We start from the raw sequence: 258,504 nt of genomic DNA, 5'->3' as shown, positions 1-258,504 counted from the left end.
TCCATGTGCCCCCCATTAAAGTTCATGTCCCCGTTAATGCCCATGTCCCCATTAACGTCCATGTCCCCAATTGATGTTTATGTCGCCCCATTAATGTCCATGTGCCCCCCATTAATGCCCATGTCCCCCCTTGATGTCCATGTTCCCCAATTAACACCCATGTCCCCAATTGACGTCCATGTCCCCCCCCGTCCCCGCCCCATCCCCTCCCTCTGCAGCAGCGCCCCCGCCCGGGGCCGCGGGTGCCGCTCCCCGAACCGGCCGGGCGAGCCTTGCGCAAGGCGGGCCCGGCCCCAGCGCCCCCGACGCCGGACTTCGGCCCCGGCCCCGCCTCGGTGCCCGGAGCCGGGGCTGGAGCCGGGGGGGACCCCGGGGCCGTCGGGGGACGGGGGGGGGGGTGCGGACAGAGGCGCTTTGTGCTCGGGGCCCCCTCCCCGCCGCCGCACAAAGGGGCGATTGTGGAGAACGGGGCACGGAGAGGGGGGGGCGCGGAGCCCCCCGGGACCCCCGGGGCACAGCGGGGTGCGGGCCCCCCCCCCCGACGTGAGTCAGGCCCCGGCGGTAAATGGCGGCTTTGTGCGGCCCCAGTGCGGGGGCACGGAAGGGGCCCGAGCCCCCCCCCCTGCAGGGAACGGGCGGCTTCGGGCACGCAGGGGAAGGGGCGAGCCCCCCCCGGGCGCAGCGGCAGCCAAGGGGCTATATAAAGGTCCCAGCTGCGCTCTGGAATGGCCGCAGCCCCGACGGGCCGGGGATGGGCGCTGGTTGGGGGTGGCTTGGAACGAGGCGGGGGGGCCCAGAGGACTCATTTGGGGACCCCCCCAAAGCTGCGGGGGATTGGAGGGGGGGTGGCAGGACCCAGCCCCATGGGACCCCCATGAGCCGTTAACAGCGGCTCAACCGGTCCCGCGGCCACAGCGGGGGTCGGGGAGTGCGGGACGGGTCCTTGGGGTGCGGGTCCGGCCTTTAGGGTGCGGGTCAGGCCCTTGGGGTGCACCTGCCCGCGGGGGGGGGGGGGCTGAGCGCTTCCCCCCCCCCCTTCACCACCCCCCCGCTGCCGTCCCCGCGTTATCAGCGCGGGGCCCCGCTGGCAGCTCCGCAGCCGCCGCTATCGCCCGCGTGCCCCCGGCCCCCGCCGCCAGGAATAGAACCGGGACCGGCGCGGGGGGCCTCGGCCGGGGGGGACCGGGGCTGGGACCGGGGCCGGCCCAAAGCGGGCTCCGAGCGGGGGCAGCGGGGCCGGAATCGCTCCCACCCCCACCCCCCCCCCAACACGGGGTTGGAAACAAACTCGGGGAGCAGCCGCCGCTTCCGGGGTACCCCCGACGGGAACCGAACCCCCCCCCCTGCATGCCGGTGGTGAGGGAAGAGCCGAGCCCCGGCCCCGGTCCCGGTCGCAGCCCGGGGGGGTTCCGCTGGTCCCGGTCCCGGTCCCGGTCCCCACCGGGGCGCGGTTGTAGGGGCAGGATCGCACCCGCTCCTCCCCCCCCCTCCCCGGTGCCGGTGCTCACCTGCCTGCGCGGAGCCGGGCTCGGGGGCGCGGAGCAGCAGCAGCAGCAGCAGCAGCGGCAGGGGCAGGAACCGGAGCCGGAGCCAGCCCCGGTCCCGGTGCCGGGTCCGCTCCATCGCGGCTCGCAGCGGGGCCCCGCGGTCGCGGCGTGCCCGGGCGCGGCGGGGGGAATGCACCTGGCGCGGGGCCGTCGGGGCGGGGCCCCCCCCGGGCAGAGCTGAGCTGAGCGAGGCCCCGCCCCCTGACGGCCCCGCCCCAACCTGGCCCCGCCTCCATCAGGTGCAAACGGTGCCTCTGCACACACCCCCCCCTCCTCATTCCCTGCCATTGTGGGGGGGTCAGGACCCCCCCGCTCTGCCCCATAGCGGCGCATCCCCTCCCCCCGCCCCAAGAACACAGGGCACGGGCTGGGAGCAAAGCTCCTTTATTGATCCCAAAAGCAAGGTTGGGGTCTGGGTCCAGTGGCGGCTCCTCACATGGGCTTCGGGGGGGGCCGGGGGGCTGCACCCTAGAGGGGGGGCACAGAGCGTGAGGCAGGGCTTGGGGGGTGAAACCCCATATCGCCCCATAGGAATAGGTAATGTGTAACGTGTAATATGGAACATGTAAGAGCATGGATGTACAGGGGGTCAGGGAAAGGTATGGGGGGGAATTGGGGGAGGAATTGAGGGAACTGGGGGGGGAATTGGGGGTGAATTTAGGGGGGAATTGGGGGAAGAAATTGGGGGGAATTGGAGGGGGGAATCGTGTGGGAAATTGGGGGGGGAATTGGAGGGGTGAATTGGGGGGTAATTGGGGAAGAATTGGGGGGGAATGAACCCCCATCCCCCTCCATATACATTAAGCACCAACCAGACCTTAGGAGAGGGCTGAACCCCCAATTTCCCCCCCCATATTCACACAGCATCAACGATGCCTTGGGGGGGCAGCCTGAGGGGGGGGGCTCACCCATCCCCATGCAATGGGGGCTCACCCCTCTCACCCCCCCCCCAGCATCAACCAAGCCTTGGGGGGTTCTGAACCCCATTGCCCCCCTGCACCTACAGCGGGGCGGAAGCGGGGCGGGGGGGTCCGGTCCTTGCGCGCCTCCCGCGAGCGGTTCCGCACCACCTTGCTGTGGATGGCGCAGCTCACGCAGTAATGGAGCTTCACGTAGAGCTTGGGCAGCACATAGGCTGTGGGGCGGGGGGGACAGGGGGTCAGCAACACACAGAGCCCCCCCCCTCCTCCCCGGGACTGTGCTGTGGGGCTGGGGACCGGGCTATGAGGCCAGGGACCCATGCTATGGGGCTGGGACCCATGCTATGGGGTTGCGCTCTGGGGCTGGGGACCCCTCTATGAGGCTGGGGACTGCACTATGGGGCTGCTCAATAGGACTGGGGGCCGCACTATGGGGCTAGGGGCCCCTCTATGGGGCTGTGGAGTGCTATGGGGCTGGGGGCCATGCTATGAGGCTGGGGCCATGCTATGGGGCTGGGGAGCAAGCTATGCAGCTGGGGGCCCCTCTATGAGGCCGGGGCCATGCTATGGGGCTGGGGGCCCCTCTATGAAGCCGAGGCCATGCTATGGGGCTGGGTCCCCTCTATGGGGCTGGGGACCACGCTATGGGGTTGCGCTACAGGGCTGGGGGCCCCTCTATGAGGCCAGGACCATGCTACGGGGCTGGGGACTGCACTATGGGGCTGGGGGCCACACTATAGGGCTGGGGCCGGGGCCATGCTATGGGGCTGGGGGCCTCTCTGTGGGCCTGGTGAGCGTTATGGGTTTGGGCCCTCTCTATGGGACTGGGGGCCGCGCTATGGGGCTGGGCCCCCGCTATGGGGCACTCACAGTCGAAGACGCTCGCCTCGGAGATGTCCCTGACGGCCGCCGCCTCCACGATGTTGCGGATGACGAACTTCTTGATGGCCTTGTCCTTGGGCACGCAGCGGGCGCAGTTGGTGCAGCGGATGGGCTGCACGTGCCCGCGGCCCTTCTTGGCGCGCCCGTTGTTCCTGCGCTTCTTCGTCTGCCGGGGGGAACGGGGGGGGGAATGGAGCGGAGCCCCCCCCCCCCCAGCCGGCACCGCCCGCCCCAGAGGAGCCCGGCCGCAGCCCCAGGGCAGGCCCCCAGAGCGGCTCTTCCCAGCATCCCCTGCCCCACACAGGCCCTATGGACCCCAGGTAGGCCTCCCATAGCCCCTATGGACCTCGTATGGACCCCATATAGGCCTGCCATAGCCTCTATGGACCCCATATGGCCCCCATACAGACCCCCACAGCCCCTGTGGACCCCATGTAGGCCCGGCAGCCCTTATAGACCCCGTATAGGCCTCCCATAGCCCCTGTGGACCACATACAGGCCCCCCATAACCCCTACGGACCCCTTATGGACCCCCTATGGACCCCATATGGCCCCCATACAAGCCCTCACAGCCCCTATAGGCCCCACACGCGCCACCGGCCGCGCCGCTCTCACCATGCCGCTCTCTAGGCCCGCGAAAGAGGACCCGGCCGCCGCCCTGCCACCCTTATAAAGGTCTCCCTCCGCCCGGAAGCGGCTCCACCACCGCCCCGGGGCCGCTCCGGCCCCTCAGGACCTCCCCGGGACCCCAGCCCCGACTCGGTACCGCCGTAGCGGCCCCGCCGGAGGGGTCGGGGGGGGAACGGGCCCGAGCGGCGCCCAGGGTGGCGGCGGCGGAGAGGCGAGTCGAGGGACTACTTCTCATCACCGCGGCGGAGGGATCGGAGACACGTTAGTGTGAGCGTCCGTACGTGCTGCGCGTGACGTCATTCCCCCAGCGTTCCGCGGGGGATGCTGGGAGTTGTAGTCCCAAGGGCTCATAGAGACCCCCACTGCCCCCCCCACCACCCCTGGGGTCCCCACCATCATCCTGCCCCCCCCCAGGGCTCTGTGCGCACCCCCAGTGTGTCCCCCCTTTATGAATCGGGTCCAACCCCCCCCATCCCTTACAGGGACCCCCTTAGTGTGTGTGTGCCCCTTGGGGGGGGGTCCCCACTGTGTGTATGTGTCCATTGGGGGGGGTCCCCAATGTGTCCCCCAGTTACCCCTGGGGGACGGGGGCTCAACGCGTCCTGTCCCCATCATCACCCTCGGGGTGTGCATCCCACAATGACCCCTAGGGGGAGCATTCCCCTTCCCATCACCTTTGGGCAGCGGGGGGGGGGTGGTCCCCATTGTGTCCCCTCCCCATCGCTTTGGGGGTGCAGGGGGGGGTCCGTTAAATTACTCGGGTTTATTTATAACAGACCTTCAGCCATTACAGTACAAAACTTACAGTAGATCTCGTTACACAAAGAGGTACTTACAATATCTTACAGGTACAAAAGCTCCTGGGGGGGGGGTCCAAAAGCGCCTGGAACCTCCCAAGCCAAGCCAACAGCAAAGCCATTAACGAGAGACAACCGAAACCCAAGGGAGGGAGCAATGGGATGTAAAGGGAGGGGTGGGGGGGACGACACACGGGGTATTGCACATCATCATCATCATCATCATCATCCTCATCCTCATCCTCCTCAGGGTTTGTTCTTCATCCGTCTGCTTCAAAAATAGACATTTACAGAGTAAAGCGTCTGGAGGTGTACAAAATTCCTAGGGTCGGGATGGGGAACGGAATTCCATAGGGAAAAGGAAGGAAAAGAACAAAACACCCCTGCCACCACCCCCCCCCAAGTAATGAACCAACCCAAAGGTGCTCCAAGTGCAGCGCTTGGTTTGGGTTGGAAAAGCCCCTTTTTGGGGTGGTTTTGGGGGGGGTGGGAAGGGGGGGGCTGAGCCCCAGTGATCCCCCCCCCATATAGAAAGGGGGGGGTTAAATATATATCTAATAATAATAGTAATAATATTAATTAATAGCAAAAGGGGGGGGACAGGGGCAACGGGAGCCGTTGCCGCCGCATTGAGGTGGTTGCGTTGGTACAAAAGGAACAGGCTTTGGTTTCACCCTCAGGAGCCCCCGGGGGGGCTTTTATGCGTCCTGGGCCTGGGGGGGGGGGCTTTGGGATCAGGACCCCCCCCCCAAGGGGGTGGGTATGGATATAAAGTGGGGGGGGGATGCGGGAGGGCACCGGCATCGGTGAGGCCCCCGCTTCATTTTTGGTTCGCGGCTGCTTTCCCCTTTGGATAAGGGACCCCAAAGGGGGGCCTGCACCCCCGCCCCCCCCCAAAGCCATCCCAAAGGATTGAGGATCCAAAGCTCCATGCTGAGGGTGTTGGTACCCCAAAGAGGAGTGACCCTGGAGCACCAGGAGAGCCCCCCCAATCCCTTGGGAATGGCGAGGGGGGGAGGAGGAGGAGGAGGAGATCCCATCTTCCTGCCTTCATTTAAGGGGGGCAATATGGGATCTCATCCCCCCCCCCCCCCAATGCAGGGCTAAGGATGGGGATGGTGCGGGGGGGCTTCAAATCCCATTGGGAATCACCGGGTAAATCCGGCAGCACCGGGAAGTGGGGGGGGGCAGCAGCAGGTCCCCCAGGATAGACTCATTAAAGCTCAGGGTGCAGCGACCCCCCCAAAGCGGGTTAAATGAGGGGGGGGGTCACAGCTGATGGAGGTTTGGGGGGGGTCCCATAGGGGGGGGGGTTAGCACCGAATCTGAGGTTTGACCAAGGAAAGGGCTTGGAGCCGGGATCGGGATCGGGGTCAGGAAGAGCCCCAGTGAATGCGGCTCTGAAAGGGGCGGAAGAGATAGAAAAGAGCAACTCAAGAGCTCAATAAATAACAATGGGAGGGAGGTGTTTTTTGGGGGGGGGGGCCCAAAAAAGTCCATTAATATTTAAATATAAAAAGGCAAATGGTTCCCATCCCCCCCCCCCCGGGGGTGTTTGGGGTGGTTTTGGGAGTGATTTTTTTCTTTTTCCATCGTTGTTTGTTTGTTTTGTAGCCAAAATCAGTGCAAAGGAGTTAAAAAAGAACAACAACAGTTCCATGCCCGAGGGTTGGGGTTGGGGGGGGCTGAGCGAGAGCCAAGGGATGGGGATAACGGGGATGATGGGGATAACGGATTGGGGGGGGGGGTTTAACCAACTTTGTGCTCGCCCCTCACGATGTGGGAGGAGAACTCGTACCGGTCCTGGCTGTGGTAGCCACAGATGTTGCACTCGAAAGGGTCTCTGAAGCCGTGGCAGCCCATGTGGATGGTGAACATGACGTGGTCCAGGAAGAGGATGCGGCAGTGCTCGCACTTGAAGGCCCGGAGCTGCTCCCCATCCTCATTGAGCACCCTCAGGGCTTCTTTGGCAGAGCTCGGGGTGGAGCGGGCGGCCGGGGGCCCCTCCGGCACCTTGGGGTCCTCTTTGGCGTAAGCTGGGCTCTGGCGGCTGCTCCCCGCGGGCCCCTGCGAGCTCCGCTCCTCGTGGTTGCTCTCGGTGTCGCTGGAGTCGGCGCAGCCGTTGGGGGGGGAGCCGCTGTGCTCCCGGCCCCGGTACAGCACCGGCACCGGCACCGCGGCGCCCACGTCCTCGTGGCCCTCGGCCGCCTCCCGGCCCCCCGGCAGCTCGAGCCGGGGCGGCAGCGCCTGGAGCTGGGTGTACACGGAGCTGATGACGGGGGTCACCTCCGAGATGCAGTTTGTGGGGGGCAGGCGGAGGCCGCGGAGGTGCTCCCCCCCCCCCAGCAGGGATAAGGGGGCTCCGTAGGCAGGGTCCAGGGGGTGATGGGCTGGGACCATGTCCACGTCCTTCTCGAAGCCGGGGTTGACGTCGAAGGGGAGGTCCGAGAGGCTGAACCTCATCTGCTTCTCCCCTGTGGAAGCAGAGCGGGGTCACAGCGGGGTTGGGGGGGGGCTGTGGGCTCTCCATCCCCAGCATCACCGCGGTGCTATGGGGTAGGGACACACCCCAAGGGACAAACCCCCCTTTGACCCTCCTCATCCCAATGGGAACCCAATGGGGATGCCCTTACCCACGAACTTCTGCGGCGTGGAGCGTTTCCTCTTGGTGAGGCTGCTGGCCAGGCGGTCGATGAAGCTGGGCCGCTCGGAGGAGGGATGCAGCAGCGCCTCCGGCACCATCTCCAGCTCCCTCATCTCCTCCCCTGGCAACGAGAAGGGAAAAGCCAGGTGAAGGGGGGGTGTTGGACCCCGCAGCCGCTGCTCCTGCCCTCTGCCAGCCGGGATGGACGTGGGGAAAGGCTCCTCTGCTCCAGGCCCAGAGCTTACCCCATGGGTGCCTCGGTCGCGGGGGGGCCGCTCCTCCCTTCTTCCTCGAGCTGCGCCCGCTCCTGCCGCTTTGGGGAAGAGGAGCCGGCTTCAACGCATGCAAGTGCCCCATTCCCGTTATTCCTGGCGGCGCTCAGCCCATCCCATAGGGATGCCGGCCTCCGGAATGGGATTGGGAAGGGGACGGGGACGGGGGTGAGGAGCAGGGAGGCTCCGGCATGGCCAAGCCAAGGGGGCTGCTTGCTGGCACTAAAAGATGCTTCCAAGCCTCTCGGTGCCCTCAGATAAGGAGCAAAGTTTGTGTATGGGGGGGTTCCCATTCAAGGGGGAGTTTTCCATTCGGGAAGCTCTGGGATTCCGCTGCCGGCGCGGGCAGGAAGCAGCGGGGTGCCCATTGCAGAGCTCGGTGCCGTTCCCGAGCCCCAGTGCGTGATGGAGCTCCGGGGCTCCCCCTGTTCCATCGGGAACGCCGATCCCTGTGTGCTCCCCCCCCCCGTACCCCCACTGACCTGCCTGGCTGGGCAGGGCCGGCGGCTCCGGGTGCAGGCTCTGCAGGTAGCTGTGGCACCGCTCCTTGTGCTCCTCCAGCGTGCTCTGCTGCTTGTAGCTGCGCCCGCAGTAGTTGCACTTGTAGGGCTTGCCCACCGTAGGGGAGGAGACTGCAAGGGAGAAAGGCAGAGCCGGGTTGGAAGCACCTGGGAAGGGCTGGAGGGAGGCAATGGGGTGGAGGAGCCAGCGGGAGAAGGGCTGCGGGTGCAGCTGGAGCACTGGGATCCATCAGGATACGGCCCAATCCCCAGTGCCAGGTGACGGAAGAGGTGCAACCCCATTAACACTGATGGAAGAGTGGGGTTTAAGGTGCTTGGCATCCGTTGCAAAGGGCATGGATACAGGGATGCAGGCTCCAAGGGGCCCGTTTTGCTCTTTTCCGGCCCCGTTTTGGGGTGGTTTCCTGCAGGTCGTGGTGTGAATTGGGCGTCCCAGCCCCTGCCCTGTCCATTCCCAGCTCCGGATGCTGATGCCGGTATCCAGGATCCAGGTTAGGAATCGATGCGGAGAAGCCGATGGGAAGGGCGCTGGCCCGGAGCAGTGAGGATCCCTTTGCTCCACCCGCCTCCAAGCAGGATTCCCAGCAGGAATTCACTCCCAGATCCAACCGCTTCCCGAATCCGCACCAATCCCCAGGCTCCAAGCTCTCCCAACGCCTCCGTTCTGCTCCTCCTAAGGCAAGCAGCGGCCCAAAGCCTGTGCCCGTGCATCCCAGAGCTCCCCCAGTGGCTGTGTTAGGATCTGGGATGGTTTTCCAAGCCATGGGGATACCCTGAAGTTATTCCCTTGGGATCCGGTTTGGGATTCAGGGCTCAGTCCTGGTGTGGAGGCTCCGTCTGTGCTTGCAGAGATGGGGGTTACGATGGGAAGGGAGGCTCCATCCTTTGCCATGCGATCCGTGCCTTTTCCTTTCATTCCTTCCTTTGGGAATTCGCTCCCGATGGATTCGGCCCCTCCATCACCCCACAGGAGCTCCCATCCAGATCCATTGAGGATCTCCCCCCCTAAACCAGGAGCCATGGGAAGGATCCCCCCAGGAGAAGCCGTTTCCAACCAAGGGCAGGTGAAGAGGGGCAGCTCCGGGATGGATTCCTCATGGATGGGGCCCCTCTGATCCCGGCCCTGTTTGATGTGAGCGCATCCTGCGAGAGGAAAGCTCCTGCTCCCCATGGGGCTGCGCAGGGAAGGCAGAGCCAGGCCTAACCCAGCCTCTTCCCGCTGCAATCCCCATTAAAGCCAGTAACGAGCTCCCAGAAAAGCTCCTTGTGCTGGGAGATGCTGGGAGGATGCGCCCCACATCCCTGCCTCTCCATGAAGGGCTCCATGAGACCCTTCCCATGCCGGGCATTGGGGGAGACCCAGCTCCGGATGCTCAGCGAGGGGGGAAGCGGTGGCTAAGCCCAAACCCCCCTTGGGAATTGCCCCATTCCCGGCCTGGCTCCCGGGTTCCTCCCCTGGGAAGCCTCAGGTGTGAGCGGGAAGGAGAGGAGCTCCCAAAAGGAAGAGCAAAGCGGGAAGATTGAGGCTGACACCCGGAGCATCGCATCCTCTAACTGGGGCTTTAGGGCAAAGGGGACTTCCAGGCCAGGCTGCAGGGGGGGAGCAGGCTCCTGGGCACCAAGAGGCTCTTCAGGGGCTGGGATTCCTCCTTTGTGGAATCATCCCCGTGTTCCCAAGCATCTGGATGAGCAGGGAGAGGCCCAGAGCGGTGCGGGGATGAAGGGATGCGGTTGCCAACAGGAGCTGGCTTCACTTCAGTGCCCCCCAGGCCCCCATCAGCTCCCATATCCCGGAGCCAGGGGGTGGAAACAGCAGCTCCCAATGTCCCATCCCAGCAAGGACAAGGTCGGAGCCAGAGGGAGCAGAACCCCTCCGGCTGGGACAGGGCGCACCCAAGGGTGGGACCTCCCTGCTCCCCATAAAACCTATTAAACATTGATCTTTATAGGGCAGAGCTACCCCAACCCCGGGAACACGGAGCCCATAAACCAGGCACCAACCCCAGCACAGGGGCAGCTGCTCTTGGCTGGGACCTTGCCTCTGCATCCCTGGCGTTTGGGCCCTGGTTCCGTGCTATCCCCATCCCGGTACCCACCGGAGTGCGTCCGGAGGTGCCCGCTGAGCGCATCCCGCCTCCGACAGGCGTAGTTGCAGAAGGGGCACTTGAAGGGCTTCTCCCCGGAGTGCAGCTTGATGTGGCGCAGGAGGTTCCCCTTCTGGGTGAAGGAGGCTCCGCACTGGTTGCAATGGAAGGGTCTTTCCCCTGGAAAACAGGAGCCAGAGGGGTCAGATTCCTGCTGGGAAGCTGTGCCCATCCGCAGGGATCAGCAGCATCCCCAGCGCCAGCAGCACAGAGGGGGAGCCTGAGGCCAAGGGCACTGGGGCAGCACCGTCTGCTGTGAAGCATCCATGCCCATGGCAGGGGTTGGATCTGGATGAGCCCAAGCTCCTTCCCAGCCCGTTCTTGGGGTCTATGATGTGACCCCCAAGCTGGGGAGGCTGGGACCTGGTGCTGGGGGTTGGACGGTGATGAGGAAACCCCATCTACACACACTTCCATGGACCTTCTCCCATCACCACCACCTCATCCGTGACACCCTCATCTCCTGGGGTGCTGCCAACCATCACCCGGGTAACCACCAACCATCACCCACATATCACCAGCATCCCCAAGGAACATTCAGCATCACACAGGTACCACCAGCATCCCCAAGGTACCACCAGCATCCCCAAGGTACCACCAGCATCATCCAGGTACCACCAGCATCATGCAGGTACCACCAGCATCCCCAAGGAACCATCAGCATCATCCAGGTACCACCAGCATCACCCAGGTACCACCAGCATCACGCAGGTACCACCAGCATCATCCAAGTACCACCAGCATCACGCAGGTACCACCAGCATCATCCAGGTACCACCAGCATCCCCAAGGAACCATCAGCATCATCCAGGTACCACCAGCATCATCCAAGTACCACCAGCATCACCCAGGTACCACCAGCATCACCCAGGTACCACCAGCATCATCCAAGTACCACCAGCACCACCCAGGTACCACCAGCATCATCCAAGTACCACCAGCATCACCCAGGTACCACCAGCATCATCCAAGTACCACCAGCATCCCCAAGGTACCACCAGCATCCCCAAGGAACATTCAGCATCACCCAGGTACCACCAGCACCATCCAGGCACCATCAGCATCACCCAGGTACCCCGAGCATCCCTCAGGCACCCCCCGAGCCCCACTCACCCGTGTGGCTGCGCTTGTGCACCATGAGCACGTTGGGGCCGATGCAGACCATGCCGCAGATGTCACACTTCAACTTGCCATTGGGCAAGCGGATGCCACCGGGGGAATGGGGCTCCTGGCCGGGGCCGTCGCAGTAGCCCAAGGGCTCCGAGAGGGAATCCTCCACGATGACGCTGTCGTCCTTGTCCAGCATCCGCTCGTCGGGGGCCAGCAGGCGGCTGCCCTCCTCGTCGCTGTACATCTCCACCTTGATGGAGCTGGCTGCGGGAGGCACAAGGGATGGGATGTGAGGATGGAGCCCTCGGTGCCGTGGGGGTGGCCTCGAGCATTGAGCATCTTCTCCATCCTAAGTCCTAAAGGGACCGCTGGGATGCGGGTTGGGATTCGGGCTCGCCTGGAGCACACCAGGTCAGGGAGTGGTTGCGCATCCCTGTGGGAAGAGCCCTGCGTTCCCCTGGGTTCAAAGGCACTCGGGAGCCAAGGCTCCGGATTTCCACCCTGTGGAGCAGGGAAGGCTCCAAGAGCCTCCCGCAGGTCTCTGTGATCCCATCTCCATTGCTCCAGGAACCACAGGGAAGGGATGGGAGCCTCGGGGTACCAGGAATCCCAAGGAAGCTCCTGTGGGATGAGGGAAGTGGATGCAGGGACCAATGAGAAGGCAGAGGTGGGAGGAGAGGGATTCCTATGGAGGGAGAAGCGGTGCTGGGACCTCCTCAGCCTTTAAACGATCCAAGTGGGAAGCTTCCTGCTTGAAGCCATTGCCAGGGAATGCCTTGGGGATGCTCCCGGGATGGGGAGCGGCTCCTCCTGGTCCGTGCAGGCCAGAGGAGGATGATGCTGGAGTCCAGTGGGATCCAGGGCACCCGCATGGGGGAGGTTCAGGCTCTTCACAGCTCCCATCCTTGTTTCTCCCATTGGAAGCAGGAGGCTCTTCCCGATCCCTTCGGAGCACGGTGGGCACCGGAGGAACTGCACTTCCCGTCCCAAAGGAGCCGCTTCCAGCCCTGCTGGGGCTCCATTCCTGGGGCTCTTCCGGCTCTCTGGGAGAGCTCCAACACTGGAAAACCCCGGCATTATCCCGGCCTTCAGAAGCTTGGTGGGGATGGGGGGGGCTGAGCTGTTCCCATCGGGATTGATGCTTCCCGGGAGGCTCGGAGGAGGTGGGAGCACTGCAGGCGGCGGCAGCAAGGGGCTCCCAGCGTTGGGAATGCTGAGGGAAGCTCCTGTGCTTCCAATGGAGCAGGGGGGGGGTTAGCGAGGAGCAGCAGCACGGAAGGGGTTCACCCCCCCCTGCAGGGGCTTCATTGCCGGGTGAGGAGCCCAGGAATCCCCTGGCTCCGGGCCTGCCCTTCCTGCATCCCGGGGCACGCAGATGCCTTCCCTAGGAGGCTCCCAGCAACGGGACCCGGCCCTGGCACTCAGAGCCTCTTGGCTGAGCCCTTGGCTGGAGGCTGAAGCATTCCTGTGGGTGGGAGCGGGATGGGACCGGAGCCACCGTGATCCCATGGGAGCATCCAGCGGGAAGCTCCTTGCTCAATGGGGTGATGTTCACTGGGTTAAGGAGGGGGGGGTCTCTTCTCCCGTTCCCTTGGGATGCTTTACCCCAGGGTACAGAGGGGAGCCCCAGCCCTGTTGTGTGGTCCCGCTGCTTGCCCCTGCTGGGCACGGCACCAGTTAAATCCCATGGGAGCATCCCCAGCATCCCCAGTGCTGCAGGGCATCATCATCCTGGGCCGTGTGCTCCGGCTCCCAGCAAGCCCAGAGCTCAGCTCCTGAGTGCTTGGAGAGGGCAAGGAGTAAAAGTGGGGCGAGAAGGGGGCTCGCTTCCAGTAGGGAATGGTTGGGGCTCTTTTATCCCTATGGAAAAGCCTCTCGCTCCGGAAGCAGGAGGGAGGAAACCAGAGCAGGGCTGGTGCCTGCATCAACCCCCCCCAGCCCCGGTGCCATTGATGCCCATGGGCCCGCAGCATCCCCATGCCAAGGGGTTTATCCCGGTGGGAATGCCATGGGAGGGGGGCTGGGACTCACCACTGAGCGAGCGGCTGGGGGACGAGTGCTGGCTGTTGGGGGTGCTCATGGGGGGCCCCACGATGGCCGAGCTGAACTCCTTCTCCAGGGAGGAATCCCCACTGCCTTTGGGAAGAGGGAGACAGCAGTGAGGCCCCAGACGTTCCTTGGGGATGGGGCTGCTGGAACCCACGTTTGCCAGGGGCATCCTGACCCCGCGCTCTGCCCAAGTCCCTTTGCCTATAACAAAGTGAGAATTCCCAAGCAGACCCCTATGGCTCCGGGAACCCAAATCCACCCCATTGAGCCCTCAGTGCCCCACAGCAGCATCTTCTCAATGGCATCCCAGCACCCCATAACCCCATTGAGCCCTCAGCGCCCCACAGCAGCATCTTCTCAATGGGATCCCAACACCCCATAACCCCATTGAGCCCTCAGCGCCCCACAGCAGCATCTTCTCAATGGGACCCCATCGCTCCATTGGGAAGAGGTGTCCAATTCTCTTGGGATCACACTGGGATTGATGGGGACCCTTCCCATGCTTGAGCTCACGGACAGGTTATGGGGCTCATGGAAGAACCAAGCCCCCATGTTACTCTATGGGTTGGGGGGCACATCTTGAGCCCCAACCCCAAAGCGCTGCTGCATGGGGTGGGAGTGCCCCACATCGTGCTCCCCTCCATGGGCATCCCCTATAGCTCAGCCTGGAGCACATGATGCCCAGCGCATCCCCTCCTCATCCTCCCAGCTCCAAGTCATTCCAAGCTCCCCCGCATCCCTGCATCCCATTGGATCCCGCTCCTGGTACCTTGCTGGAGGTAGCCCGGAGCGCTCTCGCAGCCAACCCCTTGGAAGCAGCGCTGGAGCCCCGGCTGCGGGTGCAGGTCGGAGCTGCTGGCAGGGCGCACGCAGCCGCTCACCTTCCAGGAGGAGCAGATCCCTGGAAGCCAGGGGGAAAACAGCGTCAGGTTCCAGGCAGCGGAGCGGGAATGCACCGGGAAGGATGCTGGGCACTGGGGATGCTGTGTGCTGGGAAGGATGCTGGGCACCGGGAAGGATGCTGGGCACCGGGAAGGATGCTGGGCACCGGGAAGGATGCTGCGCACCGGGGATGCTGTGCACTGGGAAGGATGCTGCGCACCGGGAAGGATGCTGCGCACCGGGGATGCTGTGCACTGGGAAGGATGCTGGGCACCGGGAAGGATGCTGGGCACCGGGGATGCTGTGCACCGGGAAGGATGCTGGGCACCGGGAAGGATGCTGGACACCGGGAAGGATGCAGCTGCTCCAACCCCACCATCAGCAAGGGAGAGGGTACCAGGGCTGCTGTGGCCACCAGCAGGGAATGCCGATGGGAAAAGGGGGATTGGATGCTCAACAACCTGGAATGCCGGTGGGAATGAGGATGGGATGTGTGGAGGGAGAGGAGCAGCATCCCCAGTGTCACCCCACTCACTGGGATCCAATCCTTTGGCAGTGGGATAGGGACAGTGGAGGAAAAGCAGCTCACACTGAGCCCCGTCTGGGATACAGGGATGTGTATCCATATGGAATACCACACATGTAAGGACTGACCCCAGTGGCAGCTCCCACCCCACAGCAGGACCAAACCTGGACCCAGGGCTCACTAACAAACCCCAGTGATGCTGAGGGCAGGGAGAACGTGCTCCACATCCCATTCCCAGCTCCTGCCCATTCCCAGCTCCTGCCCATTCCCAGCTCCTGCCCATTCCCAGGTGCCGGAGAAAGGAGCCTCAGGAAGGAGGAAAACCGAGTTCATTTCTCCTTGATCCCTTTCTGCTGCCCTGCTTTCAGCTCCTCGGCGAGCCAGCTTCATCCTCACATCCCAAAGGAGCCCCCTTATCCCATAGGAGCCCCAATCTCAGCACCAAGAGCTGGTCCTTCCCGGAACAGGGAAGAGCTCCCCTGCTCCCATAGACCCCAGGCAGGACCCCCTCAGCCGGGATCGGGATCAGACACTGGGATACCCGGGAAGGTGGGAGCCGAAGCCCATCCCAGTGCTGGGAGCCCCCAGTTTCACACTGGAGATCCCAGGAAATCCTGGGTCACGATTCCTGTGCTCCGCAATTACCACAGGGAACCCCGGCTCTAGCCCAGTTACCCCAGCAGCTCTGCTCTGTGCATCCTCAGGGCCCCATTGCCAGGCCCCAATCCTTACCCTATGGAGGAGCTGATCCCCGCATTCCTGCCCCGATCCCAGGCAGCACCAGGCTCCGATCCCCACGTTCCATAAGGAAAACTCCTGCAACTCTTCCCTCTCCCATCCTTTAACCATTCCCTTCCCTCCCTGGGAAGCTGGATCCCAAAAGGGATTCAGGCCCAGCTGCATGGAGCAGGATCAGGGACATTGGGATCCTCTGGGATCAGAGGGGATCCTTGGGGGAAGGAGGAGCTTTACCAGGGTGATAAGGGGCTCCCAGGCTGCCTGCGCTCATCCCATTGGATCCAATGCACTTCCATAGGGAGCTTCCTCCCTGCTGAGCTGGATTCACTCGAATCCCACTCTTATCCCAAGGTGTTTCCCAGCGCAGAGATAAGAACAAATCCCACCAAAGCACCGGGGCCGGGTTCCTGCAGGACACCAGATAAGCTTCATCCCTATCAGTGTCCCATAGTTCCCTATGGACACCGGGGCTGTGACTGATGCCAGCAGGCTGGTACCCAGGGAAGCTCCATCCATGCATCCATGCATCCATCTCCTGCTCTTCCAAGATCCATGGGTGAGCTCCCAACGACCCCCCAACACCACAAGGGGGGCCTTGGAGCAGCTTCCAAGGGGATAGGAAACCTGGGAAGGGGCTTTGGATACGGGATGGAGGGGCAGGACAAAGGGAATGGCTTCAAGCTGCCAGAGGGGAGACTGGGATGGGATTGGAGGAGGAATCCTCCCTGTGAGGGTGGTGGGACATGGAATGGGGTCAATGGAGAAGGTCTGGATGCTCCATCCCTGTTGTCCCTGTCCCTGCCTCTGGAATTGGATGAGCTTTAAGATCCCTCCATCCCAACGCGTGCCAGGGCTCTGATTCCACCACGGACACAGTGAGGTTGGGACCCCCTCAATGGCAGCAGCCACAGGATGGCTTAATCCCAACGGATGAGCCTGAGCATCCCAAATCCATCAGGATCCCCAAGGAGCCAGCATGACACCTACCAGAGATGTAGGATCGCCCATTGCAGTCTTCGATGTCCATCTTGAAGGGGTTTGGCTGGAAGGGAAAGCAGAGCACGGTCATCTCCTGCCCTCCGGGACACAGGGAATCACCACCGGGAAAGGGGAATGGGCCCAGCTCCCCCCGGGATAAGGCTTTTGTTTGGCTTCAATCCCAAACCAGCCCCGTTTTCCAAGCAGGAATCAAGGAGCACTTGAGGGGTTGGGAACACAGGAGAACACCTAAAAACCAGTGAGGATTTGGGAAGGGAAAACCAACAGGATCCGGAGCCGCAAGAGATGGAGACATCGGGATACAGGCACCGGGATACAGGCACCGGGATGCAGGCACTGGGATGCAGACACCGGGATGCAGAGCCCTCGACCCGCTCCCAATCCACAACCAGAAGGTTCCCCATATCCCAGGCACTGAGGGAATCGAACCAGGATTCAGGAGCTGCATCCTGGAACAGCAGCACCATTCCCTTCCCTTCCCTGCCATCAGAAGGAAAGGGAGCATTCCAGAGTTCCCTTTCCCACCAGGAACTTCATGGGATGAAGTAACTGAGGCTGGAACCAAAGCAGCCCCTCACTGATCCCTATGGAGCAGCCCCGGAGCAGGGCCAAACCCCATCTTCCAGGAGCACATCCCTGTCTCGGGCTGCTCTTCCCAGCTTTCCGGAGCCATCATCCCACTGGGAATGCGGCGCTGGAAGTAGAGCAAAGGGAGTGCCTGAAATGAGGCCTTTTCCCTATGGAAAAGAAATCAAAGGCCTCAGAATTAGCCCAGATGAAGAAAGCTCCATCCCAGTATCCCGGTGGGATGCGACTTGGGAACGTCCTTCGAGCAGGGAGAGGCCGCAGGCGGGAGATGGGAATTCTCCCTGCTCCCAAACTCCTGTCCCTCTGCCCCGAGGCCTGGATCCGGCTGGAAGCAAAGCGGGATGAGCCGGAGCTCGGGATGGGCGCTTGGAGCCTCCCGCAGGGGAAGGATTGGTCAGGGCTGGAAAGTGGCTTCATCCCAGCTCCAGGCTTTTCCGACGGGAAGAGGCTTTTTCCACCTCTGAGGAATGAGGCGGCTGCTCCCAATGTTGGGAATGGCGCAGGAGCCAGCGCGGGGCCCTTCCAAAGGGATGGGGATGGGGATGGGATGCGACGGCGCGGCCGAGGAGGGACCATTCCCGGCTCCCAAGCGCAGGGTGCTCCGGTTATCCAAGGGATCCGTATCCCACAGCACAGCCCCATCCCGGCTGCCTCACCCTGGGAACTGGGCAAATCCAACGGCAATTCCCGATGTAATTCCCAACCTTTCCAGAAAGGGACGAGGGGCTGAGCGAGGGTGCGGATCAGGCAGCAAAGCGGGACTGGGATTCCTGAGCACCATTCACTGCTCCCGAATGGAACAGCGCTGGATGCATGGATACCCCCCCTTTGGAAGGCAGCTGCTGGAAAAGGCAGGGATTTGGATCCCAAATCAATGCAGGGATCTTCGCTCCGTTGTGTCCATAGGAGGGGAGCTCCTGCTCCTGCCCGTTCCAGGATGCACGGAACCCGGGATAGAGGCACTGGATCCTCGCCGCTCCCCAGCTCTGGAATGGATCCTCCTGGGGCATCTGAATGGATCAGCGCAGATCCCGCGATTCCCATTGGGAGCAGCGCCCGATCCCGAGCTTCCTCAAGTCCGTGGGAGCAGAAGCCGGGATGAATCCCAGCCGGACGCATCCAGGATCCGGATGGATCAGGGCAGCATCTTCCCATCGCATCCCCCTCATCCCATGGGAACGCGATCCCGCATGGAGCAACCAGGAGCCAAGTTCCCGGCTTCAGCCCAGCGCACCGGGGACAGCGGCTCCGAGCGCCGGGAATGCGATCCCAAGGAGCCAACGCCGGGAACGCATCCAGGAGGATCCAGCGCTGGGAAAACCCTTCCCGGAGCCCGCCCGAGCGGGAAGCACTGGGAAGCAGCTCCCCCTATTCCCAAGGAACCATTCCCTGACCCCCCCATATCCCATAGCGGGGGGGGGGGGGGCAGGACACGACCCAATCCTATCCACAGCCATGGAACATGGAATTCCAATGGGATCCCGCTCCCCCCCCATGTCCCCCCCTTGGTTGAGCCCATTCATCCTAACGGGGGGGAAGAGGGGGGGAGTTTAAAGCCCCCCCCCTCCAAAGCGGCCTCGCACGTCCCCCCACCCCAATGGACGCCCCCAACTGGGAGCTGCCCCCCTCCCCCCCCCGGTCACACCCCCCGCAACCCCCCCCCAACGTCCCCGCTCTCACCGGCGGGTGGGGGCAGGGCCCCCCCGGTTCCGCCCGGGCCGCGGGGGGGGGTCACGGGCGCGGCGGCGGCGGCGGCTCCACCTGAGGAGGGCCCGGGCCCCCCCCCGCCGCCCTCCCGCCCGCCCGCCCCGAGCCACTTCCGGCCCCCGCCGCAGCCAGGCCGCGCAGCCGAGCGCCGACGCTGTCGAGCGGCCGCCGGGAGCGGGGGGGGGACGCGGCGGCCATGGGCTAACACGGGGTGGGGGGGGAGCAGTCGAGCGCCGATGAATCGAGCGGTGAACAGGGGAGGGTAGGGGAGCGCCGAGTGGGGAGGGGGGGAGTGGGGAGAGCCGAGGGCATCGATGGGCCCCGCGGGCTGGAGCGGCAATCCATAGCCGATAGCAGACAGCCGATAGGCGATAATCGATACCGGCGGGGACGGGCTCACGGCACAACGAGAGGTACTGGGAGCCCCTCATGGGATCGATCATAGGGAGGTTGCAGGGTTCTATAGGTCCTGGGGGGTCCCATAGGGTCATGGGGTAAGGGAGCTGTACAGGAGCAGGGGGTCCTATAAGGTCATGGGGGTTATGTAGGGTCAGGGGGGTTATGCAGGGTCACAGGGTTCCATGGGGTTACAGGTCCCATAGGGTCAGGGCGATACATGGGGTCACTGGGGTCCCATAGGGACAGTGTTATATAGGGTCACAGGGTCCCATAGGGTCAGGGGTCCCACAGGGTGAGTGTCCCGTAGCACCAGTGGCTTACACAGGATCCCAGTGAGACCCAGGTCACCTGGGGACAGAGGGGTCCCTCTGCTGTGGGACCACTGGGCGGGGGGGGGTGTCTCCCAGATCCACCCCCTGTATCCCACCCCATCCCATCCTATCTGATCCCATCCCACCCCCTGTATCCCACCCCATTCCATCCAATCCCACCTGACCCCATCCCATCTGATCCCATCCCACCCCCTGCATCCCATCCATCCCATCCCACCCACCTGATCCCATCCCACCCCCTGTATCCCGTCCCACCCACCTGATCCCATTCCACCCCGTGTCCCACCCCATCCCATCTGATCCCATCCCACCCCCTGTATCCCATCCATCCCATCCCACCCACCTGATCCCATCCCACCCCCTGTATCCCGTCCCACCCACCTGATCCCATTCCACCCCCTGTGTCCCACCCCATTCCATCCCACCCCATCCCACCCCATCCCATCTGATCCCATCCCACCCCCTGTATCCCACCCCATCCCACCTGATCCCATCCCACACCCTGTATCCCATCCATCCCATCCCACCCCCCTGACCCCATCCCACCCCATCCTGTCCCCGCTCTGCCCCCGGAACCTCCGAGTCCATAAAAGCTTCACAATCTTTATGGCGCCACTTTCACACGTCGGGGGCCATAAACCACCGCGACCTTCGCTCCGCGGCACGGGGCGGGGGGGGGGCAGCGGCTCAGCGGGTGACGGTGACACGGACGCGGTGCCAGGCGTTGCTGAGGACCCCGCGCAGGTTCCAGATGGGCGCCACGGTGTCGGGCTGGACGTTGTAGCTCCCATCCACAGCCTTGCACACGATCTCCAGCTCCGCGCCCGCCGCCACCGGTGCCCGCAGCTCCCAAAGCCTCCAAGCCCAGGCACGGCCCAGCTCTTGGCGCTCGCCCTCTAACCGCGCCACGCGCCAGCTGCGGCCCCCGTCCAGGGACACGTCCACCCGCACCACGTCGCGCCCGCCGCCGCTCCACGCGTACCCCTTCACCGTCAGCTCCCCCGGCGGCACCGCCGCGCCGGGCCGGGGCTGGGTGATGGCCGATTGCACCGGCAGCTCCTGGATGGCGGGCGCCGCGCTGTAATCTACCGAGTCCCAGTCCACGCAGGGCGAGAAGCCCTTGTAGTCGTTCTGCTGCCAGTGGCTGGGGCTCTCGGCCGCGCTCACCGCCACCCGCGCCAACCACTTGACGCTGCGGGCGCCCACCACGCCGGGCACCACGACGCGCACGGGGAAGCCGTGGTCGCGGGGCAGCTCCTCGCCGTTCATCTCGTAGGCGAGCAGGACGTCGGCGCCGGCGCTGATGGCGCGGCCGTAGGGGATGGAGGCCCCGTAGGGAGCCCCGCCGGGGTCGGCATCCAGCCCCTCGAAGCACACGTGCCACTCGCCGGCGCGCTCCTCGCCGAAGCCGGCCTGGAGCAGCACATCCCGGAGCCGCGCTCCCGCCCAGCGCGCGGTGCCGATGGCGCCGATGTCCCAGGGCAGGCCCTTGACGGGGCGCACGCGGCTCATCTCGGAGCGCCGGTTCCCGGCGCACTGCAGCGTCGCCGTCACCTCGTGCTTGGGGAAGCGGCTCCGCAGCTCCGACAGCGACAGCGCCAGGACCCGGCCCTCGGGGCCCTCCACGCGCAGCCGGTACGAGGCCGGGTCCACGGCCGGCACCGGGAGGTGGTTCCGGGTGAAGAAGAGCTCGTTGGGGGTCAGGAAGCGCTCGGTCAAGAGCTCCGCGGGGGTCTCGGCGTTGAACGGCTTCCGGCTGCTGATGCGCAGCCCCGGGTGCCGAGGGGGGTCCCCGGCGAACGGGTCCTGAGCGGCGCCGGGGTCCGGGGGGGCCTCGTCGGGGCTGAGCTCCCCCACCTTGAACTCCCGCAGCAGCTCCAGGACGTGGGGTTGGTTGTGGACGGCGTAAAGGGCCCAGAAGGGCTCCAGGGCGCCCCCGGCCGCCAGCAGCAGCTTCTCGGCCCCTCCGGGGTGCAGCTCCACGAAGTCGGTGACATCGAAGACGTCGGTGCCGTGCGTGACCCAGACGCGGTCCTGGGGGGAGCGGTGCCTCCCCACCTCCTCCCGCGTGTACCGGGGGTACCGGCGGCTCGGGGGGGCCTGCGCCGCCTGCGCGACCTGCGGGACCCCATCAGTGCCCCCGTCCCGGCGGTGCCCCCCCCTCCCGCCCCGGTGCCCCCGCGGTACTCACCCTCCGCCGCCGCTCCCCATAGGCCAGCGCAGCTCCGAGGCCCAGCAGCGCCGCCAGCACCGTGGCCGCCCCCCGCCGGCCCCCCGCGGCCGGGTTACCGGGGGTGAAGCGGGAGAAGCCGCGGCGGGGCAGCGGGAACCTGCGGGAGAAGGTGGGGGGGGGGAAGAACGGGGCTGGGACCGGCAACGGGGAAAGGGGGCACCGAGGGGACAACGGGGGGGATCCGGACGGAGCGGGTCCTACCTGTGCCCGGCGGCGATAGCGGCAGCGCGGAGCAGCAGCATCGCAGCGGGACCTGCACGGGAGAAAGCGGCTGGGGCGGGCACCGGGCACCGCTCGACCGGGAACCGGCCCCGAGGGGAGCGGGCAGCGGGGACCCGCGCAGGGCATCGCCCCCTCCTCCCTCCCCTTCGCTCCGGTGCCCCCCCCGGTGCCCGTCCCGGCCCCGCCGCGAACCTGCGTTGCGCTTTCAGTTGCGCGACGTCCTGCGCAGCGCTGCCCCTTTAAGAGAGATGCGAGGTGGGCGTGGCCTCCGCTGAAGCCACGCCCTTCGGGGTGGGATGGGCGTGGCCAAGCCCCCTCCGGGGGTCCCACTGGTGTGGGGGGGCGCGCTTAAAAGGGCAACAGCAGCGCGGCTTAAAGGGGCAACGCACTTAAAGGCGCCGCGGCACCTCCCGGTGGGCACCGGGGGTCCGGGCCGTTGTTGACCGGAGCCGCCGCCCCGCTGGGCTCCGCGATAAGCGTTATCGGGGCAGGACCGGTGGCGGCAGGCGGCGGAGCCCCGCATCCCGCCCTGGGCACACAGAGGCGGGGTGGGTCGAGCCCCGTTGGCTCCCGTTGGTTGGGTTTTACGTCCATGGACGGCGTGTGGGGAAAGGAGGGGCCGAGCTCGGGTCTCAGGGTTGTTATTGAACCGCGATGGAGCCGCTCCCTCGAAGCCAAAATCATTATAATTATAATAAGAATGACCAGGAAAAGGGGGAGGGGGGGGAGCTGCAGCGTGACCCCAAACCAGGACATGGGGGGGAAAGAGGGGGCAGAAATAGGGACCCCAGCCCCGGTTCAACACCAAGCCCTGATTTGAGGGGCTGGGGAAGGGGAGGGGGGATCTGCCCCTGCAATAGGGGGCTTCATACGAGACAGGTCCCTCTGCCCCACAGCCATGGGTAGGGTGGGCCCCCCCCATGCCGTGTGCAGCCTGAGCCCATAGGGAAAGCAGGAGCTGGCCCCTGGGGTGAGCCCCATTGGGGTATCCCCCATTGGGGTGTCTCAGTGGGGCCCTTTTGGCTGCTGGGACCTGGGAGCATCCCAATGCTCTGCAGGGTTCCTGCAGCTGGGAATGGCTCCAGGGGAAACCAAACCCTGGGGGCTCTGAGTATGGGGGGGGCCCAAAGGGAACCCAAACCCCACCAAGGTGCATCCGAAGGGGCCGTTTCCGTGACTAAAGTGCAAACCGGAGACGCCGGCACTGGCTGGGGAGGAACCGTGGGGAGAGCCGGGGCTTGGGGGGGGGGGGGGCTCCTCATGGCCCCATCACCGCGGCGTTCCCATCCTCCGGCCAGAGCCGGGAATCAAGGCCACCCATAGGAGGAAGCGAGGGCGCTGCAGCTTCCCTCCCTCCCCATGGAGCACAGAGGAGGAAGAGGAGAAAAGGGATGGGGATGGAGGGGGGGGAATAATAAAAATAAGGAAAATCCAACAGAAATCCATGAGAGACCCCGCGGAAATCCCCGCAGCTCAAAGCTCCGGGAGGAGGGAGCCGGCGGGAGCTCGCGTCGCTGCGGGCGCCTATGATACAAAGTGAGGAAGAGTCCGGATTCCCATCCCGAGTCCGATCCGCAGCCAATGGAGCTCCCGGGAGCAGCGGCGGTGGAAGCGGCACAAAGTGCGGTGAGGGGCACGGCGGGGCCTGGTGGTGGTGATGGTGGTGATGGTGATGGTGGTGATGGGGCCGGGGGGGTGTGGATGGAGAAGGGGGGTCCTGGCTCGGCCCGGCCTCAGTTGCTACAACACTGGCTCCTGTGCTGCTGGCTCTGCTCGTGCAGGTCCACGCCGCGGCCCCGGCCCCCGGCCCCGCTCGTGCTCTGGGGATCGCTCTTTGGCAGCTTCTTGGCTGGAAGGGGAAGGAGGAAGAGGAGGTGATGGAGCCGGGGGGAGGGGGTTGGAGACCACGGGGATGGGCTCCCAGTGAGCGGCAAAGAGGGGGGACACACGCAGGGGATGCAGGAGTGGGAGCCCGATGTGTCAGGACTGTGGAATGGGGTGGGAATCATGGAATGGGTTGGGAATCATGGAATGGGTTGGGTTGGGAATCATGGAATGGGTTGGGTTGGAAATCATGGAATGGGTTGGGAATCATGGAATGGAATGGGTTGGAAGTCATGGAATGGGTTGGGAATCATGGAATGGGTTGGAAATCATGGAATGGGTTGGGTTGGAAGTCATGGAATGGGTTGGGTTGGAAGTCATGGAATGGGTTGGGATGGAAGCGACCTTAAAGCTCATTCAGTTCCAGCCCCTGCCATGGGCAGGGACACTTCCCACTAGAGCAGGGTGCTTCAAGCCCCATCCAACCTGCCCTTGAACAGGGATGGGGAATCCAAACCTTCCCCACTCAACCCATTCCATGTCCCATGTGAGGGCACAGGGCAGAACTTCCTCAGATCCCACCTCCATCTCCCCTCTGGCAGGTTAAAGCCATTCCCCTCGTCCTACCCCTCCATCCAAAGCCCCTCTCCCAGTTCCCTGCTTTAAGGAGCCCTCTCCAGGCTGGACCAGCCCAGCTCAGCATCATCCCCCCCTTCCCATCCCCTCATTCCTGCATCCCTCCAGCATCACCCCCCCTTCCCATCCCCTCATTCCTGCATCCCTCCAGCATCACCCCCCCTTCCCATCCCCTCATTCCTGCATCCCTCCAGCATATTCCCCCCTTCCCATCCCCATTCCTGCATCCCTCCAGCATCACCCCCCCTTCCCATCCCCTCATTCCTGCATCCCTCCAGCATCATCCCCCCCTTCCCATCCCCTCATTCCTGCATCCCTCCAGCATCACCCCCCCCTTCCCATCCCCTCATTCCTGCATCCCTCCAGCATCACCCCCCCCTTCCCATCCCCTCATTCCTGCATCCCTCCGGCTCCCCACCGCTCACCGATGGCCAGGAAGAGGTCATTGACGTTCATCGCCGTCTTGGCCGACGTCTCCATGAACAAGAGGCTGTTGTCATCTGCATACGCCTGAGCCTCCTGCAAGGCACCCATGGCACCCGTGAGGCTCCAGCAGCACCCAGTGAGGATGGGTGGTGGCACCCAGCACCCCCCTCACCTCGTACTCCACCATGCGCTTGCTGGCCAGGTCGGCTTTGTTGCCGGCCAGGGCGATGACGATGCTGGGGCTCGCCTGGCGCTGCAGCTCCTTCACCCATGTCTTGGCCCGTGCAAAGGTTTCCTAGGAGCAAAGGGGGGGATCCAGGGCTCATCCCAGGGCTGCACCGCAAGGGGGGGGGGCTCAGAGGGACCCCCATTGTGGAAGCAGCCCCCCCAAAGCTCCTGGATGGGGGTCCCTACCTGGTTGGTGATGTCATAGACCACGATGGCGGCCTGGGCCCCCCGGTAGTACATGGGGGCCAGGCTGTGGTACCGCTCCTGCCCCGCTGTATCCCAGATCTCAAACTTGACCGTTGTGTCATCCAGGCAGACGGACTGTGTGAGGAATGCCGCTGTCCCGACGGGTAACAGCGTTAGTGCCGTTATCCCCCTGCATCCCAAACCCCATCAGAGCATCCCATATATCCCAAACCCCACCACAAGTCCCCCTGCATCCCAAACCCCATCAGAGCATCCCATGCATCCCAAACCCCACCACAACTCCCCCTGTATCCCAACCCCACCAGAGAATCCCCAGCATCCTCAACACAACCACAGCATCCCCAGCATCCCAAACCCAACCACAGTATCCCCTGCATCCACAACCCAACCACAGCATCCACAGGATCCCAAACCCAACCACAGCATCCCCTGCATCCACAACCCAACCACAGCATTCACAGCATCCTAAACCCAACCACAGCATCCCCAGCATCCCAAACCCAACCAGAGCATCCCCTGCATCCCAAACCCCACCAGAGCATCCCCAGCATCTCAAACCCAACCAGGGATCCCCTGCATCCTCAACCCAATCACAGCATCCTCAACCCAACCACAGCATCCTAAACCCAACCAGAGCATCCCCTGCATCCACAACCCAACCACAGCATCCCCAGCATCCCAAACCCCACCACAGCATCCCCAGCATCCCAAACCCCACCACAGCATCCCCTGCATCCCAAACCCAACCACAGCATCCCCAGCATCCCAAACCCAACCACAGCATCCCCAGCATCCCAAACCCCACCAGAGCTGGGCGCAGGGGCTCAGGCTCCCGCCTCACCTCCGATGGTGCTCTCCTGGTACTCGTGGAACTGGCCCTTGACGAAGCGCAGCACCAGGCTGGACTTGCCCACGGCCGACTCCCCCAGCAGCACCAGTTTGAACTGACAGATCTTCCCAGCTTGGGACTGCCCGTTCGGCCTGGCGGCGCCTCGGCTGCTCATGGCCCCCGCTTGGCTGGGAGTGCCGCGGGGTGTCCGTGCGGGAAGGGTCCGCTCGCTCCTCCTGCAAGGGCGGAAGCGGCGTCGGGATCTGGGATCTCTTCCCCCCCCCTCCCGGCTCCTCCATTTCCAAAGGGGCGAATGCAGGAAGCCGGGATCCTCGCAGCGAGGAGGCTGGGAGTGAGTCAGCAGCGCGGCGGCGCTCCCGGGCACGCCGCTGGAGACCGGGAGCCAGGAGGGAAGGGATGGGAGCAGCTCCCGGCTCTGCCCCGCATTCCTCAGCGCTGGAATGGGGGGGGGGGGGTTCCCTTGTTTGTGCTCGGGCACTGTGAATGCTGCGGCTTCCCAAGGGAAGAAGGAGGAAGCAGATGGGGGGGTTTCCATTGGGAATGGTCTCGCTCGTAACATTCCAGTGGGAGCAGAGCTTTGGGAGCACCGGGTAAGGCCAGACCCAAGCGGGAAGTTGGAGGATGCCGGTTCCCCTTCGCCATCCGCCTCAAGGGGCTGCTCTAACCCGGCAGGAAACCCTTCCCGACCCCGGCACGCAGAGCATGGAGCATCCCTGGATCCACCGGGATCCCCCTCAGGCACAGCACCGGGAATGCCGCTGCCCTGCTCCGTCTGATCCGGAAAGCACCGGGAATACACACGCAGGAAGCTCGGGACCAAGCGCTCCTCAGCGCCTGAGGGTTTCCCAGTGTTTGAAGGGCTCGGAGCAGATCCGGGATACCGGGAACAGCACCGGGAGCATCCCGGCTCCATCGCCCTCACAGCACACGGAGGAATCCAACCGGCACCGCACCAGGAGCGGCCGCCCCGTCCCGGTGCCCATGGAGGGGCCAGCTCCGGAATCCGCTCTGGGAATGGATCCACCTCTCCCAGGCTGATCCCACTTCCTTCAGGGAAGGGGCTGGATCCTTCCTTCCCCCATCCACACAACCCCACCTCCACCGCTCGCTCCATGCGGGTTTCCAACACCAGATCCCATCCTCCCGGGAACGGATCCCAGGCCTGGGATGGGAATGGTCGCTTCCCACTGGCACAGCCCCACAGCGCCTTTTCCAGCCCTCTGGAAGCGCACGGATCCAGACCCTCCCATCCACCCCTCAATGCATCCCAATGGCTCCGTGCCCACGGATCCCACCGGGTTTAAGGAAGCTCCAACCACCCCAACCTGCGCTTTGGGGCACCGCAGCCCCCGGGATCAGCGGCATTCCCGGGACGGCCCGCATGGATCATCCCATCCCTTCCCAACGGGATCCCGGCGGCACCGGCTCACGGCGTCACCCCCCCCCCCCGCCCCGTTGCCGCTATCACCGCTCCTATGTCCGGTACCGGGGGGGGGGATCAGAGCAAACCGGAGCCACGAAGCCCTCACCATTGGCTTCAATGAAGGGACCCGGTTCCGGACCCCCCTCCCGGTGCCCCGGAATGGATCCTCCCGCTGCGGGGTGGGAACAGGTCCCGGTGCCGCGGCCCCACCCCCAGCCCGGGGCACCGGAGCTCCCGTGCCCCCCCTCCGGTACCTCAGCGCCCGGCCCGACCCGGCCCGGCCCTCCCGTCGCGGCCCCGGAGCGCACAAACAGCGGCTCAGCCAACCCGTCCTGCCGTGGGCGGGATGAAGGCGCGGCTCAGCCAATCAGGTGCGCGCAGCGGGGTGGAGGACGCGCCCCTACCGCTCGGCTGCACCAATGGGAGGGAAAGGGGAGCGCGTCATCGCACCGCCCCGCGTAAGGAGACCAATGGGAGATAGGGGGCTCGCGTCATCGCGCCGCTCCGCGGAGGGAAGCCAATGGGAGAGGGAGACAGGGCGGATGGGCAGGGCGATGGCCAATGGGAGCGAGGAGAGCGGTTGGCCAATGGAAGGGAAGGATGGCGGTGAATGAGGGCGAGCATGGGGTGAGTGTCGGAGCGGGGAGCCAATGGGAGGAGGCGCCACCGCGCAGGTGGGTGGCACCAACAACAAATAAGGTGACCTCAGGGGGCAGAGCGCCACCGCCTCAAGGGCCAATGGGGACGAGGGAGGCCAAAGCAGGCGCACAGCCCAGCCAACCCGAGGCCAGCGGCGTGATGACGATGCAGTGCTTCCAGCCAATCACAAGAGCTGCTTCCCACGATTGACAGAGGCGGGGCGGGCTGTGTCCTCTGTGGCCTCACCCACCCCATTCCAAGGCGGGGCGGGGCTCAGCCAATAGGAGCGCGAGTGGGAGTGGCAAAATGATGGGTGTGGCGGGGGGCGTGACCTCACCGCGGTGGGCGGGGCCGGGCGCTGCCACGCACCTCTCCATGGGGGGGGGTTTGGGCCCATGTAGAGATGCGGGGGCACCCATAGCGCCATGGGGAGGGGGGGAGCAGCCCGTGATGGGGATGGGGGGCACTGACTGAGGGGTCCGGGGGGGTCCTATGGGCGCCCCCCCCCAGCGCACACAGAGCCTGATGTTAGCTACAAAAACTGCAAAGTTACAAAAGTCACACAGAAAAGGGGGGAGAAGCCGCGGGGGGGGGCACCAGGACCCCAAACAATGGGGTAATGGGGGGGGACACGCAGACAAACACAACCCCCAGCCCCAAGGTGAGGAGGAGGTTGAGGATGAAGAGGCGCCCCCCCCATGCTTTGTAAGTGCCACAAGTCCAGGTTGAGGGGGGGCTCTCTCCACATTAAGACCCCCAGAGGGGGAAAGGGGTTCTGGCTGCATCCCAAGGATGCGCCACGGCTGGGGAGGGGGCATCCCCCCCCCCAAATCCACCCCATGGTCCCACCCGGCGCGCACCACTCAGAGGCGCAGGTGGGGGACGGTGCGGGTGACATCGCGGAAGAAGGGGTGTCCCAGCGCCGCCTTGGCCGAGATGCGCTTGTTGGGGTCGTAGTGCAGCATTTGCTGGGGGGGGATAGAGAAAGGGGGGGGTTAAAGGGGGGATTAATGGGGGGTCCCTGTTATACCCCCCCCCCATTCAATGGGGACCACTCACCGCGAGGAGCTTGCGCCCCTCCTCCTCGAGGGGTGGCACCACCTTGGTGAAGTCCTGGCGGGCCCACTTGGGGAAGGTGGGTTTGTAGTCGGGCATGGCCGTGACCCCCGGCCAGGCGGCCTCGTCCGGCGTCCCCAGCGTGCGGAAGATGCGGAAGAGCTGATCGATCTCCGAGTCCCCCGGGAACAGCGCGCGGCGGGTGATCTGCACCAGCGGCACCCAAGGGGATCAGCCCCCCACAAACCCGGCCCATGGGATCCAATGGGATCAGCCCCATCCCATCCCATAGGATCCAATGGGATCAGCCCCATCCCATGGGATCCAATGGGATCAGCCCCATCCCATCCCATGGGCTCCAATGGGATCAGCCCCGTCCCATCCCATAGGATCCAATGGGATCAGCCCCGTCCTGTCCCATGGGCTCCAATAGGATCAGCCCCGTCCCATCCCATGGGATCCAATGAGATCAGCTCCCCCCTGGCAACTCCATCCCATGGGATCCAATGGGATCAATCCTCCACAACCCCATCCCATGGGATCCAATGGAATCAGTCCCCCACAACCCCATCCCATAGGATCCAATGGGATCAGCCCCGTCCTGTCCCATGGGTTCCAATGGGATCAGCCCCCCCCACCCTGTCCCATGGGATCCAATGGGATCAGCCCCCCCCCAGCCCCATCCCATGGGATCAGCCCCCCCCAGCCCCATCCCATGGGTTCCAATGGGATCAGCCCCCCCCCAACCCCATCCAATGGGATCTCCCGCATGAGCGCTCACACCGGGACCTCGTGACCCCACCCCCCCCCCGTGCTGGGATCGTGGTGCAGGCGGCTGGGGGTCAATGGGGATGCGGTTGGGACACGTGACGGGCGCCCGCTCATGTGACAGCCGGGAAGAGCCTTTGATCCCAGCTCCATTCAGGGATGGGGTGGGAGGGGGAGAACCCACCCCATAGATCCCAGGGGCACCCCTGGGACCCCAATGTCACTCCCAAAGCCCCTTTGATCCCAGCGCCATCAGTGAGGCACTGGTGTCAACGGGATGGGATGGGATGGGAAGAAACCATCCCATAGATGCACCCCTTGGACCCCAACATCACCCCCAAAGCCCCTCTGATCCCAGCCCCACACCGTGCAGTGCCACTTCAATGGGATGGACAGAACCCACCCCATAGATCCTGGGGGCACCCCAACATCACCCCCAAAGCCCCTCTCACCCATGTAGTGCCACTGTAATGGGATGGCCATAACCCACCCCACAGATGCTGGGAGCACCCCTGGGACCCCAACATCACCCCCAAAGCCCCTCTGATCCCAGCCCCACACCGTAGGGTGCCACTGCAATGGGATGGCCAGAACCCGCCCCACAGATCCCGGGGTCCCCATTGGTGGGCTCTGTGAGTGTTGGGGTCCCATCCATCACCCACCATCTCCGCGAAGATGCAGCCCAGGCTCCAGATGTCCACGGCTGTCGAGTAGTACTTGCACCCCAAGAGGATCTCGGGGGCGCGGTACCAGAGGGTCACAACCTGCCGCAAGGGGACACAGGATGGGCACCGGGTCCCCACTGCCACCCCCATAGCGGGTCCCTGTGACCCCCCCCCCACCACCCCAGCGCCTACCTCATGGGTGTAGGTGCGCACGGGCACCCCGAAGGCGCGGGCGAGGCCGAAATCGGCCAATTTGATGGCCCCGTCGGTGTTGATGAGCAGGTTCTGGGGCTTGAGGTCGCGGTGCAGCACGCGGTGAGCGTGGCAGAAGGCCAGGCCCTGCAGCAGCTGGAACAGGTAACTCTATGGGGAGGATGCAGGGGGGTCAATAGGGATGTGGGGTGAACCCCCCCCCGTTCCCTGCCCCACATCGTGGGGTCGGGTCCCCCCCCATCACACCTTGATGAGGGGCAGCGCGATGCCACTGAGGGATGAGGAGTCCATGAACTTCTTGAGGTCCTGGTGCAGGAACTCGAAGACCAGGTAGAGCTTGTTCTCGGTGTGGATCACATCCAGGAGCCTGCGGGGGGGGAATGGTGCGGGTGTGGGGTGCCCCATAGCAGTGGGGGGGGCTCACACCCATAGACATCCCCTCCATAGCCCCATAGACAGCCCCTCCATAGCCCCATGGGTGTCCCCCCAGCCCCATAGACAGCCCCTCCATAGCCCCCTGGGTGTCCCCGCAGCCCCATAGACAGCCCCTCTATAGTCCCATGGGTGTCCCCCCAGCCCCATAGACACCCCTCCATAGCCCCATGGGTGTCCCCCCAGCCCCATAGACGGCCCCTCCATAGCCCCATGGGTGCCCCCCATCGCTCACTTGACGATGTTGGGGTGATTGAGCTCCTTCAGCAGGGAGATCTCCCGGATCGCGGTGCTGGGGACCCCCTCGGTCTCTCTGGGATGGGGGGGGGGACAAAGCGGCTGAACTCCATCCCCATAGACCCCCCCATCCCCATAGACCACCCCATCCCCATAGACCACCCCAGACCCCCCCATCCCCATAGACACCCCCATCCCCATAGACCACCCCAGACCCCCCCATCCCCATAGACACCCCCATCCCCATAGACCACCCCAGACCCCCCCATCCCCATAGACACCCCCATCCCCATAGACCACCCCAGATCCTCCCATCCCCATAGACCCCTAGACCCCTCCCACCCCCATAGATCCCCCCATCCCCATAGACCCCCCCCCATCCCCACAAACCCCCCCTCATCCCCATTGAGCCTCCCATCCCAGACACCCCCATTCCCAAAGATCTCCCTGGAACCCCCATCCCCATAACCCCTGCCCCCCCATTCACCCTCCCATCCCCATAGACCCCCCCGGACCCTCCCATCTCCACAGATCCCCCCATCCCCATAGCCCTCCCCATCCCCATTGACTCCCTCCATCCCCATAGCCCCCCCATCCCCACTGACTCTCCCCACCCCCATAGACCCCCCTCATCCCCATAGCCCCCCCACCCCCGTAGCGCCCCCATCCCCATTGACCCCCCCACCCCCAGTGACCTCCCACCCCCATAGACCCCCATTCCCATTGATCCCCCACCCCCATAGCCCCCCCCCACCCCATAGCCCCCCCACCCCCATAGCCCCCCCATCCCCACAGCCCCCCCCACCCCACAGGCCCCCCCATCCCCAGTGACCCCCACTCACGTGTCCAACCGGATCTTCTTGAGCGCCACCACCTCCCCCGTCACCTTGTTCCGGGCCTTGTACACGACCCCGTACGTGCCCTCCCCGATCTTCTCCACCTTCTGGAAGTTCTCCATGGGGGGGGCACCTCCAGGCCCCTATGGGGTCCCTATGGGGTCCCTATGGGGTCCTATGGGGCCGACAGGGTCCTCTTACCGGGGGGGGTCCCTATGGAACGATCGCAGCCGCCGCTTCCCCCCCCCCGGGCACGGAACAATGTTTCGGCGGGTCCCGCTCCCGGCCCCGCCCCGCGCGCACGCTTCCCGCCTTCCGCCGGCCGCGCTCCCATTGGCCCGGCCCTCCGTGACGTCAGAGCGGCGCGGGAGAATTGTTAAAGGGGCAATTGAGGTCCTATAGGGGAGCCTTGGTACTAGGATGGGACCCACCAATGGGGGGGGTAATGGGTAAAGGGGCAATTGAGGTCCTATAGAGGAGCCTTGGTACTGGGATGGGACGCACCAATTGGGGGGGGGGGGAATGGGTAAAGGGGCAATTGAGGTCCCATAGAGGAGCCTTGGTACTGGGATGAGGATGGGACCCACCAATTGGGGGGGGGGAGAATGGGTACCAGATGGGTCATTGTGGGGGGTCCATCATCACTAGGGTGGGTGGGGGGGTTTGGGGACTTTAAGGGTCCCACATAAAGGGGGGGGCACCGGCATCTGAGCCCCCCCCCAAAGCGGGACCAATGGGGACTGTGGGTGCATGGGGGGCACCCCACCGTGTGTCCAAGCCAGACCCATGGGCATGGGGCCATCACGAGGGTGCTGGGGATGGGGGGCAGCACCCCCTATCCCCCCCCCCATTAGCAGTGGGTGCCTCTGTGTCCCTAAAGCACCCCACAGCCCCCCCCCCCCGAGCCCCCCCAGGGCACAGCCGGAGCGTGTGACCACGCGTGCTCGCACGTGTCCCCCACGTAACACAAGGGGGGGGGGGTGGGGAGCTCCTTGGGGTTCCCCCCCCCTTTTGGGGTGGGATTTATGCAAATGAGAGCCCCTTCATAACCCCCGGCCCCGCTGCTGAGCCCCGGCGGTGCCCAACGAGGGGGGACGCTGGGACCATGCGGGTGCTCGGGGTGGCTGCGGTGTTGGGGACCCTCCTGGTCCTGGCTGTGGCACAGAGGAGTAAGTGGGGTTCAATGGGGTGGGGGGGGTCATTGATGGAGGAGGGGTTAAGAGGATGGGGGTGCACCCCCAGCCTGGCAATGGAGCCATCGGGGTGGTCCTGGACAAGGATGGGGCTTAGAGCATCCAAGCACCCCGGGGTTGGGAGTGGGGGAGGATCAGACCCCGCTGATCCCTTTGGGGGCCATTGGGGGGGGTCATTGTGGGGTCCCCGATGCTCTGCAGGATGGGGGGGGAACCTTCAGTGCTTTGGGATGAGGGTTTGGGGGTCCCCATCCCTATGGGGGAGGGGGGGGCACCTCCGTGGTCGCTGTCCCCGTCCATCAATGACTGTGGGGCACGGGGGGGGGGGCTCAGCTCCCCGCACCCCGCGGGGCCGGCTCAGCTGAGGGTCACATGAAGAGGCTTTGGGTGCCATGTGATGGGCTTTGCCCCACTCGTGGCCCATCACGAGGTGCCAAGGGGGGGTAATGGGGGGGGGTCCCAATGGGGGGGTGGGGGGGGCACAAACGGTGCCGTCCTCACCCCTTGTCCCCGCAGGAGCCGGGGGCCGGAGCCGGTCCTGGAGCGGGCGCCCGGCCCCGTTCCGGAGCTGGGACTCGGTGCGGTACCGGCCCTGGCAGGAGGGAGCCCCGCAGCAGCCGGGCTGCTGGAGAGGTGGGTACCGGGGCTGAGCGGGTACCGGGGCTGGGTGGGTACCGGGGCTGAGCGGGTACCGGGGCTGGGGATGGAGCCGGGGCTGGAGCCGGGGCTGGAGATGGAGCCGGGGCTGGGTGGGTACCGGGGCTGGGGCTGGAGCCGGGGCTGGGGCTGGAGCCGGGGCTGGGGCTGGAGCCGGGGCTGGAGATGGAGCCGGGGCTGGAGCCGGGGCTGGAGCCGGGGCTGAGCCTGAGCCCCGCTCCCTGCTCCGGTCCCTGCCAGGCGGCGACGTCGCCTTCGACATCAGCAACGATGCCCCCACCATGGCGGGCGCCGAGGCCACCTTCTCCATCGCCCTGCGCCTGCCCAGCACCCAGGAGCTGCGGCCCGACGGCAGCGTGGTCTGGAGCCAGAACTGCACCGTCAACGGTCGGCACCCAGACAAGGGCACAGAGCACCCCTGAAACACCCCCAAAACACCCAAAAACACCCGTGAAACACCTGAAAACACCCCAAAACACCCCTGAAACACCCTGAAATACCCTGAAACACCCCAAAACACCCCTGAAACACCCCCAAAACACCCCTGAAACACCCCAAAACCCTCCCCAAACCCCCCCAAAACAGCCCTGAAACACCCCCAAAAGACCCCTGAAACCCTCCTGAAACACCTCCAAAACACCCCGAAAACACCCCCAAAACAACCTCGAAACCACCCCGAAACCTTCCACAAACCCTCTCAAAACACCCCCAAAACCCTTCCAAAATACCCCTGAAACACCCCCAAGACCTCCCCAAACCCTCCCAAACTCCCCCAAAACCCTCCCCACACACCCCGAAAACACCCCCAAAACCCTCCCCAAACCCTCCCAAACCACCCCTGAAACACCCCTGAAAGAAAACCAAACTTTCCCAAAACAGCCCCAAAACACCCCCAGAACACCCCAAAACCCTCCCCAAACCCTTCCAAAACCACCCCAAAACCAGGACCCTCCAAAACCACCCCAAAACCCTCCCAAATCTCCCTAAACCACCCCAAAACCACCCCAAACCCGCCCCCCCCCCCATAACCCTCCCCTCTGCTCCCGCAGGCACCCGCGTGGCCCGTGGGGACCCGGTGTTCCCGGACCCCCCCGATGATGCCAACGGCGCCTTCCCCGACGGGCGCCCGTTCCCCACCGGCGGCAAGCGCGGGAGATTCGTCTACGTGTGGTGGACGTGGGGTGAGACCCCCAAGCACAGCCCCCAGCACCCATGGAGGGGTCCTGAGCCCCAGTCCTGACCCCATCCCACCCCATCCATCCCATCCATCCCATTCATCCCATAGGGCGCTACTGGCAGGTTGTGGATGGAGCCACGTCCCAGCTGACGGTGGGCACGGCCGGGGTGCCCCTGGGCTCCTACACCATGGAGGTCGTTGTCTACCACTACCGGGGCCGCCAGAAGTTCATCCCCATCGGCAGAGCCAGCTCCCAGTTCAGCATCACTGGTGGGGACTGGGACGGGGAGAAGGATGGGACCCCCAGGGGTGATGGGGATTGGACCCCCAGTGGGATGGGGATGGGATCCCCAGTGGGGATGGGGATGGGACCTCAATGGGGATGAGGATGGGAGCCCCAGTTGGGATGGGGATGGGACCTCAATGGGGATGAGGATGGGAGCCCCAATGGGGATGGAGACGGGACCCCCGATGGAGATGAGGATGGGACCCCCAATGGGGATGGAGGTGGGACCCCCAGTGGGGATGGGGATGGGAGCCCCAATGGGGATGGGGATGGGACCCCCAATAGGGACGGGGATGGGACCTCAATGGGGATGAGGATGGGATCCCCGATGGAGATGAGGATGGGACCCCCAGTGGGGATGGGGATGGGAGCCCCAATGGGGATGAGGATGGGACCCCCAAGGGGGATGGGGATGGGACCCCCCATGGGGATGAGGATAGGACCCCCAATGAGGACAGGGATGGGACCCCAATGGGGACGGATGGAACCCCAACGGGTGCAGGTGAGCTGATGCTGTCCCCACGTGTGTCCCCCCCCCAGACCAGGTCCCGTTCGCGGTGGACGTGACGCAGGTCCCCAGTGCCGCGGATGGCGCCGGGCGCTACGTGCGGAACCGCGCCGTGGCCTTCACCGTGCGGCTGCACGACCCCAGCCGCTTCCTGCGCGACGCCGACGTCTCCTACTCCTGGGACTTCGGGGACGGGAGCGGGACCCTCATCTCCCGCAGCGCCACCGTCACCCACACGTACCTGGAGGCCGGCTCCTTCGCCGCCCGCATGGTGCTGCAGGCTGCCATCCCCCTGAGCCCCTGCGGCACCTCCACACCGCCCGTCGTGGGCCCCACCACCGCCGCAGCACCGACAGCCCCGCTCCCCACCACCCCGGGGGTGCCCAGCACCGGTAAGGGGAGCACCAGACCCCATCCCATCACCATGGGTACCGGGGGGGTTCTCCCCATTGTCACTCTCTGCCCATTGCATCAGCAGCATCCGGGTCACCCACGGGGGGATCGGCGGCCGTCACCGTGCCCTCAGACACCGCTGTTACTGTGCCTTTGGATCCAGCCATCACTGGTGCCTTGGACCCTGTTGTCACTGATGCCACGGATGCTGCTGCCACTGATGCCTTGGACCCTGTTGTCACTGATGCCTTGGATGCTGCTGGCACTGATGCCTTGGATGCTGCTGGCACTGATGCTTCGGATGCTGCTGGCACTGATGCCACGGATGCTGCTGGCACTGATGCCACAGATGCTGCTGCCACTGGTGCCTTGGACCTCGTTGTCACTGATGCTTCGGATGCTGCTGTCACTGAGCCCATCCTCGTGGCACTCAGCACCCCAGCAGCTGCTGCCGTGGGTACTGGTCCCGCTGCCACTGTGGTCCCCGTGCTCCCCACCTCGGTGGCCCCGGCTGGGGATGCTCTGGGCACCGCAGCTGCTGTAGACACAGAGGGAATGGTGGCTACAGGTGGGTATTGGGGAGTCCTGGGGTGTCCCAGCTCCTTCTGCCTCTTCCTTACCATTGGCTTCTCCTGCAGACGCAGCCGTGGCTGGAGCCACTGTTGGAGCCACGGATGGAGCCACAGCCGTGTCCATGGCTGTAGCCACGGATGCACCCACGGATACAGCCACGGATGCACCCACGGATACAGCCACGGATGGAGCCACGGATGCAGCCATGGATACAGCCACGGATGCAGCCACGGATGCAGCCACGGATGGAGCCACGGATGCAGCCTCGGCAGAGCCGCTGGTGCTGGTGAAGCGCCAGGCCCCGGCCGCCGAAGCCACCGGCTGCATCCTGTACCGCTACGGCACCTTCTCCACGCAGCTCGACATCGTCCGTGAGTGCGGGGCGGGGGGGACCGGAGCGGGGCGGGGGTGGGGGGATCCGCGCCCGTCCTGACCCCGCATCCATTGCAGAGGGCATCGAGAGCGTCTCCATCGTGCAGGTGGTGCCGGTGGTGGCAGAGGGCGGCGAGAGCAGCGTGGAGCTGACGGTGACGTGCGAGGGGAGGTGAGGGCCGGCGGGGACGGGACGGGACGGGGATGGGCACGGGGATGGGCACGGGGACGGGAGCGGGGGACCCGGTAGGGACAGGAAACGGAACGGGAGCGGGGGCCCGATGGGGATGGGAGCGGGTGCCCAGCAGTGATGGGGACGGGAACGGGGATGGGACAGGGGGGCCGGCGCTGCTGGGACTGGGATGGGGATGGAAGCGGGGACCCGGCGGGGACGGGGATGGGGACAGGGATGAGACTGGAGAACCCGACGGGGATGGGGATGGAAGCGGTGGCCCGACGAGGACGGAACGGGGATTGGGAGCGGGGTCCCAGTAAGGACGGGAACGGGGATGGCAGAGGGGACCCGGTGAGGATGGGAATGGGGCCGGGAGCGGGGGGCCCGGCGGGGACGGGGATAGGGAAAGGGACGGGAACGGGGACGGGAGCAGGGAGCCCGGTGGGGACGGGGATGGGGAAAGGGACGGGAACGGGGACGGGAGCAGGGAGCCCGGTGAAAACGGGAGCAGGGACGGGAGCAGGGAGCCCGGTGGGGACGGGAGCGGGGACGGGAGCGGGGACGGGAGCGGGGCCCGGTGAGGACGGGAGCGGGGACGGGAATGGGGACCGGAACGGGACGGGAGCGGGGCCCGGTGAGGACGGGAGCGGGGCCGGCAGGGGCTGACCCTCGCCCGCAGCCGCCCCGAGCAGGTCTGCACCGTGGTGGCGGACGCCGAGTGCCAGGAGGCGGCGGGGGCTCAGACGTGCTCGGCCGTGGAGCCGGGCCCCGGGTGCGAGCTCCTCCTGCGCCAGGACTTCAACGGCTCCGGCCTCTTCTGCCTCAACGTGTCCCTGGCGGCCGGCGGCAGCCTCGCCGTGACCAGCACCCGGCTCAGCGTCGGAGGCGGAGGTGGGATGGGGGGGACCGCTGGGATCGGGGGGGGGGGGATCCATTGGGATTGGAGGGGATGCGGTGGGATGGGGGCAGAATCCGGTGGGATTGGGAAGGGTTCTGGTGGTAAAGGGGGGGATCCGGTGGCATCGGGATGCGAATCTGGTGGAATGGGGAGGGGGGGATCCAGTGGGATGAGGAGGGAGATCTGGTGGGATGGGAGGGGAATTCGGTGGGATTGGGACGTGGTGGGACTGGGGGGATCCGGTGGGATGGGGGGGATCCAATGGGACGGGGGTGCTGAGGTGCCCCCCCTCCGCAGGCTTTGCCCCGGCTGCCGGCGCGACCACGCTCATCGTTGTGGGGCTGGTGCTCATCGGGGCTGCCCTGGGCACCGCAGCCTGCGCCTACCAGTGAGCATGGGGGGGGCACCATGGGGGGCACTGTAGTGGGGGGGAGGCACTCCATAGGGGAGGGACTCTGGAATGGGGGCACCACGGCATGGGGAGGGGGGGGCACCATGGGGACATACACATGGGGGGGGGCAGAGAGTGTGGGAGGACATGGGGGGTAGGGGGATGCATAGCATGGGGGGGGGGCACCATGGCACAGGCAGATGGCAAGGGGGGGGCATGGAGCATGGGGTGGACACCATGGCATGGGGGGGTTACTGTGATGGGAGGGGGTCACTGTGACAAGGGGGGGTCATTGTGACAAAGGGGGATCTCTGTGATGGGAGGGGGTCACTGTGACAAGGGGGGGTCTCTGATCGTGGCACCGGGGGACACCAGGACCCTTCCCTGCAGGCGCGTTCAGTACCACCCGCTGCCGCCCGCGGCCCCCCCGGCCCCCCGGCCCCGGGGCTGGCTCCCCCCCAGCTCTGCCCTGCGCCTGCTCCTGCGCCGAGCACTGGGAGAGGGCGACCTGGGGGGGGCCCCCAGCAGCGAGAGCAGCCCCTTGCTCCATGGGAACCCTGCCTAGAGCCCCCCCACCCCGACATGGGGAAGGGGGGTGGGGGGGGGCCACGGTGGTGGCGATGGGGGGGGCACGGTGGCCCCGGTCTTGCTGCCATCACCATTAAAGGCTCAGCTCAGCCCGTGCCTCCGCCTGGTTTTGGGTCTGGGGTGGGGGGGGCCCCATTGGCACAACCGGTGCCCGTCACCATCGGCTTTATTACTGCGAAAGGCACTGAAATGGGGGGGTAATAAATAGGGGGGTCCCAGCCACCGCACACAAACGGGGGACCTGGCAAAGCCCCCCAGCACCCTCATATGGCACCCGTAGGCTCTGGGTGAGGGGGGGGGACACAAATGGATTGGGAGGGGGTTGGTCCTTGACCCCCCCCCCCTCGGCCCCCTCAAGCCTCTGGGGTCCCCTTCTTGATGCCGAAGAAGCCGGAGGAGCGGGATGGGGGGGCCATGAGCATCAGCGCCTGGTTCTTGTGGGTGATCTTGATCTGCAAGACAAAGAATGGGGGTGTCCGGGGGGGGCACCCCAAACCCCCCCTATATACACATGGGGGGGGGGGTTGGTCCACGTACAGTGCAGGGCGGCTGCATCCAGGGCTCTCCATCAATCTGCATGGGCAGCGGCTTCGATGTCCTATGGAGAGACCCCAACATCCATCACCCCCCCCCCGCCTTTACCCCTCGGAGGGCCCCATAGGGCCCCAGCCCGGCCCCACTGACCGCAGGGTGAGCTCGGAGCACGTCGCCAGCCGCTTCCCAGCGCTCTTGAGCCCCGCGTAGATCTGCCCCATATCCAGGACCCCGTCCAGCCCCACCACCTCCAGCCGCCGGTCGCTCAGGTCTAAAGGGGGGGGGACCCCAAAAACAGAGCGAAATAGGCAGGATCGAGGGGGGGCAACGTTGGGGGGGGGTCAGGAAGGGTAAAGGGGACCCCACGTACCCTGCACGCAGGTCTTGAGGGTCTCGCTGTCGGTGATGGCCGGGGGGGGCTCAGCGCCCGTCGCGGCCCCCCCCCCCGCTCCGCGCTTGGTCTCGCCCCAGAGGTTGGAGCCGCCGTGGGTGCTGGGGATGTTGAGCACCGCCAGCCCCTCCAGCGCCGCGCTCAGCTCCAGGGGGGTCCCGCAGCACTGGGGGGGCGGGAGCACCCCAAAAACAGCGCTAAAAACACCCCAAAACAGCCCCAAAACCAGCCCAAAGCAGCCCTAAAACCACCCCAAAACACACCCCAAATCCGATCCCAGAAACACCGCTAAAAACATCCCAAAACCGCTCAAAACAGCCCCAAAACACTCCAAAACAGCCCTAAAACCACCCCAAAACACACCCCAAACCCGACCCCAAAAACACCGCTAAAAACATCCCAAAACCACCCCAAACCAGCCCTAAAACCACCCCAAACCATCCACAAACACACCCTAAACCACCCAAACCTACCCCAAAACCACCCCAACCCCCAAAACCACCCCAAAACACCCAAACTTACTCCAAAACCCCCACCAAAACCCCCAAAACCCCTCAAACCCACTCCCAAAACCACCCCTAAAAACACCCCAAACCACCCCAAACCCACTCTTAACCAGCCCCAAAACCACTCAAAACAGCCCCAAAACCACCCCAAAACCACTCAAAACAGCCCCCAAAACACCCCAAAACCACTCAGAACAGCCCTAAACCCTCCTCTAAAAGCCCACCCCTAAAACCCCACCCCAAACACCCCAAAACCAGCTCCAACCCCCCCACGCCCCCCTCACCTCCACGCTCACGCACTCCTTGAGCCTCTTGCAGCTGGCGAAGATGGACTCGGAGGTGGCGAATTCCAGGTACCAGAGTTTGTTCTTCATCCTGGGGAGCAATGGGATGGGATGGGGGCAGGAATGGGATGTGGGGAGGCAGGAATGGGATGGGGGGGCAGGAATGGGATGGGGGCAGGAATGGGATGGGTGCAGGCATGGGATTTGGGGGACAGGAATGAAATGGGGGGGCAATGGGATGGGGGGCAGGAATGGGATTGGGGGGCAGGAATGGGATGGGGGGGCAGGAATGGGATGTGGGGAGGCAGGAATGGGATGGGGGGGCAGGAATGGGATGGGGGGGCAATGGGAAGGGGGGCAGGAATGGGGTGGGGGGGTTAATAAATGGGATGGGGGAGCAATAAATGGGGGCCTCCAGGGTGTTCCCATCCCCTGTACCTGCTGTTGAACTTCTCCGGGTGCCTCTCCCGCATGACGTGGAAGCGATGGGCGATGGAGGCATCCTGGGGGGGACGGGGGGGTTCGGGCTTGGGAGGGATGCTCTAGGGGTGCTTTTGGGGTGGATTCGGGGCGTTTTGGGGTGGGGTTTTGGTGTTTTAGGGGTGGTTTGGGTGGGTTTTTTGGTGTTTTTAGGGGTTTTTTGGGTGTTTTTAGGGGTGTTTTTAGGGGTGCTTTGGGGTGGTTTTGGGGTGTTTTTTTTGTGGTTTAGGGGCGTTTTTAGGGTGGTTTGGGGGGTACTTTAGGGGTGTTTTCGGGCATTTTTTGTGTTTTAGGGGTGTTTTCAGGGTGTTTCTAGGTGTGTTTTGGGGGTGATTTTAGGGGTGGTTCAGGGTGTTTTGAGGAGTGTTTTGGGGCTGTTTTGAGGCTGTTTTGCAGTGTTTCGGGGCAGTTTTGGGGCTGTTTTGCGGTGTTTCAGGCTGTTTGGGGGCTATTTTGTGGTGTTTTGGGGCTGTTTTGCGGTGTTTTTTGAGGGTGTTTCGGGACTGTTTTGGGGCTGTTTTGGGGCTATTTTACGGTATTTCGGGGCAGTTCCCCCCCCCCCGTCCCCACGCACCACCCCCACGGAGAAGTAGTTGTTGATGATCTCGTAGGGCACCGGATCCCCCTCGGCCGCCGGGTCCCGGGGCAGGACCTGCACCCGCCAGCGGTCCATGGGCACGGCGCTGCCGCCCTCCAGCTCCCGCAGGACCCGCACCAGGTCCTCCCCCGAGTACCCTGCAAAGGGGGGGGGGCACCGGGATGGATGGGGGGGGCCTTGGGGTGTCCCCCCCCCCCTTCCACCCCTTTTACCCCACTCACCCCCCCCCCAGCGCAGGCATCGGGCCAGGTCGTTGCCGGTGCCCAGGGGCAGGACGGCCACCGGGGGCCGATGGGGCAGGTTGGCTTTGTCTGCAATAGAACGGGGGTCAATGGGGGTTTGGGGGGGGGGGTGTTTATGGGGGGGGGGCAGCACCCACCGATGGCATCCAGCACCCAGCCCACGGTGCCGTCGCCTCCGCACACCAGGATGCGGCAGTCGGGAACGTCCCGGAAGAAGGTGAGGCTGGGATGGGGAAAGGGGGGGTCAGGGATGGATTTGGGGTTAAGGATTGGGGGGGGTCCGGACAATGAGGGGGGGGTCCGGATACGAAAGCGCTCACCCGGGGCCGGGCCCCCCCTGCAGCAGGTTATAAACCTGCCGGGGGTTGAGCAGATACTGGAGCTTGCGCAGGACCCTGGGGGCAGAATGGAGTTAATGGGGGGGGGGGCAAGAAACGCCCCATAACCCCCCCCATAACCCCCCTCCCCAAACCCCCCCCTTACCTCTCCCCCTGCTTCCCCCCACTCTTGGGGTTGACAAAGACGAGCAGCGGGTGGGTGCCGGGCACGGGGCTGACCTGTAGGAAGGGGGGGTTATGATGGGGGGGACACACACATGGGGGGGGATATGTGGGGACATGGGGGGGGTCCCCTCTCACCCGCAGTGGCTGCCCCTCGGCGGTGCTGAAGCCCTGCGGGGTCCCCTCTCCCGGTGTGGCGCTGTCCTGGCGCTCCTGGGGACACCCGGGTGAGGGGGGGGGGCACTAGGACCCAACCTGCCCCACACCCCACACCCCCCCCCCATGGAACCCCACTGACCAGCAGCACGGGGCAGATGGAGGCGGGGGGCAGGATGTGGTCCCGCAGGACCCCGCAGTCACAGGTGGGGGGCACGAGGGGCCGGCATTCCTCATGGATCTGGGGGGCAGAGAGGGATGAGGTGGGGGGGGACATGAGGGGGTACATGGGGGGGAGACATGGGGGGACCCCCCCCCTCCGGTGTCACCCACCTTGGTGTGGCACCACACACAGCGCAGCCCCGTCAGGCTCTGGAAGCTCTTGATCCTCTTCTGGCATTGGCTGCACTTGGAGGCATCGCAGCCGCCCGGTACCCAGACATGGGCCTGGACCTGGGCATGGCCCCCCCCAGTCACCCCCTGGTGCCCCCCAGCACCCGTTGGCACCCTGCGTCACCCCTGTGATGGGGGTTCGGGGCCTTGGCCGCTGCACGGCCTCTGGGTGGGGTGTGTGGACAGGAGGAGAAAGGTAGAGATGGACACACTGCTTGACATGGGAATGGATGGACAAACGGATGATGGATGGATGGATGATGGATGGATGATGGAGGGATGAAGGATGGATGGATGGATGATGGATGGATGGATGGATGGATGGATGGATGATGGATGGATGGATGGATAGATGAAGGATGAATGGATGCTGGATGGATGATGGATGGACGGACAACAGCCACACGGATGAGCCAACAGGTGGACACACAGACAGACACTTGGACACTTGGACACACGGGCGAGGCCCCGGCCACTCACCCCGGCCTCCCTGTGGGACTTGGCGTAGGTGCTGATGCAGCTTTGGGGGGCGCGGCGGGCGCAGCGCTCGTGCACCGTGAACCGGCACACTGGGAATGGGAATGGGGATGGGGATTGGGGGGGGAGCAGCCCCACAACAGGAGCCTCCTGCAGCAGCTGGAGCTGGAGCCTCCCCCTGCCCTGCTCCCAGCACCGCATCCCTGCCCCATCCCCACTTCATCCTCCCAACCCCTGTCTCCATCCCACTGCCATCCCCATCCCACTTCTGTCCCCATCCCCTCTGCATTGTCCTGATCCCTGTTCCATCCCCATCCCATCATTATCCCTGTCCTTGTCTGACCTCCATCCCAGTCCCCACCACATCCCCATCCCCATCCCAGTCCAACCATCATCTTGGTCCCCACCACATCCCCATCCCCATCCCAGTCCAGCCACCACCTTGGTCCCCACCACATCCCCATCCCCATCCCACTGCCACCCTTGCCTTAGTCTGACCCTCATCCCTGTTCCATCCCCATCCCCACCGCCCCATTCCCACCCCATTCCCGCCCCATTCCGCCCCATTCCCGGCTCACGGCAGCAGCGCAGCCCCTGCCCGCGCAGCCCCCGCAGCAGCCCCGCGCACACGTTGCAGTACTCGGGGCGTGTGAAGTGCTTCAGGCGCCACAAGTGCTGCCCCTCGTCCTTCAGGTGCTGGGGGGGGGGACACACGGGGGGCTTTGTGGGGGGGGGCAGCACCCCCAATCCCTCCCACTCAGCCCTCCCCATTCCCATCCCACATTCCCCTCCATTCCCACCCCGTTCCTCCTCCCCTTTATCTCCCCCTATTCCCTCCACATCCCCCCCATTCCCCCCCGTCCCGCTCACCCTGTCCAGCCCCAGCAGCACCAGCAGCGGGATGTTGGTGACCCCCCCACGCAGCCACTCGCTCAGTGACACGGTCCCACTGCCGTCGTAGTCGATCTCCCGCATCATCTCCTGCAGGATCTGATGGGGGGGGGAGCACGCAGAGGTTTTGGGGTGTCCATGGGGGGGGAAACCCCAACACCCCCATGTGTGTGTGATCCCCCCCCAGGTCCCACTCACCGGCTCCAGCTCCGTCACATCCCAATCCAGGTACTGGGCCACCCGCATCATCTGTGTGATGATCCGCTCCACCTCCTGGGTACCAGCATCAGTGGGGGGGGGGCCCTGCACCCCCAACCCCTTTACACCCCCCCCCCGGCAGCACTCACCGAACTGTCCAGGAGCCCATTGCCATCCTTGTCATAGAGCTTGAAGGTGACTGTGGGGGGACAACGAGGTGAGACACCCCCCCCAAGCAGGACCCCCCCCTTTGTCCCCCCCACTCACACTCCAGCTTGTCCTCGGGGCGCCCCCCCTCCAGCAGCGAGAAGTAGCAGGAGACATCGCTGATGGAGACCAGGCTGCTGCCTGCGGGGACCCCCCCCCGGGGCTGCGGGGACCCCCCCGGGCCCCCCCCGCTCTGGAAGGAGGCGAAGAGGCTCCTGCAGAGCGGCTCCGGAGGGTCCAGCTCCAGGTACGAGCGCAGGAAGAGCCGGAACCCGGCGAGATCCAGGCACTGGGGGGGGCAGAGGCGGGTTGGGGGGGTCCCGGATGCAGCTCGGGTATAGGGACCCCCCCCCGAGCCTCACCTCGCCCCCCTGGTGCTGCTCCAGGGCTCCGGTGCCATAGAACTGCTGCAGCACGTCCTGCACCCTCCTGCTGCTGTCTGATGGGGGGGGCCATGTGCGTGCACACGGGTGTGGAGCCGGCTCAGCCCACTCGCACGCGTGTACACGCATGTCCATGCCCCCCCCCCATCACTCACAGTCCATGTACTTCTGGAGCTGGGCGAACTCCTGGGGGCTGAGGGTCGCCCATTCCCGTGTCTCCTCCATGAGTGCACACGCGTGTTCTTGCGTGTTCTTGCGTGTTCTCCTGTAGCCTATAGCGGGGCAAGAGGGAAAAGGGGGGTGTTGGGAGCATTCTTCCCTTTTCCACCCCCCCTAACCCCTTCCCACCCCGTCCCCCATCACGTCTACATGCCATCGTCATGCAAACATGCCAACGACACGCGTGAACTTTGAACCCCGAAGGGACGGGGTGACCGCGCTTGCGAGGGGTCCCCAAACCCAATCCCCCCCCCGGCCACACGCTCGGTCCGTACCAGCCGTTGGTTCCGGGACGTCCCCGTGAGTGACGTCACGGCCCGACGGGGCGGCACCGGGGCGGGCGGGGAAGGCGGAAACGGGGGTGCGGGGGGGGGGAATCCCCATTCTACCAACATGGGGGGGGTTCCCCGTGCATCCCCCCCTTTTCATACTTACCCCCCCTTCCACACTCACTCTTCCACATGTGGCCCCCCCCCTTGCGTGTTTCCCCCCCCCACGGAAATCCCCGGTGCCGCCTTAGTTCATGACGTGGGGCCACATCCCATGGGGGGGTTCCTTGTGGGGGGGTCCCCATGACGTCTGTGTGTCCGCATCCCGGCACCAGGTCTGCATCCTGGCTCCTGAGACTTAGAGCAGCGGCTGGATGCTCCCTGTTAGAGAGCTCCGAAGGGCTCCGGGGAGACCTTAGGGCAGCTCCGGTGCCTAAAGGGGCTACAGGAAACCTGGAGAGGGGCTTGGGAGAAGGGATGGAGGGGCAGGACAAGGGGAATGGCTTGAACCTGCCGAAGAGGAGGTGGAGATGGAATATTGGGAAGAAGTTCCCGGCCAGCCCAACCCATTCCGGGATCCCACGTCCTGCGGTCGGGCTCTAGGACCCAGCGGGGCCGGGGGCCAGTGCCGAACCGAAGCGGTGACGGACCTGATTGAAGCCCGCGGTGCCGCCCCAGGCTAGTGTGTGCAGGAAGGTCGGACCTGATTGAAGCCCGCGGTGCCGCCCCAGGCTGGTGTGTGCAGGAAGGTCGGACCTGATTGAAGCCCGCGGTGCCTCCCCAGGCTCGTGCATGCGGGAAGGTCGGACCTGATTGAAGCCCGCGGTGCCGCCCCAGGCTGGTGTGTGCAGGAAGGTCGGACCTGATTGAAGCCCGCGGTGCCTCCCCAGGCTCGTGCATGCGGGAAGGTCGGACCTGATTGAAGCCCGCGGTGCCTCCCGAGGCTGGTGCGTGCGGCAAAGTCGGACCTGATTGAAGCCCGCGGTGCCTCCCCAGCCTGGTGCGTGCGAGAAGGTCGGACCTGATTGAAGCCCGCGGTGCCTCCCGAGGCCGGTGCGTGCGGAAAGTCGGACCTGATTGAAGCCCGCGGTGCCTCCCCAGGCTGGTGCGTGCGGGAAGGTCGGACCTGATTGAAGCCCGCGGTGCCTCCCGAGGCTGGTGCGTGCAGGAAGGTCGGACCTGATTGAAGCCCGCGGTGCCTCCCCAGGCTGGTGCGTGCGGGAAGGTCGGACCTGATTGAAGCCCGCGGTGCCGCCCCAGGCTGGTGCGTGCAGGAAGGTCGGACCTGATTGAAGCCCGCGGTGCCTCCCCAGGCTGGTGCGTGCAGGAAGGTCGGACCTGATTGAAGCCCGCGGTGCCTCCCCAGGCTGGTGCGTGCGGGAAGGTCGGACCTGATTGAAGCCCGCGGTGCCTCCCCAGGCTGGTGCGTGCGGGAAGGTCGGACCTGATTGAAGCCCGCGGTGCCTCCCCAGGCTGGTGCGTGTGGGAAGGTCGGACCTGATTGAAGCCCGCGGTGCCTCCCCAGGCTGGTGCGTGCGGGAAGGTCGGACCTGATTGAAGCCCGCGGTGCCTCCCCAGGCTGGTGCGTGTGGGAAGGTCGGACCTGATTGAAGCCCGCGGTGCCTCCCCAGCCTGGTGCGTGCGAGAAGGTCGGACCTGATTGAAGCCCGCGGTGCCGCCCCAGGCTGGTGCGTGTGGGAAGGTCGGACCTGATTGAAGCCCGCGGTGCCTCCCCAGGCTGGTGCGTGCGGCAAAGTCGGACCTGATTGAAGCCCGCGGTGCCGCCCCAGGCTGGTGCGTGCGGGAAGGTCGGACCTGATTGAAGCCCGCGGTGCCTCCCCAGGCTGGTGTGTGCAGGAAGGTCGGACCTGATTGAAGCCCGCGGTGCCTCCCGAGGCTGGTGCGTGCGAGAAGGTCGGACCTGATTGAAGCCCGCGGTGCCTCCCGAGGCTGGTGTGTGCAGGAAGGTCGGACCTGATTGAAGCCCGCTGTGCCTCCCCAGCCTGGTGCGTGCGAGAAGGTCGGACCTGATTGAAGCCCGCGGAGCCGCCCCAGGCTGGTGCGTGTTGGGAAGGTCGGACCTGATTGAAGCCCGCGGTGCCTCCCGAGGCTGGTGCGTGCGGCAAAGTCGGACCTGATTGAAGCCCGCGGTGCCGCCCCAGGCTGGTGCGTGTTGGGAAGGTCGGACCTGATTGAAGCCCGCGGTGCCTCCCGAGGCTGGTGTGTGCAGGAAGGTCGGACCTGATTGAAGCCCGCTGTGCCTCCCAGCCTGGTGTGTGCGGGAAAGTCGGACTGATTGAAGCCCGCGGAGCCGCCCCAGCCTGGTGCGTGCGGCAAAGTCGGACCTGATTGAAGCCCGCGGTGCCTCCCCAGGCTGGTGCGTGCGAGAAAGTCGGACCTGATTGAAACCCCCGCGTTGATTCCACTGCGTCCGACCCCGTCCTGTATGAAACGTTCTATAGGAACCCACCCCAAATGCCCCAAACTTGCTCCAATCACCCAAATCCAGCTCAAATTGCCGCAAGCCCCACCTGAAAGCTGGCTCTCAGCGTGCAAACGTCCCGCCCATGCTCCCACAGCGCAGTGAGCTCGGCAACGGTGCCAGCAGAACGGCAATCTGCTCTCTGTTTGCTACCTGAAAGCTCATTTTCTTCCTGCTCCTGTTCTTAGTTATCTTTCAGTCCTTTGATGGCAATCATAGAACAGAGATAAAACAACTCATTAACTCGGTTATCTCTACATGCAAGATACGGCTTGGTCTTCCCAACTGCATGAGCTGTGCTAAATGCATTCTGTGCAACTCGGGCAGCTTTGCTGTGTCACTCGTTGCAGTGCAGATTAACCACTAGCACTTAACTGCATTTAATAGCTTTTAATTGCTCTGCCCCAGGTGAGCCCTAATAGAGGGAAGGGAGGGCTTAAAGTCCTAATAAAGGCTGTTCTGCCGTGATGGCACCGGGGCGTTTTGGTGAGCGATGGGAGTCCTCCTGTCCCGTGAGCTGCCTCTTCCCTCTAGTGGCAATAAACCGGATGCAACATCAGCATCCAGCGGCACCGTTCGGCCGCTTCATTAACAAACCCCGTCGTGACACCTTCATGCCTCCAGCTTGCGGCATCTGGAGAACGGGAACAGTGGGGGTGGCTCCGTGTGAAGCAGTTGGATGCGTCTGGAGCACCCAGTAGAGACGTTTCCAATGAAACTCCCGGCTTTTAAGGGACCTCTTGCGGTGTGATCTAGATCGGAGGGAGAGCACAAAGTGCTGAGTTTAAGCACAGGTAAAACGATGGGTTTTAAGGTCTGCTCAGTGTTCTGCCGTGGAGATGGGATCTCTGCCATCTGATTTAACCACTTATCTCCGTATCTCCTGTTTGGAAGCATTAGAGGTTGAGCATCTTTCTCTTATTCCCTTACTTGTTTGCATCTTCTGTTCCCTTTCTTCCCTCTGCCCCAAAGCCTGGCTCACAGACCTTTTGCCACAAGTGGGTCCAACTGGAATGCTCTACAGCCACAGAGCTCCACCCTGGAGAACAGCTTCCCATTCCATCTTCATGGACGATGGTGGCTGTTACTGCATCACTGCACGTTCCCTGATGGGCACAACTTCGGGCTGCATGAGAGGCAAGATGGGTGCGCTCTTATTCCCTCTTCCCTGGTCTGCCTTGGTAAGAGCGTTATCACTGCTCACCCTCTTGAACTGGCCTATTTATTCCTTTAAGCACCTTGCTTAAAGATACCTTATACAAACTGTACTAACACCCTCGGGGCCCCAGCGTGTCCTTGAAGTATTTCTGGTGCCAAGGTGCCCCACACTTCCCGGCAGCTCCGGGGTGTCCTACTTGGAAGCTTGGGTGTGCTCCTGCGCTTCCAGCACGGAAACCGCCTCAGGATGCGGAGCTTCCCGCAGCAGTTTGATTGCGCGCTGGTGCTTTCCATGAGTTACGGCCCGGGGTGTAACCACGTAGGCACAGATTCTGGGTATAAAGGAGGGGTGCTCAGTCACTGGGAGTTTTAACTTATCCCAACGCTGTATGAAGAGGAAGGGGGTGGCCGACACCGCGTTTTCCTCTGGCTCTTGTCTTGGATCACACTCTGTGGGTTGGTTATGGGACTTCGGTGCTTATTTCCACATGGACGCTCCTCAGGCTGTGCCTAAGCAAAGCCGGGAGCTCCAGGGGCCGGGAATGACCGATCCCGAGCTCCGGAACGAGGCACGGGTGCGATTTTCTATGGGCACCGCGATGCTGATGCTGGAACCCCGTGGTACCGAGGGTCCTATGGGGGGGGGGTGTCCCCGGCGCGCTCCCGCGCCGCGGAGCGCGGGAGAGGGCGGTATTTCCCGCGCGAGCGCGCGGGGGGGTTGTGGCGCGCCCCCTGGCGGCCGGCGGCGGCGGTGCGGGGGCCGGCCCCGCACTGGAGGAAGGCGGAGGTGAGGCGGGAGGAGCTGGGAGGGAGGGAGGGGGGGGGTTGGGGTTGGGGGGGGGGCAGCGCCGAGCACCGCACCAAGATGGCGACACCCGCAGTTCCTCCTGCAGCTCCCGCACCGCCGCAGTCCGGCAGCGCCGCGCGGGGGACGCGTTAGTGCAGCGGCCGCGGTAAGTGCCGGCGCCGGTGCGGGGACCCCCCCGCAGCCCCTTCCTTCCTCCCCCCCCCCCGCATCCTTGGGGTCCACTTGGGTTTAATCCCGCAACGCGTGCTCTGCCCCCCCCCACCCCACACCCCGGGCGGGGGCTTTGCCGCAGAGCGCTCGGCTCGCTCCGGGAGCGGTTCCCGGTGCAACCGGAGCCGGGCAAGGGAGAAGGAGAAGGAGCCCCCCCCCTCCCGCTTTGCCCCTCTCCGCCCTTCGCTCGCCGCGCTCCGGGAGCGGGGCCCCGGGTGTCCCCGCATCCAGCATCGCCCTCCCGGCTCCGTGCGGGGCCCCGGTGCGGGGGGGGGGGGAAAGGGGAAGGTCCCCACCCGTAGCCCCATTCGGAGGCCTGAGCCCCTATGGGGGGAGCTGCCTCCGGATGCGGCCTCTGCTCGCATCCCCTCGGCTTGGGGAGGACGCGCAGGGTCCCCCCATCCCTGTGCCCACCCTCGGCCTTGGAGCTCCGCTTGGACCACCCCATCCGTGCCTGCATCCCGGGGACCGGCGGGGCCCTTCTGGAGGCCCCCAAACTGGGGCCGTGCTCTTTGTCTGCATTGTGGGGAGGGATAACGGGAGTTCTCTCGCTATCCCTGACCCCCCCCCCAGCCGTAGCTGCAGCGCTGGTACCCCCCCCCCCCCCACCTCCTCAGCATCCCGCTGCGAGGGAGGGGGAGAAGTTGGAGGATGGAGTTTTTGGGGGGCATGGGGCGGCTTTGAGGCTCCAGCCTGACCCAGATGTTGGCGGCTTGGTTCCTGCTCCCGCTCCTTTCCCTTGGGGGGGCTGAGCTGGGGCTTTTCCCTGCCTGGGCACCGGGAACGGCTCCTTCAGAAGCTTTTCCCGTTAAAAATCTGGGTGTTTCATCCCCCCCCCCCCTCCATCCTGCCCAGCCAATGTGGGGGTGGGGAAGCTGGAATTCTGCTCCATGGCGGTGGCTGCGGATGATCCGGGATGCAGGGATGCGAGGGATGAGGGGATGAGCAGGGCACGGCTGCGTGAGGGCAGCTCGGTCCTGGGAAGCCGCTGGCTTTCCATGTGCTGGGAATGGTCCTTGGTGGGGGGGGCGCTGGTTGTGATGCTGCTGCTGTAGGCACGTATCCCGGGCCCTGGGACACTGCAGCATTGCACCCAGTGGGAACCCATGACCCGTATGTCCTCGTTTCACACCCGTGGTCCTGCAGCCCCCCGTGGCCTTCAGAGGGGGCTCAAAGCGCTCCGGCTCCTGGCTTGGTGAGGGAGGGGGCCTGGGATGTGCTGGTTTCCCGGCGTTCCCAATGGATGCTCTCCTGGAGAGCCCGAGGGGCAGCCCTGGGGTGGCGATGGGAGCTCTTCCTCTGCCTGCATCCCCATCTCGCCCTCTGGGAATGTTGTGTGCAGTGGATGGGAAGCGCCGGGAGCAGGAGCCGAACGGGCACCGTTCCGGGTGCCATTTTCCATACTGGTTCCTTGTGAGGCCTCTGGGTTGTGGTCACCATCTGTGGGGTGCGTGTGGAGAGCTCCCATCCTTAGCTCCAGTGGGGTTTGAACCGAGCACCCCCCAAGGGGGCTCTGAAGGGGCTACTTGACCCCTTTGGCCGTGTCCCGTCGCTCCCGTGGTGTCATTCATCCCATGTGGAAGAGCCCGGCCCTATTGCAAAGCATTTACCCGGTTATATAAGCTCCTATGGCTGGCTTGGACCAGGATCCCGCTGTCGATGCTGCACAAGTACAATGATGTGGGTATTTTGCCATCAGAGGTGGGAATGGGGGCTTCTGATGACCAGAAGGGAGAGCGATGGCGCGGTGCCGCACACTGAGCGTGGATGGAGTTTCCTTTGCAGCTAAAGGGGGTGAAACAAGGCAGAACCGAAAGCAGTGAGGATGGGAGGGATGGGATCACCTCCTCCTCTTTGCTTCTTGCTGGCTCATGGAACCAGGCGCCCACGTTAGCAATTGATGCTCCCTCTGGTTCAATGAGTGGGGAGCTGCTGGCCCCGGGACTCACCCGGGCACATGATTCCCATTCACTATCGATCCAAGCCATTGACATCAACAGAGGCACCAGCATCCATCATTTACTGCTGTGCTCAAAGGTTTGGGCTCAAAGCAGGGGGAAGAGGATGCAGGAAAGCACAGGGAGGAGATGGCTTGTGCTGATGGAGGGGGGAGGTCATTGCTGGTCATTGGATCCGGTGGGATTCAGAAGTAAATCAGTGCTTGGGACTCACCCCTTATGCCCTGTTATTGCAGTGCTGTGTAACGGGGGAGTGAGCGGTGGTTTGGTGCTGAGGTGCCCTAAAACCCTTCCTTGGCATCAGCTTGGCTCCAAGCTGGCTGTTAACACTGCTGCCTTAGGAAGGAGAGGAAATAGTGTTGTGAAGTTGGAGCTGGGAGGCGATTTCTGGCATTGGGATTGGAGGGAGGATGCTTGGAAGTCTTTCCTAAAGGAGCTGGGTGTTATCCTTGGGGATGCCTCATCCTGAGGCCGGTTGTGACCAACCCGAGTGGTTTAATGGGGTTGAAGCCATGCGGTGTGAGATGGATTTCACCTGCATGGGGAAGTACCCTGGGAACATGAGGTGGAGCATCAAACACTGCTCTTCCAATGGTGGTTCCAGCAGGAGGTGAACCCATCCGGTGCCATCAGGAGCAGGATGGCAGCGCTTGGACCACGAGGGGGGATTGCTTCACCTCCCCTTCGTGTTTATCCCATCTGTGGCCCTACCGTTTGGGTGCTCCATAAGGATCACCTGGAATCAGTTTCCTTGCCCCTGTCCTGTGGGTCTGAATGGATGCAGCAAGGAGTTAGATTTGGGTTAGCAGGGATAACGTGACCTTTCCTAAGGGAAAGGCTCCCTTTCCATTGCCCTCTTGCAGCCACACCGGAGGAGATGGCCGGGTTCTCCTGAAGGAGTCCTCCCCCATGGACCATTTGCTTTGGGTTGAAGGCAGGAGGGTTCCAAAGGGCTGCTCCTCCACGCTGTGATGTTCCAAGCAGGGCTGTGTGTGTCGGGGTGGGTTATATAAAGCTGCATCTAGAAGGGTTCTCTCTCAAAGACGTGCTGAGAGTGACTGAATCTTGCGAGTGAATGGAAGGAGAAATGTCTTAAAGCAGAGATATTGCCTCAAAACCGTGCTTTTAATTTATTGTCACAATCAGCTTGAATAATTGATCAGAATGGCTCAGAATGGACTAAACGGGCTGCTGGGAACTGTTAGGAAATATAATTAAGTCTTAGCAATTGGGCGCCTCAATGCAGCATCCTCTTCCCTGGTGTAAAATCAGTGGGAAACGTCAGTGTCAATGTGCTCCATCTGAATGGATGGAGGTGCGGTTGGAGATGTGGGATGCAGTTATCCATCACTCCAGCACAAAACCTCTACCTGATGGGGAGTCTTTGTCTCAGTTTTCCAACCCTTTCTCTCCTTAGAGGTTGAAGATTCCCATTGGGAAAGTGCCAAAGTAAACCCCAGCCTTTATTCTTCCCAAGTCCTGTGTATCCCATCCTCAGTGATAGAATACAACTGGCTTTCTGGTTTAAAGCAGCTTGCCTTGAACCCATGGGCTTCCATAGGCCACGTGTGCCATGTGGAAGTGTCTATTGATGAAGATGAGGATGAGCCACAGCCCTTCTGGATCTACAGGATGAAGGTCACTCAATGCTTGTTCATTCAGACAATGTGTGGATAAGGACTGGTTCTGGTCAAGGTCTTTCAAGTGGCCTGGTTTGGGTTGAAAGGACCTCAAAGCTCATCCAGTTCCATGGGCAGGGACCCCTTCCATTGGAGCAGTTGCTCCGACCTGGCCTTGAGCACTGACAGGGATGGGGCAGCTTCTCCACTCAACCCATTCCATGTCCCACCACCCTCACAGGGAAGAGCTTCCTCCTAGGATCCCATCTCCATCTCCCCTCTTGCCCCTTGTCCTGTCCCTCCATCCCTTGTCCAAAGCCCCTCTCCAGCTTTCCTGTAGGCCCCTTTATGGTACCGAATTCACTGTTTCTTTTAGTTTGCATCCTGATTTTGTCCATTGGGGTAACTTACAAGGGAGTGAGGACTGGCAAGAGCTGAAAGCCCCAGGTCACTGTTACCTATTGCTATTAAACAAGCAGCAGCCCTGCGAGTAGACACCAAAGCAGTTGCTGGTTGTCTGCAGCACGTGTGAACATGATGAGGAGCATGAGGCAGCCGAGGTCCACCAGGATAAATCACAGCATCTCTCACTGGATGGATGCACAGGGTCTGGTACAAACCCTCCCTGCTCTGCAGCTGGGTACCAGGGGGATGCTTGCTGGCTTTGGGATGGTGTTTGAAATGGCCACGTAGCACACGAGGTGCTTGCTTCCCATTGCTGGTTGTGTAACTGGACACAGGGCCCAGGCACATCATTTCTGCCTTCATTTCCCCCCTTTTCTCCATGCTGTGTCCCTGAGCTACTTTGGTTTCTAAATTCAGGCCTTGCATATTTATCTGTGCCATTCAATTAGACCACATCCCCAACGCTGCTCTGGAGTTTCACAGGATGTGGGAAATTTGGTAATTAAATGCATGCAAATGCTGCAAGAATAGAAGAAATTAATTTTCCTTAATATCAGCTGGTTATTCCGTGATGATTCCAGAGCTAACGTGACCAAGAGGCTGGCTTTTCCCTCCCCTTCTTCCCATCCTTTTTGAGCCTTTCCTGTTGCTACTCCAGAAGTACCTGGTTCAGTTCCTAGCAATAGGATCCAAGCTGTGTGCTTACATAGGAGCTATCCTTAAGGATTTTGTGGTTGGAGTTCCACGTGTGTTGGAACACTTGAGGGTAAAGCAGAGCCCTCCCAGTCTGTAAATGGCAGTGTCCGAGCTGGAATGGAGGAGGCACAGATACCGCTTGGAAGGATGCTTCGCACTAGACATGGCTTTGGGAGCACCCCAGGTTCCGTGTTTAAAGGCAGGGATCTCCAGGTATTCCATTATAAACTGAGTTTATTCCCATGGGAAGCTGTGGCTTTTGCTTTCAGAGGCTGGATAAAGCCTGTTCCAGCTCAGGCTCCCAGAGCTTGCTTCTGTTTCCGTGATGCCTGTGGCTTGCGTGAGCTCTTCCCACATGGCCACAGAGCACTCCTCGATGCTGAAACTGGGGTTTTACCCCTTTGGTCCCCTGGTGCAGTTATTCAGGAATCTGGAAGCCTCTTCCAGAGACTGCAAATCTTCAATACCCGATTTGATGCTCTCTGTGTGTTACCATGGGAGATCTGCCTTCATCCCTTATTGAAGGGGCCTTGTCCCATGCTGGACCCTTCCCACCCCATGCACTCAGTGCTGCCTTGCCTTCCCTCTTGAATCCGTTGCCACTTTGGTGCTTGAGTTCCTCCCTGGAGTGCCAAAGCCGTGTCAGGGCTGGGTTGTATTCCAGCCTGCAGCACTGCAGTGCTGTTGCATCAGTGCAGGGCTCCTGTCACTCCTCTCTTGGCCTGCTCCTGGAGTGGGAAGAGAGGGCCCTGTGGCTCAGGGATTCCATGGGTTCCTGCTTGCTGAAGGGAGCAGTGTCAGAGCCTCTGCAGGGTGGAAGCTCTTCCTTGTCAGCATGAAGTGCTCTATCACATTGCATCTGATGCAGAGAGCCTGGCTCCAGCCTGCACACTGGGGAGATGTGACTGTCAGGGATGACTGCTGATGGGAGTCTTGTCAAAGGATTTCATGCTTAGGGCTTGAGGTGAATAGAAACCCTCATTGTTATATCTATATCTATATCTGTGTATGTGTATGTATATGTATGTGCATGAATGAAAGGGTGGGATTTGGCTTCCCATAGGAGAGATTTGGTGTGCTCAGAGGAGGAAGAGGTGAACCCACTGCGGTCTTGAACCTAAAGGAGCGTGCAGAGCCCTCCCCACCACACTCATAGAGCCAGGGAATGGGTTGGGATGAAGGGACCTGAAAGCTCATCCAGTTCCATGGACAGGGCCCCCTTCCACTAGAGCAAGTTGCTCCAACCTGGCCTTGAACAGGGATGGGGCAGCCGCATCCTGTGCCCATGTCCCACCACCCTCACAGGGAAGAGCTTCTTCCCATTGCCAGGCTGAAGTCATGAAGGCAACTTCCCAACTGCTGTAATATGTGATGGGACACGAGGGAGCTCAGCATATTCCATGCATGTTGGCTACAGAGCACTGGGTTTGATATGGTTGCTTTGCAGAGTTCCTGTAGAACCACAGACTGGTTTGGGTTGGGAGGGACCTTAAGGTCATCCAGACAGGGAAGAGTGGGATGTATCCCACTGTATCAGAAGTGGGATAGAGAATAGAAGAGACTCTGTGGTCAGGAGATGCCCAAAGCGGGTTGGAGATCCAGGGCTGTGCGGTGCTTCTGCTTGGGCTGTGCCACCAGGGTAAGGATGGGGAGGGACGGGCCAGTGTCCATCACTTGGTCCATGGGGTGAGGAGCTGCTCCGTGTCCTCGCTGTGCCTGACCTCGCTGTGCCTTTGCTCCCCTGCAGAGCTGACCTGTCCGGGTGCAACAGAGCAAAAGAAGCTGCTGCAGGATGAAAAGATGGCAGCGAAGCTGCTCGCACCACCAGGCCCCGAGAGCTTCAAACCCTTCACGCCGGAGTCTCTGGCCAACATCGAGAAGCACATCGCCGAGCTGAAGAAGAAGCAGCGCTCCAAGCAGGACAGCAGCCACCGGGATGACGATGAAGACAGCAAACCCAAACCCAACAGTGACCTCGAGGCGGGGAAGAACTTGCCTTTCATCTACGGGGACATCCCAAAAGGCCTGGTCGCTGTACCCCTGGAGGACTTTGACCCTTATTATATGACCCAGAAAGTGAGTCGGAAGAAGGAAGGCGCTAAACTGCCTGTTCCTTTAGGGAATGGCAGGTTCGGGTATGGTGTGAGGAGAAGACAAAGAGCGGAGTCTGTGGATGGGGCTTGTTGTTTTCCCTGGTTTGCTTTGGGGTTTAATAGGGATGCTATGGTCCTACTTGGTTGGAGTTGACAGCTGAAAGTTGTGCCGAGCTGCCAGTGTTAACCATAAGGGCAAGAAGAAGGGGTAATGGTTTTAAGTGTGTGTTTGGTTTACTTGCATGGAATTTGATGGTTGTGAAGCAGTGAGGACTGAAACCCCAACGGGGTTATAACTGCCTTTTGTCGCCATCAGTTTGATTCCAAACATGTGATGTGTGTGGCATTAAGCAGGAGGCATTTAGGGGTGCCGAGATGCAGTAAGGAATGGAGTGATGGCGTGAGGAAAGGGGTGAGTAAGCAAACACTGTGGGGAGGGATCTTCTATGGGGAAAGAAGGAAGAGCATGGACACTGATCTTCATAGAAAGCCAAAGGGCTTAAGCCTGGGGCTCTCTTTTACTGCTTTGTGCCTTGTTCCTTTGCTAGAGGTTGAGTTTGAGTGGGCAGAGATGGTGACCACCTATAACTCAGGCTTAGCAGTGCCTGGATGTGACCCTTGTTGGGATGTGACCACTCCAAACTGGAGCTGTTGTGGACAGCAAGGCTTTGTGTCGGCCTTGTCGCACCCAACCAAAGCCATTGGGATGTAGGGGATGCTGCAGCAGATCCAAGCAGGAGAGGTTGGTACCCAGGTACCTGCAGGGATGCAGCTGTGGGATGCTTGAGCTCCTTCAGGCTATAGCAGGCGAGTGCTGAAGGGCTGTGGGCACTGTTGGGTGTCACAAGCAGGAGGCAAGGGGACCGGGGCAGCTCTCAGCTTCCTCCCAACACAAAGCTAGGGAGAAATCCATGGTTTTGAGGGAAAACCGAGCTCCGTTCCCAATCCCTGCTTGCTCCCTCATCCCCGTGTGCGGAGCTGGAGCTGCTGCCGTCGGAGGGGAACGTTCCAGGTGGGAGATGGAGCTCAGAGAGCTTTGCTCTTCCCATGCACACCAGAACTGGCTCAGCTCCTTTTCACCCCCTTGAGTGCGGGGATAGCTTGGGGCTGCGCTGCTGCTTTGCTGCTCCAAGCAGCGGCTTCCCCCCAGCCCTTTGGAAGCATCGGGAATCGCGCTGGGAGCACGGGAAGTGTTCCATGGTTTTCCTCTCCAGCAGCAGCAGCACCCAGGGAGGAGCGGCTCAGCTGCAGGAGGACGCAGTGATCTTGGCTTTGCCACGGGAGCTGAAACTGCATCCTCATGGAGGAGCTGAGCATCCCAGTGGCCTCTTAACTGATATTGAAAGGAGAAACAGCGCGACCTAGAAACAGCCCTGGTGCAGAGACTCAGAATGCCGGGGCTTGTGTCCAAGCTGCTTCCCTTTTCCCTGCTGTTTCATTGAGCAAAGTGGGAGTAATGCCTCGTAGGAGCATCACTAGAGGCCCTTTGCTCACCGGTCGCGGGTTTTGGGGTAATTCAGCTCCTTTTTGTCTTTGCGAGGGAATGTTCTTTGGTTTACAACTAAGAAGTCCAATTCCTGTGGGAACCAACCCATGAACTTCCCTGTTCTTGTGCAAGCAAGGCTCAGGCTGCCTCGGATGTGGGAGCATCCCTAGCAATGAAGGCAGAGCAGATGCTTGCCTCAGTCTGCAGTGATTGCTTAAGCAAGAGGTAGGATCTGGTCCCTCCTGGACCATTATTAGTGTTTCTATTTCCTGATGTTTTCCCATCTTTTAGACCTCTTTTCTCTTCCGTTTATGGCCTTGGTTATCACTCCCACTGAACACCCTGTTCTTTCCCCTTGTGTGGTCCTTAAGTGACTTCCATTTCACTCAGCAAGAGAAGAGGGGAAAGGGGTCAGTGCTCCTGCAATGGCTCTGTTCAGGAGGTCCCTGAGTTTCTGGGAGTTGGGATCGTATGGAAGCCCATTGGGTTCAATGGGGAAACCAGCCCTGCAGTTGCTGACATCCGTGAGCATCCCAGGTCACCTATAGCTTGCTGAGGAGCACCTGAGGATCCTTCTAGAGCCGTTGTGCCAATGGAGTGACTTGCAAGTTCAAGTCACGTGCAGGGATTGGAAATGGGCCCTCGGGTCTGGAATGTCACCTTGGCTCCGAGGCCCTGGGAGAATCCCAGGGATGTGAGATTCCAGCCTGGGAGAGGCACGGCTGGCTCTAACCTGTGCTTGTGCAGGGCAGGGTGATGGCCTGCGAGGTCGAGGCTTGGCAGAGCAGTGGAGTCATTGAAACAGAGGGAAGATTTGGGGCCGTGTCAAAACTGAGCCTCTTATTCCCAGGTTTTCCATGTTTAAGGGCATTTCTCCTTCCGCTCCATCCCTCCGGTGGGCGTCGAAGGAGCAGGACAGGCAAGCATGCCCTTCCTAGGAAGAGAAAGGGGAGCTTGATCCCTGCCATGCATCTTGTGCAGCCCTTCCTGGGTGTCAGATGGGTGATGGAGACGGGGGGGCCCGGTGCTGCCGTAGCGCATCCCGCTTCCTGCTGGGATCGGGATACACGAGTGTGGCACGGAGCAGGAGGCGAGAGAGCCTCTGCTGCAGTCACCTAAATAGCTGCAGCCCACTGGTGCTGAGTGGAAGGGAGGAGAAGCATTTCCGCCTCGGAGGCAGCCTGGATCCCCTTCCAGAGGCAGATTGCGCTGCCGTTGGCGCTGACACCCGGCTCCACTGCTCCGCGTTCCACATGGAGCGAGGTCTATTTTTACAGAGCCATCCTTCAGGAATGCTTTAGCTGATGCATTTCAATAAATGGCGAGGGTTTTTTGGTTCCTGCATTGAAACAAGAGCAAAACGTGAAGATTTCTTTCCTTCGTAACGAATGGGGGTGAGGAATAAATCAGTTCGCTTTGGAGGGATGGGTTAATAAATACCAGATCCTGTGATTTCTCCGTTAGGAGCCGGTTTTGCTCCATTCCCTCCTCCCTCAGCCTCCAGGGTGGCAGAATTCCCTGCAAGAGGAGCGTTGAAAATAGCTCTGTTCAAGTGACTTGCTCAGGGTGTCACTGGGGAGGCATCGCTCCCTCCCGCTGAACGCTGGGGCTGAGGCAGCCGTGTTCCCGCTGGAGGGATGCGCTTCCATATGTTCTTAGGCTGCTCAGAAAGCTGTTTGCTCCTGCAGGCTGCTGCCCACTCCTCACTTCCCAGCCCTTGCAGGAAGGCTCAGTGCAGGGGGATTTTGAACCTCCCCATGCCCGGGATGCTCTTTGCCATCGCTTCGCTCGTGCGCTGTTTTCAATGGGGTTAGGGATGACTTCTCTTGGGGGATCTTCCCCTAGGAGAACGCAGTCGAAGGTTGCTGTGAAGCCAGCTTTACCCCAAAGTGAGCAAAGAACCTTCAATGACCAATGGAGGCTTTGGGAAGTTCGGGCTCCCCCCCCTTTCTCCGGGTCTCACCTTCCTCTGGGTTTCGAGCTTTGCCTCAGCAGATCCTCAAGGGGCTTAAGGATGCTCTTGGCCCTGGACCAGCAAACATCTTAAGAGCACGCAGCCATTTTGCAAGGGAGTTTTAATGTCAGCAGCAGAAAGACAAAGCGAAGAGAAGGGGTTCAGGTGCCAAAAGCTCCTTGGCTTTTGTGCTTTCCTTTCTGTTGATGAGGCCAAGCAGAGATTTACCCAGGGTTTAGAGGATGCAGAGGAACCGGAGTGGAATCGATTGGAGCACTGGGTTGGGCAGCACCTTCTTTGTGCTGAGGTTGTATGAGAGGCCCCGTTGTGATGGGCTTTAGAGGCAGGAATCATCATGGGCTAAAAAGGGCAAGATGGGAAGAACAGGAAGAGGAAACAAGGAGCTGTTTATGGACATGTAATAGGTGAAGGACTAAGCAGGATGTTTGTGCAGTTGCATGATGAAGTAGCTTATATTACACCAGGGAATGCCAGGTGTGTGAAAGGGCCACTGAAAACGTGTGTTCCCATGTAATCCCTCTAGCATTCCAAGGCTCTGCCCCTCCATGTAGAGCAGGTCCATCCACCTTCCCACCTGAGCATCGCTCCTGTTGCGCAGGTCGAAAGGCTCTGGGTGGGTTTCCATCTGAAGCATGTACCTGGGTCTCCATGTGAAGAACTTGTGGCTTGCTGAGGAAACCCCAGGGCTCCTCCCCTGGGATCCTTCCCAAGTGGAAATGGAGGCGCTGTGGAACTGAGCTGCTGCATGGTCCAGCTCCCTTTGTGCCCGTGTAAGGTTCAGCCCTCATTTCATGGCTTAGAAGATGGGGGAGAGCTCAGTGCTGAGCTGGGGACACGACTGAAGTGCACGAGCATCCCTGTGTGATGGGTCTCCTGCTCCAAAGAAAAGGGCACAGGGAATGAAGGTGTATCCATGGTCATGAGCCGGAGCTGGTTCCCAGCATGGGGTGTCCCTCGACCACTGTAATCTGCACCTTTGAAGAGCTTAGAGCATCCTGTTCCATGCCAGGCTGGTCTGGTCATTCATGCTTGATGCTGCAATGGAAGAGCTGGCTGCAGAGTGCTTCAGCTGGGGGATGCATTGGTGGTTCTGCTAAGGGAGGTTTCACACGGGCGCTGGACCGCACCCTGGTGTCGATTCCCTTTGCTGCTCCATGGGCTCTTTTAGCCCAAAATGAGCTAAACCCCCCCTTGTTTCCCTAAGAGCGTGGGGAAGCCCCATGGATGCCTTGGCAGGGAGCCCTCATGGGTTCCCTCCTGATGAGAGGCTCCGGGCTGGATTTGCTGCTGCCCCTGCCCCGCTCTTGGGCTTCATCCTGCGCTGCTGCAGCATCCCAGAGGTGATGGGCACGGGGGGTGATGGATACTTCCAGTGCACACGAGCTGCCTTTGCTCCTTGCAGTTGAGTGGAAGGTGCATTGGGAATGCTGGTGTTAAGCAGCCCCAGTTCTAGTTCTGCCTCTCCACGTGGCTGCTTTGGTTGTCTCCGTAGTCGTGTTGCTGGTGGGGAGATGGAGCAGCAGGTCTGGATTTGATGGGGTCGATTCTGCCTCACGTTTGCATCCCTCATTTCTCTATAAAGTGATACACCTTTATACAAGTAAGGAGAATGTAATAAACCTTAACATCTCACTCATTAAAGGCAGGGAGAGCACATGATTATGACTGGAGTTGATGCACCAGTGTGGAATGTGTTCATATTCCCAGTGATGGGTGTCTGACCTGTATCTGGTGATGGGGACGTGTTCTCATTGCTTACCTGCTTCCTTGCAGGTGCGATGCTGTCCTGTTTGGTGCTTGGGAAGGAGAACTGAGCTGCATGAACCCTGTGCCATAGAGGTGGTTTTGTGCCCTGGGCAGTGGCATAAAGCTGGGGTTCAGTTCTTCTCCTGAACTTGTGGTCCTGTTGCTTTGGGGATAGGGATAACGGGGCCTGAGGAAAATGGGTGTGCTTAGATGGGAGCTTTGGCCTCTAGGGATGGATGGGTTGGAGTAGAACCGCTCGTGATGCGCTGCTAAGGATGTTTTACCCTAATGGGGACTTCATAAAGGGGATGGTGCTTTAAGAAAGGCAGCAAATGCTATTTTTATGCCAGGGGGATAATGAACGCTTTGATGTTCCTGCATTAACTCTCTCTTTCTCTTTGTCTCTTTGTTTCTCTGCAGACCTTTGTAGTACTAAACAGAGGGAAAACACTCTTCCGATTTAGTGCCACACCTGCCTTGTACATTTTAAGTCCTTTTAATCTGTTTAGAAGAATAGCTATTAAAATTTTGATACATTCATATCCTTTTGATTGCTATTTCTGCCTTGCCACAGTCACTGAACCAGCCCCTTGCTGCTCGTGTTGGTGCTGGGTTCTGATGGTGGGGATGGGTTCGCGTTGTGCATGTGGCCTCAGAGCACTGGAAAGCATGGCCCTTTAGGCACATCCAAGCCAGTCAATTCCTTCATTTTCCCTGCTCTTTGCACCTATCTGTGTCCATGCGTTGTGCATGGACACCCATAAGTATTGGAACAACTGTGATTTATGCTTTACATGAGGAGGAGTTGAGCTTTAGCTCCTGAAATGCTTCAAGAGCCAAAGGTTCCTTGTATGGAAGGAGATGCTGACTAATTCCTTGCTCTTTCAGCATCTCAAACATCCCTCTAATGGCAAGGCTATTCCTAAATGCTCCCCTGCAAGGCTTCAGGCAGCTTGGGAATAGACAGGGAAGAGATGGAAAACGTCATCTGCATGTGTTAGTAGGAGAGGGGGGGAGGAAAAAGGTGGGATATTGAAGGAGCTGCTTCCCTGGTTAGTTATTTATTCATAGCAAGTGGCTCCGAAATGGAATTCATGTGTTGGGTTAGAGGCTTCTCAGCACTCCCTTCCTGCATCTCCTACAAGGGAAAAGCTTTTCCATCTTCCCAAAGTCCATCTGGGATCTGAGGCCGGGAACGTTTTCTTTTGCTCTGTGTTATTTCTCCCCTCTGGATGTTCTGGGATGCAGCGGGGAGATGCAGCTCTGTCAGGTTGATGCTGGCAAGTGGGTCTTGAGCCTGGAGCTGAGATCCATTGAGTCTGCTTCCACTGTGGAAGTCCAGCAGCTTGGATCTGACCCATTCTGCTGATGATCCCGTGGTGAACGTGCACTCAGCTCCTCATGCTGAGATTGAGCTGTGCTTGCAGTGCTCCTCACCCCATCCTGAACACACACAGGCAGCAGAGATGGTTGGGAAGATCCTTAAGATCTCCTCCAAGGCAACTCCTGGGTGTCCATGGGTTGCAATGCTGCTTTCCAGTTGGGTATATTACTGATGTTCCTGGAGAGATGGGATTATCTGGGGAGACATTGCCGTTCAGGCATGTGATTTGGGAATTGCTAAGACATGCCAGAGAATAGGAAATGAGTTGAATGGTGACATGAAAACACTATTTATATATAGGCACCCCAGTCTTACATCCCGTGAGCATCTTTGTAGTCCCCCTCGACTGGGAATGGTTGAGTTCCATTGCAGTCAGTGATGCTCAGGGAGCCATAAGCTGATGTAAAGAGCCACGCCGGTGTCCGTTGATCCTTGACTTTGGTCTACAGTATTTAGCATGATCATTATGTGCACTATTTTGACCAACTGTGTATTCATGACTTTTAGTAACCCACCCGAATGGTCGAAGAATGTGGAGTAAGTAAAAGCTGCTTCAGCTCCTCCCATCAACCCAGCTCCTTTTCCACCCGCTTTGCTCAGACCCCAGGGGTTGGAACCCCTTTGGTCACCACTGGGATGGTGTTTTGTACCCGCAGGTACACGTTCACTGGCATTTATACCTTCGAATCCCTTGTGAAGATCATTGCGAGAGGTTTCTGTATAGACGGCTTCACTTTCCTGCGGGATCCGTGGAACTGGCTGGATTTCAGCGTCATCATGATGGCGTAAGTCCTGTTCTCAGCTTGCTCCAGCTCTCTGGGGCGTGTGGGAGGGGATGGGGGTGAGGGGGGGAAGGAGGCAATAGGGAAAACTTCAGTGCATCCCCAAAGGTTCATTCTGGCAAGAGGAAAGCTTTGCCTGGCGTGGAGTTGCAGACCTAAACCGCAGCTCCACAGAGTCAGGGATGCTGCAAAGGACGTGTTGAAGCCTGCCTTTGGGTGTAATGAAAAGCTTTAGGATAGTCCCTGGTGTTTTAGGGTGCTCCCATGCCCGAGTCACAGCTTGTCCTCAGAGCTGAGCATCCCATCTCCAGCTCCTTCCCCCCTTGGCCTTGTGTGGTCAGAGGTCCCAGGCTGTGGTTTGAGGTTGAGTGATCATTAACCCCTTTCCAATGAGCTGGAAAAGGAGACGCTTTCTTTTCCTTCCTCATTCTCTTCTCTTGTGCCAGCTCAGCTGACATTGATTATGGGGATTCATGGGGATGGCTGGAGGCTGCACCAGGAGGTGCTCCCTAGAGTTTCCCTGCATTGATGGATGCTTTGGCTCAGCAGGAAAACCCTGTGGATGGCCCTGGTGGTCTGAGGCACTCATGGAAGAGAACGTTGCATCCCCTTTTACAGCTGTTAGTGGGGTGTTGCATGTGTGCGTGTTGGGGATCCCGTAGTCAACAGCAGGAAAGCTCAGGAGCCTTTAGTCATAGAAAATACCCTTTTTGGGCTGGATTCTGCCCCCCAAGCTGTTGATCTCCCAGAGTTTCTGCTCTTTTCTCCGTGCCTTTTGGTTTGTAATTAAACCACATGAGACGAGTTGCCCACTGAGCACTAAAGGCACATAACCGGTTGCTCCCTGAGCCTTTGTGTCCCTTGGGAAGAGGTGGGGATCTCCTGTGATCGTGTGGGGGAAGCTCCCAGTGCCGTGCACGCACTGGATGCAGCCTCTGCGTTGGGTATTGCCTTTGTTCCTCTGGAGGTGAACAAGGAGCAGCTTTAAATGCATTGGTCTTAAACGTGAGAGCTCCCACTGTGTAACCTCCTCATTGCCATTATTGCCAATAGGCTTCAAATCCAATCTCTTTCTGTGTCAAGGGCTGGAACAAGCTTATGTGTTACTTAAATCCCACTGAAGGGGGTCTGAGTTCTATGAAGCACCCGGAGGAGCTCAAATATTGGGCATTTCTTTGCCTTTTCATACCCTGTTTGTCCCCAGACAGCACAGAGGGAATGGGCTGCTCTGAGTTAGCGAATATCACCCTGTTACCCTTGCACAAAGCATCTCATCCTCTGTGTTTATCCCTCTGTAAAAGGGGGATGAGCCTACCTCTGCTCACAGGCAGGGGGTGAAGCGTAAAGGGTGAGACTGAAGGATGCTCCTCAGAGCGACAGACGCTGATGCTTTCTGATAAACACAAAGTGAAGCGAGTACCCTTGAGAGCACTGAAGTGAGGCGATGCCCTCCCAGCTTTAAGCTTTCCAGTGCCCTTCTCCTATAGAGATAGCACTAAATCCTCCAGTCCTGTATAGACGAGGCTGCAGGTACCACCCCATCCACCTGGACGAGCCGCTCGCAGCGTGGAGCCCCTCTCCCTTTGCAATGCCCCCCTTCGAAAGCCCTTGCAATGCTTGTTTCCTACACCGGGAGCGACCCCAACGGTGCCATTAACTCTGGTTTAATTCTGCAGGTATATAACAGAGTTTGTAAACCTAGGCAATGTTTCAGCTCTGCGCACTTTCAGGGTTCTGAGAGCTTTGAAAACTATATCAGTTATCCCAGGTAAGGCGGGCTCGGCTCGGTGTTAGCTGTTGGGTGCAGGCCCCTGTGAGTGCTGTATGGCTTTGTCTGTAGTAGGCGTTCTCCTCGGCGCGGCGTGTGTATCGTGATGGTGTTTCCTGTGTGTCACCTCCCTCCTTGCAGATATGTCACTGAGTTTGTGGACCTGGGGAATGTCTCAGCCTTGAGAACTTTCAGAGTTCTCCGAGCTTTGAAAACTATCTCTGTGATTCCAGGTGAGAACCGTGCAGCCTCCAGAGCTGCCTCCCCTCCCGTCCTGCATCCCCTCCCGTCCTGCATCCCCTCCCGTCCTGCATCCCCTCCCGTCCTGCCTCCCCTCCCGTCCTGCATCCCCTCCCATCCTGCATCCCCTCCCGTCCTGCATCCCCTCCCGTCCTGCCTCCCCTCCCGTCCTGCATCCCCTCCCGTCCTGCATCCCCTCCCGTCCTGCATCCCCTCCCGTCCTGCCTCCCCTCCCGTCCTGCATCCCCTCCCGTCCTGCATCCCCTCCCGTCCTGCATCCCCTCCCGTCCTGCATCCCCTCCCGTCCTGCATCCCCTCCCGTCCTGCATCCCCTCCCGTCCTGCATCCCCTCCCGTCCTGCATCCCCTCCCGTCCTGCATCCCCTCCCGTCCTGCATCCCCTCCCGTCCTGCATCCCCTCCCGTCCTGCATCCCCTCCCGTCCTGCATCCCCTCCCGTCCTGCCTCCCCTCCCGTCCTGCCTCCCCTCCCGTCCTGCCTCCCCTCCCGTCCTGCATCCCCTCCCGTCCTGCATCCCCTCCTGTCCTGCATCCCCTCCCGTCCTGCATCCCCTCCTGTCCTGCATCCCCTCCCGTCCTGCATCCCCTCCCGTCCTGCATCCCCTCCCGTCCTGCATCGCTCGCTGCTCACAGGCCCTGGGATGTGTCGGATGGGCTTTGCAGTCTGGATCAATGGAGGCGTTGGGAATTGAGGCTTCTGGGCCATTGAATTGGCTCTTCCCGTTCTTTATCCCTTTCTCCACTCTCTGCCTGAAGTTTAGTTCCAGGTGGCTGCAGAATGGGGATATCCTTCCCCCTTAGGCTAAAGAGTTTCTTGCTCAGGAAGTCACCCCGTCATGGCCACTGTTTCTAGAACTGTTCTAAAACCTAAACCCAAAACCTGTTCTAAAATCTAAACCCCAAAACCTGTTCTAAAATCTAAACCCCAAAACCTGTTCTAAAACCTAAACCCCAAAACCTGTTCTAAAACCTAAACCCCAAAACCTGTTCTAAAATCTAAACCCCAAAACCTGTTCTAAAACCTAAACCCAAAACCTGTTCTAAAATCTAAACCCCAAAACCTGTTCTAAAATCTAAACCCAAAACCTGTTCTTGTTCCTAAGAATAAGCTGAGAGCAAAACCCAGCAAAGTTAAAACCTGCCTGCATGAGGTCACTTCAGTTCCTTGGAGTCAGATGGGATCTAGGGCAGGTAATGGCAATAAACTTCCCTCCCCGACCCGTCTCACCCCATAGAACCGCTTGATGAGTTCTGCTCTTTGGTTCTTTGTTCCCTAATGCAATAACTGATGATGGTTCTTCTGCTTTCTCAGCCTCCACTTGCCAGAAGAGAGGCTATGGGATTGTAGGGGCCCATCACTGTTGTCCCCGTTCCAGACTGCTAAACCCATCAGATGTACATGGCTGTTGTGCATGATGTGCAGTGGCATCTGCTTTCCTTGCACCCAATGAGAGTATGCAAGAGTGTGTTCTTACTTAGCATTCCTTAATGTTTGCCAGTGTTAAAGAGCACAGGGTACGGGGGGAATTGCTGTCAGCAGCACCCTGGGGGGATCTGGGGTGCAGTTGTGGTTCTGCCAGCCTGCTGCAGGTATTAACTGCCTTGCTCAAGGAACAGCATCGAGGTTAACATAAGTTCTACGTGTGGTTTGCTTTCGGAATGGTGGCAAAGGGAAAACGGTGCAGCTTTAATGAGCTGGGTGCTAAGCATGCCTTGCATTCCCATGGAAAGGAGCAGGACGGTTCCGTTCGGGATCATTCCCTCCATCCTACTCAAAACCAATGGAGTTTTCCTTCTATTTCTAATGAGAACAAGGGAAGGGGCAGCTGAGCCCTTCCTAAGTGCTGTGTAGCCACTACAGGCTTGATTTATGGGGTTCCCCATCTGCTTCAGCACATGTAATGGAATGGGGATTGTAACGTTGGGGTTACAATGAGTGGTAACCACATCTTCTATCTATAACTGCGGTTATCCTCAGTGTGGTTTATAGGCAAGATATTCCATGCAGGTAGAGGGTCTGCATGGGCTCCAGTGACAGGAGCAGACTGTGGCTAAAGCATCACGCTGCTGCTGTGGCTTGGTAGGACCTATTGAACTCTGGTGTTCTAAAGAGATGTGGCCATTGGCATAAATGAATTGGGATTTCAGTTGCCTGATGCCATCAGTCTCCAGTGCCTGTGACATTCGATAGGACCCAGTGGTGATGCAGATCTGCAGAGCACGAAGGCCATTGCTTCCACTGGGAGCTGCTGGAGTTGTGTTTGTGGACTGGGAACACTCCTGCTGCCAATTGAGCATCGTGGTTCCAAGCCCCTTTCTCCTCCTGTGCCTATGAGAGAGCAGCACACAAAGCAGAGAGGCCTGGTTGCTGCGGGGAATGGCTGCATGGGGCATATTTGAGCACTGGAGATGAGCATGCACACTGGTGTTGGAATGCCAGAACTAACAGCAAGAACCTGCTTGGGGCTGGAGTGGGGCTTTGGCACTGCTTGAAAACGCTGGAGATTGGGATGAAAGACATTTAAAACACTGTTCCTCCATAAGAATTCCTTTTGAAGCCTGGTGTTCCTGATCCGGATCAAACCTCTGCTGGTGTAGAAAGGGTTCTTGCCAAAGGTTTGCTGCCGAATGCCAGAGCCTTGGATCTGACTGGCCCCAAACAGAGCCTCCTTCACTGCTCAGTTCCAAGTGCAAGATTAACATCAGCAAAGCTGCTTCAATACTCTATGGCTTCTGCTTCCAGAGTTCTTGCTCTGTCTCCTGAAGCCTTTGTGCCGTGTTCTTCCCCACTTCATGGCTGGTTCCTCTTCCAGCCCAGCCTGCTTTGCAGAACTGGCAGCATTCTTGACTTAGGCCTGAGCTTCCTTTCATTATTGAGCCATTCATGATCTTCTGGAGCTATTCATGAGCCCGATGGCCTTGGTAGAACCCAAAGAGCCAGCGCTGAGAGTGAAACCCTGCCCCATCAAATCCCATCATCAAGTGAAGGATGCAGCTCCTGCAGGGGAAGGGGAAAGTGCTGAAACACTTGAGTTAAGCAGCAGGAACTTAAGATGGGCAAACTGTTGGCTCTTTGTGGGGTGTTTTAGCTTGTGCCAGGCTTAAACAGAACTCAAGGTGTCCATGGAGAGCTTTGCAGCAGCGTGGCTTAATTTAACACCTTGGTTTAGGCCTCCTGAGGATGCTTTGCATCCTGTGCTGCAAGGCTCAGATGCACGCAGGGAGGAACGTTTGTTCTCACAATTGCCACTTCACCACTGAAACCAGGGAGCTTGGGCCATCCTCATCCCTACTGCACCGGGTGGGATGGGCTGGTTCATAGCAACCCTCTTTGCCACCGCGCCGCGGTTGTAAGGGACCGTGAGGATGCGATTCCTCCCTGTCTCCTCCAGGAGTCATTGCCACTCTTGTTTCCCCCCTGCAGGCTTGAAGACCATCGTGGGTGCCCTCATCCAGTCCGTGAAGAAGCTGTCGGATGTCATGATCTTGACGGTGTTTTGTCTCAGTGTCTTCGCTCTCATCGGCCTGCAGCTCTTTATGGGCAATCTGAGGAACAAGTGCGTCATCTGGCCCATCAATGTCAACGAGACATTCCTGGATAACGGCTCGAGGGGCTTTGACTGGGAGGAGTACACCAACAATATGTGTAGGTATCTGTGTGCAGTGGCAGCCCCTGCTCGCCTCTGTTTCAGTAGCACCCTGGTGGTTCTGGTCGGGTTCATCTGAGGTGGTCACCTGGGGCTGTGGAGGGTTGTGAGGTGTTGCTGTGCTGAACTCTCTCCTCCCTCTGTGTGTGCGCGTAATCTTCTCTTTCTGTCTCCTTCAGCTAACTTCTACATCATTCCCGGTGCCCCTGACCCTTTGCTCTGTGGTAACAGCTCGGATGCAGGGTGAGTGATGGGCTTTAAGTGGAGCCTCTACTTACCACTGATGGCAAAGCCTTTGGGGTGGTTCCTGCCGCTTCCTTTGTTGGTCCTGGTGTTACTCCACATGTCAAGTATTTCACATTTCTCATCCATTGTCACTACGTGACTAATAGGATGTAAGCTGACATGTTTCAGGTCCTTGTCTAGTGATGATGACTTAGTGGCATTATTTCCCTCTGAATCCGATTGGAATCATCACGGCAATGGGAACCTCTGTGTGCTGTTGCCTTCAGTTGGGTTTTCACCCAGGCCTCTATAGGGCAAAAGCTGCTCCTTTTGGGGTGAAAAGCCTCCCGTTGCCACATCTCGTTTCCATAGGACAAGGAGTGCAGGAGTCCATTCTCCTTGTCTGCTCCTCTTCCTTGACACGGGAAGCAAAGTGCATGCCATGCGTTGGGAGCATCTCCATAAGCATGAGTAGCGTGCATGTTCTCACCTTGCTCTCTCCCTTTTCCTGCCCTGATGCCCTCACCTTGTGTCCTCCACAGCCAATGTCCGGAGGGTTACACGTGCATGAAGGCAGGCCGGAACCCCAACTACGGTTACACAAGCTTTGATACCTTCAGCTGGGCTTTCCTGGCTTTATTTCGCCTTATGACTCAGGACTTCTGGGAGAACCTCTATCAGTTGGTAAGAACCCTTGGCTTTGGGGTTAAACACGATGGGAAGTGGGGATCTTAAGGTTCTTTCCAACCCAACCCAATCTGTGGTTCTGTCCAGAGCTCAGCTCTGCTCACAGGAGAGGCCTCAGAGGGAAGAATGTTGCCTGGGTATCTGAGGATGCTTTGGGGACCTCGCTGCAATGGCTTTTGTTCTGTTTGCTGGGGTTGGAAGGGAGTCAAAGCGTTGAGTTTTGCGCTGTGCATCCCAATCCCTTCCAGTCTGCAGGCATTGGGTGTTCCCTGAAGAACAGGGATGTCCCCTTGGGTGGTTCTGCTGATGCATGGGCAGGGGCTCTGTGCTGAGACGTTGGATGTTCAGCACTGCTTGGAAGCGTTCAGGTCGAGGAACTGGGGATCAGTTCACGTACCCGGTGTCACTCTGAAACCCGCTTTCCCCTTTCCTTTCCTCTCCCCTCCTGTAACAGACCTTACGAGCAGCAGGAAAAACCTACATGATCTTCTTTGTCTTGGTGATCTTTGTGGGATCCTTCTACCTGGTGAACCTCATTCTGGCTGTGGTGGCTATGGCTTACGAGGAGCAGAACCAGGCCACGCTGGAGGAGGCAGAGCAGAAGGAGGCAGAGTTTAAGGCCATGTTAGAACAGCTGAAGAAGCAGCAGGAAGAAGCCCAGGTGAGTGCTTTGGTTGTGCAGGGGCCTCTTTCGAGGTGTATTTGCCTCCTGTTAGGGTGTGTGATGAAAGGATGCAGCAGTGCCCCGGCATCACATCCTCTGTTGGCTGGGGTTGACATGGAGCACTCTCTTCCCTGCTCCTGCTCGTTTATCCTGGGTTATGTGGGAGCTTATTGTGTTGATTTATACTGGAAAACTCCTAGTAAGGGAAATAGAAACGCTCCCACTTAAGTGGGAGAATATCTTTGCAAGAGAAGTTCATCTTTGACCCTTTCTCAATTGCTTGTAAGGGACTGAGAGAGGTTTTACTGCCTGACAAAGTAGACTGTAACAGGTTCTGGTTGCAGGTTCCTTCCATGAGAAGGAATGAGCATCCCAATCCCGCCCCAAGGACATGGTTCTGTGCATGAGGCCCCACTGGGTTTTAAAGCAGAGCTATTAATCACGGTCATCTCTTGCCTACACCCTCAGGCGGCTGCTATGGTCACTTCGGCAGGGACGGTCTCTGAAGATGCTGTGGAGGACGATGGTGGAGGCGTGAGGATGTCCCGGAGCTCTTCGGAGCTTTCCAAGCTCAGTTCCAAGAGTGCCAAGGAGCGGCGGAACAGGAGGAAGAAGCGCAAGGACAAGGAGCTGTCGGAGGGGGAGGAGAAGTGTGACACCGAGAAGGTGTTCAAGTCTGAGTCCGAGGATGGCATGAGGAGGAAGGCCTTCAGGCTCCCGGATAACAGGCTGGGCAGGAAGTTTTCCATCATGAACCAGGTACTTTCCATGTCCTTCCTTAACGTTTGTGCTCGCTTGGAGTCGGGATAATGTTCTAGTTTAGATCCCCATTGGCATGTCAGAGGAATCTGCCCATCCTCTTAAACCGGCAGCGGATCAGGACGCTTGGAGCCTGGCACAAACGGCTCCTGAGAGCAGGGAATCAAAGCAGATCACTTCTTTACCCACTCTGAAGGCACAGATGGTGATGTCAAACCAGTGATGGTTTGTGTAGGCCTGGAGAGGGAGTGAGACCGCTTCAGCAGCGCTTGGGAGCACCACAGGGCTTTGGAGCCCGCTGCTCATTGCCGCTCTCTCCAGTCTCTCCTCAGCATCCCCGGCTCCCCGTTCCTCTCCCGACACAACAGCAAGAGCAGCATCTTCAGCTACAAGGGGCGATTCCGGGACCCGGGCTCTGAGAACGAGTTTGCTGACGATGAGCACAGCACCGTGGAGGAGAGCGAGGGCCGCAGGGATTCCCTCTTCATCCCCATCCGCGGCCGGGACCGCCGCAGCAGCTACAGCGGCTACAGCGGCTACAGCCAGGGCAGCCGCTCCTCGCGCATCTTCCCCACGCTGCGGCGCAGCATCAAGCGGAACAGCACCGTGGATTGCAATGGGGTGGTGTCCCTCATCGGGGGACCCCCCTCCAGCATGCCCGGGGGGCGCCTGCTGCCAGAGGTGAGCAGGGATGCACTGGGAGGGCAATGGGGGCACGGCGCAGGCAGGGTGGTTTGGTCCCTTCCCCTGTGTGCCATGAGCCTGGTGGAATACTACTGTGATACTGTGAATGTGGTGGTCAGGGCCTTGGGTTGAGGTGTCCCTGCCTGTGGGATCATGAGGTCCTTTCCAACCCAAACCATTCCATGGCTCATTCTCTGCCCCTCTGCTCTTGTGAGACCTCACTGGAGCATTGTGTGCAGTTCTGGGGTCCTCAACATAAAAAGGACATGGATCTGTTGGAACAAGTCCAGAGGAGGCCATGAGGATGCTCAGGGGCTGGAGCAGCTCCTGTATGGAGATAGGCTGAGAAAGTTGGGGCTGTTCAGCCTGGAGAAGAGAAGGCTGCGGGGAGACCTCAGAGCAGTGTCTGAAGGGGGCCTATAGGGATGCTGGGGAGGGACTCTTCATTAGGGACTGTAGTGATGGGACAAGGGGTAATGGGTTAAAACTGAAACAGGGGAAGTTTAGATTGGATCTAAGGAGGAAATTCTTTCCTGTGAGGGTGCTGAGGCACTGGAATGGGTGCCCAGGGAGGTTGTGAATGCTCCATCCCTGGCAGTGCTCAAGGCCAGGTTGGACGAGGCCTTGGGTGAGATGGTTTAGAGCGGGGTGTCCCTGCCCATGACAGGGGGTTGGAACTGGATGATCTCAAGGTCCTTTCCAACCCGAACTATTCTATGATTCTATGATTATACAGCCTGTACTGAATCAATAACTTCCCCCCTCTTCCCTTCCCAAACTCAACAACCAAACCCACCTCCTTCTCCCTCAGGGAAGAAGAGGCTTGGAATGAAAGGAGTGCCCATAGCAGCCTGTTCGACCTCTGTTCAGCATCACTTGCTCCCTGTTGTTGCTCTCTTCCCCAGGCAGCATGTTCAGATCATGCTTTGCTTCAGGATTCATTCTCTTTCTAGCATGGATGTGGTGGGAGTGATGCATGTGTGAAGGAGAGGTATTACTGAGCAGATCTTTTGCTCACTCTGTGTCCATGAACATCACTTAGATGGTGGAAGGATAGCAGGAACACGTTTCTCTCTCTTGGGCCCACATGCCTTATTTCTAGGCCAGGAGCATGTGAAGTACCGGGAAGAGCAAGAGTTTGTATTGCTCATGCTGTGTTTTCTGCAGGGTACCACTGAAATCGAGATCAGGAAGAAACCTGGTGGCTCCCTCTTGGTCTCCATGGATCAGGTGAACGCATCCTATGGAAGGAAAGACCGAACCAACAGTGTCATGACGGGGCTGACAAACACCCTTGTGGAGGGTAGGTGTGCCTTGAGGAGCTGCCTTGGGTGACTTCCAGTGGGTTTGCAGCGATTGCCCTCTCGTGGTGTGATGTAGGAAGGCAGAGGAGCCATCACTTGGGTGCTCCTCAGTGCTGGGCTCCCTGGAGCTCTGTGCTTGTCCCTCTGCCCCATAGGATTTAGCAGTCCCTGCTCATTTACACGTTTATTTTGCCTCAGCCTGCTTCTTTGGAGGCATTATTGATGCAGGAGTGTTTGTTGGGCTTCATTTGCCTCTGAGTTGTGCGCATAGGGAGGTAAAGAAGTGTCATTGCCCACTGATGAGTGTGGAGATGATAGCAGGAAGATGATGCCTGGTACAGTTGTTCTGCCTCCTGCAGTCTCCCAAGGACTGGAGAGATCCTTTGCTTATATCCATGGGAGGGAGGGATCTGAGTGGCTCTCAGATGTGCCAGCATCCCGATGTCCCTTGTGCTGCTGGCACACCTGGAATGGCCAGCACATGGGGCTGAGCTTCCCAACTCCGCTATGCAGGGGCAAGGACTCCTGAGCGTCTGAGGGTGATGAGCTCAGATTCCTGCTGTCTCCTGCAGTAACTCTGTGGGGAAGCCAAATATACTTAGAAACAGAGCAGGGTTCTGCTGCTGCTTCCCTCCTGCGCAAACGCCCACAGGCTCCAGGGCTGCGGTCCCTCTCTTTTAACTTTAGCAACTCCAAGGCAACTAAATCCCGAGCAACCGGAGAGCCAATGGGAAGGAGAACGCGGGGGTCCCTTCCCTATCCATAGGAAAGAGGAAACTCCAGCTGGAGAGCCTCAATGGAACCAGTGCGAGTGGAGGGGGGGAACTGGTTGTGCTCCATAAGCACCTGGGAAAGAAAGGGACCCAGCAGCCTGTTTGATGCATGTGGCTGAGCAGGTTATTCCCATTGGGAATCCTCTGCAGCGGGATGTCACGTGTAGCATCCAGCACTGAATTCATTCCACTCATGGAAGAGGCAGGGTAGAGGCCGTAACTTTGATCCCAGCCCTTTTCCCATGCTGGGTCCTGGGTTAAACCTAGCTCTTCCTTTAAGATGCTCACAAGATCCGTGGGCCCCAGAGATCCAGCAGCCTCCGAGGTGAGCCTTGAACCCTGTTCTGTTTTGTAACTGTAGAGCTGGAAGAGTCCCAAAGGAAGTGTCCCCCTTGCTGGTACAAGTTTGCCAACACGTTCCTGATCTGGGAATGCCACCCGTACTGGATGAAGCTGAAGGAGATAGTGAACTTGATTGTCATGGATCCATTCGTTGACTTGGCCATCACCATCTGCATTGTGCTGAACACGTTGTTCATGGCCATGGAGCACCACCCCATGACCCCAGAGTTTGAACACGTGCTCTCCGTAGGGAATCTGGTAAGCTGCCATGGGGGAGTATTCCCTACAGATCTGCTTCTCCTGGGATATACTGCTTAATGTAGGCTTAGATTGGAAGGGCTTTACCCCATTGCATGTTTGAGCTGGCTCAGTGCTTGGTGTTGAGCCTGAAGCAGAAATGAATCTTTGCTCTTTGTCTCTTCTCCCCATTCCAGGTTTTCACTGGGATTTTCACAGCAGAAATGTTCCTGAAGCTCATTGCCATGGATCCCTACTATTATTTCCAAGAGGGCTGGAACATCTTTGATGGATTTATTGTCTCCCTCAGTTTGATGGAGCTGGGTCTAGCAGATGTGGAAGGACTTTCTGTGCTGCGATCTTTCCGATTGGTATTCCATGTTCCCCTTCTTTTGGGATCTTACTGTCTTGGAGCTGTTAGGAAGCTTGCTTTATGTAAGGAAAGGCAAAGCCCCCTCGTTTCCTGGCTTGGGGCAGGACAGAGGTGGAATGGAGTCATTTTTATGCTCTCTTCTTACTTCACAACTGCTCCTTGTGAGATCTGAGCTGCGTTTGGGCAGTGAGGGCTGACTTGAGAGGTATCTTGGGGTAGGCTATGACTAGGGATAAACCACGTCAGAAACACCTCTTCTTTCATGTGACCAAATGGGGCAGTCTCTATGTTAGAGCAGAATAAAGGTGCTCAGGGGCTGCAGCCTTGATGTGCTTTAAGTGGTGCTGTCAGCGAGGAGGCTTTTGAGAGCCTCAGGGTTGGATTGCTGGGGGCAGAGAACCCCAACTGAGGGCGGATGCTCTGAGAGCACCGAGCTCCCAGCTACATCCAGCTCCAGAAACCGTGTCCCCAAGTGAAATCCAGCCTCGATGGTGGGGTCTGGCTATGCCAGGACAACCACAGCATGGGCTCACGCGTTCCTAGCCCACGGGGTGGTTGCCGTGTAGGAAGTTCTGCCTGCTTTTCCTCCCTGTTTCAGGTGCACCCCAACTCAGTGTCCTTTTTGGTTGTGTTTCCTGGCTTTTTTTGTAGCTGAGAGTCTTCAAACTGGCCAAGTCTTGGCCCACTCTGAACATGCTGATAAAAATCATCGGTAACTCAGTGGGTGCCTTGGGGAACTTGACCTTGGTGCTTGCCATCATCGTGTTCATCTTCGCCGTGGTGGGAATGCAGCTCTTTGGCAAAAGCTACAAGGAGTGTGTCTGCAAGATCAATCCGGAGTGTGAGCTACCCCGCTGGCACATGCACGATTTCTTCCACTCCTTCCTTATTGTCTTCCGTGTGTTGTGTGGGGAATGGATTGAGACCATGTGGGATTGTATGGAAGTAGCGGGACAGGCCATGTGCTTGATTGTCTTCATGATGGTCATGGTCATCGGCAACTTAGTGGTCAGTAAATGGTTACTGGTGGGCTTTGTTGGTCGCCTCGGGGTGGGGTAGAACATGGGGAGGCCACAGGCAGGGAGTCCTGATTTGGGAGGCTGTTCTAGCTCCGGTGGGGTCCTTCATGGCCTTCAACCTATGAGCCTGTTGCCTTCGGTAGCACAACGTTGAGGATGTGATTTGCTTGATGGGCTTTAAACAGTTCCCGAGAGCAAAGCATCCAAGCCCTAAAAGCTGGGGGTGCAGCCCCTCAGTTACAGGGCATCAAAGAAGCCTCAAAGAAACCAAAGCTGCCTTTCCCGATGGCAGCGATCTGGGACACAGGGGAAGGTCCTGAAGTGTTAAAATGGGGCTGGAATGTGCCCACCAGCTCAGTGACGAGGTAGGGATGTGCGCAGGGCTGGGCTGGTGAGGCTGCACGGCTGCTGTGTGGGAGGCTCCACTTAGATCCTGCTGCTTCCTTCTGCTCTGAAGTGCTGGGAAGGGAAGGCTATGGAAGCAAGGGGAGCAGTGTGAAGAGCTGCACATCTCCAGAGCAGTGTGGGGACCTGGCTCGGGGGGGATTTGTCTCACCAAGGGAGCTGTCAGGAGCTGTGGGCAAGGAGCTGTGGCTCAGAGCGAGCCTGGCCCATTTCCTTGTCAACATCAGCAGGGCTCGGGTGGCCGAGCGCTCCTGGGTCAGCTCTGCCAAGCTCAACCTCTTCTCTTCCAGGTGCTGAACCTCTTCTTAGCCTTGCTCCTGAGCTCCTTCAGCGCTGACAACTTGGCAGCAACGGATGATGATGGGGAGATGAACAACCTGCAGATCTCTGTTATCCGCATCAAGAAGGGCATTGCCTGGATCAAGGCGAAAGTGCGTGAGTTCATGCAGGCTCATTTCAAGCAGAGGGAGGCAGATGAGGTCAAACCCTTGGATGAGTTGTATGACAAGAAGGTAAACTGCATCGCTAACCACACAGGGGCTGATATCAACAGAGACATTGATTATCAGAAGAATGGCAATGGCACCACAAGTGGAATTGGGAGCAGTGTGGAGAAGTACATAATAGATGAAGATCACATGTCCTTCATCAATAACCCCAATCTCACTGTCCGGGTACCTATTGCTGTAGGTGAATCGGACTTTGAAAATCACAACACAGAAGATTTCAGCAGTGATACAGATCCTGATGGCAGCAAAGAGGTAGGAGGAGATGCTCCAGATGCGTTCTGGTCATTCAGTGCTGGTGTGAGGGCCTGGAAGCATCTCGGGAGGGAGAACTAGATAGGAACAGAAGGTTTGTGCTGGAACTCAAGGCACAAGTTTCTTGTGCTGGTTGCTCTATGGAGAGCTGCTAATACTATTAAATATATAGTCCATATATACTTCATATTTGTAATATAAATACTATTAAATCTATATTCTATATACACTTCATCTCTAGAATGTAAATACTATTAAATATATGGAATAGAAATGCTTCATACTCCTGGAAGCTGAGTGAGGATCTCAGTGAGCTGGGGTGAGGAACCAGCTTTTGTTCCAGTAACTCTGGTGAACAAACGGCTGGGTCCTCCTGAGATTGGATGTTTTGGGGGGACATAATGATGGATTGGCTTGGCTTTGGTTTTGTGTTCAAGAAACTGGATGAAACCAGCTCCTCTGAAGGTAGCACCATTGACATCAAGCCTGAAGTGGAAGAAGTCCCTGTGGAGGCACCAGAGGAGTATCTGGACCCAGATGCTTGCTTCACAGAAGGTGAGCTTGGAGATGCAGTTGCATTGCAAGGGTGTAGATGACCTGTAGGTAGGGCAGATTGATCTTGTGTACAGCTGATGCTGTGGGTGCTTGGAAGCAGAAGAATTTGGCTTCAGATGAGGTTTTTCTTCCCCCTTCTGTCGCTGGCCTTAATGTCTTTCAGCAGCTGATCCATTACAGGTATTCCCCTGGCAGAGGTACTCTAAATGGCTCAAGGTTATGTTATCAGCAAGTTTTCCATTTGTCTGCTGTCAAGTGCATGGAAACCTCAGCAAACCCAATCACAAAATGATGTTCATTCAGGTGCCCCCATACAGAAGTGGTGAAAGCAATCATCAGATCCTCAAGAATAAGAGTTTGAACTGAAACTCACCTATTTCATATTGTTGGCATCAAAACCGCTCCTAGCCCATGGCAACTTCATGTTCTTCCCATGTTCCCTAAGCCCACGTGGGCTCATCCTGCTTTGTGCACTGTCCCCATTGCAGGGTGCACGCAGCGCTGCAAGTGTTGCCAGGTCAATATTGAGGAGGGGCTGGGGAAGTCCTGGTGGACCTTGAGGAAGACTTGTTTCCTCATCGTGGAACATAACTGGTTTGAGACCTTCATCATCTTCATGATCCTCCTGAGCAGCGGTGCTCTGGTGAGTACAGGGCAGGTTCTGCTCCTGGGAATGGGTGGGTTTGGACAGGGCAGCATCAATCGGGTCCCATTTCCACATTTCCCCTTCTTGCCTTTCCCATCTTTGCAGAACCACTTGACCTGGTGCCTCCATGGAACCAAACCATCCCTCTCTGGGGGTGTTTGCACACTGGTTGTTAGCTGGGGTTATACAACAACCAACATGGAGCGCCCGTTAGGAGCTTTAGGACCAAAGTCCACACCAATGTGCAAGCCCCAGCAGTAACCTGGCTTCCTCTCCATTCACTAATACCAGTAACAGTCTGGTTGCCAACAGACTCGGCCCTTTTGGATGTGCTGAGCTGCAGGGAAACTGTTCCAGTATGGTCCCAGTTGCTGAACTGGTTTAACTGGAAAGGCTGTGCTCCCATTCCTACAAGGCAGAGTTGTTCTTGCATCATTTAGTCAGGACTTCAGTTTGGGGGGGGTTTACTCTGCTTTGACAACTGCTGAGCAGTGTGGCAGCTACTCCATAAGGCACACTGTGTAAAGGTGTAATTGTGCTGCTTATCTCAAGGGCTGTTGGAATAAACTGCTAGGAAACAGCATTGCACTAGGGGCTAAGTCCTGCCTGAAACGGGAACCTGGTTATTTCCCAGGCTTTTGAGGATATTTACATCGAGCAGAGGAAAACCATCCGGACCATCCTGGAGTACGCAGACAAGGTCTTCACGTACATCTTCATCCTGGAGATGCTGCTGAAGTGGTGTGCTTATGGGTTCGTCAAGTTCTTCACCAACGCCTGGTGCTGGCTGGATTTCCTCATTGTGGCTGTATGTATCCTCTCCTCCTCCTTTCTTGCTGCTTGGAATTAGTTAGCGGAATGCTGGGGTGGTGTTTTCTCCTGAGGAATGTCCTGACTGAATCATACACTTTATATGGATTCGATCCCAGATATCTCTTGGGGTCCTGTTGAGCCTGCAGAGGCAAAGGAGGGTTTTCCAGCCCTTGGCTCTTGCGCTGTTTTACTGTTTCAGAGAGGCCCGAGCACATCTTGAGCTCCTGGAGGGTGTTAAGAGTGGAAGAGCTTGGTCAGATGTGGTATTCCTTGGTGCCACCCTCCTTCTGTGGTCATCTGTGTTCTTAAGGATGGGGAATGATGAGGCAGGCAGCATCTTCCCGTCCCATCACCTGCCAGGCTCTGTTGTTCTGAGCACTGAGCACAGAGCCTTGGAGCACAGTGAGGGCATTTAAAATGAATGGAATTTATGCTGTCAACAGCAGAAAATGCTGGAATTTGGTAGGACTCAAAGTCCAAAGAATTGCAGAACAAGGAGCTTCAGACTCCCAAGTGCTGGGATTGCATTAAATTGTTCCATCACATCCGGTTGTGCATCAGTGCCTTTAGTGAATGCCCTAAGAGAAAGTAGCAAACCATGAACTGTCTTCCAAGCTTCTCCTTTGGAACATGATCCAGTTACACCGAGTTGCTGTTCGGTGACATTATCCCTCTGGGGATATTTTGGAGCAGGTGGAGGAGCTGTGCTTGCAATTCCAGGGCAGAAGTGCCTGCGTTTCCTATGGAAAAGTGCATTTATCCCTTTCTTTTCCCAGTCCTCTCTGCTCCCTTAATGCACGTCTTGAAGCAGTAACTGTTCCCTGCTGAAAATAACCCTCTGTCTCTTTCGCTGCCTTAAGATGAAGCACAAGTGCTAACATGGGAACCCATGTGAGGTACCCTCTCTTCTGCACTCCATTAAAAGGCAAGCAGCAGCTGAGCACTAAAGCAGCGTTCCCAGCCCTTGTGGCTCCGTGTTGGGAGTCCATTTCCAGCTGTTGGGAACAAAGTGCAGCTTCATTTTCTTCCCAAGCATCTGGAGTAAAGAGAAGGAACTTCCCAGGCAGGTAGTGGGCTTACAGGGAGAGAGCCCATGCCTCTGTGCCTGTTAGATCACACTTTACAACCACTTTGCTAGCGTGCTGTGGCTGGGGTTCAAGCCGAGGCAGGGTGGCAGCCGTGACTAATAGCCAATAAGCCTTTGCATCATAACAACCCTCTTGAATGTTATTTTTCAGGTTTGCTAGCATTGTCAAATAACTCCTCCTCTGATTCCCAAAGCTTGCTGGGGCTATTTGTGAAGACAAAGTCTTTTGCTGGGTAATAATGAAGGCTTCTGCTTTTCAGTCGATCTGGAATTCCTTTTGTCTGCCATCGGTGCCTGCTGTGTCTCCTGTCAGAGTGTCCCCAGAGAATAATACTGCAGAGAGCCCATGAAAGCTCAAACAGCCTTTAGTCACTTCACTGCCCTTGTGTTCGTTTCCTCCTTGGGAGCGGGGCATTATCCCAGGGGAAAGAAGCTCTAAAAACGAGGATTCAGTGAAGCCTGGCCCCTGTATTATCCATACAGGGGAAATCACTGCATTTCTCTCTATATGGATCTGATAGCCCATCCCTCTGTGTTCTGAAAGCTGGGACCAGGGGGTGTTGCTGTGGGATTGAGTAGCGTGATTTTGCTTCCCAAAGGCTTTGCTGGAAACCTTTGGGACACCCTTGCCTTAAATCAGTGCCATTTGAAACCCACGTGGCAAAACCCGGAGCCACGTTGCCATAAGTCACCGCGTGGTTTGGCCACTTCCATGAAGACAGCAAAAGGCTGGTGCACCAGCAGGAAAATAGGAGGAAATCTCCACCTTTTCCCACATGCTTCTGGTTTGACATCTGGTCGTGGACTGTGTGTGCAATAAGAATTGTCCATGTGATTCGTTTCACATTATTATCTCAATATCCCTTCCTATAGAAAGGAAGGATAAGTAGGAAGTGTCTGTTCTGAGAATTAAGCCAAACGCCACCTTTTCCAGGAGGAGGTCTCACGTTTCTCCATTCTTTGTTGCTGTATATTGATGTCTTTTATTTTTTTCCCCTTGAAAAGAGGTTGCCATATCTGTTTCTGATCTGTGTCTGTAATGTGACAGTAGCCAAAACTGGAAGATAGCGGGCTGCTGATGAAATGGTGCCTGGAGATACCGTTTCCCTATGGCCAGGTCATGGCTGGTCCAGTCTAAAGAGTTGGCTCGTGTGGGGAATGGACCTCACGTGCCAGGGCTAGGAATAGATGGCTTCAAGTTCCAGGCTATTGGTACAATAGGGTTTCATCCTGCAGGCCCCTGGTTAAAGGCTCAGAGAGCCCAAATCTGATCCCAGGCTGCTAAGGAAATGTGTTGTCTCTGTGGTTGCAAACTGGCTCCAGGAGGCTGTGTTGAGGTCTCAGTGTACGAGCAACCTCATCCTGCCCGTGTTTAACATGGGCATTTCCCCATCCTCCTCCTGCCCTGCGATGCTCACAAAGGGCACCGTGCCTTCCAGCAAGTGCCTGACACTTGCTGTGTGTTCCAGGCAGCGAATCCAGAGCCCACCCTTGGGTTTCCAGTTGGAAGGAGCTGCCCCATCACTCAGTGCTGAGGTTCCTCATGAGTCCCATCCCCGAAGGCCGTGGCCATGGATGGAGCAGCCCCACTCTGTGACCACGGTGGCTTTGCGATGCGAGTTGAGGGCAGCTTGTGCAGTGTGTGTATTTATCTGTATTCTTTCTCATAGGTACCTTTAACATTTGTCTGGCTTAAGTTTAATGGGAGCCGCTGGGATCCTGCAGCCAGTAAAGGGCGAGGGTAAGGTTTTTGTCATCGTTTGGGCTCTTCCTTCCGACAGACCCCTTCTCCGTCTGTGTCTCTGCCTCTCACTTCTCTTTCCCCTCTCTGTTCTTTTCTTATGCCTTTCTCAACCGCATTATTTCCTTCCAGGTCCTTTCAGTCAAGTGAAGTAGGCAGCTGGTGGCATGTCTTCGGGATTTATTCTGGGGCAGCAGTGCTAGGGGACTCATTCTAACAGTCTGGAACCTTTTGTGTTTTGTTTCCCTTTTTCTTTCTTTATTTTCTTTCTTTTTTTCTGTTTTTTTTTTTCTTTTTTTTTTGTTGTTTTTTTTTCCTTTGTTTCTATTTTCTGTGTAGGTCTCTTTAGTCAGCCTTATAGCTAATGCCCTGGGCTACTCGGAACTAGGTGCCATAAAGTCCCTTAGGACACTAAGAGCTTTGAGGCCTTTAAGAGCGTTGTCCCGATTTGAGGGGATGAGGGTAAGATGCCATTAGCAGCTGATCCTTCTGCATGCCTGTGGAGCGTTTCTTTTTTAAGCATGCTAGAACTGATCAAAACTGGTGGGAAAAGCCCCAAATTCCAAAGAGAATCATGATGCAGCTGCTGACTCGGTCACCCACCGTGGATGTCCCCTCACCCTGCCCACCGCTGCACCCTCCCCTCTTAACAAAGGGAGATGCATTAAGCTGCCTCATTACATTCAGTTCTGGCCCCAACCACATGCCATTCGTAGATGATGTTAACACTTGGCTGTTCTCATTTAGCCTGGCTTTTACCTCTAGCATCCGAGGGGGCTTCTGAGCTGTAACTTCTTCTACCTAGGGAGAATCACCAGGTGCAAAGAAGCAGAATTGGAACCACCTCAGTGTCTCCAGCCCCTCCCCGCCTTGGCCGCTGGTGGAATTGGATTCAAAGACCATATCTGAGGGGGTTTTAAAAGGGCAATCTGCCTGCAAGGGGGTAAAAGGCTGCTTCCTTCCTTCCTTGGATCCCTCAGGCCTTCAGGAAGGGACTGGGGGGGAGCCCAGCTCATTGAAAAAAGGCTTTGGTTGAATTCCTCTTGTTGCACCTTGTTGTTCTCGGTCCAGTCTGGTGGCGACTGGAAGCCTTGTCTGATAGTGAAGCTTTTCCTTTCCACTCCCTCCCTTTCCCCATGCTTTATGGTCCCCTTGTCCTGTCACTGTGGAACTAGCACCAAAGCACAAGCAAAGCATTGAACTTGACCAGCTTCCCTCAAATTGGTAGACAGCAATTGGGGATTGGAAATCACTGCAGGGCCTCACTGCTTTGCCACTGATGGTCTCTATTGTGGTGCCTTCTTTGCCCATTTGGGGTTGAAATCAGATAGAACATGCAAGAAGTAAAGGCTATGATGTATTAATGGGTTTCCCACTCGCTCTTAGAACAGTAACATAGGTTCCTTTGTGCTAAATCCCAGTTAGCTCCCAGTGAGAGGCAGTAGAAGAGATAAAATGATGCATTAAAAGGGAAGGGAATAGCAGGCACAGTTTTTACCTTAGGAGCAGTTCCCCCTGGATCCTTCTGATCTCCTTTGAATCTGCTGTGGCACAAAATACAGGGAGCTAACCAGGAATCCTCCAATCCCATAGGAATAAATGATAGAACAAATCCAAAGAGGGGTTTCTCTTCCCCAGTGTTATCCTGCTCTTATTTCTTGGTGTCAGTTAGCTTCATTCGAAACTCTGTTCACTAATGCAGGCCCATGGATGCAAAGCCAGAGCTGCTGCTCGGCTGGGTGCAGGTCCCACCTATGAGTATGATCACAAAGGAAAAGGCCCAGCACTAAACCTGTAGCTTTAAAAGCTGTTTCTGAGCCGTGCCAGAGAGAAGCTGTGATCTCTAGTGCAAAATCAAAGAGTTCCCATGCTTAAAGTGGGGATTTCCACCCAAATTGATAGACAGTTTACAACCAGAGCCCTGTCAGTCACCTAAACCCAATTCTTCTCCCTTTGGTTTGACTTGAAGTGATGCTGCCCCATCCAGCCAGTGCAATCCAGAGATTGGAAATGCCTTTGCAAAGGCAACACCAAACGTAGTTCTTTGCTTTTCTCTCCTCCATAGTAATCTGCATTCCCAAGAGCTTGCTCTGCTCTGAAATGGTTCAGGAAGTTTGACAGTAATGCTATGAAACGTGCATGTGGTTTTGTCAGCCTGCACACAAAAGCCATGTTCCTTCTCTCTGTTCTATGCTGGATAAATCCAACGTGCTCCAAGTGACCAGGTTCCATGAGGACATGACAGGTTTTTGCTTCCCATGATGAATGGAGTCAAGCACCATAGGGGTATCTGTAAGGATCTAAAGAGGCACACAGCTCTTGGGTTGGTGTTCAGCAGCACAGCATCCTGCTTGCTTGAAGGGAGGGTAAAAGCAGAGGCATTCTCTATGGAGCCTGTGTGGAGGGCTTGACTCTTCATGCTTCATGGGGTTTACAGTGATCATAGAACCTGAGACTGCTTTGGGTTGGAAGAGACCTTAGAGACATACAGTTCCAACCCCTCACAGCAGGGACACCTTCTACTAGAGCAGCTTGCTCCAAGCCCCATCCAACCAGGCCTTGAACACTGAATTCATCCCATCCTGTAGCAGTTGTTGTAATGCCACTGTCCAGAGCATGGGGATGGAGCAGCCTTCCCAAACTAAGGCAAAGGGGTAAAACCCCTTTGGATTCTGTTCATCTATGAAAGGGATCTAGGTTAGGATTTAACACCCTGCTGACCTAACTATTCAAAGCCTCCACTGGGTCATGCATTGGCCAGGGATGCTCAGCGCCACGGTGCTCCCAAACCACGAAAAGGCTCAAATGGAAGATCCGAGCTGTGGCAAACCCCATTCTGTGCATTTTGGAGGAAGGAACATGGCTTTTCTGTCCTCTTGAGCCTGCGTAGCTGCATGCTCAGCTGTGTGCCTGAGACACCATCATTGGCCTTGCTTAGTCACAGATCTAGCTCGATGCTTACAGCACCTCACTGCTTCGTCCTAACAGAGCAACGCTGGGCTTGCTCCTGTCCCCACCAGTGCCGTACAGGTGGGAGCAGGAGGCAGGCTTCCCAGTGCTGACAGCCCTGTTTGCAAGTGGGAACGGCCGGCAGGGCCACTGGCTGAGAGCAGAAGTGGCCTCCAACCTGGCTCTGAGGCAATTGTAGCTTAGGAGCCTGTTTGGTGTTAAGAAGAGGGTCTGAGCCTCGTGTAAAGCCCCCTTCTCCCTTTGGCAAGTGGAACTATTGCCACGAGCTGTTGTTTCACTGAAGAACCCAGCCTCAGACCACGAATGGGCCAAACTGGCCTGGTTTCTTGCCAAAACAGAGCTTCAGGAGGTGGCTTTTAAGCTGAATTCCTTTTACCTCTTGGAATAAGTTCATTGCCGACTTCCACACAGACTCAACGCCACGGCTCTGCCAGTGGCCTTCCCTCCTATCCCCCCCCGCCCCAAAACGAGCTGTACTGATGCTTTGCTGTCTCCTGCCTTGTGTTTTATACTGAAACTCTTTCCCACCCCTTCCAACACAGGTGGTTGTCAACGCCTTGGTTGGCGCTATCCCTTCCATTATGAATGTGTTGTTGGTCTGCCTTATCTTCTGGCTGATTTTCAGCATTATGGGGGTTAACCTGTTTGCTGGGAAGTATCATTACTGCTTTAATGAAACAGCTGAGGAGCGCTTTGAGATCGATATTGTTAACAACAAGACAGACTGCGAGGCGCTGATGCCACCCAACTCCACCGAGATCCGATGGAAGAACGTCAAAATCAACTTCGACAACGTTGGCGCGGGATACCTGGCTCTTCTGCAGGTGGTGAGTTTGGCTCTCGCCATCTCCCTGCGAGATCCAAGCTGCTTCGGATGCACTTGGACTGCTTGCATCCAGCCCAGCATTCCACTGATCCCACTTGGGGCTGCTGTTCTGTCAGCCCTGTGCCTGCTCACAAGTGGCCCCAGCTCTTCCCAAGAGTCCACCCATGAGACCACAGTAAACCTGTTTAGATCCATTTACCATAGAATCAGAGAGTAACTGAAGCAATATTGAAGTTCAATGCAATGTTCTTTCCCTTGGGGTGAATCCTGCCTAAGAGGAGGTGTCTTTTCTTTGCTAGGCTACTTTCAAGGGCTGGATGGACATCATGTATGCAGCAGTAGATTCCAGAAAGGTAAAGTACACGAGCACAAACTTGCTTCCTGTTCTTTTACTTTGGTAAGATCAAGAGTAAGAACGGTAGATCTGTGCTTGTGTTCTGTATTTAATGCTGTGGTTGTTTCATTTGCTGTGTTAATGTCAGACGTTAGAGGATGCTCAAGAAGGTCCTGAAAGGAGCAGGGTGATTCGGGCTGCTCCAGGGGCAGGGAAGCTGCAGGAGTAGAACTGCAGTGAGGAAAGGAATACAGATGTTGTCTGCTTATGGAGAGGAATTAGCCAGAAGGTCCTTCATGAACCTTTGCATCCACATGGGAGCCCCAGTTTTGGAATGATGTCTGGGTTGGAGCTCTTCATTCAGGCACTTTTTCTGTTCCTGCCTGCTGGCATCCTGCACCATCCGTTCCTTTTTGCTTTCTGATTCCTTTTCTCCCCCTTTTCTTGGTTTTATGTGAAAAGATTGTGAAATGGCTTTCAATGCAGGATTGGAAACAAGTGTGTTGGGACAGGGTAGAAACCCATTCTCTTGTGGCTCAGCTGATGCTCCCACCCAGCCCTCTTCAAAGAAGGGATGATGCCTTCAGTTTGACAGTGCTCGTCATTAAATCCTTCATGGCCTGCAAATCTCTGTATGTTCTATGGGCACTGGCCTCATTGGCAGCGAAATTCAGTTTAAGCAGTGTGAGGACATCATTTTCCACATATAACTCCAGCTTTCCAAAGCATTGACTGCCTTTCCATGGGAATACCTGGAACCAGGCTTCCTTTTGGCTCTAGTTGTTAGGATGCCTTTGAAATGTCATTTATTTCTCTTCTCATCTCCTCTTCAGCAAGAAGAGCAGCCCAAGTACGAGGACAACATTTACATGTACATCTATTTCGTTATCTTCATTATCTTTGGCTCCTTTTTCACCCTCAACTTGTTCATTGGTGTCATCATTGACAACTTCAATCAACAAAAGAAAAAGATAAGTGATTTGTGTGTGCTGCTCAGGGGGGATGCTGGGACCTGTTAGGGGGATGTTGAGTCTTCAGGCTGATGGGTTTGCATGTATGAGGTACCTGCTAAATAGCCCGACACCTCTGCTCCCTCTGCATCCCAAACAAGGTAGAGGGGATGGGGGGGTTGTTGTGCAATAACCAAGGTCTTTATAGGCTGAAATCCTCTGTTTTCCTTAAAGGAAGTCTCAGTACACCTTGGGTATCAGTATACGTTAGTTCAGTCTGAAATAGCTGCCACCATCTTCCCATATGGCAGGGATCCTCATGGCTTAGCTAGGATGCTTCTGCTTTCCCTCCTGGTGCAGGAGCTGATTGTAACCAGTTTTCCTTTTGCCCCTTTACTTTGGAGGTCAAGATATTTTCATGACAGAAGAACAGAAGAAGTATTATAATGCCATGAAAAAACTGGGCTCAAAGAAGCCTCAGAAACCCATTCCCCGACCTCTGGTGAGTAAGTTAGAAAGGGAACTGAAGGAGCAGACTCAACGGAGCTTTGGCTCCAAAAGCATCCTTTGTTCCATCTCACACTGGACTCCACATCACCATTTCTTGTCGTTAGAATTCGGGTACCATCTGGGAAGGTTCAAATGCTGCAGCTGAGGTTGAGGGTAATCAGTGCACTTGACTCAATCTGCATACCCTGCCTGGCTGAGAGGTTCTAGGGCAGGAGGCCTCTTGGCATCAGTGGCAGGGAGCTTGGACAGCTAGTTAGCCTTGTGGGTTGCACTCATTGAGACCTAAGCATGTTTCTTTGCATGTGATATTGCTGTGGATAAGGCCTCCTGATGCAAAAGAGGTGGTTGAAATCCAGTTCAATCAGCACTGCAAGGTGGGGCTGGCTGCTTTCTGCAGTGGTGAATGGGAGTACATCACCCTGCCTTTGGTCCCAACAAAGAGGAAGATTAATAGGGTTGTGGTAGCATGTTTGGGGTGTAAATGATGGGATTTTCCTGCCTTTCCCATAATCAGATTGAATTGTGGCTAGAATTTGCCTTGAATGCTTCATAAGATGCTGCAAACTCCGTGTCCTCATCCGTGTTCCCACCATGACTCCTTTGTTGAGTGATGGTTCAGTCTCACTTGGTTCCTTGCTTCTCTCCCGTTGCACAGAATCGCATTCAAGGAGCCGTCTTTGACTTTGTTACTCAGCAAGCATTTGACATAGTCATCATGATGCTCATTTGCCTCAACATGGTCACCATGATGGTGGAGACAGACACCCAAAGCAAGCAGATGGAGGACATCCTTTACTGGATCAACCTGGTGTTTGTCATCTTCTTCACCTGTGAGTGTGTGCTGAAGATGTTCGCTTTGCGGCACTATTATTTCACCATCGGGTGGAACATTTTTGACTTCGTGGTTGTGATTCTGTCCATCGTGGGTAAGTGTGACACCAGCTGGAGCTCTCTGAGTGCTAGGCTTGGTGTTTGCAGGGTAAAGCACGGGCTTGCCTTAGAAGTGCCTCCAGATCACCTTCAGCCTTCTCTTTTTAGCCTTGGGAAGAGACTTGGGGCAGAACTTGGCACCTTCGAGTCCTCACTAATGCACCCTCCTTCCCCTGTTCTGGTTTTCAGTTCCAGTCGGGTGGAGTGACCCAGCTGGCTCCCCTCTCCCTGTCTGCATTGCAGCGCTTCCTGCCTTGCTCTTTGGGTTTCAGCTTGGTTGGGTGTTGAAGCAAGCAGCTGTCTCCAGTGGGTTTGGGGTGTTCTTAGTGGCTAGTCTGTAAAGTAGGTGTAACCTCATAGGTACCAGGGGGTCCCTCACAAAGCTCTGCCCAGGCATAGTGACTGAGACTGACCTGAGGTCTAAAACTCAGATCTAGGCTTGTCTGCTGCTTCAGGTAATCCACCTTACGCATCCTTAGCCCTTTCCAAATCAGGGTCCATGGCCTGACTCCCATGGCAGCGCTGGGCTCCGAGAGCTTAGACACCTCCAAGAAGCAACTCATCCATCCTTATCTAGGTGCAGTGAATCACTGTGCAGCTGAGCCTCTCTGCCCCTCCTTTGAGAACTGTTTAGGCAGCCAGAGCCTGTATCTAAGACCTGAAGATGCCCAAAGCGAAGCCTTTGATAGGTGACCAAGATGTCCAACCCTAGGCTAGGTTCAGAAGCAGCTTCAGGCTCATGTCTCCATTGTCACACTTGTTCCTTCTCCTCTTCTTTAGGAATGTTCCTGGCTGAAATCATTGAGAAGTACTTTGTGTCACCCACTCTCTTCCGAGTCATCCGCCTGGCTCGCATTGGACGTATCCTGCGCTTGATCAAAGGAGCCAAAGGAATCCGCACTTTGCTTTTTGCCTTAATGATGTCCTTGCCTGCCTTGTTCAACATCGGCCTCTTGCTCTTCTTGGTCATGTTCATCTTCTCCATCTTTGGCATGTCGAACTTTGCCTACGTCAAGCATGAGGCTGGCATAGATGATATGTTCAACTTTGAGACCTTTGGCAACAGCATGATCTGCTTGTTCCAGATCACCACATCCGCTGGCTGGGATGGCCTGCTGCTGCCCATCCTCAACCGGCCTCCTGACTGCGACCTGGACAAGGAGCACCCCGGGAGTGGTTTTAAGGGGGATTGTGGGAACCCTTCCGTGGGGATATTTTTCTTTGTGAGTTACATCATCATCTCCTTCCTGATTGTGGTCAACATGTACATTGCCATCATCCTGGAGAACTTCAGCGTGGCCACGGAAGAGAGCGCGGATCCGCTGAGCGAGGATGACTTCGAGACCTTCTATGAGATCTGGGAGAAGTTTGACCCCGATGCCACCCAGTTCATAGAGTACAGCAAGCTCGCAGACTTTGCTGATGCTTTGGAACATCCTCTCCGCGTCCCAAAACCCAACACCATCGAACTCATTGCCATGGACCTGCCTATGGTAAGTGGAGACAGGATCCACTGTTTAGACATCCTGTTTGCCTTCACTAAACGTGTCCTGGGGGACAGTGGGGAGCTGGATATACTCAGACAACAGATGGAGGAGAGATTCGTGGCATCCAACCCTTCCAAAGTGTCTTATGAGCCTATCACAACCACGCTGCGGAGGAAGCAGGAAGAGGTTTCAGCCGTGGTTATCCAGAGGGCTTACAGGGCTCGCTTAGCGCGCCGGGGCTTCATCAGCCGAAGGCCTGTATCCACAAAGCTGGAAAACGGGGGAGCAAACAGGGAGAAGAAGGAGGGGACCCCCTCGACCGCGTCCCTCCCGTCGTACGACAGTGTAACCAAACCCGAGAAGGAGAAGCAGCAACGGGCGGAGGAGGGGAGACGGGAAAGAGCCAAGAGGCCCAAAGACGTCAGGGAATCCAAGTGTTGAGCCGGTGGGATTGTGCAGTTGCGACTGTTTGCAAGCAGAAAGGTTGTTTACAGGCGAATCACTACAGAAGAGCTGTGGAGACACTTACCTGAAGATCTTATACCAAACATAGTCTGCTTCCTGTGTGACAGCGTTGCATCTACAGCAGTGAGCTCCCACCTCTTGAAGGGACCCTTTGCAACCAACCAGTTAAACACCCCCAGAAACAAGGATTAACAAAGGATTTTCTATCGTTTGGGCAGGTGGATACTGCATGTTCCACATCAGTCAATGCAACTTAGGACAAACAAGCAAACTAAACCACACACTCCCCCCCGCCCCGGCCCCGAACCAAAACCTGCTGCTGGGATTCCTGTATTGGTCCAAAGCAGCCCCTAAAATGGATTTGATTTCCCTGTTTTGTTGGTGATTCTTCTGGAAAGAAACCCCCAAAGCCACAATGTTCAAGGGTTTGTTCCTGCAAAACTAGGTTTGCATTTAGCGAAGCAGCAAAAAAAAAAAAACACCATAAAACACACAAAAAAAAAAGAGGAAAAAGTTAAAACAAGGAGAACAAAAAAAGAGGCAAAACAAAGCAGCAAAGCCCCATTTAACCCAGGCCCTTCAGTTCTCATCGTTTCTTTGCTCTTTCTTAGCTACATCCTACTTTCTCCATGGGCTTTACTTGGTTTGGGAGATGGGGTCATCGGGTACCTTCAGCCTGGGGCCAGCTCAGGTTGATTCCCCCCCAGAAGTGCTCGTTCAATGCATGATGGCATGCCGTGACCAGGGACCATGCATGAGGAACCATGAAACCACGAGACACAATAACCTGTCCACAGCAGTGTGTTAAGCCATAAAGTCGAGGCACTCCACTGACAAGGTACCACTGGGTTTGGGATCTAACAAGAACCATGCCCTTCACCAGTACATCCCAGTTCTTAGCGCCCTTTCCTAGAGCCACCAGTAGGAGACAAAGCAGAAGTAGGAGGAGGTGAAATACGTGTGTGTGTGTTTAATACATGTCTTTTTAGTTGGGGTTTTTTGCCATCTTTTTGCACATTAAAATAGAATAACCAAACTCAGTGCTGCTCTGGACCTCATCCAAGGGGAGAGGATACAACCTGAGAATGGCTTCTACTGTGTCACTAAACCCAAGCTCTAGGGCTTCAATCCCAGCCCATTTGTACCCTGTATTTAGCAGTAATATTCTTCCTCAGCCTCCATCCTGCAGCGTAGACACTTTGTGCTGGTAGAGATAAGAGCTAAAGGAAGCCCTGTGTTATCTCTGCTGGTAGAAACATGGGGAGCTTCCCCACAGCAATGCCACTTGTGGGGCTGGGGGACAGGGATGTGACTCCCAGCCATCCATTGTCCCATGGCCATCAGGATTCCTGCTCCGGGTGGGATGCTGAGAGGTGGCTTTTGCAAACCCTGAGCCCTTCCTCTCCCTTGGGAGCAGGGAATGGCACAGGAGGGCCACATCCCAGGGCTGAGAGCCAGCTCCTGGATGCCTTCACCTCCTTCCCATCAGTGCTTTCACGGAGCGGCGCCCACCATGGCATGGGCAGGAATCGGAGCTACCTCTTGCCTCAGTCTCGCTGCAGCAGTAACTTGGTGCCACAGGAACATCTTGAGCCAAACCCAAGCGTTGCTTTTCCTCCATGCCCAGGCTCAGCCCTCCCCCAGCTCCCGTTCTGTGGTGTCCTCATCAGTACCCAGCCACTGCTCTGCTTGAGGTGTTTCTTCAGGGCCAGCATCCGGTGTCCCCACAGAGGCAGGGCAGCAGCGCGAGGGCTCGGTGCTGCTCACCTCCAGCAGGGATGCTGAGGCTGAGCGTGGAGCACAGGAAGGGTACCCAGCAGAGCCCCTCGATGGCAGGATGAACCTTGGTTTGCAGCATCTCACAACCCCGAGAATCCGAGGAGTCACTTGAAATCCCACAGGCCAGCAGGAAGCCACCGGTGCCCCCGGCATCCTCCATGGCAATGGAGCAGCCCTGCTGCTCCCAGCACCACAGTAAGGAACCTTTTCTATCCCGTCAGCTCTTGCCCCACTCGCTCCTAGGATGTGATGTGTAATATAACACGGGAGAACCCAACAACCTCCATACACATGTACAGGCTACATTGTAAAACAGCACAAAACGAGGCAAATAGCTGAGAAGTGTGGTTGAACTTTTTAAAGATATTATTATAAATAGTGTAATATATCCTTTTATTTTATCAGCATGCCTTTTTGTAAATACAAAGAACTACAAAAGTATAGAATGGCTTCTGGCTTATGCCATTGTCCATGGTTATCCTTATTTTTTTAATACCTTTCTGTTCTCCTTTGACTTTAGAGCCAGTGACTGTCCCCAAAGGCAAAAAGAGAGAAATAACCCCCTATTCCCCCCCCAAAAAAAACAGCTTTTAAACAAAGCTTTATTGCAAATGATCTTTGCAACAGCAAAACTCTCCAGTTTTGGGTTCCAATGTGCAATAAGTTGAGCACTTCTATGCAAGATTTGGCTCAAGTTCATCGTTGTTCTTCAGCTGGGCTATTGACTCGTAGGTGAAGCTTGGTGCGTTGAAGCGTTCGTGCTGGCCATTGCATTCAGCTACTCGATTAATTTCCAATAAAAAGTCCCTTCAAACTCTGGATATAGATTGGATTTCTTTACCATTAAAGCTGGGCTAGAGGCAGGAGGCCGCTGGGATCAGTCGGCATCACTGGGATGGGATGGGAGCGAGGTCTTGCTTGGTCCTTGTGCTCAGAGCAAGGTTTTGGTGGGGTTTGGGTGGTTTTTCCCCCTCTGTGGCCTCCCCAGGGTGGGGTTTCCATCAGGTGCTGAGCAATGGGGCCACGTCTGTGTGGCTGCGATGGGAGGAAGGACAGAGCTTTGCTCCAAGAGCACAAGGGCCATTCGTGTCGCTCCAAAGGGGGATTTGGATCCTGGCATTGTGGGAGTGAAGCACAGGGGGTGTTGCCAATGCAAAAGATGGAGCCAAACCTCCAAGGAGCTCTTTAGGCTCCCCCATGTCCAAAACTGGGTTGATTTGGGATCATGCTCTTCCAAGAGCAGAGGGGAAGGGCGAAAAATCCCAATTCCAGCCGCTTTATTCCGTTCTCTTAAAGCAGGGAGGCTAATGTTGAACCAACCAAAGGAAACTCAACCCATGATGTTCCATAGAGCCCACACTTGAGTTGGAGTCCAATTTGCTGCTGCAAACAAACCCCTGTGAAAGCTCAATACTGTGTATTAGAGGTTGCATGGTGGCTCCTCGTGATCTTACCCAACATGATGAACAATCACGTTACTCTAAGGCAAATGACAATGAAATAAAGGTTACCCTTTTCACTCCATGAGGGAAGGTTGTCTTGGTGTCGCCATTATTCGCATCCTCCTCCCCTTCCATCTCCCCAGTGCATTTTAGGGTGGTTTTAGCTGGAGTCTGCAGAGGAGAGCAGAGTAAGATGCAGTGGAAGCTGCTGGAAGAGAGCTTGATGTGTTCCTTGGTGCTGGGCTCTGTGGGTGCCCTGCTCTGAGCTGCCTGCCCTGGTCCATGGGGACCAATGCTGTCAGTGCCCTTGGGCATTGTGATGTGATGGGGACGTGCCCATGCACAAGGGATCAGTTAGAGCTGGATGAGCTTTAAGGTCCCTTCCACAGGGATCTGTGATCCAGAGCCACCAGTGAGCCCGGCCCCCACGAGGCTGTCACATCCCTGTTGGCTTCTTGCTTTCCCCATGCGCCCAATGGGGTCCCCCATGGAGTGACAAGGGCTGATCCATGGGGACCTCCCCCATGCTCGGGGTGCAAGTGGGAGGTTCTGCTGCTCAGGAGGGCTCTGCAGCCCCCAAGCCAGCATCAGCCCATCCAGCTTGTCCCACTTCAAAGGGCTGAGCAGGGCACAGCTCCAGGCATCAGCCCTGGTTTAACCTGAGGTTGTTGCAGTGGCTGAGGGACCACCTTGGAATGAGGTTTCTTATTGGATGCTGAGCCCAGTTTATTCCAACGATGTGGGTTTTGCTGCTCAGTTCAGGCCAGGTCGCTGCACGTTGTAGTTCTGAGCATGAGGGTGCTGGGACACCCCATCTGTGAACCGGGTGTCTCCTTCCCTACCTCACAGGGGTGTTGTGAGGCTCAGTGACTGAGTAATGCAGTGCAGAGCTGGGGGCACCGAGGGATGCAGGGGGTGACAAAGATGCTGCTACCGAAGTGCTCCTGACCCAGCATCTCCCCACAGAGCTCCTCTCCCTTTGCATACCCTGTTCATGACGCTGGCGTTGGCCCCGTGCTGGTCTTACCCTTCCCCTCCTCGGTCCTGTCCTGGTTTACATGGAGAAAGGAGGCTGAAGGGAGGGAGGAGGAAGGTGGTAAAGCAGCGGGCTGGGGGTCGATGTCTGATCTTTGAGTTCCTTTGTACTGTACATCTTTTTACTTTGGAATTTGCAATAAAGAGGGATGTCCATCTTGTTTTAACAACTTCTGCTGCCTGCCCTGTCGTTCTGTTCCCTTTGCACACCCCAAAGCCCTCCGCTCAGACAGGTCCTAGAGTGGAAACCAAGAGCATCACTTGGGGACCTCCAGCTTCTGTGGGTTTAGGGCTATCACACACGTGCATCTCTATCAGCCCCATGTGCCAGTGTTCAGATAGCTGCAGCTTTCCCTGGCCCTGTCAGCAACACAAACCCCATCCAAGCCTCCCCCTAACACACAGCCTGTGGGTTTGGGTTACTCTGCAGATGTTCTTTGGCTCAGAAATGCATAGGAAAAGGTAAAACTGCAGTGAGATACAGGCCAAGAAGGGAGCAAAGCTTCCAGCCCATCAGCACAGGATTCAGGAAAGCCAAGGGTATCACCCAGAGCACAAAGCACCTCTACAATCACATTCAATCAGGTCACTGGGTTGTAATTAACCTCTGCTGTGAATAATGAAGCCAAGGTGCTGCCTCAGCACAATGACCCAGCAGAAGGGTTTTATTCCCTCCCTGTGGCCAAGGGAGCTCTGCTCCATCTCTGGCATCCAGGGACAACCAGGAGCATCCCCAGCGCAGCCGGAGGCGGTGGCTGGTGGACGGTGGACGTCCATCCCCAGCAGCACCCAAGCCAAGGATGGGACCCTCCCTGCCCCGAGGAACACTCGGGGTCGGTGTCTGGGTCCTAATGAAGCTTTATTGGGCCCCTGTTTCGGGAGATGCTGCAGCTCGGGCTCCATCCCCGCTTCAAGTAGCGTCCAAGCTCAGCACCCAGCAGCAGGAGGACGCGGCAGCCGCGGTGAGGACAACGGAGACCAGGAACCCCCCGAGGATGCCCGAGGCCACGGGCACGACCCAGCCCAGGAGGCTGCGGGTGTACGGGGGGGGCGGGCGCCTCTCCACCACCAGGTCCCCGAAGTCCGCGCTCGGGGCTCTCCGGTCGCGCTCCCTGCGGCGCCGCTCGCCCCGCAGCAGGAGGCGGGAGCGGGCCCGCTCCGCGGCTCGGCCGTAGCCCTCCACGTTCCGCAGCAGCTCCAGGCTCCGGTCCTGGTTCAGGTTCTTCCCCAGCTCCCGGGCGATGTCGGGGCGCCCGATGCGGCGGAGCCCGCGGGCCAGGCGGTCCCAGCTCAGCGCCTCCCCCGCTCGCCCCAGCCAGCCCCGGAGGGTTTCCGAGCATCCCCCGGCACCGCTCAGGTCCCGGCGGTGCCGGCGGGGGATGCGGTTGTTCTCCTCGGACAGGCGCTGCAGCTCCCGCTCCCCCAGGTCATCCAGGCCCGACAACAGCAGCCGGAGCCGGCGGCACTCGGACGGGGCCAGCAGGTCGGCGATGCGGGCCATGGTGTGGCTGCCCACGTTGGCTGCCACCGTGTCCTCGCACCGGCTGCCTGCTGCCAGCAGGAGCAGGATGAGGCCCGCGGGTACCAGCATCGACCGGGTGCTCCTCGGCGTCAGGGTGGCCCTGGGTCGAAGAACCTCCCTCCTTCTCTGACCTCCCAAACAGAGTGCTCCAGACCTCCCTCCTCATCTGACCTCACAAACAGAGTGCTCCAGACCTCCCTCCTCATCTGACCTCACAAACAGAGTGCTCCAGACCTCCCTCCTCATCTGACCTCACAAACAGTGCTCCAGGGATGTGTTACCTGTTACCAGGTGCGTTGTCCCATGTCACCTCCCAGGAGTGAGTGTTTACTGTCCAGCTCAATGCTGTGCCTCCAGCCTGTATCCCCGACAGCATCCCTGCCTGCATCCTCGACAGCATCCCAGCCTGCATCCCTAACAGCATCCCAGCCTGCATCCCCAACAGCATCCCTGCCTGCATCCCCGACAGCATCCCAGCCTGCATCCCCGACAGCATCCCAGCCTGCATCCCAGACAGCATCCCAGCCTGCATCCCCGACAGCATCCCAGCCTGCATCCTCGACAGCATCCCAGCCTGCGTCCCCAACAGCATCCCTGCCTGCATCCCCAACAGCATCCCTGCCTGCATCCCTGCTTGCATTTCCTACAGCATCCCCGACAGCATCCCAGCCTGCATCCCTAGCAGCATCCCTGACAGCACCCCTGCCTGCACCTCCGATAGCATCCCTGCCAGTGAGCCTAAAGCATCCCTGCCTTCCCTAACTCACCCTCCTAGGGTTTAGGCTCCAAACACCCACAGCACAGGGACAGGCCATCTTGGGATGTCCCCACCACTCTCTTCCCCTCTCCCAGAGGCCCCTCTGAGTCAACAGCAGCAGCTCCCCTATCCCTCCCTATGGAGGGAACCCACTTTCCCACTCCCACCCCAAATGGATGGAGCAGGGTTGAGTTGAACCAATGCGGGTTTGGCTCAGGGGCCGGGTAAGGACCCATAACCACGAGGTGGCCCCGCACCACCAGCACATCCGCTCTATAGCAGGGTGCGGGTAAAGCCGGAGGAGGACGGAGCCTTCCTCCCATTTCCCAGCCCATCCATCCTCCGAGTAATTTATTCATAGCTTCATAACCTCAGGGGTCCCAATAAGAGGCCGGAGCTGCTGCATTGTTCTGGATGCGCCAGGGCCAGCACAAAGGCTCCAGGCACCTACCGGCCAGGGATGCTACCACGTTCCCTATGGTGCAGGGACACAGCATCCCATAGGGCTGGGAAAAAGCCACTTTTCCCTTTATTTCCATTCATAACAGCAGCAAAAGGTGAGAATCCATCCCTGTGGCATGGCCAGGGTCTCGCAGGGATGGAGGGCACCCAATGCTAGGTGTCCCTGCTCATGGCAGGGGGTTGGAGCTGCAGGAGCTTTAAAATCCCTTCGTCCCAAACTATTCCAGGCACGTTCAGGTAATCTCTTTAATACTGTGTAATACTTTTCTTCTTAAAATACAGCATTTCTTGAGGTAGACCATTACAGCTCAAAAGCATTTCTTATTCTTTCTTCTTTCTCAGCCATTAATAAGCCATGAATTAAATACTTTCATGTACAATATGTTGCAAAATGAGGTAGAAATGGTTACAGAGTGTACAAATATGATAATAATAATTAATAATAATAATAATAAGTCTTCAGGAGCCCAGGACCACTTTTTGGAGGAAGAGGAGGGGAAGGTGACTGCCCCCCCCCCCCGTTAATGCCCTTTGCACCCATGCACGTTCCAAAGGGAAAATGCACCAAAACAGTGGGAAACCATCCCAAAACTGGCCAATGCAATGGGGGGAGCATGTTCTGCATGTGCAGACCCTGAGGTTATGGGGGGGCTGCTCCGAGGTGGCCCCAGAGCAGTTGCACCCCCAGTACAATATAGAGCAATAGAAGAAAGTGATAAAATGAGGAGCTGGTTTAACTGGAGACAAGAAATGAACCCCCCCACCCTTGAGATGCAAAGGGGGGTCCATGGGGATGTGCAGTGGGGTCAGGCTCTGGGTGATGCATGGTGCGGTGGTTGGTCAGTGAGGGGGAACCCACACTCGGCCCAAACCCAGGACTGTTTTTGGGGGGGAACGTGGTTTCCTGCAACTCTGTGGTCACCACCAGCCTCTGTTGGGGCTTTTTGGTGCTTGGAGGATGGTGGGAAGCTAAAACCACCTTTGTTTGCCATGGAAAGGGAGCAGAAGCTCCCAACCTACGGCACGGACACTGCCCCTTGAGGACACGTTATCCACCAAACACTACGGGAACAATGGGAACCCAAGGAACTCAACTCATGGCATCAGAGATGTGAAAAGCACCCAAAATACATTCAACTTTGCTCTTTGTAACAGCTTCAAGTTTCTTTTTGTCTCTTCCTTTCTTCCTCCAGCCCTTTTGGAAGCAAATGCAATGAAGCAGCTTTGTCCAAGGTCTGAAAACTCTTTAAAAAGCTCTTTTCCTACCATAAAAAGAGGGTTTTAAACACATTCTTTTCTCTTTTTGTTGAGGTATTTCTTTTCCTGAGTAGTTCAAAAGCAAAAAACAAACCCAAAATCACTACATACCTTACAAAAATAAAAACCCAAGTCTAGGAGATCCATCTACAGCCTTTAACTCCGACACCCCCAGGTCTGTGGCTTTCCCCTCCCCATTCATTCCCTCCTGGATCACGGCTGCTGGTGCCATGGGCGAGGGGCTGCTCTGCTCAAGACGCCGGAGGTATTCCTGTTGGGAACAATCAGTCAAAGGGATATCAAAAGGAACGGTAAGAGTCAAGCTGTTGGGTAGCCGAGGCTGGAAAGGGGATGCGGAGGCGTCTCCAGCCTTCGCCATCCGTCTGCACCGGGGATGGATGGACGGGAATACAATAAATAGGTTATCCTGAGTTCAGTGGGCGCCGGAAAACCAAGGAGAGGAAAAGCCTGGCCAAGGCCAAAGGAGTCGGGGTGAGGTTTGGTTATGCAGAACCAGAGCCTCCCCAGACCCCAACGCAGCCCCCTCCAAGCGGTCCCAGTGCCTTGGGATGGGGCGAGGGGTCCATCCCGGTGCCCCGCGGCGTCAATGCCTGGTGCTGTACAGTTTATCCCATTCCAGGAACAAGTCCAGCTCCTTCTGGGAGGCAGCAGGGCGCACCTTGCAGAACGCCTTCTCCAGGTCCTGGTAGGAGAGGGGCTGGAGCTGGCCCTGCAGCCCGTGCAGCGCCGTGGCCCCGGCGCGCTGGCACAGCTGCACCAGCTCGCTGCCCGAGAAGCTCTCCGTGTGCTGCACCAGGGAGTTCATCTCCCGCTCGCTCAGGCAGCAGCTCTGCTGAGCCAGGGCGTGATGGAGGATCTGCCTCCGGGCGATGCTGTCCGGGGGGGGGATGTAGAAGCGCTTGGCGAAGCGCCGGTGCGAGGCTTCATCCATGCTGCCGGGCCGGGAGGTGGTCCCGATGACGACCACGTTCTGCTCCGATGAGGTAGAGACGTCGTCCAGGTAGGAGAGGAGCTGGGACTTGAGGCTGCTCACGTCCTCGCCGGCCCGGGCCAGCAGCAAGGCATCGGCCTCGGTGATGAGCACCACTGCGGGCTGCCGGCAGCTGGCCACGAAGAACACGGTCTGCAGGATCTTCTCAGCCTCGGCTTTCCAGGTGGAGAGCAGGGCTGTCCCGCTGAGCTTCAGCAAGGTGGAGCCCAGCTGCGTGGAGATGCAGCGGCTCAGCAGCGTCTTCCCCGTGCCGCGGGGACCAAAGAGCAGGATGGTCCGGGGCGGCCGTCCCCCCCCGGTGTAGGCACCGGGGCGCAGGATGGGCCACACCAGCTCCTCCTCAATGGTGGCCTTCACAGAGACCTGCCCGGCGATGTCCGTCCACTGCACGGGCGGCCCCCGCTCCACGATCTTGGTGTTCACCAGCTCCAAGAGCAAGGGGTCGACGTTCTTGGGCTGCTCCTCCACTGCTGCACTGCTGAAGAGCGGGGCTTTGGGGGGCAGCCGCAGTGGGAACGGGGGCCCCGGCTCAGCCGCCCGGTCCCCATTGGCGAGAGGCGCATCCCCGGTGCCGTAGGGCGGTGAGACCATGCCCTTCATGGGCTGCCCGCTGTACTTGCCGCTGTGCTCCTCGGCATTCCCGGCTCCCGACGGCCGCTTCCCGGGCTTGAAGGCCACCTGCGGGGACTCGGCGCTGCCACCGAACCCGTTGCCCCGGCACTCGCCGTTGTCTGACAGGGGGTAGGGGGACTTTGGCTGCTCGTAGCTGTATTTCCTATACCTGCCCTCCCCTTCATCCTCCTCAAACGCCTTCCTCTTCAGCGCGCCGGCCGCCTCGGTGCCAAGGGGGGGCACGGCCAGCGGGGCCAAGCCAGCGCCCTGGTACCCATAACCGGGGACACCGGGCGGGCGGGCAGCGGGCGGCGGTGCTGGGATCGGGGTGGGCGCCGCGATGCCGGAGGGCAGGTAGGAAGCCGAGGGATGGGGCGGGTGGATGCTCCCATAGCCCGGCTGCGGCGGGTAGCTGCCGGCTGTGTAGTTGTACATGGGGCCGGAGGAGCCATAGCCCGGCACCAGGGCAGGAGATGGGTGCGGGGGCTGCAGGAGCCCTGAGCCATGGAGGGCAGGGGGGTGCGGAGGGGGCAGCGCTGCCGCCGGCTGGGTGCAGTAGCCGGAGGGTAAATAGGTGCCGCCGTAACCTGAGGGGTACTCCTGAGATGATGCGATCCCGGCGGAGCCGGCGCCGGCTCCTCCGCAGGAGTTACTGGGATACATGGGATCGGCGAGGCTGGCGGGTACCACGGGGGAGCCGCCGAGCCCAATGGCCCCGCCGCTGGCAGGGGGCACCACCCCCTTGGTGCCGGGGAGCCCATCGTGGATGGGGGTCAGCGGGTAGGAGCCGTCGGAGCCGTGTGCCCCCGGCCAGGGCTCCCCATCCCCTTTCTGCCCATTCACCGGCCCGAAGGCTCCGTCCCCGTAGGCACCGAGCGCCGGGCGCTCGTAGGGCGCATCCAGCACCCCCGAGTACTTCTCGGCGTACCTCTTGAGGAGGTTGGAGGCCGTGAGCGCTGAGATGTCATCGTTGGCCCAGGCGTAGTTGAAGCGCTGGCGGGTGCTGGGGTAGAGGTCGGGTTTGTGGGCTGGGGACGAGGTGGTGGAGGAGACGTCGAGGTGCTGCTCCGGCCACTGGTTCAGGGACTGGGCATGCTCTGGTGACCAGTGCATCTTCAACAGACCTGCGAGGGACAGGAGAGTGCCGGTGACTGCGGGGACAGGGGTGAGCTCCAGAAACCGCCCTGGGACTGGGCCATGTCGTGGGATGGGTTGGGATGGAAAGGACCTTAAGGTCATCCAGTTCCATGGGCAGGGACGCCTTCCGCTAGGAGCAGCTTGCTCCAACCTGGCCTTGAACGCTGCCAGGGATGGAGCATCCAAACCTTCCCCGTTCAACCCATCCCAGTGCCCCAGCACCCTCATAGGGAAGAGCTTCCTTATCTCCAACCTGAACTCCCCCTGTTCCAGCCTGACCCCATCACCCCTTGTCCCATCGCTGGTCCCTCCCCAGCATCCTTGTACCCCGCTTCAGCCACTGGAAGCTGCTCCTCTCCAGCCCCAGTGTTCTCAGCCTGGCTCCTATGGGAGCTGCTCCAGCCCCTGCTCCCATCCCGGCTGTGAACGTGTCTCGATGCTCCCCATCACCCCCTTTTATGGACCCCCCCCATGCCCTAATGCCCAGCACCTCCAGGGACATCTGAAGCAGGAGCCAGGAGAGGACCTCGTGCTCCATCCATCGCCTCCCTCAGCCTTTAAGCCACTTTGTGGCCACCGCACAATTAGATTACTTAAGGCTTTAATTGACTTAGATGGCATTTGTGCTTCCACTTTGGATATCAAACTTCCACAAGAGGATTTCAACAGCGGCTTTCCAGGGCTTGAGCCGGCATCTCCCCTGCATTTACTGGCCATTATTAAAGTGCTCCCGTTAGATAAATGCTCAGCCTGCAGGAAAGGGCCCTTTTAACACACACAAAGGAGAACGTTGCCCATCCTGAGCCCGGACAGGATGGGCACAGAGGGATGGAAAGGGAGAAATGGGGCTTGGATGACTCCATAAGGAATAAGACTCCTTTTAAACATAGCTTTTTGTAAAGGGAGTGTTCCTGCTCTCCTTAGGGATGAAGGAGGTGCCAGGACCACGACCAGCAAATCCCAGCCCTCAATGGCAGCATCCACATCCTCATCCTCACCCATCCCTCCTGGAGAAAGGAGAACCCAAGGCCCTCTGTGACCCTCCTGTCCTGCATCAGGGAGCTTCTGAGGACACACACGCATTACAACAGGCTCTTCCCTAAGGAACACCCGGCTTTTCCCTGTGGCACAGATCGATACCAACACCCAAATCCCACTGCTCAGACACCAGAAGCCTGATGCTGGGAACTGCTTTCCTAAGAGCCAGCTGAAAGCATCACCACAGCCCCATCCCTGTGCCCTGTGAGGAGCAAGGGGATGCTTGGATCCAGAGCAAACCTGAGCGCGAAGCAAACCCGGCTCCATCCATCCCCTTTAAAGACGGGATGCGTTTGGGAAAGCAAAGCCAAAACCTCGGGAAAACCTGGAAGCACAGGCGGGGGGAGGGCTGTGGGCAGGGAGGACTTGTCATGGGCTTGAAATGGGATGTGAAAGAGGCGGCGGAGCGGGACAGATGTTTCAATGCTCCCCTTGGCAGTGTGAGAAAATGAGTGTCCAGTGACCAAATGGCCGGGCTGGTTCCCACCCTCGCTGCTGCCCATTATCCCTAGGGATAGGGGGACAAAGGCGGGCAGGGGGGGCTGGGCAGGGGAGAATCCCATTGTTCCCGCCCGCCCTAATTATGGAAATCTTGTTAATCTATTCAGCAGCGGCTCTGAGCCGGGCTTTTGTTCCGGGGCTGCGCGCCGAGGGTGTCCAACGGCTCCGCCATGGGATGGGGTGCGCTCCCTCCCGCTGGGGAGAGCGCGCCATGGGGGACTGCAGGCGATGGGGAACTGCCCCAGCAGCATCCCACTGCTGGTGCCTTTGTTGGAGCAGGGATCCAGCACCCCCAGCCCTTGGATGCAAAGCACCCCGTGGATTCCTGCTGCTCCCAGCCCCAGGTACGCACACAGAGGGGCTGGATGCATCCCGATGTCCCCTTGGACACCCTTTGCTGCTCTGCAGAAGCATCCCGAGTGGGATGCTGCTGCTGCGGGTGCAGGAACCTGCCCATGAGCTGCCTCCATGATGCTCTGCTCCTCCTGCCACTGTCTCCCTGGGTTAAATCCTCCTGCAGGGCTGCCAGCCTGGAGGATTTATGCCTTTTCCAAAGGACATTGAGCAGCTCCATTATCCCTGTAATGACCTGCGGCCTGATGCGATCCCTTCCCAAGGCAGGGAAAGCCATCCCTGTTCCAGGCTCTGCCTCCTGTGCTCCCAGGTATTCCAATGTGCAAACTTTGGGCTAAGAAAGAGTAAAGGATGCTGAGAGTCTCCATTCACAGCCCAGCCCTGAGTGTCCCCACAGCCCTGCTAACCTAAGGCTTCTCTTAGCATGGATGCTGTGTGAGATGGATCTTCTGCGCTGTGCCCAAGCCGAGGACATGGACCAACAGCACCAATGTAGCCTCACATCAATGCCACTCCTGCCCCAAAGCTGGATTAGCAGCACTGAATGGTCTGATCCATGGAGGATGCTCCAGGTCCTGCAGCAGCCTCAGCAATGTCCTCATGGCAGGAGAGAAGAGACCCAAGCAAGCAGAAGACAGTGGGAATGAGTTCTTCTTCTTTTAAATGAGGCATTTCCTGAAGATTTGCTCAGCTTCTGCCACGAGGAGCTTGTCCTGGGCTGCATCCATGCCTCCTATGAGCAGTGTGGGCAGGGTGGAACGGCATTGCCATCAGTCAGATCCCAGCCATACATCAGAATACTCCATTTACACTCACTGGGGCTTGGGGTAACACTTATGAAATACTTCAGCACCAATGCTGTAGATTACAGCAGCATTTGTGCACGCTGACACACACATGCAGCTGGATATGGGTCATCCCTAGTGAATCCCTACATGGTGGGTCCCAAATAGGCAGAAGAGCCTGGCAGTGATTCACATGGCTGGTGGAGCTGGTCCTAAAGCCAGGACTCGGGCAAAGCAAGCACAAAGCCGCTCTTAGCCAAGCTATAACCCAAGACCAATCCCTGGCAGCATTTGCAGGGGTTGGGATGTTTAAATCCCCCAGCCCGAGCCCGGAGCACAAACATCGAGTTTTCCAAGGCAAATCCATTGGGAAGCAGCATTTCTTTGTCCACCGCATTCCCCGTCCCCTCTGCGCCCGGGCCGACAAAGCGAGGATGGAATTGCAATCAGAGCAGGGCCAACGGACATATGTTAAAAGGATTTAGGCTATCTCCCACCCTGCCCTCTCCCAGCCCCCTGGAGGAGCAGCCTCAGCCCTGGCCGGAGCGATCCAAAGGCTCCGGTATCCGCTTTGTCCACCCATATATCAAGTGCAGAGCAGCTGGACACCAGCACAGCCGGCAGTGACCAACGGGCCCTCGTCCATCTGTGCTGCTTCGGCACCAGCCCAGCAGATGAGGCATCCATGGATGTGCTGAGCATCACCCATCTGTCACAGCGAGAGGGATGGGAATGTCACCAGGAGGGAGCGGTACCCAGCCTGGGAATGCCCAGATCCAGGGGATACGGCACTGAACCCCAGGGAGGATTCATAGCAAGCTGATGCGATGGGATGGGAGACGGATGGGAGGACAAGAAGCAATAAAGGGACCTAAAAATACAGTGACAAAGGAAAACAGCCTCCTTCTTACTGCAAGGATCCTCGGGGTGACACTCTAGCTGTGGTCTCCACCAGACCTGCTTGAAGGATGCTCCTCAGGTAGGAAGGAGGTTTTATAGCAAGATCATCACTGAGCATTCGAAGCACCCAAGAGCACCGCACCTCAAGGTCAACTCAAGGCACAGAGAAGGGTGCCATGGCCCATGGGTGCTGAGGATCTTCACCCAAATGCCATTCCTTGATGCTGGACGAGCTCCCCAGGGCCGGGGTTGGACCCAGAGGATTATATTGGAGAGGAAAATCCATTCCTCATCAGCAGAATCATCTCCCCAGCCAGACGTGGCCCCAGAGGAAGGCCAGGAGGTCAAATGGACCCTGTCTCCGTGCTCGTTTCCTTTTTCCAAGGAGGAAGCATTGCCATCACATCCCATCTTCCCACAAGCACTTGGATGAAGATGCAGCTCAGGAAGGGGCCCAAGGGACCGGGTACCCCCAAACCCTCTCATCCCAGGGTGTTTTCCCTGATGAAGCTCCAATAACAAACTCCCTTGGGAGAAGAAGCTGAGGCAGGAGCCACCATTCCCTGCTCTATCTTACCCCGTATGGGCTGGGGTCAGTGCCAAGGGCTGCAGCAGGGACATGATTTGCTCCATACACTGGACCCTGTCCACAGGGGCAGCAGCTCCAGCTCATCACCTCCATGGAATGAATCCATCTTCATTAACTCTGATTCCAGGGAGCCTCCCAGCCCCATCCAGCCCCATCCAGCCCCATCCAGCCCCACGCACTGGTTGCATTTTCCACCTCAGTGCTCTGAGATCCACAGGGAGCAAAACCTCCCCTCTGCCATCAATCCTGCAGCTCCATCCTTGCGGTCCCCACGTGTCCCTGTCACACACCCCGCGGGGTGGGGGACCCCATTCCCTGGGGAGCACCTTCCCCTGCCCTCGGGGCTGGGCTGGGGGAGGCCTCTCTCCATAGCCTTTGTTTTCCCAGCCTTTTGACTCCCGGATTCTTGCCTGAGCGGCCTGAAAAGCCGCGCTCCCTCCTGCATCCATTCACTAATGGGTTTTCCACCAGTCCCCCCGGTTTGGGCTCCTTTCTTCACTGCCCTCATCCACGCCTGAGCCTGCAGCAACCCTCTTCCAGGATGGGCTTTGGGCATCGTGCTCAGCTCCCACCGCCTGCACCCAGCGAGTCCGCACTGGTTCGTGGCTGTTGGAAGCCTGTTATAGCTATCATTATACACACACCCCAGCCTGCCCCTATGGGGCTGCTGCTCATAAACCCCAAGAGGTTAAGGAGGAACCCGGTGGGAGCAGCATTGGGCTGAAGGTACCAACGGGAAACAGGGAGAAGTTTGGAGCCGGGCAGGCTCCGTGTGCATCGATCGGGGCAGCGCCGCTCCTGCCTCCCGGAGCTAATCCTAGGGCAGGAATAATTCATCTTCCTCCCTCTCCAGCAGCACTCATTAAAAAGTAATCACCTTGGAGGGGATGAAGAGCCCAAGGTCAGCTCTGTGATGGAGTCATTCTGGAGCATGTACCTGGCTGTGACCACAGCCCTGCCCGTGCACACCCAGCACCTTCAGCCCCATGGCTGGCTTGGATGGGATCAAAATGCAACTGGGGAGACCCTGACACTCCCAGACACTCCCTTCTGGGAGCATCCAGGGCCGAGCACCCAGGTTGTTGTTCTCATTGACCCCAAGCACCCACAACAGAGCAGGGAATGTGGCACCTTGGTGCACTCTCAGGTTGCCATGAACCATCCCAGGCACCACGATCTTCCCATTGCCATTCCCAGGAGGAAGAGGAGAGGTCGCTCCAGCACAGCCATGTCCAGTAGAGCCCAACCTCACACTGGCATTTTAACCCACTGATGTTGGCCAATGCGTGGCCTTGTGCTCAGAGGAGATGCTCTGGGGATGGAGCACAGGGAACGGGAGGCAGGATGGGGCCGGTGATTCCAGCTCCGGTGATGCCAGAAGGGATAGGAAAACCCCTCCACTGAGCAGGGCTGGGCCAGTGCAGAGCACAGGGGACACCATGAGCAGGGATGCGCAGGATAAGCCCTTCAAAGCACACTCAACCTCTAACCTCCTGCATGCAGCACATCACCCCTGGCCTTTAATTACACATTGCTGCAGCCATTGGTCCTCTTGCCATCAATTACCCCCACGTTATCCTGCCCCGGGAGGCAGCGGGATGTGGGGAGCAGAGTCAAGTGCTCTGCTTGGAAAGGAACAAGAGGAACAGCCTCCGAGGGGATCACCCCTTTGCTGCAGCAGGGCTGAAGCAGCAGACAAAGCAGCAGGTTCCATGAGAGATTGATGACAGGGAGAGGACCTGGGCTCCAGCATCCCCCCGATGCCACGAGTCCCCCCCCAGCTCGGTGCTGCCGCTGCCCCTCTCATCTATTGACACAGCAAAGTCTTTGTGAGGAGCTGGCTCCTCTTCCGAGCGCGGCCGGGGCAGGGAAGGGGGACACTTATTCTGCTATTACTCACCTTGGGTTTTGTAGGCAAGACAAGTGCGGGTTAAAGTGCAATTTGCCTTGACATTAGTTTTCACTTTCTTAGGGGGAAAAAGGCAGAAAAAGTGGCCCTTTTCTCCGCTGAAAGAAAGCACTGGGTACCACAGCTCTACCAGATAAGCATCCCTCCAGGGAGCGCATCCCACCAGGGCGCGCATCCCTGCATCCCGGTGCAGCCCCGGGCAGCAGCACAGCATCCCTGTCATGAAATAAACATGATTGAGCTGCCTGTCCTCAGGAGAAAGGAGGCAGGAAGAAACCCCTTCATGTGCATCCTCCCCTGCTCTCGCTGTAATTCAGCTGCATCTGCGAGGCCTTGGCTGGGTTTATTGGGGCCCCCATAAAGATGAGGGCTTGCTGATAAGCGACCCCAGGCAGCAGCACTGGAGAAGCTGTGCTGGGGATCTGTACAATTTAACCAGCATTAACTTCAGCTGATGACAGGCCACAAGGCCAGGAGAGAGCTTTTAAAACACCCTCGTAACACAGCAAACTACACCTCGCTGCAGAGAGCCGGTGCTGCCTTCCAGCTCCTGCTTCTATCAGAGGAGAGCTGAGCCCCCGTGTGTGTGCAGCAGCATCCTCTGCTAACCAAGGGTCCATGGAGCAGAAGAACCAACAGGAAAATACACCCGAAGCAATCCCAGCAGTGGAGCCTGCAAGGGGATAAAGCTGGTTTCCAGAACTGGGAATTGCCAGGGCTGGCACTGGGAAGAACTGGTTTAGTGGTGGACTTGACAGACCTGGGGTAAAGGTTGGACTTGATGATCTTAAAGGTCTTTTCCAACCGGGTTGATTCTGTGATAGGATTCTATGATTCCCTGCTGGCTGATGATCCAGGAATGGGAATTTCCCTGCTTAACTCTGGCTTAGTCCCAACAGCTCCCTTTAATCAGGACACTGGCACGTGTGTCCCATGGGATGAGAGGGCAATGACACACAAGGGACCAGCAGCACCATGTTAACCAGCACACCCATTAACCAGCAGAGGAAGGCAGTAAATGAGATGCCGGGAGCCTCCAGTTTTCCTGCACGCTGCCAAATTCCAGCTGACGTTTGGCCAGATGCGCCGGGATCTGCCCCGGGATGACAAAAGGAGCCTCCCCGGCAGCCCGTGTCCAAGGGCAAAGCTCCGCTTCCAGCCATGGAATCACTGGAGCTCAAACCCTGGAACTGAAAAGTGTTTACAATGGCATCAAGGCAAGGGTCAGCGTGGTGCAAGGGTCACTATCGCTTCTCCAGATGCATTAATGTCATTCCCTTTAGGAATCCTCGCTCCAATCGGGTGCTCCTGCATCTGCTGCCGTAAGCCATGGATTGAGGGATTCCTCCTTCCCTACACGCGACCCATCTCCTTCCAGATGAAAACTGGGAGGTGCAGAATCCCCAAACCAGTCCAGAGGCAGAGACAGAAAGGAAGAAAGGAAAATACTGGGCTGTTTGCAGGAAAACCTGGAGGCGGCATTCCCATCCCGAGGGAACAGCTCCTCCATTAATACAAATCAAGTCCACAGCAAACTGCAGACACAGCACACACTCCCCAACTCCTTCCAGCACTTATTTAAATGATGGAGGATGATTCTGCCCTCACGGAGGTGATGCTGATGCTGTGCCACACGGAATCGCTTCATTCCTTCTCATCCCATGGGATGCAACACTGGCTGTGGAGGCAAATGCTCCCGGAGGCTTTTGTGTTTACCTTTTCCAAGGGGGAAGGAGGAGTGGGTGAAGTGACCTGGTGGCCACTCCCTTGGCCTAAGGTTAGGCCCTTGCTTCTGTGTTTGGGCACCCAACATAACAGCGGCTACTGAATTCCCTGAGAGCAGAGGATGGATGCGGGATGAGGGACAGATTTGGGAAAACCACAGCTCCTGTTTGCATCAGGCTGTACAAGCACGGGAAGCGGCATCAGGATCATCTCCTCCTCATCGTCCTCCCCATAGGAAGGCGATGGGAGCCTCAGCAGCACTGGGGGAGAAGCCCATTGCCAGCCAAGGGGGTGAATCCATGACCGCAGACAGGCTGCTTGCTTCAGCTGCTGTGTCCCACGGTCCACAGCATCCAGGGAAACCCACTCGGGAAGATTTCCCAGTGCTTATTCCCCGTTTCACTGCAGGGAATGAGCTCTGTGGGACACAAGAGAGGTTTGGGTGAGGAACACCGAACCCAAGATGTTGTTAAAGCCCCAACCCAGACCTCAGAAGGGAGAAGAAAGGCCCCGAGAAAGGGAGGGAGGAGAAAACAGGGGCTCCTGATAAGCAATTGTTAACATGCTCCATATGGGACACAACTTGCCTCTCTGTTTAACCCAAATGATAATGGCTAAAGGGAAGAATGCGGCGGGAGAACAAAGGCGGCTGCGAAACCCATCCCTGCTCCCGAGAAACCCAATTGTGAGCAGGGAGAGCCCCCGGCTGCTCCTTCTGCTCCCTGGGAGCTTTGCACCTCCAACCGGGAGCGGGGGGGGGGGATACTGGAGCCGTCAGCAAGGAACCAACCCCATAAGAATGAGCAGGGCCATTCCCGTGAGCAATAATAAACTTCCACAGGAGCAGCACTGATGTAAACACGGAGCCCGCTCCTCTCGGAGCTGGGATGGGTTCAGCCCTGGGTGTTTATGTTATTGTGGGATCCCGCAGCTTTCCGAGGAGCACAATGCACTCCGTGCCATTCATTATCCCCCACGAGAAAATGTCAACACTCTTGTGCTAAAGAGAGCTAAACCAAATGTTTAACGGGATAAACAAGCCCCGGGCCTCAGATCCCGCTGGAATGTTGCGTTCAGAACCACCTCCCAGAGCAAACAGGCGCCGGAGCATCCAGGAGCAGCAGAACCCGGAGCCCTGTCATTGCCGGAGCAGCCACCAGCGCCCAGGCAGCCCCCGTGGGGAGGAATCCAGGGGGAAACCTTGGCAATTCCCATGCACGGGATGAGGAAATCAACCCCAAGCCGTTATCAGTGCATTCAAAGGAAACACCACGCGCGCTCGAGGTCTCTCATCATTTCAGTTCAGCACGTCCAAAAGCCCTGAAATCTGCCACAAAACCAGCATCCAATCAATGGTAATGCTAATTTTTGTGAAACTTGGAACGCTGTAAACCAGCCTCCAAACCCGGGGGTTTTCATGCTGGAACGCGCAGGATAAAGCTGGTTTAAACCCTTTCTCTTCCCAAAGCCCCTCGTTACAAGATGCCATCAGCTCCTCCGCGCCACGACCGCTTTGGAGGCGAACGAACGCTCCAGCGTGCGCTTGACGTGCGGCAGCGGCCGGGGGGAGCGCGCATTGTTCCTGGATGGAGGGGGCGATGGAGGGGTGGAAAGAGGAAAGGAGGGACGGGAGGAGGGATGCGTGGATGGGATGGACGGAGGGGGCGTCCCTATCGGCCGTGCGCACCCCTCCGGCCGCGGGGGCCGGCTCCAGGCGCTCCCATGTCATGAGCACGTTAGCGCGGAGCCCCCGCAGCCCTCCCGGGATGCCCCGTTCTGTTGCGTTACCGGGGCTGCGTTACCGGGGCTGGGTGCCCGCAGCCCCCCGCGGCCCTTCCCCAGACCCGGCTCTGGGGCTGCCCCGGTCCCCCCCCTTCCCCGGTCCCGCTCCCTGCGCGCCCCGGCCCCGCTCACCTCCTCATGCCGGCGGGCCCTAGCGCAGCCCGGCGGCGGGCGGCCGTGCGGGGCGCCGCATCCTCCCGCTGCCGCCCGGACAATGCGGGGCGGCCCGCGGGCGGCGGGGGCTGGGGCCGGCGCTGGGGCTGGGGCCGGCGCTGGGCTGGGGCTGGGGCTGGGGCTGGGGCTGGAGCTGGGGCCGGGGCCGGGGCCGGGGCCGGTCCCCGCCCGCCGCCCATGTCCCGCCCCTGCGCCGCTGCGGAGTGGGGCGCGGGGCGGAGCGGGGCGCGGGGCGGAGCGGAGCGGAGAGGAGAGGAGCGGGTCCTCGGCCGGGAGCAGGGATGGGGCTGGCAAAGGCTCCGCTCCGGCCCCGCTGCCTGCCCGGCACAAAGGCGGAGCGGGAGAGAGGGCGGCCGAGAGCCCGGCACCCCGAGCCCCTGCACCCCAGCATCCCTGCACCCCAACCCCTGCACCCCAGCATCCTAGCATCCCTGCAAGCCAGCATCCCAGCACCCATGCACCCCAACCCCTGCACCCCAGCATCTCTGCACCCCAGCATCCTAGCATCTCTGCACCCGAGCATCCTAGCATCCCTGCACTCGAACCCCTGCACCCCAGCATCCCAGCATCCTAGCACCCCAGCATCCCAGCACCTCAGCATCCCAGCACCCATGCACCCTGAACCCCTGCACCCCAGCATCCCAGCACCCACGCACCCTGACTCCCAGCATCCCAGCACCCACGTGCTCCATGGCACCCTGATTCCACAGTACCCTTGCCCCCCAGCCTCATGCACCCTGTACTCCAGCTCCTCAGCATCCTGAGCCCTGCACCCCAGCTCCAGTCCTGCCTGTACCCCCAAGGACCCTTTTGAAGCCCATGGGCTGGGTCCTCAGCTGCTGAAGTGCTCGGAGGAATCCCAAATACCTGAAATACTTTCCTACTATTAGTTTACCGTGCAAAAATAAACCATTTGCCCCAAGGATACGGTGTCGATGGGAGGTGGCCACAGCACAGCCCATTTACTGTGGCACTGGGCCATGCGCTCCCTTCTCTGCGCCCCAAAATTCACCTTCTTGGGGTGGGATTGAACCAGGAGCACCCAGCAGCCGCCTCCCCTTCACTCTCCAAAGCCCCACTTCATGCTGTTTACCCAGCTCAGGCTCTTCCCTGCTGTAATCACATCACGGCCCTATTTGCCTCGCACAAATGTTGTCATTCCCTCAGGGATTAGGGAATATTTTCCTTTGCAGGAGCAGGCGAGCATTGCCTGGACTAGGGCAGACATTGGAGCTGAAGGGATCCTCTGCCTGATCCCAGCCAGATCCAGGGGTGATGCAGGATCTGGAGGTTCCCAGTTTATTCCCATCAGTATATTTGTTATCAGCAGAAAATGCCTCAAAACTCACCCCCCCACCACCTCCCCATCACTGGTATTCCCTGGAAACCTGGCGCTCCAGGAGGAGCATCCAGGGCTTTTCTACATTCAACAGGAAAAGGCATTCAGCTTCTTGCTGCATCCTTGCATGAGTCCCTTTTCTCCATCCACCAGCAGAGGAAGCATCCCAAATGACAGCACCAGGAATGAGTTTTGTGTGTAGGATTGCAGGAAAACACCAAAAACCAGCAAATCCCAGTGGGATGCACCAGGACCTGCCCCACGCTCCCAATGTCCCAGCATGGCTCATCCAAAGGCAGCTCCAGCTCCGGCTGAGCCTCCTGGTTGTCTCATGGCAGGTCTGGAATGATGCCACCACCTTCCCCATCCCTGCCCATATCCCAGCCACATCCCCTGTGACACAGCGGGATGCCAACCATCCACCTCAACCACATCAGTTAGGTTGGCCACGGTCACCTATGGGCCTCCAGGGCTGGGACATTGCAGCTTCGCAGGCCCAGGGCTGTGTGTATCTGGGTGCTGCCATCCTAAACCCGGTATCTAAGGATGCTAATCCCAGGCAGCTGTAAACCGAGGCTGGCATTCCCGTTTCAGTGGGTATAAGCTGCCTTTTATTGCAGTGGGAATCCGGATTCCTCCCTGCTTGCTGAGGTCACCCCCCCTCATTAGCCAAGGAAAGGCTGGATGGAGCTGCGGGGTCAGAGCCCTTCTTTTCACCAATCACTGCCCGTGGTTCCTCTCCTCTAAAGTCCGACCTCGTTACTTGTGCCGCGGGTTGATCCGCGATGGAACCCATCAGCGGAGATCCGTGCTGACACCTCCTCCTGCAGCCCACGGGGGTTTCCCTTCTCCCGCCGGGAAGCCGGAATTCCAGAGCTCTCAGTGGGGTTTGAGGCCAAACCAGGATCATCCGAGGGCTGGGGGCTTTGGCCATGTGAGGCTGATGCTGGTTCATGGAGGGGTGAGAGCTCCCTGCCCCGGCTTGGGCTGTGGGAGCAGATGTGAGAGCAGGGCTGAGGCACTCAGAGCGCCCAGCGCCGAGCCAGGGGCGTTAATTGAAGAGGTCTCTAATTATTTAATGTCCCTTTTCCCTCGGGATTGGGGAGAGCTGGAAATTCCAGCTACAAAGGGCTTGAAATCTGGCCATGAATCCACGAGAGGCTGAGCTTAAGCGGCTCATCCCTGTGCGGTGGGATGGGGTTGGAAGGGGATGTGATGGGGATGTGATGCTGGACCAGGACCTGCCTTGCTGCTCTGTTTCAGCTCATTTCAGGTCTTAAAACCCAGCACACCAACAGTTTATGGCCTCGTGGCGCTGGCTGCATCCCAGGGAATCATATTGGGATGAAGAGTGTTATAGGGAGACCTGAATCCCAGCCCCACTTTGCCAGCACAGCAGTAACAGAGAGCCCACATCATGCTCGGAGCAGAGAGCTGGGGGGATCCCGGGAAAGCAGCAGCTCTCCAGCACAGGGATCCCTCACTGGGATGTGTGGGAAGCACACGGCTGCTTCCAGGGGCCTCAGATGCACGGATCCCCCTGGAAGCCCCATGCACAGGGATAAACCCCGCAGGCAGAGCGGATTATCCTGCTGGAACACGCTGCTGCCTCCGTGTCAGGGAGCAATTGCCCTGGGGCTGAGCACTTAACTCTTCACACCTCCCAAAGCAGTAAAACCTGCGGCATCGGGACAGGACTCCTGCAAACCCTGGGCTTGATCCCGCCTGGACCAAGGGGTCCATGGAGAGGGGTTTGGACAAAGGGATGCAGGGACAGGCCAAGGGGAATGGCTTGAACCTGCCAGAGGGGAGACTGAGATGCGCTCTGAGGCAGAAGCTCTTCCCTGTGAGGGTGCTGAAGACATGGACTGGGTTGAATGGAGAAGCTGCGAGCATCAAGCCTGCCGCTGTGGGTGGAGACCAGTTGTGCCAGTATAACCAGTTACAGAAGCTGGGTATAGGCCAGGTCTAATGGAGTCCTCCCTAGGTGTTAGGAAGCACAGAGCAGTGGGACACAGTGGGGAGTGGGGAGGAGCTGGGCCATCTTCCCAGGCTCCCTCATGCAGGCAGACAGCCATCAATCTCCAGGTTGTTCTATAGCACCGTGCCCGAGCCTGATTTATGCCTTACAAGGCTCGAGCTATTTTCATTTGTCTGATTTATGAACATTCCATCAAATCACAGAGAGCTCCTGATTTATGGGCACTGGATCCTCGCTGCTCCCAGGATTCGGGGGTACCTGCCCCGGGTGACAAGAGCAGAAGCGCAGCATCCCCTAAGAGGGAACGTGAGCTCTTGGGTCCTTCAGCCTCCAGAAACTGCCTCTTGGAGGGGGTTTCCTCCTTATAAAGAGCTTGAACTGCATTTCTGGAGGAGAGGATGCTTGTGAATAAGCAGTGGTTGGGGAAGAGCTCGTGTGGCACAAGCCTTACTCTCGGTTGCGGCGCTGAATTGTCACATGTGAACGATCTAAGTGGCACCAGTGGAGCCTCTGGGTTCAGTAACTGCAGCCGCTGGGCCTGGGACCCCCCCTCAGCCTCTGCTGAGAGCACAAAAGGAGTTTAACAGCTTCATCTCCCACATCTGGTTGTGCTTAAAGCCTGTGTAGTTAATAGGGCTTGTTCCAGCCCAGCGCAAGCAGAAGGCTGGAGCCAGGGGCTGCATCCCCCATCGCGAGCATCCCAAACCCACCTCCTCCTCCCATCGAGAGGTGAAGTTGCCTCCATTCCCTTCCCTATTTCCCCCTATGGGAGGACAGAACTCCAGGCCAGCTGCTTTGCCCCCCACCATGGTGGAGAAAGGGAAGGAGAAGTGGTCCCCACTTTGCCAAAGGGGAGCAGCACAACAGGCGAGCCCTGAGCCCCAGAGCATCACCCCCAGCACAGGGACCCCGTTCACTGTGCAGAGATGGAGAGGGCAGAGGCTCCATCGGCAGCTTTATTTACCTCAAGTGGCTCCCGGGGATAAGCAGCAGCCCCAGCATCCTGCTCCATCCTGAGGAGGGTCCTCGTGGGCTTATCTGTGCTGGGGGCAGGGGAAGGCAGCAGGGAGAGGGCTTCAGGAGCTCTTTGTTCAGCCCGTTTGTGTAGGAACCGTAATTCAGGCCTAAAATCTCCCCCCAGGGCAAACATGGCCCTTAATTAAAATATAAATCAAAGGGCCATGGCTATGAGGATGCTTTGGGGATGCGGCCACTGCCGCTTGGTCCATGGGTCCAGCCACGGCTCCAGCTATGTCCTAGTCATGGGTCCAGCCCTGTTCTAGCCACGTGTCCACCCCTGGGTCCATCTCTGGGTCCATCCCTGGGGTTTAATCCCCCTGAACGCCTGATTTAACAACAGCAGCCACAGAACCGGGGCCGCGCTCCGGGTGCACAAAGGGAAAAGATTTATCTTGAGAGGCTAAATCCACTTAGAGGAGCTTTAGGGGCCATAAATTGATTGCTCAGGGGACACGGCAACAGGAAACAGCTCCACATTCACTGAGCTCGCTGTGTTCTTGCTGCATCACGAGCAGGCGTTCGGGCTGGGAGCTGCAATCAAAGCCCATGTGCATGGGGTGGGATTAGAAGGAAGCAGCAGGACCCTTTGCAAAGGGGGATCCGGGATCCCTGTGGCAGCTCCATCCATGCTGTCAGCCATCACCAAGGTAAGATGTGAAAGGAAACCCTCATCCAAGGCAGGGAAGATCAGAGCTCTCCCAGCAGCTTTCTGCATCCCAGGTCCGCTGCCAGCATCCCAGCGTCCCTCCTGCTGCACCAGTAGGAGCAGGGAGGAGGAAGTGGGAATGCAAAACCAAAGCTGCACCAGGCACAGGGAGGAGCTCTCAGAATCAACCCCCTGTGTGAAGAGCTGCATCCATCCTATCAAGAGTGGAATAAACCAGCAAGTAAAGGGCAAATCTGACTTTCTGCTCCTTTCATCCAGATGATTCCTGCCTCCTTTCTAACCCTGCTCCTTATTTGCAGCCAAGGAGGCATTGGAATTTGCAGTGAGAAACAGGGAGAGCTTCTCCTGAAGGGTTTGGTTCCAGGCAGGACTCACCAGGATGGGGCTTCCCTTTCCATTGTCATAGCAGGAGGTCAAACAACACCCGTGCAGCCCCAGTGCAGCCCCAGCACAAACCCACCCTGACCCATTTCCCACTCCTTCTGCAGGGGACATTGTCAAGAACAAAGGGAAAGACATTTCCCCAGCAGCAGCTTTGTCCAGGGGCCAGAAATTCCTCGGCACAAGTGGCCTCACGTCCAGTAAACATCAGCAGAGCATCCCTGGTGTTAAACAGAGCAGAGCAGCGGCTGCGCACAGGGGATGGGATCCTGCAGCACCTTCCTCCCTGCGGCACAGGGTGCGGGTTAACCCTGACCCCAGCCTCATGTGCTTAAAGATGTGGAGAGCTGAGGCAGGAGAAGAGACCAGGACCCTGGAGCTTCGTGTACAGAGGATAGAAACCCCTCTGGATAACCCTTGAGCATCCTCACCCGCTGCCCATGGACGGGTTTGACTCCAGATAGGTACAACACTTGTGCCATTAAAGATGACTTTGTCCCTTGCATTCAACCAGGCGGTTTGGAAAGGCTCACATCCAGGCAGCAGAGCCCCAACGGGAGCACAATGGAGTCTTGTTTCTGGTAACCCGAGATGCCTCCGTCCCAGCTCTTTAATTTTAGAGCCCACCACGCTCGCATTCCTCAGCACCACAATGGCAGATATTTATACTCTGGAATGCGGAGCCCGGTGCTAATTGAACAGGCCTGGGAGAGCCAGGGCTGCTCCCCAGAGCGGGCGCTTGCAAAGGGAACGTTGGCCCAGGCAGAGCTTTATGGCTTCACCCACCTCAGATGCCCATAAACGTGGAATGATGCTCCCTGTGGAGCGAGCGCAGGGATGGACAATCCAGCTGTGGTGGATGGGAGAAGGTGGCATGGAGCAAGGAAAGGTGACATAGAGAGGTTCAAACCCCCCCCCATGGATGTGAGTCCATCTTCCGGACGCAGGAGGGAGCTGCCCGGACGCATCCCTGCAGAAAGATGCTGCAGGACAGCGGCTGCAGATCCAAAGGGAGCTGCAATGATCTCCATGTCAGAGCATGGAGGAAGCCCCTGTGATGCCTGCCAAGTGGTTCCCAACTTCCCTGGGTCGGGGGACGGGAGCTAATTGAGAGAGGAGCAGCATTAGCAGATAAGGGAAGAGGTCAGCGCCGCCACGCTAAATCCTTGACCTGTTGTTTAAGAGGTCGGGCAGAGCTCAAGAGACTCCTCCAGGTCAATTCACTCAATTAGAATATTAGGAGTTGGAGGCAGGAGCTCGGGATTGAGGGTTCCTCCCTTCTCCTGCTCACGGGGGCACCGAGAGCAAGGATTATGGCCTGGTGGGCAAGAGGACGTGCAATGGGAGTCAAGGAGCGGAGATTTATTCCCACTCCGGATGGTGTAAGGCCACGTCTCTGCTCATACCCAGTGTTACAGGATGCGGCACCTGCCCCAGAGCCAGGAGCCCAGACTCTGGCATTAGGGATAAGAGAGGAGAATCCATGGAAGTGTGTCCTCAGCCTTGTGCAGCCACTTGCAGCCAGCATGTCCCATCAGAGGGAAGAACCCATTCCCATCCCTGCTAATGCTCCTTATCCCTCCCCTCTGCTATCCTTGTCTCAGGGAGAGGGGACAGGGGCATGTAGATGTGTTGGCAATTAATCTAATTCCATTTAATGGGAGGAAGGCAAAAGCAAAGGCATCTCCTGGGAGGACGCTGGCCAAGGCTGAGGACGTGAAGGTGCTCCTGCTTTCACAGGCAGAAGTGAGGAGCAGCTGAGACCTGAGTGCTCAGAGGGGAGGATTGTTCAGCCTATGGAAACAGCATCTTTAAGAGCACATCTCCCTCCTCCATCCCATCACAGATGGATCCCCTCCATGAGCAGTGGGCTCATGAGAACAGCACCCACCAGCTGCCTGCCACCCATGGCTCGTGTCCATGGTGTTCCACAGAGAGAAGCAAAGGCTCTGTCTATGGTGCATAAGCAAAGGTTGCTCCTGTCCAGGTGCCAAGAGAGCTTTATGAGCATAAAGAAAAGCTTTCAGCAAAATGAGCACCAGAAGGAATAGATAAACACTAAGGAGATATTGACTTCTGTTGAGGTGAACGTCAAGATTTATTGAGCTGGGGAGGTAAATATTGACCAAGGCAAAGCTAAGGTCAATGATTAACTCAAGAGATGATAAATCAAGGCACAATGAAACATGAACTCCAGGCGGGTGTTGTCTCAGACGTTGTGAATGTCTCCATTGAGGAACCTCTGCAGGACTTCAAACCCATTGCGGCTGTGCCACTGAGCTCCAGAAAGCAGGAAGGAAGAGCTTCATTGTGATGGAGAAAGGCCTAAATCTAAAGATGTGGGCCTCAAACTTGGTGAAGGTTTGGGAGAAGAGAAGGTGGCTTCATCCCAGTACCTGGATTTATGACAGAAACCAACTGAGTGACTGTTCCCAGGCTTACACAAGTCCAGATTTGGTCCTTCTTGCTCATGGAGATGGAAGCTCTCCCATGAGTTGAAGCTGTGCTGGAAGCAGAAGAGGGCTGAGGAGGAGCTACAGGCTGAAGGAGCAGGGTGGATGCATTCCAGAAGGCAGATGTGGGATTTCAACCCCCAATTCCCTCCTCAGGGTGAGTGGAATCAAAACCCCAAATGTGCAAAGGGGAGGGAGGAACGTGCCAGGAACGTGCATCAGCAGCTCCATCGCTTCCTTATATCCCCAGGGTCTCCCATCCCCTCCTCCTGCCCCATCCCATGGCTCTGCTCGCCAGGGACACCAGGCTGCCAGCACCATTCCAGCAGCAGGGATGTGTCGTGGCCCTGCCTCTGGCACCAAAGGGAAGCGCTGATGGCAGCGGGGCTGACGCTTGATGGAAAGCAGAGCGAGAGCTCCCTTGTCAAGAGCTGTTCTCACTCGGGTTGCAGCGCCTGCACCCTGCCTGACCTCGGCGTGGAGGAGAATGGATTAGCTCAGATAGGAGAAACACCCTCATGGAGCTCTTCAGTGTGAAAGTGCAGCTCATGGACCAGCACCGCAGTGGTGGGAGCCAGCACATCGGCCCCCAGGTCACGATCCAGAGCTGGGATGATGGAGGTAGAGCATCATCATTCCCACCCGCAGGCAGAGCATCCCTAATGAAACAATTGGTACTTCTCAGCTCAGCTTCCAGGTGCTCCTTCACTGGAAAACATGGACAAGCTTAACCTGGTGCTGCATCTCCCTCTGCAGAACCTGCTCACAAGGAGCTGGGATGAGGGTGACTTTTCCCATGTGTGTAGCCACATCCCTAAGGATGGGGCCGGGCAATCTGGCAGTGATTAGGCCATAAGGAAAGCCCAAACCCTGCTGTGTTGCTTCAAGCATCAGCGTGTCACAGCTCCAAAGGGAGGTATTCCAAATGCCAAAGTCATCAGCAATAACCTGAGGGATGCCAAGGGGCAGGAGGCCCATTGGTGACCCTCAGAAAAGGGGAAGAAGGGGGCAATGTGGGCAGCGGGGTGGGATACAGGAGGATGGGTGGCACAGGGGGACACTGACACCGGCATTAGGAAGGTGAGGGTGAGGGATGGAAGTGGTTTGACCTTGGGGAGAGGACTCCGCTGTCAGCTCTCCCCTTCCCTGTGGAATCAGGGGCTTTGCAATCTGTCAGTGCCATCAGGAAGCACTTTTTATCCAAGCCCTTCATTTCAAACCTATCCAATGGTATCAGAGAGACCCCCATGGACATCTCGGGGTGGACACCAGAGGTACAAACACCCAGCAACCACCCATGCAGGACCGAGCAGACCATGGTCCATAGAGCAGTGACAGTGCCCTGGCTGGGGAATAGCATCCCGGGAAGCTCCCTTTCCCATCCCAACCCCATAAGCAGGCACAGGGGCTGCTTTCACCTTGTGCAAAGCAAGCGGGGGCATTTGGAACCCCCCCCCCCCCAGGGCTGGGTGAAGGGGTCCCCCCTCCGGGCCGGGGCAGAGCGTGGAGGGTCTGCATTGTTTTATCCACCTCCATAAATCACTGCTCTTTGTGGCCCCTTCCCCAGGCCCTGCACAATTCAGGTTAGGTTATAAATAGGATCCTGGGCTCTTTCAGGTTGATAAAGGCCAAGGGGGGGGGAGCAGCGGGGAGGCGTCACGACTACATAACACTTTCATTGCCCTGTCAGGATAAAGAATACCGGCGCTGCCGACCCCTCTTCTTGCAGCATATATCAGCCATGCTCCTGACACCGCCGTTCAGGCCAAACCAGGGATTACAGATCCCTACAGCAGCCCCTCCCCCTGCTTCCCAACAGGGCAGAGCCTTGGGATGCCCCAACCCCACCACTGCCATTTGGGCTCTGATGTGGTCTCAGTGCTGGTTGTACCAGAGCGTGGTCCCAGCGGGCACCCTCCGTGTGTGGCACCAGGAGCATCTTCCCCTGGGAAGGATGCAGCAGCAGGAGGAGGAAGATGCAAGCTCCAGGGGGATGAGATGGAGTTGCCATCCCGCAGCACAAAGCCCATTCCTGAAGGAGCATCCAAGGCTGGAAACGTTCAAATCGGAGCTTGTGACCTACCAGGGTCTTTTAGAGTGACAGCATCCCTCACATCCCTCACACAGAGCTTCGGGAAGCCCCAGACCATGGTCCCCTGCATCCAACACCCCTCTGAGATACCACACACATCCATCTCCGCTCTGTCACACGGACTGAATGCCCCAGGCCACACTCAGCCCTCGTTCCCAAGCACCCCAAGGCCGGGGGGGACTCATCCACCCCAGACCATGTCCCTCTGCAGGGATGATGCTCTCCCCCCAGGGCTGAGCATCCCAAAGCCTCGCACGCTGCCAGCATCACCGCCAGCAGCAGGATGCAGGGATTCACCCGTGACCGTGATGGAGGCGCTGCTGGGAGCAGGGGGAGGTTTGAGCTCCATCCTTGGGTGACAATGATAATCAGAGAGATTTATATCAGCCAAAGGGCAGGGGGGAACTGCAGGGAGATGGAGGAGGGCTCTGGGAGCAGGTGAGGTGGGACTCAGTGCAATGATGTTAACAAAAGGGAGGCAGGTCCTCGCTGCGGGGCTGCTCCCCATGGTGGGGCACTGGGTTACATTCCCTGCACCCTCTTTGCTCTCATCCCATCATTTAAAGTGCAGAATTAGGGGTTGGAAGAGACCAAGCTGCGAGGAGGAGCCCAACGGGGCAGGCAAAGCCCTTTAGGACCGTGGTGGTCCCATCCCCAGGGCTTAGCATCCCATCCTGCTGGGAGCACCGCATCCCCTGCCCAAACCCCCATTCCCAGCTCCAATGAGCCCCTTTCCAGGGGCAGGGAGGTGATCCCAGCCAAGCCCCGGCCGAGCTCAGGGACAAATCTGACACAGATCTGCCTTTAACAGCTCCAGTGATAAAAATGCCAGTTTATTGGAAACACATGGAGTATTTATAGGGGACATCAAAGCAGGAAGGAGGTTTACATAGCAACAGGGCAGATTAAGCAGAAGGCATCTGCTTTTTCGGCAGCCGGGGGGCTCTCGGGAGGCACCATAAACTGACCCTTTCATTCCCTCCTTTGGGAAAAGCAAAGGTTGGAAAATCAAAATATAACCACATGCCTGGCCATGTAAAACATGACAGGAATGGGAGCGTTGGGTTACAGCTGCACCCCGGCACGCGGGGCTGTAGGGGAGGGAATGGCACCCAGCATCTCCCACCACGGTGATGCTGGAAGAGGTCCTGCCTCAAGCACCAGGATTTCCCTCTAAATGGTGAAGGAAAAAGCCTTTTATGTGCCCAGAGTGCTCCACCAGGGGCTGCTTTGGGGTTTATTCGGGATGGGAAGCAGCACCCAGGTAGGGTGAGGAGGCGGCTTCTTGCTGGTGAGCAGAGCAGAGCCCAGCCCCTCACAGCTTTGTTCCTCAGTTTCCCCACTGCTGAAGCAGGGCTGGGATCACCGGGATACTCTGACACTGATGGGCCTGATCCTGCTTGGATGCACTGTTTCCAGGCAGGAACCATCCCTGCTTGCTTCCCCTGCAGCAGCAGCATCCCACCCAATGGGATGGGATGAGAGCAAAACCTCATCCTCCTGCTCCAGCCAGGATGCACACGGCAGGATTTGCCCCCTTGGAAAGGGTTAACCCGTGTGTGCTGGACACGGGGTGTCCACAGCCCTGCAGGGGCCTGGAGGGATGATGAATAGCTGGGGACATCCTCTCCTCCGCACTGACAGCAGCAGGGCCCAGCTGGGCAGCGCCGTTACCCGCATCCTATCCATCATCCTGCACTGGCCTTGTCACGTCTTGTAAATCACCAAACCCGGCTCCATCCCGGTCCCTTCCCCGTGCCCAGGGGATCCCACCCTTCCTTCCACGCCGTGATGCTCCAGGCGGATGTGGATCCCATCCCTGCACTCTCCCATTTCCATTTATTGCCTGCGTGAGCAGATAACTCAGCATCTATTTACAGAGCCAAGGACCCTGCTTCTCTCCCCATGCTCAGCCCCTCGGGGCAGTTGTTACGGTCCCGCTGGCCCCTGTTTTGCCCCAGGCTCCAAAAGGATCCCATGGAGCGACTGGAAATACCTGGAGGTGGCTCAGCCAAGCACTGAAACAATCAGTTCCTTCATTCACGCTCAGCACCACCCCATGGGGCCTTCACTGTGGTGCTGGGGCTCATTTCCAGCCTTTTCTCCTCCTCAGCCCCCTTCCAGGCTGTCGGGACCTCCCGGCTCTTCCAAGATCATGGAGATACCCTGAGCATCAGGGGAATAACGGGCATCTCCTGCACTGAGCCACATGGGACAGCGCAGGCACCACAGTGCAGCATCATCCCAGGGAAGAGCCGCTTCTATGGGGATTTGGGAAGCGACAGCCAGGAGGATGGGCTGGAAAAGCAGGGACGTGGCTGGGGACAGGGACACTGCATGTGATGGCCTTTACCTGCTGGGCAATTCCTTATTGTCCCGGCTCCTGCTGCCTCGTAAAGGGCCTGATGGATAACGCTCCTCATGGAGGCGCGATGCCGTCGCCCTGCGCGCCACGATCCATCTTGTTTATAGCAAGGATCCGGAGCCAGCACCATCTGCGGCACCAGGAACACAATTACCGGGGGGGGGAGCTGAGCCCCTCTCCTGCCAAACCTCATTGAGGCCTCCCCGAGCAGCCCTGAATCACCCCGCACACACCAGGGACCTCACGCTCCTCTTTAGCTATAATTACAGCTGGGAATTAGCAAGTCTGATTTCCTCCCCCTTCTCCTGTGCCATTCCCAGCGCTTCCCCACCCACTTCCAAAGAGAAAGAGAAGGGAGAAATTGGAATTGATCCCTGGCTCCGGGTGGCTGCAATTTAAGCAGAAAAGCCTCTTTCTTTGCGTTTCTTTGGGTGTTTTAACCCCAGGGTCCTCAATGAGACAGGACGGTGGGAATCAGGAGCATCCCACCAGCCCCTGCGGATGGAGACCGGCTGCATATGGAGCTGGCTCGATATCCTGCTTCCCAGAGCCCCATCCTGCACCTTGCTCCCCATACACCCCCTCAGTCCAGCTTGGGGCTGAGATGACATCCCAGGCGCCTGCCCACAGCCTCGGGTAAGGCGATTTACGGAGCATTCCAGGTAAATCCCAGTGAAATCCCCTGGTTTTAAGCACGTGCTGGAGCAGGCAGGCGGGTGCCTCCCTGCTCAACGTGTGGCACCTGGATGGGATGGCACCGCACGAGGCAGGAGCAGGGCAAGGGGTTATTGTCCCATTGCAGGAAACAGCTCCATGTGGTGGTCAGCAGAGTGCCATGGATGCAGGGATGGATGCACAGAGGCAGGGATGGATGCAGGAATGGATGCATAGACAGGCAGGGATGGATGCAGGGATGGGTGCACAGAGGCAGGGATGGATGCAGGGATGGATACACAGAGGCAGGGATGGATGCACAGACAGAGGCAGGGATGGATGCACAGGTAGATACAGGGATGGCTTTGTCCTCGCTGCTTGCAGACGGTGACATTCCTTGGCACACCAGGACCCACCATAGGAGGCAATCCCTGCTCCGCAGTGTTCTGGCTAAGGGAAAGGGATGCAGGCAGCAGGGAAGGCAGATGGTTTGGGTCTGCAGCCATGCAGCTGATGGGGAAGGCAGAGGAGGTTGCACCATGGTTAGGAACCCTCACATCACCCTTCACTACAAACCCCCACCAAGCCCCAGCAAACTCCAGCTTGCACCAGAACCGCAGCCGCCCTCACACAGTAAATCACAGCCTGACCCCACGTTTGCACTGCCCGCAAAGGGGTGGCTTTGTCACCTCCTCCGGTGACACCCAGCACTGATTTACAGCAGGGCAGGGACACTCCAGCCACCTCCAGCCCTTTCCCTGCTGCTCTGCTCCTTCTCCAGGCATCACCCTTGCGCAGAAGGTGTCACCACGGGGCCATTATCCAGCCCTGCCCATGCTGAGGAGGGCCAGGGTGAGGAGAGCCCGTCCCCAGGTTTAAATCAACGCCCTCCGCTTCCCTTCCATGCTGAGTTATTGCACCCTGGTTTTGTGATGGAGATGACCAGGCAGTGAGGGATGAGTGACCTGGGCCAGACCACCGGGCTCGGTGCTCCCAATGGGACCCTGGGCAAGGGGGGAAGGATGAGGGGTGTCCTCCAGCCCCTTCCTGGCCTCCATAACCTGCAGGGATGCTCCTGAGCTTCAGCTGGGGCTGGGGGGTGATGCTCTGGCAGGTCCAGTGCTCCGGGTCCTTCTCCCTATTAGCTGGGTTAGTTATCCTGGGACCCTCTGTTCAGGATGTCCCTAAGGAACAGGTTCCTAGGCAGGGAGGCTCCGGTGATGCCTGGAAGGATGCCACCATATGTGGGGGATGCTATGACATCTGGAGTATGTCGTCATATCTGTGGGGATGCTGTCACATCCGGAAGTATGCCATCACATCTGGAGGATGCCATCACATCTGGGATGATGCCATCACACCTGGAGGATGCCATCACATCTGGAGGATGCCATCACACCTGGAGGATGCCATCACATCTGGGATGATGCCAATCACCCCTGGAGGATGCCACGACGTCGACGCGCAAGTTTCTTACCCAAAAAGCACACCGAAAACCTCCTCCCGCGGCCTCCGGCATCCCCTTGTGGCAGGCGGAGGCTTTGCAGGGCCCCGTCGCTACCGGCAGGCTCTGCCCGCGACATCCCCCGGTGTCCCCCCGGTGTCCCCCCGTGATGTGTCCAGCAGCAGAGCCTTCAGCTCGCGCTCCCCAGCAGGATGCTCCCAACACAGGGGAAGCAGCTGGGATCCTTCATCTGCTCCAGATTTTCACGTTCAGGGGTGCAATCACAGTGACCTTTGGGACTCTGCCTTAGCAATTGCTGGAAATGGAGAGCGTGGCCTCCCACGATCTGCTCTGGGACCAAACTCCTGCCCTTGTGCCATGAAAACAGCTGATCCAGGGACTAAACGTGCCCTTTCTCCCAGCTGGCCCCAGCGTGTTAAACCCATTCACACCCAGCCAGCCCTGCAGAGATGGAGACAAGCGAGCAGCCAGGTTCCACATGGAATGCAGGAAACCAGCTCCTGCTGCTCCCTCTGAGGGCTTCAGAATCCAGGAGGATGAATGGGGAGGGCTGGCTGGAATTCCAGGGTTCATCCCATGCACCTGCACAGCCACAGGGGTTTGTGCCCCTGGCTGAAGCAGCAGCTCCCCATTTCCCCTGATTACCACCATATAAAGGGAGCTGGGGGGGGGTTGGCTGAGTCCCTGGGGGCTGCTCAGGCTGCAGCAGAGGTGAGGCAGGTACAAAGCATCCTCCTGGGCTGAGGGTGCTAAATCCTCCCCAAGCAGCCCTGATCCTGCTCAGGCTCACGAAGCCATTTTAAGCAGGGGTTTATCTGTGCTGAGCCCACGCCAGCGTGCGGCTCGTCACAGCTTTGGTGCCCAAAGGCCACCTCGGACCCAGAGCAGAGGCTTCCTTCTCACTGCAAAGGGTAAACGGGGGGGTTTCCACTGGTTCCTGCCAAGGTTTCCTTCCTGCTTGGAGCCAGGATGCTGCCCAGGCCAAGAGGGAGCCGTGGGGAAGGTCTGAGCCCCAGGTAAGGATTCCTCATTCCCAGAGCCTGGTTTGGGATGTCCAAGAGGGGTGGGAGGTTTTAATGGCATTGCAAAGGCTTTTTCCTTTCTCAGTGAATAGCTGGCTTCTATCCGGGGTTTGAATTCTGCTGCCAGGGCTGCAGGTTCCCTGTGCCATAAGGCTTATCCCTGGGGATCCGGGAGCTGCTCCGGCCTCTATTCTGCTGCTTGCTCACAAGGAGCTGGATTTATCCCTTCTCTTTGTACACGGCTCTGGTTCTGGTGCTGGGAAAGGTCTCTGTGGCTGTGCAGCAGTGGTGTGCCATAGGGTGGGATGGAGATGTGCCCATCCTGCTGGGGCTGTGTTCAGTGCCCTCATCAGCATCTGTACCTCCAGCAAGTCATTCCCAATCCCAGTTCCCACCTCCCCACCCACCTGGGACACTTCCCCACCTTTCAGCCCCCAAGAAGTCCTCCTGTTTTCCCTGCTCTGTGCTGGAGACGATGCTGTGGGGATGCTCTTTCCCTCGGCAGTACCCAAGATCCCAGTCCAAGGGATGGAAACTGGGCCCTGGGTGGCTGGGAGCCAGCTGAGGCTTCCCCATGGGATGAGGGATGCAGAGCTCACGGGGTTTCCACGCCTGCTCTGTGCCTCCACAGGAGGGTGTGAAGGGTCCTGAGGATCCCTGAATCCCACGGGAAGAGGCTCCTGGCGCCAGGCAGGGCTCGGGGCCAAGCTGGGCTCGCTCCCCCCGGCTGGGCCGGATGACAGATGCCTGCAGTGGGGGAGAACGTGCTTCCAGCCTGGATGCATCCGACCCGGAGCTGCACTACGAGGAGGAGGAGGAGGAGGAGGAGGAGGAGCCCTCGGACACCAGCAGCATCTTCTCCGATGACTCCGTCTATCCCTGCTATGAGCTCCCGCTGGAGGCCAGCGGTGCCAGGGCCCTCAGCCTCTACCAGTGCTGTGCCAGGAATGATGCCAGGCTGGTGCGGGAGAGGCTGGAGCAGGGGGTGACCAGGAGCGAGGCCACGGAGGTGGACGTCAACGGGAGGGTGAGTGGCCGGGAGGGTGGCTTTGACACGGGATGGAGATCCTGGGGTTGATCCCATCCTTGGAGCACCCCTGTGCATCCTCCCCTCCTGATCCTGCCTTGGGCTGGAGGGTGGAAGGGGGGCCAATGGGAGCATCGCAGTGGGGAGGATGCTGCGGTACCCCCATGCTGAGGACTGCCCCTCTGCAGAACGGGCTGATGGTCGCCTGCTACAAGGGCTTTGTGGACATCGTGCCCTTGCTGCAGCAGTGCCCCTACATAGACGTCAACCAGCAGGACAAGGATGGGAACACGGCGCTCATGATGGCTGCGCAGGCAGGTAGGCATGGCACAGCCCATGGCACCCCTTGGGGAGCGATGTGTCCCTCCATAAACCCTGATATGAGCTGTTGGGAAAGCCAAGGCTCCCATGGGATGTGATCACCCCCATAAATGCTTCTGGTCTGCCTTAGCAGTGGGTAAATGATGTAAAATGGAGATTCCTACAGCAATAAAACCATGGAATGGTTTGGGTTGGAACCCAACCCTTTCAGCCCTGATCCCTCCAAACCTCTCCCTCTTACTCCTCACTAAATCCCCGTTCTCCAGGGAGGCACCAGCAGTTCCCACTCCTTCACTGTGGCAACTCTAACGCAGCTTCTCTCTGGTTAAGGACACATCACCATCGTCAACTACCTCCTCAACTACTACCCAGGGCTGGAGGTGGACAAGAGGGACCCACGGGGCCTGACGGCGCTGATGAAGGCAGCGGTGCAGGGGCAGCAGGACTGCGTGACCGCACTGCTCCTGGCTGGTGAGGGTCTCCCATGGGATTGGCTGGGGGGTGATGCTGCTGCTCCGGGGTGATGCTCTCTGCATCCCGTGTCTCTAGGAGCTGACCTGCAAGCGGTGGATCCCATCAAAGGGAAGACAGCCAGGGAATGGGCAGCCTTCACCGGCCGCTTCGAGACCACCGTGCGCATCCGGAGCCTCCTGCGGCGCCCGCGGGCAGAGCAGTTCAGCACCATGTACCAGCCCGAGTGGCCAGCGCTGGCCGAGCTGGTGGCCAAGGCCCTGAGCCCCAAATCCAGGAGCAAGCGGCTGTTTGAGAAGATCAGATCCGTGTTCTCCATCAGCTTCCCACGCAACCCCGAGGAGGACGGCGTCCTGGACCACATGGTGAGGATGACGACCTCCCTGGCCAGCCCCTTCGTGGCCACTGCTTGCCAAACCGTCTGCCCCAACAGCCCGCCTGAGGTGGGCAAGAGCAGGCTGTCCGTGCCGGAAATCCTTGGGAAGCACGTGCTGGATGTGGATACGGAGCCAGGACCCGCCTCGAGCTGCAGCACCAACGCATCCTCCTGCAATGGCCAAGCCCCATCGGAGCTCCGGCTCTTCCCTCCGCACCGCCCAGCCAGGACCCTCCTGAGCTTCCTGCCCCTGTGGCTGCGGCGTGGGAACAGCATCTTCCCAGGGGAGCCGATCCCGAGGATCCGAGTGAGCAGAGACCCCTGTCCCCCTGCCCGCACCAGGCAGCGGAGCCCACGCGGGAGGGACAAGAACCTGCTGCAGCCTCCCAAGTGGAGGTACAAGGAGCTGAAGGAGGAGAGAAAAGCAGCCGAGGAGGCAAAGAAGAAGGAGAAGAAGGAGAAAGGGGGGAAGAGATGCTAAAGCAGAGGTTTCCTTCTTCCCTCCTCTTCTTTTTGTCCTTTTTCCTTCTTTTTATTCCTGTTTCCCCTTGATCTTCCTGAGCTCTGGATGCTGCCGTGTGTGTGTGGAACATGGTCCTGAAATGGAAGCGGTTGCCATGTTAACAGGATTGATTTGCTGAATAAAGCTCAGGGATGCCTGTCAGGCTGGCAGGAAGCTCCCCCATCACTGCCAGTGTCCCCTCTCCTCCCTGTCCCCCCCTCAGTGCCATTCACTTCCCCATTCCTGTGTATTTCCGGGATGCAGATGGAGGAACTCTTTGTCCTGGGCAGCACATGGAGCAGCATCACTTGCACCAACCTGGACCCTGCTGTACAGGGGGAAGGGGCAGTCAGGGTCCCACCAGCCAGAGTCCCCTCTGCTGTGATGGGGAATGCTGGATGTGCTTTCGGGGTGGTTTGACCACGGCCCATGGATGCCCATGGAGCTTTCTGTGCGATGATGCACCATGTTGAGCACCCAAATGATGATGAAGGTCTTGCTTTGAGGGGTGAACAGGAGGTTGTGGGTGCAGGATCAGAGCAGGGATCAGAGACCCTGGAGTGGGTTTAGTGCATCCATTAACACCTCTGTGGACAGCCCTGGCTCCAGATGACTGTTATCACTGACTGCAACGATAAAGCAGGGAGCTGATGCCCACCATGTGCATCAACCCATGGAAGGCAGCAGGGACACAGGAACCAGCCAGGAATAGCCCCGGGAGGGGCTGATGAGATCGGATCAGAGATGGTCGCGGTGATAAAGGCGTCTGCAGGCACCGGCTTCCTCCCGGGCGGCTCCTATCGGATGGAAACTGCCCGTTTCCCCTGCACAGAGCTCGGCCCCGGCACGGGCAGGGTCAGGCCTGAGGGTCCCGCATGATTTATCCTGGGTTTGTGCCTTTGTTTGTTTAAGCTTCCTAGATCACTGCCGATAGCGGGGCCGAGGCGGCCAGCGAGGCTCCAGCTTTAGCATCATAGACTCAAGCAGGTTAAAAGACCTTTAAGACCATCAAGTCCAGCCATTCCCCCCAGGGCAATGATCCCCTTTGCTCTGGGTGCTGGTTGGGTTCAGGATGTGGTTGGGGTTGGGGATGCTGTAGGGAACAAAGGAAAATCGGGCCCTGTAGCTTCACTGGGAAAGAGGATGGGAGCGGGTCCCCGTGCTGTTGGGAGAAAGGCAGGGATGGGGCTTGGGAAGGTGCTGGAAGGAGAGCGGGGGACAGGAGGAGGGTGAAGCTGCTGAGAGAGGCCCAAAGCACAGCCCCAGACTGGCAAAAGGGGAAGCGGTGCTTCCGCATCCCACAGGGAGCGGGAAGTGCCCGGCCTCCCACCGTGGGAACGGCTCTGCCACCGGCATCCCAGCACCCACAGGAGGCACAGGGATGTGTTGGCACTGAGCAGCACCCCCAGGCCCAGGGCTGAGCATCCCCAATAGGGTCATCACTCCCTGATGCAAAGAGCCAGGAAGCCCCTTGGCTCCGCCGGGATGCTCCCTCCCATCCCCATGAGACTTGGATGCGGGAGTGGGAGGGATGGTCGAGCACATCAAGGTCATTCCCACAGCATCTCTCCATGGTTTCCAGATCCATCACCATCAAAGCAACCAGCTTTATAAGGTCCTTAGATGATCAGGGTAGGAGAAATGATGGATGTCCCCATTGGGTTTGCCTGGGAAGCCGGGAAACTGAGTGGGAAAGTGCCTGGTGAAGGACAAGGGTGGGAGGAATGGGCCGAGGGAGAGCAACCAGGATGGAGCTGGGGCCCGGTGTGCGGGAGGAAGGGAGGCTGGCCATGGATGTGTGCTCAGCAATAGGAAATGCTTTATTAGCTGGGAGTGGTGGAGAGGAGCCAGGCAGGAAGAGGCAGTAATAAGAAGCATTTTTCTGACTTCTCCCACATCCAGACCACAAAGCGGCTGCGTTCGGATCCCAGGGCCACCGGGAGCAGGGAGCCGGGAGCTGGGATGGGCGGCGGGAGGGGAGCAGATCCATGAAGCTCCTCCAAGCCGGGCTGCTGAGACCTGCCCCGGCTGAGCCAGCGCCACATCCCAGCTCGGCACCGCACCGGGACACGGATGCTGGAGGTGAGTGGGGTCCAGAGCTGCCCCGAGCTCTGTTTCCCCCTGGATTTATCCTGGAATCAGGATTTGGTCCCGTTTCCTTCATGTTTGGAGGGACACCGGGGTTGACGTCAGGGTTGGTGGAGGCTGGAATCAGGGCTCTGGTGGTGATGGGAGCTTAGAGCTGGGTTCATGGCCAGGTCCTGGCTGGAGAGGTGGAATCGTGCATGGCTTCTACTGGGAGCCTGGAGCTGAGCTGGGAGTGGGGAATTTGAGTGGATTTGGGAAGGCACAAGCGGAAGGTGACAGCTCTCAGCCAGGGGCTAGAATGGTGGCAATGGGGCCACACTGGAGGGTGCAACCGGCTTTGCCGCATGTGTGACCACATGCGTGTGTGGGGTCACAAGGAAATTCCAGTTGGGAATTGGATCTTGTTCTGGAACCCCCCAGCTGCCCATCGCTCCCAGCTATGCCCCATCCAAGAGGTTCCAACTGGGGTGTTTTCCCTTCTCCTGCTGCTGCTGCAAATCCCAAAGGATGGAAGGATGGAACACAGCAATGTAACTTGCCATTGCCTCCCTGGGAAGATGCTCCAGCCACTGGGAAGGCAGCTCCAGAAAGGAGGGAGGAAGTTTGGGCACAGTGATGGAGACATGGGGACTGCTTTGTCCTGGGATGTTCTTCCCATGGGATGCCAGGGAAACTTTGGGTTAAGGTTTGCTCTTGGTTATGTTATTGCTTGCAGAGCAAAGTTTGGGCTGAGGCCCTGACCACATTGTGATCCATAGCAAACATCCCACAGGCTCGGGATGCTATGGAAGTGCCCCCGAGAAGGGAATTCACTCCCCAGCAGTTTTGGCTTCTCTTTAAAAGCCACCTTTCACAGGGAGCATCCCAGAGGCTCAGGGCACTGCAGCCCTGCTCCAGGGGATGCTGATCCCCAGCAGCATCCCAGCGGGCACCCAGGACCAGCCCCGTTGCTGTGTCCTCCCCACAAGCACCACCCAGGCAGCTATTCTGGGGAGGAAAAGCCTGTTTGGAGCCGGAGCCGGGGCCGGGGCCGGAGCGTGCTCCTGAGGGCCGGGTTTGCGTGACTGCGCTTCCCCATCGAGGCCAGGATCTAAACAATCTTGATTCCTGTCCCGGCAGCCCTGGGCAGGGCTCCTTCAATTGCAGGAAACGGAGCCTTTGGCGTGTTTATGTCGGGAATGACAAAGAATGAGCCGAGGAGGGGCCGGGGAGCGCTCGGAGCCATGGAAAGGGGCAGCGATGCCGGCGGGGGGCAGCGGCGGCTCCGCCGTGTTTGCTTTGGCAGGAGCGAGCCTTTGCCAGGGGCAGAAAGAGGCAGAAAACAGCGAAACTTCCCCCAAATCCCAGCTGGGGGGGGGTTGAGGGGTTGGGATTTGGCCGCCTCTGCTCGTGTCATTGATAAACTCCATGCAAAAGCCCCCCCGGGACCCAGCCCCGGATCGTGGCCAGACGCACTCGGCGCCGGCTGGGGCTCTGAGCTCCGTCTGCACCTCGGATGCTGCCAAAGCTGGGATCCGGGGCTGCAGAGCCCATGAACGGCCACTGGGATGAGGGAGGGAGTTGGGGCAGCATGGGCACGGTGAGGGCCCCGCTCACCGGGGCTCTGTGTGCTGGTGATGCTGCGGCTGGGAGGTTCTCCCAGCTCAGGAGGTCCCAGGGATCTGCTCTTAGGAAGGGCTGTACCCAGGACGTCCGGAGCCGAACTCCACTTGGGAGCAGCACATCCCACCTCACACCGCACACTCTGCCCACTCCATCACTCCCCAGGTGCCCCTTTTCCTTCCCCAGCCCTGCAATAGGGACACGGGCACTGCAGGGACGTGTGGGATGTGGGAACATTGGGGGTCCCTCTCACCCCTCTGCTCCCACAGGAAGATGCTGTGTGGAGCCTGCAGCTGGGTGGTGCTGGTGCCGGTGCCGGTGCTGATGCTGATGACCATGTCCCTGTGCTCTGCAGCCGGTGAGTACCAGCCAGGTGATGTGGTGATGCTCCTGCCATGCATCGGGTTTCAGACAAACCCTCGGCCCTTTGGGAATGTCACCACTTGCTGTGCTCCAAATAAACCTCTGCTGGAGCTTGCCTGGAGCAAGCAGCAGGGGGGGACAGAGCTCCTTGGGGACCCCCATTGTCCCATTGAGGTGCTCCCTGCTGTGACAGTGACCAGAGGGGATCTCGGCTCAATTCCTTCTGGTTCATCAAGTGAACGTCCCTGCTGTGACGTTGCCAGAGGGGAGATGGGAGCAGGCTTGATGCACACGGCTTTTCCCAGGGGTGATGGTGAGGAGCTGGGAGCGTGATCCCAGGGGAAAACCACGGTGACCTGGGGACAGATCCAGACACGGTGCTTGTGCATGGAGGACTGAGGCAGCAGAGCTCAGTGAGGGATGAGCAGCCCCACCGCTACCCCATGGCCATGACAAGGGGCAGCTTTTAGGCCAGAGGGGGGTATTGGGTTCAAGAGACTTTAGGACAGATGGCACTGTCCCCGAAGCCAGCAGCGTGTCCCCGGCTGCGCTGTGGGGTGTCCCCATGGCACAACGTGCCCCATCCTCTCTGTGCAGATGAGCTGCTGTGCGCCTGCGACGTCCCGCACTGCAGCACGCCGACCTGCACGGGCAAGGTGTGCTTTGTCAGCAAGAGGAAGGAGGACGGGACCATCACCCAGCACCGGGGCTGCTTCTCCCAGCACATCCTGGAGAACTGCCACACGCCCGTGACGGAGCAGTACGGGATGAGGTGCTGCGACACCAGCATGTGCAATGCCGAGCTGGAGATCTTCCTGCAAGGTACAGGGAGCCCTGCGTGGATGGAGGTGTGCTTGGGCTCCATCAGCACCTCAAGGGTCACCAAGTGGGATAGGGATGTCCCTTTGTGGGTTGTCACCCACTGACCCCAGTGCAGAGCCACCCTCCCCAAGCACCCTCAACCCTCCCAGGTCCACCTTCACGCTCCCACCCATTGTTTCCCCCCACACAGGAGAAGACACGCTGGGAAAGTTGCCTTCCCTGCCCAGCCTCCTCCTCATGATCTTCGTCCCGCTGCTCGCCCTCCTCCTCCTCGTGGCGCTCACAGCGCTCTTCTGCTGGAAGGTGGCCCAGCATCGCCACAACAAAAGCGACCTGGGGGACATGGACCTCATGCTGAAGGCATCTATGATGGGAGACAGCACCTTGGAGGTGGGTGAGCTCCAAATGCCCCCGAGGTGTTGGAGGGAGGGATCCGTGGGCTGGTTCTCGAGCTGACCCCATCACTGCCTGTGCAGGACCTGCTGAGCGATGACTGCACCACGGGCAGCGGCTCGGGGCTGCCCTTCCTCGTCCAGCGCACTGTGGCCAGGCAGATCACACTGGTGGAGTGCGTGGGTAAGGAGAGAGGCTGCACCCACAGCCACCTTCCCCCTGTGGTGGCACCAGAGCCAGGACCTGGGTGTCTCAGCCAAAACCCCCCAGAGAGCCCAAGTTCTCCCCCTGTGCTGCTGGTGGGATGAGGATGGAGGGAGTGGTGGTGGGTGTCACTTGACCAAGGTCAACAGATACCCTGTGATGCTCCACACCATCATGGGGATGGGCAGAGGGGACCATGGCCATGGTGACGTGGTGCTGTGGCCATGGCAGGCAAAGGACGCTATGGGGAGGTGTGGCGAGGCGTGTGGCATGGGGAGAGCGTGGCCGTGAAGATCTTCTCCTCCCGTGATGAGCAGTCATGGTTCCGTGAGACAGAGATCTACAACACCGTCCTGCTGCGGCATGACAACATCCTGGGTGAGCAGCGGGATGGGATGTGGTACCCGGGAATGTGGTACCCGGGGTTGTGACACTCAAGGATGCGGTACCCCAGGGATATGGTACCTGAGAGATGTAGAACCCAGGGATGTGGTACCCAGGGCTGTGATACTCAAGGATGCGGTACCCCTGGGATGTGGTACCAGAGGGATGCAGTACCCAGGGATGTGGTACCCTGGGGATACGGTACCCAGGGATGCTTTGGTGACCCCGGAGTAGCTGCAAAGCGGCTCCACGGTCACAGTTCCTCTTCACATCCAGGCTTCATTGCCTCTGACATGACGTCGAGGAACTCCAGCACTCAGCTCTGGCTCATCACCCACTACCATGAGAACGGCTCACTCTACGACTTCCTGCAGAGGACAGCCCTGGATGTGGAGACCTGCCTGGGCTTGGCCTGCTCCATCATCTGTGGCCTTGTCCATCTCCATGTGGAGATCTTTGGCACCCAGGGCAAGCCTGCCATTGCCCACCGTGACCTCAAGAGCAGGAACATCTTGGTGAAGAGCAACCGGCAGTGCTGCATTGCAGACCTGGGTGAGATGGGGGGCCGGGATGTGGTACCCCAGTGGTGTGATATCCAGGGATGTGGTACCCCAGGGATTTGGTACCCTGAGGGCACAATACCCACGGGTGAGGTCCCCTGGGGATGTGGTACCCAGGGCCATCCTGCCCAGCGATGCAGTGTCCTGCAGTCACAGCACAAGCATGGCCCTGACTGCCTCCATCATCCCAGCATTTCCCTGTTGGCCTTGCCAATCTCCAACCCCATTGCCTCTCTGATTCCCCCCTCAAGGGCTGGCTGTGATGCACTCCCAGGGCAGCGACTACCTGGATATTGGCAACAACCCCCGGGTGGGCACCAAGCGCTACATGGCCCCGGAGGTGCTGAGCGAGCAGATCCGCACCGACTGCTTCGAGTCCTACAAGAAGACGGACATCTGGGCCTATGGGCTGGTGCTGTGGGAGATCACCCGCCGCACGGTGGTGAATGGTGAGCGGCTCCGCGCCTGCTCCGGGCTCCCCTTCCCTCCTCTCTGCTCCTTTCTGTTCCTTTTTGTCCCTCGTTCCCTTCGCCCAGATTAGCTGTCAATTATAAACACTGTAATCTAGTGTCAGCACCCGGCTCCCTGATTAAAGGGCCCATTAGACTCAATCAGCGCTTTGTTTGTTCAGCGCTGATTAGAAAACAAGCAGCTTGGAGCTGCTGCTTGGAACCCGGCCACGGCCGGGACCTCCGGCCAGCGGGGCCTGGCTCGGGAGCACGGGCTTGGGGACAGCGATGGGGTCCCCAGCGCAGCGGAGGAGCCTCCTGCCCCTGCTCAGCACCAGCAAAGCCCATTGGAGGCATTAATGGAAGGGGGAGGCAGGAGGCTCCCCCAGACACAGTCTGGCCTCTGGATAATCTCATTTACCACCCCAGGGCTCCTTCACGTTAATCATTTACCCCGAATCACCCAACCATGTGCAGGGGGTGACCGTCAGTCAGCTGGTTTTAAGCCTCACCCCCCCACCCTTGCCCCTGCGCAGCCCCACGGCATCAAGGAAAGGGGGTCCAGAGGACCCCAAGGTGCAGGAGCCACCCCTCGGGGTGCAGGGGGCTCCCGTCAGAGAGGTTAAACCCCGTGGACACACAGACATATGGAGGCACTAAACTGAGATTAGCGGGGCCAGCGGGCGGGCTCGTGTGGGTCTGGTGTGGCACCAGTGCTGTGGTTGATGCAATTCCCACATGTACCCCACGGCACGGGGCAGGTCTGTTGTATCCTGCGATGCATGGGGCAGGGGGTGAGCCTCGCATCCCCCCAGTGCCCTCACACTGCTCCCCATTCCCATAGGCATCGTGGAGGAGTACCGGCCACCCTTCTTCGACGCCGTCCCCAGCGACCCCAGCTTCGAGGACATGAAGAAGGTGGTGTGCATCGACCAGCAGACCCCCGTGGTGCCCAACCGCCTCTTCTCTGACCCGGTGAGTCCCAGGGGGGGGCTGCCCTCATCCTATTCCCACCCCATCCCATGACACCCATCCATGTCTTGCCCTCTTTGTGCCTGCGCCAGGTTTTGTCAGCGCTGGCAAAGATCATGAAGGAATGCTGGTACCAGAGCCCCTCGGCCCGCCTCACCGCCCTGCGCATCAAAAAGACGCTGAAGAAGCTGAACAATTCCCTGGAAAAGCCCAAACCGGAGCAGTGAGCGCCGGGCATGTGCTGGAGCATCCATGGGCTGCACTGGGAATGCTGGCGAAACTGACACCGGGATGGCTCCTGGTCACAAGGGGAGGGTGTTTGCAGCCGCTGCCTTTCCCACCCCTCCTCAGGGGCTTTATCATTGGCAAGGAGGGAGAAAACAGGGAAAACGAGGAAACACAGGGAGGAATCTTGCAGGCCTGGATCCATCATCCAGCGCCTGTCCATTGGGAATGGCAACGGCTGGCACCCCCCGCGGCACCGCAGGCAGCGGGCGCTGCCCCGACCTGCCTGCCCGGCGCGTTGGCAGCGGGAATGCCGCGGGCTCGGCGGCAGCAGGAATTCCCCGGCAGGGCTGTGCCGTGTGGGCTGGATCTCAGCGGGAGAAGCGGGTCCAGCGGCAGAGACCCCCAGGGCCAGGTCTCGGGGGTCCCCAGGACAAGGAGCCACCGGCACCGAGCATCCCCGGTGCTGCAGGAATGCGCCGAGCGCCGGCTCCCGCAGCCAAGGGGCCTGATTCTTCCCAAGGAGCTCCCCACGTTTCCCCCTTCCCAAGCCCTTTTGGGCTTTGCCAGCGTCTGGGTGTTTCGGTGCAACCCTTGCGGCCAGCTCCAGCTCGCACCGCTCGCCTCCATCCGCGAACCCACCCCCCGTTGAGGGCTGTTGGTCCAGGACTGTGATGTTCCACAGCCCCAGCTTTGCTCCACAGTTATTTAATGATTAAGATTTAATATATTTAATAAAGTGTAAAGCTATTTGATCGCTTAAGAGCTGCCAAACCTGCCCCGTCGGGCACCGGGGCCACACCGCAGGATGGGACCCTGCTGCCCGGCGCTTCCTTATGGCTTCGGTTACCGCTTCAGCACCGTGTACCGCTCCGCATCCCACAATAAACCTCGCTCCAGCCTCATCCCAACCCTCTCCCTGCGCCCGTGAGGGGCTGGGAATGCACCAGATGCTCCGGTGTGCTGGGGTCCGCACCGCCCATGCTCCAGGGTGAGTTCCTGCTCCCAGTTAGGGACTGGGAGGAACTGGGAGCTGCTGGCCCTCGGTAGGGCTGGCAATGGGGTGAGAGGTGTGGGGCTGAGCAGGGCAGGGGGGCCCTGGCCAGGCATGGCTCAGCAGCACACCCACACACGCATGTACACGCATGCACAGCTGATGCACATTAAAATCATGTGTGATTGCAGGCACACAAATCATGCATGACTGCACACACATGTACATACATGTACACACACACAACCATGCACGGCTGCATGCACACACGTGTACATACATGTACATACATGTACACACACAACCATGCACGACTGCATGCAACACAAGTGTACATACGTGTATACACACACACAAACATGCACAGCTTCATGCACACACGTTCACATACATGTACACACGTGTACACACACAACCATGCACGGCTGCATGCACATACGTGTACACACACGTACACACGTGTACACACACGTACACACGTGTACACACACAACCATGCACGGCTGCATGCACACACGTGTACATACATGTACGTACGTGTACACGCACGGGAGGCCCGCCCCACATGGGGGCGCGTCCCCTTTAAGGCTGGCCCCGCCCCCGGCCGCGCGCCGCGCTCGCCCCTCCCGCAGGCGCTGGCGGCCGCTCGCTCCGAGGCCGCGGCGCTCGCCATGGCCGCTCCCCCCCCGCCGCCGCCGCCGCCGCCGCCCCGCGCCCTCCGCCGTCCCCCGCCGCCGTCCGCCGCCATCCCGCTCCTCGTCCTGCTCCTGGCCGGGGCGCTCCACGGGGCCCGCGGTGAGTGGGGGCCCCGGGCCCGGCCCGCACCGGGCACAACATGGCGGCGCGCCGCCCCGCCCCCGCCCGGCGCCGGGAGGGGAACCGGGGGGGATCGAGAGGGGAGGCGGGGGGCGAGGGCAGGAACCGGGCGGGAGGGGGGGGCAGAGGGAATCGGGGTGATCCATGGGGGGGCCTGGGGGTGTCAAGGCCCCGGTGTGGAGCTGGGTCCGGGGTGCGAAGGGGACCCATGCAGGGGGGGGGCACCCCCTCTGTGCGTGCTGGCGCCTCGGAGCCAGGCCCTCGCCTTGGCTTGGCTGGGAAGAGCCGGCGTGTGCGGAGGGATAACGATGGGAAACGGGATTCGGGGGGGGTCTGTGTGTGCTGGGGGGTCCCGGCCCCGGCCCGGGGGGGGGGAACACGACAGGGGAAGGGGCACCGCGTTGTTGTTGTTGCGGCCTCAAGGGGTTGTGGCTTCAACCCATGGGGCTGAGGGGGGCTCGGTGCTGTCTGTGCTTGCTATGGAGCCTCTTGGGACGTGCTGGATGGTGGTTGGGGTTCCTTAGAACGGGAATATCGGGTGATAACGGCTGTAAACGGGGGCAGACTGTGCGTTGGGGTTGGCTGTGCTTCCCCTTCACCTGATGGGGATGCCGGGTGGCAGCTCCGCGGTTCTGGACAGCCAGGCCCTTGTCCCCAGGGATCTCTGAGCATCTCCTGGTGGGGCTGGCGGCATCCTCGGCTGCCCGCAGCCCATGGCCCTGTGGCTATCGGGGGCCATCTCCGCTTGTGTAAGGCAGGGACCTGTTCCAACAGGAGCCGAACGTTTGTTCTCCTCCCCAAGCCTCTCGCCCTTCGCGTTGTGTGTTCCCAAGCGGCTGCTAATAACTTTGTGTGTGCAGATCAGGACTTGTCAGCAGCAGCCAACGGCTTTAAACCCCACTGGGGCTGGAGGTGAGGGGTGGATGCCGGAGCCCTGTTGAATGTGGGAATGCAGACGCGCTTTAGGGAAGAGCAGCTCCGCTTCCTGAAGGAAAAGCCAGCCTGGGGAAGGTGTTCAGCTTCGGTGTGTTAACGGCAGCGATGCTCTTCAGCTTCGGTGTGTTAACGGCAGCGATGCTCATCGCGCCTCGCATACAGCCGGTGTTTATGCCAGAGAAAAAGCAACAGGAAAGGGCCAGTTGACTGCGTGCATCTCCTGCAGGCTCTCAGGGCTTTGATACTGGGCTCCTATGGCTGCTTATTGTTTCCGCTCCCCGCGTGCTGTGCCTGGAAGGTGGGAGCTCTGCCTGGGCTCAGGATGGCCGGGAATGGGGGCTCTAAACCTGGGAAGTGGCTGCTGCTGGAGCAGCCATGATGCTGCTGCCTGGGCTCGATCTTAGCAGAGGAGGGGAGCCTGGAAAACCAGCCCTTGGTGGGCATCCGTGAACAGGGGAGAAAGCGGCCCCCCTGCTCCGTCCTTTAGGAAAGGGGGAAAGGTGCCTCTGCGGTGGTAGTTCCAGGGCAGGTTGGCTTTGCTTGCACGCTTGAAAGAGAGCAAAGGAACACGGTGGGGAGCAGCCTTGGGTCGGCTTTGATGAGTGACAGCCCCTTAAAGCAAAGCCTTCACCCCGCTCAGTGAGGCAAGCTCCATGTGGGCCCTGAGTCCCATTTGCAGCTTTCCAAGCAGGGCTTCTCTGACTGGAAATGAACCCAAGGAGCGTTCTTGGGCTCCCGTGGCCGGGCAGCTCCGGCTTTGCCAGTGCTGGATGCTCCGGAAACGGCTCTTGCGAAAGGGCTGGGGAGACGTCAGCTCTGGGAGCACCAAAGTTCACTGGGTGGTGACGGTGGGAACGGGCTCAGCACCAGCAGGACCCAGCAGCACCAGGAGGAGCTGCTCCTCTCGAGCTGTTATGGGGGTGAAGCGTTGGTGCTGAGCGCTGGAGTCAGGCCCTGGGCTGGGAGCGCCCTTTTGTCCTCTCTGGTTAAGCCCTTGGCTTTCCAGCCTCCCTTTGCTTGGATCCTGAACCTGGATTTACGGCTTTTCCCACCCTTCCCTAAGGTTTGCTGCTTAGAAATGACCTGTGGACTGCTGGGGTCGGAGAGCAGGCTGCACACGGAACAACTTGGGATTTAGGCTCTGAAAAAGCCAATGTCCTCAGAATACAGCTTTGGGGTTAAGCTTTGAGGGTATAGATAGTGAGCTGTGTGGTTTGCAGGACTTCTCCACAGGGATGGGATGGGATGGAATGGGGTGGGATGGGATGGGATGGGATGGGAGGCTTTTGAACTGATTTCCTAACAAGTTAAAACACAAAAGAGGTGCCAGGACAGAGCCTGGAGAGGGGGTTTGGAGCCTTGTCTCCAAACAGCAACAACAGCAGAAATGTCAAGGCCTTCTTTTCATGAACCTTTTCATGAGGAGCCTCCTGTCAAGTCACTTCTTCAAGAGCCATTTAAAAGTCATTCCTTTTGTGTTCCTTGAGTAGATGCAGGGAAAGGTCTTCCCTTTCAAGGTGAAAGCACGTTCTTCCTGCCTTGTTTCCCATTCAGGCGATGTTTTGTAGTCAGCCATGGCAGGTTCAGCCTGTGCCAGGGGACTGCAGCCAGCTTGAAGAAGTTGGGACTCTTGTTTCCAACTTGAAATATCCCTGGTATAATTTTTAGTTCCTGGATGACTTGCATGGAAGTGCTTTTTTTCCTAGGACTTGGTGGCTAATTTTAACTCTCATTTAGCAGCAGGGCAGGAGCTCTCAGAAGCACGAGTAAGGAGTGAAAGAGATTCTGAGATCCGAAAGGAGGAGGAGAAGGTGGTGGGGCAGCAGGATGTAGGGAAGATACTTGAGGTGGTGGTGCTGTATCTACAGAAATCAGTTCTCAGCAGCTCCTCTGTCAGGAAACAGAGGCACTGGGAGCATCCAGGACTGGCCTTGAGCTTGGTTTTGGAGCTGGTGAGTGTAGGTGAGTTGGCTCTGAGGCTTGGAGGAGATGCTGGTGGGCCATAGGGAGGGACATCTCCTAGGGAGGGATGTAGGGGAACTGAGGGGAATCTGTTGGAAAAGCCTTTCCTGGCTTCCTCAGGGGTTTGGGTGGCTCATCCCTGCCTTTGAGAGTGGAGGTTGTTCTCTTGAAGCCCTGCTCTTGGGGTGGTCCAGGTGAGGAGGAGCACAAGGAAGCTCCTGGAACAGAGCTCTGCTGCCTCACCCCAGGGGAACGGATTCTGTTCCTAACCTGCTCTTGGGCAAACCACTCTGTGATAAAGGTTATTCTTCCTGTCTTTCTTCCAGCACAGCACACAGCAAAACACTGAAAAGGATTCCTTTCTTGCAAGCATGTTTATACACGTCCCTCTTCATTAGAGCATCTAAGAAGCGGCAGAGGTACAAACCCAGTTGTTTTCCATGTCTCTTGCTGCAGCATTAAACCATCACGACCAGCTTGGGGCTCATTAAGTTGGGTGCAGCTCCTGGTCCAGAGTAAGGGAATCATTCTTCTTCCAGCCTCAATTCCAACTTGGAAAAGAACAGCAGCTTCCAAGCCTGCAAAACTCTTTTTATCTGGTAAATATGGGGGTGGTTATTGGCAGTTTTACCACTGATCATCCTCAGGTTATTTATGTGAACACGTCTCCAGCAGGTAGGATTTAGCCCTGAGCAAATGGCATCTCGCAGAGCACAGCTTCAGGAGCATTGGGAAGATGGATTCCAGAGGGTGCTTAACACCATTCCATTGCATTTTGCTGTGGAACTCTTCCCCTGCCTGGCTGCAGAGACATCTTGACACACAGAATCCTGGGCGAGAAGAGCTGTGCAAAATGAGCTCAGAGAGATGCTGAGGAGAAAAAAGGAATGTTCTCTGCCTGTCAGAGCTTCATGTTTGAGTCTCCCTGGAGCCCAGAGCTCTAATCCACAGCCCCCACCTGCTTGTTTGGAGGCATTTGGGGAATACAGGTTGCTTTTAATGGGGGAAAAAGGGCTTCACTGGGTTTCTTCTCTGCTGTAGCTCATGCAAAGGGACACCAATCCCTCTGTGACAGAGTCAGCTGCACGAGGGAGGCTGGAGCTGGACTTTAGCTCCTACCCAAGGCTCTGACCATCTTTGCCTGGAGGTTATGGCCAGGAACCCAACCCTGGGAGCAGGAGCAGCTCCTAGGCCCAGCACCAAGCCTGAGCTCTGTTATGGAGGATCAGGAAGAGCTTTTGGCTTGTGGCAGTGTCAAGCAACCATTCCCGTCATCAGGAAGAGCAGAGAGGACAGGCCCTGGGCTGGCTCAGTGCTGTGCTTGCTGTCACCTACCTGCTTGCTGTCACCTGCCTGGGATTGAATGGCAGCGAGGGTTTGCCTCAATATAAACCCCAACCTGATCCAGCTCCTGAGTGAGAACAAAGCTTTCCTTCTGAAGAGCTGCAGCTTAATGGTAGGCTTGTTTAAACAGCTTCTTTGAAGGGTTGGGTTTGTCTCTGAGCAGATAGAGCAGGCTCTGCTGCCAGCTTGTGCAGCACCTTCCATGCAGACTCATCCCCGGGCGTTCCGAGAGGGGAGCTCGCTGCCTGAACTGCTCTTTTGTTTCCCTTTGCCCCATCTATTTTCCTCAGCCCAGTTCAGTTGCTTTTATTAAGTAGATTATATGTTCTGCTCAACAGGAGCTTTTCTTCCCCAATAGAAAGAATGCCATTGGCATGAAAACCACTTTGATTCACTCCTTGTGTCCTTCTGCTTCACCCAGGCGTCCCCGGCTGCTCTCATAGCACTCATGGGATGCCTGGTGGGGGGCTCCGGGTATGTGTCCATCTTCTGACCCCCAAATCCAGTGGAAAACAGCAGTTGCTCTCCCCTGTTCCTGGTACGAGAAGAACTTTTCCCTTGTGGTTAGTCAGACTGGAAATGCTGGAATGCTCCTGGCTTCTGGGAGTGGGGCCCTTCCTCCTGCAGCACTGCAGCCAGTGGTGGGTGATGCTTAAGGAAGATATGGCTGTAGTGATGGTAGATGTAGATCCTGGGCTTTTCCATCAGACAGAGCCTTTATTTCTCCCCTTCCTATGAGGGCTTTGGAGGTGCAAACCTAAGGATTGCTGTTAATAAAGGTTGTCTCAAAGGGGGACTGTCAGCACGAGGGGAGGTGAGGCCATAGCCCTGCTTAGCAGGAAACATCTGCTCAGATAAGGATCCTCTTTCTCGCTGTGTCCCCATGCAGTGGGGCTCTGGTGGCATCCCTTGCAGGTGAACTGATTGCTTTAAGCCTAGCGATGGAACTGAGCAGCTAAAACCAGCTCCTCTGCTTCCCTTCCCAGAGCAAGGCTTCCGCTGAGGCCAGATCCTTCCATCAGGACTTCACAAAACCAGTTTCATTGGTGCCCTGAAGTGTTTTGTTTACTTGTGGAAGGAAAAGTGCCACAGCCTAAATCTTGGCTTTGAGACCTTAGAAATGAGTGGAACAGGAACAAAGGGGAGTTTTGCTGGCTCCAAATCAAGTAGAAAAGAGCCGAAATGGTGAAGTGTGTGTGGTTTAAATACCTTTAATTTGTACCTTGAGTTTTGGAGAAGGGAATAAAGGAGATGCTTTAAAACTCTCTTTTAAGTACACTTGAAGGTAAGAATGTGCCCTGACAGCTCTTTCCTATCTCCCGTTTTCATTTCATCTCCATGATAACCAACCTGGGCTGCATGTGCTCATGCTGCTTTTTCAAGCAGCTCTTCTGGATCTTACTGGCTCTTTCCTGCCCTTTTCAATGCGGTGGTTCCAGACCTGCCAGCATCCACATTTAGCCGGTGGGAGATGCAGCAGAGCCCACCTTGGGGCTGCTCAGCAGCTCCCAACAGCAGCTAGGAAATGAAGAGCACGGTGGCCTTAAGTGAGGAGTAATGCCATTAGCCTGCCTGATGTCCCTGGACACTGGTGATAAGAGCTAATGGGTGTCTTCCTCCTAACGCAGCCCTGCGCTTGCCCAGGACCTGCTTGCTTCTCCTCCAGCTCAAGGTGCCCCCAGCACCAGGAGGGTACACACAGACACAGAGGATGTGGCTTTTGGACTGGGCACAGTTCACTGCGGTGCTTGGGATGTGCTTAAACCACTTCTTTAGACTGTGTACCCAAAAGGCCATTCCTGCAGCAGGTGAGGGATGTTCCTGGATCCCTGCAGGAAGGCTGAGAGCTCAGATGAAAGCCCTGGAAGCAGGCCTCACCCTGCTCCTTGCCTCTCTCGTGTTCCCTCGTTGTTCCCAAGGCTGAGGATTTGCTTACAGTGTTCCAGCTTGGGAACAGCACAATGACAGCTGGGAGGTGACAAAATGTGGGAATCTGCCTCTGAGTTTCTCTTTACCCAAAGAATCTTCCTGGAGAGCAGGCAGAAAGCCAGGAATTCATTTGACCCAAGGTAGTGTCTGGGATGAGGGCAGCAGTTACTAAATAAGTGACTGGGCTGGCTGGGTGTAGCGTGCTTGGCTGGTGGGGTTGGTTTGAACTGGGGTTGGTTTGCATCTGCCAAGTGATGGGCAGGGGTGGTCGTTGCTCCCTGACCCCCCTCTGGTGGAGCTGAGCAGGGAGTGGGGTGGAATCAAGTCTGTCAGGTTGAGTAATGGTTGCTTGGAGGCCGAGTTCGGAGCCTGGGTTGGGTTGGGTTGGGTTGGGAGTGGAGCTCTCCAATCCAGCCCTAGATTGCAGGGGTGACTTGGGGCATCGCTGGTTGTGGTTGCAACAGGGGCAGGCAGAAGGGCTGTCTGGACAGTCAGCTGCTTCCACGTGGTCTGGCCTTCGCTTGGGTTCTTGCAGGGCTGAAGCACTGAGTGTGAATGTTCTGTTCTGGGTCTTCCTGAGCCTGAACCCAGCCAATTCCCTCTGAAACAGGAGGGGAAAAAAAGGGAGGTTTTCTCTTCTTGGAGCAGTTCCTCTCCCGTGGGTTTTAAACTTGCTTTTGCTTTGGGTCCTGCAGCTCTGACATGTCTCTGCTCCAGCTGCAAGCAAGCAAACTCCACGTGTGAAACGGATGGCGCCTGCATGGTCTCGGTCTTCAACCTGGATGGTGTCAAACACCACGTCCGGACCTGCATTCCCAAGGCAAAACTGATTCCTGCTGGGAAGCCCTTCTATTGTCTGAGCTCGGAAGACCTGCGGAACACTCACTGCTGCTACTCGGATTTCTGCAACAAAATTGATCTGATGGTTCCCAGTGGTAAGCAGGGAGCTGGGGAAGGTGGGAATAAGGAGCTCTGATTTCACTTCTTCCCCTAGGTTGGAGCATTAGTTTTGTTTCCTTGTTATTTCCACGTTAGAGATCAAACTGCTTCAAATGAAAACCTGAAGGTGCTTGAGCTCCCCCTGTGTCACCACGTGATGAGGTTGGGCTTTAGGGCAGGAAAAGCTTCCAAAGTCTGGGGGTTTTGCAGTTTCACTGCACTCCTTAGCTCCAGCTTCTCTCTGCTGACCAGCCCTGCTGCTGGTTTCCTCCTAGGCCTCCAGAAGCAGCAGCACCACATTCATCTCCACTTAAATACAAGCTTCTGCTGCATGATGCTTGCTGCCTGCAGCAGCCTGTGGTCCCTGGCCACGGCTCACATCCCATTCCTGGCTCTGGGTTGCACTCCGAGCCACCTGGTTTTATCAGCAAGGGTTGCTTTCCTTCTTCCAGGCCTGCACATCCTGTCAGTGCTGAAGTATGGGAGCGTTGCAGCAGGTTCAGAAGTGTGTGGGATGGAGGGGTGCCCGCCTTCTGAATACACAAAGAGGAAGCAGCTTTCCCTTTGAAGGGAGGGTGTGGGAAACGTCTGCTTCTTCTCATTCCTGGGACACAGGGGGCACGTGGTACTTCCTCATACCTCCTTGCTCTCCGTTTTGGGCTGCTGTTCAGTGGATCTCATGTGTCCTCCTTGGGTACAGTGGGGGTCTCAATAAGACAAGGGGCTCAGGTCCAGGTCTTTGCTGACTGTTACAGGGGGAAAGGGAAAGAGGGAGAAATGAGTCCTTACTGACTGGTTGCCTTTTCTCCCACTTGGAGAGGTCAAGGGGAAAGTAAAATACAGGCTTTTGGAGCACATCCATCCAGGAATGGGCTCCTGCCCTCTGCTAAATAACCAGTAATGCCCAATGCCACCATCTCTAAAAGTATCTTTTCTTCCCCTCCCTTCCCTCCCAAGGCCACCTGAAAGACAACGAACCCCCCTCGAGCTGGGGTCCTGTGGAGCTGGTGGCAGTGATTGCTGGACCCGTCTTCCTCGTGTTTGTTGTCATGATCATCGTGGTCTTTGTTTTCCACCACCACCAACGCGTCTATCACAATCGGCAGCGGCTGGACATGGAAGACCCCTCTTGTGAAATGTGCCTTTCCAAGGACAAGACCTTGCAAGATCTAGTCTACGATCTCTCCACCTCTGGCTCTGGCTCAGGTATGAAGATATGACTGGAAATGATGAATGAGAACTTGTCATGGAGCGGAGAAGTCTCTCCTGGGCTCCTGGTTGCCTCAGCTTTGCCCGGCTGCAAGGCTCTTGCCTCATCAGCCTGCTGAGGTTGCCTTGGCATGAGTAATGTGAGGGCATGTTTTAGGCAGACACTGTCAGTGTTCAGTGCTTAGGCCAGGTCAGAGCAGTAGTTCAGCTCCTCCTCCTCCTGCTGTGCTGCTGCAATGGGCTCTCCTTCCTCCAATCCCTTCTCCATAGGTTTGCCCCTGTTTGTCCAGCGCACCGTGGCCCGGACCATTGTCCTGCAGGAGATCATTGGCAAAGGCCGCTTTGGGGAGGTGTGGAGAGGCCGGTGGCGTGGAGGGGATGTGGCTGTGAAGATCTTCTCCTCTCGGGAGGAGCGTTCCTGGTTTCGGGAAGCAGAAATATATCAAACTGTGATGCTGCGCCATGAGAACATCCTGGGGTTCATCGCTGCGGATAACAAAGGTAAAAGGGGTCTGAGAGCAAGACTTCCTCCCTAGGCAGGCTGCTCGTGGAAGGTCCATCTCTTCACTTGGATTTACAGTGAGATGGTTCAAGGATTGAATCAAAGAGCTGCATATCTGAATGTTCTGTGCCAAAAGATGGGGAACTGCTGCTGGTGGTGAGCAGCACGATGGGGCTTGAGCTGCACCTTCAAGTCCTGTTTGGCCTTAATGTTGGCCTGAGTTGGCTGTTGGGCTGCAGCCTTACTCTTATCTCTGTCCCCAGAAGCAGAATGCTCTGTGGTTGTGTGCTGAGCACAGTCTCTTTCCTGCTGCAGATAATGGAACATGGACTCAACTGTGGCTCGTCTCCGACTACCACGAGCACGGCTCCCTCTTTGACTACCTGAACCGCTACACGGTGACCATCGAGGGCATGATCAAGCTCGCCCTGTCTGCTGCTAGTGGGCTGGCCCATCTGCACATGGAGATCGTGGGCACACAGGGTGAGAGCTGGGAAAGGTGCTGGGGATTCTTGAAGGGAGGAGAATAAAGCAGAACTGGGGAGAGGGGCTGATGTGCTGCACAGCGAATGCTGCCTGGGTCAGCCTGGGTTCGTCTGGTCAGTACTGAGCAGAAATGGACTGATGGCTTTGGCTGCCTGCAAAGTGGGGTAGCATTTCACCTCCCCATCCTAAAATTAGCGCTGAATTCCCACCTCCTTCCAGCCACATCAACGTGGCTGATGCCTGGGAGGATGGAGTCGATGTCCCTCTTGAGGCCTCTGGATGCTACTGCATCCGTTGGCACCGCAGCGTGGCAGCTCTGCTCTCATCCAAACAGGAAGATGTGTTGCAACACCGAGAGTTTAACAAACGCCCTGCAATCCGGTTCTGCCTCTGCACCACGTTCCAGCAGACCTTCACCCCTGCTCCTTTCTGGTTTGCTCTCTTAGGAAAGCCGGGGATTGCTCACAGAGACTTGAAATCGAAGAACATCTTGGTGAAGAAGAATGGCACTTGTGCCATCGCTGACCTCGGCCTGGCCGTCCGGCACGATTCCGTTACGGATACCATTGATATTGCACCAAACCAAAGGGTCGGAACCAAACGGTAGGAGAATGGTTTCGTGTTCAGCAGTGGCAGAGTGCACGCAGCAAACACCAGAGCTGCTGCTTGAGCATCTCTGGTTAAGCCAAGGGACCTCATATTGATGCTGAAGGGACGTCAGCACCTTCATCTCCGGGTGCCATCGAGCTGAGGGGTGTTAGGGTTACAGAAACCTAGCACCAGGGAGCTCAAACAGTACTTGACAACAAGCTTGGCATTCTCAAGAGCCTTTTGTCTGGAGCCTGATGTGCTTTTGGATGTTTTTAGCCTCTTTCCCAACTTGCTATTGTTATTTTACTCACTCTGTTACACCATGGGGCCCAGTTTGGCTGCTGGGAAGTGCTTTGTGGGGCAAACTTGCCATTTAACCGTCTTGCATTGAATCTCAGAGTGAAGCTGCTGTTCCTTTCCTCTTCTGCAGGTACATGGCACCTGAAGTCTTGGACGAAACCATTAACATGAAGCATTTTGACTCATTTAAATGTGCCGATATCTACGCCTTGGGCTTGGTCTACTGGGAGATTGCTCGGAGGTGCAACGCAGGAGGTAACACCCTTCATGTCCCAATGCCAGCAGCTCAGCTCCCTCCTGGCCCTCCCGGCCTTGCTGTTCCTGTTGATAGGGTCTTTGAAGGACCCTGTTTGAGGGAGAGCAGGGCTGCAGGAGCATGCATCACCACTGAGGGAGTTAAGTGCCCCAAGAGTGTTGTTAGGAGAGGCCTGTGAGGGTTAATGCTCTCAACTGGTTGCTGCTTATCCTTTGGATGGATGAAGAAGTGGTGATGCCCATTTGGGAGGTGGCTTTCTTCCCCTGAACCAGTATAACTGAATGTGTTGGCATGGCCAGGCAGGCAGGACACACTGTGCTGTGTGTGATGGAGCTGCTGCCCCGCTGCTGGAGGTGGGGATCACAACACTCTGACTCCTCCGCTCTGGGGCAGCTGCATTTGATTTCCCTGCATTTTTCTTGTAAGCTCCAATCCCAGACTCTTCATTCCTCTTGGAAATAACTGCAAAGCATTGACGCATCCCAGCAGTGAGTCATGTCCAACCCAGTGCTGGGCTGCTTCCAGTGAGGCTGAGCCCATGAGCCCAGGAATTGCATTTCCCCTTCTGTGCCCTTCAGGTATCCACGAAGAGTATCAGCTTCCCTACTACGACCTCGTGCCATCTGATCCTTCTATCGAGGAGATGCGGAAGGTTGTGTGTGATCAGAAGTTACGGCCCAATATCCCAAACTGGTGGCAAAGCTACGAGGTAAGGGCTGCTTCCATCTTCACGTCCCCTTCCCCTCCATAGGTGAAGCTCCAGTTTTAGGAGGCTGTATCAGTGGCCAGCCTTGCAGCAGCAGCCTGGCAGTGACTTGGGGTAGCGGGAGAGGAGAACCGGTGCCATCTGCCCTTGTTTCTTGCTTAGGCACTCCGGGTGATGGGCAAGATGATGCGAGAGTGCTGGTACGCCAACGGAGCGGCGCGGCTCACCGCCCTCCGCATCAAGAAGACCCTTTCCCAGCTCAGCGTGCAGGAAGATGTGAAGATCTAGGCCCTGAGCCCCAGCAGGAGGAAACTGCACAAAGCTGCCATGCTAGAGTAGACGTGTGATGGAGGCCTACCTCGTGTTTCTGCCCAATCTACTGCTACCAACCAGACAGCGTGACTCCAGGCTGCTAGGTGGGGTGACGGCATTGCAATGATGGCATTGCTCTTTTCCCTGCTTGGGTATGAAACAATCCGAAACCTTTTACGATCACCTCCTGAGAGCGTGAAGACTTCCTAGAGAGGGGTTTAACCTGAGGGATCTCAGCCATGATCAGAACTCTTGTTCCTTTAATGGAAATCCCTGTAAAGTTCACCCGTGGGCCGGGACGGAGGCCGGGTGCTGGGAGTGGGAAGGGAAAGGGAAGGTTTCCTTGGCCGTGCTCGGAGGACTTTTTCCAGGGACTGGCACGTTTAATGCAGCAAAAGCAAAACTCAATGGTGCTCCCCTCTGAGAGGCTGGGCCTGAACAGTTGATGAGCTTCGTGAGACTCCTTCCCCTCCTTTGTCTTCAGCCTGACAAAGCAAGGCGAGAAGAGCGACGCGTCTGCATGCACAGCGCGTCCCCTCTGCTGCTCAGCTCCTCCTGTAGACGTGCAGTGTCTGCCCGCAGGGTGCCTCATCCCTGTCCGTGCTTCCTGTGCATGTGCAACTCTCTCTCGAGTGTCCTTCCCTTGAGCTGTGCGCGCTGGTGCTCTCCTTGTTGAGTCGTGAGCATTGTCTGCCTTGGACAGGGCTGCTTGGAGCCAGCCCCGCTGGGTGCTGGGGCCCTGCTGCCCCTGCTGCGGGTTCTCTCACTGCCACCCCTCCCGTTGCCAAGGCAAACCCCACCAGGAGCACTTTGCTCCTGGAGCCCAGTGGGGGTTCAGGTCTTCAGCCCCTGGGGTGTGTAATTGAGGGTGGAAAGAGAGACCTGGGCAAGGGAAAGCTGTGCCATGGAGCCGCGCTGGGGATGGGGAAGGGGCAGTGCAGGAGACTGAGTGTCCAATGCAGACACAGGGGCCAGGGGTGCTCTGCTCCTCCTGTGACCCACTCAGGAGCTGACACCAGGCTGTGGGGCTGGAAACCAATGTCCATCGTTTTACTATCCATATATAAATAGCTCATAACCTGGAAGTGGCTGTGTATAACGTGGGGTGGGGGGGATCTGCATGACTTTTCCTTTGACGAAATGCTGAATCAGGGTCAGGTTAGGGATGGGTGACTGTTGGCTGCAGCAGGACCTGGCAGGAAGGGGAGGTGTTGTGCTGAGGGCTGGTTAACGGCAGCCTGGGAGGTGCTGGGCCCTTGGTGTTAGGTCGGTCTCTGCAGTGCATAACTCTGAAGCCATAACTTTGAACTGGAGTGGGTTTGATTCTTATTTTTTATGATGATTATGGTGATGATTTTCTGGAAGGGTCTGGATTTTAACCTTTTTGAACTATTGCTACTTCTTTCTACGAGAAGAAACCCCCAAATCCCTCCTTGTTACCTCTTGTTTGTAAAGAAATCACTGCAAAAAAAAAAAACCCAGAAAAAAAGAGAAGAAACCAAATGCACACAGCTCGATTTACACTGGAACCGCTTCTGCTCGACCCTTGCTCCTGCTCTCTGCTGAGGCTTCATCTCTGCTCCATCCCCAGTTCACTCCCTTTGGTTTACTCTCTTCTTGCTGCCTGTGTGTGTCCGTGTGTGCGTCCTCCCCAGGCTCCCCGTCTCGTCTGGGACTTGGTGTCAATGAGGAGTTTGGGGGTTTTACATCGTGTTTGGAGCTGTTGTGCATCCTCCGGGGGGGTTTGGTGCTCAGGAGGCCCTGGAGCAGTGGGGGGGGGTCCCTGGTGAGGTTTGGAGCAGTTGGAGGCTCCCTGTTGTGAACTTGCAGCTCCCTCCCCTGGGGTTCTGTCGCAGAACTGGGTCTCCCTTAACCGGCCCCGTGTAGAAACCGCTTCACAGAGCCCCCCGAGGCGCTCCAGCTGCTGCACCGGGCCCTGGGGAGGAGGAGGAGGAGGAGGAGGTCGTGGTGACTGTGAACTGCCATAGGAAAGCCCACGGCGCCCACAGCTCCATCACTGCCCTGTGGGCTCCGTGCCGGCTGCTGCCCAAGGACCAGCTCAGCTCCGGGACCAGCACTGCCCCACTCGCCCCATCCAACTGTAGCCACACATGCATCTGCCTCAGCGCTAAACCAAACAGCAGCCGGAGGAGCCCCACGGGGTCCCCTGTGAGCAGGAGGAGGTTGGTGTGTGGAGAGAGGCCATCGGGAGAGGCTCCCCGCGGTGGGAACGCTGATTATGTAGCATTCAAACAGCACTTTCCATGCAACCACGGGCCGGGGAGGGGCGGTGCTGACGGAGCTGACTGGGACCAAGCATAGGAATCACTGCCCGGCCCTGGGATGCGCCAGCTCCAGGCAGTTCAGGCCAGGGGATGAGGAGGGGGAGATGTTGGGTACCACAGGGCAGAGGTACGGGTGAGCAGGGGTACGCTGGCTTCAGAACCCATCTCTTGGTACTTCCCTGCCCCTTTTTGGTTTGGGTTTTGTATGTTTTATTAGCAATGGACTGTAAAATAGCCACTTAGACACTTTACCTCCAGTATGCAAGTGTAAATACGGTGTAAGATAGGAAATCTTTTTGTTTAATATAAACCGAGGCTGTCGATTTCTGCTGTACATGATTAAAAGGTTGTTTTATTCACGTCAGGTGGTGGAGTCTCTCCTGCTTTGCTCCATGGGCTCTGGGGGGGGGAGGGCTGGAATCACCCCTTGGGAATCCCGCTGCCCAGATCCTAAAGGTGGGGATGCAGAGGGGAGGATGAGGCAGGGATGAGCAGCTAAGGCCGGGCTCCCTCTGCAGGGAATGGTTACTGGGGAGCAGCAGGTCGTCAAGGGGGAATAAACCTGCATCCAACCCACCCCGTGTCCCTCTTAAACCCCCTTTCCTTGGAGGGCCAACCGGTGCTGCACAGAATGCTTCTCCCTCATTGGAGCCTCTCGTCAATGAGCATCTTGGGAGTGGATCCAGGGGAAAATGCATCGGGATCTGGGGAGGGGCAGCGGCTGTTGGAGCCGGGATGCGGGAAAGGGGCAGGGAAGCGTCAGCCCTGTCCCCGCAGTAAGGAGCTGCTGCCCCCGGAGGGTGTGAACGGGGCTGGGGAGCGGCCGTCCCTCACCCCGCTGCCTCCGTGGTGCCGAGCAAGCGAGCGGGTGCTGCCGTCCTGTGGACAAAGCTCGGTATTGCAGGTGGGAGGGCTCGTTATGGCGCTGAGCTCCTCTCACTGCTGCCATCGCGTGGACAAAGCTCGGTATTGCAGGTGGGAGGGCTCGGTGTGCCGCTGAGCGCCCTTCACTGCTGCCATCCTGTGGACAAAGCTCGGTATTGCAGGTGGGAGGGCTCGGTGTGCCGCTGAGCGCCATTCACTGCTGCCATCCTGTGGACAAAGCTCGGTATTGCAGGTGGAAGGGCTCGGTGTGCCGCTGAGCGCCATTCACTGCTGTTATCCTGTGGACAAAGCTCGGTATTGCAGGTGGAAGGCTCGGTGTGCCGCTGAGCGCCATTCACTGCTGCCATCCTGTGGACAAAGCTCGGTATTGCAGGTGGGAGGGTTCGGTGTGCCGCTGCGCTCCTCTCACTGCTGCCATCCTGTGGACAAAGCTCGGTATTGCAGGTGGAAGGGCTCGGTGTGCCGCTGAGCGCCATTCACTGCTGTTATCCTGTGGACAAAGCTCGGTATTGCAGGTGGAAGGGCTCGGTGTGCCGCTGAGCGCCATTCACTGCTGCCATCCTGTGGACAAAGCTCGGTATTGCAGGTGGAAGGGCTCGGTGTGCCGCTGAGCGCCATTCACTGCTGTTATCCTGTGGACAAAGCTCGGTATTGCAGGTGGAAGGGCTCGGTGTGCCGCTGAGCGCCATTCACTGCTGTTATCCTGTGGACAAAGCTCGGTATTGCAGGTGGAAGGGCTCGGTGTGCCGCTGAGCGCCATTCACTGCTGTTATCCTGTGGACAAAGCTCGGTATTGCAGGTGGAAGGGCTCGGTGTGCCGCTGAGCGCCATTCACTGCTGCCATCCTGTGGACAAAGCTCGGTATTGCAGGTGGAAGGGCTCGGTGTGCCGCTGAGCGCCATTCACTGCTGCCATCCTGTGGACAAAGCTCGGTATTGCAGGTGGAAGGGCTCGGTGTGCCGCTGAGCGCCATTCACTGCTGTTATCCTGTGGACAAAGCTCGGTATTGCAGGTGGAAGGGCTCGGTGTGCCGCTGAGCGCCATTCACTGCTGTTATCCTGTGGACAAAGCTCGGTATTGCAGGTGGAAGGGCTCGGTGTGCCGCTGAGCGCCATTCACTGCTGCCATCCTGTGGACAAAGCTCGGTATTGCAGGTGGAAGGGCTCGGTGTGCCGCTGAGCGCCATTCACTGCTGCCATCCTGTGGACAAAGCTCGGTATTGCAGGTGGAAGGGCTCGGTGTGCCGCTGAGCGCCATTCACTGCTGTTATCCTGTGGACAAAGCTCGGTATTGCAGGTGGAAGGGCTCGGTGTGCCGCTGAGCGCCATTCACTGCTGCCATCCTGTGGACAAAGCTCGGTATTGCAGGTGGAAGGGCTCGGTGTGCCGCTGAGCGCCATTCACTGCTGTTATCCTGTGGACAAAGCTCGGTATTGCAGGTGGAAGGGCTCGGTGTGCCGCTGAGCGCCATTCACTGCTGTTATCCTGTGGACAAAGCTCGGTATTGCAGGTGGAAGGGCTCGGTGTGCCGCTGAGCGCCATTCACTGCTGCCATCCTGTGGACAAAGCTCGGTATTGCAGGTGGAAGGGCTCGGTGTGCCGCTGAGCTCCTCTCACTGCTGCCATCCTGTGGACAAAGCTCGGTATTGCAGGTGGAAGGCTCGGTGTGCCGCTGAGCGCCATTCACTGCTGCCATCCTGTGGACAAAGCTCGGTATTGCAGGTACGAGGGCTCGGTGTGCCGCTGAGCGCCATTCACTGCTGCCATCCTGTGGACAAGGCTCGGTACTGCAGGTGGTGTCTGATGGAGAGGCGCGGTGTGGCTCTAAAAGCCTTTTGCTGCTGCCATCCTGTGGACAAGGCTCGGTACTGCAGGCACGGGGGAGGCGAGAGGCGGTGTTCACTGAGGAATCACCTTGCAAATTCCTTCAATAACTCCCGCAGCATCTCAGGATGTGAAATGATGGGCTTCATCCTCCTGTGTTTCCAGTGCTGAAGCGCCTAGACTTCATTTGGACCTTTGGATAACTAAGAATAGCTTTGTACTAGGAATGGTTAAGTGCTACTTTCTTTTGACTTGCCCCTTCCCCATGCTGAAGATGGACAGAAAGGTCCAAGCTTCTAGTCTTTCCATGACTGAAATGGACTAGACTGGGCTGTGTGTGTGCTGTGCACCTCGACACTCACCTTATCAGAGTGATCCCATGCTACGCAATGCGTCGCTGCTGGTTTACACTGCTCAGCCCTCCACACTGCTGCTTGAGGCTTAAAAAACAAATCCAAAGTCAGCTTAGGAATCCTGCACCGTTTATTCTCTTGGGAAACAAGCACCCGATGCCTGCTTGAACGTGATGGTTTGGATTCAGTGAATCGTTGTCTTTGTGTCTTACAGATCTATGTTCCCAGTAAGCATCCTAAGCCTGGGCACTAAGCTCTCCTAGGGACGATTTGAATCCATTCCGGCTGCTCCTGCTTCTGCCCGGGAATCAGTCCTCAACATGGGGGGATTCTTGTCCTGGGGGATGGGCTCAGGCCCTGGGGAGCAGCATCGCTTCACCCCCAAGGTGATGGTACCCAACGGTGCCACCCGCGATGTCCCCTGCACTGTCCCACCACGGGACCCCCCCTCCTCACAGCATCATCTCTGTGCCCCCCTCCCCAGGGTCCCCCCGATGGTCAGGACGCGGTTCCCGATGGAAGGGGCGGGGCTGAGAGCAACTGGAGGGGCGTGGTTTGACACAGAAACGGGCGTGGTTTCCGCTGGCCCCGCCCCTCCGGGGCCGATAAAGCGGCGCGCTCGGCGCCGCGTCCCGGCCATGACCCTGCGGCGGCGGCGGCGGCTTCGGCCGAAGGAGGATGCGGTGGTGGCGGTGGCGGCCCCGGAGCGCCCCGGCCCCGCCGCCGTTTACCGAGCGCTGGCGGCCGCCGGGGGCACCCTGCCCCGGGTGCGCAAGGTAGGGCTAAGGCCGGGGTGGTGGCGCCTCCCCGGTGCCCCCAGCCTGCTCCCGGTGGGGAGTGCAGCACTGATACCGGTAACGGGGGCTCAGGGGGTGTGAGCGGGAGCGGGGATGTGGGGTCGCTGCTGCCTGCACCCTGCGGGGCTGCCCCGGCGGCGTCCCCTGGGCTCCTGTCCTGCCCCGATGGCCGCTGACCCCTTCCCCGTGTCCCAGTCCTGCCCCGGTGCCCCCTCCCCCCAGCATCCCCCCGTTCTCCCGCAGCATCTTCCCGGTGTCCCCATCCTGCTCCCGTGTTGTGCCCCCCAAGCGTCACGTCCTGCCTTAGTTCCTCCTCACGTCCCGCTCTGTGGCTTTGGGGGCGCAGGGGCAGGCCCGCACCCCGGTGGACGTGGCCGTGTCACAGACGTGTCCCTGCGGTCCCTTAGGGCTCTGCCCCATGGAAGGGGGCACACGGGGCTTGTTGGGGTCTGGGCTCGGCCCTAGCGGGACACGCGCCCCTGGGAAAGCCCCTTTCCAGCGGCGTCGGGGCTGTCACCGCCCTGACGCTCCCCCCCGGCCCCGCGGCGCTTCCTGAGCGTCGGGGGGAAGCGGGAGCGGAGCCGACATCCGGAGCAGAAGCGGCTCCCGCGGCCCTGCTGGCACCGGCCCGGCCCCCGCTCACCGGCCAAGGCGCCGGCCCCGAGGGGGCCCTGGGCGCCCCGCGTCCCCTCCCCGTCGCTGAGCGGCTGCCGCGGGCCCCGCTGAACGCACCCGGCGCTGATGGGATGGATGGGGCAGCACGGGGCCGGTGGCACTGAGCGGAGGGAGCCGACGGCCCCGCTCCCGGGGACACCGGTTATAACGGGGCTGCTGCGTGCAGTGGGCGGCCGCGGAGGGGCATTTGGGGACAGCGCTGTCACCTCCTGCCCCGCGGCGAGGGTCCCTCCGCCTCCGCGCCCTCCACAACGGAGACTTTGTCCCGGGCCGGGGCGGGGGGGGGCCCACGACATTTTACATGAGAACACCCGACTTTGTGACCACAACAGGGCCCCTCTGTGCCCGCGGCCCCCCCGGAGCGTGGCGTGGGGTGCGGTGATGTGAGGGTGGCTTTGAGCACCCATAAAAGCCCCGTTATGCCCGGCGGCACCGCGGGGGGGGGTGATGGGTGCAGCCGGGTGCTGGTTCGGTGCCGGGTTGGCACGGTGCTGCCCGGGGGTTCAGTGGTGTCCAATGGGACACCCGGTTTGGGCTGTCCCTAGAGGGGGTGGCAGGGGAACGTGTCCCCCCCACTGACGCTGTCCCTCTGTTGCAGGGTGCGGGGTTCAAGTGGGGGTCCCCGAGCCAGTCTCCAGAGGAGCACAGGTAGGAGGGGGGGGTTGGTCCTGTGGTGTGAGCCCACTCTGGAGGGCTGGAAATGGGGGTGATTTGCGGGGGTCACAGCTCCCTTTGGGGCCCAGCACCCTCGGAACAAGCTGCAGGGCTCAGGCCACGGAGTTCCCATCCTGGGGAAGGGGGGTCCCCTCCAGCACAGGGAACACCCAAACCCCAAAGCATCCCAAGGTGTGAGCAGGAGCATCGGGGCTGGGGGGTGCCGGGGGCTCTGCCATGGCCTTGATCCCTGTGTCCCCCAGGAGGGTGGTGACACTGGAGAAGAAGGCAGAAGAGACCTTCGGCTTCGAGATCCAGGTGGGCCACATGGCCATGCTGTGCTGTACCATGCTGTGCCATGCCATACTGTGCCATGCTGTGCCGTGCCATGCCTTGCTGTGCCATGGTGTGCCATGCCATGCTGTACCATGCTGTGCCACCCCAGGCCGTGCTCCCCACCCTTCCAGCCTGCACCTTGCTTTGCATCGAGGGTATTTTTACCCTGTCTCTGAGCCAGGGTCTATTTTCAGCGCTGACGGAGCTGCCTCGATGCCGAAGCCTCCCCCGGCCGTGCTGACAGAGGGCAGCCGGGGGGGCACCATATGGGGCGAGAAACCCCCCCACCACATCACCGCTATCACTATTACACACTGCAGTTGCTCCCTTATTGCCACGGGGAGGGGATTGGGCTTTGGGGGGGTTCCTGCGCCTCTCACCAGCACCCCCCCCCCAATGCCCCCATTTCAGACCTATGGGCTGCACCACCAGGACAGGAACAGTGTGGAGATGTTCACCTTCGTGTGCCGGGTGCACGGTGGGAGCCCGGCTGAGGCTGCGGGGCTCAAGGCTGGTGAGCGCATCCCTGGGGGGGTCAGGAGGGGCCGGGGGGGGGACCAGCATCCCTGAGCCTCTCTGTGTCCCCCAATGTGGCGCTAGGGGACACAATCACGGGGGTGAATGGGCTCAATGTGGAGGGCGTCCGGCACCGGGACATCGTGGAGATCATCAAGAGCTCGGGCAATGTGCTCCGGTGAGCTGGGGGGTGCGGGGGGGCCCGGGGGGCGCAGCGTGCCCGGTGCTGACGGCGGGTGTCCCATAGGCTCGACACGCTCTATGGGACGTCCATCCGGAGGGCTGAGCTGGAGGCCCGGCTGCAGTACCTGAAGGTGAGGAAGGGGCGCAGGAGGGGGCTCGAGAGGGGCTGGGGACCCCCCCCCCCCAAGGGGTTCTCAACCCCCCACGTCATCCCCTGCAGCAAACGCTCTATGAGAAGTGGGGCGAGTACCGCTCGCTGATGGTGCAGGAGCAGCGGCTGGTGCGGGGTGAGTGGGGGCCGGTGAGGGCTTGGGGAGGCTGTGGGGCACCCCCGGCCCCTTTAACCCCCGTGTTTCCACATCAGGCGTGGTGGCCAAGGACCCCAGCATCTACGACACGCTGGAGTCGATCCGCTGGTGCCTGCAGGGCGAGGGGGGGCTCCCCGGCGGCTCCCCCCGCGCCAGCGGCAGCGATGATTCCTTGTACCAGACCTGCCTCTTCGCCTCCGCCGATTCCCTGGACCGGGACAAGGACGGGGACAAGGATGGGGACAAGGACAGGGGCACCTCGGGGCCCGCGCCCCCCCCACCGCGCCCCCGGCCAGCTCTGGCCCGCAGCGCCAGCCTCAAGTGTGGGGCAGGCCCGGGGGTGCGGTTGTGGGGCAGGGCCGGGGACCCCGGGGAGGGGGCGGTCGCTGCCCCCCGTAAGGGCCGGCACAGCAGCTTCCGCCAGCGGCTGCTCAAGTTCATCCCGGGGCTGAACCGGGCGCTGGAGGAGGAGGAAAGTCACCTCTAATGGGGGCTACAGAGGGGTCACCTCTAACGGGGTACCGGGAGGAGCATCGCCTCTAACGGGGGTACAGGGAGGAGTCACCTCTAATGGGGGCTACAGAGGGGTCACCTCTAACGGGGTACCGGGAGGAGCATCACCTCTAACGGGGGTACAGGGAGGAGTCACCTCTTATGGGGGTTAACGAGAGGAGCATCACCTCTAAAAGGGTACCAGGAGGAATGACCTCTAACGGGGGTACCAAGAGAAGCATCACCTCTAAAGGAGTACCAGGAGGAGTCACCTCTAACTGGGGTACCAGGACACCCCCTCCTCGGCCTATTTATTTATTTATTGTAAGGGACTACGAGCCCCCTCCGGGGGCCACTGGAGAAGCTTGGGGTCACCCCCAGGGGTCCTGGCTTGCCCCCCTCAAGCCATAGTGGGCCCCAGCACCACGGGACAGACATGGACCCCCCCCCGGCCCGGCGCACGAAGCCACCGCTCGCCTCAGGAGCCAGTGCCATCCTCACTGGGGGACACGGGGGGACCCTGCGTGTTCCCCCCCCGGCTCGGGGCTCACGGGAGTCCTACCCCAGCGGCTTTTGTACCAATACAGAGACGTTTTGCAGTGCTGTGTGGCTGTGACTGGGGGGGGGACACAGTCGTTGCCCCTTTGCCGGTGTGAGCGGTGTCACCGAGGACCCCTCCGTGTTCCCCCGCCCCGTGCCCTCGGCCCCGTCCCGGCGCTGCGGGGCCCTGGCCAGGCCCTTCCTGCTCCTGCTTCCTCCGGCAGCCGGAGGGAAGCTGGTCCCAGCCGAGCCCTTCCGCCCGGGACGGGCACGGGGGTCCCCGCTCACCCCGCCCCGGGGTCCACAGACACCCCCCCCCCCCGGCTTCTGCAGCGAGCAGCCATGGGTGCAATGGATTTTCCTTGCACAAGGGCTCCATAGGAGCCCCCAGCGCTCTGCTCCAGGCTCCGTGCCTCAGTTTCCCCTCTGCATTGTGCCCATTCCTAGCTGGGACATTGTGGGTTTGAGGAGCCCCCAGCTCTGAGCTCCTGCACCCCACAACTGCGCCCAGGGGGTCCGGCCATGGCTCAGCCCCCCACAGCCCCAGGGGGGGTTTGCAGGAGGATTTGAGGATCAGAACCCAGGGGCTGTGTACTACATGTGTGTTACATATGTGTGCTACATGTGTGCTGCATGTGTGTGCTGCGGGGCTGCTTGTGCCCCTGCCTGTGCCGTGTGCATGGGGCCGGGCAGGGCCCCCACCGCTCTCCTGCCTTGTCCCCGTTCCAGCACCGCTCCGTGCTTGGACATTTATGGTCCGGCTCCCGGGGCCGCGCTCAGCCGCTGCCAGGGTCGGGGCACCCCGTCCCCGTCACGGCCATCACGGGACACCCCCCCCCCCGTCAGCTGCTGCCCCACACGGGGCTGTTTTTAGCCCGGCGTGTGCCGGGCGCTGGCGGGACACCGCGGTCACGCGTGGCTGCAGCGGAGCCGGGCAGTGCTGGGGGCTGAGGATGCGGGATATGGGTTGGGAATGCCCGGAGCAGCCGGTCACTGCCGACCAATATGGACTGAGGGCTGCGAGCCAGGGCCGGCCATGGGCATCCTGCACCCAGCACCCAGACATGAGCAACCCAGAGGCCGGTGTGAGCCGGGGCTCCCCCTGCGCACCCCCTCATGGCCTTGCCGGGGTGACCGGGCTCCGGTTTCTCTCCGCCCCCGGGGTACAGCTAATCCCGTGTGCGGGGGCTGCCGGTGTCACCCGCCTCCCTCCAGCTCTGCTCCCGGCCCGGCGCTGCCACCCCGATGGCTCTGGGACTGCCACTGGCTCCGGGACCCTCGGCCTGACCCTGTCCCAGGGGCTCCTGCCCGTACCCCCGCGCTGGCACCGGTCCCGGGGCGCGGGGATCCCCGGTAGGTCCCGGTGGAGCCCTGGGTTCCCCGCGGGGGCAGCTCCGGTGATACCGCGGGATCCCGGGGACGTCATCGGCCAGGTGTGACGTCACGGGGCCGTCTCGCCTGGGGCGGGCAGCGCGAGGGAGCCGGGAACGGGAGGCGGGAGAAGGCACCGGTATCCCCGGTACCCTCGGCAGCCCCGGGACCCCTCCGGTGCGGGCTTCCCCATGGCGGGGCCGGCTCCCGTGAATCCGGTCAGGGTCCTGGCACCGGGGTCCCGGCATCTCCTCCTTGGGCCCCACTCCCCCCCACTGCAGCCCCGACGCCCTGGGGATGGGCGGGTGCCTGAAAAGCACCCCCACGGCGCGGACTCCGATTACCGAGGACACGGCGACACCGTCCCCAAGGTCTCTCCGCTCCCCCGGTCGGGCTCTGCCGCTGCTGGGGGGCTCTGCGGAGGTGGCAGTAAGGGGGGTGGCATTAACGAGACTGACAACCCGGGGGGAACGAAAGAGAACGGGGGGCCGGGGTCCCCCAAAACCCTCGGTTTGCCCCCGAAGCCGGGTATCCTTGGGTACCGAGGTAATACCGGTGGGCACAGGGGGTTACCAGGGCGGCAACGGCGGGGGCACCGAGACCCCCTCCGCCCGCCCCTCGCCCTCCCTTCGGCCCGGCCCGGCCCGGCCCCGCACGGGCTGAGCTCATCTTTCCAGCCCGCGGGCGGTGTTCCCGGCGCTGGGCGCCCGCCAGCAGCCGCCGCTCTTTCCATCGGCCCGGCCAAGGGTCTCCCCACGGGGACCGGGTGTGAGGCGGGACCCCGCGTCCCCTGCAACCCCCGCTCCGGTACCCGGCCATCGAGCGGGAGGAGACCGGGGGTACCGGCACCAAAAGTAACGGGGCAATGGGCAGTGGGCACAGTGGTACCGGCGATACAGGAGAGCACTGGGGATACCGGCACCAGGGATAGCGGCAGGGATGGGGGTGCCGGGGATACCGGCACCTTGAGAGCCCCGGGGATGGGAGTACCGAGGATAGCGGCAGCGAGGGGGTACCAGAGATGGGGGCATCGACGGGGTACCGAGGATGGGAACACAGCGGATAACAGCACCGCAGATACCTGCACCAAGGGGGCACCGGGCATAGCGGCACCGAGGAACCAGCGGGGATAACGGCACCGGGAGATGCCAGCAGCGGGGTACCAGCAGCGAGGGAACACCGGGGATACCCTCCCCCGCCCTGCCCATCCCGGTGCCGACATCGGGGCCTCCCCCCCCCAGTGTCCCCTCCCCGTCCCGCTCCGGGAGCCCCGAGGTGGGGGGGGGGGAGGGGGGGATGCGGGGGGCTCCCGCGCTATTTTTAGCCGGGTCCGCGCGGGTATTTTTAGCGCGAGCGCCGCGGTTGCGTCAATGGAACCCCGCGTGCGTCACGGCCGCGCCCCCGCCGGAACCGCCCCCCCCCCCTCGCCGCCGTGCGTCACGGGCCCGCGCGCCGCCCCGCGCGTCACCGAGCGCTTAAGAGAAAGTAGTGGCGGGGCCGGAGCCCGGCGGAGCCCGCGGAGGAGGAGCGGGAGCGGAGCGGGAGCGGAGCGGGACCGGGAGCGGGGCGCCGGCACCCCGGTACGGGCGGCACCGAGCGGGGGAAACGGGAGGGAAAAGGGGTCGGGAGTCCCGGTGGCACCGGAGGCTCAGGGTGGGGGGAGTTCTGCAAAGGGCATGGATCGGGAATCCCGGTGGCACCGGGGGAAAGCTGGTCGGGAGTCCCGGCGGCACCGGGGGAAAGCTGGTCGGGAGTGACGGTGGCACCGGGGGGAGCGGGGTCGGGAATCCCGGTGGCACCAGGGGAAACCGGGTCGGGAATGCCGGTGACACCGGAGAGAGCCGGGTCGGGAGTCCCGGTGGCACCGGAGGCTCAGGGCGGTGGGAGTTCTGCAGAGGGCATGGGTCGGGAGTCCCGGTGACACCAATGGGAGCCGTATCGGGGGTGTCGGTGTCACCTGGGGAAACCGGGTTGGGCGTTCCAGTAGTACCGGGGGAAACCGGGTCGGGCGCTCCAGTGGTACCGGTGGGAGCCGCGTCGCGAGTCCCGGTGGCACAGGAGGCTCAGGGCTGTGGGCGTTCTGCAAAGTGCATTGTATGGTGTCGGGCGTCCCGGTGGCACCGGGGGACTCGGGTCTTGTCTGTCCAAAAGACAGACGAGTCCCGGCGAGCCCCGCTGCCACTGGAGAGGGTGGAAGGGACCGGACCGTGTTCGCCGTGCGGACCTGCCCCTCGGAGGCAGCGGGGAGAGCCGGGAGGGGAGGCGCACCCATCCTGGGGGTCCCGGGGACTGCTCGACACCGGGCTCCTGGAGGAGCCGTGCGGGACCGGGAGCCGTTTCTCCCTATCCCGCACGGGACACCCCGCCGGGAACACCCCACCGAGCAGAGCTGGCACGGAACCGGAGCGGGCAGCATCATGAGGGCAGGAGTGTGGGGACAGCCACCGGGGGCATCATGGTGCAAGCAGGGGGTGCAAGCAGTGGGGCAGTCAATGGGTGCAAGCAGGCAGTTCAGGCAATGAGTGCAGGCAGGGGGTGCAGGCAATGAGTGCAAGCAGGGGGTGCAGGCAATGAGTGCAAGCAGGGGGTGCAGGCAATGAGTGCAAGCAGGGGGTGCAGGCAATGGGTGCAGGCAGAGGGTGCAGACAGGTGGTGCAGGCAGAGGGTGCAGACAGGTGGTGCAGGCAGGTGGCAGGCAATGGGTGCAGGCAGTGGGCCAGGCAGGGGGTGCAGGCAGGACGTGGGCAGCGTTACCTGCTGCTGGCTGCTGTCACCCGCCCGCAGCACAGGGCCCCGTGCCAGGGGCTGCCACCAGCCCGTGCAGGCAGCACCCATCGCGCCCAGACACGGGCAGCTGCCTGCGCTCCTGGATCAGGAACCTGCAGTTACTGTCCAGGCCATGGTCAGCACAGGGGCTGCGGGGGGGATCTGTGCCTTGGGGGGGTTCATGGCAGGGGGACCCCCAAATGCCACCAGCGAAGGGCAAAGTGTTTGAGTAAGGAAGCTGCCACCAGTGTCCTCCGGCTGTGTGCAGGGACAGGAGGCAGCTGTGGGGGGTCACCGTCCCTTCTGAACCCACCGCAGGAGCACATCACAGCCGCGATCCCTGGTGGATGATCCCAAACCCCACCGGGGCCACCCCACGGGTGCCAGGGCTGGAACCAGCCTGGGTATTTTTAACCCTGGCTCCTGGGGCAGGGATCAGCTTTCCCGGAGCCGGGGAAAGCTGCCCAGGCTTGGCTGGGGGAAGCCGGTGACTGAGCTGGCAGCGGGGCCGGGGCTGCCGGGGGCCGGGCACGCTGTGACCTTTAAAGGTCTGCGAGATGAATTACATTATCATCTTGCCACCGGGTCACTCCTGCCTCGGCTTTCAGCTGCACCGGGACTCCTCTTGTGTCCCGCATGGGGCCGGGTCTGTGCCGCGGCGCTGGGGGACACTGGGGTGGGCTCCGCACCCCCCGCAGGCGGTGGCTTCGGCTCCTTTGCTTTCTCGACAGGCCCCGAAATGGGGCATGGAGAGAGTGGGACCCTCAAGCCCTGGTTCAGCCCCGGGTTCCCCCGGCCAGTCCCGGGACTCGGGAATCCGCCGGCCGCATTCCTCGCTCCTTCCCTTTCGGCGGCTTTGCTAAGCCAGCGTTTTGGGGAATGTCCTTTGCGCCCATTGGCTGCAGCGTGACCTTTTGTGGGGACAGTGGCGGCTGCCACCGGGCACCAGCGGTTCGGGGGGTCCGGATCCGGCACGGGGGGACCCCGGGGAAGCCCCCGTTGGTTCTCGCCCCATCTCCATCCTCCGGGGGGCGAGCGGCGGCGGTGGGCCCCCCGCTGACGCCCCGCTCTCCCCGCAGAGATGCCCTGCATCCAGGCGCAGTACGGCACAGCGGGCACCGGCCCCTGCGAGCGCTGCCCGGCAGAGCTGCTCAGCCCCGACGGCGGCCGATTCCCTATGGAAGTGGCCGGAGCCGACCTGGCGGCCGCCCCAGCCCTGCCTAGCTTCAGCACCTTCATGGAGGGCTACGCCGGCGAGTTCGATGCCTTCCTCTACCAGCTGCCTGCCGGCAGCCAGCCCACGACCGCCTTCAAGCTGGAGGACTTCCAGGTTTACGGCTGCTACCCCAGCGCCTTCGGCGGGCAACAGGATGAGACCCTCTCCTCCAGCGGCTCGGACTGTTACGGCAGCCCCTGCTCCGTCCCCTCGCCCTCCACGCCGGGCTTCCAACCGCCCCAGGCTCCGGGCTGGGAGGGCTCCTTCGGGGCGTTCTCGCCCCTGCCGAACTACGAGGGTGCGCAGCCCTGGGCTGAGCCGGCCAAGGGCGGGGGGTCCCAGTCCCCCTTCTTCACCTTCAGCCCCCCAGCGCCCAGCCCCGGGGGGTCTCCCGGCACCCTAAAGGGGCAACCGGGCCCCTCGGCCCGCCTGGACCCGCGGCTGCTGGACACAGACGCCTTCACCCCGGGTCAGGGCTCCCCCGGGGGCTTCCCCGGGCTGCCCCTGGCCCCCACCTCTCCACTGCTGGAGGGGCCAGCGCTGGCCCCCGCCAAGACACGGAGCCCCGGTGCTGGCGACGGCCGCTGCGCTGTGTGCGGTGACAACGCTTCGTGCCAGCACTACGGCGTGCGGACCTGCGAGGGCTGTAAGGGCTTCTTCAAGGTAAAGGGACCCCCCCCCAATCCCAACCCGCTGCCGGGATACTCCCACAATGCTTTGCAGCAGCCGGAGGAGGATGCTACAAGGCACCCCGGGGAAGGGCAGGGCAGGGAGCGCGGTCCCCGGAGCCCTCCCCATAGATCTGAGCCGGATGCTGGGCTGGGGAGGGAGGCAGGGGAGGACAGAAGGGCTTTTGTTCGGTGGCTTCAGCGCCCCGGGCTGAGCTGGGGCTGCTCCTTCCCCGCCCGCAGCGCACGGTGCAGAAGAACGCCAAGTACATCTGCCTGGCCAACAAGGACTGCCCCGTGGACAAGCGGCGGAGGAACCGCTGCCAGTTCTGCCGCTTCCAGAAGTGCCTGGCAGTCGGAATGGTCAAAGAAGGTACCGGCAACCCACCCTGGGGTTCGGGGGAGAGGAGGGGGGGTCCCGCTCCACAGCCTGCGCTGAGGACAGACGCGCTCATTGCATGTCCCTTGCTGCAGTGGTCCGGACCGACAGCCTGAAGGGGCGGCGGGGCCGGCTGCCCTCCAAGCCCAAGCAGCCACCGGATACATCCCCCATGAGCCTCATCACCTCCCTGGTGCGAGCACACATCGACTCCATCCCCAGTGCCGCCAAGCTTGACTACTCCAAGGTAAGGACGGTGTCATCCTGTGCCATGGCCGGGGCTGCTCCAGGGCCAGATCCTGACCCAGTTCCCAACCCGGTTCCCGTGGCAGTTCCAGGAGTCGGTGCCGTGCCAGTTCGAGAAGGAGGACTCGGTGGACGTGCAGCAGTTCTATGACCTGCTCACCGGCTCCATGGACGTCATCCGCAAGTGGGCTGAGAAGATCCAGGGCTTCACTGAGCTGCCCAAGGAGGACCAGGACCTGCTGCTGGAATCTGCCTTCCTTGAGCTCTTCATCCTGCGCCTGGCGTACCGGTGGGCCTCGGGGGCACGGCGTGGGGAGCCCGGGGGGCATGCTCAGTGGGGTGACACACGGTTGTCCCCACAGCTCCAAGCCAGAGGAAGGGAAACTCATCTTCTGCAACGGGGTGGTGCTGCACCGCCTGCAGTGCGTGCGGGGCTTCGGCGAGTGGATCGATGCCATCCTCGAGTTCTCCCAGAGCCTGCACCGCATGAGCGTCGATGTCCCCTCCTTCTCCTGCCTCGCTGCCCTCGTCATCATCACAGGTGGGACCCAGCCCTGTCCCCGCGCTGTCCCCATCCCCACCAATCCCCATGGCCTCACGTCCCTGCGTGTCCCCCCTCCCAGACCGCCACGGGCTGAAGGAGCCCAAGCGTGTGGAGGAGCTGCAGAACCGCATCGTGGGCTGCCTGAAGGAGCACGTAGCGGCGGCGGGGCCGGAGCCTGCCCGCCCCGGCTGCCTCTCCAAGCTGCTGGGCAAGCTGCCGGAGCTGCGCAGCCTCTGCACGCAGGGGCTGCAGCGCATCTTCTACCTGAAGCTGGCGGACCTGGTGCCACCCCCGCCCATCGTCGACAAGATCTTCATGGACACGCTGCCCTTCTGAAGCCCCCCTATCCCGCAGGGATAACCCGGCTCCCACGTGTGCCTTCACGGCGCTGCCCCAGTGCCTTTCCCCCGGGGGGGGCATCGCCGGCGCGGTGCTCCCCATCTCCCCTGTAAAAACACCCCCTTTGTAAATAGCAAGCGGACGGATCCTGTACAGAGCGGGGGGCCGCGGAGGGGGGGGGGTCCCTTCAAACTCCCTCCCAGCCCCTTTATATATTTTTCCTTTATTTTTTGCCTCTTTGGGCCATTTTCTGTATATAAACTTGTACGAAAGCTGCCACAAGCGCCCGTTTCCCTCTTGCATCCTCCCTGCCTGTATCAGCTGGGGGGGGGGTGGTTTGGGGACGGGGTGGGGGGGCCCGGAGCCGCACGTTGCCCACGCCGCTGCCCTTGAGCCGTCACTCTCCCCCCGGCACCTGTCGCCCGCCTGATTTATGATCCCTAAAATAACCGGGAAGCGTGACCATGTCCCCCTTGTCCCTTGGGATGTGGCCAGTGCCAGCACCAGACGTGGCGGGGGGGAGCGGGGGGTCCTGGTGCACTGGGTGGGGGGGACCAAGCTGGTGCCGTGTGTGTGTGTGTGTGTGTGTGTGTGTGTGTGTGTGTCCCAGCTTGTCCCCTTCATCCATCCGGGGACAGCCTGGCCCTGGAGCCAATGTCAATGGGGACACCAAGGGCCGGTGCTGAACAAGGGCCACATTGAAGGGCTGGACCGGGGGGGCACCCGCGGCAGCACATAACAAGGGTCCCTCTGTCCCCCCCCCTGCCACCCACCCCCACCATAGGGACAGCGCTGACGCACAGCAGGGCCATGGTGTGGGGGTGTTTTGGGGAATAGGATGGCCTCATTCAGCAAGGACGGGGGGAAAGGGGGGCTTATGGCTTGGTGCTGGGCTGCAATAGCTACGTCATGCTGTGGGGCAGGAATGGCCATGCCATGGGGCAGGAATGCCTGTGTCCTGCTGTGTCAGTCCCACTGTGCACCCCAAGGGCACGGGCTGGCTCCGAGCAGGGTGGTGGGGCCCTGTCCCCTCACCACAGTGTCTCACACGGTACCCACCTTGTCCTCATCCCTTTTTTCATCCCCTTGGCAGCGTCTGCTGCAGGAGGGATGGGGACAATGGTGCCAGTGGGGCTGGGTAAAAATAGCCCCGGGGCTGGCACAGGCCCCACCGGCTGCCCCGGGGCCGCATGGCATTGACACATGTGCCACACGTGTGCCGGGTGACAAGCCATGGCCACAGCCTTCCCTCTGTGCACACCAGCACATGTGTGACTACACAGGCACGGGTGGCCTGGTGCCAACGTGCCCTGTGCCTGTGTCCTCCTGTCCCTGCTCCCCCATGTCCATCCATCCTCCTTGTCCCTGTGTCCCCATGTCCCTGTCTCCAGCATCCCCTCTGCCCCGTGTCCCCATATTCCTCTGTTCCCCTGTCTCTGGTGTCCCCCATGCCCCTATTTCCGTGTGTCCTGGTGTCCCCATGTCCCTAGGGTCCCATGTCCGTCTGTCCCCGCGTTCCCCAGGTCCTCACACTGCTGTTCCCACGTCCTGTGTCCCTGTGTCCTCTCCTCGTCCCCCATGGCGTGTCCCTGTCCCCATCCTGGGGGGGGGTCACCGGGGGTCATGGGGGTGCGCCAGCTCCGCTGCAGTCCCTCCTCCAGCCCAGGGGGCGCTGTGAGGACGTGTGCCGCTCTGCGCCGCGGTGGGCCCAGCTCTGTGGCGCATCTCTCCGGAACGAACCAAGCGGGAAGCAGCGGAGAGGGGGAGCCGCGGAACGGGGGCAGCGATTCCGCCGCCGGGGCCGCACCGAGCCGGGGAGCGCTACCGAGAAGCACAGAGTTAACAATGAGAGGTGCAGAGTGAGGAAACACGGCTTCTACTGCGGGGTGCGCTGACACCTTGGTCGATGGCGTGTTCTGCCCCCCCCCATCGCAGATGGGCTGCTCCACTTCCCTCCTCCCTGCGGTCAGATGGTCGGGCCCGGGCGGTGAGTGCGGGGTCGGGGCCAGGGGAGAGGCTGAGGGGGCCGGGGGCGAGCGGGGTGGGGGGGACCCCGGGGGTGGGTGCCGGGGGTGGGTACGGGCACAACGAGGCTCTCCCGGCCCGCAGGACCCGGTGCTGTGGCCCCCCTCGAGCCGGCCCCGCCATGAACTGCCGCGCCGAGGTGCTGGAGGTGTCGGTGGAGGCCCGGCAGGTGGAGGAGGCGATGCTGGCCGTGCTGCACACGGTCCTGCTGCACCGCAGCACCGGCAAGTTCCACTACAAGAAGGAGGGCACCTACTCCATCGGAACCGTGGGCACGCAGGACGTGGACTGCGACTTCATCGACTTCGCCTACGTCCGGGTCTCCTCCGAGGAGCTGGACCGGGCCCTGCGCAAGGCGGTGGGGGAGTTCAAGGTAAGGGGGGCCCGCGGGGATACAGCAGGAGCTCAGGGAAAGGGGGTCCCATGGGGATAAAGCAGGAGCTCAGGTAAAGGGGGTTCCATGGGGACAAAGCAGGAGCTCGGGTAAAGGGGGTTCCATGGGGATAAAGCAGGAGCTCAGGTAAAGGGGGTTCCATGGGGACAAAGCAGGAGCTCAGGTAAAGGGGGTTCCATGGAGATAAAGCATATGCTCAGGTAAAGGAGGTCCCATGGGGATAAAGCAGGAGCTCAGGGAAAGGGGGTTCCATGGGGATAAAGCCGGAGCTCAGGTAAAGGGGGTTCCATGGAGATAAAGCATATGCTCAAGTAAAGGGGGTTCCATGGGGATAAAGCAGGAGCTCAGGTAAAGGGGGTTCCATGGGGATAAAGCATATGCTCAGGTAAAGGGGGTTCCATGGGGATAAAGCATATGCTCAGGTAAAGGGGGTTCCATGGGGATAAAGCAGGAGCTCAGGTAAAGGGGGTTCCATGGGGATAAAGTAGGAGCTCAGGTAAAGGGGGTTCCATGGGGATAAAGCAGGAGCTCAGGTAAAGGGGGTTCCATGGGGATAAAGTAGGAGCTCAGGTAAAGGGGGGTCCCATGGAGACAAAGCAGGAGCTCGGGGCTGGGTCTACAGTGGCAAGGGCTTTCCTTGCCCCCTCCTTAAGCGGGGCCGTGTGCTGTCCCTGCAGGATGCGCTGCGCAGCTCAGGCAGCGATGGGATGGGGCAGATCTCCCTGGAGTTCTACCAGAAGAAGAAGTCGCGTTGGCCCTTCTCGGACGAGTGCATCCCCTGGGAGCTGTGGACCATCAAGGTGAACGTGGTGAACCTGGCCAACGAGCAGGAGCGGCAGATCTGCCGCGAGAAGGTGGGCGAGAAGCTCTGCGAGAAGATCATCAACATCGTGGAGGTGATGAACCGCCACGAGTACCTGCCCAAGATGCCCACGCAGTCGGAGGTGGACAACGTCTTCGACACCAGCCTGAAGGACGTGCAGCCCTACCTCTACAAGATCTCCTACCAGATCACGGACACGCTGGGCACCTCGGTCACCACCACCATGCGCCGCCTCATCAAGGACACTCTGGCCCTGTAGGTGCCACCAAGGCAGCTTCGCCTGCCCCTGGCTCTTTGGGACCTCGGATCCCTCCTCTTCACCTCCTGAAAGCCTCTGCCAGGAGCTGGACTTGGCCTGGGCCTTAATTGAGGGTTGCTGCTTGTTTGTTTTGCACCAGGGCCGCTTGCCCGGCCTGGAGAACCGGCTCTGCAGCTCCCAGCCTGGCTGAGGGCTGCTGGCTCTGCACTGGGAGCTGGGGTGGCATCCGAACCCCGGCCAGCCCTGCTCTCCAGCCCCCCCTGTGCGGCACAGCCAGCGCTGTCCCTGCCTGTCCCCTGGGGTGGCACCCCCAGGGACGAGCTGCTGCCCCCGCGGGGGCAACAATAAAGAGTTTCTCCTTTCCTATGGAGTCTGCTCCTGTCCTGGCAGTCAGTGGGGTCCCCCTGCTCCCCCCCCCATCCCCATCCCATCCCATCCCCAGGGAGAGGAGATCCCCCGGGTGCACCCAAGGGATGGGTCAGTGCCTGCATCACCAAGGGGGGGTCAAAGCCGCTTCCTTCCCCCTGGTGCTGGGCTCTGCGGGGGGGCCCCGCGGGTGATGAAGGCGGTCCCTGACATCACTTAAACCCTCCCCGTCTGTCACTGCCACCACTCTGCTCCCAGGAGGAGGAGGAGGAGATGCTGAACTCCACACTGGCCCAGACCAGTGCCTGGGGGGTGGCTGAGGCCGCCCAGATCGCCCTTGTCCTGGTGCTTGGTGTCACCATCGCCTTGGCCCTCCTCTTCCTCGGCTGTAACCTGCTGCTGAGAGCCGAGCCCCTGGCGGCCCCCCCGGCCCAGGCCGAGCGGCGCCCATCCCATGAGGAGGCTCCCGAGGGCACGGAGGGATCCGTCTGACCCCATGGATGGACACAGGGACCCCGCTGAGCCCCATGGATGGACACAGGGACCCCACTGAGCCCCATGGATGGACACAGGGACCCCACTGAGCCCCATGGATGGACACAGGGACCCCGCTGAGCCCCATGGATGGACACAGGGACCCCCTGGCCCCATGATGACACAGGGACCCCACTGAGCCCCATGGATGGACACAGGGACCCCGCTGAGCCCCATGGATGGACACAGGGACCCTGCTGAGCCCCATGGATGGACACAGGGATGCAGGGATGGACAAGGGACCGCAGCAGCTTCACCCACAGCACCACCAATGAAGCAGGACGGCGCCAGGGACTTGTGCTCATGGATTAGAAGGGTCCTGGGCCGGGTCCGGATGCGGCCCTGGGCGCGGCGGTGCTGGTAATCCCCTGGGGGGATTAAGGGAAACTTTTATTCCCTGTTGTCAGGGTTAATCCTTGGGCTGGGCCCTGCCCTGGGGGCTGGTTCTGCCCCACTGTGCTGGGGGGGTGGATCTGGGGCTGCATCCTGCCCTTCCCAGCCCCTTGTATCCCAATGGTGGAGATGCTGGAGCCTCATCCTTTGGCCCCAGTGATGCTCAGGCCATATCCTGTCCTTCCATCCCCTTTTCCCTTTGCTCCCAAAGCCCCCCCAGCCTTAAACTGTTCCCAGTTCCCCCCCGCTGCCAGCACTGGGTGCACTGGGACCACCTCAAGTGAGGTGGGTGATGGGGGGCGCTTCTCCCTCCCTTCAATCCCCTATATTTAATAGCACCCCACTATTTAAGGATCTCATCCCTGCATGTATGTGCCCCCCCCAGACATGGGGTTCCCATCATGGGGTTTCTCCCCAAACCCCCGCTGTGCCCCCCCCAAGCAGGAAGCAGCCATGTAAAAGTCTCCGTATATTTCACATGTACAAAAAGTCACTGGGGGGGGGGTGGGATTGGATGGGGGGGGCTGGGGTGGGGGAGGGGGCACCATCCTGCCACTCCCCCCCCCCCAGCCTGGCTTTGGTCCCTTTTCTTTGGCGATTAGTGTTCACATCTGTGGTCAAAGTGACGAGCGCGGGGGGGGGTGCCCTGTGGTCCCCATGGGGAGTTGTGGGGGAGAACCCCAATGGGGTGGGGGCACCCCCAGGGGTCAACTTGGCCCCAGTGCAGCTGGGAGGGGTCCAGATAGTGCCCCCCCATCCAATGCTGGGGTCCAGGCCCTGCCACAGCTACAGCCGGATCCACCTGTGGGCTGAGAGGGGAAGGGGCTGTGTCAGGGGCTGAGGCACCGGCTGGGATCCAGTGAGGACCAGGATCCAGTATAGCACTGGGATCCCGTGTAGCACCAGGATCCAGTATAGCACCAAGATCCTGCACCAGGACCCCATATAGCATCGGCATCCTCTGCTGGCATCCAGTATTGCACCAGGATCCAGTATTGCACCAGGATCCAGTATAGCACTGGGAACCTGCACTGGGATCCAGTATAGCACCAGGATCCAGCGCCAAGGTCCCGGTGCCAGAACCGAGCTGGGATCTGGTGCTGGGATTGAGCCTTGCGCTGGGATCTGGTACCAGGACCCGAGGGGCACCCCGGGGTGACGGCATGCGGGGAGGGGGCGTGCAGGAGGGGGCATGCGGGGCGGGGGGGGGCTCAGTGGTACCGAGGGGGTCTCGGCGGTACCGGTGGGGCTCAGCAGTACCGGGGGGGCTCGGCGGTACCAGGGGCTCAGCGGTACCGGGGGGGCTCGGTGGTACCGGAGGGGGGCTCAGCGGTACCAGGGAGGGCTTGGTGGTACTGGAGGGGTTCGGTGGTACCGGGGGCTCGGCGGTACCGGAGGGGCTCGGTGGTACCGGGGGGGCTCGGCGGTACCGGGGGGGCTCTGCAGTACCGGGGGGGCTCTGCAGTACCGGGGGGGCTCGCTGTGCCGCAGTACCTGGCGCTAACAGTTGGACTCGTCGTGATGCGCCGGGTCGCAGAAGAAGCGGGACCCGCGCTTGGCCGTGCGGGCGGTGAAGGGGACGCTCTTCAGCGCTGGGAGGGGGGGGGGCACACGGATACATCAGCCCCGGGGCTCGGCGGTACCGGGGGGGGGGGGGCGGGCCGGGGGCGGCAGGGGCCGTACCGGTAATGATGTCCTCGATGGTGCCATCTTTGCCCTCGTAGACCGGGCGATGGTCCTTGGCCTGGCGCCGCCGCAGCTCCGCGATCAGCTCCTGCTGCTGCCACTTGTTGCGCTGGGGGGGGGGGCACAGGTTTGGGGGTGCACGGGATGGGGGGGGGTTCCCCTTTGCACCAGGGGAACTGGTGTCCTCCCCCCGCGCTCACCTTCTCCTGCTTCTTGGCCTCCTGCGCCAGCAGCTTCTCCCGCATCACCTCCTCCTGCTTCTTCCGCATCTCGTTCTCCTGCTCCGCATCCTGCCGGAGCCAGGGGGGGTCATGGGGACGTCCCCTCCCCTGTGCACAGCCCCCGCCCCGGGGCAGCTCCCGGCCCAGCCTCACCTTATAGGAGCGGATGAAGCGGACAAAGACCGGGAAGAAGACGGACGGGGGGGTGGTCTTGGGGCTCTCGCCGAAGTACCGCACCACGGTGTTGTAGGCGTCCTGGAGCGGGGACCGGGACAGCGCTGGCACATGAGGGGTGCACAAAGGGTGCGCAAGGGGCAGACAAGGGGTGCATGAGGGGAGCACAAGGGGTGCACAAGGGGAGTACAAGGGCAGACAAGGGGTGCATGAGGGGAGCACAAGGGGAGTACAAGGGCAGACAAGGGGTGCATGAGGGGAGCACAAGGGGAGTACAAGGGCAGACAAGGGGTGCATGAGGGGTACACAAGGGGCACAGAAGGGGAGCACAAGGGGTGCAACAAGGGGAGCACAAGGGATGAACAAGGGGCACACAAGGGGTGCAACAAGGGGATCACAAGGGGTACACAATGGACACACAAGGGGTGCAACAAGGGGCACACAAGGGGATAACAAGGGGATCACAGGGGGCGCACAAGGGGTCTTGAAGGGCCTCACCTCGGCCGTGCGCGCATCCCGCTGCAGCCGCTCCAGTTTGCCCTCGCTGCTGGCCAGAAACCCGCGCAGGACACTGTGCTCGTGCAGCCCGCACTCGCGCCGCAGCAGCTCCATGCCCCGGCCCAGCTCCTTCACGTCCAGCAGCACGTTCTCCAGGGACACTGCGGGGACACGGGGCCGGGCTCAGGGCACGCACGGGGGGTGCTCGGGGGGGGTTTGGGGTGCGGGATGGGGGGTACCTGCAGCCGCCTTCTCCACAAAGTGCAGCTCCTGCCAGAAGGTCGCCAGCTCCGGGTACTTCTCCCGCACCGTCAGCGCGATGAAGTGCAGCAGCGTCATCTTCCTGTCCGTCGATTTGGTGTCCAGGAGCTGCCGGAGGATGCGGGATGGGGGGCTCAGAGCTGGGGATCCCCGCGCTGCCCGCTCTAGGATGGGGGAATCCCAGCGCTGCCCACCAGGTCCAGGCTCTGCAGCTTGAAGCCGTAGACAGCGCCGCGCTTGCTGCTGTTCATGTAGTTGCCCAGTGCCAGGATGATCTGCAGGGACCCAGCAGGAAAAGGGGGTCAGCCAGGAGCAGGATATGGGACAGCGAGGATGGAGGGCAGGATCCAACCCACCTCCAACATGTGCTTGAGCTTCTGGGATGACTTAACAGAGGCTGAGGCCGCGATGATGGCATTGAGCTGCTGCAGGGGGACGGGAGCGGGGTCAGTGGGGTCCCGTTGGGTGCACCCATGGGCACAAAGCCCCCGTCCCCGGCGCGTACCGGTGTGAGCATCTGGAGGTTGTCGGTGAAGTTGCCGAGGAAGGCCATGATGGCCATGCGCTGCGGCAGCCGCTCCACCTTGCTGAAGTGCAGCATGAAGCGGTCCTCGTCCGCCAGCTCCTCCAGCGGCTTCCGCTCGCGCTCGTACTGGCGCAGCGCCTTCGCCTCCGCCTCCGTGGGCAGGAACCGCATCAGGCACTCCACAAAGTCCACCGGCAGCGTCGCCAGGTCGAACCTGCGCCCAGTGCACCCCGACAGGAGGCATTGCAACCAACCATCCCCACTGCACCCCAACCATCCCCAGTGCATACCAACCATCCCCACTGCACCCCAACCATCCCCCTGCACCCCAACCATCCCCATTGCACCCCAACCATCCCACCAACCACCGCATCCCAACCATCCCCAGTGCATCCCAACCATCCCCACTGCACCCCAACCATCCCCCTGCACCCCAACCATCCCCAGTGCATCCCAACCATCCCCAGTGCATACCAACCATCCCCCTGCATCCCAACCATCCCCAGTGCATCCCACCCATCCCCAGTGCATCCCAACCATCCCCCTGCACCCCAACCATCCCCCTGCACCCCAACCATCCCCACTGCACCCCAACCATCCCCCTGCACCCCAACCATCCCCAGTGCACCCCAACCATCCCCAGTGCATCCCAACCATCCCCATTGCACCCCAACCATCCCCTGCACCCCAACCATTCCCATTGCATCCCAACCATCCCCCTGCATCCCAACCATCCCCCTGCAACCCAACCATCCCCCTGCACTGCATCCAACCATCCCCCTGCACCCAACATCCCCTGCATCCCAACCATCCCCCTGCACCCCAACCATCCCCAGTGCATCCCAACCATCCCCCCTTGCCCCTGCTGCCCCCCCACACACGTGTGGATGGCCCTGCAGATCTCCTCGGTGCTTCGGCCGGCCTTGCGCAGGGTGATGGCCAGGTTCTTGGCACGGTTGGCCTCCAGCAGCGTCACTTTGCTCGCCGCCTTCTGCGCTCCCTTGCTCTTGGCACACACCAGGTCGAGCGCCGGCCCCTGTGCCTTGGTCTTGAACAGCTCCTCGAAGCGCTCCAGGTCCAGGTCCTGGTGGGGTGAGGAGGGGGCTCAGAGGGGGCAGCGGTGGTGGCACCGCTGGGGGGGGGGGGTCCCAGCTCACCTCCAGCACCCGCTCATCATCCAGTTCACTGAACACGGTCCCGCTGATCTGGTTGGGCTTCAGTGCGGTCCAGTTGAAGACGGGCAGCCGGAACTTGGTCTTGATGGGCTTCTTGATGCGGATGGCTGCAGTGGGGCAGGAGCCACCTCAGCCCCCCCTTCTGCCCCCCCCGGTGCCACCCCTTCCTTGGCCACTGCAACCCCGGCACCTTGAGACCCCATTGCCCCCATGGTCCCCACATACCCGAGAGCCCCACAGTGAGCGCGATGGAGGGTGAAGCCCCGGGCAGTGGCGGTGCTGGGGGGCACTTCCCTGTGAAAAGAGGGGAGGGTGAGGCCTCGTCCCCCTGTTTCGGGTGCCCCCATCCTCAGGAGCCGCCCTTCGGAGCCTCCCTCCCCATCGCGGGGATGCTGCAACCCCGGTGCCCGGTTCGGGCTCTCCCCACGGACTCACCGGGCAGCGGGGGGGCGGGGGGCGGCAGGGGGGGTGCAGGCGGCGGCAGGGGAGGCGCGGGCTCGGCGGGGGGCAGAACGGGGACCCTCGGGGTGTCCCCCGGGGGCTCGGGCAGGGGCTGGGGCAGGGGTGGGGCCTCGGTGCCCGGCGCCGGGGGCGGCTCGGAGCCGTAGCGCCGCCGGAACGCTTCGTCCTTCTCCTGGATGAGGCGCCGCAGGGTGCGCACTTGGTGGCTCGTGTGCTCGTAGGTCTCCTGCAGGGGGAGGGGGTCAGGACCGCGGGGGGGGCCGGACACCCCCCCCCATCATGGACCCCCCCCTCACCTTGACCACCTCCAGCTCCTTCTCCCGCTGCAGCAGCTGCTTCTCCAGCTCCGCCACCCGCATCATGTTCTCGTTCTCCAGGTCCAGCAGCTTCTCCGTTAGCTGCGGGGGGGGGCATGGATGTGACACCAGCACCGGGACCCCCCCCTCCATTGTCACCACAGCCAGGACCCGTGTCCCTGTGCTCACGTACATGGGAGAGATGCTCCTCCAGCTCCTCCACCTTCTCCAGCGCCACGTTCTTGGTCTCGGCGTCCTCCAGCAGCCCCCCCACGTCAAAGACGTTGTCCAGGTACGCTTGGATCTGCACCTGCAGCTTCTCGCTCTCCGTGTGCCTCGACTTCTGCAGGCATCGGGGCGGCGTCAGGGATTGGGGAGGGGGGGTCCATCAGGGATCCCCCTCTGGCCCCCTCATACCTGCAGGAACTCCTCCAGCCCCAGCTTGGTGAACTCATACTGGAGATGGACGCGGAAGTTCATGTCCTCCACCGAGTGCACCACGATGTTGATGAACTGCATGCAGGCGACCTGCAGGCAGGGCTGGTGTCACCGAGGCCACCCCAGCATCCCATTCCATCCCATCCCGTCCCACAGACCGGTGTCCCACCATGAAGTCGATGCTGCTGTCCTCATTGCGGAAGTAGTCCATCAGCCGCTCAAAGCGGTGCTTCTCCTTGCAGACCTGAGCAGGCAGCAGATATGAGGTGAATGTGGAGCTCCCCCCACCCCAGTCACGGGCCCCCATCCCCTGGATCCTGGTCCTCACTCCCAGCCTGATCCTGGTGTTCCCAGTGCCCCCACCCCAGCCTGGTCCCACTTCCAGTACCTCCTTGAAGTTGTCGAAGGCAGCCAAAATGATCTCGTGGCCACCCCTCACCAAGCAGACGGCTGCCAACAGCTCCAGTACCAGCGCCTTCATCCTGGGGCAGAGCCACACCGTCACCATCATCACCACCACGCTATCACCGTCACACTGGCACCAGGGATGTCCCCATTGCCAGACCCCCCCCTTACCTCGGGTTCTTGTTATTGAGGCTCAGAGCGATCTCATTAACAGCATGGGGATGGGACATGACCAGGTTGAAGCCGTACTGTGGGGACGGAGCAGGGATGGCGTTAGCGGCACCGGCACGGCGGCGATGGTTGCACCAGGGGCGTGCGTGTCCCCTGCCCCGGTACCTGGTAGTTCATGATGGCCCGGAGGCACATGATGCAGAGGTGGACGTCATCCTTCTGGCTCACCAGGCGCGAGTTCTTGAGCGCCCTGCGGCTCGGCAGCGTCCCGTAGCTGGGGGCGGGACACGGGGCGGCGGTGAGCGGGACCCTGGCAGCGGGGCTGCACCGGAGCCGTGGGACCATGGCGGGGACAGCGCGGCTTCGGGAGGGGGAGAGGCAGAGAGAAGCAACCGGAGGGCGAGAAGGCCGGCGCCGGCAGCCGGTACTTACCGGCAGAGAGAGAGAGAGAGCAGAGCCAGAGGGGACAGGGGGGCCCGGGCCTGGAAGCAGAGACGGGGCGAGTTACCCCGGGGCAGAGCCAGAGCTGGGGCGAGCGGAGGCAGTGGCACAGGGACAGGGACGGCAGCGGCACACGCGGGGCAGTGCAGGATGTGGCACGGGTGGCACCGGGCACGGCACAGGCAAGGTACAGGGTGCACCGTGGGCAATGTGTGGCACAGGGCATGGTGGTGGTGCTGGCACAGGGCACACACCATGGCAGGATGATGCAGGGCACAGGGCATACACGAGTGAAGGATGGTGTTGTATGGCACAGGGCACACGCTATGGCAGGATAATGCATGGCACAAGGCAGGATGGTGCATGGCACAGGGCATGCACCAGTGCAGAATGATGCATGGCACAAGGCACACACCATGGCAGGATGGTGCATGGCACAAGGCACACATCAGTGGAGGATGATGCATGGCACAGAGCACACACCAGTACAGGATGGTGCATGGCACAAGGCACACATCAGTGGAGGATGATGCATGGCACAAAGCACACACCAGTGGAGGATGATGCATGGCACAGAGCACACACCAGTGCAGGATGGTGCATGGCACAGAGCACACACCAGTACAGGATGGTGCATGGCACAGAGCACACACCAGTGCAGGATGGTGCATGGCACAGAGCACACACCAGTGCAGGATGGTGCATGGCACAGGGCACACACCAGTGCAGGATGGTGCATGGCACAGGGCACACATTGGTGGAGGATGATGCATGGCACAGGGCACACATCAGTGCAGGATGATGCATGGCACAGAGCACACATCAGTGCAGGATGGCACAAGGCACACACCATGGCAGAGCATGGCACTGGCAGGACCCACCGGCCGCGGTGGGTACGTACCGTAGGGCACTCTGGCGAGCGGAGCGGGCGATGCTGCTGCCGAAGGGCACGGGCAGAGCGCTGGGGGGCTGCAGATCCTCGATGGACCTGCTCCAGGCGCGCAGCTTCTCCAGCGCGCCGTCCTCACCTTCCAGCCCCTCAAAATCCAACCTGGCACACGGGGAACGGACGGGAGCACACAGGAAAGGGGGCACATGGGGAAGGGGGTACACAGGGATGGAGCACAGAGGGAAGGGGGCACACAGGGATGGAGCACACAGGGATGGAGCACACGGCTTTGGCGCAAAGCAGCAGCAGCCACCGCAGCAAGCGCTGAAGCGGGTGGCAGCAGCGGAGCAGGGGGAGGCGCAAGGAGGGCCCCAGGACCCCCAGCCCGGGTGGGCAGGATGGGGACGAGCATCTCGTGTCCCTCCAGACCCCATGGTGCTGATCAGGGGCTGATAGGAGGGAATTGCCATGTGGCACCCCCCAGCATCCCAAGCTCCCCCCACAGCACCCCACTCACATGACGGCGCACTGGGCGAAGGACAGGTAGTTCACCAGCACATCCAGCCCCTTGTTCTCATCATTGAGGAACTCACGCACCCACCTACAGCATCGAGCACCCATCAGAGCCCAGTGGAGCTGGGGACTCCCCCACTCCCGCTGTGATCCCCTCATCACCACCATAGGGAACCCAGCACAGGGGGGTGCTGAGGGGGTGTCCCGGGCTCAGCGGCCGTTGCAGCCCCCTTGGCTATCAGCGGTTCCAGCCCCGGGGAGCTTTATCTGTTGGCTGCAGGGCAGGGAGGGTTCGGGCCCGCGGGAAGCTGAGCTGGGAGCTGGGGGAGAGCACCCCGGGGTGGGATGGGGCACTTGGGGTGCCCTCGGAAGGGCGTTGGGATGCAAGGGATGGGCACATGGGGAGCGGGTCCGTGTGCACAGGGAGAGGCTGCACCCCGGGGGGCTGGATGTGAATGCAAGGCCTCAGGGGACCCCACGCCTGCCTGCGCCCTCCCCGTTCCCTGCCTGCAGCCCGTGAGTCAGGCAGCGGTGGGAGCTGGGGGGGGGCTCCCGGGGGCCGCCCCTTTCCTGCCGGCGCCAGCCCCTCGCCCCAGCGCGTTTCCTGTCTCCGGCTGCTGCTATTTTCGGGCCGTGGTTGGGGAAGAGCCGAAAGCCGCTGCCGCGCTGGGGCCGGTGGCGGGGCTCAGCCCCCGCCCGTGCACGAGCGGCCCCGCGGACCCCCGGTAACGGAGCCCCCCCCCCTCCCGGTGCCCGGAGCAGCTCCCACACGGGGCGGCACCGGCGGCACCCGCCTGCAGCATCCGCTCCCGCGACCTGCGGCGGCAGCGCGGGTCCCGCGGCACGGCCGGGGCAGGAACCGGAGCAGTTCCTGCAGCGCCTCCGGCTTCCCCTGCAGCTGCGGCTCTGCCGGGCCGGGACCACGCACACCCCCCCCACCGCGGACTCCAATGAACCCCCCCGGGAGCCCGGACTCACCCGATGTGGTTTGTCCTCAGGCTGATCTCCAGCTCCCGCAGGACCTTGGTGGACTCCTGCACCCTCCTCCTGAACTTCTGGGGGCAGAGCAAGGCTGAGCCGGCCCCCCCCGGCTCCTGAGGCCTCCTGAGCCCCCCCAAGACCCCCTCTGCAGCCCCTCACCTTCCTCGTGACGCCCGGCTCCAGGAAGCTCCGTAGCTTCTGGATGTAGGCATGGGGGGGGCTCTTGACCTGGAACCGCTCCTGGAGAGGACACGGGGGTGTTGGTGGCACCAGAACGGCAGCAGAGCCTCCCATAGCCCCCCATGGACCTGCCATGGACCCGCCATTGCCCCTCATAGCCCCCAACCTGGTCGCAGATGAGGTCCCACTTCTTCTCGTTGTCGTACTGCCGCAGGAGCCGAGCTTTATCCGGGGGCAGGTTCATGGAGCTCTGGGGCAAAAGGGGGGATGTCACTCCTGGGGGACATGGGGACACTGCCACCCGCTGAGGACACAGCCAAGGACCCTGGCACTGGGAAGCCCATGGGGACAGCGGTGTGGCACAGGGATAGTGGCACAAGCAGCAGTGTGACACGGTGACAGCAGTGCCACCAGGGCCAGGCGCCAGCCACCGGCTGCACCAAATCTCGCGCATCCTTCCTGTCTGCTCCCGCTTCCTTGCCGCAGAACCACAGCCTCTGGTCCCTGAGCGCGGTGCCCAGGGCACCGGGCATCTCGATGGTGGGGACCGGGACAGGGACACGAGGCATCTCCCGGACCAGCAAGGACACAAACGGGATGCTCCGGCGGCAAACGGGGGTGCGGGATGGCGCTGTCCTGGCGATGCCACCCCGGAGGCGGGAGGTGCCGTTACCGGGATCCGGTCACCGCCGCAGCCGGGTGATGTCTTCGCTCCACCCGCTCCATGGCAGCTAAAATTATCCCTCCCTGGTCCCCCTCCGGGCCCCGCGAGCAGCAGGAAACCGGGACAACGCCTGGGCGAGGCCGGGCACCCCTGGGCAGGGGACAGCGCCGGGGGGGGTGGCACCGGCACCACCACCACGGGGACCCCCAAAACGTGAGCGCTGCCCCCGTCCCCAAAGGGCCCCGCTATTGGCACACGGCGAGCACCGGTAAAACGGGGCCCCAGGGGACACCCCGGGGCTGGTGGAGGGGACGAGCAGGGGCCCCCGCCGGGGGCACCGGGGGCGGCTTTGAAGCGCAGCCGCCCTCACCGGCATTCCCGCCGCTCGCTTCCTGCCTTTGTGGTGGGAGCGGGGCCGCTCCCGGCCGGGCACTTCCTCCGCCACCGCCCCCCCGCACCGGGGACCCCCCCTCGGTTGAATGAGCCCCCCCCCCGGGAGACCATCCCGGGACACCGGGGCTGGATCGTCCCCGGCTACCGGCGCTGCAGCCCCAGCCCGTGAGGAGCAACCGGGACCGGGGGAGGGGGAAAACGACAGCACCGGGGTCCCCCAGTGCCACCCCCCAAAGTGCCAGATTCCCCCCCCGCCATCGGCCTCGCCCGGCAGGATGCGCCCCCCCCGCCACCGGCCCCACCGGGACCGGCTCCCGCATCCGCCCCGCGTGGGACGTGGGGACCCGCAATGGGTTCCCCTGGCACGGGGGTGCCGGTGACCTCCCGGTACCCCCCGCTTCCTGCTCCCAGGGCCACGCTCGGTATTTCCTGGCCGGCCGTGGCTTCTGCCACCACCGGGAGCCCTCGGTGTCACCCGGCCCGGGTGGCCCTGCCGCCGCCTCCCATCCCTGCGGACCGGTAACCGGGAACGCGGTGCCCTCCGTGACAGCGGCGCTGCCGGGGTTACCGCAGAGACGGCCCCGGTACCGGGTGGCACCGCAGCCTTGGCCGGTGACCGCAGCGCGGAGGCCACCGCCCCGGCCGGGATTGCGGCACCGGGACCGCGCAGGGACCCGCACCCAGCCGCGTCCGCAGCCTCGACGGGACCTTCCCGGCAGCAAGCCCCGGATACCGAGGGCCTCCCCCGCTGGCACCGGGAGCGGCGTCACCCCCCGGGGGTGTCCCGGGACGGGCTCCCCCCCCCCCCCGCGGCCGCTGCCCACCCCCGCGGCACCGGCGCTGCCCGCCCGCCCCCGGCTCCTCCTGGCGCCGGTGCCCGCCCGCAGCCGGACGCCGGGAGGGGAGCGCGGCGCGGGGGGGGTTCGTCCCCGGCGGGCGCAACGGGAGGGGTCGCGGGTAGGGGCGGACCGGGAGGGAGCGGCGGGACCCGGAGGAGGAGCCCCGGGGACCGGGAACGGAGCTCGGGGAAAGCGCAATGGAGAACGGGGCGGGGAGAACGGGGAACTTGAGGGGCGCAGCAGGCGCCCGGGGCCGCGGCGGGGATCGGGGTCTCACCAGCACCAGGGCGAAGCGCTCCTCCAGCTCGCAGGGCTCCGGCATCGGCATCTTGCCCGGGGCCAGCAGCCCGGGCCCCCCCGGCGCCGCCGCCGCCGCTCCCGGTCCCCGGGGCAGCGCCTCCCCGTCCGCGCTCTCCACGTTCCCCATCCCCGGCCCAGGCACCGGGGGGCGGCGGGGGAGGCTCTGCCCGTCGCGTCCGGCCGCCACCGCCTCCCGGACCCGCCCCGCCCCGCCCGGCCCCGCCCCGGCCCGGAGAGCGGCTGCGCCGCCAGGGGGCGCGAAAGGACGGGCAGGCTAACGGCGGCTCCACCGGGGGGCGCTCAAGAGGAACGGCATCCAGTGGGGAGGTACCGATTGGCTCGGCGACGGCTACGCCGGCCAATGAGCGTCGCGCTTCTGTGCGGGGGAGGCGGTGTGTGACCAACTGCCGCTCTCGGGCGCGGCCGGCCGCCAATGAGCGTCAGCCGCTCCTCGCCCCGCCTCACCCCCGGGGGCGGTTGTTAGCCAATAGAACGAAGCGGAGGGCGGGCCTGGGGGCGCGCTGGCCAATGAGCTGCGGAGGCGTGGCGGACTGGGGACCGTTCGAGGCCTGGCACGGACGCGGAGCCGCGCAGGTGAGGGCGGCGGCGGCGGCGGCGCGGGGGGCCCCAGTGGGGCGCGGGGGGTAGGCACCGGGCAGCGCCCGCCCGAAGGGGCCGCAGGGGGGTAGGGGGGGTCCCGGCGGCTCCCACCCCTCCAAGGCCCTCACCGGGGGGGCCTGGCCCAGCCTCGGCCGCTCCTGCGCCCCCCCCCAGGCCCCGCGGCCTGGTCCCGGCGGTGCCGGGTCCAGGAGGGCACCGGGATGGGGGGCTCCGGGTGCGGGTCCCGGTTCCGCATCGGGCGGGGACGGCACCGTCGAAACCGAAAGGGCCCCGGCCCTGGGCCCTGCCCCGGTGCCGCCCCCCTGCTGTGGGGCAGGCGGAGGCCGCTGAGCACTGCGGAGCCCCCCGGGGGCCCCGTTACGGGGCTCAAAGCCGCTTCCCAGCTGTCGGCAGCTTCCGGGGGGGCCGGCCCTCCCCGGGACACCCTCAAGGCCCCGCAGAGCTTGCACCAGCTCCTGGGGGCGTCCCCCTTGGCTCCTTTATCCCTGTGAGGGCTCCAATGGGGTCCCCCTGACCCAGCGCTCCCCCTGCAGCTTGATCCCAGCCCAGCGGCCGGCGGCCCCCCCCTGCCCGGCGCCATGAACGTCTTCGACCGCAGCATCAACTTGGACGCGCTCTTCAAGTTCTCCCACATGTGAGTAAATTGGGGGGGATTCGGGGGGGGGGTTCCCTCCTGCCAGCCCCTCACTGTCCCCCCCCCCATCGCCTGCAGCTCGGCGTCCACCCAGGAGCATCTCAAGAGGGTCTACGCCAGCTTCGCCCTCTGCATGTTGGTGGCGGCCGTGGGGGCGTACGTCAATGCAGTGACCCACCTCTTCCAGGTGAGTGCCCGTGGGGCGCCACTGGCCCCCCCCCCAGCTCGCACCCCCTCTGCACGGTGCGATGCTGGGTGCCCGTCTGCCTCTCACCCCACAGCTGAGCCTCCTGACGGGCCTGGGCGCGCTGGGGCTCATGATGTGGCTCACGGCCACCCCGCACAGCCGCGACACCGAGCGCAAGAGGCTGGGGATGCTGGCGGGCTTCGCCTTCCTCACCGGTGGGTGGCACCGGCGACCCCCCCAGGGCCCCGTGGGGAGCGGGGCTGAGAGCCCCGAATGGCTCCGGTGACGCCCGCCTCTGTCTTGCAGGCATCAACCTGGGGCCGCTGCTGCAGATGTGCATCTCCATCAACCCCAGGTAGGAGCAGCCCCCCCGCTCCCGGTGCCCCCCCATTGCCCCCCACGCCCCATTCACCCCTTGCTCTCTCCCCCAGCATCATCCCCACCGCCTTCCTGGGCACCGCCACCATCTTCACCTGCTTCTCGCTGAGTGCCCTGTATGCCCGGCGCCGCAGCTTCCTCTACTTGGGAGGTGAGAAGGACCAGGGGGGGTCTGGGGGCTCCCCACGGCAGGGCAGGGCCAGGCCTCACTCCCTGCCTTTTCCCTGCAGGATTCCTGCTCTCCGGCCTCACCCTGATGCTTCTCTCCTCCCTGGTTAACGCCTTCATGGGATCCACTTGGCTCTTCACGGTGAGTGAGGTCCCTTCTGCCTGCCAGGAGCCCCTCATAGGATGGATGGATGAACGGATGGATAGATGATGGACAGATGGGTGGATGGATGATGGAAGGATGGATGATGGACAGATGGGTGGATGGATGATGGAAGGATGGATGATGGATGGGCAGATGGACAGATAGATGGATGGATGATGGACGGGTGAACAGATGGATGGACATCAGCTCCCATCTACTCCTATCTAATATCTCCATTTCTTCCCACAGGCCAACCTCTACCTGGGGCTGATGATCATGTGCGGCTTCGTGCTCTTTGACACGCAGCTCATCATTGAGAAGGCGGAGAGCGGGGACAAGGATTACATCTGGTGGGTGCTGGGGGGATGCAGGATGGATGGGATGGGATGGGATGGGATGGGATGGGATGGGATGGGATGGGATGGGATGGGATGGGATGAGATGGGATGAGATGGGATGGGACAGCCCCCCCTGATCTCATCCCCCCATCCCATAGGCACTGCGTCGATCTCTTCCTGGACTTTGTCAACATCTTCCGGGAGCTGCTCATGATCCTGGGCATGACCGAGGTGGGTGATGGGGCCTGGGCATGGCCTCGGGGGGACAAACCCACCCCTCGGAGCCCCCCAGTGCCCAACCGCCCCCTTTCCTCCCGCAGAACAAGAAGAAGGAGAAGAAGTGAAGCGGCTCCAGGCTGAAGTGGAGCCGTCCCCCTCTCATTCCCACCCCATCCCCATCCCTGTCCCCATCCCACCCATCCCCGTTCCCTCTGGTCCATTCCAGGGTTGCGCTTTGCTGCTGTGAGCAGCCGGAAGCTTTCGCCTCTGTGGGTTTTTCTCTTGTTCAAGCTTTTCTTTGATTAGAAACCGGCCAATTTGTGGATCCTGCTGGAATTTGGCTCTCCCCAAACCCCCATTTCCCACCTCCCCCCCCCCGCCCTTATCCCAGGTCCCGTATCCCACAGCTGACACGTTCCGGAGCTTTCCAGAGTCACCGTGACCCCGCGGTACCCGGGATGGGTGGGGGGGGCGGCGGGACCTGCCTGCAGCCAGATTCTCCTTTAGTGCCAAGAAATCCAACGGGAAGGCAGCGGCGGGGCCGGCGCGATCCCGATCCTGCCGCCGCCTCTCTTTGTACACCAGGATGATTCAATAAACGCTCAGAATGGAACCCTCAGCCCCATCCCCGTGTCCATCCCTGTGTCCATCCCGCGGGCAGAGACCACAGCGGCTGCACAAGGACTATATAAATAAACGGGGGGGGGGCACGAGGGGGGGGCATCTTTATTGAGTTAAAAACCCGGCGGCGGGGGCTGTACACGGCGATAGCACCATTGGAGACAACCGGGTGATGGGGGGGGGGTAACGGGGCACCGGGACCCCCCCATCCCGGGTACCGGGGAGCAGGGCCTGGGGGGGCTGTGGAAGACGAGCGAGCGCGGCCGGGGGGGGGGCTCAGCCCTGGCTGCCGCAGGAGGAGAGGCTGTCATAGAGGGAGTCACTGAGCGACTCCGAGTGCTCCAGCCCGGGGGGGCCGCGGCCCCCGTCCCGCGACGCCGCCTCGGTGCTGCCCTCGTCCCCCACGTCCGAGGCGCTCGGGGTGCGGCTGCTGCTGGCGCTGAGGGCGGGCGGCAGCGGCGCCTCCGGGGACGCCCCTCGGTGCGCGGCGGGGCTGCAGGCGGGCGCCTGCGGGGAGGGGAACGGCGCGGTCAGTGATGGCCCCCCCCGCTTCCCATCGGTACCAATCGCACCGCGTTCCCCCCCCCTTCCCCTCCCGTTACCAGTGGGGGCCGGTGCAGCCCCTCCAGCCCCGCCGCGGGGCACAGGAAGGGGTCGGCGGCGCCGCAGGCTTTGGCGTTGGGGAAGGTCCAGTTCTTGCTTTGCTGGACGCGCCGCGGCTTCCCCGCATCGGCACCGGCGTCTGGGGGAGGGAACAACGGAACTGGGGGGCGGTGCGCTCTGCAGGGCCTCCCCATGACTCCCAATGGGGCGCTGAGCACCCCCCCACATAGCACCTTGTCCCCACCGCTGACCTGGGGGCCCGGCGCGGTGGCCCGGGGTGGCCGGGGGCCGGCAGGTCGGGGTGCTCCGGTGTTTGGGGGGCACCAGCAGCTCCTCGGCGCTCGGAACCTCCCGCTCCAGCGTCCGGGCCTTGCGTGGAACCTTGGTGCTGGCCGGTGGCCGCCCCGGTACGGCCCCAGGGGGCAGCGGCTCGGGGCGGCCCCGCGGCTTTGGGGTGCTCTTAGCGGGAACCCCCCCATAGTCAGGGGGCGGGAAGGTCCCGATCCCGCTGTCCAGTGTCCGCGTCAGTGACCCACAGGCTGCAGGCACAAGGGGAGAAGGAATCAGTGCGGGGCGGGGGTGTCCATCCTGGTGCCCCCCATCCCGCCCTATCCCACCCCCGGCGCCCCCTCACCGGCGAAGTGCTGCGACGTCCCCGACTCAGACAAGCTCTCATCCGAGGGCAGCTCGTCCCGGAGCCCCACATCCGGCACCTATGGGGAGATGCGGAGGGTGAGCAGCTGCGGGGGGGGGGCGATGGGGAAGGGGTGTAGGGCCTGGGGGGGGGGGGATCCTCACCTTGTCGGGGGCCTCCCGCAGGTGCCCCACGATGCCGTTGCGGGGCGGGCGGCAGAGCCGGGGGTCTTTGGCGTCGGGGGGGACCCTCCGGAGGTCGCAGAGCTCCCGCTTGTGCTCCAGGCGGCTCTCGTAGGGCGCGTCCTTCCCGTCCACCCTGTGGAGCGCACAGCGTGGGGCGGGCACCCCGGACCCCCGCACCCCCCCCCCGCCCCGCAGCGGGCACTGACCGGTCCAGGAGCTGCTGCATGAAGGTCTCAGCCGTCACCTCCTGGTACAGCACCGGGAGGGGCCCGGGGCCGCGGGGGGCGCCGCGGGGCCGCCCCTTCTCCAGCGCCAGCCCCTGCAGGAACGCGTGCTCCTCCCGCAGCGCCTTGCGCAGGTCCTCGGCCTTCTCCATCAGCTTCGAGATGTTGAGGCTCTCGGCCTCCAGCTTCCGAGCCGCCAGCTTCACCTCGCGGCGCAGCGGGGCCGGGGTCCCGGCCCACTCCCGCCCGCGGCCGCCGTCCCCGCGGCGGCTCAGCGCCGGCAGCTTGCTCCGCCGCAGCCCGAACCAGCTGGCCAAGCCCCCGGCCGCCTTCCCCTTGGCCTCGGCCGCCGGCGCCCGCTCCTGCCCCTGCAGCCGCAGCACGTTCTCCTCGATGCCCTTCATCACCTTTTCCTCGATGGCCGAGTGCGCGGGGGCGCCCGGCAGCGGGCCCGGACAGGGGGGCTCGGGGGCCGCGGGTGCTTTATGGGGCCCCGCCGCCGCTTTGGCTCCCGCCGGCTCCTCGCCCCGCGGGGCTTTGCCGGCGCCCGCCTTGGTGGGCAGCTTCGTGGGGCTGCCGTGGGGGCTGCGGGGGGCTTTGGAAGGGGGCGCCGGGGGGGCCCGCGGTGGGGTCCTGCCGCCGGGGGGGCGCCCCTTGCCCCCCGCCTTGCCGGGCTCCCCCATGGAGCCGGAGGAGTAGCACCGCGCCAGGGGCTCCCCGGCGTGCACCGGCTCGGGGTGCTTCAGGCTGCCCCCCAAGCCCCCCCCTCGGGACGGGGGGCGCAGCTCAGCCCCATGGCCCCGCTCCGGCCGGCCCGGGCCGGGGGGCTCCCGGCCTTCAGCCCCCCGCAGCTTGCCCAGGGCCGCCAGGCGCTCCTTGAAGGGGAGGTAGCCGGGCTCGGGGGGCTTCTTGCCGGGGCGCCGGGACGGGGCCGAGCCCCCCGTGCCCCTGCGGGTGCATGGGGGCGAAGCTGCCGCCCGCTCGGCGCCGGCCGCGGGGCCCGGGGGCTGCTCGGCCGCCTCGTAGGGCCGGGCCGGGGGGAGGACGGGGGCCTTGGGGGAGCCGGGCTCGGGGGGGGCATCGGGGGAGGCGGCTCTGGGGGGGGCCTCGGGGTTGCCGCTGCGACACGGGATCCTGGAGGCCGGAGCGAGCTGCGGGCTGAGGCGCAGCCCCGCGGGGGGGGGCGGCAGCTTCAGCACCTTGGGGGGCGAGGGCAGCGCGTTCGGGGCCCCCCCGGCCGACAGCGGCGCGAAGCCCCCCTCGGGGCTCTCCTCACCCGGGCCGCAGAGCCCCAGGAAGGACGCGGGAAGCTCCCCTCCGCGCCGCTGTCGGGGGCCGCCCCCGAGCGCTTCCCCGTTGCGGCGGCAGCAGCCGGGCTCCCCCCGCAGCAGCCGCTCGGCCAAGGCGCTGAGCCCCAGGCGCTCGTCCGGGGAGGAGCAGGGGCTGCCCTCGGCCCCCCGCCACCCGCCGGCAGCCCCCGGCGCCCGCAGCGGGCACAGGGCCCAGGCCGGGGCTGAGCAGGGCTCGGGGGAGCCGGGGGAGGCCGGGGGGGGGCCCAGCAGCGGGTCCGACTCCTCCAGCTTGCGCAGCACCTCCAGGATCTGCGCTTTCTTCTTGAAGAAGGGGGAGAGGGCGTCCAGGGGCGCGGGGCTGAGCCCGGGGCTGCCCGACGGCACCGGCGGCATCACCTGCAGGGGCCGGGCACCGTCACCCCCCCGTGCTGGGGATGGGGGTACAAGGGGCAGATGGGCCTGGAAAGGGCGATGCCACGGCTCAAGGCTGGGGACACCGGAGGGGAGGACACCATGGACCCCAAAAAGGGGGGGGTACCACGGGCTGGGGGAGCCATAATTGCGGGCAAGGCAATAGCAGGAGCTTGGGGAGGGGTAGAACGGGACGGGGGGGTCCGAGCCGCTGGTACCCACCTCTGGCAGCAGGAGGCAGCACCCGGGGGACAGCGGGGGGGGCGGCTGCTCGGCACAGCCCGGCTCGGGGCTGCTGGGGTCCTCCAGGGGCAGCGGCAGCAGCTGGAGGAGGAGGTGGCACCGGGTTAGGTTTGGGGGGGAGGCTTTGCCCTGTGTGTGCGGTCCCCCCCCAGCCCCGGCCCTACCTGGGGCAAGGACCCGGCCGAGAGCTGCAGCTTCTGCTGGAAGAGGTCGCTGAGCGCCTGGTTCTGCCGCTCCAGCTCAAAGACTCGCTTCTTCAGCTTGATGCACTCCTCCCGCAGGTCCTGATGGGGCGGGATGGGGAGGGATGAGCCAGGAGCCCCCCGTGTCCCCCCCTTAACACCCCCCCCCCCGACACCCACCTTCTGGTTGAGCAGCGCCTGCACCACGTGGTTGGCGACCTGGGGAGCAGAGGGGGGAGCCTGGTGAGGGCCCAGGCAGCCCCGTGCCCAGCACACGCGTGTTCACGCGTGTCCCATGCGCGTCCCCGAGATACCTCGTCCAGGCAGCGCTCGTACGTCTCCCGCTGGTTCTCATTGGCCTGGGCCAGGGCTGAGTTCTCTGCCTGGGGACAGCGGGGACAGCTCAGGGGGTGCCCCCCCAGCACCTCGGGCCCTGCTTTTGGGGTCTCCTCCTCTGTCCCCCCTCCCTGGGTCCTTGGTGTCCCCATCCTTGAGCCACGGCAGCGCCATTGCCAGGCCCAGGCCCAGGGCAGGTGATGGACGAGGACCCCCCCATCCTCTGCCCGGTGGGACGGGTGTCCCGGGCGGCAGGGAGGCGCTGCCCTGCCCCGCGGTGCCCTGGGCACTGGCTCCCGGCGGTCCCGGCCCCTCCGCACCTCCAGCTCCCGCAGCCGCTGCAGCAGCTCATGGCTGGTGCCCGTCTCGCTCCCGGCTCCCGGCGCCTCGGCCACGCTCTCCGACATTGCGGGCTGCGGGGGGACAAGCACCGGGCCGGGCTCCCCGCGTCCTCGCTCGGGGCTCCCCCGCGGCGTCACCTGCCCGGGAGAACGGCGCTGAGGGGGGGGAACGGGGCCTTGGGGAGCCCCGGCGCTGAGCCCCGACCCCACCGGTACCCGGAGCCCCTCCCGGGCGCGCAGGGGCGCTGGGACCAGCCCCGGTCCCCGCACACGGGGATGTGCAGCAGCCCCGCGGCCCGCACCGGGACCAGCCCCGGCGCACCGGGATGTGCAGCCTCCCCCCCCCCCCCCCGAGGGGCTGGCACCGGAACGCGCAGCACCCGGTGCACAGGACCCCGGGTGCAGATGGGCCCCCCCATCCCGGTGCCGCACACCCCGCTCCCACCGGGGCTCCCCCCGCCGCCGGTGCCGCTCGCCTCGGAACAGGCACCGGCCCCGGGTACCGGCCCCGCGCACTCACGCCCGCGGCTCCCGGCAGCGCCTCTCGACCCCGTTCAGCGCGGCCCCGGGGTCGGTCCCGGCGGCAGCGGAGGCTCCATCCCGGCCCGGCCGCGCTATTGTTGGGAGGCGGCGGCCACGGCTCCGCCTTCCCGCCGCGGCCGGGGAGGAGCCGGGGCCGCCACCGCCTCCGGTGCGCGGCTCCGCCAGCGCCGGCCCCGAGGAACCGGCGCGGGGGGGACCGGGGCAGCGGGGACCGGAGGCAGAGGAAGCACCGGGTACCCCCGGGGGTAAAAGACGCCCCATGGAGAGGGACGCCCTTGGAGCACGCCTTGGACGAGGACCCCCGGAGCCTGAGGACCCCTCGGGGTGTCGCCGGGGCTCCAGGCAGGGACCCCGCACCCCAACGAACGGGACCTGGCTCCGGGCTCACCCCAGCTCCGCCGCCTCTTCCCAAGCAACGCACCGAGAACAGCGAAACCACCGGAGCCTCCGGGCCCGCTCGGGGCACGGGCACGGGGGGCCCTGTGCGATGCTCCCCGCGCCCCCACCGAGCCCCATCCGGTCACCCCAACCCCTTGGCCCGGGTGACCTCGGCCTCACCCCGCGGGTGCCGCCGGTCCCTGCACGGCAGCACCGGGTCCCCTCGCTCGTGCTGCCCCCGTGTCCCCCCCCGGTAGGTCCCGGTGGTGCCCGCGGCTGCCCCGGCGCAGGAAGCGGCCGCGGCTCCGGCTGCGTCACGGGGGGAAGTGAGGCTCCGTCTGGAGGGGAAGAGCAGCCCGGCCTCCCCCTCCCCCCGAGCCACAACCGGGGGTCCCCATAGAGGGACGCTGCTGCCGGTCCCTGTCCCAGCACGGGGGCACCCAGAGCCCGGGCTGTGGCCCCATGGGTGGCTTTGGCTTGGCCCACACTGGGGTCATGGGGGTGACAGCCCCGAGTGCCCGCAGCCCCCCTGGGTTGCTCCGGGACGCGCTGGGGACAGCCCGGGGACAGGAGGATGCGCCGGGGACAGCAAGGACACCCCAGGGACAGGCGGGATGAGGCAGATACAGCCCTGGGGCAGCAGGGCCGTGCTGAGGACACATTGGACATCCCAGGGACACTGAGGACAACCGGGATGCACTGGAGACACTGGGGACAACCGGGATGCACTGGAGACACTGGGGACAACCGGGATGCACTGGAGACACTGGGGACAACTGGGATGCAGTGGGGACAGAGGGGATGCAGTGGGGAGAGCAGGATGTGGTAGAGACAACTGGGATGCCGTGGGGACACTGGGGACAGCAGGGATGCAGAGGGGACAATTGGGATGCAGTGGAGACACTGGGGACAGTCGGGATGCACTGGGGACAGCAGGAGGTGGTGGGGACAATTGGGATGCAGTGGGGACTCTGAGGACAGCAGCGATGCAGTGGGGACACTGAGGACAACCAGGATATATGAGGGACAGCAGGATGTGGTGGGGACAGTTGGGATGCACTGGGGACAACCAGGATACACTGGGTACAGCCAGAATGCAGAGGGGACAACTGGGGACAACTAGGATACACTGGGGACAGCAGGAGCACACTGGGGACAACTGGGATGCAGTGGGAACAGCAGGGATGCAGTGAGGACCCTGGAAACAACCGGGATTCAGAGGGGACAACCAGGATGCAGTGGGAACCCTGGGGACAGCAGGAGCACACTGGAGACAGCAGGGATGCAGGGGGGACCAGTGTGGGATGGAGGAGCACAGTGGGGGCCGCACCGGGGACAGGGGCAAAGCCGGGCTCAGCCGCCTCGTACCGGGACCCCCTGGAGTGTTCGGGGGGCACCAACCGGGGACACGGGGGGGGGGGGCCGGGACACCCCGCGCCGCTCCCCCCGGTCCCCGCCCCACAGCGCGGCCTCCCCGGGACCCCCCCCCCCCCCCGCCGCGGCGTGACCGGACTCACCGGGGGCTACGGCGGGGCGGCGGCGCGGGGCGGCATGGCCGGGAGCGGGGCTGGCGGCCGCGATGACGTCATGGCTCCACCGGGCCGGCTCCGCCCTGCGCCCCCGCCGCAGCCAATCCGCGCCCGGAGGCGGGCCCCGGTGCCGCCACCGCCTCCCACGGCGGGGACCGGAGATGCCCCCCACCCCCCCCCCCCCCCATCACACCCGGTTGCAGGACACGGACACGGCTTCCGAGCTCCATCGCTTTATTGCGGGGTTCCCCACGGAGCCCCCCCCCCCCCCGAGCCTGGACGGTGCCGGATGAGCCCCGGAGCCGCTCTCAGGTCCCGGTGCTCCCGGATCCAGGCCCCACGTTCCCGTTGGCAGCTCTGTGGAGCTCGGTGGAGGCAGCGGCTTCCTCCGGTGCGAGGGGGCTCTGCTGGGATACAAGAGGCAGGGGTGGGTGCAGGAGCACCGGGGATGGCTGCGAACCCCCCCGCCCCCCCCACCCCGGCTGCTGTTGCTCCTGCTGGAATTGGCAATTCCATGGGCTGGGAGCGCCAATGGAGCGGGAGCAAGTTCCTTTGGGCTCCTGCTTGAAACCGGCAGCTACAGAGAACTGGAGGTCTTCAGTGAGGGCCTCGGGGGGAGCCCGACAGCACAAGGGTGGCACTGAGCAGCCATGGAGCCAGGGCCCCCCATGGGTACAAGGCTGCAGGGCACAGAGCCCGTGCATGGGTGCATCTCCAACCCCATGAACGGGGCTCGGGGTCCCCAAGGCTCTGGGGCCGTACCTGCAGGTCGGGGCCCGGGGGGAAGCCGCTGCCCCGCTCCTCGGGCTCCTCCAGGCCCAAGATGTCGATTGCGGCCTCGGCCACGTCTCGCAGGGCCGGATCCAGCGCCACGGAGGGGTCGAAGAGCAGAGGGGAGGGGGGGCACTGGAGCCCATCGCCCACCACGTCCAGGTCCTGAGGGGACAGCACCCGGAGCCTCAGCACCCATGGAGGTGCCTCCCCCAGGAGCAGCCCCAAGGGCCCTGCTGCTGTTTGCTCTTTAACCCCATTTCCGAGGGGTTTAAGCTGAGCAGGGCAGAGTAATCCAGGATTAAACCCCTCATCTATTCCCAATGGGAAAAGAGGGGGAAAATCCTCTTTAGAAAGCCCCAAATAAGGATTTAAATGAGAGCACAGTGGGCTGGGGGGCTCTGAGCCTCCTGCACCCCCTCCCATCCCCAGCGACTCCTGTGCCCTAAGGCAGCAAGAACCAACCTAATCCCTTGGATCTGTGATGGGGGGGGGGATTGACCCCATAGAGCCCCACGGGGGGGAGGGGGGGGTGTTGCTGCCGGGCCCCCACTCACGTCACTGAACTCCAATGGGAGGCTCTCGGAGGGCTGCAGCTCGGCCGCGCTCAGGTACAGCTCCGTGGGGGCAGCCCCCAGCTCCTCGGGCCCCCCCGGGCCCTGCTCGGGCACGTACATGGGGGGGGGCAGGCGGAGGTGCAGGGGGCAGCTGGGCTCCGAGCCCAGGCTCAGGGGCACGGCCCTGGAGCAGGGAACGTCCTCGGAGCCCCGGCAGGGCCGGAACAGGGCCTGGCTCGGGTCCTGGCAGATGTCTGTGGATGGGGTCAAGGGAAAACACCCCCCAATGGGGATACCCCCCCCCCATCCATCCCAGGGCAGGAACCCCCCGGCACCCCTCGAATGGAGCTATCCCAAAGGCAGAGCTCCCTCCCGGTGCACACACACACACACACACAATGCTTTGGCCACAGGCAGGAGCTCGGTTCCGGTGTTCCCATCTTCCCACTGTATTTGCCTTCCCAATGGAAAACCTGTTCCTGCCCGAGGTGTAAATGGGATTTCCTGCCTTTAATCACAACCAGATCCAGCAGGAGCAAGGAGCTGCAGCCCAAGCCCGTCCCCTGCTCCATCTCCATGCAGATGACAACGCGAAGCAAGTTTTAGGTGGGAATCAAGGCTTCCAGGTCAGACACATCCATACCCCCCCCCCCCTTAAGCTTCCAGAGCCACATCCAGCAGGGAAAGGCACTGGGTTTAACCCACTTTCCTAAGCTCTCCCTAGGGCAGATGTGGAGGGGGAAGTGCCTCTGAGGGCACATCTGGATCTGTCTGGATACCTCAGCTCAAGCACTGCATTTAGAGGTAGCCATAAAGCCAATGGGAGAAGCTCCACCTGCATCCCAGCACTGGGCTCATCCCTTTCCTGCATGGGCAAAGCAAAGTGGTGCTGGTGGCAGGAGAAGCCGAGCCCAGGGAATCCCAACCCCACCCTGGAGCTCCGGCTGCTCCAGAGGGACCCAGCCTGGCTTTGGGGTGAGCTCCATGGGCACTGGAAAGGAACCACAGCAGCTCCCTGGGAGTCAGGGTGAGGAACACCCAAAGCCGAGCAGTGAATGCAGTTCCAGTGGGACCCAAACCTAGCCCAGGGCACATCCACACCACGCTACCTGGACACAGACCTGGAGACCCCGTTGGGATGCTCCGGGCAGAGGCTCCTGTTGCTCCCACACGAATTGGTTGATCCACGGGGATGGGAGCACCAACAGACCGGGAGCTGCTTCCTCTGGGCTCCTGTTTGAAACCAGCGGCTACAGCAAACCGCTGGCCTTGATTGAGGGCCAGAGAGCGGGAGGAGGAGGAAGGGACACACAAAGGCAGCAAAGAGGAACAGGGCATCAAAGGATACGGGTCAGGCAGTGCCTGGTCATGGGCAGGGATGGGTTGGAGCAGCGGACGTCATCCACGAAGGCCAAGCAGCGCTGGCTGGAGCGGGTGGTGTGGGCCTGCGAGGCAAGAGCAGGGTTCAGAGCTCACAGCACCCACGGCCTGGCTCCAGAGCACCCCAAGAGCAAGGGCTCCCCATCCTGCCCTTCTCCTTCCATTGACCAGAACTCTCCAGACCCGGCTCAAGCCCGGTCCTGGAATGCTTGAGACAGCTCCGACGGGGCCGCACTCAGCCCCATGCGTACCCAAGGGGCTGCCTTCGGGTCCCCAGGGAACCAACGGCATCGCCCCGCTATGGAGCGCACCCAGGACCCCGGCTCAGTGCTCACCTGCTGGGCAGCACCGTCCGAGGCCAGGGCGCGGCGCTCCCGCAGCTGCCGGTGCAGCAGCGCCTCCACCCCGTAGCGCTGCCGGTAGCGCCGCAGGCTCTTGAGGCGCTTGAGGCTCTCCCGCTCCTTGGCCAGGAGCCCCTCGGCGCCCGTCAGGAGGCTGCTGCCTGGGGGGAGGGAGGGGGGGGTCAGGGTCAGGACAGCCCCCCCCCCACCGCTTCCATCCCATTCCCTGGTACCCAGTGCTCCGGAGAGCATCCGATGCAGCCGGGTTGGGTGCATGAGCTGGGAGCGTAGCCGGTGGTGGCAAAGCAGATCCCATCCCAAACAGCTTTGAATCGTGGAACCATAGAATAGCTCGGGTTGGAAAGGACCTTGAGATCATCCAGTTCCAACCCCCTGCCATGGGCAGGGACACCCCGCTCTAAACCATCTCACCCAAGGCCTCGTCCAACCTGGCCTTGAGCACTGCCAGGGATGGAGCATTCACAACCTCCCTGGGCACCCATTCCAGTGCCTCAGCACCCTCACAGGAAAGAATTTCCTCCTTAGATCCAATCTAAACTTCCCCTGTTCCAGTTTTAACCCATTACCCCTTGTCCTGTCACTACAGTCCCTAATGAAGAGTCCCTCCCCAGCATCCCTATAACTCCCCTTCAGATACTGGAAGCTGCTCTGAGGTCTCCCCGCAGCCTTCTCTTCTCCAGGCTGAACAGCCCCAACTTTCTCAGCCTATCTCCATATGGGAGGTGCTCCAGCCCCTGAGCATCCTCGTGGCCTCCTCTGGACCTGTTCCAACAGTTCCATGTCCTTTTTATGTTGAGGACACCAGAACTGCACACAATGCTCCAGGTAAGAGCAGAATAAAGGGGAATCATGGAACTGGGCTGGAAAGGGCCTTAAATCACCCAGTCCATGGCAGGGACACCTCCCCAGTTAAGATCCATTGCGATTCCTGCAGCAGCACAGGGGTTTCTCCACATCCAGCTCCTGGTGCAAGGTCTGGAAGCTTCCCTGAGCTCTCCTGGCTGTAATTACAGGGCGAGAGCTGCTTTTCCATCCCTGGGTGCCTATAAAGAGCTCTACCAAATTGGTAGGTACCAAACTGCAGTTATTTTTATGCTCCAGGGCCTTTTCCAGCAGGAGCTATTCTGAGGCCATGCTGGAGCTGCATCTGTGCTAGCAGGGCTATGGGAGCAGAGCACAAGCGGTGGAACCAACCTCGGGTGCCCCACACAGGGCCTGACGCCTGAATTCATGCATTCAGAACCCCCAAAGCAGGAAATCCCAGGCAAAGCAAGCACTTTTGTCTCCCGATTCCCTTTGTAGTCCCATTTCCTGACAACTCTGAAGAGCAAAGGAACCTTCCCAAGGCCACGATAGCATCTGCAGGCAGGAGGCCAGCCCCAGCCACCTCCTGCAGTGGTTTCAGCCCTTCCCAAGGCAAAACCCCCCCGGTTGGAAGAGCCAAGCTCCAGGGGGGGCAGAGAGCTCCAGCACTTGCCTATGGCCTCGTGCTCGCCCTTGCGGCTGTGCAGGAACCGCCGCTTCTTCTCCTTGAGGAGGTGCTGGAGGCGCTTGAATTGGTCGATGTAGAGCGACTGGAGCCGGATGAGCTTCTCCCTCATGATGAGAGCCACCTCCTCGGCTGTGTACACCCCGGCGTGCCTGGAAGACACCCAGCAGGGCCCATTGGGATCACACAGAGCCATGGGGAGCAGCAGGAACACCTCACTGAGGAATGGAGACTCCGAACAACCAAGAAGTGGGAGCCCCAGGGGTAACCCCACCACCACCACCACCACCCACAAGCACCCCCTGGGGCCACCCAACCCACTTGAGGGGATCCTCCTGGTCGCTGTCGATGCTGTCGGCCTCGCTGTCCGGGTCCCCTCGCCACGTCTGCTCCACGGTGACCGGGTCCTGCTCCCCATCGCTCCAACTGTCCTCATCTATGGGATGCACGGGGACAGGACATCGTCCCTCATCCCGTGCCCCTGCACCAGCACAGCACACACAGGCACCCCACAGGGGCTCTGCGCCTGCACTGGACCTGCTGGAGCAAGTCCAGAGGGCACAGGGATGCTCAGGGGCTGGAGCAGCTCCTGTATGGAACCAGGCTGAGAACACTGGGGCTGGAGGAGAGCAGCTTCCAGTGGCTGAAGGGGGCTACAAGGACGCTGGGGAGGGACCAGTGATGGGACAAGGGGTGATGGGGTCAGGCTGGAAGTGAGGGTGATGGGACACTGGAATGGGTTGGATGGGGCTTGGAGCAAGCTGCTCCAGTGGGAGCTGGAGGAGCTTGAAGCTCCCTTAACCCCAGCCCAACTCCACGATGCCAGAAGGGGGTTCCTGCCCGTGGCCCTTACCCAGGATGCGAGTGGCTTCGCTGCGGCTGCTCTCCGCAGGCTGCGCGCCCGCCTCGGCGCGGGCGTAGGCGCTGAGCTGCCACAGGAGGTTCTCCCCCCCTGCCCCGGCCTGGGGCTTCCTGCCCTGCGCCTGCAGCGCCAGCGCGTTCCTCCGGGCGTGCTCTGCACACAGCGAGGTGCTGGGGGGGAAACACGGGCTCAGCACCGCCCCTGGAGGCCGGGCAGCGCCTCTGCCTGCAGGGACACGGCACTGGGGTGGCAGAGCTGGGTCCTTAAAGCCACTGGGGGGGGTTCTGCTCCCACCCATTCCCACCTCGCTTCCCAAGCTGGCCCACAGCAGCTCCTTGGTCCCAGAGGGGATGGGGACACCCAGCGGCCACACGAGGGGAGCTGGGCCCTGCTGCTGCGCTCCCCGAGCACCAAGGTCCTTCCCTCCCTGTTTTCTATGCACCAGAGCAGCACAAGCGCACGGGTTCCAGGAGCCTCAGCAGAGCTGCAGCTCTGACCACGTCCTGCATCACTGCAGCCACCTGAAGATGGACCAGCGAGCAGACAACCCCTGCTAGCTTCTAACCCCTGTTCTAGCTTCCAACAGCCCCTAAGGAGCGAGCCCCAGGGCGGCAGCAGCACCAGGAGAGGCCCCTCCTGCTCTCAGGGGGCACTCACCCATCCTTCTTCTCCGTCTTGGGCGCCGCGTTGGGGCAGCGCCGCCCGTTCTTGGCGGACACGTAACTGCACTGCTTGAAGGGGGCGGTCCTGTCCTCCAGGATGTGCTTGATGCAGAACTCCTGCCCGTCCAGGCGGGGCTGGGAGCAGGCCCGCGGGGTGAACGCGCAGGCCAGCGGCTCCTGCGCCCGCGGCACCGGCGGGAGGCGCCCGCGGCTCGATGGCAACACGTGGATGCGGATCCGGTTCATGCTTCCGAGCTAAGGAGGGACCGGGAGCTGATGGGGGGATACAGGAGTTCGCTATATCCCGGTGCTCACTCCTGCTCCCTGTACATCCCAACACACCCCGATGGCCACCTCTGGTCCCGGTCCATCCCGCTGCATCCCCCTTTTTCCGGGGCATCCCCTGCTCCCGGTGTGTTCCAGTACATCCCAGCACATACCGGTGCTCACTCCTGCTCCCGGTGAGCCCCCGATCCCGGTCCATCTCCCGGTGTTACACCCCCACCCCCCCCATCCCCGTCTCCCGTTCCCGGCCCATCCGGTCCATGCCCCCGTTCCCGGTGCCTCCCCCGCACATCCCGGTCCATCCGGTCCCTCCCGCCGCACACGTGCTCCACCGCCCACCCCGCGCCCCGGCGCCGCTCATGCGCAGTCCCTGCGCCCGCCTGCCCCCGGCGCCGCCATTTTGTCCGCGGGCGGCGGGAGTGAGGGGAACTCCGGGGAGCAGCCCGGGCAGCGCCAGCGGAGAAGAGGGCGGCGGGGGGAGGGGGGTTCCCGCAGCCGATGCGGGTGCAGGGACCGGGGCAGAGCGGAGGGGCCGCGGTGAAGCGCTGCAAGGGCCGCACCGGGGACGAGCCCCGCCGCCGCCATCTTACCTCTCTGCCGTCCGGCCTCCCTGCTGCTTCAGCGCACGGCCCGCCCCGACATCTCATTGGCCCACCCGGCAGCCAGTCAGCGGTGGGTGCGAAGGAGCCGGCGCCGGGCGTGGTTGGCGGGAGCAGCTGTCACTCCGCGGGGATTAGCCACGCCCCGAGGGTCACGTGAGAGCGGCGCGGCGGGAACCGCATACGCGTGCGCTGCCGGGGCAGCGGGAGAGGTGACCGCTAACCGGGGCTCCGCAGCCATAGAACCGGGTCGGTGTGGAACGAGAGCTCCCCGAGCGCACAGACACGAGGTGGGGGAACGCTGCTCCCTCCGGATCGGGCCCAGCACGGACAGCACGGGGCTGCCCTGCCCCAAAGAGCATCCTCACCCCAACAACGTTCAACACCGACCACCCCAAAGCAACCCCACAAGGCCCCGTTCCCATCGGTGGTGGGGCTGGAAGGGGGATCTGCAGCAGGGGCGGAGGGATGGAAATGGGCTGCCAAAAGCAGAGCAGCTCCATCGCCCCCGATCTCTGCCTTCCCCTTCATCTCCCCCTCCCCTCATCACCCCAATAACCACCCCCCCCCCAGATTAAAGGCAACGAAGCACTAAGGTATAAGTTACTGCTTAAATTATTTGTAAAACGTCTTAAATTTTCTGTGACATCTTTTAAATACCCCCCAGATCTCCCCCCAAACGTGTGTTCCCCACAAGGGGGGGGGGAGGGACTGAGCCCCCCATTAACTGCAGGTCAGTGGGGGGGTGGGAAAGGGAAGGAGCAAGGACCAGAGCAAGGGGGTTTGATCCTTTCACAGCTTCACCAACGCCCGCTCTAAATAGCAATAATAAAAGTTATATTATAATAAAATAGTTCTCTGGTGAGGCAGTGGAGCCCAAACAGCCCTTTGGGGGCAGCCCAGGGCTGCGGGGCCGATTCAGTAGTAAAAAGGGGGGGTTACTTAGGGAGAGGGGGCAGAGGGGGGGGCGGTTCTGATGGCAGCGGTGGGGGCCGCGGTTTGTCCGTGCTTGGGGCCGCTCTGGCACTGCTGGAAGCCCGGGGGGGGTTCAGGAGCTCCCCATAGGAGTGGAAGTCGAAGGCGGGCGGGGGGGTGGGCTGCATGCCCTGTGCGCTCAGCAGCGAGTGCAGCATGTTCACTGTGTCCTGGTAGTCACTGGCCTGGCTGGAGCTGTGCCCGTTGGCCCCCGAAGGCCCCTTGTCCAGTTTGCTGTGCGGCCCCCGTGCTTTGCTGGCAGCACCGAAGGGGAGGCCTCCCCCGTCCGTGGGGAGATGGGGATACGGGAAGGGCGCCCCGGGGCCTTTGGAGGCTTTGCTGCCTTTGGGCTGGTGCTCATGGGCTGCGGCGGCCGCCTCCTCGGGCAGAGGCCTCTTGCGGGAAGAGGAGGAGGAGAGGGGCCCGTAGCTCTTGTGGGGCACAGCCCCGGGCTGGCCACCGTGCTTAGAGTCCCCCGGGCGCTTGGTGCCGGCGCCGCTGGGCCCAGCGCCGAGCTGGGGGGGGAAGTGTTTGTGTGAGTGGTGGTTGTGGTGGTGGTGGTGGTTGGAGGAGTGCCCCTTGTGCTTCTCCTTGTGCTCCCGGGCCTTGGCGCTGCCCTCGTCCGAGGAGCCGTGTCTGTCCCCGCCCGGGGGCACCTTGATGCGCATCTTGATCTCCTCCTGCTTGGAGGGCAGCGGGCGCTCCCCGCTCACCGGCAGCCTCAGCTTCAGCGCCGAGCCCTTGTCCCCCTTGTCGGGGTTCTCGGGGCCGCCGATGGGGATCTTCAGGATGATGGGCGATGGGTCCCTATCCTGCACCTCCCGCTGCTGCTGCACCAGCAGGTTCTGAGCAGCGTAGGCGTACTGGGACCTCACGTTGGCCTCCATGTTCTCCAGTTGCCTCTTCTGTGCCGCCAGCTCCTCGGCGTGCTTGGCCCTGTACTCCTTGAGCGACACCTTGGCCGCCGGCGTGTTCTTGCTGCCCTGCTTCGGGTAGGGGGCCCCATCCTGCTGCTGCCCGGGGTGCTCAGCACCGCAGCTCTCGCTAGTCCGGTGGCTCTGCGCTGGCTCCAGCTTGGCCGGGGGGTACCAGTGCTCCTGCTGCTGGGCCGCATCACTGCTCTGCTCGCTGGGGGAGTCGGGGGCAGGCGGCAGCGCGGCGCTGGAGGACGAGGACATGCTCATGAGCCCCGCGATGTTCATGTCCGAGCTGTTGTTCCGGGAGATCATGCTGAGGATGGTCTGCTCCGACAGGCTCTCGTCGTCCCCGTGCTCGTCAGCCTTGGACTTCCTGGCTGCTTGGGTGGCCTGGGGGGCAAGGCAGAGCACAGGGTCACTGGGGCTGGCCCAGGGCTGCTGGGGGCAGGCCCCCACTTGGATCCGCTTTATCCCCATCCCTCCCCATGGGGGAAAAGCCCCAGGCCAAGGTGGTGAGGTTGAAACCTCATCATCATCTTCTCAACAGAGCTCAGTTTGGTGCTGAAGCAACACCCTGCAGAGGCAGTGCCCCCACTGCCCCCAGTACCGCACTCACACTGAGGTGCCACACACAGGACCCCAGAGCAGGTCCTTACCCTCCAGTTACGGATGCGCTTGAGCCGGCTCGGAGTCTTCTCCAGGATCTGCAGGAACTCATGGGTCAGCTCTGCAGAGGAGACACAAAGCCAGGCCCCTTGGTCAGACCCAGCCAGAGCAGCACTCGTCAGGGCACCCCCTACTCGCTGTTGGATGCAGCTCCCGCTGCCATGGAGCTACTGCAGGAGGGGAACACTGCGAGCCACCATCACTGACCACATTAAACTCATCTCCCTCGGTGCCTTTTGCCATCTCTGGTGGACCACAGAAGCTGCTGCTGCACTGAAACCTTGGCAAGACCTGAAGCCCTGGAGTCCCTGCAGTGCCCATGGGCCGGGGCTGAAGGCAGACCCAGGACCAGAGATGCCAACACAACGGAAGAGCCTTTGTTTTTTTGGGGGGAAAACCTCGCTCCCAAACTTACCATCTAAGAGCTCCAGAGTTACAGTGCCATCAACGTATTCCCACCAGTGCTTCCCGTCCGTGGAGACTGGGATCTCCCAGTTGGACCACTTACAAGCCAGGTGGATACAGACGCAGGCCACAACGGGAGGGGTGTACTGCAGGCTGAAGGTGGTCAGATGCAGGCTGACGGCACCAGCAGGGAGAGAGAAACAGAAAGCCATGAACTCCCAAGCCTGACCCTCAGCACTCACCAGCGCCCACTGACACCACTGCAGGGGCTGGGGACACAGGGGGGGCACCCCCGCGGGGTCCTGCCCCCGCTCCAACCCTGCAGCCTCCAGCCCTGCTCCTGCTGGGGCTCCTTTGGGTGCAGGCAGCTCTGGTCAAGGCTCTGCCAGCCCCGAGCTCTGCTGTGGGGGGGCTCTGCTCCAGGCAATTCCAAGCGCAGCTCCTGGGCTGGCTCTTCCCAAGCTGAGGAAGAGCCCTGAAGGTGTGGGGGGCTCCAATGGGGCAGCTCAGACACCAGCACTGGGAGGTGGGAGAGGGGAGCAGCGATGCCCTCAGCACGCATCCTGCTCTCTACCTGCAGGAGTGCATGGAGCACCCCATGGGATGGCAGGACCTGCAGCTCCTCATCACACTGGGATCAGGCCACACTGCTCAGGGCAATGCAGGGGGACAGGGAGCTGCAGCTCACACTGCTGCTCCACACCAAGAAGCCAAAGGCAGGGAACTGGGAGCCTCTGGCCACTCTTCCAAAGTGGAGCTGGGTGCTCAGGGAGCCTGAACCCTGCCCCGGGATGATGCCACAAGGAAATCCAAGTTAAAACACCTCTATCTGCCTCATCAATCCAATTCCTCGCTGTGGGCTCTCCTGGCATCACTTTAAGGCCGCACTGAGGCCGCGTTTCCTCCTTTCCACCTGGGTTTCTTTCCATTCCAATCTTAACCCGTGATTCCATTGCTGCTGCAGGGATAAAACCCAGCTCAGGGCTGCCTTTCCCACACACACGTCACCAACAGCACCTTCCTCTGGGAAACCCACATCGTGCCCATGGATTAGAGACCACCTTCAACCGCTCACCCCAGGCCATGGGCTGGGAACCAGCCAATGCCAGGGCCTATCCCAGCTTTTCCCTCCCGTCCCACCGCTCCTGGGAGCTCTCTTCCATGCCCACACCTCACTCTGCTCCCAACGTGAGCTCCTGAAGCCGCTCATTCAGGGAAAGCAAGGCTGGAAATGCTGGGAACAGCAGGATCTAGGGCCAGCCCCCCACAGAGCATTCCTGATGGGAAACCCAAAGGCCTTCTGTTGCTTCCAAGGCTCAAGAACAAGACTTTTCCCTTGTGAGGCCTCACGCCTGCATCCAACTGCCCCTTTCCCCTCTACATCAGCCTTCTGGGGTACAGCCAGTCCCTGGTGCCAACCTTCACAGCCCCACTTCAGGGCTAACTCTGCAGTGAGACCCCATCCATGCATCTCCAGCCTCCCTTTGTGCTTTGGGGGGGGGGTTTGAGCCTTCACCACCACCTCACGCCCCATAAAGCAGGTTCTGAGCATCCCATCCTGATGCTGCAGCTGGTTCTGCGCAGGAGGAAGGGCTCAGAGCCAACACCACTGGCTCAGAGGCTGCCCCGTGCCTGGGGTCACTGGTGCCACTGGTGCCACTTCTTCTCCAGTTAAGACCCTCTGCCAAATATGAAGCGATTGTAAAGCAATAACCTGTTGGTAGCCATGAAATAGGAAGTTTGGGCCAAGTCCTTGCTGGCTGCAAGAGAAAAGCAAAGAGCAGGGGTCAGTGTGTGTGAAGTGACCGCTATCACCACCTGCAGCCCAACCCAGGCCTCTCAGCACCACACAGACCCACAACAGTGCGAGTGCCCCGCAGCAAGGAGGGGTTCAGAGCTCGGTGCACGCGGAGGGCGCTGCTCTTGGGGCACTACAAGGGGTTTCCAGCACCCAGGTGAAGTTCTGCAGAGGAGCGGCCCCGTCACTCACCTCGCACCAACTGCGTGCACTTCACCACGTGGGTATGGGGGTGGTCGATGGTGATCTCAAAGCCTGGAAAGAGAAGACAATGAAGGCACCAGAACCCCATGGACCTCCTCGAGGAGGCTCCCTCCCTTCCCTGCTCCGCTCGCAGCCACAGGACTTGGGGTCCTCACTCACAAACCCCAGAGCTGCTGCTCCCAGGCTTCCAGAAGTAGCTTGAGAGCCCTCAGTGCACACAAACCAGCACAGCACCAGCAGGACAAAGCCTCTCGGTGCAGCTGGGAGGAAGGAGGGGACAATGGCATCTGCTCAAAGGCATCTGCCACCCAAAACGCTAAGAGGAAGCAGATGCCTTCCCTTTGAAGGAGGCTCCAGCACTGCAGAGCTTCAGCCTCGCTGCAGCTTCCCATTCACTGTGGGCATGAAGCTCCAAAGGCACGGGGGAAGTTCAAACCAGTCCATGTGTGCAGCAGATTTGGTTCTTTCCATGGGGAATATTCTAGAAGCAGCAGGATGGTAAAAGGGCAAGAGGAGAAGCTGCAGTTTGGCCCCTGCTTTGCCAGCACCAGCCCCTGTGGCCCTGGTGGCCTCTGCGGCCCTGCAACGAGGGAGGCCCCGCTGCTCGGCTCAGCACAAGCTGCTTCCTGAGCGTAGGAATTATGGAGCATTATGGAATTCAAGAGGACAACGGGACCTGAGCAGCACAAAACCTGCTTTGGGAGGGGGGAAAAGAGACTTCAGCTCCTGCGTTACACTTGAGACAAGGAGAACAGGAGAAAGGGGGTGGAAAGGAGAGTTTGCTGCCTGGGCTCCTGCTGTGGAGAAGACCGTGGTGCTCTGCAGAGCATTCCTGGCTCTGGGAATGCCGGGCTGCTTGGGAACACTCACCCAGGGTCTGCAGGATGATGCTCTCTAGAATGACCAGGTCTTGGGCTTGCTGCAGGTAAGCCTGGGGTGAGAGGACACCGCGTTACCCACAGTGTAAGTGCACATCACCACCACCACAGCAGCAAAGGGGGAATCCCACTGGAATGGGGGAACTGGCCCAGATTCCCGGCTGGAAAGAGGCAGCAGTGGCCCAGCTCCTGCTTGTCACAGGGAGCCTCTCAGTGCTGGTCCCTGACACTGCATGGGCAGACAGGGATTTGCTGCTTGATTTCCCTTCAGCTTCCCTGGATAAAGCTGCTCCAGAACTAGGGAATCAGCGTGTGGGGAGAGCAGAGAACAGTCACATCCACACCCTGCTCCGAGCACACAAACAGGAAAGAGAAGCCCTTTAGACACTGAGCGTCCCCATCCCACCCTCCCCACCATTCCCATCTCCCCACTCACCTCGCTCTTGGGTTCCAGAGGCGGTTCCAAGGGATGCAAACAGGCACGAGCCACCTTGATGACATGTTCCAGCTTCCGAGGCTGCTCCTCCACCTTGGCTGCCAGGAAGAGCGCAGCTGGAACCACGGCCTGCAGAGGGGAGAGCCAGCAGTTTTCCAAGAGTTAGGAAGTTCAAGCTTCAAGCAACAACACAAGGCTCGTTCCTCACTTATAAACCAGGTAACGAAGCAAATCCAACCCCCAAGAGAGAACAGGGGCTCCCAACAGCTCCAAAGGGGCTGCTCCCCCCGCGTCACCCAAGGGGGGTTCCCCGCAACCCCCGGCCCCAGCACTTACGTTGCGGTGGAACTGGGTGAAGGACTGCACCATGTAGAAGCGGTGCATGTACACGATGGCCGTGTTGATGGTGAGCTGAGACCTGATGGCGCCGTTAAGGAAACACACAGAGACCCAGCGGCACCCGCACCTCCCCTTCACACCCCCTTCAGGCCCCGGTGCACCCGGGCCCGGCCCAGGGCCTTCCGCTCCGGAGCTCCCCGCCCCGCAGCGGCGGTTACCCGAGCGCAGGCCGCGCGGCCTAGCGCAGGCCGGATACACGTTGAGGCGCTGCCCCATGTCCTGCAGCAGGTTAGCCGCCTGCTGCCGGTACGAGAGCTCCTTGTCGGGGTCGAGCCCGGCGCGGCGGGAAGGGCTCCGGTCCAGCTGCTCGCGGCTGAAGTACCAGCGGCGCCCCGCCGAGCCGCCGGCCCCGCCGCCCGCCGCCGCCTCCATGGCGCTCTGCGCCCGCGCACGGAGCGACGCACGCACGCACGCACGCACCGCTACGCGATTGCGTCAGAGTCGCGGCGGCGCGCACGGACGGGAGGGGCACGGGAGAAGAGCCGCGCGTGCGCATTGGGCCTCGCTTCCGGTACCGGCCCCCCCTTACTCGGTACCGGGACACCCCCCTCCGGTACCGGGACCCCCCTTACCACACCCCCCCCACCGCACACACCAGGCCCCGGCTCGTATCCAAAGTGAGTTTTATATATAATTTATCTGTACACACATAGGACAAAGTACCTCAGGTCTGTGCTGGGGTGGGGGGAGGCTAAGGAGAGGGGAAACCGGTGCCCCCCCTCCGGTTCTTGCCCCCCCCAAACAGCGAAAAGTAAGGAAAAAAAAAAAAAAAGAGGAAAAAATAAAAGTCACTTCATGATTTTTTTGCATTTAAAAGGGGGGCGCCCCCCCCCACTGGCAGCCCCGGGGCTGGGGGGGGGGGCAGCGGGGGGGTCACGGCGGTGCTTGCCCTGCCCCCCCCCGCAAGCGGCACTTGTTTGGCACGTGGAGGGGGGGCACCCCCAACCCCCCCCAAAGCCCCGGGGGGGGCCATCCTTTGGCACATGGGGGGGGTCAGGGGGGCTGCACCTTAACCCCCCCCCCATTCAGCACCCACATTGGGGCGCCCCCCCCGTGTCTGTTTCTCCCTTTGTTTCTGGTTTAAATGGGGGGAATTGGGGGTTCCCTCATTGGGGGGGGCCCTAACTCCCCCCCGGGCCGGCATTGAGGAAGTACGTGGTCATCTCCCCCTTGCCCTTGACCTTCACCAGCCCCCGGCACTCCAGCACGTAGCCCTTGGCCGCCAGCACTTGGTACAGGTCCGTGGTCACCTAAAGGGGGGACAATGGGGTGATGGGGGGCAGTGGGGTCATGGGGGGGCAATGGGGTGATGGGGGGAAATAGGGGGCAATAGGGTGATGGGGGGCAATGGGGTGATGGGGGGCAATGGGAGCAATGGAGTGATGGGGGCAATGGGATGATGGGGGGCAATGGGGCCAATGGGAGCAATGGGATGATGGGGAGCAATGGGGTGATGGGGGCCAATGGGAGCAGTGGGGTGATGAGGGCAATGGGATGATGGGGGGTGATGAGGGCAATGGGGGGCAATGATGTGATGGGGTCCCAGGGTGGTCCCCACTGACCTGGATGCGGTCAGGAACGCCGGTGCTGTCCATGCGGCTGGAGACATTCACGGTGTTGCCCCAGATGTCGTACTGGGGCTTGCGCGCCCCAATCACCCCCGCCACCACCGGGCCCATGTTGAGCCCTATGGGGACAGGGGTCAGTGGGGAGGAGAGGAGAAAAGGGTAGGAAGGGGGGACAGGGAAAGGGAAAGGGGTAAAGAAGGGCTTGGGAGTGCTTGGGGGGGCAAAGGGGTGTGCAATGGCAAAGGTGGAGGGATCTATAAGGGCTGGATAAGGGGTATATAAAGGGTATATAAGGAGGTGTATAGAGGGCTTTATAAGGAGTATATAAGGGGCTGTATAAGGGGTATATAAGGGGTGTATAAAGGGGGTGTATAAAGGATGGATAAAGGGTGTAGAGAGGGGTGTATATAGGGTATACAAGGGGTGTATAAAGGGTGTAAAGTGGGGTATATAAGGGAGTATATAAGGGTGTAGAAAGAGCATACAACAGGAGCTATAAAGGGCATCTACGGGAGCGCATCGAGGGTCTATAAAGGGTGCATGAAGGGGGTGCGAGCTCTGTGTGTGCCCGGGGCAGGCGCATGCAGGGGGTGCAGGGGCCCGGCGCGGCGCGGTGCTGACCGATCTTCATCTGGAAGTTGTTGAAGGAGTGCTCGTTGATGTACTTCATCTGCTCCATGAGCTGCATGGCGTAGTCGGCCAGCGCCGCGATGTGGCTGCGGCCCTCGCGGTCGTACGTGGCGGCGTTGAGCCCCGAGGCTGCCATGTACGTGCTGCCGATGGTCTTGATCTTCTCGAGCTGCCGGTACCGCTGCTCGCTGATGATCTGGGGGGGCCACGGCGGGGCAGTGGCACCGGGGACTGAGAGCTCCGTCCCCCTGTGCACTGTCCCCTGCACCCCATCTCCTGCACACTGTCCCCTGCAGCACATCCCTTGCACCCATCCCTGGGTGCTCCATCCCCTGTCAGCATTGTCCCCTGCACCCCATGTCCTGTACCCTATCCCCTGCACCCCATCCCTGTGCTCTCCATCTCCAGCACACCCATCCCTGTTAGCTCCATCCCTGCATCCTGTCCCCTGCACCTTACCCCCTGCATCCCATCCCCTGCACCCCATCCCTGTGCTCTCCATCTCCAGCACCCCCATCCCTGTTAGCTCCATCCCCTGCATCCTGTCCCCTGCACCTTACCCCCTGCATCCTGTCCCCTGCACCCCATCCCTGTGCTCTCCATCTCCAGCACCCCCATCCCTGTTAGCTCCATCCCCTCATCCTGTCCCCTGCACCTTACCCCCTGCATCCCACCCTTCGCCCCCCGCAGCGCCCCCGTGCCACCTCATCGAAGTCGGCGATGATCTCGTTGAGCAGGCGCAGGCACTCCACGCCCTCGTTGTTGGCCTCCAGCTCCACGTAGAACTCGGAGAAGTTGCTGATGGACGCGAACATGACGGCCACGCACTCGCAGGACTGGTAATAGAGCTCGTCGTTGCGCCGCTCGCGCGCCAGGAAGTGCGCGGCCACGTCCTTGGGCAGGATGTTGTGCAGCAGCCGCCGGTTGTAGGCCTGCAGCTCCTCCATCTCCTCCTTCTCGCCCGTGGCCTGCGGCGCACAGCACCCGTGGAACGGGCACCGGGGCCTCAGGGCTGACCATGGGATTGGGCATGGGGCGCTGGGATGGGATCAGTGCCAGGGCATGGGGATGGGATTGGACACGGGATAGGTTTGATCCTGGAGCACTGGGATGGAATCAGTGCCAGGGCATGGGGATGAGATCAGGCACAGGGATGGGGATGGAGATCACCCCCAGGGATGGGACCCGGGGTCATTCCCAGGGATGGGGATCAGTCCCAGGGATGGGGATGGGAACCACTCCTTGGGATGGGATCGGGATCAGGATCAGTCCCGGGGATGGGGATGGGATCGGGATCAGGATCAGTCCCGGTGCTCAGGGATGGGATCACTCTGTGGGGTGGGATCGGTTCCAGTCCTGCTGCCCCCCCCCTCACCCCCAGCTCCTACCTGGAGCTTCCAGAGGAAGTCGAGGCGCGCGGTGGACTCCACCTGCTGCGCGTGCAGGTACAGGGCCAGCGCGAAGAGCGCCAGCACCGCCGGCGTCACGATGCGCAGCGGCACCTTCCCCTGCGCCGCGCTGCGGGCACCGCACGGTCACATCCTGACCTGCCCAGGGAGCCTGACCTGCCCCAGGGAGCCTGACCTGCCCCAGGGAGCCTGACCTGCCCCGGGGACCCTCACCTGCCCCGGGGACCCTCACCTGCCCCAGGGACTCTGACCTGCCCCAGGGACCCCGACCTGCCCCAGGGAGCCTGACCTGCCCTGGGGACCCTGACCTGCCCCAGGGAGCCTGACCTGCCCAGGGACCCTGACCTGCCCCAGGGAGCCTGACCTGCCCCAGGGACCCTGACCTGCCCAGGGACCCTCACCTGCCCCAGGGACCCTCACCTGCCCCAGGGACCCTCACCTGCCCCAGGGACCCTGACCTGCCCCGGGGACCCTGACCTGCCCCGGGGACCCTGACCTGCCCCGGGGACCCTCACCTGCCCCAGGGAGCCTGACCTGCCCCGGGGACCCTGACCTGCCCCCGGGACCCTGACCTGCCCAGGGACCCTGACCTGCCCCAGGGAGCCTGACCTGCCCCAGGGACCCTGACCCCCAGGGACCCTCACCTGCCCCAGGGACCCTCACCTGCCCCAGGGACCCTCACCTGCCCCAGGGACCCTGACCTGCCCCGGGACCCTACCCCCCGGGACCCACTGCCCGGGACACGCCCCAGACCCCGACCTGCACCCAGAACCCTGACCTGCCCCAGGGACCCTCACCTGCCCCAGGGACCCTGACCTGCACCCAGAACCCTGACCTGCCCCAGGGACCCTCACCTGCCCCAGGGACCCCGACCTGCCCCAGGGACCCTCACCTGCCCCAGGGACCCTCACCTGCCCCAGGGACCCTCACCTGCCCCGGGGACCCTCACCTGCCCCAGGGACCCCGACCTGCCTCAGGGACCCTGACCTGCCCCGGGGACCCTGACCTGCCCCGGGGACCCTCATCTGCCCCAGGGACCCCGACCTGCCCCCGGGACCCCAACCTGCCCCCTGCCCACCCCAGGGACCCCAAACCCACCCCGGGGACCCTAAATCTCCCCCATCCTCACAGCACAGCCCCCCAGGAGTCTGCCCTGTCCCCACTGGTGCCAGGTCCCCACTCACCATCCACCCTGGGTCCCATTGAAGGGGGGCCTGTGGGGAGAGGAGCCAGGGTCAGTGATGGGGACCCAGCACCGGGGTAGGAACCCCCGGGGGGGGCACTGGGCACTCACAGGGCGTTGGCCACCACCAGCAGGTCAGCGTTGTCGAAGAGGGCGGCCTGAGGCCCCTCCACCAGCACCAGGTACGAGGCCTCGATGGCCACCATGAGCAGCAGCTTCCCGATGCTGCTGATGTGCAGGAAGACGGAGCAGGCCAAGAGGCTCAGCACCACGCTGTAGCTGAAGTACTGCAGGGACACCGCGGCATGGAGCAGCAGCCATGGGTGCCACTGACAGCACACCACAGCCACAGGTACCCTGCACCCATGGGTGCCACTGACAGCACCCCACAGCCTCAGGTACCCTGCACCCATGGGTGCCACTGACAGCACCCCACAGCCACAGGTACCAGGTACCCTGCACCCATGGGTGCCACTGACAGCACCCCACAGCCTCAGGTACCCTGCACCCATGGGTGCCGCTGACAGCACCCCACAGCCACAGGTACCCTGCACCCATGGGTGTCCCCAACAGCATCCCGCAGCCACAGGTACCCTGCACCCATGGGTGCCACTGACAGCACCCACAGCCTCAGGTACCCTGCACCCATGGGTGCCACTGACAGCACCCCACAGCCACAGGTACCCTGCACCCATGGGTGCCACTGACAGCACCCCACAGCCACAGGTACCCTGCACCCGTGGGTGCCATTGACAGCACCCCACAGCCACAGGTACCCTGCACCCACGGGTGCTCACCTCGGGGAAGTCGCAGGCCAGCCCCTGGTGGTGGCAGAGCCCTGGGGGGGCTCCCAGGGCCACGTTGAGGGCACGGAGCTCGCAGGGCCCCACGGCCTCGGGGGTGACGTTGAGCTCCCGGGCAGCGCAGTCCCGCAGCGCCGCCTGGCTGCAGGAGAACTGGGAGGGACAGGAGAGGGGTGAGCGGGTGCCCCCCCCCCGCAGCCCCCCCAGACCCCCCCAGCCCGGTTCTCACCATGTTGATGAAGGCAGCGATGAAGACGAGGAGGACGCTGAAGACGCCGATGGCGGTGCTGCGGGCGCGGGACTGGACGATGCTCTGAGAGAGGCGCTGCAGCGCAGTGGGGAAGAGCTGGGGGGGCAGGACCCGTCACACACAGCAGAGAGCCCCCCCCGACACCCCCCCCAAAGCCCTGTACTCACAGTGACGCAGGAGTAGATGGCACAGACGAAGAGGATGGTGGCGAGGAGGAGGAAGATGCTGATGTAGGCACCGAGCATCAGTGGGGAGCTGGGGGGAGAAGAGGTGAGTGCCGAGGGGGGGTGAGGGGCTGGGTTTGGGTCTGGGGGCCGGCAGCACTCACTGGGGGAACACCACGATCTGGAGGCAGCAGATGAAGCAGAAGACGAGGAGGGTGCAGGCCACGTAGCCACCAAAGCGGTCATCCACCTTCTTGGAATACTGAGGGAGGAGAGGGGTGAGCGCGGCGGGATGCGGGGCATGGGGTGGGATCAATGGGATGGGATGGGATGGAATGGAATCAGTGGGATGGGATGGGGGCACACAGAGGGGACAGGATGGAGATGAGGTGGGAGGATGGAGGGAGCATGGAGCCAATTGCACAGATCGGAGGGGATGAAGGGTACCAGGGTGGTTCCCTGAACCAGGGGATGGAGGGGAGATGAGGGGCTGGGAAGGGGGCTCCGGGGGGATCAGGAACCTTCTTCTCCAGCTCGGGGGTCTGGAAGGTGAGCAGGAACTTCTTGACGTGGTCCTTGCGGAGCTGGTCGATGCTGCGCGCGTCGATGGCGCGGCTCAGGAACTCATCCACCTCATCCTCGGGGTTCAGGGTCTCCTGGGCACCGCGGCTGCGGACGGCGGTGGGTCAGCACCCCATGGAGGAGCTGGCTGTGACCCCCCCACTGCCCAGCGCAGGGATGCTTACTTGTCCTTGCTGGAGTCATCGATGCCCTGCAGAGACACAATGGGGGGGGTCTCAGGGACACCAGTATGGACAAAGGGACCCCCAGGGATGACAGGGCCATGGGGTATCCCCTGGGATCCCCAGGGATGGGGGACAGAGTCGGGATGGGGGGATCCGCAGGGGTTCTTCCCCAGGATAGGGGTGGGAATGTCTGACACCAGTGAGGGTGGGGGAGCCCTGAGGGTTCCTGATGCTGGTGAAGATTGGGGGGGTCCCCAAAGGATGCTCAGGACAAGGGGAGCCCCGAGGGGGGTTCCTCAGGTCCATGGGCTGTGGGCACCCAACAGCAGCCACAGGCAGGCATTGAGCAGCCGAGCCCACCACAATGGGCCCCCCCCCGGGGCCGCTGCCCCCCCCCGGGGCCGCTGCTCGCCCCCCCCCGGCCGCTCACCATCTGCCGGAAGGCTTTGGAGTCCTTGGTGCGGGAGAAGGAGCGCTCGGGCACCCAGCGCGGCACCAGCCCCTCGCTGGAGTTGGCGCGGGCGCGCTGCAGCTTGGCCAGGATGGCTTTCTCCTCCTTCTATGGGGGGGCACGGCCATGAGGGGTGACCCCCAAGTATGGGGTGCTCCCCCCCCCAACCCTCCCCAACTCACGCGCTTCTGGCTGCAGCCCACGATGAGGAAGGTCTCAATGTTGTGCTCCTTGAGGTAGGCGTTGCGCTCGCCCCCGTGGCCCGGCTCCACCTCGTAGTCCCCGTTCAGGTACTGCAGCGTGGCCCAAGTGATGTGGATGCGCCTGGGCCGGGCGGGATGAAGGCACTGAGATCCCTTTCCTTGCACCACATCACCCATCCTGGGCCTTATCCCTGTCCCAGCTCATCCCAATCCCAATCCCAGCTCATCTTGACCCCAATCCCAGCTCATCCCAGTCCCTATCCAGGCTCATCCTGATCTCAATCCCAGCTCATCTTGTCCCCAATACCAGCTCACCCCAGTCCCTACCCCAGCACATCCCAGTGCCTATCCCAGAGCATCCTAATCCATATCCCAGCTAATCTTAAACCTAAAGCCAGCCCATCCCGTTCCCCACCCCAGCCCATCTTGACCCTAAACCCAGCCCATCCTGTTCCCCATCCTGACCCATCCCGTTCCCCATCCCAGCACATCCCACTTCCCAAACCCAGCCCATCCCATTCCCCATCCCGACCCATCCCTTTCCCCATCCCGTTCCCCACCCCATTCCCCATCCCAGCCCATTCCATACCGCATCCCAGCCCATCCCGTTCCCTGTCTCATTCCCCATCCCATTCCCTATCCCATCCCATCCCGTTCCCCATCCCGTTCCCCATCCCATTCCCCATCCCATTCCCTATCCCATCCCATCCCGTTCCCCATCCCAGCCCATCCCATCCCATCCCGTTCCCCATCCCGCCTCACCCGGCCTTGCCCCCCGCCTCCATGTGGTTGGCCAGGGTCACATCATTGGACCAGACGTCGAACTGCCACTTGCGCAGCCCCAGGACGCCGCAGTGCACGCGCCCGCTGTGGATGCCCACGCGCATGTTCACGTTCACCCCCGTCACCTCGCGCACCAGCCTGCGGGCGGCACCGGCTCCGCTCAGCACCGGCCCGGGGACACCGGGCCCGGGGCTGGGGCTCCAGGTCCCACTCACGAGATGGCCTCGATCATGTCCACCCCCATCTCCACGCAGCAGTGAGCGTGGTCCCCGCGCGCCTCCGGCAGCCCCGACACGCAGTAGTAGCAGTCGCCCAGGATCTTGATGCGCAGGCAATGGTTCTCCTGCACAGGGAGGTCACTGGGGGGGTCCAGGGCCCCCTGAGCCCCCCCCCCCAGCCCCATAACTCACCGCTGCCAACTTGTCAAAGCGAGCGAAGAGCTCGTTGAGCGTCATGACCAGCTCCTGCGCCGTGCACTGCGAGGCCAGGCTGGTGAAGCCCTCGATGTCCGCAAAGAGGATGCTGCAGGAGGAAGAGTGTGGCATGGGGAGCATCCCCCACCCAATGACCCCCCCCAAGCTCCCCCCAGGACCCCCTTACCTGACGTTGTCGTGCTTCTGGATGTAGATCTTGTGGAACATCATGTCCTCCTTCTTGGTGTTGATGTCCTCCTTCATCTCCATGGCCACATGCTGGGGCAGCACCGAGAGCAGCAGCCGCTCCTGCAGCCCAGTGGCACCCCGTTACCGGGGGGGGGGTGGCCCTGAGGAACAACCCCCCCAGCTCCATTGGGGGACCCCCCCCACCAACCTGCTGCCGGTTCTCGCGCTGGAGGTGCAGCCGAGCCTGGATGTAGCCGCGGGTCTCCTGGAAGGCCTGGCGCTGCGACACCTCGGCCGGGTAATGGGTGCAGACCCCGACCACGTTGGTGCAGAGGAAGATCAGGGCATTGGCGATGAGCTGGGGGGGGGGCACAGGCTCAGCAGGGACCCCCCCAGCTCTACCACCCTCCTCTGCACCCCGTAAGTCTGACTCTGATGTAGGGGGGCTGGTCCAAAGGAGCAGGGGGATGCAGGGATGCAGGGATGCAGGGCAGGGTGAACATGGGAGATCTGGGGCTGTAGGAGACCAGGACAGGGAGGAAAGGGGGTGCAGGGACCCGGGACAGGGGAGTACGGATGCAGCCGGGCCCTCGGAAGCAGAGGAAGCCGGGGCAGGGCCGGGAAGCGGAGACGGCTGCAGCCGGAGCGCTGTGGTTTCCCCCATCCCGGTCCCTGTCCCCCGGGATCAGGGCCAAGGATATTTATAGTGCTCCAGCGGGCTGGGAGCAGGGCCACGGCGTGGGGTTAACCCCGCTTACAGGGGGGGTTCCCCTCCTATGGTCTCTGCTCCCACCACCGCATTCCTGCCCCATGCCCATGGGGACAGCACGTGGTGCCAGGCCCAGCCAGGCAGGGCAAGAGTGATCGTGGCCTCATACAGTGAGGGGGGAGCACCCAGCTCTGGGGACAAGTGGACCCCCCCTGTACCCCTGCATCCCCCCAGGGGACTCCGCTGGCCCCACAACGGGGGCTTTGTGGGTGCTGGTGAAGCCCACAATGGTGGCTCTGTGCAGAGCCAGCAGAGTGAGGGGCCCCCGGCCCACGGGACGCTGACCCCCTGCCCCGGGCATCCCTCCTGCATCCAGAATGTTCCATGTGCAGAGAGCTCAAGCCCAGTTTGGACGCTCCGTGCTGGTGATCTCCATCCCACCCTGCATCCCTACCTGCTTCCAGAGGAAGGGGTCGTTGGTGTTGCGGTGCCAGGCGATGGCGAGGTGCAGGCAGGACAGGAGGACCCCGGCCAGCACGGCCGCACGCATCCGCACCGGCAGCAGCGTGTAGGTGATGTAGATGAAGAACACACTCCACCAGACGCCTTCGGCCGCGCTCTGGGGCGCCACGGCCACGGTGCCCAGCACCTGCACCCCGGCCAGCAGCCCCAGCACCATGTAGCTCACCACCCACATGTAGTCCTGGGGGAAGGCGCTGCGGCTGCACAGCACCATCAGGAGCAGGAACAAGGCCGTGGCAGTGGCCAGCGCGGCGGCCGCCGGCACGTGCGGGCTGCCGGGCAGGCAGTGGAAGAGCAGCATCACCCCGCACACCAGCACCAGCACCCCCATCAGCACCGTCAGGCTGCTCTGGTTCATCTGGAAGAAGTAGCGCTGGTAAAGCCGCTCCAGTTTGGCCGATTGGAAGTGTTTGGAGCGGAAAACCTGAAGCAGGCGCTGCCAGCACTCGGCCGCCGACAGTCGCCCCCCGCGGCCGCCACCGGCCCCCTTTGGCCCTTTGGCTTCTCCATCCTCCAAGCCCAGATCAACCGGTTTGAGCACCGGGTCCCCCGAGGGCCCTTTCTTGCCGTAGTGGTCCTCCTGCCAAGTGCAGCGCAGCCCTCGGGGGGGCCCCGGGGGCTCCATCTCAGGGTCCTGCAGGCAGCTCATGTAGCGGGGCCCGCAGAGGCCAGCGCGGGGCCGGGCGCCCTTCTTGCCGTTGCGCTCCCCCCATGCCGTCTTCCGCTCGTCCACTTTGGGCACCAGGATGCCGCTGAACCACGACATGCTGCGGGGGCCGGGGGGCGGTCAGCAGCGCTCCGCGCACCACCCCCCCACCCGCACCCGACACCCGAAAGGGACCTCGGTGCCCGCGGAAGCAGCGATTCCCGCACCCTGACATCGCACCCACAGCCGGAGAATGCTGACCCCAACCCCGGCCCCACGGCCCCGGCGGGAACGCCTGTCCCCGGTGCCCGGTGCCCGGAGCCCGGCCCTGCGGAGGCCGCCCGGGCGCTGTGACCTGCGGCAAAGCTGGAACCGTCCCCGGCGTCCCGGCCCTGTTTGTCTTGAACGGAGGCCAAGGAGCAGCACCGGGCACCGCGGCCCCGGGGCACCGGGAACCGGCCAGGACGTGGCGCACGCTCCCCGCCGCGGGCGAACGGACACCGGGAAGGGCCGGCACCGGCGGCGGCCGCCTCCCCCCGCCTCCGAGCCCGGCCCGGTCCCCGCGGCCCCTCCAGCTCCCTCCCGGTCTCCGCACTGAGCCCCAGGGGCCGCTCCGCTCCCGCCGTCCCGGGGCCCAGCCCGATGCCGCCGCCCCCCCCCTCCTCGCCGCCGCCGCCGCCGCCGCGATCCCGGTCCCCGCCGCCGCCGCCGCCCCCGGCGCTCCCGCCCGGCCCCGCTCACCTCCGCCGACGCCGCCACCGCCGCCCGCGGGGCCCCGCGCCTGGGAACGGCCCCGCCGCCGCCCGCTCCTACACGGCGGCAGCGCCGCAGCCCCTCCGCGCCATCCCGCGCCCAGGCCGAGCCCCCTTCGGTAGCGGCCCCGGTCCCGGTCGCAGCACCGAGCTCCGGCCCCGGCCCTGCCCCGGCCGGTGCCCGCCCCCCCGCGCCCGGATCCGCTCCCGGGCGCTCCCGGCCGGCGGCCTTAAAGGCGCAGCGGCGGTGGCGGTGGCGGCCCCGGTGCGGCCCCGGTGCGGCGGGGGAGGCGAGGGCGGGCGCACGGGGGCGGCGGGCGCGCGCGCGGGCGGACCGGCACCCCCGGGGCCGCGCGCACACACACACAGAGACACCGACATGGCGGGGACAACGGGGGCACGCGCAGCCGGGCACCCCCCGCCGGGAGCGCGCACACGCATCGCCCCCCCCACCTTCCCCGTGCACACGCACCCAGCCCTTTGCGTGTGCCCCTTGCACACGCAGATATCACCCCCCCTTGCGCGAGTGCGCGCTCCCGCACACGCGGGCGGCCCCGTTGCACGCGGGTTTGTGTTGCACCCGGGTCCCCTCGCCCATTGATCTCCTTGCACAAGCACCCGCGCAATCCCCCCCACCCAGGGCACCCTTGGCGTGCACGCGCACGCACCCTTGCACGCGCACCCGCGTGCACGAACCCCCGCGCGCTCCCGCGGACGTTCTCGCACCCCGCCCCGTGCACACGCACCCCCCCCATCATCGCCCTGTGCTCAGGGCACCCCCACATCGGGGTCCTCGCAGCCCCCCAGTATCCGTGGGTCCGACGCTTCCTCGCCCCTATTCCCGGCCACCCGCCCCCCCCCCGGCCGCTCTCCCCTCCCCCTCCGCGGCGGCGGCGGCCCCCGGGGAGCACAGATTAATCATTAATCATTAATTAGCAGCCGCCGCCGGGCCCGAGTCCCCGCGGCCCCGTACGCGGAAGTCCCGCCGCGGGGGGGGGCAGGGAGAGTACGGGGGGGCCGGTACCGGTGCTCCCGGTGCGGGGCACGGCGGGGACGCGAGGCGCGGGGCGAGTGCATCCGCCCTTTACCCCCGCGCTGCCCCACGCGGGGCAGGGATCACCCACGGCAGCCGCGGGCCTCATCCCGGTTTGGAGCGGGACTCGGGGCTCACGCACCCCCGACCACGCGCGGTCACGGCAGTGGCGGCCCCTGGGGCTGCTCCTTGCCGGTGCCGGTTCCCCCGCACACGGCGGGGTGCGGGCTGGGTCTATCCCCGGTGAGCACCCCCCGGTTCCCACACACACGCACACGGCGCCGGTGGCTGCGGGGGCCGCGGGGCCGGACGCCACAGTGATGGGCGCGGGGGCGGGCAGGCGGGGGCGGGGACGGCCGGGACGCCCCCGGCGGCCCCGTGTGATGCGGAGAGCGGCGGCGGCGGCGCGGCCCTTCCCGGTGGAGAACCGCGGTCGGGTGCGGGTGCGGCCCCGCCGGGATCCCGGGGGTTCCGGTGGGTGCCGCCCGGGATGTCCGCTCCGGCGCAGCCCGCGGCTCCCGGCTCCTTCCAGGTGAACGCACCGGGGCCCTTCCGCCCCCCGCGGGCCCGGTGCGGCCCGGTTCGGTTCTACCCCGCAGCGCATCTCCGGGGCCGAGCCGCTTCGGTCCTGACCGGCGGCTCCTGCCGCTTTCCCCCCTTCAGAGCCCCCGGAGGCTCCCGAAGCGCAAGAGCCGGTTCAAGCGCTCGGATGGGAGCACCTCGTCCGACACCACCTCCAGCATCCTCCGCAGGCAGGTGAGCGGCCCGCACCGGCACCGGCACCGGCACCTCCCGCTCTCGGGAGCAGCGGCGCTGCGGCTCCGCATTAAGGCTCGGGCCGGAGAGGAGCGGCCGAGCTCCCCCGCCCCAGCCGCCGCACCGGGGGGAACCGGGGCTGGGCGCCGGCACCGGGCGCCGGTGGCATCGCAGCAGCCGCTCCCCGCGGCTATAAATAGCGAGTGCTGCGTCAGGGCCGGGCCGGGCGCGGGCACCGGCGCTGCAGAGAGGGGGGCGGCGCGGGTAAACTGAGGCAGCGGAGGGGGAACGGGGAACGGGGGGGTCCCTGTGGCCGCCCGGCCTCGTCCGTTCATCGGCACCGGGGACACCGGGGAGGGCACGGAGCCCCCCCCGCCTTCCCTCACCCGCGGCTCACCCCGGCCCCAGCAGCCCCCCAGTAGCGGCGGGGCCGCGGGTACCGGGGAGGCCCCGGTGGGTTCCGGCAGGGGCGGCCCCGGGGGGTGCAGAGGGGCCCGATCCCCCTTTTCCCTCCCGGGGTAGCACCTGCAGCGCCGCTCCCGTCCTGGTCCCCCCGGTGACCCCCGGCCCCGCGCCCGTCACGGCCCCTTCAGCACCTCGGAGAGGGCCCGGCCCGGCCCCGCCGCGCTGCCCGGTACCGGGGCCGGTTCCCGGTGCCCTCGCCTGGTCCCGCAGCCCCCGCCCCGCCGGGCCTGACCCGCTCATCCCGGGCCGGTCCCTCCGGTGCCCGTCCCGCTGCGCGGTTCGGGGCGGTCGCGCCGGTCCCCTGGGGCCCGCCGCTGCCCCCCTCCTCGGGGGCGGGAGGGGGGGGCGCGGCGGGGGGGCGGGAGCGGCTCCGGCCCCGCCGCAGGGCTCGCCCTGCAGATGGGGCTGCCGCCGGCTCGGGGCAGGACGGGACGGGGCCGCCGCACTGGAGCATGGAGGTACCGGGGGGACCCCCCCGCCGCCGCCCCGGGACCCCCGGCCGGGGCCTGCGGGGACCGCGCAGCGCCCCCCGCCCGGGAGCTGCCCCCTTTGCAACCCCTCCCCAGCCCCCCCCGGGGCCCTTCCCGCTGCACCGGGGTCCCACCGGGAAGGGGGAGCCGCGACCCCCGGCACCCCCCCCTCGCCCCGTGCTGAGCCGGCGGGGGCGGCTCCGTGCGCCCCTGGGGGGCGGCGGGAGGCGGAGGCGGGGAGGGGCGGGGAGGGGCGGCAGCGGCGGCGGCGCGGAGCGGGCAGGGCCAGCGGAGCCCGAGCCGCAGCCGGAACCGGAGCCGGAGCCGGTGCCGGTACCGGAGGCGGGCGGGGGGGCGCGGGCGGCTCGGCTCGGCTCGCCCCGTCTATGTCGTTTTCTGACTCCAGCGCTACCTTCCTGCTTAACGAGGTACCGGCCCCGGTACCGGCACAACTGGGGCGGGGGGTGCGGCCGTGCCCGGTGGGGGGGGGGGGAGCCGTGATTGCGCACTGGGGGCTGTGCCCGTGGATGGGGCCCGGGCCCGGTGGGGGGGTCCGGCCGCCCTCTTTGTTCCTCACCGCAGGAAGGAACCGGTCTCTCCCCCCCAACCCCCGGCAGGTGCCGCCTGGACCGGAACCGGGTGATGGGGGGGGGGGGGTGTGATCCAGACCCCCCCATGGGCGGCGGGGCCGGGGGCTGCGGGGGGGGGCGGAGATGCTGTTACCGGTGGGGAAGTGAAGGATGCTCCGGGGAGCGGTGACGATGCTGGGGTGGGGGGGGGCGTGCTGGGGAGGCCATGTTGGGGGGAGCCTGCTGGGAAACCATATTGCCTGCGGTGGGGGGGGCACCCCCGGTGCGATCGAGGGGGGGGGCGCTCGGCCACATCCAGGGGCCTATAAATATCTCAATGCAGCTCAACAGCAGGGCCCGGCGATTACCCGCGGGGGGGGGGGACGGACACAAGCGGGGTCCCCCCATGGCTCCCCCCGGGCTCGCTGGGACGCGCTTCGGGACGGGGCTCCCTGGGTCCCTTGTGCCGGGGCCCGCACTGAGCCGCGGCCCCGTAGGGCTCGGCGGACTCCTACACCAGCCGCCCGTCCCTGGACTCCGACGTGTCCCTGGACGAGGACCGGGAGGGCGCCCGGCGCGAGGTGGAGAACCAGGCCCAGCAGCAGCTCGAGAGGGCCAAGGTACGGGGGGGGGGGGGCACATTGCGGGGTTCGGCGGGGTCTGGGGGTGCTGAACCGCCCCTTTTATCCCCCCCCCCCCAGCACAAGCCGGTCGCCTTCGCTGTGCGCACCAATGTCAGCTACTGCGGGGCGCTGGACGAGGAGTGCCCGGTGCAAGGAGCCGCCATCAACTTCGAAGCCAAAGATTTCCTGCACATCAAGGAGGTGAAAGGGGGTCCGTGGGGGGGGAATCAGGGCCAAGGACCCCCCACCCCTCTCAGGCCTCACCGTGCTCTGCTCCTGCCCCCCCAGAAATACAGCAATGATTGGTGGATTGGACGCCTAGTGAAGGAGGGGGGGGACATCGCCTTCATCCCCAGCCCCCAGCGCCTGGAAGCCATGAGGCTCAAGCAGGAGCAGAAAGCCAGGTAAGGACCGCCCCCCCCCCCCCCAACCGGGCCCCCCCCAACCTCGCTGACCCCCATTGCCCCCCCCCAGGAGAGCTGGCAACGCCTCAGGCCTCGGCGACAGCGGGAGCCGGCGATCGCCTCCCCCCTCCTTAGGTAAGAGCCGGGTCTGGCCCGGGGGGGGCGGTCCCAGGGGGTCCTCCCTTTGCTGTCACCAATCCCTGCCTCTTCTCTCCCCAAGCCAAGCAGAAGCAGAAGCAGGTGAGTCCCGGGGGTGAGGGGAGATGGGGCAGAGACCCCCCTCTACCCCCAGTTATGGGGTGCAGAGCACTGATGTGTCCCCCCTCCAGACACAGCACATCCCACCCTACGACGTGGTCCCCTCCATGCGGCCCGTGGTGCTGGTGGGGCCCTCGCTGAAAGGATACGAGGTACTGGGGGGGGGGGGGGGTTGGCCTGAGCCCCTTGTCCCCTCCCTGCCCACCCCATGGCAGATGGTGGGGCCCAGGGGTGCCCACGGGGGGCCGGGCCCCGCTGCCGGTGCCATCTGCGGCTCCCGGTGCCTGCGCAGGTCACGGACATGATGCAGAAAGCTCTGTTCGACTTCCTCAAGCACAGATTCGATGGGAGGTGAGGCCCTGCCCCTGCCCCCGCTCCAATGCCATGGCCATAGGGGGACACCCCGGCCCCCATTGCCACCCCTCTGCCCCCCTCCCCCAGGATCTCCATCACCCACATCACGGCTGACCTGTCCCTGGCCAAGCGCTCCATCCTCAACAACCTGGGCAAGCAGGCGATCCTGGAGCGCTCCACCACCCGCTCCAGCATCGGTGAGCACCCCCGGGCTGCAGGGACCCGCAAAGGAACCAGCCCAGCCTCATGCCCCCCCCCCCCATGTCCCTCCCATAGCCGAGGTGCAGAGCGAGATCGAGCGCATCTTTGAGCTGGCCAAGTCCCTGCAGCTTGTGGTGCTGGATGCCGACACCATCAACCACCCGGCCCAGCTGGCCAAGACCTCCCTGGCGCCCATCATCGTCTATGTCAAGGTGTCCTCACCCAAGGTGGGGGGGACCCGCGGGTCTGGGGGGGGTCCCAGTTGTCCCCTATGCCACCACCACCCTCCTGTGCCCCCCTCAGGTCCTGCAGCGCCTCATCAAGTCCCGCGGCAAGTCCCAAGTGAAGCACCTCAACGTGCAGATGATGGCAGCCGACAAACTGGTGCAGTGTCCCCCGGTGAGCCACGGGGACCCCCCCTGGGACAGCCCAAAGTGGGGTCCGGACCCCCCCTGACCCCTTTATGTGCCCCCACAGGAGCTGTTTGATGTGATCCTGGACGAGAACCAGCTGGAGGACGCCTGCGAGCACTTGGCCGAGTACCTGGAGGTCTATTGGCGCGCCACACATCACCCTCTGCACGCCGCGCACGCCGCTCCATCGCCCCCGGGGCTGCCGGGGCTGCAGGTACCACGGCGCACCCCAATGCACCCCAATGCACGCCATGGGGTCGGGGCCATGCACCCAGCCCCGTCCGTACCCGCAGAGCCAGCAGCTGCTGGGGGAGCGCGGGGAGCACTCGCCGCTGGAGCACGAGAGCCTGATGCCGTCGGACGATGCCGGGGAGAACTCGCCCCGGCCGTGGGGGGCCGCGTCCCAGCGCAGCTCCCGGCACCTGCAGGAGGAGGAGGAGGAGGAGGAGGAGGGGTTCGGGGACCCCTACCCCGACCTGTACCAGCCCCACCGGCACCACAACAGCGGGATGCAGGGCGCCGGCACCCCCGAGCGCCAGAGCGAGCGCAACCACGACAGGAACTGGCAGCGGAGCCGGCCCTGGGCCAAGGACAGCTACTAGGGGAGGGCAGGGAAGGAAGGGGGGGGGCCCGGCTGGGCAGCGGCCGCCCCCCCCCCAGCCCCGCACTGGGGGTGCTCAGACAATCTCCCCCCTCTCGGGGGCCTCCTAGGGGGGCGTCTTCAGCCATAAGCACAGGGGGCGGGGGGGGCCAGGGGACCCCCCTGCCCCTTCCCCAGGGACCGGGGCTCAGCCACGCAGCTTCTCCCTGCCTCAGTTTCCCGTCCCCATCCGCTGCCATGGAAACAGGGGCCAGGTCATGGGGGGGGGCAGGGTGAGCAGCACAGACCCAAATGAAGGGGAAGGTGCCCCCCCCTTGTCCCTCCCCAGGCCCAGCCTGTCCCACCCCCCCCCGCATGGGACCCCCGGCATGACGGGGCTGCACCAATCGCTTTGCTCTGCACCAAGTTCCCCCTATCCCGGCCACTGCAAACCCCCCCCCCACTGGGGATGTGGATGGGAGGGGGCAGCCAGACCCTGCCCACGGCCGGGGGGGGGCACCCCCTGCCTGCACTCACTGCCCCATCCCTGCTGTCCCTGTAGCTGCCACCGCACGTCACCGCACAGAGTCCTGTAAATACAGCATCCCCCCCCCCGGGGGCTGCTCGATGAGACCCCCCCCCCCCGGGGCCCTTCGCAGGGAGGGGATGGGGGGGCACAGATTTGTTATAATTTCTTTTGTAGAAAGCACTGATTTCCCTGTAACCAGTTTCAGAAACACGAGAGTGCTCCGAGGGCCGTGTCCGTGTGGGGGGGGACAAACAGGGGATGGGGGGGACACGGGGCCAGGGAGAGCACGAGGAGGCGCCGTGCGGGACCGGGTTTATTCCTGCAGCCTGGAATTGCAGCTAAAAACCACGAGGATGGAGAGAAGAAAGGGCCTGGAATAGCCCCGATGGGCACCAGCCCGGTCCCGGCAGGAGGAACCGGCCCCCGGAGCCCCACCGGCCATGGGGAGGGGGGGAAGCGGGGCTGGGACAACGAGGGGGGCCCTGGGCCAAGTCTCTGCTGTCGGCAGTCCTGGATGCACCAAAAGCAGCCAAAAGGTCCCGGCAGCCCCTGGTGCTGCTGCCATGGGGGGGGGGGGGGGCTGCGTTGTCCCCATGGGGGGACCCTGGCTCAGGCGAAGATGGTTTCCTCGCGCCGCTTCTTGGTGAGGATGGTGCCGGGCTTGTGCTGGGCGTCGGGGTGGTTTGCCAGCTCCGGCGGGCAGGAGGACACGGGGCTCTCCAGGATGGCCTGCTTCAGGTCGTAGAACACGCTCGAGTCCTCCTTGGTGAGGAAGGTGATGGCGACGCCGCTCTTCCCCGCGCGGCCCGTGCGCCCGATGCGGTGGATGTAATCTGCAAGGGGGGGATGAGGAGGATCAGGCCCCCCATAGCCCCCCCCCCGCCACTGCCCCCCACTGCCCCCCCCCCAACTCACCCTCGATGTTCTTGGCCATGTCATAGTTGACCACCATGGAGACGTCGTGGATGTCGATGCCGCGTCCGGCCACGTCGGTGGCCACCAGGATGTCCTTGGCCCCGGCCTTCAGGTTGGAGAGGGCGAACTCCCGCTGCTCCTGGCCCTTGCCTCCGTGCAGGGTGCAGGCGTTGTACTGCAGGGGGGGAAAGGAGGGGTCAGGCAGGGCCTGGAGCCCCCCACCCATGGGCAGGGGGGACACAGAGCGGGGAGGGTCCGGCCCAGACTCACCCCCATCTTCTCCAGGGACTTGGCCAGCACATCGCAGCCCTTCTTCTGGTTGACAAAGATGATGATGGGGGGGTCGAAGCCCTGCTCCAGGATGGCCAAGAGCTTCTTCCTGTTGTGGAGGAGCAGAGTGGGGCTGTGGAGCCTGTCCCAGAGCTCCCTCACCCCCAAACACCCCTGAGCACCCCCGAGACCCCTCCTCCTGCTCCAGCAGCCCCGTCCTCACCTCTTCTCCGACTCGGACATGAGGAACACCTTCTGCTCCACCCGCTCGTGGGGTTTGCCAGCGGAGCCGATGTAGACCACGGCGGGGCGGCGCAGGTAGCTGCGGGCCAGGCGCTCCACGGCTGGTGGCATGGTGGCCGTGAACATGACGGTCTACGGGAGCACAGGGCAGGGAGCGATGGGCCCAGAGGGGCAGGAGCAGGGCTGCTGCTCCCTGTAGCCCTCTGCTCCCCACAGCAGCACCCACCAGCACCCACCTGCCTGTACTTGTGCTTCCCTGACTCGAAGTTGGCCAACATCTTCTCGGGGTCCTCGGCCTCATCCGTGTCTGGTTTCTGGTTGGTGACAGGCATGTGCTCCAGGATCTTCTGCACGTCCGGCTCGAAGCCCATGTCGATCATGCGATCCGCCTCGTCCAGCACCACGTACGTGCAGCGGCTCAGCACCAGGTACCGGTTCTCCAGCACGTCAATGAGACGGCCTGGGGTGGCGATGACGATCTGGGGGGGTCAGGGGGGTTGGTGGCCACAGGCTGGGGGTGAACCATGGCCCCCAGGGCCCCTCCATGCGGGGCACTCACCTCACAACCCATGCGGAGGCGGAAGCCTTGGTCCTCGCGGGAGATGCCCCCGATCACGGCCACCGTGCGGATGCCCAGAGGCTTCCCAAATTTGATGGTTTCCTCCTCAATCTGCTGGGCCAGCTCGCGGGTGGGGGCCAGGATGATGGCGTAGGGACCCTGGTCCGACTCCTCAATGCTGCGGCACGGGCAGGGCATGGCCACGTCACCCCCGGTGCCACGTGTCCCCCCCTGTGCAGTGTCCCCCTGCCCTATGTGGTGTCCCAGGCTCCCCCCCGTGCAGTGCTCCCAGCCCCCGGTACCGGTCAATCTTGGGCAGGGTGGTGATCCACACGAGCAGTGGGATGAGGAAAGCCGCTGTTTTGCCACTCCCGGTCTCAGCCACGCCGATGATGTCCCGGTTCTGGAGGCCGATGGGGATGGCCTGGCGCTGGATGGGGGTGGGCTCCTGGCGAGGGGAGCGGCAGGATGAGAGCAGAACTCCCCCTCCCAGCCCTGACCCCCCCCCAAAGCAGCCCCCATTGCCCACCTTGTAACCACACTTGTCAATGACCTCCAGGATATGGGGTGGGAGGGACGAGTCCTTCCAGGAGCGGATGGGGTTGGGGATCTTGCCCCCCTTGGTGGTGATGCTGTAATCCTCGCGGAAGATGCGCCAGTCCCTGTCCGTCATCTCATCCAGCTTCTTCTGGGACCAGTGCCGGTCGTCCCAGCGCTGCTTCGCCTCCTTCTTCCGCAGTTTCCGCAGCCGAGCCCTGGGTGTGGATGAGGAAGGGGATGGAGCTCACCCTGTGGGAAGGCTGGAACCATCCTGCCCCCATCCAAGCTGCACCCAGGCCCAGCAGAGCCCCTGTGGACACCCCCCAGCTCACTCCTCCTGCTCCTTCTCCTCCAGCGTCCGCCTCTTCTCCATGAGGTCCCCGTAGAAACGCGACTGTTCCCGTTTCTGCTGCTTCAGGTCGATGCCCGCAATGAAGCCCCGGCCCAGCAGCTGCACTTGGTGCCTCTCCTTGTACCTGGAGCAAGGGGTGGGAGCATCAGGAGCTGCCCCACACCCCCAGGGAACCCCCCACAGCCCCAGAATCCCCCCACTCACAGCGGGTTGTAGTCAATGGAGGTGTCCTCCGATGCGTCCCACTCGAACACGAACTTGCGGTCATTGAGGTGCCGCGTCCGCCTCCGCTTCTTCACCCCCCCCAGGTACCGCTCCTGGGGAGCAGAGGCTCAGTGGGGGGGGTTCCACCCCCTTCCCGGCCCCCCCAGGGTCACCCCAGACCCACCTTGATGGCGTGGAGCTCCTTGCTCTTGTCCTTTTCCTCCCGGATCTTCTGCCTGCCCTCCTCATCCTCGGTGCCGTTCGTGTCCCGCTCCATGCGCTCTCGGCGCTCCCGACGCTCCCGCTCCTGGGGGTCTTCTGGGGAGCATGGGAAGGGCTCAGAGCCCAGCACAACCCCCCTTAGGGCCGGGGGGGGGGGGCTCCAGGGGTGGGCACCCCCTTACCCAGCATCTTCCTCCCCATCTCCTGGAACTGCTTCCTCTTCTTCCTCTCCTCCTCCAGCAGGCGCTGCCGCTCCTCCACCTCCTGCTGCCGCCGCCGCAGCGCCTCGGCCTCCCGCTCCGCCTTGGACAGGAACTTGGGCTGGGACAGAAGGGCAGGGTCACAGCAGGTCTGGATGTGCCCCCCCTCCAATCCCATCCATCCCATCCCAAGGAGAAGGCCTCAGCTCCAGCTCCCACCTTGGATTCTGCCTCCTCTTCAGCCTTCTTCTTGGCCAGCAGCTCCTCCAAGGACAGCGGCTGCGCCTGTGGACGTGGGACGAGCCCATCAGCAGCCCCAGTGGGGACTCTGCCTCGCCAGCAGGATTCCCACATTCCCAAAGCCATTCCCAGCCGAGTCCCTCCTCACCTTCTCCTTCTTCAGGGCGTTCTCCTCCTCCTCCTCCGCTCTGCGCGCATCCCGCTCCTTCCGGGCCTTGGAATCCTTCCCCCTGCCCGGGGACAAGCTTCCAGCCGAGAACCGGGCATCAGGACCCGAGCACAGCGCCGGGGCCCCGCGGAGCCGCTCCTGGGGGAGCCGGGGCACCCCCAAGCCCTCCGGAAGCCCCCCGGGGCTCACCTCGAGCGCTTCCTGTCCTTGTCCCGCCGGTGCCCATCCTTGTCCCGCTCCCGCTCCTTCTTGCCCCGGTCCCGGTCGCGCTCCTTGTGCCGCCGATCCCTATAGAGCGGGGTCCTTATGGCCCAACCCCGGCCCCCACCCCCCCGCACCCGCCCTTGGTGGGGAGCCCCCCCCTCACCTCTCCGCTGACTTGGACCGGGACCGGGAGCGCGAGCGGCTCCCCCGCCGCCTGTCCCGGGACCGGTGCCGCTTCCTGTCCTTGGGGGGGGAACCTTTGCGGTCCCTGTCGCGGTCCCGGTCGCGGTCCGGGGAGCGGGAGCGCTTCCGCTCCTCCTTGGCTGCGGGGGACGCGTCCCGCTCCTTCTTGTCCGCCAGCTCCCCGGCCATCTGCGGGGACAGCGTCAGGGAACCGGCCCCGGGAGGGAGCAGGGCCCAGCCCCGGGGACCCGCTCCGGGGCTCCAGCTGCCCCCGCGGACCCTCCCGCCCCCGCTCACCGCCGCCGCTCCTGGCCTCAGCGTCCCGTTGCCGCCATAGCCGCCGCGGAGCACGCTGGGAAGGCGAGGCCGCCTCCGCGCAGGGACTACAGCTCCCAGCAGCCCCCGCGCCCGCCGTGGCCGCAGCACCGCCGCGACACGCGGGTCCCTCCGCCGGCAGCGCGGTGACCCCCGGCCCTACCGTGACGCCCCCCCTGTCCTGCGCACCCCACGGCGTCCTGCGCACCCCATTCCCAAGCTGGAAAGACCCCTTTTGAGCCCCCCCCGTTAAACCCCGACACCCCCCCCAAAAGAGGACTCCACTCCGCTGCACATCGGTGGGCGTTATATTTCCGATAATAAATAAGCTTTTAATAACACTGACCATGGAATAGAGACCCCCACCCCCCCAACGACAGTCCATAAAACAGCCCCCCCCAGCGCCCCCCACCCCACCAGGGGCAAGCAGCAGATGAGGGATGGGGTGGGGAGGGGCAAAAGGGGATGAGTCCATGAATGAACCCCCCCTGGGGTTGGGGGGCTGCCAATCACCCTCCCTAGAGCCCCCCACCCACCCATGGCAGCTCCATGGGGGCTGGAAGCAGGGTGATGGGAAGGGGACAGGCACCCCATTGGCATCACGGGGGGGCTCCAGGGCCAGCCCCCCCACCCCATCCTGGGGGCTCAGGGCAGGAGGACACTGGGGGGAGTGGAGGGTGGTGAGGGGGTCATTGACAGGCGCCCCCCCCTTCACATGACGGAGCAGCTTTTTGCCTTCTCCTTCTTGAAGGTGGAGGAGATGAGCTCGGAGCGGCTGGGGAGGTGCAGGAGTCTCTTGGAGAGGCTGCGGGGGGGGCTCCGGGGGGGCTGCGGGGGGGTTTTGCTGAGGCAGATGCCGGACACGGTCCGGAAGATGCTGTGGACGCTCTTCTCCGAGGTGAAGGCCGAGCACTCCAGGTAACCCTCTGCTCCGAGCTGCTTGGCGGCCGCACAGCCCTGCAACAGCCCCTGGTGAGGCCAAACCCCCCCCCAGAGCACCCCAACACCCCCCCACACACACGTCACCCCCCAACCTGCTCATAGGAGATGGGTGCCTGCTTCTGGTGGGAGAGCTCCATGAGGGTGCTCAGGTCTGTCCTTAGGTCTGTCTTGCAGCCGATGAGCAGCACCCGCGTGTTGGGGCAATAGTCCAGGATCTCTGTTTTCCACTGCAGAATGAGGGGGACACAGGGCTGGTGTCAGTGTGAGGGGACCCCAAAACAGCCCCCCCCCACTCACCCCATGCCCCCCACACCTTCTTGGCCGCGCTGTCCAGGGTCTCGGGGCGGCTGATGTCAAAGCAGAGCAAGACAGCATCCGAGTCGCTATAGCAGAGGGGACGTACATTGTCATAGTAGGGAGAACCTGGGTTGAAAAGGGGGGGGGTCACCGCACAGCACCCCCATAAAGGACCCTGGAGGCGATGGCAAAGGGTCACAGCCCCCCCTTTGCCAGGGCTGGGGGGGGCACACGCAGCTCTAACCCCCTCCAAACCACCACCTCCGCTCCCCGCAGCCCATCAGTGATGGGAAATGGATCCCGTGGTGTTTATGTAACAACCGCCCCCCCCCGCGCTGGGGAGCCCCAGCAGCAGCACCGGGTCTTGGGGGGCAGCAGGACATGGGGGGGCTGCTGCCACCCCCATGGGGTCCCCAGGGAGCCGGAGCCGTTGGCACCACCGCGGGGACCGCAGGGAGAGGCGGCACGGGGGGGGATGCGGGGGCAGTGGGGAGCCCCTGTGGGTATTGGGGTGCCCGGGGGGGGCCTCCATCGCCACCCCCAGACCCCGAAGGGTCTCGGAGGGGGTTTCGCAGCCCAGACGCTCCGTGCGTGGAATAGCAAAGAGGCTGCGCCAGCGCATCGCCATGGCAACGCGGGGACCGCGGGTGGCAGGGACCCCCCCTCGGGCGGGGGGGGACACTGCAGCACCCGGGCAGGGCTGTCCCGGCCCCCCCAGCGCCGCGGGGAGAGGCAGATCCGGGGGTCCCCGTTACCCCCCATTCACAAGCAGCCCCGCAGGGACGCAGCGCCCCAATATCCAACGGGGAGAGGTCACAGGGATTGGGGAACCCCGTTAGGAAGGGGGTTACCCTATGGCACCCCGGGGGCCCTATGCCAGCCCCCCCCAATGCAGGGCTCCCTCTGCTGCAGCCCCCCCATCCCCATAGACCCCAAACCACCCTCCCCCGATAACCCCCCTCCCACATCAAGCCCCACCGGGGCCAGCGCTGCCCCCGCCCCGGTACCGGAGGGAAGCCCCGTTCATGCGCCCCCCGGTAACGGAGAGAACCCATCCCAGTGCATTGACCCCGGTACCGGAGGTGTCCCAGAGGCTCAGCTCCACCCGTTGTTCCTCGCTGGCCAGACACGCTGTGTAGTTCTCAAACACGGTGGGCACATACGTCTGTAACGGCACCGAGAGCGTCAGCGGCCGGCCCCGGTGCCGGTCCCCGGTGCTGGGTGCCGGTCCCGGCTCACCTCGGGGTAGCAGTCCTTGGCGAGCACCTGCAGCATGGCCGTTTTACCGCACTGCACATCGCCCACCAGCACCAGCTTGCAGCGGGCCGGGGCCGCCGGTACCGGCCTCCGCTCCCGCATGGCTGCGGCGCGGAGGCCCCCACACTGCACCCACCCGCCGGCCCTGCGCCCCGCCGCCGCAGCGTCCTTATATAATCCGCGGTCGCCGAGCCCCGCCCACGGCGGCGCCCTGTAGCCAATCACCGCGGCGACTGCCGGCTCGCAGGCCAATGGCGGAGAGGCGGGGGTCCAACCTGAAGACGCTCCTCCAAGCCAGGGGGCGCCCCGTCTGGCTGACCGCGGAAGCGGGGCTCTACTCCCGCCCAAACCGGAAGTGGCGGTTGCTAGGAGACCGGTGGGACGCCGGTGGGTGCTGTGGGGCGCGCTCGGTACCGGCATCGGGGCGGGGGAGACGGCGAAGGGGGGGCCTGGAGGGACCCCAAAGTGTGGGGGGCGTTAGGGGGGACCCCAACGGGGGGGAGATGGGGGGGGCCGGGACCTCCAGCCTCACCTCCTGTGCCCGGGCACAGCCGCCATGGCCGGGAAGCGCCGGTCCCGGGCAGCAGCCGCCCTGTCGGCGGAGGACAAGCTCCTGCTGCTGCAGAGCCAAGCGCTGGCCGAGGAGGAGGCGGCCAAGAGGAAGGGGGAGTTGCTCACACGGTTCCTGAAGGTAGCCGGGGGGCTATGGGATGGGGTAGCCGGGTGCCCCCCCCATTGTCCCCGCTCACGGCCGTGCCCCGCTCAGCACAAGCTGGCCCAGGAGGAGCAGAGCAGCGCCCTGAGCCTGCACAAGCTCCATGCTCAATGGAGGGCGGTGCTGCGGGAGGCCAAGGCCGCGGAGCTGCACCGGGACGTGCACGCCCTGAGCCGGGCCTTCGCGCGGGTCATGGACTGCAAGGACGGCGTCATCGAGGTGAGCGCGGGGCCGGCGGGGCCGCGGCAGCACCGGGACCCCCCCCCCCCTCCGCGGCCTGTGACAGCCCCGACCCTGCAGGCCCTGGCCGCAGACCTGGAGGAGGCGGAGGAGCAGCACGGCCGAGCCCTGCGCAGCCACTTGCTCAACGTGGACCGGCTCCTGCAGCTGCAGCGCTGCCGCCTGGCGTGCCTGGAGGACGGGTACCGGGCCCAGCTCCAGGCCGTGCAGGCTGCCTTTGAGGAGGAGAGGTGCGGCAGAGGCAAGGGGGGCGGCAGTGGCACCTGCTGCCTGTCCCATGCTGGTGCTGAGCACCCCGCTGGGGCCACCCTCTCCCAGCAGCTCCCCTGTGCTTCCCACAGGAGAACCATCGTGGAGCAGCACGAGCGGGAACGCTGCTACCTGCAGGACGTGGCGCTGGGCACGGAGCAGAATCAGGCCAAGAACGACTTGGACATCACGCTGAGATTCCAGAGCTCCCGGGACGACATCAAAAATGAGGCAGGGGCAGAGGCAGGAACCGGCCAGGAGCGTTCGAGGGCAAGGTTTGGGGAGTGGTGGCTCACACGCGCTGTGCCTGTGCCCAGAGCCTGCAGAAGAAGCAGTACACCCGCCTGCAGCTCAGGGCAAAGCTGGAGGAGCTCTGGAAGCAAGTGCAAAGCGCCCTGCAGGGCTATGCCGAGGCCACCGAGGGGCAGAGGGTGGCTTTCGAGGCGCTCAAGCAGAAGGATGAGAAGAGCTCCAGGGAGGTAGAGACGCAGGCGAAGAAGCTGCAGAAGCTGCAGGTTGCCGCGGGGTGCAGGGGTGGAAGTGGGGGCTCTGGGGACCCCGTCCCTATCCTCATGGCCCCATCCCTCTCATCCCCACTGTCCCCAGGGCTCGATCGCAGCCGTCAGGAGCCGACTCGTGGCTCTTCTCCAGGAGAGTGAGGAGCAGACCCGGCGCATGCAGGAGGAGAAGGGGAAGGTCCTCGGGCAGCTCCGGGAGCTCAGGACTGAGATGAACCGGATGGGTGCTGATGCCCACGACAGCCTCCTCAGGCTCACCCTGCAGAGCGGTGCTGCCCTCAAGGCACTGGCCCGGGTGATGGAGAAGGTGAGAGGTGCTGGGAGCCCCTCGGGGTGGGAATTCCACCTTCCCAGCCCTCCCTGCCCTCTCCTGCATCCCCCCAGGCCCAGCGCATCCTGCGCCTGGCCGAGATGTGCCGCAGGATGGAGACGGAGGAGGAGAAGGTGCTGCCCTTTTACCCGTCCTCGCTGGAGGAGGAGGAGGAGGAAGATGCCCGGCAAGTCCTCCAGGAGACACCGGTGGAGCCGCTGGCCTGGGTGAGGAGCTGAAGCCCCCGTGGGGCTCGGGGCGGGATCTGGGCTCGGGAACGACCCATGGCCAGGCTGGGGACCCCCTACCCTGCCTCTCGCCCAGGCCGTACAGGACTACGTGGGGCTGGAGCGCTTCTGGCAGCGCTTCAACAAGGCGAAGCTGGAGGAGCAGGCGCTGGAGCGGCAGAGGGCGGCGCTGAGCCGCAGGAACCGGCGCCTGCGGGACCTGCTCCGGCAGTACCTGGCCGGGATCTCCCTCCCGCAGGAGGTGCTGAGCGAGCCCAACCCGCTCCTCGCAGTCAAGCACAAGAGCTGCATCCCCAGGGCCCTGCCCCACACCGGCGGTGACTGCGCTGCGCACCCCAAGACCCGACTGCAGCCCATCCATGGCTCCACCAGCACCGCCTGAGACCCCCCAGTGCAGCCCCGGCCACTGCAGCGACTGGGACAGCCTGGAGGTGCCATAAAGGAGCTAAATTGCACCCAAAACTGTGTTCCGGGGTCTTATTTCTGGAACAAGCTGAGCTTTGGTGTGGGTCTGTCACTTCTCATTTGTGTTCAAGGTGTCTGCAGCCCAGAGCTGCATGCAGTCATGGAGCAGCCACAGATGCTCAGGGAAAGGCTTTATTTCCTTTTGGCTTTGTTCTTCTTCTCCTCCTTCATCTTCTTCTTGGAGAGCCTGGTGCTGCTGGCCTTGTGGTAGAGGTGGCACCCGATGAGCCCCAGCAGCGCTGGCACCAGCCCCAAGCACAGCAGCGGCACCACCTTGTTGAGCACCTTCTGCCAGTAACCAGCACGGGACAGAGCCACCAGCTCCACCTCGAACCGCAGCACCGCGTCCCCTGCAATGGGGGGACAGAGCCTCAGTGGGGCTGGCGGAGACCCCCCGGGGGCCCCAAGGGGCTGCACTCACCTGGGATGGAGGGGGGGGACCCCCGCTTGCCGTAGGCCAGGTGAGGGGGGATGATGACTCTCCGCTTCTCCCTGCCGTGGTGAAACACTGTTGGTGCCCTGTGGGGCTGGACCCACACCCTAAGTAGCCCTGGGGACACCCCCCTGTGCCCCTTTCCCCGCTTACCCCACACACATATCCAGCAGACTCTGCTCCAGGCCTGTGAGGAATTGGGGAGTAAAGGAGTGAGCAGGGGTGGCCGGGGGCATCCCAAAGCCCATTGGGCTCAGGCAGTGACATCCCTCGGGACCCCCTGTGCTCACCGGGGATGACCTGGCGCTTGCCCAGCTCCACCTGGAGCGGGTCCCGGCTCAATGAGGTGTCAATGATGCGGCCATCGTCCTCCAGGCTGCCCTGCGGGGACACCGGCACCATCACCGGCTCTGGCACCGGCTCCCGGCCTGGCTCTACCCCACACAGGTACCGAGGTTGCCCCACTGCCGCTCCAGGCAGTTCCCATTGTCCTCCGCAGGACAATGCAGATCCTAGTGCCATCCCCATGCCCACCCCGGTGCCACCCTGGGGAACTCCCCACGCTGCTCCCAGTGCCAGGTGCCAAGTGCCACCCGCATGCCCGTCCCAGTGCCACCAGCATGCCCATCCCAGTGCCACCCGCATGCCCATCCCAGTGCCACCCGCATGCCCGTCCCAGTGCCACCCGCATGCCCGTCCTAGTGCCAGCCCCTTGCCATCCTCACGACTGCTCCTGAACCTCCCCGGTATCTCCCCGGTACCTCCCCCATGCCCCCCCCGGTGCCGGTGCCGGAGCCGCCCCGCCCGGCGCAGCGCTGTGCTGACGTGTTCCTGCCGCCGCGCACCGTGTAGTGGATGTGCACCGTGTCCCCCGGCGCCGACAGCTCCGTGCAGCCCTCGGGGGGGGGCACCTGCAACGGGAAGGGGCCACGGGGGACCGGGACGGGGTCACCCCAACCTCGGGGTGCGCGGACCCCGCTCCGTGCCCCCCGGGCGCCCCGTGAGCCGCACTCCCCGCCCCGGTACTCCCCGCGTAGCCCCGTCCCTCCGCTGCTCCCGTTCCCCTCCGCACCGCCGGGGTCCCCCCCTCTCCGGTCCCGCCCGAGGGCGCCGCTGGGGGTGCCCGGTGCCCGGTGCTCCCCGCGCAGCCCCGGTTCCCGCGCTCCCCTCCCGGTTCCCCCGGGGCTCACGAGCGTCTCCAGCCGCAGGTCCCGGGCCCCGGTTTCGGTTTCGCTCTCGGCGACGCGGGCGGGCGGCGGCAGCAGCAGCACCAGCAGCAGCAGCAGCAGCGCGGCGGGGGACGGCATGGCCGGGCTGGCGGCGGCGGCACCGGGACCGCCCCGTCCTGCCCCGTGCTCACCCCGGGCCCCGCCTCTCCCCCGGGACCGCCCCCCGGCACCGGGACCGGTCCGCAACGAGCCCCGGTGGGGCCGGAGCGGGTGGTTCCCCCCTCCGGTGTCCGGGACACGCGTCCGCCCGTGCTCCGGTGCCGCCCATCCCGGGCTGCCACCGAGCACCGGTCCCTGGCCGGTGACTGCCCCGGTGGTCCCCGCTGAGCCGGGCGGGGGGCTCGTCCTAGGGCACCGGCAGCGGGACCGGTACCAGCAGGCGGCAGCAGAGCGCGGAGAAATCGGCACCGAGCAGGACCCGGCTCCCATGGGTGCGAAGCGCCCCTCGTCCCGCACCCAGCACCCTTCCCTGCGGGACAGGGGAAGCTGAGCCCCGCAGCGGGCCCTGCACGGAGGGGGATCCCCAAACCCCTGCCCCTGGGGTCACTGCAGAGCCCTGGGGAACACGGGGCAGCCCCGTTCCCCCGCCCTACGCCGGTGACAGCGGCCCCGTTGCCGTCGCAGGCCCCGGCGCAGCTCCCGGACGACGGCATCGGCACGCCGGCCCCACCGGCGCCCGCACATACCAGCCCCGGTTGCCGAGAGGTGGCGAAACCGCGCTGGCGGCGGGGGACGGGGCATTAATGGGATTACGGCCGCCGGGTCAGCGCCGCGCCGGCCCCCGCCACACAAAGCCACCGGTGGGAACCGGCTCCGCGGCTCCCGGGGAACCCCGGCTCCCCCCCCCCCTGCAGGGGGAGCCCCCAATGCGGTGGCACCAGCACCAACCCAAAGGGGATACAGGGATGGGGACAGCAGCTCCGGTGCCCTGCTTAGGGGCTGACATGGGGGGCTGAGCCCCACTCGCGGCTATGCCGGCGCTGGCACCATCCCCACGCCCCGGTTGGGATTAGCACTAATGGGATTTACCATTTCATCCAATATTCCCCTAAGGATGAGCCTGGGAAAGGGGAGTTCCCCCCCCCCCCCAAGCCTCCCCTTGCCCCGTTAAGCTCTTTCTAATTAAACCCAACCCGGGGCTGTCCATCACCGTCCCCTCCCCGGACCCCGCGCTTGGGGGGGCTGTGGAAGAAGAGCCATGGGGCAGCCCTACATAAAACATGTTTAATATCCAAGGGGGGGGCCGGGGGTCACCCACCGTCTCAGGCGCAGGGAGGGGGGGCCGGGAGGGGGGTACACACGTCCCTGGACGGGGCAGAGCCGCAGCAACACGTCACACCAAGCACAGACCGGGGGTATAAATATGGTGCTGGGGGGGGGGTACAGAATGGGGCCGTCCATCCGTCTGTCCGTGAGGGGCTGGGACATACAATCACGATGCTGGAACAGGGATGGGGTGCAGGGGAGGAGACCTGCCTCGAAGTGACATGGGGGGGGCCGGGGACATGTGGGACCCCCGGGGGGGGAGGGGAATGTGGGGCTGGGGAGGGGTGGGGGGTGTATGGTCCCAAATGCCCCCTGCGGCCCCGCAGCCCCCACATTTGGTCCAGAGGAAGGGGAGGGGACATGCACGGGGATGGGGTACCCCAGCGTGACCCCCCCCGGGCACCCAGCCCCCGTGTCCCCCCCCCAGGTACGTTCCATAGAGCTGTATTTCCACACACGCACACACGAGATCCGAGGGGAGACCCCAAAACAAGGCGGAAAAAGACCCCCACAGCAACCGGTGCCAGAAGAGAAAGCAAAACCCAACCGGGGTGGGGATGGGGGAGTCCGGGGGGGTGGCCCCGGGGACACGGCGGGGGGCCGGCAGCCGCCCGCCCGCTCACTTCTTGTTCTTGAGCTGGTTGGCGAGCCAGTCGAGGCCCTCGTAGAGCCCGTCCCCGCTGGTGGCGCAGGTGGCCTGGATGTACCAGTTACGGTGGCGCAGGGAGTGCAGCCCCAGCTTGTCCGTGATCTCCGCCGCGTTCATGGCATTCGGCAGGTCCTGAGGGGAGAAATGGGGCTGCCACGGGGACCCAGACACCGGCCCCGACACCCCGGGGATGGGCACAGGCCCCCAGGCACCGGCCCTGACACCCCGGGGATGGTCCCGGCCCCACCTGCTTGTTGGCGAAGACGAGGAGGACAGCGTCCCGCAGCTCATCCTCCGCCAGCATCCGCATGAGCTCCTCCCGCGCCTCGTTCACCCGCTCCCGGTCATTGCTGTCCACCACGAAGATGAGCCCTGGGGATGGCGACCGGGTGCTGCTGGGGGCGCAGGACCCTCGGCCCCACAGTCCCCCCTCCGTTCCCGGTGACCCTGTCCCCCCAGTCCGTGTCCATGCAGGGCACTTACCCTGGGTGTTTTGGAAGTAATGCCTCCAGAGGGGCCGGATCTTGTCCTGCCCACCCACATCCCACACGGTGAAGCTGATGTTCTTGTACTCCACCGTCTCCACGTTGAACCCTGCGAGGAGCAACAGCGGAGGGAAACTGAGGCATGCGGGGGCCGCGAACCCCATCCCAAGGAGCCCTGATGGGGAGGGGTCCGTGCCCGGTGCCCCCCCCAACCCCTGGCATTGCTCACCTATGGTGGGGATGGTGGTGACGATCTCCCCCAGCTTCAGCTTATAGAGGATGGTGGTCTTCCCAGCGGCGTCCAGCCCCACCATCAGGATCCGCATCTCCTTCTTCCCAATGAGGCTCTTCAGCAGGTTCCCGAAGATGTTGCCCATGGTGACGGCGGCGCTGGCTCCGTCCGCAGGCGAGGCCGGATCCTGCGGGGGCACAGGGCTGGGATTGGGGGGAGACCCTCAAAACACGGGACGGGGTGGGGGTGCAGGCATCGGGGACACCCCTGTGTGGGACAGAACCCTGCGGCCATGGGGCTGCCCCCCACATGAAGAGGCCGTGCTGGGGGTGCCCCCCCCCACGCTGCACCTCCAGGGGCCAGGCCAAGGCTGCACTGGAGGAAACTGAGGCACGGACCCAGCACTTCGGGGGGGGGTCACAACCGCACCTCCCCCAAATCTCGAAACCCCCCCCCCCCGCGCTGCAGCCCCCCCGCTCCGCAGCGAGGCCCTCCCGCCCCTGAGCTGCTGCCGCCCCCGTTGCTCCCCTCGACCGCATCACCCCCCCCCCGCTCAACTGCGCCCCTCCAACGCACCCCATTGGCTCGCACCGCCCCCCCCAACCGCTCCCCCTCCCCGCATCACCCCCCGCTGCGGCCCCGCATCACCCCCGGAGCGATGCCCGCACCCCCCCGGGGGTCCGCACCCCCAAACCCCGCCGCATCCCCCTCTCACCCGCGCCGTGTCGAGCCCCCCCCGGTGCCGCCGTCCCCCCCCCCCCCCCAAACCTGGTGCCGGTGCCGGTACCGGTGGCTCCCCCCGCCCGCAGCTGACTCTGCACCGCTCCCGCCGCCGGAAGCGGAGGCCCGATCGCGCCGATCTCGCGAGAGCTCCCGGTGGCCCCCCCCCCCTTACTCCTCCTCTCCCCCCCGCCCTCCGCTTCCCGCCCCCCCCGCCCCGTACCGGGCCCGGGGGGGCTCGCGGGGAAAGGGGGGGGCGCGGAGCTCGCGAGAGCCGCGAGCCGTTACCATGGCAGCGGCTGCAGCAGTGCGGGGGGGGGGGATGCACCGGGAGGGGAAGTCCCCGTGAGACCAGACCCCTCTATGGGCACCGGGGGACAGAGCCCGGGGGGAGGGAGCTACGTGGAGAGCGGGGTGCCCCGGGGACCCCAAAACCAGCACTGGTGGGACAGGGATGCGCCCCCCACGGGGACCCGGTACCGGCTGTACTGAGACCTCCCCGGTGTTCAGGGGCCCGGGGGGGGGCTGTCAGCGGGCGCGGGGCTCTCCCGGTCTCCGTCCGTCCCGTGTCCGGTGCTGCGGGAAGGGACCCGTGCCCCCCGCCCCTCCCTCCCCGTCCAGGACTGGCACCGGCAGCGCCGCCCGCCCCCACGGCTGCAGGAGCCGCTGCGCTCTCCCGCGGACACCCCGGGGCTGAGGGGAGGGGGTCCCCAGCATCGCCCCCTCTGTCCTGGGGCCGCCGCCGGACGGGACGGGGGAAGCAGGGGCGCGGGGACCCCGGGAGGGTCCCGGGATGGAGCGGGGGTGTTTGGGCCCCGCCGCTGGTGGCACGGCCCCGGGCAGGGCCCTCCCTGCCGCGCCCCGGGGCCTCCCCGCGGCCGCTGACCTCAGCCCCGGGAGCCCCGACGGGGCGGCGGCCCGAGGGCGCGGACACGGCCCGGCCCGGCCGGGAACCGGGGCGGGGGGGGTGCAGGAGCCGCCGGCCTGGAGCACACCCCGGGCAGGAGGAGGGGTGGGGGGGGGGGGGTCCCGGTGCTAGACCCCCCCCCCCCCCGCGCTGCCAGCCTGGGCTTTGTCCGCCCTTGAATTGAAATGGAGAGCGGCGGCCCCGGGCCGTGACGGGCGAGCGGGGCTAATCCGGCCCCGCATGACTGGTCCGAGGAAACCGCTGCGGGGGAATTACCCCACCCGCACTCCGCCAAGACGGGAGGGGGGGATCAACGCAGCCCCCCCCCCTCACCCCTCCGGCCCCGCACCGGGCAGTCCGCACCCGGGCGGGCAGCGGCTTCATCCCCACTGAGACTTGCGGGCATGCGGGGTCCGGGTCCCCCATCTCCGTCCCGCTCCATCCCCTCGTCCCTTCCCCCGACACCCGCCCGGTGCCCCGGGGCACGGGGCTGCACCTGCTGCGGGTGCCCACGGCCCCGTTCACGGGGGCCCGGTGCTCAAAACGGGCCGTCGGGCCCCGTTCACAACCGGCTCGGGCCGCCCCTCAGCGCCGGGCACGGACCGGGAGGGGAGAGGGATCCGGGGGGTCGGGACCGGCACCAGCGCTCGGCGCAGCCCCGACGGTCCCGCTCCCCGGGATTGCGTGTCCGGTCCCCGCACCCCGAACCCGGCTGTCCCGGCGCGGCGCCCCCGGGTTGTGCCGAGCCTCTGCCTCCCCCTGTGCCCGGGGCTATCCCGGGAGATCCCCGCGCTCCACTCCCCCGTGCGCCCCGGGCTGCCTCGGGGGATCCCGGGCTATCCCCGGCCCCCGCTTCCTCCGTGCGCCCGGCGCTGTCCAGGCCCGTCCTGGGCTATTCCGGGTCCTGCTCCTCCCTGCGCCGGGACCTGTCCCTGGCTCCCCTCGCCGGTGCCGGTGCGCGGGGAGGGCGGGGGGCGGCAGCCGGGTGTCCCCCTCCCCGCCCCACCGGCCGCGCTCTGGGCACGGGCCCGGGGCTCAGCCACCCGCCGGGCTAATCCGGGCCGTGACGGACAGGCCCGGCGCCGCCGCTCCGGCAGCCCCATAAGAGGTGCCGCGGCCCCGCCGCTCCCCATTGTTAGGGCGAGGACACGGGGAGGCCCCGTTCGGCGGGACCGGCCCACGGGGACCCTCCGCGCCGCCCCTATAAGAGGGAAGGGGCTGGAAGATGCTCCCGGGTGCTGAGCGCTGCGCACCCGCCGCGCCGAGCCGAGTCCAGTCGCGCCGTCTCCCCGGGGAGCCGCCGGGCACCGCGCACGGGCCGCCCGGCACCGATACCGGGCAGCGGGCACCGCGCACGGAACCCCCCGACGCTGCGCTCCAGGGACCGGGCAGGGAGCTCCGGGCCCCGCAGCCCCGACGCCGCGCCCCGGGCACCGGCTGCAGCCCGGTGCCGGTGCCAGCGCTCCCCGCGTCCCCCTTCACCCGCCCGCAGCGGAGCCGCCCACCCTCCCCGCGCCCCGCGCGTCCGGAAACACGCGTGGATGTAGCGGCCGGGCCGGGGGCTCCGCGGCACCATAAATACCCCGGCGGCCGCTCGCCCGCGCACTCTGCCGGGTCTCCCGGTGCCGGAGCCATGAAAGCCGCCGCGCTGGGGCTGGCGCTCCGGGCGCTCTGGGCGCTGGCCCTCTCCTCCCTCTCCAACACGCTGGCGGTGAACAACAGCGGGCGGTGGTGGTGAGTCCGCCGGTACCGGCAGCAGCACCGGCACCGGAGCAGGGGGCGGAGCGGGGCTTGGCACCGGCACGGCGGCGGCTGCCCCGTAGCCAAGGATGGGGCGTGCAGGTGCGACCGGGGGGTACCATCGGGGCTGTGACCAGCGGCTGCGGGGTGGAGGATGCTCTGGTAGCGGATCAGAGGGGAGGGCTGAGGCGGGGAGCGGGATGCCGGTGCTCACCGTCCCCTCCTGTGCCGCAGGGGCATCATCAACGTGGCCTCGTCCACCAACCTGCTGACGGACTCCAAGAACGTGCAGCTGGTGCTGGACCCCAGCCTGCAGCTGCTGAGCCGCAAGCAGCGCAAGCTGATCCGCCAGAACCCCGGCATCCTGCACAGCGTCAGCTCCGGCCTCCAGACCGCCATCAAGGAGTGCAAGTGGCAGTTCCGCAACCGCCGCTGGAACTGCCCCACCTCGCAGGGCCCCAACATCTTCGGCAAGATCGTTAACCGGGGTGAGGCCACGGGGCGGCGGGAGGCGGCGTGGGGCTGCCCGGACCCCCCCCCCCCCCTCCGGCGCCCCAGAGCCGGGATGCTCTGCAAAGCGCCCTCCGGTCACCACGGGGCATCGCCAGCTCCCAGCCCATCAGCATCCCGTTGTGGCTGCGGGTTGGGGGGTGCCGCTGGGTGCCCCCTCTTCATCCCAACAGCACCCTGAGGCCCTGCTTTCGTCCGCAGGCTGCCGGGAGACCGCGTTCATCTTCGCCATCACCAGCGCCGGTGTCACGCACTCGGTGGCACGGTCCTGCTCCGAGGGTTCCATCGAGTCCTGCACTTGTGACTACCGGCGCCGCGGCCCCGGGGGCCCCGACTGGCACTGGGGGGGCTGCAGCGACAACATCGACTTCGGGCGCCTCTTCGGGAGGGAGTTTGTGGACTCCAGTGAGAAGGGCCGAGACCTGCGATTCCTCATGAACCTGCACAACAACGAGGCTGGGCGCATGGTGAGGGCACAGGGGGGCTGCGGGCGGCACCGGGGGGGGGAGGCACGGCCACCGAGGCCCCTAGAGTGTCCCCATGCACACACTGGGAACCGTTAGAGTGGGGTTTCCCACTTGGCTTTGGGCAGGCTGAGCACGACGCGGTGCTGATGGGCAGCGGGGATGCTGGAGCTCGCAGTGCCCCATGCCCCCCCCTTCCTCTTGCAGACGGTGTTCTCCGAGATGCGCCAGGAGTGCAAGTGCCACGGCATGTCGGGCTCCTGCACCGTGCGCACGTGCTGGATGCGGCTGCCGACCTTCCGCGCCGTGGGCGATGTCCTGAAGGACCGCTTCGACGGGGCTTCCCGCGTCATCTACGGCAACAAGGGCAGCAACCGGGCCTCGCGCGTGGAGCTGCATCACCTGGAGCCTGAGAACCCGGCCCACAAACCCCCCTCGCCCCACGACCTCGTCTACTTCGAGAAGTCGCCCAATTTCTGCACCTACAGCGGGAAGATGGGGACGGCGGGGACGGCCGGGAGGTTCTGCAACAGCTCCTCGCCGGGGCTGGATGGGTGCGAGCTGCTGTGCTGCGGGCGCGGGTACCGCACACGCACCCAGCGCGTCACCGAGCGCTGCAACTGCACCTTCCACTGGTGCTGCCACGTCAGCTGCCTCAACTGCACCAACACGCAGGTGCTGCACGAGTGCTTGTGAACCCCCCCCCCACCGGGACCCCCCTGCACCGGCCCTGGAGGGGGTCTGTGCCACCCCCAATGACTAGTGTCTGGTGGGATTGAAGGCACCCATGGGTGCCTCTGTGACCCACTGCGGCCTGGCCTGGCCTGGCCCACCCTGGGGCCAGCAGCTGGGCTGGGGGGGGCTCGGTGCAGGCACGCACCGTCCCGGCCACCCCCGTCCCCTTCTTACTGTAAATACAATATTTATTGTGGATGGTTTGATGCCGCCCCCCCCCAACTTTGCTGGCCCCAGGCCTTGTTTTTTGTAATAAAAGATAATAATAATAATTAATAATAATAATTAATAATAATAATGCTTTGTTCCAGGTTTCACTGATAGCCTTTAGAGAAGAATAAAGGATATATTTTTATCAGTCCTGTGCTGGTTCATTCTGGGGGGGCTGAGGAAGGGAGGGAATGAGCAATGTTCCCCTGTCCCCCAAGCTATGGGGCTGGACACAAGCCCCCTACAGCACGCGTCCAGCCCCTCTGTCCATTCATCACTTCTGCATCCACTGGCTGCCCACCCCTCTCCTCCTCTCCGTCATCCCCATCCCCTTCTTCCTCCCGCTGTGCCCGTCTCCAGCCCCAGGCATCGCCGCCGCCGCTCCCGACCGGAGCGTCCGTCCCCATGGCCGGGGCGCCCATCACCATGGCTCCTGGGCTGCGGTATCTCCAGCACTGGAATTTGCCGGGGCGTCGGGGCTGGTGCCGCCAGGGCCGGGCGCTGGGATCGGCCACGGGAGGTACAAGGCAGCAGACAGGGAATGAGCCTCGTCCATCACCGCTCCCGGCCGGCGCTGACGGCTCCCCTCGGCTCCGGGGGAGGAGGGGGGCCGGGAGGGCAGCGGGGTTATGGGGGCCGGGGCCAGGGGGCCGGGACCGGCCACTGGCCCCACACGCAGCCCCACAATCGTGCGTGGGGTCTGGCTGCAGCCCGAGAAAGGCCGTGGCAAAGGTGGGTGCAGCTCCGCGCTGGCAGGTGCCCTGGTGGCATGAGCATCCCACCGGGATGGGCTCCTCCCTGTGACAGGCATCCCACTGGGAAGGGAATCCCCCTGTGATGGGGATCCCACTAGGATGGGTATCCCATTGGGGTGGGTATCGCACCGGAGTGAGTATCCCACTGAAATGTGCATTTACCTGGGATGGATTTTCCCTTGGGATAAGCATCCCACAGTGCTGGGCATAGAATGGGCATCCCTGGGAAGGGCATTCCTGCGAGACAACATTCCCACTGGGATGGGTATCCCATCGGGGTTGGCATCCCCTGGGGCAGGTGCAGGGCTCACACAGACCCTCTGCCCCCTAACTCCACACCTTGGACCAGGCTGTAACCTCCCTCCCCACATCCAGCCCGGGGCCACGGTGACATCCAGCCCCAGGGATGCCCCAGTGCCCACCTGCAGTGGGGGGGTCCCTGCAGCCCCAGAGCTGGGGCGGCATCAAAGGCTGAGGAATGACGCTGCCACCACCCGAAATATCCCCCGGAGCCGATAGTGGAAAAGTTGATGGTTTAGACCCAAAGGAGGGGGGAAAATAACCCCCGGGGGCCCCCACTGTCCACGCCGAGGCACAAACACAGCCTGGCGCGGTGAAAGAGCAGAAAAGAACTGCGAGGAAAAGCGACTGGAAAGGAACACATCCCGAAATAACCCTGGGAGCATCTCCCGCCTGCCGGGAGTTATCTGCCTGCTAAATTCTGCACACGCACAGGGCATGAAAATAGCCTGTTTTCCTGCGGTGGGCAGTCAGGAATATAGATAATGACATTCTTATAAGTCACCTCTGTTACTCAGCTTTTCCTGCGGGCCGGTGACCGCCGGGCACCGCAGCGACCCCCGGCCTGGGGTGCCCCGGGCATGGGGGGGGGGGGGGGGCACCCGGCTGCAGGGTCCGGACCTCCCCGGCGCGGACACATCCACCCCGCGCTGGAAATAGCCGCTGCCGCAGCAGGGCCAGGGCCAGGGCCAGGGCGGTCCCGCCCCGCGTCAGCCCGTCACATCTGGGAAGCCGGGGAACAGCTGGATGGTGGCCACAAGCTGGGCCTGATGTGGGGTGGGAAGGGCTGGGGCATGGGGGGGTCTGTGCAGGGATGCGGGACAGAGGGAAGGTGCCGTTCCCAGAGGTGCATCACAGATGGGATGGTGCCCTCAGGTTCAGGACAGAAGGGAAGGGTGGCACACAGGGGTGCAGGGCAGATGGGTTGGACACTGCCCAAGGGGGCAAGACAAAGGGACAGTGTCATTCCAAGTGGTGCAGCACAGAAGGACAGAGCCATGCCCAAAGGTGCAGGACAGAGAGACAGGAGAGTGCCCCGAGATTCAGGACAGGATAGGACCATGCCCAAAGGTGCAGGACAGAGGTTCAGGACAGTGCCCAGAGGTTCAGGGCAGAAGGACAGGGCCATGCCCAAAGGTGCAGGACAGAAGACACAGGGCTGTTTCCATAGGTGCAGGACAGAGACAGAGCCATTCCCAACCGCGCCGACTGCCCGGTGGCATCATCCCACCACCGGGTCCATCCGCATCCCATCGCCATTGAACCGAGCCCCATCCCGGCTCCCCTCGCCCGCATCCCGCCAGCTCCCGGCTTGTCCGGCCGCATCCCCCCTCCCCGTCCACCGCATTCCTCCGGCGCGGGGCCAAGGCGCCCAGCAACGGTGGCAAGGGCTGGCCTCTAATCCCCGGGGCATGCCAGCCGCGGGGGGACCGTCGCCGTCACCCACTCCCTCATAGGTGACCAATGCCCGAGACGAACAATTAGGGACAAAGCCGGAGCCGCCGGGGGCTAACGCCGGACTTCACGGGTGCCTTGTGCGAGTTTAATGAATTGTCCATCATCCCTTTGAGCTCCGCTCGCCCGGGCTGGATTAATCTGAGAAGCCGCAGTGGGGAAGGAGCCGCTAAGCCCGTATTTATTACTCTGCCATTGTAACTAATTGAGGTAATTATCTGTGACTCCAACCCCACCACAATGCGGCATTCACCGCACCCCCCTTCCCTTCCCTTCTCTTCCCTTCCCTTCCCACCGGGCACAGCCGGCACCGGCAGCGCGGCAGGGCCGGGGCTGGCGCTTGGCACGGTGGGATGTGCTTCAGGAGGGATGTGGCATGGCCACGGTGTGGCCGGCACCACACGCACGGAGGAGCCATCAGTGGGTGCCGGCACATGCGGGTCACGCTGTGGCCCGTGATGGTGACACACGGGGGTTATGGGGTTACGGGGACACCGGTACAGGCACGGCTGCTGCTCTATGGTACACTCGTGTCCACACGGCTCTGGGGACACCGGCACCGCTGACACACGCGGGTCACGGCCCTCTGGGGACACCGACACCAGAGTGGCCATTCCGGTCCCTGTGGCAGGGTCCCCGCTCCCGGGGCCGGACCCTCGGTGCCCCCCGGCGCTCCCGGTGCCGTCGGTCTCCGGCTGCGCTGCGACATCTGGCGGCTACGGGCGGTACCGCGGCCCGGTGCGGGGACTCCGGTACCGGACGGGTCGCTCCCGGTGCCACCCGTGGGCACCCCCGCGGGCAGAGGGGAGCGGCGAGAGCCGGGGGGAGCCCGGGGTGGCCCCGGGGGGCGGCGCTGGCGCCGGCGCAGCCCGAATTAGAAGGTGATTTTCGCGGTGGGGGTTTGGGCAGGAGCGGAGCCACGGAAAGGGCCGCGCCGCTTCCCCCGCGTCTGGGACACCCCGGGCCAGGGCGGGCAGCACGCCCGGGCCGAGCCGGGATGCTCCGAGCCGGGATGCCCCGAGCCGGGATGCTCCGAGCCGGGATGCCCCGAGCCGGGATGCCCCGAGCCGGGATGCTCCGAGCCGGGATGCCCCGAGCCGGGATGCTCCGAGCCGGGATGCCCCGAGCCGCGCTGCGCTGCCCTGTGCTGTGCTGAGCCGGGCTGAGCTGAGCCGCCCATACCAGGATGTGCCGAGCCGAGCTTGGTCATGCAGCTGCGCTGAGCTGTGCCAAGCAGTGCCAAGGCCGTGCCGTGCCGGGCAGGGCCATACCGAACCGCATCAAGCCCTGCCAGGCCGCGGCCGCATTGGGCTCAGGTCACCGGCACAGCTCAGGGCCCGGTGCGGTGCCAGGATGCGTGGGGTGACGTGGCCGCGGGGCTGCCCCACGAGCGGGCCCCCCCGGGTCGCCGCTGCCCCACGCCGTGACCTCCGGGCCGGTGTCACCGGGATAATGACAGGGTCGCGTCGGGGGGGCGGGGGAGGAGCCGGTTTTAAATAACGTGCAAATTGGCCACGTTATTTGTGCGGTTTCCTCTGGCCGCGGGGCTCGGCCCCCCCGCAGCGTGACTAAGAGGTGGCGGCCTCTCGGGGGGGGGGACCGTGACTCACCCGGGGTCCCCCCTCCGGCCGTGACGTGGGGCCGGTGGCAGTGGGCCAGAGGTGCTGCACTCACCCAGTCATTATGGGGAGGCCGGAGGGGGGAGGAACAGGGCACGTCCCAGCCCCATGGTGACAGCTGCGGAGCCACCGGGACACCCGGGGCCTTCGAGTGACCCCGGCACCGTGGCGGGTGGGCTCTGGCCTAGCTGGGGTGTGTGGGGCAGGAGCAGGGCCGTGGGGGGCGCCTGGAGAGGACGATGCCTCCCCCCCCCCCGTCCGTGCACACACACAGGGGGTGAAGGCGGCGCATGCCGATCCCGCAGCCTTTATTGGGGTCAACCCCGAGCCCCGCCCCACCACACCCCGCCAAGCCCCGCCCCGTCGGGCCCCACCCCGCCAAGCCCCGCCCCTCAGGCCCAAGGGGGGCTGGCGGTGCCCGGGGGGGCCCCGGTGCTCTCCAGGCTGCTGCTGCTGCTGCTGTAGGGGTGGGGGTCCCGGCAGTGCCGCCACCGGGACCCCCCCGGGCCCCCCTCTGCCTCGGAGTCGGAGTCGGGGGCCGTGTGCCGGCGGATGCGGGACACGGCCTCGCGCAGTGCCTGCGTGTACAGCCCCGGCCGCCGCGGTGGGAACCGGCCCCGTGGGCCCCCGCACCCCCCGGGGCTGTGCCAGGGGCTGCGGGGGGGCTCCCGGGCCGGCGAGGGGGCGGCCGGGGGGGTGACAGCCCCGGGGGGTGCGGGGGGGCTGCCCGGGGGCGCGGCGGGGCCCGGGGACCCCCCCATGTACCGGACCTGCTGCCGCTGCACGGGGGGCACGTACTGGGCCCGGACCACCACGCGGGTGGCGTCGATGAGGACGTGGCCCCCCGCCCCCCGCCGCTCTCCGCCGCCCCCCGGGGCCCGGGCCCGGTTGCCTGCGGCCCGCGGCAGCGTTTGGCTGTGCCGGGGGGTGCCGGGGCCCGCCGGGGATGGCGGCGTCCCGCGGGGGCGCCGGAGCCGGGCCTCGGTGGCCGCCCGGGGCAGAGTGTGGCTCCAGCCCCCCGGGACAGCCCCTCGGCTCCGCGGGGCCCGGGGGGGGCTGCGTGGGGCCCGGGGGGGCCGGAGCTGCAGGGTGCGGTGGGGAGCGTCATAAGCGGGGGGAGAGACGTAGGGGGGCGGCCCCCCCCGGCGCGCGTGGGCCGCCTGCACTCGCTGCATGTGGGCCTCGTAGGTGGGGGGGCCCGGCCTGGCCCCTGGCCCTGAGGCACGGGGTGCGCACGGCGGGGGCCAGCCCCGGGACCCCTCAGGGTGGCAGCGGGTGGGAGGTGCCCGGGGCCGGGTCTCACAGGCGGGGGGGGGCCGGGAGGCGAAGTCCTGCAGGTGATGGGGGTGAGCGGGGGGCCAAGGGGGGGCCAGCTCGGCCACGAAGCGCTTCTCCAGGTACCTGCAAGACAGAGACGGGGCCGTGAGGGCCGGGGGATGCAGGGTGCAGAGTGCGGGATGGGACCCCCCCCCCCGCTATGCTCGTGTCCCCCCCCCCCGACTCACGCGTACTCCCTGGCGATGCGGCGGTAGGTCCATGAGGGCGCGGGCCCGCACCCCGCGGCCATCGCGGCGCCGGGGGGGCTGCAACACGCGACGGTGTCGATCTCCAGCAGCAGCAGCTGGGTCCGCTCCCGGATCCGCTGCATGGCCGCGGGGGGCCGGAGCCTCGCCGGTGCCGCACGTGCGCCCCACGGCCCCCCGCGCCCGGCCCCGCACCGGCCTCCCCGCGGCGCACGGCGGGGACCCCAGCGCCCGTCCCGGGGGTGCTGCCCCCCCCCCCCGGGATCCCTTCCCCCCCTGCGCCAAAGCGGGTTTGGCACCGAGCGCTGCAGCCCACGCGGGCTCTGAGCGGAGCTTAGCAACCCTCCGGCGGCGGCATGGCAACGGCACCGGCACCGGCAACGGCATCGGCACCGGCACCGGCATCGGCACCGGCACCGGCACCGGCACCGGCACCGGCACCGGCAACGGCACCGGAGCCCCCCCCCAGTCCAGGCTCTCACCTCTCTCCCGAGCCCGGTACTGGCCGCGGCCGCAGGCACCTCCCGGCCTCCCCCCCGGGCAGGAATGTGCCGGGCTCAGCAGGGCCTCGCGCCTCCCCCTCCGGGAGCGCCCCTCCGGGACCCCCCCACACCGGGGTGGGGGGGTCCCCGCATCCCACCCCGGCCCCGTCCCGGCGCCAATCCCGGCCTTTGAGTAAAGGCACGGGCGGAACAAACAGGGATTTGGGGTCTGGGTGAGCTCAGCAGATTCCCCCTCACCCATGGGGGGGTGAAGCCCCTCCCGGAGCCCCCGCTCCCCACGGCAGGATCACGCCAGCTCTGTGTTTATTCGTGGCTTCTCTCAACACTGGAAGCGGTGCTGGGTTCTGATGTCACCCAGAGGGCTCGTGGGGGGGTGCTGGGGGGCACAGGGGGTGCAGGGGGGCAGCCCCTGGCAGGGCAGAGCTGAGTAAGGGCGATTAAAGCCCCAGATTCAGTGAAACTGCATAGGGGGTGTGGGGTATGGGGGGGAACCCAAAAGAGGGCCTCCCCCCAGCACCCACCAGGCTTTGGGGCACAAGGTGCAGTGTGGGTAGGTCTCCCCATGCAGGGAAGTGCTACCCCAGGGCTGGATTATTGCTGGATGCTGCTGGTGAGTGGGGCCCCCAAGCCGGGTGTCCCCAAGAGGAGGAATGGGGGGGGCACTGGGGGAGGGCTGATCCCCCCACCCAAATGCCTCAGGGGCCCTGCGGGAGGACCAGGGCTTGCAGGATGTCCGAGAGGGAGACGATCCCCTTGACCACGTCGCTCTCGTCCACCACCACCAGCCGGTGAACCTGAGGGGGACACGGTGGGGAATGAGGCTGCTGCAGGGACCCCGGCCCCCCCCATTGCCTGGCACCCCCGGGGGTGCTCACCTCTGCCTCCACCAGGCGGTTGATGATGGTTTCCAACGTCTCGTGCTTGTAACACTTGAGGACTCCCTCGAAGTAGTGGGAGCGATGCTGCAGCGCCCGCGTCACCGTCACGTCCAGGTTGTTGTAGGTCTTCTCAGCCGCCAGATTCTGGGGCAGGCGGAGGGGTTGGGGACACAGTGAGGACCCCCAAAACCCACAGAGCCCCCCCCCTCCCCCAAGCACGGGCACTGCCCCTTCCCCACCTCAACAGCTACTCACAATCACGTCGAATTTGGAGTAGATGTCGACCACCCGCCCTGGGGAGGGAAGGGAACGGCTGCCACAGGGGTTGGGGAGAGCCACAGGGGTTGGGGGCAACCACAGGGGTTGGGGACATCCGCACACGTTGTGGCCTCACCCCAGGCCCCGTCCTCACCTGACTCATCGACAACGGGCAGCGCGGAGACACGGTGCTGCACGAAGATGCCCAGGGCCACGTAGATGGGGGTGCTGGTGCGCACCACGGCGATGTTGTGGTAGGTGCCGATCTGCAGCTCCTCCAGCGTCTTGGCCATGAACTCGGGCTTTGGGACCTCTGCTATCTGCAGGGGACGGGGAGGGGGACAGTGCTGACGCTGGCTCGGCTCCGGCTGCCCCCGGCTCATGGGGGGCCTGGGCCGTGGTCCTGAGGAGTGAAAGCAGAGAGCGCTGGGGGGGGGGTGCGGAGGGGGCTGTGGGACCCCCGGGCCGGCTCCGGGGCTGTGGGCTCCATGCAGCGTCCTGGGGACCCGCCCTCCACCACCCACCCCCCTGCTCCAGCGCCCCGGTGGTACCTGGCACATCGCAGGGGGGTCCCCGGAGCCGTCACAGGGCAGGGATGGGACTTACAAAGAGCTTGAGGAACTTGAGGATGCGCTTGTGGGTGAGGATGTAGAGGGTGTTCCCCGAGTCGGGGTCTATGACGGGCAGGCGATGGATCTTGTTCCGGATCAGGGAGGAGACGGCGTCAAAGAGGCTGCAAACAGGAGGGAAACGGGACTGGGGACCCCGCCTCGCACCCAAGGGTGCTGCCAGCGCTGTCCCGCTCCCTGTGGTACCTGGCATTGGGGGAAATGCAGACCAGCGGCTTGAAGGAGTCCTGCAGGTAAACCTCTGCGGGGAGAGGAGGTGCTGAGGGCAGCGGCAGCACCCCCAGAGCAGAGCCCCGGTGCTCTGCGCACCCCGGGCCGGGCAGGAGGCACCGGCAGCCACCCCCTCACCTCTCCACGTCTCTATTTTGTGCTCCTCCAGCTCGTAGATCTGCACCTGGGCGCAAGGACACAAACCGGGATCAACCGGGATCAAGCACAAGGCAGGCAGGGACTGGACCTGCGTCCCCTCATCCTCACCATGGGTGACTTGTAGTAGCGGTGCAGGATGTTGATGAAGTCGGTGATGGTCAGCATGCCTGGGGGGGGGGGGACAGGGTGAGGGGGGTCCCGCAGCCCCCTCTGCCCCCCCCCATCCCGCTCACTCACCCACGAAGCTTTGCTTCTTGCTGTCCCAGAGCGGGGCCGCGCGCACGCCGTTGGTGACCAGCGCGAAGAACGCCTTCTTCACCTGCAGCGGGGGCACGGGGGGGGTCACGGTGGGTGCAGACCCTGCCCCGGGGAGGGGGGGTGAGGAGCCCCCAGACCCACCTGAAGGGAGGTGTCAAACACAACCAGTTTGGAGCTGGTGGGGATGAGGTCGTAGCAGCGATGGGACTTCATGAACGTGGTGTAGGCGCCGCGGGGGGGGGGCCCTGCGGACGGGCAGCGTGAGGTCAGCCCCCCAGACCCGGGACCCCCGCACCCGGGTCCTGAGCCCCCCCCCACCCCTCTGTCACCTTCCAGCCCCGGGGGGCTCAGCTCCGCCGGGACCTCTGCGGTCGGGCCGGGATCGGGCCCGGGGCCGGGCTCCTGCGGACGGACACGGCTCGGGTCGGGTCGCGCCGGGTCCGGACCCGGTTCCCCCCCGTCCCCGATTCCCCCCGTTCCCGTTCCTCCCCGTCCCGTCTCAGCACCGTCCCCGTTCCCGTTCCGTTCCCACCTCCATGGCCCGCTCAGTCCCGCCACCTCCCCACTTCCGCCCGGCGCCGGGCACTCACTTCCGCCACCACCGGAACCTTCCGCACCGAGCGCCCCCTCCATGCCCGTTCCCGACCTTTCCCCTCCCGTCGGGTCCCGGCACCCCGGGGCGGGAGTCACCGGTTGTGGGGGCAGAACCCACCGGGGGTCACGGAGCGGAGGGGGGGGTGGGGGGGTGCGCTGACACCGGTGCCCTCGGTTCAACCCGATGGGGCGGCCCCAAAGGGACCCGCCCGCCCCCCAATGCCCCCCCTCGGCCCCCCCATGGAGGGAGGCAGCGGCTTCTCACGCGCTTTATTTAAAATAACATCCAGTGGTTGCGGACTCGGTAAAAACGGGGCTGGCGGCGCCGGGGCTGTACAGGAACGCTCGTGGCACTTCCGAACGCTCGCGGAACCGTTCGAACGCCCATCCCCGCCCCCACTCGCGGGTTTGTGGCTTTTTTTTTTGTCCTTTTTTAACTTTTTCTTCTTTTTTTTTTTTTAAAACATTTTCACCTTAAACCTTTTTGCAGCTTTTTTTTTTTTTTTAAGGTTGCGGAAGCAGCTTTTCAAACCCCCCCCCCCGCGCCCCCCCCCCATCGCTTTGCACCATCCCCATCACAACAGGGGGGGCTGAAAGGGGGGAGTTCGGGGGAGTCCCCCTCTGCGCGATGTGTTTGTGCGTTGAGATCCCGACCCCGCTGTGCCGGGGGGGGGCTGTGCCCTGGGGGGGGGGGGCGCAGCTGGCAGCAGGGGGGGGCTGCTGTGTAATGCCCAGTGGCTTCTCTGAGCCCCCCCAAGCCCCCCCCCCCAAAATAGCTCCAAAACGTCGGAGATTGGGTTGCAAAATGCCTCGGCCCCCCCGTGCCCCCACGCCCCAAATCTCAGCCCAGCAGAGCACAAAGACCCCCCCCATCTCGTATATACAATATAAGGTATAAATAGATAAATAACCTTCCCCCCCCGTCCCCACCCTGCGCTGACAGTGGCCGCCCCCCACTATGGGGGCTGATGCGAGTAGGGGGGCTCCCCCATTGCTGGGAGAGCAGGGCCGGCACCCCCCTATCCCCCTCTCGCACCTTGGCACTGCGCAGGGCTGGGGACAAGGACAAGGGCGTCCCCCCCCTTTTGCCATGGAGCCTGGCAAGGGGGGCTCCTGCTGCCACATCAAAAGAGAGGAGGGGGGGGGGACACATCCCCATGGAGAAGGGAACCCCCCCCCATGGTGGGGAGGCCCCGATTGGGGGGGGTTGGGGGGGGTCTCACATTTCAAAATCACAACAGAAAAGGTAAAAGAATCATAATCTAAGACGTCAAATGAGGTAGGTTTGGGTGCAGAAGCTCCTGTGTCTGCCGGGGGGGCCCTCGCCGCGGGTCTCGTCCACACGCACAAACAAGAAGAGATTCGAAAGGAACCGAGCGAGCTCTGGCCGCGGGCGGCGCAGAGCCCGGATTGTCGAGCTCAAGGAGTCTGTTACTTGGTACTTTTAGCGAGCAAAAATGTTATTAGATTCTAAAAAAAAAAAACAAAAAACAAAAAAAAAAACGGAGATAAAAA

At 62.3% G+C, this 258,504-nt stretch overlaps 32 protein-coding genes and 1 non-coding gene across 55 annotated transcripts in view; 12 read left to right on the top strand and 21 right to left on the bottom strand.

Moving 5' to 3' along the window:
- ERBB3 (erb-b2 receptor tyrosine kinase 3) overlaps positions 1-1,581 on the bottom strand; it is a 15,465-nt gene extending 13,884 nt beyond the window's left edge. The window contains exon 1 of the mRNA XM_061361820.1: positions 1,509-1,581. The gene's annotated coding sequence lies outside the window, so the exon portion shown is untranslated. The remainder of the gene's footprint in view (positions 1-1,508) is intronic.
- A 341-nt stretch (positions 1,582-1,922) lies between these two features.
- RPS26 (ribosomal protein S26) lies at positions 1,923-4,214 on the bottom strand. The gene is made up of 4 exons (XM_061361830.1): positions 4,116-4,214; positions 3,338-3,656; positions 2,552-2,682; positions 1,923-2,015 (listed from the first exon to the last, which is right to left on the bottom strand). Exons 1-4 carry the CDS (start codon positions 4,212-4,214, stop codon positions 1,980-1,982), a joined length of 585 nt encoding a protein of 194 aa, XP_061217814.1. The 3' UTR covers positions 1,923-1,979.
- Positions 4,215-4,999: 785 nt separating this feature from the next.
- IKZF4 (IKAROS family zinc finger 4) lies at positions 5,000-19,051 on the bottom strand. 3 transcript variants are annotated; one of them, XM_061361810.1, is made up of 10 exons: positions 18,930-19,051; positions 16,650-16,704; positions 14,286-14,417; positions 13,499-13,603; positions 11,471-11,731; positions 10,310-10,477; positions 8,175-8,324; positions 7,410-7,541; positions 6,575-7,250; positions 5,000-5,079 (listed from the first exon to the last, which is right to left on the bottom strand). In XM_061361810.1, the coding sequence occupies exons 2-10, from the start codon at positions 16,687-16,689 to the stop codon at positions 5,064-5,066; spliced, it is 1,680 nt and encodes a 559-aa protein (XP_061217794.1). In that variant the 5' UTR covers positions 16,690-16,704; positions 18,930-19,051; the 3' UTR covers positions 5,000-5,063. The 3 variants fall into 3 exon arrangements, with proteins under 3 accessions (XP_061217794.1, XP_061217793.1, XP_061217792.1); XM_061361809.1 differs by having other exon boundaries at positions 5,000-5,047; XM_061361808.1 differs by lacking the exon at positions 5,000-5,079 and having other exon boundaries at positions 6,460-7,250.
- Positions 17,826-26,467, bottom strand: RAB5B (RAB5B, member RAS oncogene family). 2 transcript variants are annotated; one of them, XM_061361815.1, is made up of 6 exons: positions 26,305-26,467; positions 25,443-25,594; positions 25,201-25,323; positions 25,028-25,121; positions 23,873-23,991; positions 17,826-17,835 (listed from the first exon to the last, which is right to left on the bottom strand). In XM_061361815.1, the coding sequence occupies exons 1-5, from the start codon at positions 26,465-26,467 to the stop codon at positions 23,876-23,878; spliced, it is 648 nt and encodes a 215-aa protein (XP_061217799.1). In that variant the 3' UTR covers positions 17,826-17,835; positions 23,873-23,875. The 2 variants fall into 2 exon arrangements, with proteins under 2 accessions (XP_061217799.1, XP_061217802.1); XM_061361818.1 differs by lacking the exon at positions 17,826-17,835 and having other exon boundaries at positions 23,832-23,991.
- Positions 20,277-22,360, bottom strand: SUOX (sulfite oxidase). Of its 2 annotated transcripts, XM_061361812.1 has the most exons (4): positions 22,335-22,360; positions 22,122-22,173; positions 21,879-22,017; positions 20,277-21,805 (listed from the first exon to the last, which is right to left on the bottom strand). In XM_061361812.1, the coding sequence occupies exons 2-4, from the start codon at positions 22,160-22,162 to the stop codon at positions 20,375-20,377; spliced, it is 1,611 nt and encodes a 536-aa protein (XP_061217796.1). In that variant the 5' UTR covers positions 22,163-22,173; positions 22,335-22,360; the 3' UTR covers positions 20,277-20,374. The 2 variants fall into 2 exon arrangements, with proteins under 2 accessions (XP_061217796.1, XP_061217795.1); XM_061361811.1 differs by having other exon boundaries at positions 22,122-22,338.
- A 2,771-nt stretch (positions 26,468-29,238) lies between the features above and the next one.
- Positions 29,239-32,965, bottom strand: CDK2 (cyclin dependent kinase 2). 2 transcript variants are annotated; one of them, XM_061361813.1, is made up of 7 exons: positions 32,589-32,965; positions 31,745-31,822; positions 31,324-31,444; positions 31,058-31,227; positions 30,862-30,967; positions 29,435-29,638; positions 29,239-29,343 (listed from the first exon to the last, which is right to left on the bottom strand). In XM_061361813.1, the coding sequence occupies exons 1-7, from the start codon at positions 32,702-32,704 to the stop codon at positions 29,239-29,241; spliced, it is 900 nt and encodes a 299-aa protein (XP_061217797.1). In that variant the 5' UTR covers positions 32,705-32,965. The 2 variants fall into 2 exon arrangements, with proteins under 2 accessions (XP_061217797.1, XP_061217798.1); XM_061361814.1 differs by having other exon boundaries at positions 30,862-30,963; positions 31,057-31,227; positions 32,589-32,956.
- Positions 32,966-33,652: 687 nt separating this feature from the next.
- Positions 33,653-39,781, top strand: PMEL (premelanosome protein). Its single transcript, XM_061361819.1, is given in 13 exon segments — positions 33,653-33,751; positions 34,292-34,408; positions 34,673-34,819; positions 35,482-35,613; positions 35,718-35,879; positions 36,436-36,804; positions 36,807-36,994; positions 37,211-37,364; positions 37,435-37,740; positions 37,820-37,913; positions 38,596-38,807; positions 39,112-39,202; positions 39,596-39,781. Coding segments are annotated over 13 exon segments (2,211 nt in total). The 5' UTR covers positions 33,653-33,687; the 3' UTR covers positions 39,771-39,781.
- A 209-nt stretch (positions 39,782-39,990) lies between these two features.
- Positions 39,991-46,591, bottom strand: DGKA (diacylglycerol kinase alpha). Of its 3 annotated transcripts, none has more exons than XM_061361806.1 (23): positions 46,528-46,579; positions 46,189-46,295; positions 46,013-46,089; positions 45,711-45,939; positions 45,593-45,642; positions 45,444-45,518; positions 45,225-45,344; positions 44,933-45,050; positions 44,358-44,446; positions 43,818-43,937; positions 43,627-43,725; positions 43,467-43,541; positions 43,312-43,385; positions 43,149-43,223; positions 42,966-43,051; positions 42,808-42,897; positions 42,563-42,723; positions 41,947-42,011; positions 41,509-41,599; positions 40,698-40,884; positions 40,478-40,598; positions 40,331-40,391; positions 39,991-40,245 (listed from the first exon to the last, which is right to left on the bottom strand). In XM_061361806.1, the coding sequence occupies exons 2-23, from the start codon at positions 46,256-46,258 to the stop codon at positions 40,147-40,149; spliced, it is 2,232 nt and encodes a 743-aa protein (XP_061217790.1). In that variant the 5' UTR covers positions 46,259-46,295; positions 46,528-46,579; the 3' UTR covers positions 39,991-40,146. The 3 variants fall into 3 exon arrangements, 2 of the variants coding, with proteins under 2 accessions (XP_061217790.1, XP_061217789.1); XM_061361805.1 differs by having other exon boundaries at positions 46,189-46,305; positions 46,528-46,574; XR_009726720.1 differs by lacking the exons at positions 39,991-40,245; positions 40,331-40,391 and having other exon boundaries at positions 40,698-40,819; positions 46,189-46,305; positions 46,528-46,591.
- Positions 46,592-50,994: 4,403 nt separating this feature from the next.
- SCN8A (sodium voltage-gated channel alpha subunit 8) lies at positions 50,995-92,657 on the top strand. 5 transcript variants are annotated; one of them, XM_061361781.1, is made up of 27 exons: positions 50,995-51,114; positions 57,605-57,933; positions 63,578-63,697; positions 64,990-65,078; positions 65,198-65,326; positions 67,233-67,324; positions 70,774-70,995; positions 71,176-71,239; positions 71,764-71,905; positions 72,363-72,569; positions 73,041-73,331; positions 73,653-74,012; positions 75,183-75,318; positions 76,454-76,692; positions 76,869-77,042; positions 77,696-78,052; positions 78,759-79,229; positions 79,667-79,784; positions 80,273-80,427; positions 81,065-81,238; positions 84,411-84,533; positions 87,584-87,868; positions 88,167-88,220; positions 89,035-89,172; positions 89,549-89,653; positions 90,317-90,587; positions 91,372-92,657. In XM_061361781.1, the coding sequence occupies exons 2-27, from the start codon at positions 57,658-57,660 to the stop codon at positions 92,517-92,519; spliced, it is 5,940 nt and encodes a 1,979-aa protein (XP_061217765.1). In that variant the 5' UTR covers positions 50,995-51,114; positions 57,605-57,657; the 3' UTR covers positions 92,520-92,657. The 5 variants fall into 5 exon arrangements, with proteins under 5 accessions (XP_061217765.1, XP_061217766.1, XP_061217767.1 ...); XM_061361782.1 differs by lacking the exon at positions 67,233-67,324 and adding an exon at positions 67,000-67,091; XM_061361783.1 differs by lacking the exons at positions 63,578-63,697; positions 64,990-65,078 and adding an exon at positions 67,000-67,091.
- Positions 92,658-97,488: 4,831 nt separating this feature from the next.
- Positions 97,489-98,455, bottom strand: TMDD1 (transmembrane and death domain 1). Its single transcript, XM_061361804.1, has one exon. The coding sequence runs from the start codon at positions 98,388-98,390 to the stop codon at positions 97,710-97,712; it is 681 nt and encodes a 226-aa protein (XP_061217788.1). The 5' UTR covers positions 98,391-98,455; the 3' UTR covers positions 97,489-97,709.
- A 2,171-nt stretch (positions 98,456-100,626) lies between these two features.
- Positions 100,627-113,401, bottom strand: FIGNL2 (fidgetin like 2). Its single transcript, XM_061361793.1, has 2 exons — positions 113,274-113,401; positions 100,627-103,545 (listed from the first exon to the last, which is right to left on the bottom strand). Exon 2 carries the CDS (start codon positions 103,532-103,534, stop codon positions 101,402-101,404), a length of 2,133 nt encoding a protein of 710 aa, XP_061217777.1. The 5' UTR covers positions 103,535-103,545; positions 113,274-113,401; the 3' UTR covers positions 100,627-101,401.
- A 15,007-nt stretch (positions 113,402-128,408) lies between these two features.
- ANKRD33 (ankyrin repeat domain 33) lies at positions 128,409-131,430 on the top strand. The gene is made up of 5 exons (XM_061361829.1): positions 128,409-128,443; positions 129,386-129,781; positions 129,970-130,099; positions 130,433-130,573; positions 130,652-131,430. The coding sequence occupies exons 2-5, from the start codon at positions 129,491-129,493 to the stop codon at positions 131,428-131,430; spliced, it is 1,341 nt and encodes a 446-aa protein (XP_061217813.1). The 5' UTR covers positions 128,409-128,443; positions 129,386-129,490.
- A 1,524-nt stretch (positions 131,431-132,954) lies between these two features.
- On the top strand, positions 132,955-140,276 carry ACVRL1 (activin A receptor like type 1). 2 transcript variants are annotated; one of them, XM_061361798.1, is made up of 11 exons: positions 132,955-133,066; positions 133,354-133,533; positions 135,339-135,499; positions 136,102-136,326; positions 136,517-136,716; positions 136,803-136,902; positions 137,155-137,301; positions 137,584-137,859; positions 138,119-138,316; positions 139,161-139,291; positions 139,381-140,276. In XM_061361798.1, the coding sequence occupies exons 3-11, from the start codon at positions 135,367-135,369 to the stop codon at positions 139,513-139,515; spliced, it is 1,545 nt and encodes a 514-aa protein (XP_061217782.1). In that variant the 5' UTR covers positions 132,955-133,066; positions 133,354-133,533; positions 135,339-135,366; the 3' UTR covers positions 139,516-140,276. The 2 variants fall into 2 exon arrangements, with proteins under 2 accessions (XP_061217782.1, XP_061217784.1); XM_061361800.1 differs by lacking the exon at positions 132,955-133,066 and having other exon boundaries at positions 133,314-133,533; positions 135,411-135,499.
- Positions 140,277-141,148: 872 nt separating this feature from the next.
- On the top strand, positions 141,149-153,597 carry ACVR1B (activin A receptor type 1B). The gene is made up of 9 exons (XM_061361797.1): positions 141,149-141,302; positions 148,190-148,429; positions 149,391-149,639; positions 149,913-150,143; positions 150,460-150,627; positions 151,077-151,233; positions 151,652-151,776; positions 152,356-152,486; positions 152,646-153,597. The coding sequence occupies exons 1-9, from the start codon at positions 141,179-141,181 to the stop codon at positions 152,769-152,771; spliced, it is 1,551 nt and encodes a 516-aa protein (XP_061217781.1). The 5' UTR covers positions 141,149-141,178; the 3' UTR covers positions 152,772-153,597.
- Positions 153,598-158,753: 5,156 nt separating this feature from the next.
- TAMALIN (trafficking regulator and scaffold protein tamalin) lies at positions 158,754-162,170 on the top strand. Its single transcript, XM_061361801.1, has 8 exons — positions 158,754-158,917; positions 160,212-160,261; positions 160,531-160,585; positions 161,015-161,117; positions 161,204-161,297; positions 161,367-161,433; positions 161,523-161,589; positions 161,667-162,170. Exons 1-8 carry the CDS (start codon positions 158,780-158,782, stop codon positions 162,095-162,097), a joined length of 1,005 nt encoding a protein of 334 aa, XP_061217785.1. The 5' UTR covers positions 158,754-158,779; the 3' UTR covers positions 162,098-162,170.
- Positions 162,171-166,998: 4,828 nt separating this feature from the next.
- On the top strand, positions 166,999-170,449 carry NR4A1 (nuclear receptor subfamily 4 group A member 1). The gene is made up of 7 exons (XM_061361794.1): positions 166,999-167,455; positions 167,859-168,658; positions 168,907-169,036; positions 169,138-169,289; positions 169,375-169,577; positions 169,651-169,829; positions 169,912-170,449. The coding sequence occupies exons 1-7, from the start codon at positions 167,416-167,418 to the stop codon at positions 170,166-170,168; spliced, it is 1,761 nt and encodes a 586-aa protein (XP_061217778.1). The 5' UTR covers positions 166,999-167,415; the 3' UTR covers positions 170,169-170,449.
- A 1,470-nt stretch (positions 170,450-171,919) lies between these two features.
- ATG101 (autophagy related 101) lies at positions 171,920-173,913 on the top strand. The gene is made up of 3 exons (XM_061361803.1): positions 171,920-172,158; positions 172,281-172,569; positions 173,268-173,913. The coding sequence occupies exons 1-3, from the start codon at positions 172,142-172,144 to the stop codon at positions 173,670-173,672; spliced, it is 711 nt and encodes a 236-aa protein (XP_061217787.1). The 5' UTR covers positions 171,920-172,141; the 3' UTR covers positions 173,673-173,913.
- Positions 173,914-175,416: 1,503 nt separating this feature from the next.
- On the bottom strand, positions 175,417-186,694 carry FMNL3 (formin like 3). 5 transcript variants are annotated; one of them, XM_061361786.1, is made up of 27 exons: positions 186,456-186,694; positions 184,449-184,532; positions 184,262-184,342; positions 184,100-184,176; positions 183,126-183,209; positions 182,621-182,770; positions 181,444-181,552; positions 181,279-181,355; positions 181,091-181,184; positions 180,872-180,946; positions 180,682-180,792; positions 180,458-180,607; positions 180,265-180,366; positions 179,942-180,194; positions 179,732-179,800; positions 179,489-179,613; positions 179,213-179,415; positions 178,311-178,545; positions 178,162-178,230; positions 178,000-178,080; positions 177,784-177,913; positions 177,545-177,705; positions 177,026-177,127; positions 176,852-176,941; positions 176,649-176,760; positions 176,460-176,557; positions 175,417-175,774 (listed from the first exon to the last, which is right to left on the bottom strand). In XM_061361786.1, the coding sequence occupies exons 1-26, from the start codon at positions 186,603-186,605 to the stop codon at positions 176,466-176,468; spliced, it is 3,066 nt and encodes a 1,021-aa protein (XP_061217770.1). In that variant the 5' UTR covers positions 186,606-186,694; the 3' UTR covers positions 175,417-175,774; positions 176,460-176,465. The 5 variants fall into 5 exon arrangements, with proteins under 5 accessions (XP_061217770.1, XP_061217772.1, XP_061217771.1 ...); XM_061361788.1 differs by having other exon boundaries at positions 180,458-180,604; XM_061361787.1 differs by having other exon boundaries at positions 184,100-184,173.
- A 268-nt stretch (positions 186,695-186,962) lies between these two features.
- TMBIM6 (transmembrane BAX inhibitor motif containing 6) lies at positions 186,963-189,793 on the top strand. The gene is made up of 10 exons (XM_061361802.1): positions 186,963-187,072; positions 187,633-187,733; positions 187,812-187,920; positions 188,015-188,135; positions 188,227-188,275; positions 188,352-188,449; positions 188,529-188,608; positions 188,861-188,961; positions 189,108-189,180; positions 189,270-189,793. Exons 1-10 carry the CDS (start codon positions 187,007-187,009, stop codon positions 189,291-189,293), a joined length of 822 nt encoding a protein of 273 aa, XP_061217786.1. The 5' UTR covers positions 186,963-187,006; the 3' UTR covers positions 189,294-189,793.
- A 94-nt stretch (positions 189,794-189,887) lies between these two features.
- On the bottom strand, positions 189,888-194,407 carry NCKAP5L (NCK associated protein 5 like). Its single transcript, XM_061361792.1, has 11 exons — positions 194,220-194,407; positions 193,878-193,946; positions 193,744-193,782; positions 193,546-193,665; positions 193,361-193,462; positions 191,418-193,123; positions 191,191-191,344; positions 191,027-191,105; positions 190,644-190,931; positions 190,392-190,531; positions 189,888-190,296 (listed from the first exon to the last, which is right to left on the bottom strand). Exons 1-11 carry the CDS (start codon positions 194,304-194,306, stop codon positions 190,066-190,068), a joined length of 3,015 nt encoding a protein of 1,004 aa, XP_061217776.1. The 5' UTR covers positions 194,307-194,407; the 3' UTR covers positions 189,888-190,065.
- Positions 194,408-196,960: 2,553 nt separating this feature from the next.
- Positions 196,961-203,818, bottom strand: KANSL2 (KAT8 regulatory NSL complex subunit 2). Of its 2 annotated transcripts, none has more exons than XM_061361795.1 (10): positions 203,649-203,818; positions 202,769-203,028; positions 202,103-202,281; positions 201,571-201,685; positions 201,234-201,401; positions 199,734-199,896; positions 199,367-199,463; positions 198,019-198,272; positions 197,453-197,626; positions 196,961-197,097 (listed from the first exon to the last, which is right to left on the bottom strand). In XM_061361795.1, exons 1-10 carry the CDS (start codon positions 203,703-203,705, stop codon positions 196,999-197,001), a joined length of 1,566 nt encoding a protein of 521 aa, XP_061217779.1. In that variant the 5' UTR covers positions 203,706-203,818; the 3' UTR covers positions 196,961-196,998. The 2 variants fall into 2 exon arrangements, with proteins under 2 accessions (XP_061217779.1, XP_061217780.1); XM_061361796.1 differs by having other exon boundaries at positions 196,961-197,094; positions 203,649-203,817.
- Positions 199,174-199,302, bottom strand: LOC133216812 (small nucleolar RNA SNORA2/SNORA34 family). Its single transcript, XR_009726722.1, has one exon. It is a non-coding gene; the product is annotated as a small nucleolar RNA SNORA2/SNORA34 family (small nucleolar RNA).
- Positions 203,819-204,473: 655 nt separating the features above from the next.
- On the bottom strand, positions 204,474-210,770 carry CCNT1 (cyclin T1). 2 transcript variants are annotated; one of them, XM_061361780.1, is made up of 9 exons: positions 210,532-210,762; positions 210,273-210,354; positions 209,937-210,065; positions 209,493-209,553; positions 208,611-208,673; positions 208,335-208,380; positions 206,631-206,794; positions 206,206-206,276; positions 204,474-205,939 (listed from the first exon to the last, which is right to left on the bottom strand). In XM_061361780.1, exons 1-9 carry the CDS (start codon positions 210,705-210,707, stop codon positions 204,596-204,598), a joined length of 2,136 nt encoding a protein of 711 aa, XP_061217764.1. In that variant the 5' UTR covers positions 210,708-210,762; the 3' UTR covers positions 204,474-204,595. The 2 variants fall into 2 exon arrangements, 1 of the variants encoding a protein (XP_061217764.1); XR_009726719.1 differs by lacking the exon at positions 206,631-206,794 and having other exon boundaries at positions 205,813-205,939; positions 210,532-210,770.
- Positions 210,771-211,384: 614 nt separating this feature from the next.
- On the bottom strand, positions 211,385-221,158 carry ADCY6 (adenylate cyclase 6). Its single transcript, XM_061361771.1, has 21 exons — positions 220,291-221,158; positions 219,336-219,485; positions 219,126-219,247; positions 218,936-219,047; positions 218,741-218,868; positions 218,505-218,663; positions 217,722-217,863; positions 217,519-217,647; positions 217,089-217,114; positions 216,864-217,011; positions 216,507-216,604; positions 216,346-216,433; positions 216,158-216,274; positions 215,923-216,081; positions 215,237-215,412; positions 215,127-215,156; positions 213,922-214,051; positions 213,238-213,501; positions 212,525-212,729; positions 211,898-212,022; positions 211,385-211,585 (listed from the first exon to the last, which is right to left on the bottom strand). The coding sequence occupies exons 1-21, from the start codon at positions 221,122-221,124 to the stop codon at positions 211,457-211,459; spliced, it is 3,471 nt and encodes a 1,156-aa protein (XP_061217755.1). The 5' UTR covers positions 221,125-221,158; the 3' UTR covers positions 211,385-211,456.
- Positions 221,159-223,162: 2,004 nt separating this feature from the next.
- Positions 223,163-228,635, top strand: CACNB3 (calcium voltage-gated channel auxiliary subunit beta 3). Of its 3 annotated transcripts, XM_061361776.1 has the most exons (14): positions 223,163-223,321; positions 223,453-223,545; positions 225,547-225,669; positions 225,751-225,873; positions 225,961-226,076; positions 226,147-226,211; positions 226,297-226,316; positions 226,406-226,486; positions 226,627-226,685; positions 226,776-226,885; positions 226,965-227,116; positions 227,193-227,288; positions 227,367-227,516; positions 227,596-228,635. In XM_061361776.1, the coding sequence occupies exons 1-14, from the start codon at positions 223,280-223,282 to the stop codon at positions 227,902-227,904; spliced, it is 1,539 nt and encodes a 512-aa protein (XP_061217760.1). In that variant the 5' UTR covers positions 223,163-223,279; the 3' UTR covers positions 227,905-228,635. The 3 variants fall into 3 exon arrangements, with proteins under 3 accessions (XP_061217760.1, XP_061217758.1, XP_061217759.1); XM_061361774.1 differs by lacking the exons at positions 223,163-223,321; positions 223,453-223,545 and adding an exon at positions 224,315-224,468; XM_061361775.1 differs by lacking the exons at positions 223,163-223,321; positions 223,453-223,545 and adding an exon at positions 224,724-224,908.
- Positions 228,636-228,702: 67 nt separating this feature from the next.
- On the bottom strand, positions 228,703-232,926 carry DDX23 (DEAD-box helicase 23). Of its 2 annotated transcripts, none has more exons than XM_061361772.1 (16): positions 232,693-232,926; positions 232,515-232,613; positions 232,305-232,401; positions 232,136-232,201; positions 231,899-232,037; positions 231,679-231,812; positions 231,495-231,607; positions 231,271-231,414; positions 230,928-231,153; positions 230,701-230,846; positions 230,399-230,576; positions 230,076-230,318; positions 229,820-229,971; positions 229,597-229,705; positions 229,327-229,501; positions 228,703-229,244 (listed from the first exon to the last, which is right to left on the bottom strand). In XM_061361772.1, the coding sequence occupies exons 1-16, from the start codon at positions 232,899-232,901 to the stop codon at positions 229,021-229,023; spliced, it is 2,454 nt and encodes an 817-aa protein (XP_061217756.1). In that variant the 5' UTR covers positions 232,902-232,926; the 3' UTR covers positions 228,703-229,020. The 2 variants fall into 2 exon arrangements, with proteins under 2 accessions (XP_061217756.1, XP_061217757.1); XM_061361773.1 differs by having other exon boundaries at positions 231,679-231,809.
- A 397-nt stretch (positions 232,927-233,323) lies between these two features.
- RND1 (Rho family GTPase 1) lies at positions 233,324-235,686 on the bottom strand. The gene is made up of 5 exons (XM_061361768.1): positions 235,506-235,686; positions 235,344-235,431; positions 234,283-234,392; positions 234,062-234,196; positions 233,324-233,984 (listed from the first exon to the last, which is right to left on the bottom strand). The coding sequence occupies exons 1-5, from the start codon at positions 235,623-235,625 to the stop codon at positions 233,739-233,741; spliced, it is 699 nt and encodes a 232-aa protein (XP_061217752.1). The 5' UTR covers positions 235,626-235,686; the 3' UTR covers positions 233,324-233,738.
- Positions 235,687-235,759: 73 nt separating this feature from the next.
- On the top strand, positions 235,760-238,265 carry CCDC65 (coiled-coil domain containing 65). Its single transcript, XM_061361770.1, has 9 exons — positions 235,760-235,910; positions 236,075-236,214; positions 236,290-236,457; positions 236,539-236,708; positions 236,820-236,958; positions 237,045-237,242; positions 237,334-237,552; positions 237,630-237,782; positions 237,880-238,265. Exons 1-9 carry the CDS (start codon positions 235,775-235,777, stop codon positions 238,183-238,185), a joined length of 1,629 nt encoding a protein of 542 aa, XP_061217754.1. The 5' UTR covers positions 235,760-235,774; the 3' UTR covers positions 238,186-238,265.
- A 123-nt stretch (positions 238,266-238,388) lies between these two features.
- On the bottom strand, positions 238,389-240,583 carry FKBP11 (FKBP prolyl isomerase 11). Its single transcript, XM_061361828.1, has 7 exons — positions 240,519-240,583; positions 239,892-240,399; positions 239,547-239,612; positions 238,992-239,082; positions 238,855-238,888; positions 238,690-238,760; positions 238,389-238,618 (listed from the first exon to the last, which is right to left on the bottom strand). The coding sequence occupies exons 1-7, from the start codon at positions 240,581-240,583 to the stop codon at positions 238,401-238,403; spliced, it is 1,053 nt and encodes a 350-aa protein (XP_061217812.1). The 3' UTR covers positions 238,389-238,400.
- Positions 240,584-241,140: 557 nt separating this feature from the next.
- Positions 241,141-243,588, bottom strand: ARF3 (ADP ribosylation factor 3). The gene is given in 5 exon segments (XM_061361778.1): positions 241,141-241,977; positions 242,093-242,217; positions 242,329-242,439; positions 242,560-242,749; positions 243,331-243,588. Coding segments are annotated over 5 exon segments (831 nt in total). The 5' UTR covers positions 243,574-243,588; the 3' UTR covers positions 241,141-241,815.
- A 1,582-nt stretch (positions 243,589-245,170) lies between these two features.
- On the top strand, positions 245,171-247,673 carry WNT1 (Wnt family member 1). Its single transcript, XM_061361779.1, has 4 exons — positions 245,171-245,923; positions 246,164-246,417; positions 246,641-246,906; positions 247,111-247,673. Exons 1-4 carry the CDS (start codon positions 245,415-245,417, stop codon positions 247,597-247,599), a joined length of 1,518 nt encoding a protein of 505 aa, XP_061217763.1. The 5' UTR covers positions 245,171-245,414; the 3' UTR covers positions 247,600-247,673.
- A 4,637-nt stretch (positions 247,674-252,310) lies between these two features.
- Positions 252,311-254,335, bottom strand: DDN (dendrin). 2 transcript variants are annotated; one of them, XM_061361765.1, is made up of 3 exons: positions 254,141-254,335; positions 253,483-253,560; positions 252,311-253,378 (listed from the first exon to the last, which is right to left on the bottom strand). In XM_061361765.1, the coding sequence occupies exons 1-3, from the start codon at positions 254,242-254,244 to the stop codon at positions 252,370-252,372; spliced, it is 1,191 nt and encodes a 396-aa protein (XP_061217749.1). In that variant the 5' UTR covers positions 254,245-254,335; the 3' UTR covers positions 252,311-252,369. The 2 variants fall into 2 exon arrangements, with proteins under 2 accessions (XP_061217749.1, XP_061217750.1); XM_061361766.1 differs by lacking the exon at positions 254,141-254,335 and having other exon boundaries at positions 253,483-253,888.
- A 145-nt stretch (positions 254,336-254,480) lies between these two features.
- On the bottom strand, positions 254,481-256,821 carry PRKAG1 (protein kinase AMP-activated non-catalytic subunit gamma 1). Its single transcript, XM_061361767.1, has 11 exons — positions 256,725-256,821; positions 256,537-256,640; positions 256,375-256,456; positions 256,246-256,304; positions 256,117-256,162; positions 255,955-256,009; positions 255,746-255,872; positions 255,294-255,459; positions 255,137-255,174; positions 254,879-255,025; positions 254,481-254,797 (listed from the first exon to the last, which is right to left on the bottom strand). Exons 2-11 carry the CDS (start codon positions 256,606-256,608, stop codon positions 254,699-254,701), a joined length of 891 nt encoding a protein of 296 aa, XP_061217751.1. The 5' UTR covers positions 256,609-256,640; positions 256,725-256,821; the 3' UTR covers positions 254,481-254,698.
- Positions 256,822-258,504: the final 1,683 nt, after the last annotated feature.

This window comes from Neopsephotus bourkii, unplaced genomic scaffold (assembly GCF_033783945.1).
Source record: "Neopsephotus bourkii isolate Nb327-2 ecotype Australia unplaced genomic scaffold, CSIRO-AGI_Nbou_v1 NB_1063, whole genome shotgun sequence".
Taxonomy (NCBI): Eukaryota; Metazoa; Chordata; class Aves; order Psittaciformes; family Psittacidae; genus Neopsephotus; species Neopsephotus bourkii.
Note: the sequence above shows the minus strand (reverse complement) of the source record. Positions and strands in the feature narration are given on the sequence as shown.

Excerpts from the sequence above, each read along its gene's own strand:
- PRKAG1 (XM_061361767.1), bottom strand. The coding sequence starts at position 256,608 with ATGAAGTCCCATCGCTGCTACGACCTCATCCCCACCAGCTCCAAACTG. Across the intron at positions 256,457-256,536 it reads TGTTTGACACCTCCCTTCAG|GTGAAGAAGGCGTTCTTCGC; the intron begins GTGGGTCTGGGG and ends CCCCCGCTGCAG. Across the intron at positions 256,163-256,245 it reads GCTACTACAAGTCACCCATG|GTGCAGATCTACGAGCTGGA; the intron begins GTGAGGATGAGG and ends CCTTGCGCCCAG.
- ANKRD33 (XM_061361829.1), top strand. The coding sequence starts at position 129,491 with ATGACAGATGCCTGCAGTGGGGGAGAACGTGCTTCCAGCCTGGATGCA. Across the intron at positions 130,100-130,432 it reads CATGATGGCTGCGCAGGCAG|GACACATCACCATCGTCAAC; the intron begins GTAGGCATGGCA and ends TCTCTGGTTAAG. Across the intron at positions 130,574-130,651 it reads GACCGCACTGCTCCTGGCTG|GAGCTGACCTGCAAGCGGTG; the intron begins GTGAGGGTCTCC and ends CCGTGTCTCTAG.
- SCN8A (XM_061361781.1), top strand. The coding sequence starts at position 57,658 with ATGGCAGCGAAGCTGCTCGCACCACCAGGCCCCGAGAGCTTCAAACCC. Across the intron at positions 65,327-67,232 it reads TTCAGCGTCATCATGATGGC|ATATGTCACTGAGTTTGTGG; the intron begins GTAAGTCCTGTT and ends CCCTCCTTGCAG. Across the intron at positions 87,869-88,166 it reads ACCTGGCTCTTCTGCAGGTG|GCTACTTTCAAGGGCTGGAT; the intron begins GTGAGTTTGGCT and ends TTTCTTTGCTAG.
- FMNL3 (XM_061361786.1), bottom strand. The coding sequence starts at position 186,605 with ATGGGGAACGTGGAGAGCGCGGACGGGGAGGCGCTGCCCCGGGGACCG. Across the intron at positions 181,553-182,620 it reads GCTCGCCAGAGTGCCCTACG|CTACGGGACGCTGCCGAGCC; the intron begins GTACGTACCCAC and ends TCCCGCCCCCAG. Across the intron at positions 181,356-181,443 it reads GGGCCATCATGAACTACCAG|TACGGCTTCAACCTGGTCAT; the intron begins GTACCGGGGCAG and ends CCGTCCCCACAG.
- FIGNL2 (XM_061361793.1), bottom strand. The coding sequence starts at position 103,534 with ATGCACTGGTCACCAGAGCATGCCCAGTCCCTGAACCAGTGGCCGGAG.
- TAMALIN (XM_061361801.1), top strand. The coding sequence starts at position 158,780 with ATGACCCTGCGGCGGCGGCGGCGGCTTCGGCCGAAGGAGGATGCGGTG. Across the intron at positions 160,262-160,530 it reads CAGTCTCCAGAGGAGCACAG|GAGGGTGGTGACACTGGAGA; the intron begins GTAGGAGGGGGG and ends TGTGTCCCCCAG. Across the intron at positions 160,586-161,014 it reads CCTTCGGCTTCGAGATCCAG|ACCTATGGGCTGCACCACCA; the intron begins GTGGGCCACATG and ends CCCCCATTTCAG.
- WNT1 (XM_061361779.1), top strand. The coding sequence starts at position 245,415 with ATGCTCCCGGGTGCTGAGCGCTGCGCACCCGCCGCGCCGAGCCGAGTC. Across the intron at positions 245,924-246,163 it reads AACAACAGCGGGCGGTGGTG|GGGCATCATCAACGTGGCCT; the intron begins GTGAGTCCGCCG and ends CCTGTGCCGCAG. Across the intron at positions 246,418-246,640 it reads CGGCAAGATCGTTAACCGGG|GCTGCCGGGAGACCGCGTTC; the intron begins GTGAGGCCACGG and ends TTTCGTCCGCAG.
- FKBP11 (XM_061361828.1), bottom strand. The coding sequence starts at position 240,583 with ATGCCGTCGTCCGGGAGCTGCGCCGGGGCCTGCGACGGCAACGGGGCC. Across the intron at positions 240,400-240,518 it reads GCCGCTGTCACCGGCGTAGG|GGAAGGGTGCTGGGTGCGGG; the intron begins GCGGGGGAACGG and ends CCTGTCCCGCAG. Across the intron at positions 239,613-239,891 it reads ACCTGCGGCTGGAGACGCTC|GTGCCCCCCCCCGAGGGCTG; the intron begins GTGAGCCCCGGG and ends TTCCCGTTGCAG.
- ACVR1B (XM_061361797.1), top strand. The coding sequence starts at position 141,179 with ATGGCCGCTCCCCCCCCGCCGCCGCCGCCGCCGCCGCCCCGCGCCCTC. Across the intron at positions 148,430-149,390 it reads TGATCTGATGGTTCCCAGTG|GCCACCTGAAAGACAACGAA; the intron begins GTAAGCAGGGAG and ends TTCCCTCCCAAG. Across the intron at positions 152,487-152,645 it reads ACTGGTGGCAAAGCTACGAG|GCACTCCGGGTGATGGGCAA; the intron begins GTAAGGGCTGCT and ends TTTCTTGCTTAG.
- NCKAP5L (XM_061361792.1), bottom strand. The coding sequence starts at position 194,306 with ATGTCGGAGAGCGTGGCCGAGGCGCCGGGAGCCGGGAGCGAGACGGGC. Across the intron at positions 190,932-191,026 it reads GACGTCGCAGCACTTCGCCG|CCTGTGGGTCACTGACGCGG; the intron begins GTGAGGGGGCGC and ends TTGTGCCTGCAG. Across the intron at positions 190,297-190,391 it reads GGCTGCACCGGCCCCCACTG|GCGCCCGCCTGCAGCCCCGC; the intron begins GTAACGGGAGGG and ends CCCTCCCCGCAG.
- ADCY6 (XM_061361771.1), bottom strand. The coding sequence starts at position 221,124 with ATGTCGTGGTTCAGCGGCATCCTGGTGCCCAAAGTGGACGAGCGGAAG. Across the intron at positions 217,012-217,088 it reads GATGACTCCAGCAAGGACAA|CCGCGGTGCCCAGGAGACCC; the intron begins GTAAGCATCCCT and ends CGCCGTCCGCAG. Across the intron at positions 216,275-216,345 it reads CCATCTACTCCTGCGTCACT|CTCTTCCCCACTGCGCTGCA; the intron begins GTGAGTACAGGG and ends CTGCCCCCCCAG.
- IKZF4 (XM_061361808.1), bottom strand. The coding sequence starts at position 16,689 with ATGGACATCGAAGACTGCAATGGGCGATCCTACATCTCTG. Across the intron at positions 10,478-11,470 it reads GCACAAGCGCAGCCACACGG|GGGAAAGACCCTTCCATTGC; the intron begins GTGAGTGGGGCT and ends CCTGTTTTCCAG. Across the intron at positions 7,542-8,174 it reads GGCCCTGCCCAGCCAGGCAG|GGGAGGAGATGAGGGAGCTG; the intron begins GTCAGTGGGGGT and ends TCTCGTTGCCAG.
- DDN (XM_061361765.1), bottom strand. The coding sequence starts at position 254,244 with ATGGGTGAGGGGGAATCTGCTGAGCTCACCCAGACCCCAAATCCCTGT. Across the intron at positions 253,561-254,140 it reads GGCGCCGGGACGGGGCCGGG|CCCCCCCGGCGCCGCGATGG; the intron begins GTGGGATGCGGG and ends CGCGTGTTGCAG. Across the intron at positions 253,379-253,482 it reads CGCATCGCCAGGGAGTACGC|GTACCTGGAGAAGCGCTTCG; the intron begins GTGAGTCGGGGG and ends TCTGTCTTGCAG.
- SUOX (XM_061361812.1), bottom strand. The coding sequence starts at position 22,162 with ATGCTGCTGCTCCGCGCTGCCGCTATCGCCGCCGGGCACAG. Across the intron at positions 22,018-22,121 it reads GCTATCGCCGCCGGGCACAG|GTTCCCGCTGCCCCGCCGCG; the intron begins GTAGGACCCGCT and ends CTTCTCCCGCAG. Across the intron at positions 21,806-21,878 it reads ATGGGGAGCGGCGGCGGAGG|GTCGCGCAGGCGGCGCAGGC; the intron begins GTGAGTACCGCG and ends GGGGTCCCGCAG.
- KANSL2 (XM_061361795.1), bottom strand. The coding sequence starts at position 203,705 with ATGAGATGTCGGGGCGGGCCGTGCGCTGAAGCAGCAGGGAGGCCGGAC. Across the intron at positions 199,897-201,233 it reads GAGCACGAGGCCATAGGCAA|CAGCCTCCTGACGGGCGCCG; the intron begins GTGCTGGAGCTC and ends CCCCCCAGGCAG. Across the intron at positions 197,098-197,452 it reads CCCCGGGCCCCGACCTGCAG|CAGAGCCCCCTCGCACCGGA; the intron begins GTACGGCCCCAG and ends CTTGTATCCCAG.
- ACVRL1 (XM_061361798.1), top strand. The coding sequence starts at position 135,367 with ATGTGGGAACATTGGGGGTCCCTCTCACCCCTCTGCTCCCACAGGAAG. Across the intron at positions 137,302-137,583 it reads GCGGCATGACAACATCCTGG|GCTTCATTGCCTCTGACATG; the intron begins GTGAGCAGCGGG and ends CTTCACATCCAG. Across the intron at positions 138,317-139,160 it reads CCGCCGCACGGTGGTGAATG|GCATCGTGGAGGAGTACCGG; the intron begins GTGAGCGGCTCC and ends CCATTCCCATAG.
- TMDD1 (XM_061361804.1), bottom strand. The coding sequence starts at position 98,390 with ATGCTGGTACCCGCGGGCCTCATCCTGCTCCTGCTGGCAGCAGGCAGC.
- DDX23 (XM_061361772.1), bottom strand. The coding sequence starts at position 232,901 with ATGGCCGGGGAGCTGGCGGACAAGAAGGAGCGGGACGCGTCCCCCGCA. Across the intron at positions 229,502-229,596 it reads AGTCCCTGGAGAAGATGGGG|TACAACGCCTGCACCCTGCA; the intron begins GTGAGTCTGGGC and ends CCCCCCCTGCAG. Across the intron at positions 229,245-229,326 it reads CATGGCCAAGAACATCGAGG|ATTACATCCACCGCATCGGG; the intron begins GTGAGTTGGGGG and ends CCCCCCTTGCAG.
- TMBIM6 (XM_061361802.1), top strand. The coding sequence starts at position 187,007 with ATGAGCTGCGGAGGCGTGGCGGACTGGGGACCGTTCGAGGCCTGGCAC. Across the intron at positions 187,734-187,811 it reads CTCTTCAAGTTCTCCCACAT|CTCGGCGTCCACCCAGGAGC; the intron begins GTGAGTAAATTG and ends CATCGCCTGCAG. Across the intron at positions 189,181-189,269 it reads TGATCCTGGGCATGACCGAG|AACAAGAAGAAGGAGAAGAA; the intron begins GTGGGTGATGGG and ends TTCCTCCCGCAG.
- RND1 (XM_061361768.1), bottom strand. The coding sequence starts at position 235,625 with ATGCGGGAGCGGAGGCCGGTACCGGCGGCCCCGGCCCGCTGCAAGCTG. Across the intron at positions 234,393-235,343 it reads GAGCCTCTGGGACACCTCCG|GTTCTCCCTACTATGACAAT; the intron begins GTACCGGGGTCA and ends TTTTCAACCCAG. Across the intron at positions 233,985-234,061 it reads CACCCATCTCCTATGAGCAG|GGCTGTGCGGCCGCCAAGCA; the intron begins GTTGGGGGGTGA and ends GGGCTGTTGCAG.
- CCNT1 (XM_061361780.1), bottom strand. The coding sequence starts at position 210,707 with ATGGAGGCGGCGGCGGGCGGCGGGGCCGGCGGCTCGGCGGGGCGCCGC. Across the intron at positions 209,554-209,936 it reads CTCTGGAACCCAAGAGCGAG|GCTTACCTGCAGCAAGCCCA; the intron begins GTGAGTGGGGAG and ends CTCTCACCCCAG. Across the intron at positions 208,674-209,492 it reads CATCATCCTGCAGACCCTGG|GCTTTGAGATCACCATCGAC; the intron begins GTGAGTGTTCCC and ends TTCTCTTTCCAG.
- RPS26 (XM_061361830.1), bottom strand. The coding sequence starts at position 4,214 with ATGAGAAGTAGTCCCTCGACTCGCCTCTCCGCCGCCGCCACCCTGGGC. Across the intron at positions 2,683-3,337 it reads CGAGGCGAGCGTCTTCGACT|CCTATGTGCTGCCCAAGCTC; the intron begins GTGAGTGCCCCA and ends CCCGCCCCACAG. Across the intron at positions 2,016-2,551 it reads CGCCCCGCTTCCGCCCCGCT|GGTGCAGCCCCCCGGCCCCC; the intron begins GTAGGTGCAGGG and ends CCCCCCCTCTAG.
- NR4A1 (XM_061361794.1), top strand. The coding sequence starts at position 167,416 with ATGGGGCCGGGTCTGTGCCGCGGCGCTGGGGGACACTGGG. Across the intron at positions 167,456-167,858 it reads CGGCGCTGGGGGACACTGGG|AGATGCCCTGCATCCAGGCG; the intron begins GTGGGCTCCGCA and ends CTCTCCCCGCAG. Across the intron at positions 169,290-169,374 it reads CCAAGCTTGACTACTCCAAG|TTCCAGGAGTCGGTGCCGTG; the intron begins GTAAGGACGGTG and ends TTCCCGTGGCAG.
- RAB5B (XM_061361815.1), bottom strand. The coding sequence starts at position 26,467 with ATGAGCAGCCGAGGCGCCGCCAGGCCGAACGGGCAGTCCCAAGCTGGG. Across the intron at positions 25,324-25,442 it reads TCTATGACATCACCAACCAG|GAAACCTTTGCACGGGCCAA; the intron begins GTAGGGACCCCC and ends CTTTGCTCCTAG. Across the intron at positions 25,122-25,200 it reads AGCGCATGGTGGAGTACGAG|GAGGCTCAGGCGTATGCAGA; the intron begins GTGAGGGGGGTG and ends GGTGCCTTGCAG.
- CDK2 (XM_061361813.1), bottom strand. The coding sequence starts at position 32,704 with ATGGAGAACTTCCAGAAGGTGGAGAAGATCGGGGAGGGCACGTACGGG. Across the intron at positions 31,228-31,323 it reads TCGCGCTGCCCCTCATCAAG|AGTTACCTGTTCCAGCTGCT; the intron begins GTGTGATGGGGG and ends TCCTCCCCATAG. Across the intron at positions 29,639-30,861 it reads GCTGCATCTTCGCGGAGATG|ATCACCCGCCGCGCGCTGTT; the intron begins GTGGGTGATGGA and ends CCGCTGGTGCAG.
- CCDC65 (XM_061361770.1), top strand. The coding sequence starts at position 235,775 with ATGGCGGAGAGGCGGGGGTCCAACCTGAAGACGCTCCTCCAAGCCAGG. Across the intron at positions 235,911-236,074 it reads AGGAGACCGGTGGGACGCCG|CCGCCATGGCCGGGAAGCGC; the intron begins GTGGGTGCTGTG and ends GCCCGGGCACAG. Across the intron at positions 237,783-237,879 it reads CGGTGGAGCCGCTGGCCTGG|GCCGTACAGGACTACGTGGG; the intron begins GTGAGGAGCTGA and ends CCTCTCGCCCAG.
- DGKA (XM_061361806.1), bottom strand. The coding sequence starts at position 46,258 with ATGGAGGAGACACGGGAATGGGCGACCCTCAGCCCCCAGGAGTTCGCC. Across the intron at positions 44,447-44,932 it reads GCAGGGGCTGCGCTGCTGCC|TGTGCCGGTTCACGGTGCAC; the intron begins GTGAGCCGGGAA and ends TCCCATTCCCAG. Across the intron at positions 40,885-41,508 it reads AGGAGTGCGTGAGCGTGGAG|TGCTGCGGGACCCCCCTGGA; the intron begins GTGAGGGGGGCG and ends CCGCCCCCCCAG.
- CACNB3 (XM_061361776.1), top strand. The coding sequence starts at position 223,280 with ATGTCCGCTCCGGCGCAGCCCGCGGCTCCCGGCTCCTTCCAG. Across the intron at positions 223,546-225,546 it reads CCAGCATCCTCCGCAGGCAG|GGCTCGGCGGACTCCTACAC; the intron begins GTGAGCGGCCCG and ends GCGGCCCCGTAG. Across the intron at positions 227,289-227,366 it reads AACTGGTGCAGTGTCCCCCG|GAGCTGTTTGATGTGATCCT; the intron begins GTGAGCCACGGG and ends GTGCCCCCACAG.
- ATG101 (XM_061361803.1), top strand. Across the intron at positions 172,570-173,267 it reads AGGCGGTGGGGGAGTTCAAG|GATGCGCTGCGCAGCTCAGG; the intron begins GTAAGGGGGGCC and ends CTGTCCCTGCAG.